Here is a 210,939-nt window from a genome sequence, read left to right on the forward strand (position 1 = left end):
TATCCGGGCCTCTCACTGCTGTGGCCTCTCCCGTTGCAGAGCACAGGCTCCGGACGCGCAGGCTCAGCGGCCATGGCTCACGGGCCCAGCCGCTCCGTGGCATGTGGGATCTTCCCGGACCGGGGCACGAACCCGTGTACCGTGCATCGGCAGGCGGACTCTCAACCACTGCGCCACCAGGGAAGCCCCATATGGGATTTTTTAAAGGTCTGGAAGAAAGTTTAGTTAAATGGGTTCTTGTGATGAACAACTATGCTCGATGAACATTTCCTCAAAATAAACCTGATGGGAGGATTCAGTAGACTGTCTGGGACCCCTATCCTCAAGTTCTGTCCAGCTCTGCATTTTAATCAAGGAGTTGGATTAAGTTATGTTAAATTTGCATATTAAATTTTCAGATGCTTTGAGACTGGGAAGAATAGCTTATTTTGTTTGCAGAATATGAGACATTTTTCAGAGACTTGAACAGAGAAATGAAGCTAAGATTGAATTTTACAGAGATAAATATAAATGCCTGTATTTAACAGCAAAAGCCAAAACACGGGATGGATGAGTTATTGGTGTGGTGGGGTTGATAACTTGGAGACCTTAGTTGATAGTTGATTCTTAATCATCAGAGGTGGGATGTGGCTTTTAAATGAGTTACCATGTCCATGTAGTATATAAACAAAGGAGTTACAAGTTCTACTCTACTCTGGGCTGTTTATCCAGACTGCATCTAAAAGATTTTCAGAACAATATATTTTAAAAGAAGATAAATCAGGGCTTCCCTGGTGACGCAGTGGTTGAGAGTCCGCCTGCCGATGCAGGGGACGCGGGTTCGTGCCCCGGTCCGGGAGGATCCCGCATGCCACGGAGCGGCTGGGCCCGTGAGCCACGGCCGCTGAGCCTGCGCGTCTGGAGCCTGTGCTCCGCAACGGGAGAGGCCACAGCAGTGAGAGGCCCGCGTGCCGCAAAAAAAAAAAAAAAAAAAAAACCATAAAAGAAGATAAATCAGACTGCATTTAGCAGAATGTCACCAGGATGGTTGAAGAAACTGGAAATAATTAGATTATAAAAAAAAGAAAGTTTCCAGGAGTGAGGAAAGAATAGAAAAGAGGCATGTATATTACAAAGGCTTTCAGATACCTATGTTCTCTTTAGATCCAAGGTATTAAAGAAGGCCCAGTAGATTTAAAAAATCACAGATTAGATGAGAATTTTTAAAGAGAAATGTTTAAAAGTTAGATTGAGTTGCTTTGTGTGAGGAAGAAATTTTCTTTTTGGAAAGTATTTGGGCTTCAGTGGTATTTGAATCAATGGCTTTTAAGATGGTATCTGTTGGGAGACAATTCTTCATGAATCTCTCATGTGTTTGTGCATTTTGTGAGCAGAGTTATTGATTGTATTTTAATCATAATTTAATCTTAATTGAGGTATGGTGAGGTCATACACAGATCAAAGAGAAAGGGGCCTTGAAGTCATGGAAGTTTATGATACTCACAGTTCCCCAGAGGAAAATTCAGTGGGCCATGCAGGACCACATGAGGAAACACCAGGGTCAGTCATGAGGTAGAGAGGAGGAGAGGGTGGAAATAGGCAAACAACTTTATTGTGGTTTCCACAGGAAGGAGGAAGTGAATCAAGGAAGGATGCCCTGGGGTTGGTTAAAAGTGATGCCTCGGGGGGCTTCCCTGGTGGCGCAGTGGTTGAGAGTCCACCTGCCGATGCAGGGGACGCGGGTTCGAGCCCCGGTCTGGGAGGATCCCGTGTGCCGCGGAGCGGCTGGGCCCGTGAGCCATGGCCGCTGAGCCTGCACGTCCGGAGCCTGTGCTCCGCAACGGGAGAGGCCACAGCAGTTGGAGGCCCGCGTACCGCAAAAAAAAAAAAAAAAAAAAAAAAAAAAGAAAAAAAAAAGTGATGCCTCTGCAAATCCTTGCTGGGTGAAGAGTGTGAGGATGCCAGGTGATTAACTCAGGTCCCAATTGTTTACTTAAAGTAGCTGATTACCATCTTGAAGATGTTAAAGCATCAAGTTACATAAAGCACAAAACATAGTTAATACACATACTTTTATTCAGAACTATCTTTTCAAGTTTGTTTTTACAGAAATCAGTCTTGGAAGTTAGATATAGTATCTCCCTCCGGAGCAAGGGGGTAGGCTTGTTTACTGATCAGTACAAAGCAAACAAAGGGCAGGCAAGGTTATTGCCCATTATAAAATATTAGGGTTTCCTAAGTTCAGGGTTCCTTTCCCCAATGCATCCACTGCATGTGCAGGTATCATCTGACTTCCTTTGCATTACCTTGTGGGAAGTGGGGCTCAGGGAACCAGAGAAAATGCTGATACTTTGGCTACTGCTATGCCTGTGAATAGTAAACTGTTCTTATCTATGACCCAAGCCTCTCCCGTCTTCTGCCAGCACGTAAGAAACTGTGACTGGTTAACCTGCTAGCATGCAAGTAGGATAAAATCTGAGACCCTTCACAGTTCTTTTTTTTTTTTTTTTTTTTTTAATTTGGGTATAGTAGCGTTACGGTGTTGTGTTAGTTTCTGCTGCACAACAAAGTGAATCAGCTATATCTATACATATATCCCCTCTTTTTTGGATTTCCTTCCCATTTAGGTCCCCACAGGAGACCCTTCACAGTTCTTGACAATACCTTTTGACACCATGATTCTGTGATTTTCAAGAGACTGGAGATAATGCCTTACTGCAAAAAAATATATATATAGATTCTAATGGTGAGAATTCCAGAGTCTGTTATATGATGGAGAGGTGACTGAGAGCAGGTGGGAATTTGAAGAGACTATTGGGACAAATTTCATGGACAATCATCTGTTCAGCCTCTGTCATTGCCCCTTCTCATGCAGTGAAAGATCTTCAGCACAACACTGATGGGGCCAGAAATACAGCCACTTCCCAGGGAAATTGTGTTATTTCAAATTTCTACTGAAGAAGGATATTCTGTTTTAGAAATATGACATAATCTGAACTGTATTTGAGTTCATACAACAGTGGGCTGCATCATACAAAGTTCCTCTTCTTTTATTGTCCCCAAAATGTATGAAGGTTTATCTGGCAAACACATGACCTATTAATTTTACTATCAACACCAGATTACATTTCTTCTCCATGAGACCTTCCCATTGGTGTGGTTGAAATTATAAAACTGTAGTGTAAGGTGTTTTGTTTAGTATCCATTCTTTTTGAGAATAGTGATAAAAGAGTGATTGTTTTCTTTGAAATTCCAGCAGCTTTAGCAAGACCGATGTCTGATTATTTTTCCTTTTTTTTAAAACAAGTTTTTACAATTATTTTGTAAGTATTTTATCAAGTAAAGGAATGTGAAACATCACATGTATCTAGGAATTTATGTGTGTGTAAACTTACCTGTAACATGCACACGTGTTGAAGTGGGATTTACAGTCTAGATTCTTTAGGTCTTGAGCTGGGTAAGAGAAAGCTATAATGAGAGTCAACCCTAGCCTCTCATCTCACGTCTCCTATGACTGGGTTTAGGACTGATATTTAGGATTGATTCTTCGTCCAAGCTTGCTCTCCAATAAGGGGAGACAACTGATATAACACCCAGACTGGAATGGGAGCAAGGAGTGCCTGGATCTCCTTGTGGACAAGTTGACAGCTGACGACTATGAGTGCCAAACTGGTGTCTAGCTCCAGAATGCCTTTGGTCTATGACACAACACAGCCTGCACCCTAAAGACTTTGAAAAATGAAAGGGAAAAAAAGTTTGCTTATTGAAATACTTATAGTTAGGGTGGGAAAACTGCTTTCATTGTTTATAAAAATAATACATGCTAAGAATGGTGTATAGGGGAGAGCTTTAATTTTCTCACTCTCCACTAAATACTTTTCCTCATATTTCAGAGAATAATAGGGGGAAAAATGGAAACTGATAGCATGCGTTTCAGTTGGATCGCTTGTAACTGGAGACAGGACAATCCTAAAGAGAAAAAGAATTGCTTATCTCATGGAAGAAAAACTTTAGTCATTGGAAACAGAGCAATATTTAGTTGACCTGTTAGAAGCAGGAAAGCATCTGTACTTACATCCATGACTGTACTTACTAAAACCCTGGATCATTCCATGATCGTGTAAACCATGAGAAGACTGGCTAGCATTGCAGGTCGGGCATATGCCCCAAAGGGCCCATGCCCTGTGGACCAAGCATCAGACACAATTCATGAGGAAGATCCCAGTCTCTCTGATTCTTCTGACAAACTCAGCCCCAGTATTTTTCATGGGTCTTGTATCTAACTGGCTCGGCTTCTCATTAGACAAATCAATTTAGTTCTCAGTGCTCCCTCACCTGTTCTTTGGTTCCTGGATTCATCTCAGCTTCCCATTCTTTTCCCATTTGTTTCTCAGTTTAAATTGGTCACTCGTTCCCATTTCCAGTTTTTTTTGATATCAAATCTCATCCCTCCCTCTACCCCCATCCGCACTTGCGGCTCCCACCTTCATCATAGCACCTTCGTCTATTGATTGACACAAGAGTTTTCTTGCCTCTTAGGTGCATGTGAGCCTACCACTCCAGCAGTGCTTCATTTAGGGCATCCTGTTAGTACTTGCTATAATCACTTATAAACACTTTGGCAGCCTGGACGTAACTCTTCAAATTTTGACCCTTATTTATGTCTCGTACTGGAATTGGGGGAAACTTTTCTTTCGAAATAGGAATTGGATTACAGGCGAAAGAAAGGTGTAGGCATAAGTGGTTGTATTTTCTGTATAAAATGTATATTTATTAGAAATCAGTACTCAGACTCTTTTCTGACCTTTATTAATTAAATGTTACAGAATGAGGAGTCCAGTGAAACATGTTAGTAAATTAAATTCTTCTTGGAAATGAATGTCTGTGTTTGGGGAGAAAAATCACAAGCAAAATTTTGTAGAAATATGTAAGTAATAGAAATGTGGCAGGTAAATTTCAGTCTGAGCAATTGTAAGGTAATGAATTTTAGAGGAAAAAATCCAAAAGTTACTTATGATTATTAGCTTTGAGCTACCAAAGAAAGTCTAAGCTAGCAACTGGTGTAATCATTGCCGACTATTCCAACATCCTACCATGACCAAAAAAGGCTAAACGACATTTTCTAGTATAAATGAGATACATAAATACAACATCACCTCCATCATACATAAAACTTGGTGAATTCACACTGGAGTATGCTGTCTTGATTGATACATTTCAATCAAGATGAGACATACAGATCTCAAGGAAGCCCAGAGGAATGTAAAAAAACTCCATCTGTGGAAGGAGCTTTTCATAATAAGAGAAAGTAAAAATATTTTTTAAAAGAGACATCAATCTCAGAAGATACAGGCAAAGAGGACACATTTTCCTGATGACTTTTAGAAAACATAATTTTAAAACATGATAAAATAATTCTTTTAAGTCAGCAGCCACCTTTACACTTAATGATGTCCCACCAGAGGCTTTCTCATTAAAAAGCCAGACAACATAACAGTATTCACTCTATAACCATCCTATCAGGCTACTCCTTCACAGAGCTGAAGCAATCAAGAGAGAAAGTTCACAAGGTCCCACCACAACAAATTTGCTCAACTATATACATATAGTTGTGTATATACTATATGTATATATTGTATATATACATATAGTATATATACATATAGTATATATACATATATACACTATATATACATATAGAATGTTGTGTATATACTCTTTCTTGTTTTCCATTATTATTCATGAACTGGCCGTGTTCCTACCTATGGCAATCCTGCCACTTGGGCATCAGAGCCCACCTACTCTTGCCCACTCCAGAATGTTGCTCCAGCAATTCTCCCCATCTTGCATCATGATTTTTCTCTGTTTACTTTATTATTCTAATGAGTATAGAAATATGCTGTTATTTTCCCCACCAAAAACATTCTCTTGATTTGAAAGCTCAGTATTGTAAAGATGTTAATTCTCTCCAAATTGATTTAAAGATTCAACATAATTCCAATAAAAATATTTTCTGTTAAATAAGTGTTAAAGTGATAAACTGCTTCTAAATGTTTACAAAATTAAGTGGGACTAATAGTAACCTCAAGAAGTACAGAATTGGAGGAAATACACCACGGATTATTAAAATTTATTGTAAAGTTATGAGTCTTGTAACTCTTCAGGAAGAACAGAGTTGAAAGGAATTGAATACTGGATATTAAGATTTATTATGAAGTTATAAGACTTATTTTAATAGTAATCTTCAAGAAGAACAGAGCTGGAGGAACTATACTGCCAAATATTTTGATTTATTATGAAGTTATGACTTATTTTAATGTTAAAAAATGTAACCTTCAAGAAGAACAGAGCTAGAGGAGTACACTGCCAATTATTATGACTTATTATAATTTACAGAAAATAAGGTGGAGTATTTGTGTAAGAATAAACAAATAGGCTAATGGAACAGAATAGAAAATACAGACAAATACCCACACATATATGGTCACTTGATTTTTGACAAAGTTACAGTGCAGTGCAGTGTATAAAGAAGGGTCTTTTCAGTTAATGGTGCTAGATCAACTGGATAGTCATATTAAATTAAAAAAAAAAAGTCTCCTACCTCACACTGTACCCTAAGTCTCTTCCAGATGGGTTGTACTCTCTCATTTCAATTAATGGACATTTAATCCTTCTAGTTGCTCAGACCAAAAGTTTTGGAGTCATCCTGATTTTTCTGTTTCTCTTACATTTTACATTCAATGCATCAACAAATCCTTTCAGTTCCTCTTGAAAACATATTCAGCACTAAATCAATTATCCCCACTTTAAGGATACACTTTGGTCCAAGTTATTATTCTGTCTTGCCTAGATTACTGCAACTCCTATATTAGTTTGGGTGCCTCCAGAAACTCTCCCTAAGAGGGTGATCCAGGAAGCATGGTGAGTTAGATGGAGAATGAAACTGGGAAAGTTGATGAAGCTGCACTAATGAGCAAGATACTGCTTGGAACCTCAGAGCTCAGTTCTGCTGGGGACCCTCCTAGAGACTGTGTAGAACACACCTCGGAATTATCCCACTGAGAGAAACTGGAATCTTTATGCACAAACTCCCTCCCCCATTTGTTGAGAGGCATTCTAGGTGTAACTCCCTGGCACTTCTGCTCCCGCTGCTGTTTTCAGACAGAGAAACAGGAAGAAGTCAGTATGTATGAGAACTGTCTACAGGTGCCTTTTGGGGTGAACCAAGGCTGTATGGCCAGGAGAATGACAGCTTCTGTTCTACTCCCCAGATGGTCTCCTTGCTTTCATCCTCTTCAATCTGTTCTTAACACAACAGCCAGAACCACAGCCGTCTAAAGCAGTTCATATCACCTTTTGGCTCTAAATCTTCTAATATTTTCCCAACTCATTCCAAATAAAAACTCCAAAGTCTTTGCTATGACACACAAAGACCTCCATGATCTAGATCTTCATTATATGTTTTAAAAATCTCATTTACCTCTACTCTCTTTCTGAACTGTTCCAACTCCTTTACTCAGAAGATATTTTTTGGTGAGGCTTTTACTCTATCTAAAATTTCAGGTTATTTTATTTGCCTCTTCTTTGCTCAATTGTTTTTCCTTTGTCCTAAGCACTACCTATCCTAATTTATGTTATCTTTGTTAAAATCTGGATTGTTGTTCTTCTTTTGGCTCGAAATATACCATACTCTCCCCCACCGCCCGCCCGCATCCCAGTATTGTGGGCCCAGTGCTTAGAACATTTGGCTGACACAGAGTAAATGCTTAATAAATATTTTCCATTGAATGAATAAAACATAATTTGTAGATTATAAGATTTTCTTTTGAGAAAACCCAAGATAATCAATCTAAAAATTATATATATAAAGCTATATATCAATTATAAGCACTTATAAAACATAATAAACATATAAAGCATGATAAGAACCTAATAATCTAACAGTAAAATAATCTAGTAGTACCTTATCAAGAAATGTGAGACTTCTGTTAAGAAAACCATAAACATTTACTGAGATGGAAAAGAAAGTTTTGCTATATAAAGAGATGTATCATATTTCATGGAAGATGGAATCTGACAAATACGTTAATTACTCTAAATTAATTTACATGTTTATACATGTTCCAATAAAAATTCCACCCCTGCCCAAAACAATTGTGTCGTTTTTGGACATTAAAAACTACTCTAAACATTTTTAGAAGACTAAAGAGAGAAACTTAGCCAAGAATATTTTGGGATTAAATAACATAGAAAGAGTAGCTAAGAAGGAATTTGTTTTATTAGATATTAAAATTTTATGTAAGAATTTAATATGGTGCTGAAATCAATGGATAGATCAATGTAACAGAATATATAGGTCTGGTGCTGACGCTTTACTCCTTGGGGATAACCTATGCAATCACAATTATCCTGTTTGTGGGTTGCCTACCCCAGGAGTGTAGGTCTTGACTATACCAGGTCTCTACGCCTTCTACCCATCTCATTGTGGTTCCTTCTTTATATCTTTAGCTGTGGAGAATCTTTTCTGCTAGTCTTCAGGTCGTGCTCACGGATAGTTTCTCTGTAAATAGCTGTAATTCTTATGGCCTTTGAGAGGAGGTGAGTTCAGGGCCTTCCTACTCAGATATCTTGGCCACACCTGCTAGTTCTAAACAAAGTAAATTTCATCAAATCCCTGTAAAACCAAAAGCCTATATAAGTAGAAAAGCTTTGCAATATAATTATAGAAAAAACGGGTTCTTCTGAATTAACTTTAACTACTATACACAGTTAAACTTTAGATTTCTCTAAACCCATGGCATCACTTATTTAGTATCTTGCTTTTGAATTTTGTTTCTATCAAATTTGCTTTGATCAGAAAAATCTAGTCATCTAATTTTTCTGTTTTTAGTAGGGACCCAAAATATTATTTTTTAAGTAAAAATTTTTAAAGAAAAAATGAAATTTGACCTTTACCTTCACCCTTAATCTCTTTGTCAGAAAAATAATTCTACAAATTCTTCTACCTGCTAATAAGTAGTCATCTAAAAATAAAAACATTGCAGGCAACAAAGCTTCTGTTCTAAAAAAAAGATTGATTTCCTTGTTTTGATGATTTTAGTCTCTTGTAGCCTGTCTCCACTGAAAGAGAGCTTTCAATTCCCCTCAAGACCTCAAAATACCCCCACTTCTCCCTCATCGTTGTGGTTACCAGTTTATTTATCAGTTGTGGCAAATGGTAACCTTTTACACCATACTTAGCTAAATGCTGTTTGCTTTAGGAACAAAGCACAGAGGACAAATATTTCAGTGTGGCTTTTCACTTGGGGAGGGAGTGCGACAAACACTTGAACTCCAGCTGATTCTCATCCTCTCAGCCCCGTGTTATTTGGCAGCTGAAACTTCACAGAGCCCTCAAGCCTCCAAAGTCTTGGACCCTGACTTGCACAGAGGAGGCAGGAATTAGACTGGTTGCAATTAACCTGAGAAGCGCATAGATTCCAGGCCCCCGGTAAAGAGAAAGTTTGAAAGACCACTAGAGCACCCTACGTTAATTATTATATAAATAGCTCATAGGGAAACAGTGTCTCTTCTTTTAAGGACCCTCTGCAAGGGGTTTTTTGGGTCAGGATTTATGCTGATTTCAGTAAATTTGCAATGAAAACTCAAGCAAAATCAAAATTAAAAGAAACTACCTCTACCCAAGGCCACCCAATATGAATCAAAGAAAATCCCCTTCAAGCCTAATATATTAGTGGGGGTCAAATGGTAGAGGAGAGAATGTACTCTATCTTACTTAATTAAAAAAATACATTAGTTATGACGCACTAAATTGATTTCATGGTGCACTAATGGGTCGCAGTCCTCAGTTGGAAAAACACTGGTCTTATGGGAACCCATTTATGAGTGGGAAAAGATTTAGATCTGGTGCATTGAGCCTGTGAGTACCCCAGATGTGTAATTTTTTTTAAAGCAGAATGGCCTGAGAAAAAGGAAGTATAGGGTTGCAGGGCCACCAAGGAGGAAAACCTACATTTTTTTCCACTGGCATTAGATTTCCTGGAGTCAGAAGCTGATGTGCAAGAGTGTGGGCTATTTTACTGGTCTTACCCATTTGTTTTTCTACAAATCGATCTGTCAAGTTTTGATAAGACTATCGGTTCAGTCGTTCATTTTTACCAATGGAAATGACAAAAAGCACAGTACAAATGGGGCACAAAAAAGGCTTTGAAGTACTGGATAAGAGCATTGGAGTCAGGCAGGCTTTGAATCCAGTTCTGGCCCTGCCATTTACTAGTTGGTTATCTTGGCGATTTGCTTAACCTCTATGACACTGTTTTCTCATCAGAGTGTCTTGTGACACTAAAGCACTTAGCATAATACTGGGCACAAGACGCTTAATAGATATATATGATGTGATTTTAATAGCATGGCTCTGTCACTAATAAGTTATGTGACATTGTGCCAATCACTCAACATCTGTGAGGCGAGAGGAGCCATGACGTTCTCATCTGTAAAGTAAGGGCTTGAATGAGATGCGTAATGTGTTCCCCGGCTTTCGGTTTCATTCGTTAAAATATACTACCACTAGGAATTTAGGAATACTGGAACAAGTTAGTGGAAATATACCTCTTAGCTAGATTTGTGGAAAACAGTCTTTCGTTTTTCTCTATCATCCAGACACTGACTTCTTTAACAAACTGCCTTGTTTGTAAAAATCGTTTAGAAACCATTTCAGAAACAGCATAGGACTATAAAAGCCAAACAACAATTTCTCAGCAGGAAAATAAGCAGGCTGCAATGCCATGATATTGTGTTATTTAGAAGCCAGAAGTCATGAAAGATGTTCCTACATATCACTGGTAAAGATCTAACTATGAATAAGGTTTTCCTCATCCAGTTATTATGAGATCTTCTGTCTTTTTAATACTATAAGGATTATGTATAGGTGCTTCTTTTGCTTTTATTTTTTTTTTAATCTCAATCAGTTGCTTTTCCATTAAAGAAGGACATCTTGTCTTAACTATTGGAAAAATAAGTCCTATTTTCCTTTTATCCCTATTCTACTTACTACCTTATTCTAGGCCAATGATCCATTGTTTAATTTAGTGAGAAGTCATTCAAAATGAGATTTTTGAGTTGTCCCTGAGCTTTTAGTCTTCCTCTCCCCTTCACTTTCTTCTGTTCTAAAGGAAATAAATGTCCTCCTTTCTATGCATGTACCTGCTTTTGGTTAGAATCCATACCCTTCAGCTTCTCCAGCTAGGGTTATTTCTGCCTTATCTATATCTGTAGAATCTATCTCTATTTCTAGGGGAATTTATTCTCCCTTCTCTATGCCTCCCTTTTGGCATAGGAATTTATTATGTCTCTCCTTCACAATTGAAACAAAAGTTTCAATTCACCTAGCCTCTCTTTATTTTTCTCATTTCAATATATTCTTGCTACAACTGTTAGCCAAAACTTTCTAAATCATATCACTAAGTCACAACCCCACTTCAAAATCACCAACAGCTACTGAGTGTTAAGTAAGAGAAAAATTCAAACTGGGGAACTCACTGTTTCTTGGATGCTCATTACTTATTTGCATTTAAAAGCTACCCTATCAGACTTCTGCTTCTGACCGTGATGTTGGGACTAATACTAAACTTACTCTAAGGCATAAACAACTATACAACTGGAAAAAATTAAATGAAATAACTATTTCAAATGTTTGACAAAAGGCAGCAAGCCCTGAGAAAGGAAATAAAAGTGAGGTGAACCCATTTTTTCCTAAGGCACATAATCTTAAAAACAGACAGAGGAAAAGATACATCACCTTCAGGGGAATGTAATAAGCATGATTGTTGCCTTCTAATCAGATATAATGGAGAAAAAATAATGGATCATTATTTTTAAATTACGAAGAGTGTGAACCTAGAATTCTATAAACAAATAAAGTATTTTTCAAATGAAGCTGAAGTGAAGAGATTATTACACCAAGCAAATCTGAGAGAATTTATTGCTAGAAGACCTGGGCTACAAGAAGTATATAAAGAAGGTCTTCAGGTTGAAGGATAATGCTGTATTAAAATGTGATTCTACACAAAGAAATGAAGAGCTCCAGATAAGTTTAATATATAGGTAAATATAAAATACTTTTTTTTTCTGTGGTACGTGGGCCTCTCACTGTTGTGGCCTCTCCCGTTGCGGAGCACAGGCTCCGGACGCGCAGGCTCAGCGGCCATGGCTCACGGGCCCAGCCGCTCCGCGGCACGTGGGATCTTCCCAGACCGGGGCACGAACCCGTGTCCCCTGCATCGGCAGGCGGACTCTCAACCACTGCACCACCAGGGAAGCCCTAAAATACTTTTTCACATCATAATTTTTTAAAAAAACGAGTTGACTCTTCAAAGGAGAAACAAACTATCATGGGGTTTATGACATGTGTGGCAGCACAAAAGATGAGAAGGAAGAAGATGAAATTATACTGTTAAGATTCTTACAATATACATAAATTATTATAATATTTTTGGTGGGAGAGTCTAACATTAAAATTCATGTAATAAATCCTAAAGTAACTATTAAAAAAATAAAATTAAAAAATATGAAGATAAACCAGTAGAGGAAATGAAGTGAAATGCTAAAAATTACTCAACCCAGAAGAAAGTCAGAAAAGCAGGGGAAAAGCCTACAGATTATGTGAACAAGTAAAAAGCAAACAATAAGATAGTAGATTTACAACCAAACATAAACATGCCAACAAAAATAAATTCACCAGGCCTGATTAAATCCATGGCCAAATTATTAGCTGCTTAAAAGAGGAGTACATTAAGTGTAAAAAAAGCTACAAATAGGCTAAAATTAAAGGGTGGTAAAATATGTATCAGTCAAACACTAATCGTAAAAAGTTGCCTATATTAAAAGCAGACAAAGTAGACTTCAGAAAAAAAGTACTGACAAGGATAAGAGGAACATTTCATAATGATAAAAGGGTCAATTCATCAGGAGGAGACAACCCACAAATCGGTAGGAATCTAAAAAGAGAATACATGAAACAAAGACTTACAGAATCAAAGGGAGAAATAGACAAATCCATGTTTGTAGTTGAAGATTTCAATACTCCTCTCTCAGTAAATGTTGGAAAAATTGGCATCAATCACTAAGGATCTAAAAATTTTCAATAATACTAAAAACAAACTTAACCCATTTGACATTTGTAGAATATTACATCCATTGACAGTAGAATAAGTACTTTTTTCAAGTGCACTTAAGACATTCACAGAGATAGATCAGATGCTGGGCCATAAAACGTGTCTCAATAAATATCAAAGAATTGGGATAGTTCAAAACGTTCTCTGAACACAACAATACTACTTTAGAAGTCAGTAAAAAAAAATACACCTGGAAATCATCAAATATTTGGAAATTAAACAACGAGGTTCTAAACCATCTATAGATCAAAGAGGAAATTCCAAAGAAAATTGACATATATTTGGAACTGAATGATCCTGAAAAAAACTAAAGTATAGTAGTATATCAAAATGTGCGAAACATAGGTGTAGCAGGGCTTGAAGGGCAATTTGTAACTCTAAATGCTCATATTAGAAAAAAAAAAGATCAAAAGTCAATGATATAAGTTTCTACTTTAAGAAACCATAAAAAGAAGGACAAATTAAACACAAGCAATCATTAGGAAGGATAAAATAAACACAAGAGTGGAAGTTAATGAAATGATAGACAATAGAGAAAATCAAAGAAACTGAAAGCTTTTTCTCTGTAATGATTAATAAAATTGATAACTCGACTGACCAAGAAAAATAGTAAAAAAAAGTGCCCACAAATTACAATTTTTGTGAGTTAAAAAGCGACATTATTACATACTCTACAGACATTAAAGCAATAACGAGGCAATATTGTGAACAATTCCATGCCAATAAATTCAACAGCTGGAGAAGAGCATGGATTCTAAAAGTAGATAAATGCATAGAAAGAGGAGGGCATTTATTTCTTTTAGACCCAAAGAAAGTGAAAGGGAGAGGAAGCCTTAAAGATCAGAGACAACTGAAGGACCTCATTTTGAATGACTTCTTGCTGAATTAAACAAGGGATCATTGGCCTGGAATGAACTGCAAAGGGAGCGGAGATAAATGGAAATAGGAATTATTTTTTCTGATAGTTAAGACTAGATTGCTTTCTTTGTTGGAGAAGCATCTGATTATTGAGATTTTTTAATGCCAAATGTGAATGTTGAGTTACTCTTTCATTGAAAATATTAGAAAATATATTATTATGCTCAAGTTTAAAAGTGGGTCAGAATTAGACTAGTATCTTCATTCAGGTTAGACAAATTTTCATGTTAGCTGATTACATGGATTTCAATTTAAGAAGTAATTTTTTAGAAGGAAAAGGTATTTTTTTAGTGGGTATTGGTGCTTTCAATTCAGTCCCCAAACGAGGCATCTGTGGGTCCTTATCAGTATGAATTCGGAAAGTATAGATATTAGGTGTTCAGCAGAATGTATTCTCAAAGATCCCCTTCTGTACACACAGAGTAGTCATCAAATGCATAAAATGTAAGCATGAAGAAAGTCTGTCCCTGCTTTCCAGAGTGAGCTTTTCCAAGTATCTGCATGTTTTAGGGGGAAGAAGAGTTAAATTCAGCCTTTCCTGGGTAAACAAAAGAACTCCAAAAAAAAAAAAAAAGAACTCCTTTTCCCAGTCTTATTATTTTCCCTGTCTCGCTGTTCTCTCTAAATTGATTCACTTTCTTCATTTTCATATTGTAAACGGACTTTTTGCCCCTATTGGTCTACTTCTTTTTAGAGTAAATCAACTTGTTCACAATGTGCTACTGAGTTAAAAAAAAAAAAAAAGACAGCGTTAAAAAATAGTGTATATATTATTATTATATTTTATACACATGTATAGAAAAATGCCCAGGATAGACACAGATATGTTAGTTATGGTTCTATACGGATATGGGATTATCAGTGAATTTTCTTTTTAAAAAATTTGTTTACTTATTTACTTACTGTAATTTTTCTAGAGTAAGCATAATTTTTTTAAATTAAAAATCAAAAGCTCTAAATATCAACTGAGAATATATCAGTAATATTGGAATTATCAGTATATTTCTTCTTTTTTTTAGCTCTCTCTTTTTCTACTTATCTCCATTCTCTATTTTTTTCTAGAATAAGCATGATTTTTTTTTTAGCATGATTTTTTAACATAAAAATATCAAAGTCTATAAAGAGTCAACTAAGAAGACGTCAAAGGAATTTTTTGAAAAGTTTAATTCCAGCTGTTTTGTGGAAAATGAAAAGATTAATGCCTGAGAAATAATTTCTGAAATATAAACGTTATTGTAAACAGGTGAAGGGCTTGATCTAGCCTTAGAATAAGACAATAGAAGATTGAAGTCCTCATCTCCTTGGCTGGCTGTATCCACCCACATTATCTTGTCACTGTGCCTAGGTGTCTGAGTCATCATGTTTGAGGTATGACTAATCTGATGAAGACTCACTTTAGGAAGTGAGGAAAGAGAAAGAGTCTATGTGGCTGACAAATAGGAAATCATATGGAAGAAAGGTTAACTTCCTTTTCCTCCCAAAGTTGTCAATAGTTAGAGGACAGGTCAGATTTCTTTTGTTAGCTCACATTTATTGATCATGTAGCATGTGCATGAGTCATACTAAGCTCTTAACTCATTTAACTCTTACAGCAGCCTGTGAGCTAGGTAAAAGTATTATCCCCATTTTTCAGATGAGAAAACTGAGGCATAACCTTAAGCAGCTAGTAACACAAGATCTGGGATTCAAAGCTTAGCAGTCTATCTCTTAACCACTGTGCTATACTGCTTAGAGACTTTGGCCATGTGACAATAGAGGAGATAATGATTGCACTACCATAGTGTATCAGACAGAATTGACCAAGAAAATAGAAAGAACCTATTTCATTACAGAAAGTATAATTATAGTGGTGAAAGGAACTTTTGAGATAACATCAGTTTCTACCTTCAGGCAGGTGAATACCTGTTCCTTGCCTGACCAAGTGTTGTCTATTCTGTTCTAAAGTATGCAGTGATACAGATTTCTTTGTGGAGTGCTGTGGTAGGCAGCCCCGAAGAAGGGTCCCAGGGATTCTTGCCTCCTAACATTGATGCTTTGGCACATCCCCTCTGCTTGAGTGTGCCTGAACACAGTGACTCACTCTGACACATAGGATAGTGCAAAGGCAATGTGATGTCACTTCTGAGATTAGGTTAGAAAGACTGTGGCTTCTGTCTTTCTCAAACATTCTTTCACTCTAGCTCGCCTCCTGCAAGAGAAGCCTGGCTGCCATGTTGTGAGCTACCCTATTAAAAGGCCCATGTGGCAAGGAACTAATATCTTCAGTCACCAGCCAGCAAGGACCTAAGGCCTGCCAACAGCCAGGAGCGTAACCTTGGAAGTGGGTCTACTTCTACTCTCCTACTTGAGATAACTGTAGCCCCAGCTGACTCCTTGCCTGCAACCTCGTGAAAGACCCAGAGCCAGAGACACTCAGCTAAACTACTCCTGGGTTCCTGCTCCACAGAAACTGGGAGATGATAAATGTTTGCGGTTTTAAACTGCCAAGTTTGGGATTATTTTGTCACATAACAACAGGTAAATAATACCAGCATAATCACTGATCTCATTGAATCCACTGACAGTTCTTTGGGAAGATGTCTACTTCCTCCCCAAACTAAAATGCACGTGTCCCTGTCTCTGGTGTTGGACAGTGTCTTAAAGATGATGCCTAGAATGACAGGGCGGTGTCCTTCAGGCAGCGCTAGACTAAGGAAGAACCGTCTGACTTCTTTGGCTTTCCATGTTCCTGCCTTCAGTTCCTGGGTTAGTCTTACAGGTTACAGTTTTTCTGCTCCATCTTCCAGCCGTGTCCCTGGCAACGCCCCCACTTGGCTCCTAGCCATCAACCTTGGCTGACCCCTCACCCTCCTCCCCCTGGACCACAAAATAAACCCAGGTCTCTGATCAGAGCTTCTTCAACACTATGTTTACCCTTTGGTTCGGCTCTGCCCAGACTTTCATCATGCCTTCCAGAGCATCATCTCTCTGTCCTGCACCAAACCATTTATTTCTGAAACTATGCTAGGTAAGGCCAGGTTATATTGTAAGTAATTTAATAATGTAGAATTTCTGGAGTTATAAAATAAAGAAGCAAGGTTATAATAACTATCTATTTTTAATGGGTTATAAAATAAAACAATGTCATTATTTCCAATAAATTTTGAACAATAGGCTCTAAGCATAGCTCACTTCCTAAAGAAACATTTGGGTTCTTGAGGATTAAAAGGTTAGAATTAATTATGAACCATACAATAAAATGTTTATTTTTCAGCCTAGATCCAGCACAATATTTTTTTCTAGAATGAATTTGAGGTGCTCTCTAAATTAAGAACTTGCCCTATACTACTCACAAAATAATTGTGCAACATATATTCACTGAAGAGCCATGAAATGCAAGACACTAGGTTAGGCTTTATGAGAACATAAAAATGAAACTAGAAAAGTTGGGGAGAAATATTTTTAAGAACTTTTCCCTCCATTTCTCCACTCTCTTGTGAAATAGTTTGAAAAAATATTTTTCTTTCTTATGTTACACATGAGCCTTTGATCACGGAATATAAAAAATTTTTAAATTTTGAAAAAAAACCACTATAAAGTATTTTTGCTCTTCAGACTACAAACTAAGAAAATCATCTTATATTTGTTTTAAAACTGCTAAAACATGTTTTGTATATATTCCAGTTTTCTCAAATGTTTGAGGATTTGTAAAACATTTCATGATGCCAGGACCTCAAAAAATTTTGTATCTTACTCTTGACCTAATCTGGGCATATATGTACGAGAGTGTTTAAAGCAAATAATCTCTGATAAATAAAGGATGTTTTAGGGCATCTCTAATTTGCTACCTGAACTCGCACCCCCAAGCCTCTCAGTTTCTTAAGGGCAAGGATTTTTATCTGTTTTGTCCACTGTAGTATCTCCAGTGCCTGAAAGAATGAATGCAGACACGTAATAGGTGCTCAATAGATACGCTGACTGAAGGAGCAATCACTTTGGAAGAAAAGGGTTGGGGTTTTGTTGGCATTATTATTCTCACTTGTCTTGCCATCACATGTAGATGAATGTGGAATAGATATTCTTTCCTGCTGATATTATGATTCTGACTTTTAACTCCAGTAAAGGAATGATATTTTGCTTTAAATAGAAATAAATGTGAAAACATTCTCAAAGGCCTAAAGTCAAAAGACAGAAAAAACCCTTCCCCAACCTGTTATTTATCTTAATCTTTTTTAGAGTGAGACTTCGCAGTCCTCAGTCTTCTAAGCACCTTCTAAAGATGAACTAGATCAGATTCAGAAGGATGAAAGGAAGTCAAAGACTCAGATTAAAAAACGAGCTAACCTCTCACTTTGTCACAGCTTACCCTTCCCCCTCCCCATATCCTCAAGTCCATTCTCTAGTAGGTCTGTGTCTTTATTCCAGTCTTACCCCTAGGTTCTTCACGACCTTTTTGTTGTTGTTGTTGTTTCCTTAGATTCCATATATATGTGTTAGCATACGGTATTTGTTTTTCTCTTTCTGACTTACTTCACTCTGTATGACAGACTCTAGGTCCATCCACCTCACTACAAATAACTCAATTTCGTTTCTTTTTATGGCTGAATAATATTCCATTGTGTATATGTGCCACATCTTCTTTATCCATTCATCTGTTGATGGACATATATACACTACCAAATGTAAAATAGATAGCTAGTGGGAAGCAGCCGCATAGCACAGGGAGATCAGCTCGGTAGTTTGTGATCATCTAGCGGGGTGGGATAGAGAGGGTGGGAGGGAGGGAGACACAAGAGGGAAGAGATATGCGAACATATGTATATGTATAACTGATTCACTTTGTTATAAAGCAGAAACTAACACACCATTGTAAAGCAATTATACTCCAATAAAGATGTTAAAAACAAACAAACAAAGCTAACAACCAAATAGTGACGCTGCTACAAAGGACTCAGCAGGAGAAGAGCAAGTGACTTGTGATGAGCGGAGATTCATTTCCTTGTTGGGTCTGACCTTGGCTTTCTCTCCGTTGTTTCTTCTCTCCTCTCCCCTCCATTTCCTTCCTTTCTTCCCTCCCTCCTTTCGTTCTTTCATCTTGATTTCAGGGCTTTCTAAGAAACTTGGGATCTTACGGGGAAGGCCTTTCTTCCTACTGTATTTTTTCCACTTGTATTGCATTGTGACATACACAAAATGAGGACGGAATTACTTTTTTCTGGAATTTTCTTTCAGGAAAAAAAGAACACATTTTTTTTAAAAAAAAAGAAAAAATGCTGATGGGTTTTTTTTCTCTCTTAAAAATATTTTCAATTTATGTCTTGAGGTTGGTACACATTTAGACCCAAAATCTATCTTTTCTTGTCTTCTACAACCATTATCTACCTCTCTGAAACAGTAAGAATTAATTTTTAACATTTGGGAATATAAATTTATATAGTTCTTTAACAGCTTACAAATGCTATCTAATCCTCACAATAACCCTATACAATTATAACTCAATACAGCGAAAGACAGTTTTGTTACCACCACATAGAGAATTCCTTGTATTTCACTCATATTTTATTTAAGCAGAATACATGCTGAAAATCACATCTGATTTTCATTGAAATTTCTTAGGCAGTTAGATATGGGTATGAACTAGGGAATGTGTTTTCTTTGAATTCTGTAGCTCTTCTGCTCATTTCTTTATGTTCTCTTTCTTTTCTTAACCATATGTTTTTGTATTATATTAATGAAAAATGTGGGATCCCTTGCTGGGGGGATTAGACTTGAGGGAACTTGTTATATGTTTAGGGAGGGGGAGAGTATGTGTGTTTGGCTTTGTCTTTCTGTTGTGCTATCACATTTCCCAGTGCCAATTCTGGGGAGGGTAGGAATTGGTCATGAAGTGCTTCTATTATAAAAAGAATATGGTTTCTTTATTGCCAATTCGATTTTTATTTGTGTAAATGTGACAGGCTGGTGTAAAATTAAATGAAAATTATTATGCCTTGAGAAACAAAATGCTGTGAATGTATAGACATTATTTCTAAATTCTCCAAGTATGAAATATTAATTCAAACCCACTCAGTGCCAAGACACAAGGTTGGTAGTTAAATGAGGTTGAAAAACCTTTCAGTTCCTTTTGGAAGGTTGTAATTTTATTTGAATTCTTGTGATCATTCCAGTAGCTCCTTCTTCCCTCCTTTCCTTTCCCCCGCTGACCCCCGCTGTCCTTACCTCTCCTCTTAGAAGTAATTTAAGAAGGAAAGTAAAGGAAAAGAAACATTATTCTAATTCCTCACTAAAATTCCATCCACATCAAGCCCTATTTCACTCCTTACTAATCTCCCAAAAAGAACAGAGCTGGCTCCTTCCCTGTGTTCACCAGGACATCTCTCTACCAGACGATATTTGACCCCTTGCTTTCCAGATGTCACTGGAAGTGAAACCACATGTAGTTTTCTGAGTCAGAGTCAGCCCTTCTTACATGAGAACTTAGCCTGGATAGATGGACCCATGTATCCCCTGGGTGAAAAAGAACAAAAGTTAAAACTCAGTACCCACCCCCGCCCCCGCCCCACCTTGTCCAAGAAGAAGGGAGAGAGTTGGGCTACCACGTTGTGTGGGGTGGCCAGATATTTCTACTCCAGGGTAACTGTTGTGCATCTGTGTTCCTCTGGGCCTGCAGCCTCTTTGGTTTGTTGATTGTTGTTGTTGTCATTTAACCTGGCCAGCTGTGAAGCTCTACTGATAGCAAGAGCTTCCAGGAGGCTGTGGACTTTTCAGTACAGTGAACAGACACCTGCCCATGAGCTACTGAGATCTGGGCTACAGTTAGGCCCAGTATAATTCCATTTATTCCTTTACTCTTTAAAACTTACATGCCAAAGTACTGTGCTCCCTGTTTTGTTTTAAAAACGTTAAAAAAAAAAACAAAACTCCCCTATCTTGGGCTCATCACAGACCCCTTTAATGCTTTTAGTTACTTTCAAGAACCACCAATCATTAGTCTCACTGCCTGATCAAATCATATCCACTTCCTTCTATTCTTTCTTCCATTAAAGTGTTTTAGATCCATTGTGCCTTCTTTTTGTGTTTTCCCACTATTTTCATTTCCATTGTTTGTCCAAGTGACTTTCTGCTTATCTGTAATTTACAATGGTTCCCGTGATCATATTCATTACTCACCTTTCCTCTTTCTCTGCATAGGTCAGTGCTGATTGGAGATGGTGGTCTTTAACCTTATTATGGCCCTCCAGCCTTCGACTATTCAAAGGAGCCTTGGCTCCTTTGTCACACATGGGACATAAGGCCTAGGCTTATCCTCACTCTCATGGTCTCAAAGCCAAAGTTGCTGCAAGATCTGGTTCATAAAACATTGGCTAAGCAATGTGCCGTCGTGCAGCGTCATCCTATTATTTAAAACAACTTGGCTTTTCTAGCGATTCTGCTGTCTTATTACTTCCAGATTAGCTATCTCCCTGATAAAGGTCTTTTCTGGCTGGTCAAGAAACAAAGCAATGTATTGGGAGAAGGAAGGTGAAAATTCAAATGTTAATTTCACTCCTCAATGGGTCATTGAGTTCACTGCCATGTTAGAGATAGAAGGACGATCCATTCACTTCATAACCTCACTTATTCCCCCGCTTCCTCAAGACAACTCATGAAAATACTGGGTAACATTTTCACCACACAACACATAACACCCAAAGCCATATTCATTCTCTTGCCTGATTGGTCATGACAACAGAACAGGCAGATTCCCACCATCCTTGCTTGTGAGGTAGAATTTTAAAGACGAAGAGAGACAGTATTCATCCATCAACTCACTTAAGGTGAGAACTGTTACTCTTTGGGTCACTTGTCTCACGTTGAATGGTCTTGTGGGACAAGTTTACTTTTATCACGTGGGTTTTCAATCTAGGAATGCTTAGATGATAAACCAGGGGAGGGAGTATAATGGGAAGAGCGCTGTCACAGAAGTTGGAGGGATTTCAATTGTTAAAAGGCGAAATGCCCTCTTTGTCCCTGGTTTAAATTTAAGTTTACTGCCAAAGGTCACATGATGCAACAAGTCATGCGGGCAGTCTTCAAGGCGCCCAAGGGACAGAGCTTGTTCTCTATGAAATGATGTCCAGGCAGGATGCCCTTTAGAAGGTTGTGGTTTCCACAGCAAGAGGCTGAATTGTGTTGCTGTCTCTAATTCCAGCTTATAAAAGCATGCAGAAAGATTACCCAAATCCTACAGAGTTTAGTAACTATATTAAAGACAGATTTGCTTTGAACATCAGTGGCCAAAATGATCGGGAAGATGAGAGAAGACAGAAGTGGAATACAATCAGAATTTCTATCTACAAATAATATATCTTTAAAACTAAACCACTATTGCGAGACCTTTCTATACTCTCTGGATTTCAGTCTGCTTTGGCACTCAGCAGATGACCTTTGATCATGTCTGCAAAGAGACCAAAACATGAATAACTTGAAAATGACAAAACTGAAAACCAGATACTCCCATTACTATAAGAACTATTCTTGTGTTGTTGTTGTTAGATATTTTAGCTGGGTTCCCAAGTCGCTCTTCAATGGTCAAACCAAGTAAACAATCTTTGGTTGTTTGGCAATATCTATTATAGCTCCTTCAATTGGATATATCCTTCAAATCAACATTTCCACCTTTAGAAGTTTGTCCCTAAAGTATACTTGCTCATTAGGGAAATGACATATGTTCAAGGTTATTCCTAAGTTAGGACTATTAAATATATTCTGACACATCTGTTCAAAGGAATAGCATACTGCTGTTTTAAAAAAGGCAAAGTGCATTATATATTGATGTGGAAAGATCTCCAAGATATATTGTTAAATGGAAAAAAAAAGTCAAGGGACAGAACAATGAAGATAGTTTTATTTTGCTAAATGTGTTTAAAATAAGAGAGGCAGTAGGAAGGGAAGAAGGAAAAGAGAAAGAGGAGAGAGGAGGGAAGGTAAAGGAAACCTGGGATAGCAACTGGAAGCTGGGCATGTACTTTTGTACCTTTTTAATATTTTGAAAAATTTTGTAGCTTATAAATTTTCAAACCAAGTGAACATATTACTTGTCCTATATAAGTGTGAGAAGGTTGCCATACTTCCCTGCTTCCTTTGGAGGAGCTGGAAATGGGCAGTGGTGTTTAGTCCTGTAAAGTGTAAAGCATGAATATAGAAATGGCCGTTTTTTTCCTTTCATCTTGACGATTTTACTGTCGTTTGTATTGGGATTTGAACATGTTATGTTTAAAAAGAAGAAGCTTTAAATATCCTTCTCTTGCAACTCTGGCTGGGTGGTAAGTAGTGAGGGCACAACAATTAGCAAAATATTAATAAACTGAAGGTAGTAATGTTACAAGGAAGTAGAAAGCAAATTGGTAGTTTATAGATTCTCGTAAGAGGAAATAACATGAAACTGCTGAAGGATAGGCAGTTTGAAAATAAAGCACATATCCGCATCTATATGCAACTGAGTGTGAATGAAATCCACTTCTCCCGTGGAACTTTTTTCATGTCTATTTACAGGGTCGTACAGCTCTGTGCTGTATTTGTCTGTTTACAAGTTTCCTGTATTGTGAGCCCAGGGAAGGCATGATCTCTGTGCTAGTCACTTGTGGACATCTATGCCCAGCTCAGCTTCTGATGCCTGGAAGGGATTAATAAATGATTATTGCCTGTGTAACTGTGAGCCCCAAAACAATAGTGTAAGTTTATTGTCAATAAAGGAATCTAATGCTTTGTAACATAAAGATGCCAGAGTGTGTAGTATTTCCACCCTAACTTCTTTTTACCAAGGCATATACACATTTCTTAGAAATAAAAATATTGTCTAAAACTGTAACAAGGTTTATTTATGCAATTTGTAGCAAGCTTGTGATAGAATACAAATATACAGATAAAACGCTAAAACGGTTTTAACAAGAACCAATAAAAAAATAGTATACGCAATGGTTTCTTTGCTTTAAATTTCATGCATATTAAATGTAAACATGTTGGCATTTATTTGTTAGCGATGTTACTTTACAAAATATATGAGACACTTAACAAAGGGATTTAACAATAATATAAAGATACAAAGAGCCACCAGAGATAATGCCAGGAGTCCCACTCTTCCCACAATGTAGTGACCATGTTCTCAAAGTTTTTTATTCTAAATTTAACTCAAAACCACAGAAATTTCTTTATGATCAACTTAAATGTATAGTTAAAAAGGAGGAAGACATGTAAAAATGCAGAAAACAACCCATACTCTCCTCTGCTTTTGGCTCTTGGGTGCAATCTCAAACACAGATTAGCATTTGGAGTTTGATTTAAAAAATGAATTTCTTTTTCCTGACTAGCAAACCTTTGCTAGTCTAAAAGTTGAGTCCATCCAACTGAAAGTTTGAATTATTGATAGAATGAAATAATATAAAGTCAGGAGTGATTGTTTGACTATGGGATTTTTTGCCCTTTCTTTTCTTTTCTTTTTTAAAACCAAAATAGTTTTAATTGGTCTTTCCTAATCCTGGATTTTTAGAGTTGGTGTTTTCATATAAGTCAGAGGTAAGTTTAAATACAGAATGTATGAACTTCCTGTTCCTCAGGGAGAGCTGTGCTTTTGTGAGAAATCCCCCAAAAGGGGCCACAGCAACTGATGGGGACAGAGGGCTTGGGAGGCAAGAATGGCTTTCAGTGTGTGCACTGCATAGGTTGCCCGGACTCCTCTGGTCATGTGGCCCTGGATAAGTTTTACAATTTCTCTAACCTTAGTTAGAAACTTTGTGAAGTGAGGAAAGTACTGTGTGTCTTCAATTCTAAGACATTATCAATTATAGGATGCACCATCAATTTTTATTATTAATAACTAATATACAACTGAGGAAGCACAATTAATGACTCGTCATTGTCTGTAAGACGCATTCTAATTTCAGAAATGTTAGAATGTTAGGGACGGTGGGGAGAGTGCATATTAGAACCCTTGAAATGCAGTAAGGGTATGTACCTTGTAGAATTGTGAGGGTTAAATGAGTGAATGCATGTATATGGTTAGCACATCTCAGAATGCAATACGTGCCCAATAAATAGGAGAGCTATTGTTATTATTCATAGTATCCTCAACTTGAGAAATGACTTAGCTTTGGGATGGTGTCCAGCTAAACTGGAAGCTGATACACTGACAAGGGGCAGAAGGAGAGGAGATTGAAATGTAGACCACATAGAATGGAGACTGATTTCATCTCTTGATTCTAAGCTGATCTGCAGCTATATATGTATCCATTCATACATGGTTTGAGAATAGTCACAAGATTTAACTGTAAAGTAATTCTTAGGTCAAGGTTCTACCAAGGTTGCTGCTGCTGCTGCAGACCTGTTGGTTTTTCTTTTCCTTCTCATGTGTCATTTCCTAAAGCTTCCTATTTAAATGTCCTTAATGTTGACAGACAATCAAATTTTAAATGTTATTGTAATTTTTACATAGTCCTCAAATTATTAGAAACAAAACTAGTGAGTAAGGGATTTGAATTAATTTAGGTACAAGCATCATAAAATAACCAAATAATTGCAACAGAAAAGAAAAAAACAGACCACATAGCCCCTCCCCTACCTTTAGTTTTGTACTTGATTAAAATTTTTAAAATATTCCAATTAATGGAGCTAGTTTTCTCAAATAGCTTATACTTTTTATTAAAAAAAAAGCAACTCCTTAGACTGAAAATGTTAAATATATATATATGAAGACAAAGGTGAACTTATTGTATTTATTTCATTTTAATCAAATATATAGTCATATATTATCTCTCTTTCTTATATAACAATATTAAGAATAATACTTCTATGAAATCCCAAGTTTCCTGGGAATCACAGCATTGATTCAAGTTGTCTGTTGATTATGTTATTTAACCTTTCTGAAGTTTGCTCCTTAAATGTCCTCCACATCCAACTCTAAAGTTCAAAAGGGTTTAAAGTGAGAAAATACTATTTATCCACATAAATGGCTCAGGGCTAGGTTTATCTAAGATTTTATTTAATGATTTTGTCCAAATAAGGTCTCAGGCTTTAAAACTTCATTTTGTAAAGACAAGTGCTATTTATTCCAGCTAAGAGAGGGCTTCCCTATTTGTTCAATGTTCGTGAGGCTATCGCATGTGTATGAAGCTTAAAGAACCCTAGCGCAGGAAGAGAAGTTAACTCCCCACCCCCCATGCTTACTTGCCAAATTCACTTTCATTTTATTCCAAGTTGAAATGTTTCCCAGTGGTCTCAGAGTTCTTTCACGGGCATTTTTGAAATGACTAGCTTTTTGCCCAGGAAATGCTGTCATTTGCGATCACAGTCCGAGCCTGGCATTTCTTTTTACAGCGATTGAGCAGTTTCAGGGGTAAATAGTGTTTTCTTTCATTCAGTGCCACTTGCTTCTGGAAGCCTCAAGGACCACTGCCCCATCAGAGTCGCACACAGAGCGCCCTGCTTCTGCATCTTTAAATTGGCTTCCTGAGCTGCTGAACATGTCAGCTCTGGTGATCCACTCTCAGATATCACAGGCACCTGCTGCGTCTGACAGGGGCCTTTCTGCAAGTACACATGGGGGTTGGCCTTGTAAAGTCTTTATCATTTGCAGATTATTGCACAGAGTGGATACGAGCTGTGGTGTGATCCTGTCACATGGAGAGATTGGCCACGTTTTCAGAGCACCAGGAAAGGGACACCTGTAAGCTTAATACTCATGGGATTTTCAAAAAAATTTTGTGTTACTCTAGGGAAACAATACAAATAAATTTAATCATTGATCTGTGAAATAAATAATCTGACAGGAATGCATCAATTGACATTTTGGCCTAGGATTTTAGGCACAAATGAAAATCAGGCACAAAAAGTTTTTTAATTTATTACTATTTCCTTTGATAGTTTAACAAACTTCTAAAAAGTTTCATAAAACTACTTTCTGGGTTTCCTGTGACATTTTCCCCATGATACAAAAAGTTAATATTTGATAGCTTAAATATCAATATTGACAGAAACACAATTATTTAAATAGAAGCACAGATCATAAAACAACAATTTTATGTGATATAAAATAGTTGAATATTTTTAAAACTCCTTGGAGCAGAGATGCACTTAACATGTGGTAAATATTAGATACTAAAACCATCCCTCAGAAGTTGCTTTGGTAATCCTCCCTTTCTCTCCTGGCCATTTAAAAAACATAGTTTGTGGTCATCTGAATTTCCTTATAGGTTTAAACTAGGAAAATGCCTGCACTTAATACAAAGTGGCCCTTCCCTCCCCTTTTTTCACAGAAATGTATAGAGTTGCAAGGAGAGTCTCCTCTTAGGTCTTGTAGAAACTTCTTGGATATTATTTAAATTCATTTAAAAAATTCTGTTAAATCTTTAAATTGTATTTGGTTTTATTATTGTCCTTTCCTCTCATCTCCATTGTAATTCGCTACCTACTTTTTTTTTTAATGTATGAAATGTCAAACCTGCCAACATACCACCAAATCAAACAAACCAAACAATAATCGTGATGGGTGGTTTTCCTTATATAATTTCTTCTAACGTTTCTCCATTCTCTAATTTATATGACTTCTCTTATGTGTTAACTGTCTTCTCTTTTCTCTTAATAATATTGCTCTGATTCCATTGTTTATTTTGTTCTAAGAAAGGCACTCTAGTACTAGCACCCTTTCATTACATTTTTATATAAACTATACCCTCATCCATTCCATTCAGACGTTTCTGTATTCCTCATATTTTGCTCCTCCAAACTCAACATCATCCTTCTATTCTCAGGAGCTCTGTGCTTTATTCTTCTATTTGTAACCATTAGGCACTCCTTCCCTTTGGAAAATAGAACAAACCAACAACCAACACCATTTTTCCTTTCTTAGCTCTTAAATAGTTATTTCCAACTGTACATCCATTCTTCCTATATTTGCATTTTCTTAAGACTCCTCAACATGTATTTGCATTGTTCTCTTTTGAATCGAGCTTATTTGCAGAGGTTTCCTTCAAAGTAGCTGCAAGAGTTATTTTCCATTTTTAGGATACAATTGCCATCTGTTTACTACCCACTGATGTTATTTTATTATCTTGCCCCTTTCCCACTTCTTTTTCTTTGAAAAAAGCCAACTCTCCCATCATGATTTTGAGTGGGAAATTTGAAACATCTTTTTCACTGTTCCCTTTCCCTGTCATTCAAATGGTAGCAACAACAAAAAATAAAATCACTGTAAAGGGAAGCTCTGAAATCATTAACTTCAGTCGTTTATTTCTCTTGGATGAAAAATCACTAGGATCCTTTAAAATCTATTTACCCTATCATTCTAGAAGGCAAGAAGATTCTTAAGATGCTACACACGTAGTTACGGGAAGCTAAAGATAAATTTGTATGCATAACTACAAACATTTAGATAGATGTGAAATAATTTAAATAGAAAAATGAAGGAAGAAAATGTAAAATACAATCTAAACAAGACTTGCCATGTGGTTGGCAGGCAGGATATTTCTTCCATGAGGTTTTTTTTAAAAGCATGAATGTACGTAGACCACATGTCTTTTCTTTATCACATGAGATTTAATATCATACATCTTTTAAAATGTCTCCATGTGCTGACACAGATTTTATATGACAATTAAGGCAACTTACACTATATAAATGAGGCTTTTTTGCCCAAATACTAAAAGACATTGAAAATAATTTACCTTTGCAAATGTTTTATTTTATAAAATCCTTTGACATACTATCTCACAGGTTTTTCACAACAACTTTGTGATGGAATAGAGGTAGTTATTATTATCTTCCCAACATTTTAGATAATACAAGAAGCTCAAACCCTACGTGACTTGTCCAGTGTCACAAAGTAGGTGACACCCAGAGCTCCAATGTGGTCTGCTACAAACGAAGCCACAGCTCTCTCTACTTTGGGACTAGTGTAGGATGTTGGCCTTTTAGTTCATGTTCAACTTTTAAATAAGGAGTCCCGGATGTAAAGCCCTTTCTTTGCTACTAAACCAGCTAGTTATGCTTTGGAAGGATGTTAACCTCTCTCTCTTTCACTTTCTTCCGTCATAAAATTAGCAGGTGCTCTCAACGGTCTCTCTGTTCCTTTTGGCTTTCACAGCCTCAGATGCAACACCACCAGTGGTTGGTCTCTTAATACAAATAACTTTCACCACTAGCCTAATTATATTTTTGTCTTTAATTATTCATCCCTAACTCATACTACAGATTCCTTTTTGCTTTATTCCCATTTCGTTTCCCGGCTTTAGTTTTTGCTTGGGAAATGTGTTAAGGTTTGTGTCCACAAATATTTATTGAGCATCTGCTACTTCAGATGATGCGCTAGGTACCAAGGCTGCTGATCTGAACAAGGAATCTTTCTTCCTCTCAAGCCCAGAGACCATCATCCAGGTATACATCACATCAGCTCTGCCTTCCTCTCTTCTTTCCCCCAGGTCTTGGGCTGAGGAAGCCTGCATTTCACCTCACCATCCTCCCCTTTCCAAGGCCTGATAGGCCTTTAAACTCACCCTCAAGCAGAATCCTTCTCCCCAGGGAATCAGCACCACTGCTTTTCATTATCTTTCCCCCTCTGCCAGACTTTCTTCCTCATTTCCACTTCAACATGTCCTCCATGTTCAATTTGTAATTCACAGTTTCTCACACTCTCATCTTGAGGCTTGAAGCCAACAAGTGTTTGTACTGAGCCCTGGAGGGATGGAGAGCATCTTGCAAACAAGAGCAAAGGGGGAGAGTAGATGTCACAATGACACTGATCTGTCTTTATTATCTGCCTTGGCCGTGTGGAGCAGTGTAAAGGAGGAATGCGAATTCCCCATGCAAACTGCACCTAAGGGAGATAGACTTCTGAGAACTTGAGTTCAAGTCTCAGCTCTGACAGTCTCTTCCTGAATGGCCTTGCAGTAAATAACTTAACCTTCCTGTAACATAGGAGTGCTAACGGTATACATTTTAAATTCCTTTTTAAGGTGTGGCTCAAATGAGCTCATTTGTATGGATGGACTCAGTGGGGCTTTGTGAGGTGAGCTAAATACATTAGTTTCTGAGAGCAGCAGGGGCTGCTGAGTATCTGGGAGACAAGGGAAGGAGCAAGAGATGGGAGAGACATTCAGAAAAAGAAATGAAAGGGGCACAAAACCCAATTCTACAAATTCTGTGGTTTTGCACAGGTCCCCTCAGCAGCCCACGGCCACTGATATTGCTGCCTTAGCCCCGACTGCTGAAATTAAGAAATCCGGACTCCTTGAAAGGCTGCAGGCTTCACATGTGCCCAGGTCGAGCAGGCACATGGATGGGGGCTTGCAGCAACATCATCTTAATTCATGCTCATAATAGAAGAGAATTTCCTCCTTTAGCCCCGCCCAGTATCCCCACTCAATTCCATCTCTTCTCTAGTGAAAATAAAAAAAAAAGAAAAGGGGTAGTCATATATCCCTAAGTTCAGTCTCTCTGGATTATGAGGTTGTACACGGGGAGTCCCTGTTCAGAAGAAATATCTGATGGGAATGCAGTGATGGGACCTTGCTTCTTTGAATTTCTGTCCTCCAACTTCTACCCGCCCTCCCACTTCACTGTCTTTTACCTTTGGGTCTTTCCCTCCTGTATCCACAGTGGTCATTTGGAGGGAACTTTAATGTGGTCGTCCTTTTATGCCCTTTTTCATTCTCTGGTTCTCCATACTGATTTTGCCCATCCTCACCAGATGGGATGTGTTTTTTGATGACTATTCACCTCATACCAAGATATTTGCTTCCTTCATGTCCACAAGAATTTGATACATTGGCCCTCTCCACTCCAAAAATTTCTTTGGCCAAACGTCTTTTCTGGCTTCTTCTAATACATGTTTCCTTCACAGGTATCTTTTCCTGACTCAAAACGTCAAGAGTCTCACTCATCTGACTTACGATGTTGCAGTCCTTTGCCTTTTCTGGCAACCATTTGATTTCTGAATACTCTGGACACAGGACGTTTTCATCTGTGACCTACTTATAATAATAGTACTGCAAAATCAAGCCAGGAGTTCTTTCTCTTTTCCAGACATTTTTTCCAAAATCATCATCTACTACCTTTCTCTTAAAACTCAGCTCGTATGTACTCACTCACAACTTTTTTTTCTGGCCGTGGAAACGTCTCTCAGAATTATACCAGGTGCCAGTACAACCAAAGTTCTTACCTTATTATCTGCATGTAGGTGTCTCCTGCCTCTTTTTTTTTTTTTTTTTTTTTTTTTTTGCGGTATGTGGGCCTCTCACTGCTGCGGCCTCTCCTGCTGCAGAGCACAGGCTCCGGACGCGCAGGCCCAGCGGCCATGGCTCACGGGCCCAGCCGCTCTGCGGCACGTGGGATCTTCCCAGACCCGGGCACGAACCCGCGTCCCCTGCATCGGCAGGCGGACTCTCAACCGCTGTGCCACCAGGGAAGCCCTCCTGCCTCTTTTTGAGCCGCATTTATATTTTATAGAGTAATGGAGTTTCTTTCCCCCTTGTAACGTTAACTAGGTCCTTATTTCTTTTTGTTCATCTCCTTTTCTTTCTGGAATTTTAGAGAAATCCCAACAAAATTAGTTATTCGGCACCTGTTGTATGCCAGGCATATTTCTCAGTTTTGAGAAGAAGTAGAGACAAAAGCCATAGCCTTGCCTTCTAGAAAATTATAATCTAGTTGTGGAATCAGGTCATGAATAAATACTGAATTGGAAATCCAGATCCCTGTGGACCATTCTAGTTCTGTCCCTAACTCAATTTTGTGGCCGTGATAAAGGTTAGCTTCTTCTGTGTAACCTAATCACGACCCCAGTAACAAAGGATTTGTGAGGTCGACCTTGGTTCAAGAGAATTGAAGTGCACCTGGGGTTGCTTAAACAAAATAAAAGCAGAAATAAGATTAGAGGGACCTTGTTTAAAAGCATAAATAATCTTAAGACTATCACTAAATGAATTGCTCTGATTAATTATTTGTGTCTTGTTTATTCATTCGACCAGATCCTGAAGGACTGGCTCTAGGTTATTAGTAAATATATGTTATTTGAGAAATAATCACATTAGAATATATGTGAATGTGTATACAGTATGTGTGCTCATAGCCACGTTTGAAAGTCACGACCAAAATTTTGACCTTTAAAATCCATCACTCAGAACACTCACTCGCCTTGCGGCAGGTGCTGGGAGTCACTGATATTCTGCGGCCTCATTTCTGGCTTATGTCCTAGAAAGCATCTGAGTATTGATGAAAAGGGGAAATTGAGCGATAGGACTGCCTCGGATTAGAGAGCAGGTTAGGACTGGAGCCAGGAATAGCCCACAGCAGGATTCCTGAGCGCTCATCAGGCAGCGTGACCGCGGGCGGGCTTCCCCCCATAGCCGTCGGAAGGCTTATCAATCCTCAAGCTGTCCGTCCTCTCCTGAAAGGGGTGCTGTGGGCAGCTGGAGACCTAAGACCTGGAGGAGTGAAGGCAGTGACCTCACTCAGGTCGGGGCAGAAGGCAGCCCTGGCTGATCCTTTCTTCTGTTGGTCCTCCTTGACTGGGTACATCCTTGTCAAGAACCTTCCAAGACCCGGGTGCTGGCTCTTTGCCCAAGAGCAGTGCGAGGCACGCAGGCCAGCCTGGTGGGAAGACTAGCCAGACGTGCGCCTCCCTTTCAGCCCTTGCTGCCCTATCATTCACTGGGTGACAGATGCATTGTTCTGTGGGAGAGGCCGGCCGCTCGGCGGGGCGGCTCCGCCCCCCGTCCTCGGGCAACCCTGGCGCAGCGCGCATCCCAATCGCCCACCGTGCGAAGCCAGGAGGCCCGGCGTGGTGGTTGGCGCTCCCCGAAATTTTAACATCTGCTACAAGAGTGTCTGTTGGTGGCATGAATGAAGCTGGCTGTCCGTGCAGGGGGGCTTTTATATTTTTTGCCCCGAGGGGGGAGGCTTGGAGCTGTCCCGTGGGACCGGAAAGCGGCAGGGATGTCGACGAGAGCGAGAAAACGATAAAGCGTCCGCGCCAGGAGACACTTCACCGGCCTCGGGACTGACCGTCTTCCTCCTACCTGGCAGAGACGAATGCATTGTGTTGGGAAGTTTCAAACGACCTCATTTGTCCTGCTGCAAGGAAGCAGTTGGCCCCGCAGAAGTGGAATCTGCAGAGTTTCCTCCAGGCAGGAGCTTTTCACGGTGTGACTCATGCTCACTTCTCCTGGGCGGGAAGGGAAGGGCCCTGCGTGAAGGAAATTTAATTTAAAAAAAAAAAAAGAAAGAAAAAGATGCTTAATTTGTACCAGGCAAACGCATTTCCAAATGCCTGCTGAAATTTCCTCTTCTAGTCCCTTAGAATACACATCAAAAACTGAACTTGGTATTTTCTCTCCTGTCACTGGTTTCTCTGCTCAACTTACTTATTAGGTTAAACGAATTACCATCTCATCTAGGTTTGCAGATCTGAGAGCCTCTTGACTGCCCTCTACCCTGCCTGGAACATCCTGCCAGCTATGAAATCCTTTCCCTTCTGCCTTTGCACCATCTTTCACTGTGGTGGTCTTTTCCTTGATGTTTTCACAGACATGGTCCTAGCTTAGGCAGTGATCTCTCTTCCCCTCCTGGACCTTAGGCAGAATCTGCAGTCTCTCACTCTCCAGATCTCCTGCCCCTCCGTCCAGGGCACACGCTGCTACCATATTATCATATGCTTATCCTCCCAGTGATATTAGATGCCTCCTTATTCTCTATAGCAAACTGTGCAACTCCTTGGTGGGACATTCAAGACCTTTATTTACCAACATTATTTGCCTCCTCTCTATTCAAACTCTTTGCTTTAGTCAAAATAATCCATCAAAAATTCCCTAAAGGGCTTCCCTGGTGGCGCAGTGGTTGAGAGTCCGCCTGCCGATGCAGGGGGACGTGGGTTCGTGCCCTGGTCCGGGAGGATCCCACATGCCGCGGAGCGGCTAGGCCCATGAGCCATGGCCCCTGAGTCTGCGCGTCCGGAGCCTGTGCTCCGCAACGGGAGAGGTCACAACAGTGAGAGGCCCGTGTACCTCAAAAAAAAAAAAAAAAAAATTCCCTAAAAATACTTCGTTTTTTTTCCTGCCTCTGTACCATGTGCCCTATCCAAGACACCTCTCGCCTCTCTATTGAAACTTTACCAAGTATTCCTTTTACTATGAATACTTCCCCAACTTCTCAGAGAAAAAATTATGTTTCCTTTCTCAAGAAACCTAACACTTGTTTGTATCAGTCTTGGGCAATTTATTATACATTGCTGGTAATTTGTCCACATATCTTGTCTCTTTCTATCTCCTCTTTCTATACCCTAGGAAAGATGAGCAGAATGATGAGTTGCCTGCTTAATTGATGCAGCCTTGAAAATATCCATTAAGTGCCCATGAAGTACTCAGTAGTGTTTTGACACTATTCTTTGATGAATAACCTACTTAGAGTAAAATAAAGGACATTTTAAAGCACCAAAGGAACAGCCACCTCTGTTTCCCAAGATCTCCTTCCAGTGCTGACCCTGGCATGCATCCCGCCACACCTACTTCTAACCAAGGTACACATTTGTGTAGTCGGTAGCCATGGAAGTACTGAGATCAGCTAACGTTGGAATATTGGGCTTAGTAGCTCTATGCAGAGCCAAATGAACTAACGAAGCCCAAGTAACAGGGGTTTATAATATGGTCTATACGCAAAAGCATCTTCTTAAATCCCAAAGTAGAACCAGCTATTACTTTTTATTTAATACAAGTAAAGTAAAAACACACATGCCTCCATGTGAACTAGTCAAGCAATACTTCCAAAGTGTGAAGTTCCCCTAGAAATGCTCTTTTTGGCTTAATGTGTTTATGTGAAGTCTGATGTAAGACAAAATCTAGACCTCCTGCTTCAAAATGCATCATAACCGGAAGATGCTGCAAACCCAAGTGGCCCTAAAAAGGGTTCAGGAACCAGTGTGTGTGTCAGTGGGGGCAGTGTTCCTCATACCACCAGGCAACGCTTTGAACATCAGCTGGGTGTCCTATAATTCAACTCAATTCTGACACCATCTACCCCAAAATAGAATCAGATCCCACAAGTCAAAGTTCTACATTTCAGACGTTGCTTAAATCTTGGCATATCTGCCAAGCAAGAAGGTAGATGTGACAAAATGGTTCTTCTTTTTATTTAGGAGAATTAAAGTGCGTAATGAATTTTTCATTACTATTGATCCATAAAAGGGTCCATAAAAGGAATACTTCTTTTTAGAATATTTTTCTTTTAAAACTCTAACCAGTGTTATTAGTCATCATTTTCTACTCATTTTGTTTGGCCTCCTTATCTCAGACTGTCTCCCGCCAAGCTAGGAGAACGTAGATAATACCTTGACAACCAGGAAAACTCAGTATCCTAAATCCAGCTTTCCTAATCCAGCTGCAGTGTCATTTCACACCTGCCAGGATGGCTGTAATACAAAAGACAGACAATAGCAAGTGCTGGTCAGCATGAGGAGAAACTGTAATTCTCATCCACTGCTGATGGAAGCATATATTTGTGCTTGGCAGTTTCTAAAATGTTAAACACAAATTTACCATGTGACCCAGCAACTCCACTCCCAGATATTGACTCAGGACAAATGAAAACATATTTCCCCGTAAATACTTGTATGCAAATGTGCGTAATAGCACTATTCATATTAGTCAAAAAGTAAAATCAATCAAAAGTCAATTAACTGATGAATGGTTAAACAAAATGTGGTATGTCCATGCAGTGGAATACTATTCAGTAATTAAAAAAAAAACAAAACGAAACAGAGTACTCACGTATGCTACAACATAGAAAAAACTTCAAAAGGGCAGCTTAGGTGAAAGAAGTCAGACACGAACAAGCAAAAAAATGTATGTATGATTCCATTTACATGAAATGTTCAGTAAAGGCAAATCCATGAGACAGAAAGTAGATTAATAGTTTCCTGGAGTTGGGAATGGGGATTGGTTGATAAAAGAGGTGTTGGGAGCTGGTGATAAAAGTGTTCTAAAATTGGATTGTAGTGATGGTTGCACAACTCTGTAACTTATACTTAAAACAGGTGAATTGTGGTATGCAAATTATAAGTCACAAAGCTGAAAGAAAGAAAAGGGAAAGGAGGGAAGGCAGGAAGGAGGGAAGGAAGGAAAGGAGAGAGGAAGGGGATGCTGCAGGGCAATAACTCTCTAAACTGGAGAGCTCTGCCTTGCAAGCATCACGCACAAGGCACCCAACAGCCTGAACACAGAGTGTCCCACTGGCCTCCCTGTTTCTGGAAGAAGGAGCAAGTTATGCACAGTGCTAAGGAAGTTTACAGGCTGCAAAGGATGGAAAAAACAATCCTTCCTTTTATCTATTTTTGTAAAAGTAGCAGAAGCTATAAAAATCTTCTCTTTCCTGGGCTGATAATTTTATCCCTCATGACCTGTCTGTAGCCCCAGAGGAGGAAGTCATGTAACTCAAGCCATGAGGATGGAGAGGTACTTGGAGCTCCCTGACGCCCTCTTGCCAGCACAGAGCTGCCTCTGTGGCCACGTCTGCTCTCAGCGGCTTCTGGCGTTAAGCTTGCCAATCAATGGCAAGAGGACTGAAGAATTAGCTGTTGGAGTGGTAACTCAGCACAATGGGCTGAACCAGGGGCCCAGGAGCAGTTTATTTATTTGGTACCATTTCCTCAGAACTGACAGGCAGCCCTTCCTTCTGAAATCCCTCCCGGGACCCCAGCACACTCTGACAGTGAGTGCACTCAGCTGGCAAGAAGCCAGACTCGACCTATGTCCTTATTACCCGTTGCCTTAGAAACAAGCCAAGGACTGTGGGGGTGCTTTGCTTCCTGACAGGGTGAACCTCACAGAGTCCTGCCAAGATGCTGCTTCTGCTGCTGCTGAGAGAAAGAGAAAGGGGGCTGCACCAAGCATACAGAAAGTAGGGACAGGGACCCATTCTCAGAGCGAACAAACCCAGCAAGGAAATGCAAACTCTGGATGTCCTTGGAGTTAAAAACACACACACTTGTTCAGGTCTATACAGGGTTGGGCTCGCTGCTCGCAACCACATCCTGTGCACATTGAAAATCTCCAACAGAATGTAATGCAGTGTGTGTGCCAACAATGTCACCTTCCAGCCAGAGCAGTGTTTTCTATTTTGAAGAACAATTTCCAAGAGGATGTTTTTCTTTTTCACAGCAAGTCCAGTATCAGATTGAGTGTGTTTGGGGAGGGAGAGGGTAGTCTACTTCTAAACAAAAGGCTGTTTACCTTCTTATCTTTTGAACTAAATATAGAGATTTCCCTAAAAATGATCACAGATGATCTATGAAGGTGGTGAGCTCAGGACAAGTAAGTGGGCACCTAACCAGTTGTCCACTCCCAGGGAAGGACTTCTCCCACGTGACTGTCAGAAGCCTGAAAATACTGGTATGTTCAGAACAACCGTGGCCCAGCGTGGCACATCCGAGGGGGACGCGTGCTCAATTTGCATTGGGAGCACACAGAACATGGATGTAACCTGGGCACAGACGGTCGTGTGAGGCTTCCCAGAAGAAGGAGTGTGGGATAAGCCCCATTGCACTGAGACTACTCAGGTAACTCCAGTCTTTAGAAGAAGCACCTTAAGTTGCTCTACATACGCTTTCAGCTACTGCCCATTTCTCTGATCTGCAGAGAAAAATTTCTAGAGCGTTCCATCCACAGTAGCTCCTTTCCTCATCTATTTACTTTCCACTTCCTTCTATTTGCCTTTTGTCCTAAGCCAGTCTTCTGAATCCACTCTGGCAAAAGTCACTGGTCACCTTCTTGGTGTCAAAACCAACGGATGCTGTTTTGGCCTCATCTAACTCACCTTTTCAACAGTGTTTAACACAGTTGAGCACTACCTTCTTCTTGAAACACTGTATGCATCCAGTTGCTTCTGCCTGGATGTAAAGAGCCATCTTTCTTTGTCAAAGGTGACATCTGTCCAGCAAGCTGAGCACCAAAGGGGTTGTGTCCGCTTTAAAAGGCATTTTTGTTATCCTTACAAAGGATCTGTGTAGGTGAATTACAGTCCCCCATCCACTCAGTTACCAAGAATGACACCTGCCAAATTCACCAGCAAGTCCTGTTGATTCCACCTCACTTCCATGGCCACCTTCCTACTTGACACCACCATAGTCTAGTATACAGACTACCCAACCTCCATCAGATCCTCCATTGTTTTCATACTTGTCTCCTCTGATCCATTCTTTACAAAGTAGCCAAAGTTATTGTTTAAAAACAAAATCAGATGTTTTAAAACATCTCCCTTTTGTCCTGCATAATCTTTTAAAATTATTCTCCATTATCCTTAGAATGAAGTTCCTGCCTCACCTCTCCAGCCTCTTCCTTTTGTACTTCTTACCTGTCCCCTTGCTCATCACCCATCACCAACAATGGCCTTTTGTCAGTTCCCAGAAGGGCCAGGCCTCTTTCCTCCTTCAGGGCTGTAATACTTTCTTTTCCTTCCCTTGTTCTTCATATGGTTGGCTCCTTCTTACCCTGAGTCTTCAACTTAAATACCATCTCTCTCTAACAATCTAAAATGGGTTGCTCCTATAATGGTCCCTTCCAGAACCTAGTTAACTTATTTTATAGAACCCAAAACAATGTCTAGTTAATATATTTATTTATTGTCTATGTTCCACACTAGACTCTAAGTTCCTGAGGGCAGATCCCTCACCTATCTTGTGTTCCCTCATATCTTCTGGGCTGACACTTTCTGGGTCACAACAGGCACTTAGTAGGTACTTGTGAGTGAACCAATGAATGAATCTGAGTTTCAGATATGAGTTTTGAAAGATAAAGAAGTTATTTAAATGAGACACCATTAGGGGCAGTTCCAAGTGTAGAGACTCGAGATAGAGCTTATGAGGAAGGTAATTGGTCAGTTGGAGTAGGTAATTAAGTAAGGTTGAAACGAAAATTAGAGGGGGAAAGTAATCTAAAAATGGACGGGCAGGGCCATTGTGCCTCACATTAAACTGGAGGGAGAAATTCTGAAAGAGCACACGAAAGCCACCTTTCCAAAAAAACAGAGCCAAGTGGCTTTGAAAGCCATGCATAACTGGAATCTTCTGGTTGTGCTGTCAATTGGTCTTTCATACAATTTTAAAAGTGAAATAGGGGCTTCCCTGGTGGCGTAGCGGTTGAGAGTCCGCCTGCCGATGCAGGGCACACGGGTTCGTGCCCCGGTCCGGGAAGATCTCACATGCCGCGGAGCATCTGGGCCCGTGAGCCATGGCCGCTGAGCCTGCGGGTCCGGAACCTGGGCTCCTCAACGGGAGAGGCCACAGCAGTGAGAGGCCCGCGTACTGCAAAACAAACAAACAAACAAACCAAAAAAAAAGTGAAATAGAACACAACACTAGGACATTTCATGATGATTATAGTATAGTTGGAGCATTCATGTCATTCATTTTGATGTTAAATTTCCAAACTTTTTTTTTTTTTTGGATTTAATTTCTTGTTGGGGGAACAGTTGCAAGTTTAATACCAGATCCATACTGGATTCTGGAACCCATTTTCCTGTTTTGCTACTTATCAGCTGTGGATCTTGACCAAGACAGTTAACATCTCTGAAATGTGGTCCTCTTGTTTGTGAGCAAATGAAAAGGAATTAATGATGGATCAGAGATTTGGGAATAGTAGGACACCTATGTATATTTAAGTTATCCAAAGCAGGGTGAATATTGTGTACAGTATGCATGATTGTGTAAAAAGGGGGGGGGGCTAAATATAGATATTTGCTAGTATTGCTTAGAATACTCTGGAAAAATAAGTGAGAAAGGAATACGAGTAATTGTCTCTGTGGTGGGCATCTGGATGGCTGGAAAGGTGGGAGAAGGGACTTTCACAGTATGTCCCACTCTTCCTCCTTCTCTCCCCTCACCCATCCCTGTTGTTCTCATTGCCAGTAATAGCTATTTTAAGAGGTACCATTCTTCTCCTTGACTATCAGTCCGTATCTCAGCACTGTGAATTCTACTTCACAGAAAATGTAGAGATCCTCTCCAGACATGTTCCTCAGTTATATGACCATCTTCTTATATATCACCTGCCTTGGCATTAGATTTTACTTTCCACCATTTTAGATAATAAGATCCCATTCTCTCTCTCCCTCTCTCTCTCTCTCTCTCTCTCTCTCTCTCTCTCTCTCTATCTATCTATCTCTCTTTGGTAGTATTAAAATACCCTTATGTTTTCCTATCCTTAAAAAACCTCTCTGTACCCTAGAACTCTTTGCTGCCATTTTCCCCCTTTTCCCCTTTATAGCTAAGTTTCTTAAAGAGTTTTCCATATTTTCTCTCTCTATTTCATCATTAACAATTTACTCCCTACCTCACTGGATTTTCTTCACTTCTCTGAAATAGTGTTCCCTCAGCTCACTAAAGACCTCCTTTTTTAATAAGCCTGATGAACATACTTTCTGTCTTTATCTTATTTGACCTCGGCCCAACATATTGTCACTGATTACTTCTCCCTTTCCAAATGTTTTCTTTTATGGCTTCCATAAAGCCTTCTTCCTCTCCCTCCCCCTTGCCTGAGTAGGGAGCTTAGCCTAGTTGTTCTCATAGAAAGCTATACCTACTTCTGTTATGTGATCACCTGTGAACATGAACAGGAATATCTTCTCCATTAAACTGTGGTATCCTGAAGGCAGGAAGTGTGTCATTTTGGTCTTTGATCTCAGTGCCTAGGTCAGTGTATTAATCAATAAATATTTGCTTACTGAATTTTGAATGAGTGAGAAATTTTTCTTCTATAACATCAGTTTTAATATTAACTATGGCAGGAACTGTTCATTGCCTCTAATATCTGTTTCCCCCCTTTTCATTTATAACAGAACCCAGAGTGTGTTCAGCTGAAAAACTGCATTTCCCAGCCTCCTTGGCATGACCATGTGGCCATATTCAGGGTAATGAGATGGAGGTAGAAATCTCTAGAGTACTTACAGAAGGATCTTTAGAAGGGAGGTGCACCCCTTCTCTGCTTATTGTTTCCTCTAATGTGAAGTGAATGGCTGTAACTTTATCAGCCCTCTTATGACCCTGAGAATGGAGGGCAAAGCAGCAGAAGAAAAGGAGCCTGGTGCCCTGATATATTTTATAGGGTAACCCACCAGCCTTGTACCAAATACCGCTGGACTTTTTTTTTTTTTTTTTGGTACACGGGCCTCTCACCATTGTGGCCTCTCCCGTTGTGGAGCGCAGGCTCAGCGGCCATGGCTCACTGGCCCAGCCGCTCCGCGGCATGTGGGATCTTCCCGGACCGGGGCACGAACCCATGTCCCCTGCATCGGCAGGCGGACTCTCAACCGCTGCGCCACCAGGGAAGCCCTGGACTTTTAAAATGTAAATTAATGGACCCTTAGAATGGACCCTGTTCAGTCCATTCTAGACGGCTCTCCGGTATTAGCAGCAGAACTTAATCCTAACCTACACACATCCTACAATAAAAATTCTTAACAAAGTTTAGCACACCTCAGTGATGGAGAGTTGGGGCCTTTGGTTCCTTAATTCACTCACTGCACAGGGAAATGGGGGACAGATGGCAGTTTGAATTTGGGTAATACACAGAGACCAGATGATCACTATCATGTTTGATGCCCATCAATTAATGGATTTATCTAGAGCAATGGGCTCCTGTAGGGAAAAAAGTGAGAGTTTATCAGACTAAGATACGTGATTATTCAGTAGACAGGTTTTGAGGGGGTAAGTGACTGGATTAAATCGACACTAGATTATTCAAAAGTGTGATTGGATTAAATAAGCCAGTTAATTCAGCCCAAGCAGTTATCTTCTTTTAAATAACTTTAAAATTGCAAGTTGATCATTCTAAGACAAAATGGAAATTTGGTCACAAAACAGGTCATTTCAACACCATAGGACCATGTCACCCAGGAGCAGTCCAAGAATTGCCTTCATGCTAAGTATGGAAGCTAAAAGTAACATTTGGAAGAAGGACTGTGGATCTAAAAGGCATGGACCACAACAGGTAGAGATGCAGGCTGGGTGGTAACTAATTTTTTAGTGTCTTAGAAAGGCATGCAGTTGATTTATTCCTAGCAGGGCTCAAAAGATTTAGTGGACATAATCTTAAAATACATTTTCAAATAATTTGAATACCTGAAGTATGTGAGAGAGTCCAGACTCCTGCATTTACACTGGAAAGTTTGATAAGCCGGAGTTTTTCCCATATAGGCACGCAATTGATTTAACTATAGGCTTGACCCATGGAATTCCCTTGTCAACTGACAGCCATGAGAAAACCCACTCTTGCAGTGGAGTCCTCCTGAAAATAGAGCAGACACTTCTTGCCCTTTCTCACAGGCCTCTTGGCTGCAGGGAAACAAGAATGCCCTTTGTCAAGGCATACCCAGGAGGAGCATTTTGGAGCTCAATTTTCTCATGGTGTATTCAAATAAAAGGAATGATGATAATTCAATTTGAAATATGTCCAAGTGTTTCTAGTATCATCCCTGTGCTGTGGTATGTTTCTGAAGCAAATAAGATAATAAGGGATCAAATATGGAGAGTCAGCTAAATGTCTAATGACCTAAAAATAAGATAGATTGTAGATTTTTGCCATGGCTTTCTTTTACCCCTCCTTTTCTGAAATAAAATGTTTGGTAACCTGATCTCCTGAATCAAAGAAACATACAAACAGAAATGATTACCAGACCGTGTCTGTGACCACAACGTATCTCAATATACAAAGTAACCATTTCTTCAGTAGTCCTGCAGCTTAACTAACTTCCTTCTGAACACAGTGAATGAGTCATGAGTCCAAGAAGACTTAGCTGGAGAAAGGGTACCCAGGTGCCATCCACACAGACTAAGGCTACAGGGCCCTGCATTGCCACCTGTAAAGGATACTTGGTGCCCTGAAATTATCCCATCCAGGAGCCTCAGTAGGAGGCAGCACCTCTTCAGAATATGACCTAGCAATTTGCTGCTGCACTTGGCCTTGATCCAACGTGTTACTATAGTTGCAGGCAGCACCTACTAGGCACTCAGTTAAGATGAAATATTGAGGAGTATGTGAAGCTGTTTTCACTTTTTCCAACTTATATACACTTTACTCACCAACTAATGTCTCCATAACCATTATAGGTTTAAGGCTAACGGCTGAAAACTATCTTTAAACGAACACATGCAGTGTTTTAAATTTTACTGAATGTGATTTTCACGCTATTCACATACCAAGAAGGTTAAAAGAACAGGCTCTGTGGTCAAACTGCCTAGGATCAAATCCTAGATCTGCCACTTACTAACTGTGTGATCAGGGAAAGTTACTTCACATAGCTGTGCTTATTTGTCATATGTAATAAATGGGGATGATAGCAGCAAGTACTCAATAAAGCTGATTATATATAATGGAAGGCATCAAACATATAGGATGGAAATTCAGTTGCTATATACATGGAAAGAATTCCAATGTTACAATTAACATGTGTGTGTGAATGAATCTGGAGATTTGGAATGAATCGAATTCAGTCTTGCACAACCATATAGAACTCTCTAGGTAAAATGTCTTTAACTGGATCACATCAAATAGTCTGATAATTCATTTGGCCTGCTGCAATGACATTACAGATGTGATTATAAAATTGCAGGATGAACTGAAAAAAAAAAGCACAAACTGCTATGCTAAATTTACATATCAAAAGAACTGTTGACTTTCAAAGCTGTCACCTTGTGAGACATTTCTAAAATTTATTCTAATGCTACTCTGAGATTGCTGAAAATATTCTTGGTTCTTCTGTTTGGGAAGACAGTTTATAGGCTACAGGCAAAAAGTAATCAAACCTGTTTTAATTTTCCATCACATCTGACACTGATTGTAACTATCCCCCAAAATCCTATTTAGTCTTAAAAAGAATTGTTAACACTAATAGAAATCCAAAGAAGGAATAACTGGCCCTGAAAGCAATAAATGAATGTATTCCCCATTCTTCCATAAATATTTACTTCAATGCACTACGAAAGATGCTTTTACAATATCAATCACACTGGCTTTAGTAAAATATTTTAAGTGATTGCTTTGATAGGAATGTGTGTAAATTCCTGCCTACATTTGATTAAATAAAAGCTATTCAAATTAGTTTATAGACACACGCCAAACTTGAAAGGATCCACAAGGATGCCTGCTGAGGAGACCACGAGAAAATCATGGTAAATGTACTACTTTTTTAATGGAAGTGAAGTTTTAAATGTTGGTGATGTAGACATTATTTAAATTTATTATGATTTAGTGTTATGTTTAAGATTTTCTGCTTAGTTTCCTTGGGCTGCCATAAAAAATACCACAAACTGGCTTAAAACAACAGAAATTCATTGTCTCACAGTTCTGGAGGTTACAAGTTCAAAATCAAGGTGTTGGCAGGGCCACGCTCTTGCTGAAGGTGCCAGTGAAGGATCCTTCTTTGCTTCTTCCTAACTTCTGGTTTCCTGTAATCCTTGACGTTCCTTGGCTTGTAAATACATCACTGCAATCTCTGACTCCATTGCCATACGACATTCTTCCTGCGTGTCTGTGTCCAACTTCCATCCCCCTCTTATAAGAACACCAGTCATATCCAATTAAAGGTCACCCTACTCCAGTATGACCTCATCTTAACTTGATCACATCTGCAAAGAGGCTGTTTCCAAGTAAGGTCACTTTCACAGATACCATGGGTTAGAACTTCAACATTACTTATGGGGGGAACACAATTCAAGTCTTAATACCTTATGTGTCAATTTAGCTAGGCCATAGTCCCCAGTTATTCAATCAAACACATAGACATTGCTGTGAAGATTTTTTTTTGGTGTGATTAAAGTCTATAATCAGTTTGCTTTACGTAAGGAAGATTATCCTAGATAATCTGAGGGCTTCTGATCCAACCATTTGCAAGGCCTTAAAAGAAGAACTGATGTTTCCCTGAGGAAGACAGTCTACCTGTGGACTACAGTGTCAGCTCCTGCCCCAGAGTTTCTAGCCTGCCCTTCCTGATGACCTGCCCTGCAGATTTCTGACTTGCCTATCCAGCCCTCACAATCACGTAAGCCAATTCACTGCAGTAAATCTCTTAACATATGTATATACATATATAGTAGTGGTTCTTTCTCTGGTGGAACTCTGACTGATACAATACCTAAAGGAGTATAAACTTCTTGAAATCAATATTTCATCATTCAGAAATCATTTACTGAACACCCACACGACAGCCTGCAGAATGGTACAGGGGTTAAGTGTGTGGACTCCGGTGTTAGGCTGCCTGGGCTCAAAGCCTGGTTCCACTGCTTACTGGTTTTGTCACTTTTGGCAAAGGAACAAAACTTCCCCATGCCTCAGTTTCCTTATCGGTATGAGAGTGTGTGATAATAGTATCACTCGATAGAGTAACTAATACTTGTTAATACTCAAAGCAGTTGGTACCAGTTAATACTTAGTACCATCGGTATCCTGGAGCTGACTTGTACTGGCTCAGGAAAGCCACTTGTGATCATTTCTCTATTCCATATTCACTTTCAAGAACTTTGGCAGCTTGAACTATGCTGTGAAGGGAATATTTACACTATGGAAATCGACAAACACTGCAGTTCAGGGCTTTTTTTTTTTCCAGAGCTAGATTACCAGCATAATACATACTTAAACTAATGTCTGCTAGTCCTTGGTAAATAGTAATGATTATAATAGGTAAAGTGCAATACGAGAAAAAGAGGATACTGCTGGTCCATTATGGTCCCTTTGTACAAAACAAACAAACCAACAAAAAACACCCCTCCTTCCCCAAACTTCACTGACACTTGCTAGGAAATCATGATATTAAATTAAATCTATAGTGTGAATGGTGACACCTAGAGTTACATCATGCATAACTTAGACAACTAACTACACTCAGTATTCCTGCAAGAAACTACACCCAGTGACAATTTCATTTTTCTATTATTTTTTTTAAAATAAATTTATTCATTTTATTTATTTATTTTTGGCTGCGTTTGGTCTTCGTTGCTGCGCGCAGGCTTTCTCTAGTTGTGGCGAGCGGGGGCTACTCTTCGTTGTGGTGCACGGGCTTCTCATTGAGGTGGCCTCTCGTTGCGGAGCAGAGGCTCTAGGTGCACGGGCTTCAGTAGTTGTGGCACGTGGGCTTTAGTAGTTGTGGCACATGGGCTCAGTAGTTGTGCCTCGTGGGCTCTAGAGCACAGGCTCAGTAGTTGTGGTGCCTGGGCTTAGTTGCTCCGTGGCATGTAGGATCTTCTCGGACCGGGGCTCGAACCCATGTCCCCTGCATTGACAGGGGGATTCTCAACCACTGCGCCACCAGGGAAGCCCCCTCTGTTATTGTTTTAAAGGTAATTTTTCTCAGTAAACACGTGAATGGCCCCCCTATTTTCATTTTAACCTCAAATGAGCTTTAATTCTTGTGAAGAAATTACTTGAAAATAAAGATATTTCTCAAGTAAAAGAAAATATTTTCTATTCCAGGACATTTTGAAACATTTTTTTCAGAGGAGAAAAGAACCTCAGCAAGAGCATCAGAAAGAGAAATAACCAGTTACTAGGAAGAGCAATGCTGAAGGGAAGGGGTGGGGGCACATATTTACAGAATATCTTGACTAAAGCTGGATAATACACAAGGACAGCCAAACAAAACAAACGACAACAAGGACTTCCACATGAAAGGGCCCTTAGAAACTTGTGAGAGCTAAATCTTTCTTGCTAGCGCCCAAGTTTGCATTAAGATGCCCTGCAGTTCAGCCCTTGGCCCGAGCTGGCCGATCCACTCAGCCAGCAATGCTTCACAGGCCCAGGGTGGCCGTCCTTGCGAGGCACCGTGGAGATGGCCTCCCTGGCACATTCTTGGTGCATCCACAGGGTCTGCTGCTTCCCAAGTCTTGAAGATGTGAAATGAAACCCCAAGGGCTACATTAACAAGGGCCCAAAACACCAGCAACCCCAGCCAGCAGAGCATCCTGGATTCCCATGAGAAACTTTCGGGATCCAGTTCATGTGAGTCACATGAGTCTGCAAACAGGAGGCCACAAGAGTTTAAAAATACTGTGACTGAAAAAAATAAATAAAATAAAAATAAAAATACTGCGACGATTGGAGATTTCCGTGGCCATATTTAGTTCATAGGTCTCGCAGTGGTAGGAAAGAACTGGAAAGAGACAAAGGCAGATGGAGGGAGAGAAAGAAGGCAAGGGGTGCTGCCCGCATTAGGAATCAGGATGCAATACTGCACCACCTTCCTGCGCCCCTCTTCCCTTCACCCCTCACCCCTCACGCCCCACCCGCAAGTCTCCGTTGAGCGCTTGTTTGCTCTCCAAGGAAGCTGCAGCCCAGCGTACTCCTCCGCCATCCCTGGACATCTGCTAGGCTTGTCTATTTTCTGCTACAGAAAATAGAGGACAGGAAGGAAGAGTTTGTTTCCTGTAAATAGAGGGAGAGAAAATTACAGCTATTATTGTTTTGACAACGGAAGCCCTCCCTGAAGCTTGTACCACGGTTCATTCTTGACAGGCATCGCGTCTGAGTTGCCGGCTCTCGGCAGAAATTCCTCTCAAGGGGTCCCCGGGGAAAGCTGAAAGCCTTGATGGCTTTGCATTAGATGTCTAATGGCCTAAAGATGTAATTCTGGGCAATCTTGATATCGGGCTGTGGAAATGGAATGCAGCCTCTGTTTTGATGAATGTTTTGAGGCAAACCTCTGCTACCCCAGAAGAGCGTGCTGGAGCTTGACACACACACACCAGATCATGCAAAACACATACCCCAGGGTTGAAAACACCTTGATAACACAAATTATTTATCTTTTAATTATCTCCCCTTACTCCCTGCTCTCCCAAACTTCATTTCTTTTGAAGATTCCTGGGCTTTTTAAACTATAGACACATACATATTCAGTGGAAAGGTATAAAATTATCAACTACATACTGGGTATCCCAGCTTCTACCTTCCATGTTTGATGAGTCCACATGTTCTTGTGAATATATTTGACCATGATCCTCAGACATAAATTTGTTATTTTCAGATGTTTTAAAGTCACCTTTTACCTGATCAGTGTTTGAAATCTAAAAAGAAAAGAGGAAGGAATTAACCAGAACTCAGGCTGGGAGCCAGGGGAAAACCTAATGCCCTGTGCATTTGCTGAGAAGAATGAGATTTGTTACTCAAAGGGAGAGATTTCTCCTCTTGGTAGGAGAAATAAACTTAATTTTGGTAGCTGAAGCAGGATTCATATTTTTGTCAAATATATTAAAGAAGGGTTGTTTAGAATTTTTTTTTTTTTTTTATGCTGAACGTGTAAGAGTAACAGAACACCCTATGCAGAATTAAATTGATGGGATCATTTTTACTCTTGGCCGTCTTGACAGTACACCCTTTGTTTGTCCTCTTTCACTGGCTGCTCCTTTTAGCATTCTTTCCTAGTCCCTTGTCCTCAACTCCACCCTGAATGTCCCAAGGCTCAATCTTGGTCCCTCTTCACTGTTCTTTCTAGGCTTATGGCTTTCATAGTATCTATATGCTGATGGCTTTCCAATTTGTGACTCCAGACATCACCTGTCACTGGGATTCCAGATTCTTAGAAGCCACAGCCTACCTGATACATCCAGTTGGCCATCTAACATATATCTCAAATGCCTAAAACAGAGCTCTTGCTTTCCCCATCTCCAAACCTGCTCTTACTCAGCATCCCCTATCTCAATAATTGCTACCACCATTCACCTCATTGCTCAATAAAGAAATCATCCCTGAGTCTTCTTTTCCCTTTATCTCCTATATCCAATCTGACAGCAATTTTTCTTATTTCTGCTTCCAGCTGACATCCTCTATTTGTCTGTCTTCCTCCAACCCCATTGCTGCTCTCCCAGTACAAGCCACCTGGCCTACTGCAGTAGCCCCTGTCTGATAGCTGTACTTAGAGACTTGGACACCTAAAATCCTTCACACACAGCAGCCAGAGTGATCTTTTGGAGATGTAATAAGGGCAAATCCTTTCTCTGCTTAAAGCACTTTAGTACCTTCTCATTGTACTTCGAATATAATTCAAACACCTTACCCTGACCTGCAGAATCCTGCCCCTGGAGATCTCTTCTACAGAACCTAATCCCCTTCACTTTTGCATTCTACCATCTTTCTACTCTCTAGAGCCTTCCTTCCACCACTAGAACCTCTGCTGGAAATGTTCTTCCCTTGGAATTTCATACCATGGGCTCCTTCTTGACACTCAGATCTAAGTTTAGATGTCACCTTCTCAGAGAGGTCTAACGCCTCACCCACTATTTCTATCATTGAGCTTATCACCTCCTGGTGGCGCCTTGTTCATTTATTTGTGCATTATTTCTTCTTCCAACTATATCGTAAGCTCATGTGAGCAGAGGTCTTATCTTCACGTCCAGTGATATAGCTCACGTACCAAGAAGAGTGCCTGGAATACCCTGATGCTCGATAACTGTTGAATGAATGAGAGAATCAATAAACATACTCTCAGGGGCCCTGATCTGTTCTATGATATCAGGAAGACTTGCCTGAAAGAGTGTTGTTTGAGCAGAATCCTGAATGATGAGTGGTAATTAACAGGAAGAATTTGGGGAGGAGACAGAAGAAACAACAGGTGTAGAGACCTGGAGTTGGGAGGAACACGGAGCAGTTGTTACAGCATAAGAAGGGACCCTGTTCAGCATACAAGGACAGAGGAGAGCCGTGTGAACTCAGACTGAGAGAGGTATGCAGAGCTTCTAGACCAAGTTAAGGATTCCCAGCTTTACTATGAAAGTTTTGGGAAACCACTGTGCATTTAAGCAGGCAGATGCCATCTTAAGATTTGCCTTCTAAAAATATCCCTTTGCCTGCAGTGTAAAGAAGAGGCTGAGGTGTGGGCAGTGTGGCTCTTATTCTTCCTGCCATTAGGATGTTGCTGCAGTAATCTAGAGGAAAGATCATGGGAGCATGGTCTAAACAAGCGGTGGAGGATAATGAGAAATTGGGACGATTCCAGAGACAATAAGGAGGTAAAATAAATGGTGGTGTTCAATTCAGTAAAGGTAGAGTGATGGAAGGTGGGGAAAGATTGTGACGTTAGGCCTGAAGCTCAGGTTTTTGACTTGCGTGCGTACTTGTGTGGATGGTGGCACTGTTTATGGAGAAAGAGAGTATGAAAGAGAGGTAAAGTGGCAAAAAATATCAAAAGATTGGTTTTCTGTATGTTGAGTCTGAATGCCTTTAAGATATCTAAGTGGAGATGTGGAAGTAGACAGTTGGAATTAGGAGTAGGGAGCTCAGGGACTCCCCTGGCAGTCCAGAAGTTAAGACTTGATGCTTCCACTACAGGGGACGTGGGTTCAATCCCAGGTCTAGGACTAAGATCCCAGGTTGGGGAACTAAGATTCCCACATACCGGACTTCCCTGGTAGCACAGTGGTTGGCAATCCACCTGCCAATGCAGGGGAATGGGTTCAAGCCCTGATCCAGGAAGATCCCACATGCCGCGGAGCAACTAAGCCTGTGCGCCATAACTACTGAGCCTGCGCTCTAGAGCCCGTGAGCCACAGCTACTGAAGCCCACGTGCCTAGAGCCCGTGCTCCGCAACAAGAGAAGCCACCGAAATGAGAAGCCCTCACACCACAATGCAGAGTAGCCTCCGCTCATTGCAACTAGAGAAAGCCCACGCGGCAACGAAGACCCAATGCAGCCAAAAATAAAATAAATAAATAAATAAATAAAATACATTTACTTTATTTATTTATTTTTTTGCGGTACGTGGGCCTCTCACTGTTGTGGCCTCTCCCATTGCGGAGCACAGGCTCCGGACGCGCAGGCTCAGCGGCCATGGCTCATGGGACTAGCCGCTCCGCAGCATGTGGGATCTTCCCGGACCGGGACACGAACCCATAGTCCCCTGCATCGCCAGGCGGACTCTCAACCACTGCGCCACCAGGGAAGCCGTGCAAGGTGGTTCTTGACATCAAAGTGTTCATAGGCTATAACCAGTGTTCCGCAATTTACACCTCCTGCTCACCATATTTCTTTTGGCTCCTTACTCCTTTATTTTACTTTTTGGCCGCACCTCACAGCATGTCAGATCTTTTTTTTTTTAATAAATGTATTTATGGGCTTCCCTGGTGGCGCAGTGGTTGAGAGTCCGCCTGCCGATGCAGGGGACAGGGGTTCGTGCCCCGGTCCGGGAAGATCCCACATGCCGCGGAGCGGCTGGGCCCGTGAGCCATGGCCGCTGAGCCTGCGCGTCCGGAGCACGTGCTCCACAACGGGAGAGGCCACAACAGTGAGAGGCCCGCGTACCGCAAAAAAAAAAAAAAAAAAAAAAGAAAACCACCTTGTATTATTTATACTTGCCATAGACTCTAACACACAAATATAAGCTAACGTGACCATTCCAAGTAGTAAGTAGGTATGAAGGCAAATTGTACAGATTATTTTAAAGAAGCAAAATAAATGTCCATTTGGAAAGCTTTTTTATTTAAGACTTAGTAAAAAAAAAAAAAAACAGGAAAGACAGGAAAATCGTATATTTTAAATTTACTGTGAACATTCACAACACTTTTCTGTCAGAATTTCAAATTGGTTAAAAATTACCCCATTAAAAACTCCTCAAATGACTTCTTCCTTTATGGGCAAGTTTATTGGGATTCCAAAACTAGATTGGTCATGGAACAAATATATCCCAAAGAAAGATTTTTATTATAATTATATCACAACTGTTTTCTGAGTTGAAGAATGATAAAGGGGTATGTTTTCCTTACTTCCAAAGCAGAGCACAAAGTAGCCGTTGCCCACCTTGCAATTCTGACTCATCTTTCATTTTATTCCAAACAGGACGGCCTGACATGAATTGATTGGAGTAGGAATGGCTGAGTTTATTGTGTTTAAGTTTGAATTGTTTTAAGTGAGACATAACACGAGTATGAAAATGTGTCAGAAGATGCATAACATGAAGTGCCGTGTGAGGATGTCCATTTCCTAGAAGTAAACTATACTAGTTTCCTAGGGTTTTCATAACAAAATACCACAAACTGGCGACTTAAAAGAACAGAAATTTGTCTCACAATTCTGGACACTAGAAGTCTGAAATGAAGGTGTTGGCAGGGCCATGATTCCTCCAAATCCTCTAGGGCAGGATCCTTCCTTGCCTCTTGTAGCCCCAGGCATTCCTTGGCTTGTGGCAGCCTAACTCCATTCTCTGCCTCTGTGTCTGTATGTCTCTGTGTCTTCATGATATTTTCCTCCCTAGGTCTCTGTTTTCTCTTTTTATAAGGACACTAGTCATATTGGATTAGGGCCCACTCAATTCGAGTATGACCTCATCTTAACCCTACATCTGCAAAGACCCTATTTCCAAATAAGTGCCCATTCACAAACACTGAGAGTTAAAACTTCAACATATCTTGTTTTGGTGGGGACACAATTCAACCCACAGCCTGAACTATCAGAGCTAATGGAAATGAACATGTGCATGTGCAAGTGAGGGCTCAGTGTAAGAGTGTGTGTGTTTTTGTGTGAGCGTGCATTCATGTTGTAAAGAACTATGACCAAGTAACCAGCTCGTCGATCTCTATCCTGATTGCTAGTTCTTGCTTTCAGTGGTTACTTGGAGGGCTTTTATGCTGTGCCAGGACTCCATTCTCAATGAGTAATGGGTCATTTCCGAGCTCTCATTCCCACTTTTAATGAATACCCACACTAATTAACTGACAGTAACATGTAGCTGCTCTTGGGTGCATGAATCTCTCGCTGAGGTCATAATGGCTGTTGGTAACGTAAGTTATTACTTCGTAAGGCACACTGTGGGACTCAGCGTGAAGACCATTTTTGCAAGTGCCAAGGCAGCGTAAGGCAGGCCTTTAAGGTAATATGTTCCATAGCTCCTGGGCCTTGGTATAATGATGCATCCAAGACACAGTGGTTCCTCTGGAATGCTGTAAAGATTTCCAACCACAGTACCATCTGTGGGGAGGGACAGAGGGCTATTGTTTGAACGAGGATTCCTGCTTATATCCTGAAATCAGAGACAGCAAGAGAACCCCCTAAATTATCAGAACACAGTGTATTATTAGTGTTATTTGTATTATCAGCCTTAGAATTGTTCTGGGAGTGAGAAAATTGCATCTCAGGAAGAAACACCACCAGACAAGCAATATCAAGGATGTCTGATTAGGAGAACGGCAGGCACCCCAACTGTGTGCCCTGCAGTGAGGTCACTCGGGCAGCCTGCTTCAGGACCCAACTCTGTACTCCCCGTGAACTCTACCAAATTAGCTTTACACGAGGAAGCGGCCTTGCTTCTCTAGAGGATCAAAGTAGCTGGACCCAGTCCCAATGTTCTGTAGATAACCAGGTCACAGGATACGTTTGTGCCCTGTTCTGCTCCTAGCACACCATGCTGCAGATTCCTCTGTATTTTCCAGTTTACATCCATAGAGTGAACTTAGGTTCACATGCTTCCTTCTATTATCTGCGCTAATCTGGTGACCTGAGATCATTTACGTACCCTCCACTCTTGTTACAGTGCTTCTGGAACCGTGTAACATTTTTTTCTCATGTATGGGGCCACTGTTCCCACCAAGTCCTTTTATCCTCTGTAATAGTAACAGCACCTCCTTGTAACACTTAAAATGCTTGTCTCCCAAGGGCAGCCTGACAAGGGAAAATATGTAAATATGATTTTCAAAATGACATCTGAATAGTGAAAAATCACAAGACTATGCAGCCAAAGTAATAAAAACAATGACTGTGAAAAGATGTATTAACAAAATGAATAAAGAATGGAAGAGAATAAGTTAGAACGAATTTTAGCTGTTCAGCCAGTGGCTTTTACTGGTCGATATTCCATGTTTAGATTCATTCTCCTTTTTCTGATGCTCAATTCACATATACCAAGATCACTCTCTACATCCATCCTTATATGCAAATACACAGTAAATGTGACCATAAAGTTTGGAGACTGACTTTTTTTTAAATGTCAGAACTTGAATAGCCAAATTATTATTTTCCTTAATCCTGGAAACATGGTTATTCCAATGCAACTGTATTTACCTAAAAGCCTGTGAAACTGTTCTTTTAGAAACAACTTTGAATTTAGTTTCTGAAAACTAAAAACAGAAAGCATACTCATTACTTTGTGTTCACATCTGAAATATGTCCTCAAACTGTTTAATTATCTTGAATACTTATCATATTCAGAGAGTTAGTTCCAAACATCTTATCTTTAACCCAGCCTCTTTGAATGAACATTTGCTATGATATTTTTAACTTTGTTAGATACTTTTAATAACAATACATTCATTATAATAAGTCAAAGATATGTATAAGGAAAAATAATAATCTCCATCCTCTCCCGCTAATATCACCCTCATGAATGAATAGAATATGGTACATCCATATTAAAGAAAAATAAACAGCTATATGCATTAATCTGAAGGGCTTCCAAAGATATATCTTAAATAAAGAAGAAAGAGAAGGATACAGTATACAATATGACTTTATTTTTATTTTAAATTTTGTCTATAAATGTATAGATCTATAGCATGGATGCACCATATTTTACTCAAACTTTGCCCTATAGATGGGCAGTCAGGATATTTGCAGTTTGCCTCCACTACAAGCAATGTTCCAGAGGACTTTCTTAATCATAAGCCTTTATGCATAGGTACCTTTATAGTGGCAGAAGAGATCCCCTAAGGTGGAATTTCTGGGTCAAAATGCATACATCACTTTTTTTGTTACTCCTAGGAAGAGGAAAAAAATACATAGAACTGGTAAAGTATAACTGCATTTAATTAATAGAAAAATTAAAAGTCCAATCTGTGTTTCTCTATACTCATGAACAGAGAAAACTATCTAGATTATTGTTCAGTGTTTGGGGAGCACACGTTCATACGACACAACAAATACATCACAGTCACGGGCAACTGTGCTTGTTAAGGCAGTCACTTCAATTATGTCTCACTCTTCAAGTGTCTAAAGCCACGTTTCAAAATGAAAATGACAGTAATACAAGCATAAAAGAAAAAAATCTCCAGCTATACTATTAGATATAACCTAACAAAAAGTACCCAGATATGAATTTGGTCATCCTGTTTTATGACCACAAAGTATACAATAATCCAAGTCTAACATATTATTAAATGATTGTAAACTCTGCCTGAAAAAACCAACCATTTCACCCATTTGTGACTTTCTCTAGTTACTCAATAAATACCCACTATAGCAATGTCTGTGTTTCATCGCTGAGTCATTCTTCTAGCCCTATCACCTTCCTAATGTCATCACAGTGACTTGTCGGTACATAAGATGCACACTGATGAAAAATGCTGCTTGCCAGTTTGCAAAGAGTAACTGGTACAAAGACCATCAAATAATGTGTCTACTAATAGCCATGAAGTGTTTTCTGCCATCTGTAATTATAATTTAGTGCCTTCAACTGTTCAGGAGAGAGGGAATACTCTTCATACTTTATAAAATAATGAGAACTGAGGTCACTGAGAACAGGAGAAAAGTTCTAGTATGTCCCGTAAAGTATACATTATATTTCATTTGATATATACTTACTGAGTGCCTCCTCTATGCCAGCAATAGTCTAAGGTATAAGGGATATAGAAATGGAGAAACTAGTCACTGGCTCCAAAGAGGCAAGAGACAAACCGGTAGCCACAGTTCTAGCACAGTCTGAGAGGAGCTATGACGGAGATGTGTACAAGGTGCACTGGAAACCCAGAGATGGGTCACCTACAGTACCAAAGATTCTCTAAAATACTGTGGAGTCACCACATTTGGCAAAGAAGCCCATAGAGCTGAATGTTTAGTTTGCTAAATAGTACTGAAAGCTCAGTGATTGAGTCAAGTGGCAAGAGAATTGGGCAATAAATGATATAATAGCAAGTCAAAAATCTGCAAGGTTACATTTAAACCCTTCATTTTGAAAAATCTAAATACAGACTCACATATATTTATGGTGGAACCCTACCAAGATGCTCATGTTGGGGAGAGGAACAAACAAACTTTCTAAATTGTGAAATCAATTTATCAAATAAAATTCTTCTTTGGCCACATCCACGTAATAATACACCATTGTATCATGAGGTTTGACTCTATTTCTACAAGCTTAATAAACAAAAGTCATTGCAAATAAAAATCTTACCTTTTTATTTAAATTTTACTGACAGGGATAGACTTCCATGTGCCACAGCAATTACAGCTTAATTCAGCTTCATAGATGAGCTATAAAACAAAATTTTTTTTTAATCCTAAAGAATCCCAAGAAATGTTTTAAAAATTGATGATGTGTTAGCTTTAAGAACACCTGCATAGTCCACTTAAATGGAAATAGTAAATGATGTGAGTGTAAAGAAGCACTCATAAAAAAAGTTTCCATCAGTGTTTACTTTTAATCTAAACACAATAATCCATAAAAGCACAATTTTAACCCTTGAGCTTTTCTTTTGAAAAAAATCCAGTTTTCTCTGTTCCCCCCTACTCCCCAGAGCAGAGGGGTATTTTCTGATATATATATCATTTGTTTGTATAACATAAAATATTCGTAAGTAGTTTGTGTAAGTGAAATATTGTGTATCTTCACTTAGTGTTTTCCTGCAAAGGAATAACAAATAAGGTCTTAATTGTTTTTTAAAGTACTTTTGCAAGGACTTCAAGGTACCTTCACTTAGTACTTATCTACATATGAGTAAATGGCCCCTTCCTTCCTTCCTTCCCTCCTTCCTTCCTTCCTCTCTTCCTTCAACAGTATTGAGCAATAACAATTACATGTTTATCGTGGTGCTATCTATACAGATTCCAAAAGTAGACTTAACAATTACATCACAACTGTTTTATTAAAGGGTTTCACAGAGCAGTGTGGTGTTAGATTGCAAATATACATGATTACATTTAGAAAATTGAACACTTCTGATTCAGTATCATTTCGTAACTTCATCAGTAGGATGAATGATTGAATACAAGCCTAGTTATCAATACCTAGGGGCCAAAACTTTTCTACTGTGCCTTGGGAAATATGTTCTAAATTCTGAGTGATCATGGAAAATTGGAAATGTGGTCAGATGGAAACCGATCAAAATCAATGAGAAAAATCGCATGCTAATTTAAAAGTAGGAAAATACATTACACAAATAAAATGATTGAGAATGACTTTTTATGTGAAGAACAATAGAAAAATATTCGCCAGTCTTGGACTCAGAGTGACTGCAATATGACTGTTGCAACAATTTGCAAAAATCATTTCTCAGAGCAAGCATAATAGCCTGTAGGAGCCCAAAGGTTAATTCTTGCCCAACATGCACATGTAGAATTACCAAAGTATACTACTCAGTTGGGATACACCTATTGAAAGAAACACTGATGCTTATAGAAAATTCACAGATAAGTCTTATTTGTGATATTAAGATTATTAGATCTCTTGGGAAAGACTGTCCAGTGGCCCCTGAGGATATTTACAGCATGATCCCAAACCACCATTCCCCCCTTCCATTGAGGATGGACACAAGGGACACACAGGTGAGGAAAGCACACGGGTGAAGGAAACACAAGAAATGAAAGCTGTCTCCCTGCCTTGGGATCATATCAGATTCTCATCTTTCTGAAATGTTTGAGGTGTGGACCTCCCTAGAAATAGGGACTTTAAAGAGCTAATTAATATGCAGGTAGCTTCTCAGGAGCTGCAAAAACAGCTATATTTCTCTTTTGACTAGAATATATCTGTATATATGAATTATTTACATGCAACATAAAGACTTATAAAGTATGTGAAGGAGAACTTTAAATTTTATTTAATCACTTGTTTTATAGCCTACATCACATCAGAAAGGATTGTAAATAGCTTACAAGGATTCTGGGAAGATGGCAGTGGTGAAGGCATGGTATTTAAATATCCTTGAATCCCCTTATAAAGAACAGAGCAACTATGATACCAGAACCCAAAAACCCATGGGCAACGTGTGAAGCAAACTAAGTGACAACGTATCCTCCACAAACCTCAAAATATGAGAAGCCAGAGCACCCACAGCTACAAGATCTGTGTGTGGTCATCCTTAGCACAGGAGGAAGCAGAGGGAAGCCAGCAGGCATCTGGCAGCCCTGAGAATAGAAGAGGCCCAGCAAGCTCAAACTGGGGCCCCACAGCCAACTGAGAGAGTGGTTAGGCTGGAGCGTTTCATCAAAGCTCCCTCCCGAGACAAAGCCCTGCAATGAGAAGAAATTGCTGGGATAGAATTCAATTTGGTCAGTCAGGAGCAACAGGAGCAAAGGAAAGGGAAGGTCCAGATAAATGCCATGACAGCAACAGAAGCAGTGAGCGCGAGAGTCATCAAACTAGAAAAGATATCCAAAACTACCACCAGCACTCTAGAATAATAGAAAACTCATTTCCCTCAAAAATTAGCAACAGGGAAACATTAGAGAATCCCATACAAAGTGGTGAAATGAGAGAGAGAGAGAAAGACAGGGGAGAAAACAACATCTCTACAAGCAATAAATATGTGCCAAAAAGATATGACCACAAAAAGACGTATAACCTAACATTTAGAAAACACCTACATGAAGAAAATGATAGAAGATATAAAGAATAACAAATTGGAATTGGGAAAAACTCAAAAACGAAATGATCGGAGGAAAGAAAATTTGAAAAGAAAGGTGACAGAACTTATGAAAGAATTAGAAGTAAAAGAAAAATGATATGATTTAAAGACTAAACTAGAAGGGATGCAAGAGCAAGTAAACGTAACAGATACCTTTCAGGAGTTAGGTGACTCAACAAACTAGAAATAGAAGGGAATTTCCTCAGCCCAATTTGGGCATCTATGAAAAACTCACAGCTAATACCATATTTAATGGTGAAAGGCTGAATGGTTTTCCTCTAAAATGAGAAACAAGACAAGGATATCTGCTCTCACCACTTCCATTCAACATTGTAGTAGAGGGGCTAGCCAGGACAATCAGACAAGAAAATGAACTAAAAGGCATCCGGATTGTAAATAAAGTAAAACTATCTTTATTGCTGCTGACATGATCAGCAGCATGATACAGAAAATCTTAAGGAATCCACTTAAAAACCATTAGAACTAATAAACAATTAGAGCAAGTTTGCATGATACAAATCAATATACAAAAATCAATTGTATTTCTATACACTTGCAATGGACAATTTGAAAATGAGATTAAGAAAACAACTCCATTTACAATAGCATTAAAAGAATAATATTCTCGGGAGTAAATTTAACAAAAAAAGTCCAAATTGTATACTCTGAGAACTACAAAACACTGATCAAAGAAATGAAAGAACATGTAAATCAAAACCCCGGCTGGCTTCTTTGCAGGTTGACAAGCTGATTCAAAAATCCTTAAGGGGGAATTCCTGGCGGTTCAATGATTAGTGCGCTTCCACAGCAGGGGGCACAAGTTCCCTCCCTGGAAGATATTGTAAGCTGCATGGGGCAAACAAAAAACAAAACAAAACAAAAAAATCCATAAGGAAATTCAATGAGCCCAAAGTGGACTAAATAAATAAATAAATATTGAATAAAGAACAAATATGGGGGGCTACCCTGGTGGTACAGTAGTTAAGAATCCGCCTGCCAGTGCAGGGCATATGGGTTCGGTCCCTGGTCCGGGAAGATCCCACATGCCGCGGAGCAACTAAGCCCGTGAGCCACAAATACTGAGCCTGCATGCCACAACTACTGAAGCCCATGCGCCTAGAGCCCATGCTCCGCAACAAGAGAAGCCACCGCAACGAGAAGCCCACGCACGGCAACAAAAAGTAGCCCCCGCTCACCGCAACGAGAGAAAGCCCACAGGCAGCAACGAAGACCCAACACAGCCAAAAATAAATAAATTTATTTAAAAAAAAACAGCTGAAATATAAAAAAATAAAAGAACAAATATGGGAGCCTTCCTGCTTTCAAAGCTTAATAGAAAATTACATTAAACCTGACAGTGTGGTAATGGCATAAGAATAGATATAGAATCATAATAATATCAGTCAATAAAATAGAATAAAGAATCCAGAAATAAACACACTCAGAGTCAATTCAAGATCTTCACTCAAGATCTTCAATAAGGTACCAAGTCAATTCAATGGGGGAAAGAATAGGCTTTTCAAAAAATGATGCTGGGACAACTGGATATTTACATTATAAAAAAATGAAGTTGGACTGCTACCTTTCCTAATATACAAAATCTATAATTCAAGAAAGCTTTCCTGAGAAAAAGAAATTTGAAAATGTATTGAATCACCAACGCTGATAATTACTATTGATTTAAAGAAAAATGTTTGAATGGAGTTTACCGATAATGAAGAGGATGAAAGTGGATGAGATTTGGAAGGAATACTCAAGGGCCTCCCTGGAAATTAGTTCTATTCTATATGCAAAGCTTGGTCATGGAGATACAGATGCTTGTATCATTGTTCATCTTTATACCCCTCACATACACTGGAGGTATTCTATTCCGAGTATGTTCACTATTTACTAAAAGCAATTAAATTGACTACTACCAAAAGAGAGCATCTAATGAGTGCCTAATAAAGAACATAGACAAAGTAGGGGAGAATTATCCTACAATGAGGGTATGAGCTTCTAAGTTGAATAATATACAACGATGTTATCTAAAGTACTTTACATTCATTAATTAATTTGATCCTCTGAATAATCCTATGAGATGCACACTATTATTTTCCCCATTTGGCAGATAAGAATAGTAAAGTACAATGTAACTTATCTAAAGTTTACAAAGTGAGATGGTAAACAAGAGGGAATTTGAATCCAGGCAGCCTAGCATGAGAGTTCATGCCCTTCATTTGCAATACTTCACTCTCTGGGTAGTGGTGATGGTGGTGAAGCTGGTGGTGGTGGTGGTGGAGGTGGTGGAAGTGGTGGAGGTGAAGGTGGAGGTGGAGGTGGTGATGAGGTGGTGGAGGTGGTGGTGGAGGTGGTGGAGGTGGTGGTGGAGGTGGTGGAGGTGGTGGAGGTGGAGGTGATGCAGGTGGAGGTGGTGGAGGTGGAGGTGGTGGAGGTGGAGGTGGAGGTGGTGGAGGTGGTGGAGGTGGAGGTGGAGGTGGTGCAGGTGGAGGTGGTAGAAGTGGAGGTAGTGGAGGTGGAGGTGGAGGTGGTGCAGGTGGAGGTGATGGAGGTGGTGGTGGAGGTGGAGGTGGAGGTGGAGATGGTGGAGGTGGTGCAGGTGGAAGTGATGGAGGTGGTGGTGGAGGTGGAGGTTGAGATGGTGCAGGTGGAGGTGGTGGAGGTGGAGGTGGAGGTGGTGGAGAGTGAGGTGGTGGAGGAGGTGGTCGTTGTGGAAGCAGCGGTGGTGTTGGTGTTAGAAAGTTTGGCGTCATGCCAGCTATTCACAAGGACAATCGGGAGAAGTGCAGACAAGTTTTGATATTAGTCTTATTGTTAATTTGTGGCCAGATTTGGAAATGCCTTGAATGCCATGCAGAAGTGGGGGTCTTTATCCTTTAATCAGTGGCAGGTATTGATCATTTTTCAGCAAGCAATTTATAAGCTGAAAGTCATATTTAAAAAATGATAATAATAAACTGGGCTGGAAAGTTGATGAAAGAACTAAATGAAGGCAGAAAATCTATTTGCAGACTTTGGGGGAGGGAGGAATACCTGAATTTAAAAGAGATGACTTTGAGCCAGGAGCCAGAATCCTCAAATACTTTTATTTTTTTACTTTTTGGCCACGCCCTGAGGCATGTGGGATCTTAATTCCCCAACCAGGAACCGAACCTGCAGCCCCTGTATTGGAAGCGCAGAGTCTTAACCACTCGACCGCCAAGGAAATTCCTCAAATACTATTTTTGACCACAATGCTGAGCAGTTCCTGAGGGAAACTGTGTACAGAGGACCAGGCCCAGCAAAAGCATTTCTTTAATACTACGGAGTCTTGACTCCTAACGAATGACATCTCTTGCTTGAAGCCAGATGGACGGATTGTGTGGAGAACTCTGTCTAATTGGAGGCAGGACTAGAACGTAGACCAAAAGATGCCAAGAAGTCTCAGAATTCTTAAGCCTCCTCAGCTTACCCTTGTCATGATGAGTGCAATGAGAGGAGTCTAAGAGGGGCAGCTCAGAGAGGTGAGAGCAAGCATCTGCAAGTGCAAGAGGGCCCAGAGTATCTCTTGAAACAGGCTTAACACATGCCCTCCTGCTACAATTTCATCCCTGGCAACCAGGTCATGCTACCCATTATGGACAGAAGTTAGGGAGAGAAGGGCTTCCAGCCGCACCTGCAATAGTCAAAGCATAGGTGATCTAAATGCTGATTATGGTGGTGGATATGGGAGCAGAAAAGGACTTGATAAGAGATCACACTGACTGAAAGAATGGAACCATCAAAAATAACAGTTTTGAGCCAAAATAATGTGCCAAGAGAACTATGGGGACCAGAAAGAGATGCTTGCTCTGAGTAGACAATTATTCCTCCCTTTTTTTTATGCATCACAGTATAGCAAAGCTCACCAAACTTAAATGAAATTTCAAATTCCTGCTGCACCATCTTGAAGTCTTCAACAAAGGCTAGTAATTCAATATGCAAGTTTCTCTACAGGTTTATGTCTTTTTTAATTTGGAGAGATTTTTTAAAGGGAGTGTACATATAAGATACTCATACTTCTTATTATGAGGTAGGACAGAAAATGATTTCTTAATAAAAAATAATAGTTTCTATTTCTTGAGTACTGATTTTGTTCCAAGCATTATGCTAAGTGCTTTATACACAGTAGGGCAATAATGCTCACAATAGCATTGCAAAGGCTATTGTTCTCATTTTGTTGATGAGGAAATTTAGGCACTGAGAAGTTAAAAATGTTAAGAAATTCGTCCCAAGACACGTGGCTAGGAAATGGCCAATTCATGCTGCAAACCTGGATCTGACTTCAACATGTCTTATCTAGAGTTACAAAATGGTGTTCACATTGCCTCTGATTTCATTTTTCTAGTATCTATCAAACCTACAAGTTTTGCCTAGGTGGTCACTACAAAATTAAAAGGTGTTCTTTTAACTAGCTCGCAACTCACTGGTTATTTAACTAAATTACTAATCAGTCAGTTTAGTCAATACTCTTAATTCTTTATTTATTAAAGCATGAAATCGACCATGTGCCAAGCTTATCAATCTGCTGGAGAAACTGAAAATAGAGACTTTCCTTCCATGTCCTCTGTTTATCATTCATGGAGAGACACACTTTGAGAAATAAGGTACAGCATTCCAGAACGATGCAGAACATCACTACACAGCATACCAATTAGACCCTTATTATAGTATAGAATTCTAGTCTGGAGTCACCAATTTGAGTCCAGTTTGGAGAAAGGCTACACCTAGTATGCAAAATGACAGCAATGATTGGGATGATAATCTAATGTAAACCCTACCACCAATTCTTGCGAAGAGACTAAGGCAGTAACTTTTTTTCTCATCTATATTTAAAATTTGTTTCTTTTTACCTTTTGACCCCCTTCATCCATTTCTCTCATCCTCCACCCCCCAACCTCTTGACAACCACCAATCTGTTTTTTGTATCTATGAGTAATAACTTTTTTAAAAAATTAAAACTATAGTAAGTCAACAATACTTCAATTAAAAAAATAAATAAACGTTTTAAAGGATGAATAAAAGAATACATGTAACAAATTAAACTTCAATTGATACAAACCAAAGACAATAACTGAAATAATTTTTCAGAATCAACCCAACAGAATAGCTATTTTTCATTGCATTATTCAGGTACTTCCTTTCCCAAATAGTTATTTGGTCCTGAAAAACCCAAGTAATTAATTATCTCCTTTGCTTTAGCAGCAAAGATCTAGAATGATAAAAATATTTCAGACTGAAATTTTAGAAAGTAAAGTTAGAAGGGAAAAGTCACACACCTGAGTTACCTCAGCCTGCACGGGAACATTAATTCAGTAAATCCTCAAGTACAGGAGAGGTTGCTGACCGCCTTCTCCACTGACGCGAGCACAGAGGGGCAAGGCAGCACCGTGCCTGGCATTGTAGCAGCTGCACAAACAATTCATAACAACAAGGTCCCTTCCAAACAGGAACAATGCAGGAAAAGGTAACCCTCTTGGTAAGAGTTGTCTCTTGCTCAAAGTCGTTAAAAACCAAGTATAGTTTAGATCTAGGGATGACATTTCTTGGAATATTCCTCAAAGGGAGCCGGTTGTGCTCCCAGACACGCTTTGGGCCCAAAGCTACTATTTCCTCATGAAAATTTGCCACTTTTATCTGGTCGCTGCCACCCACGCCATGCTCTATGATCTCAAGAAATGAAACTCCCTTCCCTAAATCAATCACCAAAAGATTTTAGACCTAAGTGATGCTAAACTTAGAGAAAGGGAGAGAAAAAGGATAGTGACTTCTTAACAACCTTCAATATTTTTCTCTCCAGTTTTATCTTAAAATCACATCTTTTCGATATTGGGGATGAATGTAGAACCCTTGGTAAGCCGTTTCATGAACGCTCAGGCTTCTGGCATTGAAAACAGAGTTAAAGTGATGAGGTAAAGGCCTTGCTTGGGAATGCAATGACTTAGAGGTAAGCTCAACAGCTCACATCTGCTGAATCTCAACCCAAATAATACTTTAAAATTTTGTCTCATCTTAAGTCACCAGGAGAATGTTTCCTGTGATATTGCTCCATTTAATAGGGGATCTATCATTATTCAGAAGCATCAGGGACTTAAGCTCACATCTCACTGTAGTAAGTTCCAATGCAGCCCTCAAATTAGTCACACAGAGAAATACACTGTGTATTGAAATACAACCATTTTCTGCATGTTCAGTAGAACACAGAAGCTATTTTGTTTCACAAGTATAACATGATGATTTTTATGGGGGAAGTGAAGAATAATTTATCCACTGGGGGAGGAATGTAATTAGTTTGAATAGAGAGTATTGGAATTGGGCCAGAACAATAGCCAAGTTACTGAAAAAAATATCCCAGTTCGGACACCAAAAATTAAACCGGTGTCCCCCTGTAGAAGCTTGCATTCTCATGGTTATATTATCTCTCTCTCAAAGTAGAAAATACGTAATAAGGTACTAAAGGACTACATCAGAAATAACATTTGCAGGGGATCCACTGCACGCTAGACACGGTGCTAAACGTTCTTAGTCTTCATGATTCCCCTGTGCCAGTCTGCACAGGCAAGCTCCCTCCACCCCCAAAAATGCCTGTCCCTTGGCCCCCTCTTCAGCCTACAAGTGACCCCCAGTGGCCCAATGCTCTTTCAGAAAAACAGACCTGGAAAGAAAGAGGCCTGAGCAGATTGGAAATAGGCTGCAGCTGTGAAGCTGGAAATTCCAAGGTCCCTGGCGCCCGGATGATGGCTTAATAGGCAGGATGGGTGCATAGAACACAAGCTCCAGGTGCCCCTTGAACTGCACACTCCACAATGTGATGCCCAGAGGCAAGAACAGGGATTTCCAAAATGTGGAACCTGGTGCGGATCCCCACGTCCCTTTCCACCTCCTGCCTTGGTCTAAGGCTAGTGCTACCAACCTGGGTCTAACTCAAAGCTTATGCTCTGAACCACTAGGCAAACAGTTTCATAGAACACAACTGGGTTCAAAAATGGCTACGTGAAGGAGTGATTGCATGAGACCGGGGACCTGTCCTCTTGAAGTTTAGTAGAAAAAGACTTGTATTTTATCTATGGAACAAAATTGAAAAGATGTTGGGCTAAAGGAGCAAAAGAGCTCTGATCATCACCAGTTTTCATTCCTGTGACATTTGGTTAGACTTGCCTTGAGGTGCCCCGATGGCTTAGCTGTCAGGAAAGTCACTGGTTTCCCAGAGCATGGGCTGCAGCCTGGGGCCTCGCCACCACAGCTCAGGACTCAACGTTCTACCCGTCTCAAACAGCCCAGAGGCAGTACTGGGTTATGTTGCTTAACCTGTTGTCTACTTTTCGGGGTGGATCAAGAAGAAAATAAAGGAACTGAAAGTCTGTCTAATCAGCATCAAAAACTATCTCAGCAGGGCCTCCTGGTAACAGGTTAAGGTGTTGTTCATTTGTATTGTGTTCAAATAAAATAACCCCTAAGTGTAAGGGAAGTAGAAATTTAGATTCTTTATTAGCCTTTCTACAACACAAGAAAAGGGATTTTTTCTTTTTTTGTTGAAGTATAGTTGATGTACAATGTTGTATTAGTTTCAGGTGTACAGCAAAGTGATTCAAATATATACATATATATATATGTATGTGTATATATATATATATATATATATATATATATATATATATGTATGTATTCTTTTTCAGATTCCTTTCCCATACAGGTTATTACAAAATATTGAGGACAGTTCCCTGTGCCATACAGTAGGTCCCTGTTGTTTACCTATTTTATATATAGTAGTGTGTATATGTTACTCCCAAATTCCTAATTTATCCCTCCCCCACACTGAAAAAAGAATTTTAAAAAAATAATGTTTTCTTTTATGATTACAAAAAAATGACATGCTCTTGGGGAATAGTTTTTAAAAATGTGGAAATGTACAATGAAAAGTCAATCATAATCCCACCAACCAAGACAATGACCATTAGTATTTTATTGCACTTTCACATTCTAAAATCATTACCAGTTACTTAATTACAGCTTATCTTTTCATCTAACATTTAAATAAGCATTCTCCCATATTACTAAGAGTCTTTGGATACATTAGTTTATTAGCTATGTTGTATCTCATTGTGTAGATTTACTGAGGGTTAACAGTTTACTTAATTAACTCATTGTTCCCATGTTGTTTTAGGGCTTTGTTTTTCCTGTTGTTTGTTTTTGCTCTTATTTTCATTTTGATGAATAATATTGTATTTATTTCCTTATTTTGCCTTTAATATAATATTATGTGTGAATCTATAGAATATATAAATACATAAAATATATTTGAGGAAGTAGGATAACTGGGTCAAAGGGGCAGACTATTATTAAGGTTCTGCTAAATTGCTTTCTAAAACCAGGGATCCAGTTTAAACACCAGATTCTTATTCCACCTCTCCCATCAGCATGGAGCACAACAATTTCTTTGAATATCTGACGACTGATAAGTAAGCATGGCATCTCATTATTGTAATCTGTATTTATAAGGAAAACAATTTAAATGAATGGAATTATGCCACTCTTACCATTAAAATGTATTAAAAGATCATTTTATCTGATTGTCAAAAATATTTCCTGACTTCCAATCAATGATAAAGTCATGAAAAATATCTCTGAATTTACTTTGTTCTTAAACATTTTATTTTATTTATTGCTATTCTTAAAATCAGAGTTGTAAATGTCCTTGGCCTGGTCTACAGAAAGGGCAGACTTTGGGGTGCATGTCTAAAAACTTAAATGAGTTAATATTTCATTTTATTCCTGAAAACTCTAGTCTATTCCCCCCAAATTCAACTTCTTAAGAATCATAGTGGCCTCTAGCACTAGCTGGAATTATTGCTTCTTATCTTTGAAGCTTATTATGAACTTGCATTTTTATTATACTTCCCATTCTCCAAAGTACTGCATGCCATGTGATTATTTTTCAAAACTCAAACATAAGTTTTTGGTGGCGTCGATGAGGATTATGCCTTACCATTCAAGCTAACTGTATTTAAAAACAAGCACACAAAAAAGCACAAGGAAACAGGTATGAGGATTACCAGCTTGAAGGGAGACTCACTTGCTAGAAAATCATCCACACACTAACTTCAGTAGGATGTGGGACTTTTGCCACTGACTTTTTTCTATTCATGGTCTCACTTGTGAAGAGCAGAAGCGAACGGAGCTGGTTGGTGGTCTGCACTTGTCCAGTCAATGCTGGGAAACTGTCAGGATTACAATGCTCCTTTGTTGGCTGGCTTGGCAGCGATGCCAAGAGCTGAATGGGCCACAGAGACTGAACTAGTTATGACGACTGCTGGGTCCTCCCAAATGACCAGAGGGCCTCCCCACCTCATTGCCCAGCCACCCTGGGATGACTGCATGGACGCAGAGATGCCCCAATTCCTCCTACCAATATGCTGCACCAAGTTGGCCAGTGGAGAATGCTGACTTCCTGATGACCAATCTAATTCGGTAGGGGTACCAAGCTCACTGGAAACTTGCAAAAAGAACGCAGATAAACGAGATAGAAAGTAAATCCTGAAACTGCTATGCTGTAATGATGTGCTAATCTCTCCCACTGAAATTCACAGGGATTTTTGGAGATGGAGAGTAAAGGATTAAAAAATAAACTCAGAAGAAAACAGAAAAAGAAGCTCCCCTATGATGATATTCATGGGAAAAATCTGATCTGACCAATTTAGGTCATAAGGATTTTTATGTTTGTTTTTGACAAATCACATGTCCCAGAGCCCCAGTTTTCAGATTTAGATGCAGCCCCCAATAACAGAGAGAAGGAAACTGAAGATTATGAAGCAGGTAGGACAAAAAGATTACTAAACAAAAGATGAGTTGTTTTCTAACAGCTTTCTGCTAACCCAGACCCCCTGGTTTTGTTTAAGAAGTCCACTGCCTTTGAAAATACACAGGGTCTTTTCAATAGCAAAAGATCAAATGATGGGGGCTTCCCTGGTGGCACAGTGGTTGAGAGTCCGCCTGCCGATGCAGGGGACATGGGTTCGTGCCCCGGTCCGGCAAGATTCCACATGCCACAGAGCGGCTGAGCCTGTGAGCCATGGCCGCTGAGCCTGCGCGTCCGGAGCCTGTGCTCTGCAATGGGAGAGGCCACAACAGTGAGAGGCCCGCGTACCGCAAAAAAAAAAAAAAAGATCAAAAGATGTTAATCAGGCAGTGAGTCCTAACCCTTTAAGGCAGCTGTTGTCTCTTTACATTATAAACATCCCGGCTGTACAAGCTGGAACAATTTTTATCTTAGCCTGTCTTTTCTTCTTCTTCCTCTCTCTTTAAATTTTAGGTTTTGCCAATCTTTTTTCTATCTCCTTTCTAACCCCCATCAAGGAACAATTTGTTGTGCCTTAGAACGAAGGAAGACAAGAAGATGGGGCAGTGACTACATCCATCTCCCCGTTTTCAACTCCATGTCCTCCACACTTCTGAGCTGGTCACTGTAGACTATGTTCTAGTAGAAAAGCCACATCCACAGGGCACTGCATATAGCTCAGGGTTCTCCCTGCTCAACATCTCTGCTTCTGTTCAGCTATTGGTTTGGCCTGATGGGTTCACTTCCACTTACCACAGTTATGGATACATTTACAGATATGATCAGCAGCTTTTTTTTTTTTTTTGGATACAATCTTTGCTTCAGAAAGATAATAATCATATTTTGAATTCTGTAGCATGTTTAGCTGAAAGAAGAATTGATTGGGGTAGAGAGAAGGATGTATGACAGTTGTCTTCAGATATTTGACCTACCACCCTGTTGACATAGGATTGGACTTCTTTAGGAATACAGAACCATCACAGCAGTGATTCTTCAGGGGGAGTGGTGGTGGTGAGTAGAGACAGTTAAGGTCGTCTTCAGTTTACATCTCTGCTGAGATGCTAATGCGTCTGCAGTAGAATGCCATTGTTATCCTGAGCGTTGGACCTATTTCTTAGGAGGGTCAGGATGGAAAAAATTGAGATGGATCAACCTGGACTACAAATTTTGCCAAATCAGTTGAACTATACGTAATTCTCTTATCTTTTTACTCCTAAAGCCCAACAGGGCCTGACACGTGGTAGATGCTCAAAAATGCTTTTCAAAGTATTATTTTGTGGATGAATTAAAACAAAACTTCAGGGAAGCAAATTTCACCTTAATATAAGTGGAATGATCTAATAAGAAGCACTGTCCAAGGTGGGCTATGACAGACAGTGAGCTCTCCATCTTTGGAGGAGTTCAAACATAAACTGTGGATACTGTTATGTAAGCTGGGGGGTTGACCCGGTTTATGAGGCGAAAACAGTGGCAGCCCATTAGCCCCCGGCCAAGAAAAAGCTCCAACACTTTCTACTTCATGACCATGAACAGATTCATTTTTGGAAGGGTATTAAAAGATGCATCCTGTAATATCATCAGTTTAAGCCAGGAACCAAATCCTTGTGCTCTGCTTTCTGGGAGTTTTGTTCAGTTTGAGCCACAGTTTATTAAACCCTAGGTTTTTAATTTCTATTCATGATACTAAAGTTTTTTTTTTTTTACTAAGAATAATACTTGTACCTTTGAAACTCTCCGTGGACATGGTCTTCTCCACTAGAGCACCATTTGAATGCTGATACATATTAGTCTAGAGCTGTGGTTGATAGGTCCTAAAAACCCAGTTCCTTCTTCCTACAGAACCAAAGGCTTCTAAACCCATCTCTTTGTCACACTAATTTGGAACCCAAATTTCCAAATTAACTTAAGAATGGCCCACAAGAGAATTTCAACGCTTCTTGAAACATTGGAAGTCTTTAAAGATTTTCCCTTCCCTTCTCCTATTCTTCCTTTTCCTCCTCCTTCCTCTTCTTTTTCTTCTCCTCCTTCTTCTTTTAATTCTGAATGAAGTTTATCATCTCAGGAAATGTGGTACCTTGATAATCGCTTTGATATCCATGCATCCCACATTGATTTACACTGAACAACTGTGGTCCATTAAAAAGACTTAATAAAGTGGAAGCCTCGTGCCCAACCATAAGATTTGCTGTGATGATCTTTTGGTGAAGAGCGCCACCTCTCAAGAGCAAACCAAGGTGGCCTTTCTGTGGGCCAGAGTCGGAGGAACCGTCTGCCAGAAGAGTGAATCAGGGATCGCTCGCATTTTCTCCTTGCACAGCATTCAATTACCTTTTGGACCAACAATGGTAAAGTACCTGAGATTGTACCTCATGACTGTTTTAGCGAGAGTGTCTCTGGGCTCTAAAATTATTATTCACCATCTATGAATTCACTTTTAAAAGACAGTAATTCTTAATCTATTTCTCAGTCTGCACCATTCTTTAAAATCTTGGATTTTCTACTGAATAAAACAAGTCTCCAGACTTTATTCAGATTAAGAATTCTTTCTTAGCATTTTAGGTATCTCACAGGTCTTCTAGGCTCCTCTTGTTACAGGTGCAGAAGGTGAGGTCTAGAGTAGACCAGTGATGGCATATACCTCCCCTGTTGACCCCGCACCTGTTGACTACTGCCCTCGGGCCCTCCCCTTTGGGCCACATTCCCCTGTCTTGGGTTCCCAGAATTTTGCAGTTTAGAGGGTAACTGGAAAGACTGGGACTGTATCGAAACTAATTGTGATATCTTAGGTCATATGCATTTTATCTTTATAACTTTATCATGTTCTGTTTGTGCTGATAAAGTACAAATCTCTCTATTCACAACACATAAAAAACCACAGATGTTGATTCTAAATTGAATTATATTAATCACTGCCTATGCCTCTAAAATCATTCATGTAAAATTTTTGAAAAAAGCATTTTAGGTTCTTCTTCCTTTCTCAGGAGTTTTAAGGGATTTAAAATATATACCTGCATGTATTATTTGATGTTAATACAGCTTTTCCTAAATAGCATGCTTGACGTTTAACAGAGATTTTTGGAGCTAGCGTATTCTGAGTGCCAATGGAGGGAAATTTACCTTATAATATATGATTTACTATAAAGGGGTGTTGCTACTGCAGAAGAAAGGCAAGGAGCAAAGGATGAGAACTTTGGTTTCAAGTCCAGTGTCTGACACTTAGCAGCTCTGTGAATTAACCCCAAAAAAACTCTCCTGGTGGAGGCATGTGTGTTGCTCGCAGGGACAGGGGGGTGGAGGGGAAGGAGCGGTAAGAAAATCTATGCTGCCTTTCTCATTGAATTGTTGTTAGCATCAAGGTCAATAATATAGTTGAACGTTCTTTGAAACTTATAAATCAAAGTTAAGTTAGGGGCTTCCCTGGTGGCGCAGTGGTTGAGAGTCTGCCTGCCGACGCAGGGGACACGGGTTCGTGCCCCGGTCCGGGAAGATCCCACATGCCGCGGAGCGGCTGGGCCCGTGAGCCATGGCCGCTGAGCCTGCGCGTCCGGAGCCTGTGCTCCGCAACGGGAGAGGCCACAACAGTGAGAGTCCCGCGTACCGCAAAAAAAAAAAAAAAAAAAAAAAAGTTAAGTTAGTACTATAACGGCCAGAGCATTTGCTTGCTGCCATGTAGCATGTGAAGTGGAAGTCATATGTTTAAAGGTTAAAATCTGGCCTCTTTGATCTGCCAATTTGGATGGAACCCTAACTTCACTACTTCCTAGCTGTGTGCCCTCTGGTGAGTTACTAAACCTGCCTAAGCCCGACATCCTGAGGGAATGTAAATTGGTGCTGCCACTATGGAGAACAGTATGGAGGTTCCTTAAAAAACTAAACATAGAGCTACCATGTGATCCTGCAATCCCACTCCTAGGCATATTATCTGGAGAAAATTTTAATTCGAAAAGGTAGGGAATTCCCCCGCAGTCCCGTGGTTAGGACCAGGCACTTTCACTGTGGAGGGCCCAGGTTCAATCCCTGAAAAGATACATGCACCTTAATGTTCATAGCAGCACTACTTACAACAGCCAAGACATTGAAGCAACCTAGATGTCCATGGACAGAGGAATGGATAAAGAAGATGCGAGATATATATATAATGGAATATTACTCAGCCATAAAAAAGAACGAAATAATGCCATTTGCAGCAACATGGATGGACCTAGAGATTACCATACTAAGTGAAGTAAGTCAGAAAGAGAAAGACAAATATTATATGATATCATTTATATGTGAAATATAAAATATGACACAAAGGAACTTATTTACAAAACAGAAACAGACTCAGACATAGAAAACAAACTTATGGTTACCAAAGGGGAAAGGGGGTGGGGGAGGGATAAGTTAGGAGTTTGGGATTAGCAGATACACACACTATATATAAAATAGATAAACAACAAGGTCCTACTGTATAGCACAGGGAACTACATTCAATATCCTGTAATAAACCATAATGGAAAAGAATATGAAAAAGAATATATATATATATATATATATATATATATATATATATAACTGAATCACTTGCTGTACGCCTGAAACTAACACAACACTGTATTGTAAATCAACTACACTTCAATAAAAAATAAATAAAAGATAGAGTACAGTGATGCGTGCGAGGCACCACGTGGGATGTCCAGCCCACAGCAAATAAACGTTAGTTTGTTTTAGCACTATGAGATTCCTGGCTTTTTCTGTTCATACAGTTCTGTGGGATAAATAATCTGGGAGAGTTGAGCCTTTTAGCCCTTGAAATATTTTACTTAGGTCTCCCTCCCCTATGACTAGAGCTCTAGCTGAGACATTGCCTCAAAGGACACAGAGCAAATGAAAGTGTCATGAAACAAAATTATGAACAGAAGGATTCATGAGTTTGAGGGATAAATCCAAGAATATCTGCTTTTTATCCTGCCCCCCCTACTCTCGTCTTCAGAACTATGTCCCTTACAAAAAATTTCAACTCCAAGAGAAGAGTCGATTTCAGGATGTCTTCTTGACTCTGTTCCTAGTAAGCATCCCCAGTAATCTTAGACCCTTTATAAACCTTATGAACTTATAAATAAGTCATTATTTTTAAAAATTATGTTATAAATAACTTGGTTCATTTACCCTATTTCTTCTTTTAGGTTATGAACTTCGTGAAGCCTAGCCTCTTCCTGTTTTTCTCACTGTACCCGATGTTTAAGTTCCATGAATGGTCCAAAGATCATTAGTGCCTTAACGTTACAAGCACTTGGACTCACGTTGTGCTTCTATCACCTGCTTGTTGGGTATCCTTGGGAAAGTTGCTTTAATTCTCTGAACCTTGGTTTCTTTGCTCATAAAATGAAGGCAACCTTGCAGAGTCCTCATGAATCTTGGTAGTAATAGGTGGAAAGCCCTTAACACATAATAAGACTTCAATAAAAGGTCACAATCAGTGTTTCTCTCCTTTAAGTTGTCTAATATGATTATTATCACCATGGTGGCCACCATTTCTATGCCTATCATTGGCCCAGATTCCCAAGAACTAAAGGAAAACAGAAGAAAGGATATAGAAAAAGCCAGAGAAGCATGATGAGAGCAGAAAGAGTTTGCTAAAACCAAATCAGCAAACACAGGGCAATAAATGTATTCCACCATCCAAAGGTGACGGTGGCTTCATCATGCTGATAAAAGAGAACACTGGTGAGACAGTGCCACTTAGTGGTGGTCTCTTAATATTACATGCAGCGACTTCGTAAGCGGTGGGGAAATATTAATAATTGCCAAAGGGGCCTCCCGTTTATTCCTCTTGTCTCTTTTGAGAAGGTGGGGATGTACCGCTTGTGCATTCCTCTCTCTCACCCGTCCTGAGTTGGGCTGTGCACAGCGCTGTGCTCACAGACCTGCTCAGCAGCACTTTGTTGTTCGCTTGTTACTTCTACATTAATAGTTAGAGCCTCTCTGGGCTTATAAATTAGCTCATTAGCAACAACATATTAATCAATCGCAAAGGAACAAAGGATGATGAGATTCTTGACATTTGCAAGTTAAGCTGTGGTCTTGATCACCATTTCCCCATCTGCAAGGAAGGAAGAAAATACTTTTTTTTAAATAAGTTTATCAAAATTAAGTTCATAAAATTATGAACGTTTAAGGAAGAATGTTTTCTCTATCATGATAGTGCGTCCTGCAGTTACTTACTCAAAATTATAATCTTTTAAACACAATGATGTTAAGTGAGGAGTTTTACAGTGCTCTACAGACATTCAGTCCCGAGTCCCTGGGAAAGAGAAAATAAGCAGATTCGATTAACTTTATATTATTTATTCACTTGTTCATAGTAGGATCTATGAAGACAAACTAACTCCACCGATAAAAGAAAAATCCAATAGCCCTAGTATAAAGCAGCATACCCTTAAACTGTAAGGAAATCTTTTTTAAAGTTTAGAATTTTAGAATTAGAAGGCACTTTAAAAATTAGAAGGTTCAGCTCCTTCTTTTACAGATGACTCTGTTTATCTAACTCACATATTTTGTGATTTTGTCTTTTACCCTTGACTGCTGTGTTAGGATTTGTCACAGAGCAGTCTGGTTCTATTAACAAGTCAGGCTGTAAAACACCTTCTACAATGTGTCATTTATTTGGAGAGAGCGGGCCTGGGAGAGAATTAGAAACAGCTGAAGGCATATACACGCCCATTGCTGCTCCGGTTTTAAAGGCAGTTTAAAAGCTCAGATGAAGAGAGAATAGGCAGAAACAGAAAGTTAGAGCAGGACAGATGTTGCTGCTGCTGTCTCTCTGGCCCTAGACGGGCCCTGGCCTCAGAGACAGGAAGGACCATCCCGGCAGTTTGATATGCCTCCTCCCCCAACACCCTGCCGCCCAGCCTCACGTGGGCATGGAAGAAGAGGGGAACACATGTGTCCCAATCCTGAATGCCCTTGCTTTATAGAAATGCCATGGCTTTTGGACCAATGGCATCTCTTCTGGTAGAAGTTGGAAGACATCTCCTAGATAGACTGATTTTGTTCATTAAATTAACATTTTTGAGCTCCTGACTTGGGCTATTCTACAAATCTCACAACGATTTTCAGGGCTTCGGGCAAGGTGATTCCATCCCTGAAGGGCATCTCCTTTTTACACCTCCACCACCACCATCACCACCTTCTTGTCACCACATCTAGGGGAATGTCACGCTAGGTTCTGAGGATAAAAGATGGATCAGACAGAGTGTCTACCCCCAGGAGCCTTTCTGTCTAGTCTCACCATCATGACAAAACTGCCTGGGAAATATTCCCTGAGCTCAGAAATGTACTTCCAAAAAGTTAAAGCATTCTTCTGTGGCTTCACGGTTTGCCATTTGATTTTCGCACCTTCTGAGGTCAAGTCCTACTTCGAAATGGCAGGGGCAACCACCAGAAAAGAAACCTGACCTAATTTGTAAGCTCAAAAATTACCATTTCAATTAAGTTGAACCAAAGACACATGGAGAACCTGATTTGTCCCTAGAGAAAGCTTGAGATGCACTTTACCTAGAAGAACCTTTCTGTTCCGTATCCCCTTCCAAGCTCTGAAATACGATTCCTTGGCAATATAGCCACTTCAGTATTTACATAATGATGGCATATTCTGACACGGCCTCTCTCTCTGTGTGTGAAATGATCTCCCCACACAGGAGAACTCAATGGCTGCCAGGATTCCCACACTGCCATTCTAGAAAGTCCTAGGAGGCGGTATGGATACTAGAAAATACATGAGCCGTGGTGCTATAAAGTTTTAGTCCTGACACAGCAATTTAATAGGTGTACGATCTTGGGCAAATTATTTAACCTTTCTGAGCCTGTTTCCTCACCTACAGAAAGCAGAGAACGATACTCTGAAGGATGGTACAAATTTGAATAATACGGCAGAACTCCTAGTGAAGTGTCTGGCACAAATGAGGTGTTCTTTAAAGAAAGGTATTACCACTGCCATCCAAATACTCCTTGTACTCACTTCCTGATACCCTCTCACAACGCCATGCAACACCACCTGACTGTCCTGTGCTGTTAGTGAGGCCAAACCCTTCAGTTTTAGTATCTGTCCTTGTATCTAATTGCTTTCCTAGAGTCAATGTTCGTTGCCACCACTTGTAATATTCGCCACTTGCTGCCTTTGTTGTTTGCTGTTCCCTCGCTTGTTTTCTTCCCTCTTCCATCAGACTTCCTCTCTACTTCCTGGCCTGAGTGTTGCTGTGGTTTGCCTTTTATGACTCTTAAAAGGCACTGAAGTATCTCTATTCTTTCTGAACATTAAACCAAGAGACCATTAAGTGCCATCCTGGACCCAAGCCAATCAGGTTTCGCTTCAGTGGCTTAAAGCTGGACGCCCTGGTTGTTTTTCTTCTTTTTCCCGTTAGACACACTTTAAAAATTCCCCGCGCCCCCCCTTTAATCCTCTGGGTTCCATGCCACTCCAGATGTATAAGATTACTAGAATTTTGGCCTCTGGGATAACTGAGGTGTTGCTACAAAACATATAGGTTTACTCTTTAACAGTTAGGAATGTGCTAGAACAATAGCATTTCTTTTAGTTAGAAGTTAAAAAAAATTTCCAAATTGTTGAAAGCTGCATATTATCAGAATTGCTTTTCTGGCTTTCTTTTAATATAATTTATTCTCTATATTACTTAACTTGGCTGCTGTTTTATAGGAGTAACTATTTTTCTTTATTTAACAGGAAAATGCTACTGCTGAGTACGTACGATAGTATCATTTCTTTTTCTGTGTGCGGAGAAGGATTCTGCTACCTGGTCTAAGACACCTGAAAGGTCACCGTGTAACAGCTCCCAAAACAGTGGCTGGCATCAGGGACCTCTGTGAAATTCACCTGGAACCCTGCCCTATTCCTGATGACGCATGCTGATGGACAGGGGCAAACTGTAACTTCAGTCACTCTAGAGGGATAATAGTTCCAGTCTGTTCCATCTGATAAGGATGGAGTGATAGAGCAGCTGAAGATTCTTGTACAATTATGAAACACTTTAGTCACTGAAGGTGCGCATCAGTGGAGAAGAGTTGGGAGCTTGCCAGAAAACTGGTGTAAGGGATTATTAACTCAGATAATAATTTAAAACAAAACAGTAATGTTGTCTTTCTACATGCAGAACGCCTCCACTCTGTAATCCAGATGTGTCCAGGGGTGACTCTAACACACCCATTAGTGGCGATTATCTTGGCGCCAAACCGTTCTTGCTCAGCTTAAGGTTAACTGTTAAGAAGGCACATCTTTCTCGGCAATGTCCCTGCCACCACCCTCAGCCACCACAGACAGGGTGCACTCTACAGCGGCTCATCTGAGCAGAAAGCCCTCCCTTACCTCTGTCGTTCATGGCTGGTTTTATAGGGGACTGGTGCCCACTCTGACTTTTTTGCTGCACTGCAATACTGCACCACCGGCAAGAAAAGTGGCAAAAGAGAACAAAACCTAATCTCTTTCCCTTGAGCAAATATTCCTTTTGTAATATTCCCCCACTCCTAGACTTACTATCCTACATTTTTCTTCGGGGAGCTGAATTGCTCTGCTTAACCTAGTAACATAACTGATCAAAGCCTTCCTCGAATTCCCCTCATCTTTCCAGAGTCTCTGTGGCCAACCTCCAGAGCCTTTCTACACTACTTTAAAAAGGGGTTACATGTGAAAATTGTGTTTATTTTATTTCCTCACTCATTTTAATATAAATGTAACATCCATTTTCACCAATTATAATTCATCAACAATACGAGGAGTTTAATTTTAAGCATTTTCATTTTGGACCTATAGACTACAGCTTCTTAACTGCAACATTAGTGACATTTGTGCCGGATGATTCTTTGTTGTGGCAGGTTGTTGTGTGCTTTGTGGGAATTTTATTAGCAGCCCTGACATCTGCCTTTTAGATGCACACTCCCCTGCTTTGTGACAACCAGACATGTCTCCAAACATTGCCACATGTTCCTCTGGGGCAAAGTCACCCCGAGATTGAGAGTCGCTGATATAAACCAACTATTAACCTTTTTGTCAATGAAGATATAGCAGGCAGAAGCATCATTTCTTCCTTGGGTGTCTAAAGGAAAAAAAGAAAAGAAAGTAGGTTTTGGTCAGACATGGTCTCTGTTCTTTCATCAGTTCCTAAAAGCATTTTTATAAATGTTTTCTGGGCAAATTTTCTCAGATCAATCCATTGCTATCTGTTCTCTTGCCCAATGCTTTACCTAAATGACAGTATACGAAATCTATTTTATACACAGGATCTCATTTAATTTCCACAGTGATAAGATGTGGTACTCACAGCCAGTTAGCTGGGAAGCAGCAGGGTGTCATGGAAAGGAAGATTTGGAGGAAGACAGGCCAGAGCTTCAATTCTGGCGGCCCTGTTCACTGGCTATGAAAACTTAGAATAGATACATGAATTATGTGTAACTGAATCACTTTGCTGTACACCTGAAACTATCACAACATTGTTAATCAACTATACTCCAATATAAAATAAAAAGTTAAAAAAAAAGAAAGAAAGAAAAGTCAGGCCAGTTCTTCAGCTTCTGTGCCACTCAGTTTTCTCTTGGAAATGTCCGATTACTATCTTGGAGAAATGTTGGGTGAATTAAAATGAGGAGAGATGTGTGACAATATATCTCACTTAGTGGAGGCTTAAGCAGTGATGGCTTTTTGTATTAGAACACCAAGACCAGAGCTTTGTGGACTACCCCACAGCTGCATACTGAAGCAGCTTTCTCAATAGCAGCAGATTTTGCCCCCATTCTGGTCACAGGCCTCTTTAGGGATCTGATAAATAGAAAAGCCCTCAAATGCAACACAATTTCAGGAGATTTCCATATTCCCCAGAAGTGTATATTAAACCCAAGGGATGAATCCCTCTAATGAGAGCCTTCTGATTTCACCTTTTCTTCTAGTTGACTCAGTAAGTGATACAAATTGTTTTCCTTGCCCATTGCTTTAAACTGGCACCCCCTTCTAGGGAAACAAATGGGTTCCAAGTCCCCTGATGTTAGTGGTTGGCCAACAAGGCTTTGAAATAAGCCATTGGTCTGGTAGAGTGCAAACAGGCTTGCTAATTTCCCAGCAATAGACATTTAGCATCAGAGAGAAGTAAACTTTGACGTGTTAAACGCCTCCGATACAGAGGTTGCGTATTACTACAACATAACCCAGTCTAGACTTCACTTCCTATTTCAGTGAGAAAATAGAGGCAGTCAGAAGAGAGCTCCACAATCTCCCACGACCACAACTGCCGTTAATTAGTCACCATATATTCTCCCTTCCTCATGTTTTATGGATGAATGCTCCATATTCCTAAGACCAATCTTTCATCTTGTACCCTAGATTGTATCCTCTTCTATCTACTCAAGGCCGTCATTCCAGTATTTCTCTCCTTTGTCTCCTACAGTACATCATTAATTTTCCCTCTCTACTAGACCACCTCCATCAGTAAACAAAAATACTGTAACATCTCCTGTCTTAAAAAGAAATCTTTCCTCCAGTAGCCCCACTCATTTTAAATGAGCTGCATTTCTCACTCCTGTTCTCTCTGGAACCATCTCCAGGTAGGGTTCTGCTTGCCCCAGCAGACCAAAGCTGCTCTTGTCAAGGTCAGTAGTGACAATGAATTTGCTAAATCCAGTAGTCAAATCTGTCTTTATCTGATATAATGTTGACTTAATTGATCACATTTCTTCCTTCTTGAAGTATTTTCTTCATCTGGCCTCCAGGACACAACCACCTCTTAATCCTCTACTGGCCACTTCTTTCTGGTCTCCCAAACTCTAAACTTTGGTTTGCATGAGACCTGAGGCTTCAGACATCTTTTCTTCATCCACACTTTTCCACCAGGTGGTCTCATCCAGTTGCTTGGTTTTACAAACCATCTTATGTGCTGATGACACAAAGTTGTCACCTTTCCCCTGACCTCCCGATTTATCTCTCTACTAGGATCTCTAATAGGTATCTCAACATGTCCTAAACTAAACTTCTGATTCCTACCCTTCCCCACAACCTACTCTTCTTGCAGTTTTCTCTGGCTCAATACATAGCAACTCCATTCTTTCAGTTGGTCAGGCCAAGATTCGTGGAGTCATCCTTGACTCCTCTCTTTCTCTCGTACCCCATGTCCAATCTGTCACAAATCCTGTTAGTCCTACCTTTAAATTGTACCCCAAATTTAACATCTCACCACCTCCACTACTCGAATCCTGGATTAAACCAAAATCATCTCCCCAAAGAATTACTTCAATAGACTCCTAACTGGTCTTCCAACTTCCTTCCTCCCTATACAGTCTATTCTCCATGTTACCCTCTCTCATTGAGTCCTTCAGTACGCATGTCACTAAGTGCCTTTAAAAACCGGTACCATCGGTTTTTGATAGAATTAGGACAGATAGTTGAGACAGGCCCTGACCAACTTTTGGGGGTTCTTCAGCACTTGAGGTGTCAGGGGGTTGTGATTTCAACATGGAATTGTATTCACTCCCTAGCCATTTATACTAACCTCTAAAGTTCTCTAGCTATGGCTAGCCTCCAATCCTTCCAGTACTTTTGTCACTCTTAACTAATGTCTCCCTTCCAAAGCATCTTCCTTGTGCCTCTGTTAAAATGTTTATAGATTGCTCGCCTTGAAGCAGAGTTCCTTATCTCTCCCTCTAGTCAGAGGTTGAATTGCTAAAAGGCAAGATTTTGGTGCATTAAGGCATAACCTTCCTCCACCTCCACGGCACCCCAACCCCTCTGTCCCTCCCCAAGGAACTGCAATCCCTTTAAAAGTTTGATGGAGTTCAGCTGAGCGGAGTTTAGTAAACAAGTAATGCATACCTAGATGCTCCAAGTACAGTGCCTCTGCCTTGGATGGTGCAATGCCCAACTGCAGCCACTACGGCCAGGAAGGTGGAAGACTGGACAGAACAGTCGGAGAAAACCGGGGTGAGGAAATGGAGGAGGAGTAAGGAGAGGAGGAGAGGGAAGGAGGGGTAGGGAGGAAGAATGGGAGGAGCTTCAGTGGGAGGGGCTTCGGGGGGAGGAGCTTCGAGCGGCGGTCGCGCTGCTGGCTCAGACGTGTCGCGACCGGTGGCCGCATGGCTGCGCCCATCTCGGGCCGCGGGGCCCGGGACCTGCTGCAGTTCCTGCGGCTGGTGGGGCAGCTCAAGGTGAGCGGGCGCCGGGAGGGCCACCTGGGGCCCGGGTCGCGGCTGCGCGGGGAGAGGCCGGGGCCGGCCGCGGGGCGACGAGGCTCCTGCTCCCCACCTGGCCCGAGGCCAGCCCCCTTCCTCAGTTCTCCCGGCCTCTTGGGGTCGACAGAGGAAACCCCTCCGGATGGATGCGGTCGTGCGTCCGGACCGTGGTCGGAGGAAGCAAGTGGCGGAGACTGCGTGGCCGGGCTGCTAGGGCCGACCCCAGGCCGAGAGGAGTCCGAGACGCGCTGTTTCCTGTGTCGGCCTGGCGCTCCGATGGGGCCGGCCCAGGCGGCCTTTCGAGAGGTTTCTGGAGGGGATCCGGCGCGGTGATGTGCTGGTCCCTCTGCCCGCGTCTGCCCCGAGTACTTTTGAGGCTCACGACCCCACAACCGGCCAAGTGGGAAGATCAGAACCCATTGGTCCTGCAGGGTTTAAGTGGAGTGCTTAAAATTTGTCTCACAATTACTTATAGAAATAACAAGACTTTTTTTTTTTTTTAACGGAGGATTTTATGTAGCACACACTGGAGTTACATCCCAGGGGTCCTCCTCCTGCCGGTCCACCCCTGGCCACACGTTTTGCAGAATTTCTCCAAGTTCAAAGCAGATTATCTGTTTCATGCCATTGTTTCTACAGTTCATAAAATTCTTTAGAAATGTGAACTCCCGAGTCTCACAGGATCACATCATGATCTGAGTGAAAGGAAGAGTCATGACTGGTGGGTAGCATGAAGCAGTTAGAAATGCCTTATCCTTTCTGCTTCAGAATTTGGAAGTCTGTTGCTTGTTCACGACGCTTTCACCACAGTGTTTTCTACTTGTGTCTAATGAGTTGTTTGAAGTAAAACTTAACAACTCTTATAGTTAGGAAAGATAAGATACTTTACAGTTTTGTTCTTATGTTTTAAGGACTTGTACATGATCTGTACATCAGTAAATCGGTAACATGGAGTAACTTGGGTTTTGGACTTATGTATACTTGTGAATTATTCCTCCCTCCCTCTCTCTTTCTCATTCTCTGCCCTCACTGGTTTATTTGATTCCAGCAGTTGATCATTTAGGTTAGTTAAGCGTTTTTTAATATGTACTGAAACCATGACCCAGCTTCTGTGCCCTATTCCCTGGACTTCTCTTGAAGAGCACCGTAGATAGTTAAAATACTTATTTTTATCAATTGTTTTCTGTTCATTTTTATCAGAGAGTCCCACGTACTGGCTGGGTATACAGAAATGTCCAGAAGCCAGAGAGCGTATCAGATCACATGTATAGGATGGCAATTATGGCTCTGGTGACCAAAGATGAACATCTTAACAAAGACCGGTAAGCTGTGAACTTTGGTGCCGGTTAGGGTCTGTGGGTATGCATGACTCTTCATGACTGAGGCCTGTGTCAGATTCTTGTAGCTTAGTGTATATGTCAAGAAAAATTACTTGAGGCAACCCATACAGATTCAGGATGTGGGAAGGGGCACTATATGCTGATCACTTCAGTTGTTGTAAACTGTACTCTGGGTTTTCTTCTGGCAAGTGAAAGAGCCTACCTTGGTCTCAAGGAAACTTAAGTGTGATGTGAGGGTTTCCAGGGCCTTGAAGGTAAAGTGTCTTTTGTCTAAAATTGTATCCATACACTGTGTGTACCTTTATTTCACCCCTTTTCTGAATAGTAGCACTTATTTGTGAAGTGACTTTTTGAAATTGTATGTGCAGGAAAGAGCTGAGAAAGATATCCTCTCTCCCTTCAGTCAACCAACAAGTGTTTAAAATGCTTTTTGAGGGACTTCCCTGGTAGTCCAGTGGGTAAGACTCCACGCCCAATGCAAGGGCCCTGAGTTTGATCCCTGGGTGGGGAACTAGATCCGTCTTGAATGCCGCAACTAAGATCTGGCTCAGCCAAAATAAATAAATAAAATAAAAAATAAAATGCTTTTTGAGCACAGGACAAACTTTCCTAGCAATACAGTATAAGATAGTAAATAAAACCCAGATGAATTACACAGGCCCAGAGTGGCTTCCATACAGAGCACAAAATAAATTAAGTTAGAAAATTTAACCGAAGAGATCACCTGTTCTTGGGCGGTGTTAATGGAGGAGACAGAATCGGAGTTGACCTCTATGGTGCTGATTAGGTGGAGAAGTAGAAGACAGCACATAAAGAGAGGGCAGAGAAACCAAATCTCTGATGGTAGGAAAGTAAAGGTATATTTTGGAATTGATAAGTAAATCAAATTGATTGAAACAAAGGTCCATTAGGGAGTCTCCGGAGGCCTGTTACTCTGTAGATGGCGTAGAATTTAGGAGGTTTTTGGCAGATGGTACGAGATGAGCACGGTGTCAGATGGAGAGGCTCGTAAGGACAGTCTGAGATTTGAACTAGATGAGAGAGCAGCTGCAGGCAGGGACACCTGTGAGGAGGCTGGGAGGCCTTCTTCTGCCTCGGTGATGGTGGGAACATAAAACAGACTGGCCCTCTGGGGCATTTATCTCATGAACTGCCTTTATTATTTTGATGCTGATTATCCTAATCACTCATCATTATCACTAATAATTATAATCATTTGTTGAATAATCAACATGTTTCAGGAACATAAATTATCAAATTTAGTTTTCATACCAAAGTTAGGAAGTATTATTACCCCTTTTTACGGATGTTAAAAATGAAGGCTGCAAAACTCAGCATTTAAAGAAATTAAGTACCTTGGCAAAGGCCACACAGCTATTAGATGTTGATTGCCAGATGCAAACTCAGATCTGTCCAACTCTACCCATTTCTCTAGAAAGGGCATCATTTTGACATCTGACTAGTACATTGGGGAAATGATAGTTTTTGAATTTTGTATCAGTAAGTAAATGCTCTAACTAGATCACCTCCTGGCTTTTTAATCTAAAGTTATCAACCTTTTAAAGTGACATTTGAGAAACCAGCTATTTTTTTTTTAATTCATGCTAACAATTTCCCCTGTATTCTCATGTATTGTGCTGAATATTAACTAGCAGTTTTGATTCAGAACTGTTGCAGGCTGGCAGAATATAATTACTTTAGAAAATACTGCATTAAAATAAAATACTCTGTGAGGCTGGAGAAAGAAAACTATATTATGTAACTTCAAAGTAGTACAGAGAAGGAATCTGTAGTGAATATAATTCTGTGTAATTATTCACCATTTCTTGCCTGGTCAGATGTGTACGCCTAGCCCTGGTTCATGACATGGCAGAATGCATCGTTGGGGACATAGCACCAGCAGATAACATCCCCAAAGAAGAAAAACATAGGCGAGAAGAGGTCAGTGTTGACTGTTGACTCCACAAAAGACCCCCAGAAAAACCCACTGCTGAAACAAAGCTAAGTTTATTAGACCTATTGCAGTAAGGGAGAGTACCCCTTGATGGAGTTTTAGTAGTGTCTCAGAAAGGAGGGTGAAGGGAGGGTATTTATAGAGTTTTAGGACCTGGGCTGGAGGATGTTTGGATGCATCTTACAAGAGGAGCTACTATCTTACAAGATGGGATTGCATAGAGTTTAGGACATAATAACTTTGGGGTGGTAGGGCTGGTGAGCCAAGGTCTTAACAAGCGTCTTGAAGGGCAAGCTGTTAGTGCTTACTCTATTTTGGGTGGTTTACAATCTTACCTTCCAGAAGTAAGGATTTCTTGGAATAAGCAGTGAATTGGTTTTGCTTATTCTAAGCCTTGTTTAACACAGAGACAGGACATTTTGTTGGTTTCAGTTCTCATGGAGGGGCATAGAGGGGACCTGAACACAGAGTACAGATAGTACGGCTTTCATTAGAACAATGGAAATAGCTGGAACTTGAAGGAATTCTCCATGCTAGTTTAAGCTCTTTGGAGAGAAGTTCTATAAAGCCCAAGAATAATCATTATTATAATTAGTATTTAGTAAATTTTAAATTAGTCCTTTGATTTAGTGGTTAAAAGTAAAGAAAAAAATTTTGTATTAGTAAAAAATGAATAACATCAATAAAACATTGTCTGCTGATTTGGACTCTAAACCAGAGTCCAGGGACAAAGAGGAAGACATATTTGACACAGAGACTGGAAAATCCAGGAAGGTTTTTTTTTAAAATGCTGAATGGCTGGTTTCCAATTCAGGGATTATTGCAAGCTGCTTTTATTGTAGGCCAGAGGATTGATCCTAAATGTCTAAGTCAACAGATCCTTCATCAAGGTGGTTTAACAGGGAAGGTGGGCTTAAATAGCTGTTCTCGGAGCTGGCGGAGGCTAGAGCTCAGTAGCCAACAGCATTTTTGCCCCTCTAGAGGCAAGAAGATCTATAAGGAATCTCAGTTTAGGAGTTCCAACACACCCTAAATTATGGTAGTAAGGGGAATAGTGTAAGGAATGTGTTCTTAGTGTAAATACAGGTCCAGAACACATGAGCATCATGACAGTCTGTGAAAATGGAGGAGCTAAGGAAATGTTTCTCTGTAGGAGTCTAGACTGTCCTGAATAAAGAACTCCTAGGTTGACTGGCAGGATTAACACAAAAAGAAAACAATTAGCTCAAGATGCTGAGTTGCGGAGAGGAGTTAGCCCCAAACCAGAGGATGCTGGGTATTGACATATGACATAGAGAAAAAGGAGGAGGAAAAGACTCCTCAATTATATAGCACGTTTCAGGATGTACGATGGTTTCATTCAAGGGTAAATGTATACCTTGTGGAGGAGAAATCACATACTGAAGTACCAGAGGGTGACCAGAGACCTTAAAGTGACGCAAAGGAAGAAGAGAGTGTTCCCGTATCGGCACACAAGGAATGTGAGGTTCATTCCACAGAGGAGCGAGTCAGAACCTTCTGAAGAAAAAACATTCAGTAGGAAGGATCTCCAACCACTGGAGACAGAGAAAACCTACCTGTGTCCTGACAGAAGCTGAGTCCTGGCTAGTGACACCCCCCGGAGCGGGGCATAGAGGGGACTTGACACTCAGTGCTGCTTCTTCCTGGATGCCGTATGCAGGCAATGATGAAAAGCCTGCCCAGCCTCATTAAACCTCCTGGCTGCTGCCCACTCCATCTGATTTATAGGAGAATAAATACCATCAGAAGGGACAGGGGAAACATCTTAAAGAACCCCAAGTTCTTGGACAGGAAACCAAAGGCTTGGGGAGTGCTGATACTCCATTGCCTCTTCCTCTGCTAGTTAGGATTTGGGACAGAGAAAAAGATCTGGGAGGTGAACAGTTCTTTATGCAGATGGTGTTTATGAATAAGATGTGGATGTCTGAGCCATAACTTAAGATAATTAAATGAGGGTTTCTTGGCTCCTTGAGGTGGAATGCACATACTGAAAACCAGGAAGTATCATTTGCCCAGAGGCTAGCCAACGGCATCAGAAAGGCTTTAAACCCAAGTAGGAATGGGAGGAGAAATACTTGATAAAATTGGAAGGCTGATTGTCTTGGAGGAGAGTAGGTATTAAGATGAAAGGGCGAATGAAGGTGTAGAAGAGAAAATTCAGGGGGGCCAAAAGTAATACTTGTAGTCTGACTCCCCTCCTAAACAGGATAAAATCAACTTTATATTATAACCCTAGTTGGTAAATGATGCCTGGTAGGGATCATTAAGAAGTAGTGGGATGAAGCTTGACTCTGGAATATAGCAATAGCAGGTTATATTCCTTGGCAAAGGGAAAACTTATTAAAACAGAAGGCAGAGTTATGATATATATGTACCTGAGAGTTAAAGTTGCTGAAGAACTAGAGGTTAAAAGGGGAAGAACCAAACTTTATTATGGGAGTAAACATGGCAAGATGGAGAAAGTGAAAAATACAGTGAACATTTTACAGAGTGCTTTTCCTGTGCCAGATAATGAGCACTTTATATATATATTAACTATTTAATCCTCACAGCAATCCTTTCAGGTAGGTACCACTATTAACCCCATTTTACAGATGAGAAACCTGAAGGACAAAGAAGTAACTTGCACAGGGTTCCACAGCTAGTAAATGGCAAGCAGCGTTTCAAACCCCATCTGAATCTACAGATTGTCATTAACTGTTGCACTCTTCAGCCTCACCAAAGGTGTGTGAGTGATGAATACTGCTTTCTGGGTGCTTGTCACAAAACTGACAGACATTTGCTGAAAGCTTCACTCAGCTCAGAACTGTAGGCAGATTCTTTTTTTTTTTTTTTTTTTTTGCGGTACGCAGCCCTCTCACGGTTGTGGCCTCTCCCGCTGCGGAGCACTGGCTCTGGACGCGCAGAAAGCTTCACTCAGCTCAGAACTGTAGGCAGATTCTTGACATGCTTTGCTAACAGGAAGAAGCTAGGGAGATTATCACTCTAAATCTCTGTGAACAAGACAAAACTCAGTTTAGAAGTGGGAGTGGCAGGGCTCACCATCAGGCAGGGCAAGTCTGACATCTGCAGCCATTTGTCCTGGACTTCAATGAAGTCGATTTCAGTGGCTCATTTGAAAAGGTAGGCATGATTCTGTGGCATATGAGGCCAAACAAGGAATAACAACTAAGAGGTCTCACAATGCAATTCTGATTGTATAATAACAAATGATATCAATGAGTTTAGGTCCAGAAAATCATTGCTTAATTTCAGGAAGAGAACAAAAACGTATCTGTTTGCTATGGTTTGTTTTTTAAAAGACATGGTGATTTTAGTCACCAGGAAGCTTATTAATAAGTCAGTAATCATATGTGATTTCCAAAAAGCCAACTCAGCCTTGGGCTGCATTTATAGAAATAGAGCATTTGGCACGATGGAAGCTTTGGTTCCATTGTGTTTCGGGGTCAGACCACATATCAATCACTGTATTCAGTGCTGGGTGCATCGCTCTGAAGGAAATAAAGTCATCCCTTGTCACAGCAGGACTTCTGTGTTTATATTCTAAAAGTTTAATTTTGATATGTCTATTCCTATATGTTATTCAGTTCATTCTTTTCAAACAAAAGCAATGGGCAAACTTATGTTTCTAGAATAGTGTAGAGAAAAGTGATCTATTTATAAAGACACTATTAATTTTTGAAAGTGCAAAGTATTTTCTCAAGTATTTTGCTGAGGTTTATGAAAAAGAAACAAGGGAGAATGCAGGTGCAAAATACCCTAAATTTCATACCACTAAGGCTGCTATAATGGTGCAAACCATTCAAGATGGTGATGTTAGTTACAAGAGCAGATCGTTGACACTGGCCAATATGGTTTGCTCTGGAAGTGGTTGTATTCTGTAACATTTTTTTCTCCCGATAATAAATAATTATATATACAAATATTCATTTTTATTTTTATTGCTTTTTCCCATCTCACCATTTGATTTTATGTGAGACCTTTGCCACTTTTATATACCCACTTTGCCAAAAGTGGTTCTTACAACCATATTCTTTTCAAAGAGCCTAAGCTCTAGTTAGAAGAACTGGACCAGATTAAGAGGCATAGGATGAGGATAGTGAAGGAATTGGAAGCCATTTGAGAGTAGATTGCAGACCTCATGCCCCCAAAATGTGATATTTTAGAATTTTGGAGCAACATAGAAATGAAGGAAGAGATGGGAACGAGAGGGGCTCCTGGAACTTGGAGACTAAATATACATACTGAACACCCTCCATGCTCTCACTCTCTCATCTCTGCTTTTCTGTGGGTTTTGGCTCTCCAGGCTCTACTCGGGGCTTCTGTCTCCCAGCCTCTGCTGGACAACTCATACAGATGGTCCCTGAGTGGCTGGTTTGAGTTACATGGCCATCCCTTGGACCAATCACTGGTCGCAGAGATTCTGGCCCAGCTGGGCCACTGCCCACCTGTTTGACATTGTGTTTTTATGAGGGAGGAAGGCAGAAGAGCTGGGGCTATAGGCATAGTGGAAGGACTACAGGGACAATTTTCAGCTTGATGTAAGAAAGTACTTTCTACCAATGCTGCCTAAAGCCCATTTGGGTAACCTCTTGAGGTGCTAGGTTCCCACCACTGGACATGTTTGTGGAGGGAGGATGAGAAGTGCCCAGTGATGCTGCTGGATGGTTGGGCTCATTACCCTTTAACATCTCTTTTCAGTCTGTGAGTCTGTGAGCCTACGAAATGCTGCTTGTAATTTCCTTTATGTTAATAACAATATCTGCCCATTTGTGTAGTGCTTTACATTTTGCAATAAAAACATTTTAACGATAAAAAATGAACATAATGGTATACAAAAAATTTCTTTGAGGTTTGTAATTCACTGATACTTTCCTATTCTCCCCACACTCAGGTTTGTTTTGAACTCTAGTGTGCTTATGGGTGAAATTCATGCGGGCATCTTGCAGTTCATCCACAAGATGTAAAATCCATAAAACTCTTAGAGGAAAACATAGGCAGGACACTCTATGAAATAAATCACAGCAAGATCCTTTTTGACCCACCTCCTAGAGTAATGGAAATAAAAACAAAAATAAGCAAATGGGACCTAATGAAACTTAAAAGCTTTTGCACAGCAAAGGAAACCATAAACAAGACAAAAAGACAACCCTCCGAATGGGAGAAACTGTTTGCAAATGAAGCAACTGACAAAGGATTAATCTCCAAAATATACAAGCGGCTCATGCAGCTCCATATCAAAAAAAAAAAAAACAACCCAATCCAAAAATGGGCATAAGACCTAAATAGACATTTCTCCAAAGAAGACATACAGATGGCCAACAGACACATGAAAGGATGCTCAACATCATTAATCATTAGAGAAATGCAAATCAAAACTACAATGAGATATCATCTCACACCAGTCAGAATGGCCATCATCAAAAAATCTACAAACAATAAATGCTGGAGAGATTGTGGAGAAAAGGGAACCCTCTTGCACTGTTGATGGGAATGTAAATTGATACAGCCACTAGGGAGAACAGTATGGAGATTCCTTAAAAAACTAAAAACAGAACTACCATATGACCCAGCAATCCCACTACTGGGCATATACCATGAGAAAACCATAATTCAAAAGGAGTCATGTATCACAATGTTCATTACAGCACTATTTACAATAGCCAGGACATGGAAGCAACCTAAGTGTCCATCGACAGATGAATGGATAAAGAAGATGTGGTACATATATACAATGGAATATTACTCAGCCATAAAAAGAAACGAATTTGAGTTATTTGTAGTAAGGTGGATGGACCTAGAGTCTGTCATACAGAGTAAAGTAAGTCAGAAAGAGAAAAACAAATACCATATGGTAACACATATATATGGAATCTAAAAAACAAAAAAAGGTTCTGATGAACTTAGGAGCAGGACAGGAATAAAGATGCAGATGTAGAGAATGGACTTGAGGACACAGGGAGGGGGAAGGGTAAGCTGGGACGAAGTGAGAGAGTGGCATGGACATATATACACTACCAAATGTAAAATAGATAGCTAGTGGGAAGCAGCGGCATAGCACAGGGAGATCAGCTCGGTGCTTTGTGACCACCTAGAGAGGTGGGATAGGGAGGGTGGGAGGGAGATGCCAGAGGGAGGGTATATGGGGATATATGTATGCGTATAGCTGATTCACTTTGTTATACAGCAGAAACTAACACAACATTGTAAAGCAATTATACTCCAATAAAGATGTAAAAAAAAAAAAGATATAAACTCCTTGGCCTCGCTTCTGATACTTCTGTAATCATTTCACACCTTCCTCATTGTCCTTATTTGTGTCTGGTGTGCTGTAGGCCACAAAATAAGTGCTCGTGAATAAATACATATGAACAAGTACATTTATTTAATGTACACAGCTGCCCTCCTTGTAAGCCTAAATATTGTCCAATATTCTGCTGCCCCTTTGGGAGTTATTTGTAAGAGTTTGAGTCCATTATTTGGCATTTGTAGATGAGTTGTTAAATGAATGTGAATATGATTAAAGTAATGATTTGATATTTCAGGAAGCTATGAAGCAGCTAACCCAGCTCCTCCCAGAGGATCTCAGAAAAGAGCTCTATGAACTTTGGGAAGTAAGTATATCTGATGGGTTGCTTTTTATTGTAACTGAATTTATATGGCTCATCAGTGTTTTATTTGACTTAGACTATCTCAGTAAGCTGTCTCCAACTTGTTGCTTTTTTGGTCGTGTCACTTTCTCACCTCCCAGCTGCTGCAGGAACTTCTCAGGACTAACAGTAATTTTTCTTCTCATTTCCCTTGTCACCACAAAGCCTGGTACGATACTGACTCACAGCCCCTGGATTTCCTGATGCATGGCTCTCATCCTCCACCCTGTCAACCTCACATTCCCCCACCCCCGTCTCTGGTCCTTGAAAGGAATGTAGGCTTTGGGGTAGTTCAGAACTGGGTTCCCACCTCACTCACCACTTCCTGGCTCAGTGACCTTGGGCTCCTTCCCCTCCCTGAGTCAGTTGTCCATCTCTGAAACCATTAAGGGGTGCTAGGACTGAGTGAGGTCAAGGCCAGCTGCTGCCATGGAGCCCACCGCAGAACGTGGGCTCTGTGGGTGCTCAGTCCCTCCCTGGTGCTGTTTTCCAGCAGTGAAGAGAAAACGACAGACAAACCCTGCCTACTGCAGTTTCTCACTCCCCTCCAGCCCCACTGACCCTCCCTTGCCTGAGCCTCTAGCCCCACCCCTTACGCTTGGGTAGCCCTGCCTCTCACTCTCACTTTTCACGTTTCCTTCAAAGCCCTGCTCCCTCCTCCTGTCTTCTGAACCTGACCTTCCACCTTTTCTTTCACCCCCTAAAACTTATATGTACCTCCAAATAAGACCTTATTTGGAACTAGGATTCTTACAGAGGTAATCAAGTTAAAATGAGGTCATTTGTGTGGGGCGCTTTTCCAATATGACTGGTGTCCTTATAAAAAGGGGAGTTTGGATGTAGAGACACACATATTGGAAGAATACCATGTGAGCATGAAGAAGGCCATCTGTAAGCCAAGGACAGAGGCCTGGAGCAGTTCCTTCCCTCACAGCCCTCAGAAGGAACCAACCCTGCAAATACCTTGATTTCCAATTCCCAGCCTCCAGAACTGGGAGATAATAAATTTCTGTTGCTTAAGCCACCCGGTTTGTGGTACTTTTTACAGCAGCCTTAGAAAACTAATTTTCTCTCTCTTTCTTCCTCTTTCCCTGATTCTGTGCAGTGGCTACTTTATTATATTCTTCGTTATTTTTTAATTATCTCTATATTCTCTCTGTTTGGCTCTTTACTGTATCTGTTAGAGTTTTGTACAGTTATAGCTGAAAGAAAGCCTGTTTCCAGCTCCCTTATTTTATAGATAAGAAGACTGGAGACTAAAGAGTTTTGCCTTCCCCAAGGTCTCTTAGCCAGCTGGTGACAAAGCAAGGCCACAAGCCTGCCTCCTAACTCAGCGTTTTCTTTATGTCGTTACGCTGTATGTTAATTAATTGAACAAGCATTTATAGTTCTTATGTATTCATGATACTATGTCAGTTACTTACTATTAATTGTAAGAGACCCTGGGTTTCCAGGGGCTGCTGTAACAAATTACCACGAACTCGGATGGCTTAAAACAACAATGTATTGTCTCACAGTTTTGGAGGCCAGAAGTCCAAATCAAGGTGCTGGCAGGGCCATGCTCCCTGAAGGCTCTGGGAGAGGATCCTTCCTTCCCTCTCCCTAGCTTCCTGTGAATGCGTCTTCCAGCTTTGACATCCTTGCCTTCTGAATACATTGTTCAAGTCTCTGCCTCCTTAGTCAGGTGATGTTCTTCCTGTGTCTGTATCTGTGCCCAGATTTCCCTCTCGTAAGGATGTCGGTCATTGGGTTGAGGTCCATGCTAATCCATTATGACTTTATCTTAATTTGATTACATCTGCAAAGACTCTATTTCCAAATAAGGTTACATTCGCGCATTACAGGTAGACATGATTTTGTGGGAACGCCATTCAACAGAGAACACAGACTCTCATATTAACTTATGTATGTTTTAGATTCATGTACATTGGCTTCAATACCAGATTTCCAAGGTTCAAATTACTGGCTCCTCTGTTTACTAGCTATGTGATCTTGGGCGACTTACTGAACCTCTCTGTCTCAATTTCCTCATCTATAAAATGCTACTAATAGTAGTATACCTATTTTATAGGGTTGCGTGGCAATCAGATGAATATATGTAAAGCAGTTAGAATATTGCCTGACGCATAGTACACTCTGTTTTTCTGTCTCCAGTCCATATGTTCTGATTTTGATTTAAGAAAATAGGGTCACTCTGTACGCAGGGAACTGAGTACTGGTTACATAGAAAATGGCAGTTGATCGATTTCTGAAACGTTAATCACTGCTATTCACAACTGTAAATAGCTGTCAGCCCACAGGGTCACATCTAGTTAAAGCAATTAGATATCCTCGATTATAATTTATCTTTTACCATAGAAGTGTGAAGTCAAATTTTAGTAAGTCAAGGGAAAACATTTTCATTTTTTTCCTCGAAGTATCACAGAAAGATATCCGCCCTACCACCTGCATTTTGCTTTAAAGAAATAACCCTTGGAATCCCGAGGCAAAGCAAGAGGTGCTCCCTGCCATATGCTGAATGCCTGGCACACTCACCTGCCCTTGGATTGTTTCCCAACATACAGCTGAAGATACTGTTGGGTTAACAAGTACCCCTTAAAAAAGCCTCTCTCTGTTCTATCCTTTGAAGTACAAGTGCAGTATTTTGGTGGGGAGTTTGATATACAGCAACATGAGGGTCCTGGGTCCCAGAGGGAGAGTCACTAGGAGGTAGGAAAGTGGAACACATAAAAGACAACTTTATATAGTCAATACTTCATGTAGGGCCAATCTTTCCCCAAGGGAGAGGGAGGTAACCTTTGATCTTCCTCTCCTTTCCTCTCTTTCTCTTTCCTTTGGTCCTCCATGTTGAGAACCTGGAACTTGTATCTCTTTCCTGCTTGAAATCCTCATCCTTCTGTTGTTCTGAAAACCCCAGTCAGAGCTGCATCTAATAAAAACCAAGAAATCTTCAGTGATTCACATCACATCACCCTGCTGAGAAAGCATGACAGGTTCATTATCTGAACACATCTAGGGTGGAATTACAAATGAGAACTTGGCAGGGAAATCAGTTGGGAATACTTTGGTCTTAATAGAAGAATGGTTCTGTATAGTATTAATTGGGACTGGTGGTTTTGTGACATGTGTCATGCACTATGAAGCAGACTGCCTCTTATTTCTGGTCTGCACTGAGGAGGGAGGGAACAAAGGGAAGAGGAAAGGTAAAAAAGCCACACCTCGTCCACTACCTTCACCGCCTCCCTGCCACCAACACATGCACATACCCATGGCATGAAGAGTTCTCAGACCCTGGCTGTATCCTCAAGAGCCATAACCCGGAGGGACTTGATTAACTCCTCCCTATTTGGAAAGCAGGGACAGAGATTTTCATTGTAGAGTGGTAACCGAAATTAAATGAGAAAGCTAGAAATTCACTTCAAAAGGAAAAGGAAACGCGACATTAAATGGAGAGGGAAATAATTTGAGAAGCATACGATGAAATATTAGCTTGAAGTTGAAAAGACCTGCTCTACTCAGGTGGATTAAAGAATAATGATCTTGAAGATAAGTTACTAAACAGGAAGGAAAATGCTTGGAAGTGTCCATGTGAACACATGAGGCCTCGCAGGCATCGGGTGGAATAGATGGAGCTGTGAGCACCGCCTTCCCACATACAGCGCCGCCGTTAAGCTGTGGAGTTGCAGGTGACTAGTCTCTGTGATGGGTTTGTATGCAGTGGAGAAATGTGGCCAGTGCAGAATGTGCTTTTAGCTGTGACTCTGATTTCAGGTACCAGAATGAGAGTTTTCCTGGAATAACCTATCATGCAGCCCTAATCATGTGGCTTTAATTGTCCCTTTACTTAGGAATATGAGACCCAATCTAGTGCAGAAGCTAAATTTGTGAAGCAGCTGGACCAATGTGAAATGATTCTTCAGGCATCTGAATATGAAGACCTTGAGAACAAACCTGGGAGACTGCAGGACTTCTACAATTCCACAGCAGGTACGCAATGCTGCTTTCAATAAGCATCACTTTAGTTTGGCTTAATTTACTCCTAGTGTATAAATGGTAGTCATAACATTATATTATATGTCCACTGTTGTTACCCTCCTCTGACACTTTCGTATGGAGCATCTAAGAAGCAAATGGTGGGGTTTATGGTATGAGGTGACCTAGTGCACAAGAGCATTGCCGCCCTGGAGTCTGAGCACCAGGTTCACATCACACATACTAGCTGTGTGCTTCCAGGCAGTCTCCTGACCTCTCTGAAAAATGGAAATCATAATACCCTACTTAAGACATAGGCTGGTTTTGAGATTCAAGAGAGATAATGTATGTCAAATGCATTATAATATGTAAGTGCTTTATAGATGTCAGGTCATGTTAAGGTGGAGGTAGAAATAGAGACTCAAAAAGAGAAAACTCCAAACAGCTGAAGTCACCGTCGTCATTATAGCTCTTCAGAGCACAGGCCTAAAGTCAGACTGCATGGGTTTGAATCCTGGTTCTGCCACATACAATTTACGTAACTTCCAGTAAATTAATACTTAACCTAGCTCTGGGCCTTCGTTTCCTTATTTTTAACTTGAGGATAATTACAAAATCTACTTTATAGGGTTATTTGAGGATATATATGTGAAGTGCTTAGAATAATGGCTGGCAATAAGCCTTAGCTATCTTCTTTTTTTTTTTTTTTTTTTTGCGGTACGCAGGCCTCTCACTGTTGTGGCCTCTCCCGTTGCGGAGCACAGGCTCCGGATGCACAGGCTCAGCGGCCATGGCTCACGGGCCCAGCCGCTCCACGGCATGTGTAGATCTTCCCGGGCCGGGGCACGAACCTGCGTCCCCTGCGTTGGCAGGCGGACTCCCAACCACTGCGCCACCAGGGAAGCCCGCTATCTTCATTTTGATTCAGCTTCTAGAGTGAGGCACCAGGTGCACTGACCGCCGGTGTTCATGTTGCTCCCTGGAGTAGAACTCCATCTCTCTTCCCTGGGAGTTCTTCAGGCTCAGCTCAGCCTCCATCTCCCCTGAGAATACTGTTAGCGATGATTTTGGGGGGACCTCTCTGGACCCTTTTGTGACCTCATCAAGTAGAGGAAAGTCCCAGCTCCAAAATATGCTCCAAACTATAATTTGCATTGTAATGAAGTTGATGTGATTTTCCTTCTTTCTTTTCCAGCCCCACTACCTCTGCCCTAGATAAGGCCCTCATTATTTCTGTATTGAACTGTTGTTATAACCACCTAATTTAATCTGCGAGGCTCATGAGTTCATCCTGCATGTCTCAGTGCTTTCCTCCTTTGTAGATATAGGTATCATCACCTCTTGTTTTTTAAACGTTTGCGGCTTTCCTCTTCCTTAAAAATAAAATCTTGACAATTTTTAAGTCATCTGAACAGCTCTGCAGGCTAAGGCCACTCAGCTGTCTGGTTTCCTCTCCTAATCTTCCCTGTCACAGCTGAGCGTTCCCTTCTTTTTGCTCAATCTGCCTTCGGTCTGCAGCTTGCCTTAGCGTTGTCACAGTCTGACTTGCATTCTCCGTAATGATGTTCCTCGTTGGGTTTCTTTCCAAAACGCCACTTGCCCACCCCACCCTATCGTAAGCTGTTTGAGGGCTGAGACCAACCAGCTTTGTCTTATCTGTCCTCGATATAGGTGATGCTCAAAATGTTTGACTTTGGTTCAGTGGAATAATGTTGTAAACCAGGGGTCAGCCAACTATAGCCCGTGGGCCTAACTGGCTGCTGCTTGTTTCTATCAATAAAGCTTTACTGAAACAGCCATGCTCTTTCTTTCTCTGTTGTCTATACTGTTTTCATGCTACAGCAGCAGAGCTCAGTAGTTGGCAGCAAAGACCAAATAGTTCACAAAACCTAAAATATTTACTATCTGACTTCACACGAAAAAAGGTTTGACCAATGATTGGGTTACTAGATAGCATATTTCCCCAATGAGGTAATAAAGTATGTCATGTTTATGTTGTTCTTTGCATTTTAATACTATTATCTTCTATTTTGGTACATTTCACAATGAAAAACAGAAAATGAAACATGAGAATACTAGTACAATCAAAAACTATGGGAGCTGGAAGGTCATCTGGTTTAAACTCCACATTTTATTGCGGAAGAAACTTGAGCCTGGAAAGAGGGTGATGTGCGCACAGCTGATGAGATTAAAATTCACTGCACTTTCCACTGTGGTGCACTATTTCTAGTAAAAAATTAGTAAACTTAAACAGTGTAAATGATGTAAGAAATGGTTTCTTCCTATTTCTTGCCCTGGTTTGGACCAGGGTAGTAATGGTAGAAAAAGTAAGAAGTCAGATTCTGGATATATTTTGAGTATAGAGTCGACAGGATTTGTGTATGAGGTGTTTATAAGAGGAGTCTGAGGATTTTGGACTTTCCACTAGACAGGAAAGATGGGGGGAAGAATAGGTTTGGAGGAAGAAAATCAGGGGTCCCAGAAGCCAAGGGAAGAAAGTGTTTCAAGAGGGCAGGAGTAGCTGTCGGATTTAGCAACATGGAGCTGATCGGTGTCCTTGGTAAAAGCAGTTTTGGTGGAATGACGTTAAGTCTGACAGCACGACTCTTACACCGTGGGGCAGAGGATGGCCTGGAAGCAACGAGGAGTGTGGAGGACAAGCCCTGGCCTGGTGGTAGGAGCTGCATGAGACAGAAGACAGCCACGGGTGGAGGGGCTGCAGAGAAAGCTGTATCCTCAGGACGAGTAGGTGTCAGTTAGGGCAAGAAAGTGAAGGGGACGTTCAGAGAAGAGATTGAGCACAGCGAATCAATGGAATAGAGTTAACTGTGGAATGAAGCGCAAGCAACAAAAGACACTGGCAAGAGAAGACAGTCAGGGAAGAAGGGACGGTGGGTTTAACCATCCCCCGCCCACCACGTGCTAGCCACCACCCACCTAAGAGAGCTCGGAGCTTGGTTGCTGCCCAGGGCAGAAGCCCAGAGGGGCCAAGGAGCCAGGAAGACAGCACAGACTAGCTGGTTTCATTGTAGATGTTTGCACTCTTGTTTGCATCCTGGGACAGCCCAGACCCCCTGGTCTTCCTATCAGTCTTTTTATATGTAGGTGCATTGTTCCCCACAACTAACTGCAGATTCAGAATGGACAGCGATTGTTCTCAGTTCTCTGGACTCCATCCTCCCTGAGTTTCCCTGGAGTTCCTGGTAGGAGTACTCAGAGGCTGCCTGGTGAGGTTTTCCCCAGGTCTGCCTGAGCTGTAGTTCTTTGCCTGATTCTCATGCTTACGCTTGATAGCATCTGGGGTGACTAGCGTAAGCTCCGAGTGGTTGCGTTTGGCCTCTCTCCAGGACCTGGAATCTTACTCTGCGTTGGAGTGAAGTATGGGTCAGATCACAGAATCGGGCTCCTGACAAGCCCTAGGATCCAGCTGGAGAAACTGATGTATTCACTTGTCATTATCTTTTTCCCTATCTTCTTGCATTGCAGGAAAATTCAGTCACCCTGAGATAGCCCAGCTTGTTTCTGAACTTGAGGCACAAAGAAACGCTAACATAGCTGCCGCCGCCAGTGAGCCACACTCGTGAGATGCACTCCTGTAACAAACATTTTATTTTTCTGTTTCATGGTATTGTGTTTTGCCACTGTTGGTCTGTTGATTCCCCAGATGCGAGTCTGTTTATTTTCAATTGCCTGGACTCCAGCAAGAAACGTGATAAAATTTGGACAGTAAAAGAAGGTACAGAACAGGGTGTGGTCCTGAAAAGGCCATGGATGAAGACTTGGAGGGTGGGGGGCTTTTTATGAACTGAGTAAATAAATTTTTAAAACCTTAAACTTTGGAATATTTATTACTGATTTTAAGTCATCTTATTCTGAGTTAATAACCTACCTCCCTGAAGGCCAGATTCGTTGAACAAGAGAAAATTTAATTATGATTGCTCTTAAGAAGATTCTTCAGCTGGGTTAGTGATAAGGATCCAGGAAAGACAAAAGTATCATAATGCATTCTCCCATCAGATGAGATGCTGCTTTATTCAGATGCTGCAGCCAGATTTTTAATTCACTATGATCTGCTTTAGGCCCCTGATCATAGACTTGTAAACCTGGTAACTGGTTCTGCCCCTGCCCCCGTCAGTCCTTTCTGTCATTTGGGGATATAAATCTGGGCATGCGATCTCAAATGGCATTTCTCCTCCTCTGTTTTCTCCTGGCTGATTTATATTCTTCAGACCGACCTTGATTATAAGATATTTATCACCAGAGAAATATATGCGTTATTACTGGGTCACGGGACCTTATGGAGAGGACACATCAGACCCGACTTCTTCCCCTCATCTCCCTAGCATAGGGTAAGTAATCTGCCCGCTTGCCTTTACATGTTGCACAGCCACTGAATGGTGAGGAAGGGAAGGCTATCCATGCAGACCTGCTCAGTAGTTTGGTGGGAGCATGATGCCTGTCCCTTTAATTCAAATGTCAGTTTCCATTTGAAGAAGGCCTAAAAAGGCTGGCATGGTGAGAATCCTAGGCACCGTTTCTTTGGAAACTTTGCAGTATCCATGGATACCCAATCTGCCGGAAGCAAGGTGCATGATCTCTTTAGGAGCAACACAAACGTGTACATAGAGCTGATCTGCATTGAAAAGAGCAGTGCTGCTCTGCACTGAGATGCTGTTGCGTCACAGCAACAGTATGTAAAAAGCAGTAAATAGTTGAAAGTCAGCAAAGTCTGGTTATTCACTGGAGATACGGTTTAGAAGAAAACAACTATATCTATCAGTGTTTTGGAGTTTTTTCTCCTGGCATGAAAACATACACACAAAATAACCCTTGATAAAGTTCAAATATTTGTAACCAGAAGATCTCTGTGGCCCTGGAGTTTTATTTGGGTTGTTTGCCTGTTGTAATTTTCATAAATCCACACAGAGACTCTCGAAGTCTTTACTGGGTCAGACTTAATACTGGTCACAATCATTATCTCAGTTTTCCATTTACCTACCAAATGAGGGTTCACACTTAGTCCTAAACCTTCCTTATTGGGCTAATATATTTAAAAACAGAAAATGTAATGGTGTTATAAATAAAATATCCTTTAATAAGGACAAAATGAAGATCAGTAAAAGAAGATAGCTATTGCATTCACCAGCCGATGTCTACAAATAGTTAAGCATTATCAATCTAATGTTTTTTTCTTCTTAGATACCTGTGCTACTTGTCTGGAATTGGTCTTCTGAATAACAAACCCTAGAACTATGTTGCCGAGTAAATAATTATTCTTGGGTTGAACTGTTGGTTCGCAGACCGGCTCCCCTACGCGGAGGGCAAGGCGAGACTGCAGAAGAGGCAGCCACTCCAGCTTAGTAGGTGGCCAGTTCATAAGCAAGGCAACTTACATATGCAGCTTGTCAGGGGCGGCCTCAAGACAAGATCTCTGCACTCGCCTGTCAGACTCTTGAGTTTATATAGAAGCTTTAACTGGCTTCAGTCAGTCATGTGTACCGTCCAGATGGTCTCAACCATTGCCGTCACAAGGCAGCTTCCTGAAACAGCTCCTAGTGTGGGAATGGTAGGTGGAACACACATTACACGCACAGCGATGGGGGTGAGTAGCCTCCAATTGCCTGGGCCCAGCTCTCTGGTCAGCTGGTGGTCACATCCTCCTGATGACCTCCAACATGAACTCAACAAAAACAATTCCTTGTTACCTCTTGGTAATGAGGAAGAGACTACCCCGCACTCAAAAAGAGGAGCAGCTGGAAGGGTTGGTCTGCAGGGGGCACCTCAGGCTAGTTCTCCCTGCCTGGTCCCTGGGGCTGATCCGGGTCGGGTGGAGGTGGGGGTGGTTCTATCTCCAAAACAGTTCCTTCTTTTCCCATTGTCTGTGGGCTACCATTTCCCTAGCTCTTACGTAATTCTCAATGCCCTTATATCTGACAAATACTAATTCTAACAGAATGGCCAACCTGTTCGTCTTAAAATCTTGTAACGTATGCTCTGGGATAAATGACTAACGAAGTGCCTTGGGAAGAGCATCCTCTGTACCCAGCATTTTTATTTAAGTAACTTGCCAGTCTTTATAGACAAAGTGAGATTGGGGATGATTTCTATGGGAGACTTAGGATTATGTTATTTGTGGTTTGCCTTGATATATATATTCTTTATGGTAGAAACTGAAAGTCAAGTAGAAATGCAGAATAAAGAATTTTACCATTCTTAAATAAAGATTATCAAAAATAACCGTAAGACTTTGCCAAATATAGTTTGAAATTATATTTGAACGCCAGGTTTGAAGAAGTTGCTTTACATGTCATATTTAAATCACTTTTTAACCTTATCACCACCTTCCTTTATTGTACCCATCCACACTCCAATTTAATAAAAAGGGAGAGGAGAGGCTTGGGGTTAAAGTTCACAACCTTATGCACCATTTTACAGTGAAGTTCAACAACTTTCAAGCTGATGGGTAAGTTTGGAACAATGCACTGTGGCAGAAGAGCCGCTTAGATTCCCAGAGTTCTCTTCACGTTGACCACTGTACGTGGCATGGCTTATCAGGACAGTTTGTTCTGTTGTCTATGGTTCAAGAGCAGATTTATAAGAAAATGTGTAATTTAGGGAAAGATACAGATTGCTTTGCTGACATGACCTACCAATAGTCATAGTCTATGAGATTTGAGTTTAAGATAAATTTGCAGTGTAAATTTCTGAATATTTTCCATCAAAGCAACAGGATTTTAAAAGTAATGAATGGTTAAATTACAGAATGGCTTACTTAAAAACAGTTTATTTTGTAATCACAATTCACATTGGAGTTTTCAATTATTGAGATGCATTTTTGGTATCATACATGTTGTGGCATTTCGTATACTTGGCTGGCCTGACCTGAAGTCGTTTTGATTTGTTAGAAAAAGGCTATGTCCATTGCGTGCAAATACTGTTCAGTACTTGTGGAACACTTTAAACTACTGCATGTGAACTAAGCCCAGCTGGACAAAATAGGGCAACTCAGCGGCCAGTCAAGTTGGGACATACTTGCCTATGCAAAGTCAGGGAGACACGAGCAGCTCCTGAGTGAGTAAGCAGTGAGAAGATGAGACCTACCAACCAAAAACGGATTTAATTATTCTACTCACACATCCGATGACAAAATGAAAAAAGAGATGTCATGGCCATTATGTCGCTCCCAGATGAGAGGGAATAATTTTAATTAAAAACAAACTTTTCAATTAATAGAGGTGATGTGAATATAGTTTCTAAAAAACTGATGAAATTAGACTTTTTGAAGAATGGTTTAAAATAAACAGCTAGGGACTTTCCTGGTGGTCTAGTGGTTAAGACTCCATGCTCCCAATGCAGGGGACCCGGGTTCGATCCCTGGTCAGGGAACTAGATTCTGCATGCTGCAACTAAGACATGGTGCAGTCAAAAAAATTAAATAAATAAAACAAACAGATAAAATTTATTTTATTTTATTTTAGCTTTGAGGCATTAACACTAATTTTCTTGATTATTTTTCTACCTAATTTTAATACTGTGTTTTCAGATTGTAGGGTTGAGATTATTGTGTGCAGAAATGGGTTGGTGAATGAAAATACGTTTATAGCAACATAACTGCATTTTCTAATACAATGCAGGGTGCTGAATGCAATCAGAACAATGGCAGTGAGTTTACAAAAGGTGACCAGGCAACTGCAGATTGGTCACAGAGAGACCGAGGCCACGCTGTAGCAGGGGGTGAGCAACACAGTCACAAGCCAGTTTGGCTTCAACCAGCAGGCTGGAAGGATAAATTAGGGAGAATGCCAACGCTCCTACTGGCAGGGCTCCTTTGTCCACTCTGCTTCAAGCTTATAGCCCCACACCTATTGCACCTGAGATTTCAGGCCTCAGAGATTACGTGGCCCTGAACCAGTTCGATTTTCAGTTAGGTGTATGGATTGTCCTGCTGCATTAACTTCAATGGACGTTTTTAGGTTGGTCTTACTTCACTATTTACATATATCCACTTCTATTTAATAATAAGTTAAAAAATGAACAATGGGGCTTCCCTGGTGGCGCAGTGGTTGAGAGTCCGCCTGCCGATGCAGGGGACGCGGGTTCGTGCCCCGGTCCAGGAAGATCTCACGTGCCGCGGAGCGGCTGGGCCCGTGAGCCACGGCCGCTGAGCCTGCGCGTCCGGAGCCTGTGCTCCACAACGGGAGAGGCCACAGCAGTGAGAGGCCCGCGCACCGCAAAACAAAACAAAAAACAATGAACATAATATCTCTCTATATCATGTATATTATATGTATTATATATTATTTATATATAATATAGTTATATATATTGCTATCTATATTATGTATATTATATGGATTATATATTATTTATATATAATAGTTATATATATTGCTTATTTAAATTGTGAATTTTTAGTTGGTAGGTCTATTCTACATTCTACAGTGTACATTTAAAAAATGTAGCTATAGGAAGCTACTAACAACAAATGCTACCTAGTAACAAATGTATGTTCCCATTTAGAAGAAAAAAGCAGCATATGATGTGGAAGGTAAACGGTACTGCAGAAATCTGATTGTACTGATTGATGCTTTTTCATTCTTGTGAGCAATTTGCAAACTGGAAACCGTTGCAGAGCCCTGCTTCTCCCATTTTCTAGCAGTTCCCTTTTCAGCTATCTCTTGCCTACTTAACTCAGTAGTCACCAAGTTAACTACTACTCTAGGTAGATTAGAGAGAATTTTAGAATTGTAGATTGTTTCAGCATCCTAAGGTAGTTGAGGTTATAATTACTTACATATCCTCTCTCATATTTTCCAAATTAGCAGAAGTTGGTTTAAAATAGCATCTGCAGAATTATACCTACCACCTTTCAAGGTCATCAGCAGAACTGAAACGTAAAGAAATTAAGAATTCAAAGTCATTAAAATCAATTATTTTAATTGCTTAAATAAACATAAGGAATTAAAGTAGGCGAGGGAGATCGGAAGCAGTTTGATGAAATTCTCAGTGTCATCCCATTCACTGCTAGAGACGGTCAGAAAGAGCCCCATCCTGTGGACAGAACTGAAAGGGGGCACTGAGCCTTCAAAGACATGCACTTCGTACAGGAGTCCAAGCAAAAATCGAAGCAAATAATTAATAGCTACATGTTTGGAAAATATGTTGAATTACACAAAAAACAAGGGTCGTGACCAACTGTGTACCTGCTGGAGCCGACATTTTAAAAGATGACAATCTATGAATACTAAAGTGTGATGGTCACGTGGTCCATCATCAACACAAATTCAAGTGGAAATCATTTAATTAAACTTTCAGGAGAAGCCATTTGAAGAACAAGGTCAAGGCCTGGGTCTTCCAGTGGGATTCTGGTCTTCATATCCGGATGCGCGCGGGCAGGGCAGGGTCCCTGGAGGCGGCTGCGGGCGCGGGCGGGGCCCTAGCACTGCAGCTCCTCCCCCTCGGCCCGCCGGGGGCCACCGGCCGAGCTCTGCGCGCTGGCTTGGGCCGTGGAGCTCAGCACCTCCTCGAAGCTGCCTCCGCCTTGGTTCGTCCCGCCTACTTTCGTCTGAAACGGGTTGAGACACACACATGCAGTTATTTCGTTATTTCTGTAATTTTAAAAATAAGATCGATTGCTTTCAAGTTCACAAATATACTTGTCTTCTTGAAAGGGGATGCAAAGGATGTAGAGAAGTTAGTTTCCTTTAGCAGCGGGCTAGGATATCATTCATATTTGGGTTCTGCGACTGGACTCGACACTTTAATTTGTACAGATTTAGTGACTCTCTGTCTCTTCTACATCAAAATTCTCAGTCCCTTCAGGGGCATATGCAGATCTGTGGATTTGCACCATCTACTCACTCACCCAGAGAACCGATTTAATCAAATGGAATGGGATATTAGATAAATTCCCCCAATTCCACAAATGTGTGAATGCCTTTTAGTGACTCCAGCTTGAGTTTTCCATTTGGGATTTAGCAAGGCAATCTGGATTTCCGGAAAATGTCTCTTGAAAAGCAGAGTGGCTCAATGGAACATGATTTCTGGTTTCTAATACTTTGAGAGTTGGAGATGAATCATGGCTTAAGCACTGCTCCTCTCACATCTTTCCAGGCAGTTGTCTTTATAGGAGGAATATACCTTAAAATGCAAAGTTATGTTTTACGAAGCTCTCTTTTTGTGTACTTGTTATTGGCTAATAAGAATATAGTCAGGGGCTTCCCTGGTGGCGCAGTGGTTGAGAATCTGCCTGCCAATGCAGGGGACACGGGTTCGAGCCCTGGTCTGGGAAGATCCCACATGCCGCGGAGCAACTGGGCCCGTGAGCCACAGTTACTGAGCCTGCGCGTCTGGAGCCTGTGCTCCGCAGAGAACAAGAGAGGCAGCGATAGTGAGAGGCCCACGCACCGCGATGAAGAGTGGCCCCCGCTTGCCACAACTAGAGAAAGCCCTCGCACAGAAACGAAGACCCAACACAGCCATAAATAAATAAATAAATTTTAAAAAAATTAAAAAAAAAAAAGAATATAGTCAGGAAGAAATCAATTTATAATTAAGAAATATGGTTAAGTATTTTGAAAAATTCCGTATTATAAGTTCTCTCAAAAGAATATTTAATGGTCCAAAATGCTTAATGCAAGTCTTGTTAATGGCCACATCGGCCTTCCTTTAACCGTTAACAATATGGAAAAATATTTTGAGGAAAAGAAAGGTATAGAAGATGTTGCTCTTCCCAAAATGCTGTCTACACCTCACTGTCACTTATGATCACTCACAAGGACATAAACCACACTGGGCAATGTACCTGCCAATTGCCTGGCCTGCCCTTTTAAAACCTTAACCAGGATTTAAAAGCAGTTCAGCCATCGCAAATCACACACGAACTTTTCTCCCATTGTCACTAAAATCCCTCTCTGCCTCTGTAAATTCAGTTACTAAGTTGAATTTTTCCACTCTGCTTGGGATTGGAAAACTCATTCTGGAAAGTGACAGATTATAAATATTTTAGGCTTAGGAACCACATCATCTCTGTCACAAATACTCAAATCAGCCATTGTAGAAAGCAGCCAAGACAATACATAAGTGAATGAGCATGGCTGTGTTCCATACAGGCTGTATGAATGGACAGTGAAATGTGAATTTCATGTAATTTAATTTTCAAATCACAAAATATTGTTCTTCCTTTGATTTTTTTTAACCATTAAAAAAAAGTGAAAACCATTCTTAGCACACAGACCGCTCAAAAATAGGCAACCAGCTGAATCTGGCCCATAAACCTTAGTTTGCAGACCTCAGGGACAGAGCACTGATTCCTCCTCCACTCTGTGCTATCTTAGCACTGGAAAGAAGCAGGGGGTTGGTTTCAACTATCTGATTGTTCACTATGGTTATTTCTTTTCCGAGAGAGGCAAGGTTAATTCAATGTAATTAACTCTATTAATAGTTCCCATCTTCCTCTTTAGTCGCATTCTCTTTAGCAATAGAAGTCACACACAGTGTTGAAATCAGGTGAATACCCATTACTGATGTTTTCTTCTGGGCTTTGTTTTGTTCTTCTCTTCTAGTTCCTGATTTCTCAAATCAAAATAGAAAAATAAAGAGGGAGGAAACCACTTGGAAATAAAGCAGTTTGGCCAAGAAAGGAGTGGACTAAAGGGGTTTCCTAACCATGCAGGTTTAATAACTACACACGACAATACTTTAGCCAAGGACCTCCTTAAGCAGAGATGTGAACAATAAGCTTCTCCCGGACCCTTCCCTTCAAAATGGTTTTTCATCCAAGAAGTTGTCACTGTGTCCCCAACACTATAACTGCTCTTTGCAAAAAAATGTTATTTGAATTACTGAACTGGGCTTCCTGATCTTTCTTAATAAAAGTATCCGGTTGAAAGGACACAAAGAAACAGTAAGTATATCTTACCTTTTTTTATGGTTTTAATTCAGGCCATACAATGTGCTCACCAAAAAGTAGGGGCACTAAAAATATGTTCTGCTTGACATGGGTGCAGAACGGTCAGGGGGGATGTAGTTGCTCATGATTCACTGGAACATAGTAGAACATTCCAAATATGGTTTCACAGGAGCTGATTCTGTTTTCTGTTTGCTTGTTTTAGATGAAATAGAAATTGTGCTTATTGAGTGTACAGGTGACACCAGCCAAGATGTCAAGTAATACATTGATGTATTACAAGGATGTAGGCAGAAAGGACTAAATTTTATATGATTTTGATGAACTGGCAAGTTTTTCATGGGAAATCAAACTATCTACACAATTGGGTATAAAATAAGAACTATCCATTGGGTGCAAATGCCAGATGGTGTGACAGATTGTGTGCAAAGATGGCAGGAACGGACCTCGCTTCACAGCAGAACATTACTTCTAATAGAACGCAAATATGAACACGATTCCCTCTAAGTGGTGTTTGAAAAATCAAGCTTAAAGCAGGATGTGTGAGTGGAAATACAGCATATAGACCTGCAAGGAATTTCACTCATCTGTACTGATTCATGAGTCATTCCCTCAGCAGGAAATAACCTCAGGATTGAAAAGTTACAAAAGTTTTGGAGAAGATTCAGAACACAAAAGAAAACTATGCAGAAAATAAACTATACACAGAAGGGTTAAATATCTATTGTTTAGTCTGGAGGGAAAAAAAGGAATGAGAAGTTTGTAATTATTGAGGAAGTGGGAGGTCTGACACACAGCATGACTATTAGCTATTCTCTTGTTGCCTGTGTGGGCAGAGAAAGAGAAACTAGGTGGTGGGTGGGCTGTGAGTCTTGTTAAACCCATGGACAATCATGCAGACATAAAATCTGCTTTCAGGAGGTCTTGACACAGGCTAGTATCCAGTTGGCTGAGTTAGTTTTGTGCATGTCTGAGGAAGGAGGCAGGCTCTGTACCTTCCATCCAGATGCGGTGAGAAAAGTGAGAGGCTGACAGTGTGGACCAGACACTTATCTCATATATGAACTGTGAGCTAACCAGAGTTTCCTAAAAGCAAATGAAAACAGGTTGTTCTTTATTCCTCTTTTGCTTCTTCATACCTCCTTCTTCTAAAGAAAACCTAAAAAGCACAACTTCTCCTATGTCAGAACTTGACAAGAGAATCCATCCTTCTTGGATTGTCTTAAGGCTGAGAACCAAATGTTGAGAAATTAACTCCTGGGGTTTTTGGAATCTTTTGTTTTGAAACTAGATATTCTGGCATGAGAAACGTCTGTGACACTGCAGGTCTCTACCCATAAAAAGTTTTTCCTACAAACAGCGGCAATTTAATGGCTCCTCTGGGTCCCTAAATAAATGATAATGTTGACAGGCAGAGCAGTAAAACTGCACAACTAGAGACTGCTGGTAAATGAAATCAATGAAAGCACGGTAAATGTTGAGTAATAATTTCATTCTTGAGCCTTAAACACCTAATCACAGGTCTGGAAAAGAGAAGACTACGTGAAAGCCTCTTCTAAGGGGAAAGACCCTCCAGGTCAAAATCAATAAGAGCATCTAAGACCTCGACTAAGGAATAACTTATACCCTCACAGACTCTCATCAGGCAGCACATGTGAGGGTCATATGATTCAGAAGCAGCTGGGTAATCAGCACGAGCCTATATGTGCTTTTGATCTGATTAAAGATCACACATATTCTTAATTTTCCTAGTAATAGGGAAATATAGAAATGGATTGTATGTAAAATAGTGATAATGATATCAAGATGTAATTAAGTTTAGGTGGTATCTTTAAAAAATCTTAGTAGTATCAATGACTTTTCATGTTTTAAACGTTCTATACAGTTAGGACTAGACTGATTTTACTTTTGCTCTTTTATCCTCTGTACATTAACTTATCTATGCTCAAACAATAAATTCAATGATTTTTTTTTTTTTTTTAGCACCTACTATAGAACAGGCATACTTTCAGTTTATACCCAGGGAACAAACGTACTATTACAAAATAATGCATTTTGTGATTCAGCTTTATTTTCCCTCCATGATAACCACGCTGTGCTGTGCTCAGTACGTGAGTGGAGTAGGCGAGTGGTGTTGATGGGCGGTGGATGGCAGGACAGCGCACGGAACCAAGTTCATTTCTACTGGTCCGTGTCCAAACCAGAGGAGCTCTGAGCTGTTACTGAACTTTCACTTACACTCTGATTTCAGAGTTCACAGATCCTTTGTCCTATCCACAGTCATCTATCACATATCTGCTTCTTGGGGGATAGCATTAAGAGTTCTAACCAGTGAACAGATCAACACAAATCCCAATTCGCTTTCATGAACAGTTCACTTCTGAATGATTTATTTATATAAACAACTTGGTATGGCTACAGTAACACTATTCAATATTGGTTTTCTTTATAGATTTATATGTGAAGAAAAGTGACTCTGTGCAGTGCTGCCTTCAAATGCTGGTAGCCCCGCCTTTGAAGCCAATGGCAGCAACGCCTAAGCTGTCCTGATTCAACGAACCCAGAGACACAAAATTCACTTCATCTGTACCTTAAGGCTTGTGACAGTTGTCTCAACCCTCTCCTCAAATGATTTGAAAGTAGGAGAATTCCTAAAATAACAAAAAAAGAGAGGTCAGCTCCGAAGACCTAGCTGTCTTAGCAGTCGTGCTGTGCTGCCTGTTTTCTGCTCTTACTTGCAAACATCACCTCTGCACCAGAGTTAGTTGCTGACTTGCCACCTACACCAACCATGTTTTCAAATTTATTTCACTTCTGCTAGGTTAGATCCAGAAACCATAACCCGACATGGAATTTTTCTAAGTAAAATAGATAACTATAGAATAAATAATATAGCATTTGGCAAGGATACAACTGTAATAATTCCATGGTGCACCGTACATCATTTCCAACGAGTCAAAGGAGTGATAGCTTAATTTTTCATTTACTAATTAATTGTTTCTATCGTAACACTCCTTTTCCCAGCTCAGTTATTTTATAACCAATAGAAAGTCTATCTGAAGAACGTCACATTCGAGTTTTCCCACTTGGAATTTTAAAAGTCATTTATTTTAGTGAATGTGACACAAGACAGAAATAGCTAAAGGAAAAAAAGGTTCAGATGTTTTCAAACTTTAAAGTTTTAAAACTAAGCATTTTCTCAACATCCAGGAAGCAGTGTTTCTGAAAGTCAGTGCGCCCATTATTTTAGGTTGAAATATACTCACTACTCGTTTAATGCTTGATCAAAATGGTGCTATTGGCACGTGTTATATTTCCTCCCAAAGAAGATACACTTACTTGTTCTTACCAGACAGAACCTTTGCTGTCTATCGACAATTTATTTGTGACTCATTCACTGTGTTAAATAATCTACATACCGTCTTGTAACTTTAAGATTTAGATCTTTATCTGGTGCTTTTTGGTTTCCTATACGGGATTTGGCCACATGACATTATGAGTTAATGACATCATCACCATTAAAAATGATATCACCAAGTCCAACTAAGGAAACAGGAACTGAATTAAAAATGTGTCCTAAATCTTGTGTTCATGTTGGCTTTCAGCAACGACTGCCATCATTTTCAGGTCAAAAAATTCAACTGAACGTTACTATACTTGATAAGCCACTTGCTATTCTCTCGAGTGCAGAAGAAATAAAATAAGAGGAATGGCCTAAAGAAACTTCATAAGGGCGGATGGTTATAAAATACGGGCTTCACTGTATGGTGTGGGCTGTAGCATGGCTCTAATACTATCAAGAGGAAACTAATGTAGAGGATATGTTTTTGAATGAATTTGGCTTCATTAGGGATTGTCTCCCAAGACTCTGATGCTCCGGATGGTCACAAATGCATTTGCATCCAGGCTGTATGAAGTAACAGTGGTGAGTGCAGAGGGCCCCAGCATGGCATCACACCTTGTATATGACTCAAACATGAGTCGAATTCCTGTGAGGAATCCTCCACCGTACCTGTCTCATGATGAAATATTAGTGAAAAGAATGATTCAGAAGTGTACACTTATTAGCACTTTACTTCCACTACATGTTTTATTTGGCCAAGCTGGCCACATGACTAACTACCTGTCATCCATCAGTTGCACAGGACCACAGTGGGCAGACAGTTCAGCCTAATGGTTCAGGGTTTATGTTAGTTGAGCAAAACCTTTTTTTTTTTAAAGTTAATTTCAGGCAAGCTCACAAGGAATACATTTGACCCATAAGTCACTAGATGGATTCCTGGTTCACAGAGGAAAACCATATTTTTTTTTCAAGGCTTTTTTGGACACCCAGACTTAAAATTTAACAAGTAAAGAAGCTCAGAGCTGCAGGCTGCACTGCTCAATTCTGGTGCTCTTATTCTAGGGGCAGCAAGTCATTCAAATATGAACTAAGCCATCTTGAATCTATGCTCTCTACTTACCACCAAATTAGGGAAATCAAATGCTGTGGTTAAACTTCCAAAGTAACCACATAACCCCAGTGTAGAAGAGACATCATCAGATATATAAAACAGACATTCCTCTAATCAAATTACACTAGAGTGCATGCTGGGGAATACGGAGAAACTATTTATTCAGATTTAATCATGTCATATACAACTACAAACTTGTAGCACTGCAAATGACCCTGGAAAGAATTTGGCTTCAGTGGGCTCAAACCATTTAGAGTAACTGAACTCCCTCTAGAATGTATTCACACCACAGTATATGATATAAAGCAGGAAGAAGAGGCACAGTTCTGACTGAAGTGAGGGAGGGTCCCAGAGACTAGATCCCCTCCCATGGAGCCCCAACCAGGGCAGCCCAAGGAAGCACTAGGGCTCCTGGGAGCACCAAGGGAAGAGCAGTAAAGCTGGTTCTAGCCTCTTATTTTTAAACATGATGAAAATGCTGTCACTGAGGTGACCTTCCCAAGGCTGCCAAGTTCACCCCTCAGGTCACACCAATCAAGAGTGGCTGGACTTAACCCAGTGCGTCTGGTCAATAGCCCAAGCCCATGACACCTACAATACTTATACAGGGTTGTCAGCCTTTCTTCCTGAGGGCCCTCAGAAAAGAGCATAAGATAGGTCATGGCATTTCCCTTTACATAAAGAAGGAAAAAACCCACAAAGTATCAATAAAGTTAACACTTCATGCACATTATACACTGATATTATGTAAAATAATTTACACAGATTACCTCATAGCAGGCATACTTATGGAATGGCGAATGGAGTAGCTTCAGGGCAAAAGCAGATTAAAGGGAAAAAAAAAAGAAAGAAAAAAAGATAGCACAATATAAGTACATGAGAAACTCCCTATTCACAGTTTCAAAACAGCAATTTCAACTATCTGAAGTGTTCCCTGCACACCCCACCAAGATGAGATTTGGTTTTGTTGGGTAGGATGGGCCACAGTCACTTCCAAAGGAATAAGGAGACCAGGTGGTCCATGGCTGCATATTATTTCACTTCCTGTAGGTTCCCTGTAGGCCAGGGAGGAGAGGAGGAGACTGTCTGGTTTGCCCTAGGTCAGCCCAACAGCTAGTGGACATGCTCACCTGGTCCAGCTCCCTTCTCCTGTTCAGGAAGACAGTAAGGGGCAAGGGGCAGTGCCTAGCACATACAGCCAGGCAGCTGAAAGCTCATCATTCCATTGCAGAGAAGCACTCCAGAGGACTGTGTGTAGTTAACATGAGTCAATCAAGGAAACACATGCCAGGTAAACTCAATTCACACAGTCCAACATGGTGGCAGGGCTTCTGCATCCATCCCAGGACATCCGGTACAAAGAGCAACTTTTCTGAGAACTCTTAAGATCATCAGCCTTCTCACCCTGTTGATCCTACAGCGGCTAACTCGCCTTCCCTCTGATCGACTGCCCGTTATTTCTACGTGAGTTCCACTCGGAAATCAGGCTGCAGGAAGGGAGCAAGCAAAATGGGGTCCATTTTCCTAGGCTAGCATGTCCTCATCCAATTTCCACCACAGTCCCGGCCTTCTCTTCTTCCAGGAAGCTAACAGGTAGGGGATCAGACTCATCACCTTCCCCAACAATATCCACTGAGGTCATCAGTAGGGGCGGCACTTTACTAGAACTCAGAAAGAAAAGGACAAAGAAGTGCAGGGGATACTTACGGTCTTACCCTAGACACTCCATTTAGAAATCATAGGCAAATATTTCCTCATAAGTTACGTTAAAAAAAGAATTACTAAAAGAACTTCATCAGCATTATAAATTATTCATCTCTTTAAATACAGGTAGTTTTCTTAATAAAAAAAATTTTTTTAAGGCATGTAATAAGATTCTACCTAAAAGGAGGCTTAATTCAGAGACCTGGGACTGACAGTTGCACACTTGCTAACATTTGAGCTCTTCCGGTGGCCTTTCTCCTCTTCAACTTCAGAAGGTACAGAGAGTTGAAGGTAAATCATCTGCCTAAGTAACAGTTACTAGGAATTCAGAAAAACACAACAATCCAGAGGAAAAAACTCCTGTTTCTCGACTTCACTTTCTGAAAGTTTCGTAAACATACGCAACTCGCAATTGCCACTTTCCTCTTCTTTGAATCTAAGGACCTTTGCCAGTGTAAGAAGGCATGATGCAGAAGGAGATTCCTGAGGGATGGCTCAGCAAGTGAAAGTCGTGTAAATGATTCAGAAGTGAGATACACAGGGGCTGAAATAGATTCAAATGCATTAGGTGCCCTATACTCTGTAACTCTCCCTGGTTGTGAACACTCTCAGCAACAGAGACCTGGTCTTTGGCTGAAGCGCACCCACAGTGGGGCTCCGGGGAGGAAGGGAGCTGCTAGGGAGCTGGCAGGGCCCTGGGGGCAGCGCTTACCCGATGGAGTGAGACCTGCAGCCGGAGCAGCACAGGAGAGAAGAGCAGGAGCAGGGTTAGCACATCAGGATGCAAGGAACCGGCCTCACTGCCCACTGTCCCCTCTTTGAAGAGCCCCAAGGAAAAGACGAGGGGACCCCATTTGTTACTCTTTTTGAGTACACTGACTTTTTAATGTCTTCACAATTACTTTACCAACCTACCGTATGTGTGCTTCTCACTATTTTTCTCATGGACATATAGAGGTGGCTGGATTCTCTAATAAAGTCACACGCCTCCTCCAAAGATTTCCTCTCCACTAGATCACACGCAGTTTGAACAAATTCACCGAGAAGTCCCAAGAAGATGGCAACATTATTAATATAAAAGTGATTCTAATAGCTTGCATTTCTTCAGAGTACTTTCATAAATGTGACCTTATTTTAACTTCAGAGAAAACAGTCTAGTTAGGTAGCTATTAACCACGTTACCTGACAGGTGGAGAAGAAGTCAGAGCAATTCCGTGACCAGGCTCAGGGGCCTTCACTTAGTGGCCGTCAGGAGAAAATGAGAACCTTAGCTCAGGAAATCTTATTTATTTTTATAAAACATCTAAATTAAATCCTAACATAGCGCTTTTCATCCAGTTATTAAAAGGCCCAAATTCTAGGTTTTCAAAACCTGTAAGCATTAACTTTTAATTATTTTAAAGAAAAACTGAGAGGGGATTCCCTGGAGGTCCAGTGGTTAGGACTCTGAGCTCTTACTGCCAAGGGCCAGAGTTCGATCCCTGTTCGGGGAACTAGGATCCCGTAAGCCTCGCGGTGCAGCCAACAACAACAACAACAACAACAACCAAAAAAAAAACCCCACAAAACTGAGAGGTACTGTTTTTCTTCTCAGGTATCTGAATTTTTCTGTCAATCTTTTTGAAGAAGTTCAGAAATTTGTTCCCAGAATTCACAAAAGAATTTTATGGTATAACCAAAAAAATATAAAATAATATGATACTTTCAAACTGAAAAGGGGTTCAAAGTAAAATGCCTGTGATAAAATTTTAAAATTTCCCCACTATCATTTTATAAATTGGCAAATTAATTTGAACGAAAAATTTAAAACTTACTAATTGTTCTCTTTTGAGAATCATTATTATATTAAACTTAACTACTTTTCAAATATGACTTTTACATATATTACTTGTTCTAGTATAAAAGTAACAATTCTTTGTAAAACTTTTTGCTTTCACAGAGAGTTATCCTCATTTATTTCAAATGTTAAATATTATAGTTTGAGAAAAATATAGGCCTGAAAATATAGGTCTACAAACTATTACAGGCCCATATTTGAATGTGGACTACATTTCCCAATATTTTTAGCCACAGTTTGTAATGGAAGTTTTGTATCCTCTACACAGAGCAATAATTAATGAAAAGTTTGGAACTCCTGGGAAACAGGTTATCCATTGTGCTAAAACAAAGCCACATTGAAACAGGAGGAAAGGCAGTCAACACAACCTTGATATCATGCCCAGCTCTTGTAGGAACATGAGTATGTCAACATGCTGCACGTGTGAAACACAGTCCTCGTTCTCTACAACTTATGAAACACACTGCACTCCTGTTCACGGACTCTCCCAATTTCAGTCCTGTGGGGTCACCTTGTAACTGAGACAGTCACTTAGTAAAGGTAAAAACTGGCTTTATTGAGTGCTTAATACATAGCAGGCTCTCTTTTGCTACTTGTATAATAAACTGAAGACGTTGTTACTTTTATCCCCATTTATAACTGAGAACAGCCACAGATTCCCAGACGCCACCCAAGACCTACTGAGGTGCAACCTTGGAGAGAGAGGTGGAATCTGGGAATATGCATTTGTCAAGCTTCAGAGGTGTCCCTAAGGTCTGCTACCGTTAGAGAAACACTATTCTAGTCGGCAGTATTATGCCACTGAATCCCAGTGTTCAAGTGAAAGGTTTCAACTAAGTATGTGGAGAACAAACTTTATAAACGTGACAAAATATATTTTCTTGGATATAACTGGTGATAAGGTCTTTCCTGTTTTAAGGAGTTATTTAATTAGTTTAGATAAATGTTTTAATGCCACTGAAATGACTGCAAATTTTTATATAATAAAGTTAGGGTTAATTCATAATCCAGAATATCTACCGTTCATCACACACTGCCTCTGAAGAATTTTAACTGCTTTTTGTTATTGCTTTATTAGCAAAAATGAAGAGAAAGCAATGTACTCAGATTCATGCACATGTACTTACTTAACTCTAGCCTCATGAATGCCAAGTTGTTAAGATGATGCATGAATTTGGGGCACAATCCAGTAATTTTTGACGTCAAAAAATAACTTAAACACAAAGATATAAATATTTGCCTCTAGGTATCAAAGCTGCAGGGTAACAAAGAAAGCAATAGTTTAAGAATCCAGTAAAATAATACACACATATTTTTAAAAAAGAAGAAATATAAAATGTACTTGAGAAGTTTTTAAAAAGTGAATTTGATTTCTAGAGAGAAAAATGATATTGATTTATACGAAAAATCTCCTAAACATATCAGCCAAATTCAAAATAAACTATGAGAGGTATTTAAACAAGCAAAAAAAATGAGAGTAACAACTCTATGTAAGAGAACTTCCTAGTACATAATATGAAAAATAAAAATGGTCAATACTACATTGTTTTCCTGGTGCCTATAGTGAGGTCATTTGGTTCCCAGTTCAATATCTTGATATTCACCCTAATTTTATATAACAAACACTGAAAATAACCAAAATGAACAAAGGGACTGGTTTAAACATTTTGCTACAGCTACGCACTGGAAGATAATACAGCCATTAAAAATGAAGATGTAAGGACTTCCCTGGTGGTACACTGGTTTGGAGTCCACCTGCCAATGCAGGAGACAAGCAGGGTTCGATCCCTGCTCCGGGAGGATCCCATGTGCCGTGGAGCAACTGGGCCCATGAGCCACAACTACTGAGCCTTTGAGCCTCGAGCCCGTGCTCTGCAGCGGGAGAGGCCACCGCAATGAGAAGCCTGCACACCGCAACGAGAAGTGGCCCCTGCTCTCCGCAACTAGAGAAGGCCTGTGTGCAGTAACAAAGACCCGATGCAGACAAAAATAAGTAAATAATTTTTTTAAAAATGAAGATGCAATAAACATTTATTAACATATTCACAATATATTGCTAAAGTAAAGAAAGAATACTACCAGGAGCATACACTATATGGTACCTTTTTAGAATAAAAGAATAAACTATGCATTTAGCATAGAAAAAATACATGTACTAGTTGGATATATACAAAAATGTAACCAAGAATAGTTTATCAGAGAATATTCCCTGAAGGCATATTTTAACTTATTGTTTAAATTACAGTGATTAAAATTCAGTGTGTGCTGCATTCTTTTGAAATCTCTCCTTATTACTGGTGATTAAAGGCACCCTCTATCTTCTATTTCTACTAGGTCGGGTCCTAGTGGAAAGGGCATCTCTGGGACCAGGCCCACTAAGCTGACCTTCAGGCAGAAAGTGTCCCAATATAAAAATGTATCTCAGTCACCAATACTATCAGCCACATAAAATTTTAATCCAACTTAAAAAAAAAAGGATGTGTTAGGAAGACCAGTTGATATATATATATATATATATATATATATATATATATATAAAATGCTCCCCTTCTCTCAGAAAGCCAAAGGCTTAGCCCCATTCCCGTGGTTCTTTCCCACAGTACCTCATGTCTCCAAACTTCTTGCTGATGGCCGTCCCAACGTTGCTGAAAGCTGCAGTTGCCTTCTGCCCTGCGTGACTCAGAGTTTCATGTGTTTTCTTGTAGCTAGAAATAAAACAAAAAATAAAACAGAGAAAGATAATATCATGATTTCCCATAAAACATTCATCGTACTTCTCTCTCCTGACTTTGAAAACTCCCTTTCCAAGCCAGATTTAGGAAGATGATCCACAGAAGTAATTGTTTCTATTCATTGTTTGGGGAGGATGGGTTGGTGGCCGCTCATCAGAGGGAAACTCAGACCATTAAATCTGAATTCAGGAAAAATATACAAATATAAGTCCAGATCTGAATGTGCAGATCTTTAATCACAAACAGTGGAACTGCTCTGAGAGTAGAGAGTTATTCTTAAAGAGATGTATTAACTCTATGAAGTGACGATGAAAGCTCTAGCCATCAGTGGTAACACGAATTAGAAAATGTATATTTCAAAGGGAAATTTAAGCTTTTACTGCTTATGTGGGTAAAAGTAACCATAAAATGGCAAAATAGAACTAGTTACTTAATTTTCAAATACTTAGAGCTGGGAATAAGAAGGGTGCATAATCTTAATATAGTTACTTTTTTTAAAACAGTTTTAGGAATATAGTACTGCAATGATCTGTTCACAAACCTATGTCCCCACAAGGCTGACTCCCTGAGGGCAAGGAAGACATTCATCTTTGTGTCCCCAGTATGTGGCAGAGGGATACAGGGGAAACTTAATAAATATTAGAGGAATGAATCAATGATCAAAGAGGAAGCTCCTCTGTAGCTCTGAACTAGGAGTCACGACAGTAAGAACAATGCAGTGTGATGGATTATAGAGAGAGAATGGACGGACTTGACAGGAGGTTATAAGTGACAAATGGAACAAGACGAATAAATTGGTTTAAGGTTTTGAGCATGGTGACAGGAAAGGCGGTGGTGTATCCACTGGGCTAGGAAATTTCTAAGTGTTAACTAATAAAGTAGAAAACAAAAGGCACCTAACCTGAGGGAATAAAAAGAAATCAGCCGAAAGTTTTGTACACCATTTCACAGTATATGTAAGTCAAGTCATTATGCTATACAGCTTAAACTTATGCAGTGTTGTATGTATTATATTTAATTTAATATACCTCAATAAAACTGAAACAAACCAAACCAAAAAGTGTTCAACTGATTTTTAAAAAATAAACGAATTCTTTTTTTTAACATCTTTATTGGAGTATAATTGCTTTACAATGGTTTCTGCTTTATAACAAAGAGAATCAGCTCTACACATACATATATCCCCATATCTCCTCCCTCTTGTGTCTCCTTCCCACCCTCCCTATCCCACCCCTCTAGGTGGTCACAAAGCACCGAGCTGATCTCCCTGTGCTATGCGGCTGCTATGTGGCTGCTTCCCACTATAAACTAATTCTTATAATGCACATACCATCTTCTTCCCAGGTAAGTTCCCCCAAAGCTCCTTGCTTAGCCTAGAACACTTGCATGCATATGGTACATCTAAGAAGTCTATGCCCTGTGACATTCCTTGTGTAGGAACTTCCGTTATCCCTCCCACCCTTCCACTTCCCACAAATCATCCGGCCCTAATTATACTATCAGACTCTACACAAATGCTTTAAAACATGCTCCTTGGTCTTCCTTGGGACTGAAATCACTTTATTAACATGGTATTCTATTATTCTTTTTTTGTTAGCAGGAAGGAATGAGTCTGATATTATCAGCACCGTATGTTATTTATTTACACAATGCCTGTTTTTCAGGAAGTGTAAAAATCAAGTATTATCTAGATGATAAAACCAAACCAAATATTCATTTACTAAACAGACATTTTCTAGGGAATAGGGAAAGACTGACAGGAAAAAGGGTCAAAGCAGAATTTGGTGAACGGGAGGTAATTTGTCTCTGGGGAGAGGTATGTGATTAGGGGAGGTGGACCCCAGACGGCTCTGGGTCAAGCAGCAAATGAGAAGTGGGAAGATGAAAGAAAGGAACAGCTTTTAGAATGTTTGCTTAATTTTGTTCGCTGCCAAGTTACAAAAATATCAGTTATTCAAATTACAACTTTCTTTTTACATTTCACTATAGGATGTTAGGTTTTAATTATGGCGGGAGAATATTTCTGATCATGTGAAATCATGGAATTGCAGGCAGATTACACATAAAATAAAATATTAATCTCTAACTTCTTATTAGTGATAAGGCAGTTAATATAGCACTAAATGTGGACCAGAAATAGAAACCTCCATCATTATTACAAGAATTCAGGAGATGTGATCTTGAAATGGCACACGCTGAGAATCCTTCAGAAGAAACATGCTACTAAACAGGTTCCCAAAGCAGTGTCCTGATGCTTGGATTAACTAGGCATAGAGATAGCCTTTAAAACAAAGATTTAAAGGTAGTAGTTTTAGCCTTAAAAACAAAAGGATTTATTTACAAATAAACAAAGAAAAATGTGGAATTGCTATTCCAGTTATATTTTTAGGATGCTGACAAAGTTTACACAAAGCAGTAACCCAGCCATGAAATCAGATCTGTAGAGGGAACCCCCTGGCGGTCCAGTGGCTACGATTCTGTGCTTTCACTGCCGAGGGCGTGGGTTCGATCCCTGGTTGGGGAACTAAGATCCCACAAGCTGCACAGCATGGCCCAAAAAACACCCAAAAATCAGATCTATGGAAAATGGGCTGTAAAACATGAAATCCATACATGATGGAAGTGAGGAAGACACTATATTATACACAGATGAAACATGGTCTTGCACTATGGACTGGAATTTAGAATTAGGCTCAGTTCTAATTAGCAAGGAAAACGTTTCCCTATGCAAAAGTTTCTCAGGCATATTGGTGAGGAAATAATCCATTAAATAACCCAAAGAGGAGACTTTGTATCTTCTCTTCCCTTCTATTCCTTTCACACTCCATAGCCAACCCGTCAAGAGACCCTGCTAGTTCAGCCCTCCAAACAGATCTCGAATCTGTCTACTGTCTCACCACCTCTACTGGTCTCTGCCTTAGTTCAATTCACCATCATCACTCACCTGGGGTCTTGGCCAAGTGAGTGTCAGAGGAACAGAGTTGGGTTCTGGGGGGAAATGGGCACAGAAGAGGGAATCAAGGAAGGCCAAGGGAAGACAGTCAATCGGGTATCCACTCAGTACTGCATCTGTAAGGCCTGAAAGGTGACTCAAGGGAAAAGTAAAAAATTACTCTGTCACACTGTGGTCTTTGCATGAGGTTGGGACTGGGTACCAGTTAGAGAATTCCTTCTTGTGTTGGTCCTGCATTTCTTTCAGGAATTTCTTGCAATTAAAGCAAATATTTAATTTACTTGTAAACTTTCCACGTAATTTAACTTTTATATATTTGAGAATGCTTTGAATTTTGAGGTAAGAAGTGGCTTTTGAACACTTTGTGTGTGTGTGTGTGTGTGTGTGTGTGTGTGTGTGTGTGTGTGAGACATTCTAAATTTAATGGCTTCATTTAAAAATAGCTAGTCAGGGAGAAGTACAGTTAGCCCGTCGCGTCTGTGGGTTCTGCATCTGTGCATTCAACCAACCACAGATGGAAAACATTCAGGAAAAAAATTCCAGGAAGTTCTAAAAAGCAAAACTTGAATTTGCCATCAGTGGGTAACTATTTCCATAGCATTTACACTGTATTTAGAACTATTTACACTGCATTAGGTATTATAAGTAATCTAGAGATGATTTCATGTGTATGGGAGGATGCATATAGGTCATGCAAATACTACACCATTCTATATAAGGGACTCGAGCATCCACGGATTTTGGTATCTGCATGGGTCCTGGGACAAAACCCCCGCAGATACCTAGGGGTGACTCTACATATAGTAAGCAATAAGTGTTAGCACACTATGTTTTAAACACGCTTCTGTATCAAAATGTGAGACAGGTGTTTACAGGCATCTGACTACTTTAGTGAGGTATTAGGGACATTTAAGTCCTCACCATGAAAAATGCATCTCTATATCTATGTGAAATTTCAAAGTTAAAATTCAAACGTATGGAGAGCTCAATGGAGTGTTAAAGATTTTAGGGACTGTTAACTCTTTATTTCTGGGAATTATAAAATGTTAAATCTGAAAGGCACTAGAGCCTGATCCCTTAAGACTACAGATGATGAAACTGAGGCCCAGAAGAGCTGAGTGACACTTTAATGACAGAGGTAGGGTTAGAGTAGGCAGTGTGCCTGCCTTCCACCAGAGGGTCTTGTTGCCTAGGAGATGACAAGGGTGAATTAGATCAACTCCAGTGTTTGTGGAGAGAAATAATACTACTATATTTCGAGAAATTTTAAGATGCACATTTTCTACCCACACTTTTAGGCCTCTTCCCCTAGGCTAACCACTACATTTCTTGAAAACAATTAGTAGTCCTTATATACATTACTTAGAGACCAATCATTGAGGACAAGAGATTTCTAGGGGTTAGGCAATGAGAGAGGGTTATACATGGGGAAGTGAGCTCCACGAACAAAATAACTAGGGAATCCATGAGAAATAGGTCAGCAGGCTCAGAGCATTTAAAAGCTCCAAGGAGTACCACACACATTACAGCCTAAGTGAAGGGTCCCTCTGGAGTTGTGCACTGCACAGACCCTGTACCTTATGGTGCATCCTAACTGGGCTTGATCTTAAAACTGAATAAGTAATATACATCCTCATCCAGAGGCTAGGAGCCTGTGTCTTGAAACAATGCTCTTCTGTCAGGCCACAGATAACCCCCAAGGAAGTCGGTGTATTTGCATTTTACTCCCTTTATTGTGCCATGAAATTCTGTAAATAGTTTGTACTTCTCATACTGAAAACTGTTTTTTCAACTCTATCACATAAAATTATGTTCAATAGTATTCAAATAATGAAAAACAGTTTAAATACTAACATTCTGATTGACTTGACAACCTTATAATTTAAATGGAAGTGGTATTTAGCATTTTACATTACTAGCATCTCTTATTTTAAGCTAAAGATAAATTATACCATTGCTGAGTTCCATAATTGATAGAGCGGACAACTAACACATTTTCCTTAAATAAAAATCAAGTGTTAAGATATCCTCAGGGACTTCCCTGGTGGCACAGTGGTTAAGAATCTGCCTGACAATGCAGGGGACACGGGCTCGAACCCTGGTCTGGGAAGATCCCACATGCCGCAGAGCAACTAAGCACATGTGCCACAACTACTGGGCCTGCGCCCTAGAGCCTGCAAGCCACAACTACTGAGCCTGTGTGCCACAACTACTGAAGCCCGTGCTCCTAGAGCCCGTGCTCCGCAGCAAGAGAAGTCACTGCAATGAGAAGCCCACACACCGCAACGAAGAGTAGACCCCACTCGCCACAACTATAGAAAGCCTGCGTGCAACGATGGAGACCCAACGCAGCCATAAATAAATACATAAATAAATAAATTTATTGAAAAGAAAAAAGATATCCTCAGGTTGCTGTCAATTGTGCACTGGGAGGCAAGAAAATTGGGAGTATTTGCTTCAAGAAGTCTGTGTTGGGTGCCTCTCCTCAGGGTTCCCATAATCCCCTCTGCACAGCTCTTTGCAAACATCCTCCCAATGTGCTGCAATTACGGTTTTTAAACCTCTCTCTGGGACTCGCCCGAACTTCCTGAGGGCAGAACCACGTCTTTTTCATCATCACTGTATCCCCAGTGCCTGAATCAACTACAGCAAGAGTCACGTGAGTTTCCTCTGGATTCTGGAGGCTGGAATGCCCCAGCTTCAGCTACAGGTGCAGAGTCAGGGGTTGGCAGTGCGAAGTTTCTAACTCTGGAGAAGAGCCACGGCGACCTTAAGGTGAGTGAGGGCAATTCTGCCTTGCGTGCTCTAAAGCAATCCAGCTAACAGTAGCTTTGGAGGAACCTGCACTTCCCAACAAGGCTCGAATATGGTCCAGTGTTGAACCTTTCTTTGGCAAAAGTTTAACTGTGATAAGCAAATGGCAGCTCACATTTATTAAGCACTTTGTATGCGTTAACCTATCGAAGATGCATTTTGTTTGCTTGTTTGGAGTACAAGTAATCTTCCTCTTTTCCAATGAAAGTCAACAGAAAAATAGGCTTTACTTTTCAGAGATTCAGTTTGGCTGGAATGGATAGCTTCCCCCTTCCCAGCTTTACTGAGGTATAACTGACGAAACAAAATTGTGAGATATTGGATTTGATATACATATACACTGTGAAAGGACTCTTTTCCATCTAGTAAATTAACATATCCATCACCTCACATACATATGTGTGTGTGTGTGTGTGTATGTGTGTAGATGAGAACATTTAAGTTCTACTCTCTTAGCTATTTCAATTATACAATACAGTGTTACCAACTATAGTCATGATATTATACATTAGATCCTCAGACCTTATTCATCTTATAACTGAAAGTGTGTATTCTTACCAACCTCTCCCTATTTCACCCATACGCCCACCTCTAGCAACCACCCTTGAACTCTGTTTCCAAGAGTTTGATGTTTTTTTAGATTCCACATATAAGTAATATCATGCAGTAACTGTCCTTCTCTGACTTACTTCACTTAGCATAATGCCCTCAAGGTCCATCCATGTTGTCGCAAACAGCAGGATTTCTTTCTTTCTCATGGCTGAATAATATTCCATTGCACTCGTGTGTGTGTGTGTGTGTGTGTGTGTGTGTGTGTGTGTGTGTGCGCACCTTTAAGGAATGGGTAGCATTTAACTGCTACAACAGGTGAGCTGTTTGGCCAGCACACCAACAAGGGTGCTCTTCAGTAGTGTGGGGTAAGGTTCTCTGCAAGCCAAATAAAAGGCATTCTGTTGACTTTTCATGCAGATTCCTCTTCATGTCTTACAGATTTGGAAGTCAGTGTTAATAGTCAAAGGAGAAAGCGTGTCATCTTCTAACATGTTCTGACTTAAAGCATTTTTCTACATACAGATCGAAGAAAAAAATTTAAATTCAATAGTCTTTTTACAAGAAGATATCTTATAGCCCAAATCTGTTTTCTATTACGGAATTTAAAAGAGAGCATTACTTGAACGGTTGCATATGCAGCATTTTACCAAAGACACAAAAACTATTTAGGCTTCTTTTCTTCCAAAGCTTCCCTAAACACACTATCAAAACATAGATTTACCACTTGAATCTAGAAAAGCAGAACCTACTTCCTGCCTTGTGTGATAAGATGAAAGCCGAAAGGTAAGAAGAATGAACGACCATGTGAGAGATGCGCTACGTGGTCTTTTAAAATTAGGTCTTTAATCTTCACTGGCACTTCTGAACCCAATGGTGCCACAACAGGCTCCTCATAAAAAGAGATAATAATCTTTACTGACCATAATAAGCTGGAAGTCTTAGAAGCACAAAGCAAAGAGTAAATAAATCATAAATTGAGCTTCAATTTTCAAGGACTGTGCTTTTTTTTTTAATGCTGAATGTTAGAGTTTTACTCCTCTGTATATAGGATGAAGTTATTAAGTTTTCTGAAAAGATGGAATGGTTTAAATTCCATTCCACAACCTTCTCCCCTTTGTAGACCTGCCATTTGTTCTATGATACAACTCAGTGTTTATTGCTGGGCAATTTCACCGGTTAGCAAAGGCTGAACACTCACTAAAATGAAGCATATCAGTTTTAACAGCCCCCCACGACATCAAGCTTACAAATTCCTTTTCCTTCTATTTCCAGAAGAGATTCAATTTCTCCTCCAGTGGTCTCCCCACCTCTTCACCCCAAAGCCGCCCACCTCCCCCATGCTTCCTTGAAGCCTAAAAACATTAAAAAGCTTCAAAGGATGAGGGTGGGGGGAATTTTTTGTGAGTGTTCTTAGATTCTCCAAAATCAAGGCAAATAAAAAACTATGACAAAAACAACAGCAACGACAAACCCAGGGACACAGATGGCCTCTCGACCTACTACTGTATGGTTATCTTTCTATAAAGGAGATACTTTTAGTCTGCGGTGTAGTTATTCCTACTCATCTGGTCCTATTCCAATTTGAATCCTACCACAGACTAAAATATGCCAAGATCTTTCATTAACATATCACAGATTTTCTTTTCATTATAAATCAAACTAAATAGGTCATGATTGCTTAATCAGTATGCAAAGTATTGCCTCTGGGATACCTGCAATACTCTGACAGCTGAAATTCTTTTTGGTGCTTTGAAATCTAATTCTATTCAATCTAACCTTACCCCAGTTCATCATTCCCCCACATCAAAATTTCATTGTATGAGGTACAGATATTGTTCTAGAATGGGTATCATGGACACTAATAGCAGGGATCTAAATATTCAGGGGAAAAATAGATTCTGCTTTTCTGTCCGCACCCCTCCCCCCAACATATGATTAAGACTTTTCCCTTTCCCTCAGCAGCCAAGAAAAAATGGTGGGAGAAAGATGCTCTCCTGAAATTATGTTGCTGATAGACTCATGCCTCCCTCTTAAGAAAGAGATTTATTCTTCTTTACAAAGGAAAGTTCACATCATTCCTAAAGGTTAGTGAGTCCATGATCATCTGTATTTATTAACTAATCTCTGAGCAAATCTCATCTAGGTCTGCAGCTTTCAATGCATCAATATGTCGATGACTCTCAAATGTCCATTTCCATCCCTGACTCCTCCTCCGAGTTGCCCTCTCAATGTATAAACTCGTTTATCTACTGGACATCTCAGACTGCGCACAGCCAAAGCAGAATTCTTGGGTGTCCTCACCAGACCTGTTTCCTAGAAGAGTAAACAGGCCGACAAAGTATCAGACACTGTTCTGCGCTCATTGAATCCTCACTACCTACGATAGGCACTAATACGATCTCATCTCATGGAGGCAGGGGACCTAGATTTCAAACCAGGCAATTGGTTGGAGTCCACAGCCCACCAGCTTAACCACAATGCTAAATCCCCACTGCTGTAACCAGTCTCAGTATTCACCCAGTAGCCCAAGTCAGAGACCTAATGTCACATTTGATCCCTCTATTTCCCTCAACCCCCCACATCCAAACCACTGGGAAGTCCCACTGGGTCGACCTCCAGATCCTGTCCTCTCTCTGCTCATGACTCTCCATCACGACAACCTGGGCCACTGCAACAGTCTTATAAATGATTTTCTGGTTTCCATTCCTGCCTCTTCACAATCAGTATTACACAAACCAACCAGAACGTTCTTTTTAAAAGGTGAATTAGAACAAGTCACTTCCTGCTGCAAATTCTCCAACGGCATCCAAAGCTCTTGGAATAAAATCCTCACTCCTCCCCTTGGCCTGGGAGGCCCCAGAGGCTCTGACCTCAAGCTCCTCTCACTACACTCCAGACACAGCCCTTTCCTCTGCTTCCTGAAACCTGTAAAGCTAGGTCTTGCCTCAGTGTCCTTGTGGCAATATTTTCCTCAGCCTAAAAGCTCTTCCCCAGATCCTCACAAGATCATATCTTTCTGTCATTCAGGTCTCAGCTCAAAGAAACCTCCCAGGACAGGATTTCCCCGTCAGGGACCCATCAAGGCAGCTTCCACCCTCTCCGGCAGGCAGGTCACTCTCTAGTACCTCAACCTATGCTGTCTTCATCATAGCGTCCCGACGGATCCTCGTTTGTTTGCTGCTTGTTTCATGCCCTTTTCCCTTGCAACATTCATAGAGATTAGGAACTTTGGCCATCTTGTTGAATCCTGTATCCTGAGGGCTTAGATTAGCCCCTGGGTAATAATGCCTAATAGCAGACACTCACTAACACTTGTTGGGTTAACAAACTGTCGGGACCCCCCCAACAGCTTTCTATTGCCTGTGGATAAAGAATAACTCTGTTATAAACAGATGTCACAAGCCCCGGCCCCTTCTCCCCACCATCTCAACAAGCCTAAGTAATTGGATGGATTTTCCTTAGGAGAAGGAGCCTTCTCTGCCAGCCTCAACCAGGCTGTGCCTGTGCGTCCCCCAGGACGTCCCTCCTGCCCCCCGTGGCCGGATTAAACTCCAAATCATCCTCCAGAGTTCTGCTTAAACATCTTACTCAAAAAAGCTTCCCTGAGACCCCAGGCAAGGTTCCATCCCCTGTTTTACATCCCCTACAATACCCTGGATTTGCCGTTACAACCCTGTCACACTTAGCTTTTAACCGGTTACTTGTAAAAACTTGTAAAATAAACAAAAACAAAACTCTGTTTTCCTGACCACGACTTTAAACTCGATAACCCCAGGGAATAACTCTGTTCTATTCATTCAACAAAAAGCTTGATACTAAGTGTACTGCCTGACTATAAAACCAATTGGTTTTTTCAAACATGGGAAAACCAGAAACTATATATTCTCCAGTGTGCAGAGGCTACAAGCCTTCCTTGAACTTGCCTGCTTTAATTCCATGTCTCAGGAGACCATGACCCATGCCCCTCACTCCCCGCCACTGCCTGCCCTGGAAGACCCAGAACAAACTGGCCACATCCTCTGCTCAGATATTCGCTGCTCCCTCCCTCCTCTCAGCAGCAGAAGAGCCAGATTGCCCTCCCTCCATTGCGTTCTCTTATCCTTGCAGTGTGGTCAGGGAGGCCAAGCAGAAAGATCCTGCCTGGTTCTGACACCCCAGAAGGAAGTTCAGATCAAGTGACAAGAAAGCCCTGGATTAAATACAGAGGCCACCAGACCCAGGGAATTAGAGATGGCTCGGCCTCACCCTATCAGGGCCATTAATTGGTGTAGGCCACCAAAGTGCAAAGACAAAAAGCAAAACTACTGACAGATAAGCTCATTTAATTTAGTGCCTAAAATCCAGCTATCCTGAATTTTCAAGAGATTGTTCATATGGTGTTGGCGATATATATATATATATATATATATATATATATATATATATATATATATATAAAATTTTTTTTTTCTTTTGTGGTACATGGGCCTCTCACTGCTGTGGTCTCTCCTGTTGTGGAGCACAGGCTCTGGACGCGCAGGCCCAGTGGCCATGGCTCACGGGCCCAGCCGCTCCGCGGCATGTGGGATCTTCCCGGACCGGGGCACGAACCCGTGTCCCCTGCATCGGCAGGCGGACTCTCAACCACTGCGCCACCAGGGAAGCCCGATATATATTTTTTAAATTGATAAACATCAGTGTGTAGTTTCTTATCTTCGTCCATAATCATCAGGTTGGGGAAGGTTGGTTAACCTCTGGAGAGACACTGATGGGCTCCCTGGCTCCACCCTGCCCTACTCTGGACTGTGTCCTTACCCTTTCTGGATGAGCCCACGGGGTGCACATGCACAGATGCAGATAGAATTGCTAGGCTCTTAGAGCTGGAGAGAATATTCCCCTTTACATGGACACTAAGGGAACCACAGTGTGGAGACGTCAGGCTCCTCTTAGATCTAACTCCTCATGCAAAGGGTATCTTCACTAAGATCTTAGATCTTAGTTCTCAGTAACCAGCAGGCAAAGTTGGCCCCCAGCCAAACTGAAATAATTGCTGTCTATCATGGGTACCTTTTCTTACTACCAGGCCCCTCTACGCCTGGGAGAAAAGTACCAGCAAAGAGAAAAGTTGTTTCCCACTTAGATACTAGCAATGTAATATCTTTACCTTCCAAGGAGGAATACTAGGGAAGAAAATGCATAACACAAAGGCAAAAATTTCTTGATGGTGGAATCTGGGGTCAAGGGATAGGAAGCCTCTGTGGTTTCTCCATCGGCCCCCAGCTCCCAACACACAAAAGGAAGCACAATCGCATTATGACGCGGGCACCTTCTTCGCTTTGGCACAAGACCCCCTGGCAAGCAAAACATTTTAAATCATAAGAGAAGTACCACAATAGTTAAATATTTCACATAATTTAAAAAGTAACCCCATGAAAGCATGATTGTAGAATGCCCAAACCTATTCTGTACCTTGCCTAACATCAGACAGGAAGATAATGGCAAAGCTGAAAAACATTTCTGTTGGTCTAAGTAAGAAAAACTTGCTTCTCCTGTGTTTCTCCTTTACTCTCACATTACTATCAGACTCACAATACTTCTGACATCAGCTATGGGGGCGTTTCCACACACCAGCTGGGCATCCTACAATTTAACTCAATTCTGACACTATCTACCTGGAGATCGAGTCAGATCCCACAGGTTAAGGGCTCAGCCCCACAAGACTGCCCCCCACTCACCTCACTCCAGATGCCAATCGCAAGTCCAGATTACCACCAGTGCTTCTGACCAGTGGGCTATAAATCAGAGGTTCCCACAACCTCCTCCTTGAGTTCAATTAATTTGCTAGAGTGCCTCACAGAACTCAGGAAAACAGGTTTCTTACGGGGTTACCGATTTATTGTAAAAATGATATGATAAAAGATACAGATGTACAACCAGATGGAAGAGGCATGTGGGGATGGGTACCGAGCTTCCATTCTCTCTCCTGGCACGCCACCCTCCCGGCACCTCCATGTGTTCAGCAACCCTAAAGCTCTCCAAACCCCATATTTTTGAGATTTCTATGGAGGCTTCATCATGTAGGCATGATAGATCACTTCCAGCTCCTTTTCCCTCTCCAGAGAACGGGGGTGTGGGACTGACAGTTCCAAGCTTCTAATCATGGCTTGGTCTTTCTGGTGACCAGCCCTCATCCAGGAGCCCACCAAGAGTCACCTCATTAGAACCCAGGATACTGCTATCACCCAGGAAATTCCCAGGGATCTAGGAACTCTGTGTCAGGAACCAGGGTCAAAATGCAAATGCTAGAACAAAAGATGCTCCTGGTGTAGGAAATTATAAGGATTTTGGGAGCTCTGTGCCAGAAACCGGGGGCAGAAACCAATATATTCTATTATTTCATGTGGCCTTAACCCAGTTCTAACATTCCCTAGAGTAGTGGGGATAAAAGCACACCCCCAAACATGAGAGGTACAAGCTTTTCTTTTCATGTAAATGGACAAAAAGTCTGTACAGTTTTTAAAGCTGTCAACCATTTTTGATAGTAACTCAAAATATGCAGTGAATGCCAAGTATTCTGAAGATTTAGAATTTTATGAGAAAACATAAGGAAAAAGTATATATTTAACAAATGTTAAAATATATATATATAATGAAGAGAAAGAACTTTAAACTGTACAACTCCATAAAAGTAGTCTAAGTGAAAACAGAGTGTTGGTGAACAAAGTTTCATTTCATGAAGCTACTTTATAGAGTCTGCATCATATTAATAATTATTCGTATTTCCTTATTTTACTTCTGGAGAAAATATTTTTCCCTAGCCACCAGTATGAAATCAGCCTCATGGGAAGAAATACTGAAGAGGCAAGACAGCAGGCTGAGTGATTTTTTTTTAAGAAAAACGTATACTCACGCAGTAGTAGTCTGCACGTCATGCCAGCTTCTGCTGAAGTTCTGTTTTAATTCATTCATCAAGTTCATGCCGAGTTTTTGTTTTATCTCAACCAGACGCCTTTCTTTCGCTGATAAAACTTGTCGTAATGTTGTAATTTCGTCTTCTAGCTACAGGTAGGAGGGAAAATGGTGGGGAAAGAGGTCAGACCAGCTGAAACACACACGGGTGCCCTCGGTGCTCCAAAGCAGCCTCTGCGCCCTCTTGTTTACATAGCCCAGTGCATGGCCTTAGCAAACACATCCTGTAGAGAAGACCGTCTAATATTTAAAAATGAAAGTAGATTTTTTTAGCTTTAATAATTCTAAAAGAAATCACTACTCCTTGTAAAAAATTCACTCATACAGGGGCTTCCCTGGTGGCGCAGTGGTTTAGAGTCCGCCTGCCGATGCAGGGGACACGGGTTCGTGCCCCGGTCCGGGAAGATCCCACAAGCCACGGGGCGGTTGGGCCCGTGAGCCATGGCCACTGGGCCTGTGCGTCCAGAGCCTGTGCTCCGCAACGGGAGAGGCCACAACAGTGAGAAGCCCACGTACCGCAAAAAAAAAAAAAATTCACTCATACAGCAAAATGTAAAGAAAATAAAAATCCTGTGTAATCTACTAGGAAACAGCCACTGCTTAATTTTTTTGGTTTCTAATCATCCAAACGTTTTTCTAAAATTATACATAGATATAATTTTTGAACAAAAGACTGTTTTTGTAGTCTATGCCTAACAAGTTCTTTTAAGTGTTATTAGTCAGTGTTGTTTATTTTTTGCCAACCACACCTAGCATATGTTGTGGTTTGCCAAGGTGGTGCCTCAGGAGAGAATGAACAAGGGAGGAGAGGATGTATGCAAGGGAGTGATTTGTGTTATTTTTTCTTTTTAACAATCTTAACTGACATGTAATTAACATACAATAAACTGTACACACATAAAGTGTCCAATCTGTAAGTTTTGATATACGTATACTCCTTTGAAGTCATCGCCTTAATCAACATAGTAAAGAAATCATCTCCTCCAAAAGTTTTCTAGTTCTTCTTTGTAATTCCTCCCTCCCTTTTCTCTTCCCTCACCCAGGCAGTCACTGATCTTTCACTGGAGTTTAGTTTGTATTTTCTGGAATTTAATATAAATTGAACTACACAGTATAAACTCATTCTTGCCTGACTTTGTTCACTCAATATAATAATTTGAAATCATTTGATTCATCCATGTTGCTGCATCATCAATGGCTTTTCCTTTTTTCTGCAGAGTAGTACTCCATTGTATGGATATACCACAGTTTGTTTTCTATTCAACTACTGAAGGATATTTGGGTTTGGCTAATGCAACTAAAGCTACTATTAACATTCATGTAGAAGTCTTTGTACTGATGTATCTCCTGTTTCCCCTGTGTTAGCAGAACAGTAAATCTCTCCAGCATCATAAAATTGCTCTTGTACACTATGGAAAACATTATGGAGATTCTTTGAAAAATTAAAAATAGAATTCTCATATGATCCAGCAATTCCACTTCTGAGGATTTATCCAAAGAAAATAAAAACACTAGCTCAGAAAAGATACATGTACCCCCCCCCCATGTTCATTGCAGCATTATTAACAATAGCTAAGATATGGAAATAACCTAAGTGTCCATTGATAGATAAATGGATAAAGAAGATATTTTACATACACACACACACACACACACACACACACACACACACACATACACATACAGAAATATTATTCAGCCATTTTAAAACGAAGGAAATCTTGCCATTTAAAACATGGATGGAACTTGAGGGCAATATGCTAAGTAAAAGAAGTCAGACAGAGAAAGACAAATACCATACGACTGTATGATCTTATATGTGGAATCTCAAAAAAACCACCAACCCCACAGATAAAGAGAATAGATTGGTGGTTGCCAGTGGCAAGGGAGGGGGGTGGATGAAATGGGTGAAGGGGATCAAAAGGTATAAACTTCCTGTTATAAAATAAATAAGTCATGAAAAAACTGCTCTTGCAAATCTAATTTCTAATAAAGGAGTTCTGTAAAATACCCAGATTTTAGAGAGCATTGCTATATTTTGTGAAAATAATTTTGAACCTCCTCAAAGTCTCTGATTCCAGGTATCATACTTTATTCCATTGTCACATTCTAACATATTGCCCTGGTAATATTGCTTAAATTTACATCTTTGTTTTCTGAAAAGTATAAATATTTGTGACTTTCTTTGTGAAGCCAGAAGAGAATCAATAGTACTCCCTTAGTATCCCACACGCACAGAGGTAAAAAAAAAAAGTGCCTGACACTTTATGAGATTATTATTTTTTTTAATGGACATCTGGGTCTCATTTACATTCTAAGTGTCACTCTACTTCTGACCACAAGGAGCATCACTAACCCTGTCAGTCGTCTTGCAAATGTGTTCCTTGGGTCACCAGAGACGTAGCTGCTAAAAAACACATCTCAACAATGACAGTTACCTTTGCAAAAATTAGTCCTTTTTATTAGAGCAAGGAAGATTTTACCGCAATGGTGAACAGACAAAAATAGCACTGTAAACCTTCGTATTCACAAAAAATCACTTAAGCAAAACAGGCAGAAATACTGAATCAAGCATCTTAAATAATCTAGTAGAAAAGAACAATATCTTGGAGCTTTTAATATCAGCAAAATGTCCTAGTAATCTAACATTATCCATTTTTTTTTTTTCATTATCCATTTTTTTTATGGTTATGGAACATTTCTTTTATGTTCATGGAAATCTTTCTGAAATGAATTTCACCTTCCATAAACATGTTATAATCAATAGCACCCTGTCTTTTCTTGATGAGCAAGAGTCTTCAGTATGCAGACATATGCTCATTACTGCATAAGGAGTGTACCTAGGGACCAGCAAAGGGGATCATGTTTTTAGTCTTTCCATTAAATGAGAACACACTGTCATTTATTTTATTTATTTTTGGCAGTACGCGGGCCTCTCACTGTTGTGGCCTCTCCTGTTGCGGAGCATAGGCTCCGGACGCGCAGGTCCAGCGGCCATGGCTCACGGGCCCAGCCGCTCCGCGGCATGTGGGATCTTCCCGGACCGGGACATGAACCCGCGTCCCCTGCATCGGCAGGTGGACTCTCAACCACTGCGCCACCAGGGAAGCCCAGACACTGTCATTTTAAAGTCAAACCCTTCTATCCTTTTGCTCTCATGTTATATTCCACTTTTTCATCTTTGTCAATGTGTTCTTCTGCATTTAGTTTGCTGCCTAAGATTTCTCAAGGTTGTATCTCTATCTCTCTTACCATAGAAAATACGTGGGCTTCATTTCAGCCTTTTATTCTGTATTAGAAAGACCTTTTTGGCTTTCTTTCAGTTTGGGTGATTGAAATGACTAGGAATCTGGTTTTGTACATATATAAGGTATTACTGTAGTTTCCAACTTGTAACAAAATTAATGGGAAGTTTTTTAACTTGCAAAAAGAAATTAAAGATGTAGAGAAGAAGAAAGAGGTTTAAACATCTTGGTATTCTCAACCTTATATCTATGGAACCCCAGAAATTTATTCAAAACTATGGGGGACAGTAAGATATTCATTAGTTATTTGGGGGTGGGAGGAGTGGGTAAAGTATTCACAATTTTCTAATGAAATCCACGATCCCCAAAAGTGCTAGAAACATTGAAGTGACCAATTTACCAAACAACATCCTAAAGAAAGATAAAATTCCACACCTAATAATTTAAAAATCGAAGCATACGTTAAAAGGCATTTGTAGAGAAAAAACTTCTAATGATGGAAACATGAACTCAGTTACTCTGTTGGGTCTATTGTCAGGTTCTATAATGAAAGTCTCACCATTTCAATAAAATGTAAGGCTCACACTTCTTAAAGCTTTCATTTATTTATCAGTGATCTAAATATATGCCAAAATATCTATGAAGCAAAACCCAGAAGGTGAAAAAACAGATAATCTTAAATTACATTAACATGCCAGCCTGGAAATGGCCAATCTCATCTCTCTCAGCAGAGCAGAGAGTCCTGACACAGCAGAAGGGCCTTTAATCACAAATGGTTTAAATGACAATCCTGGTAAGATTCATTCACTTATTTGACTAATGAGAATTTTTGGCCTAGTTACACCAGTGGTTCTCAATTTCAGTTTATATAAAAGTCACTCAGAGAGCACATTTAAAATGCACATTCCAGAAGTAGGCCCCTTTTAATGCCCTAAGATTCTGATATCTCAAATTTGGTGAGGCCAGCCTACATATATTTTTTAACAAGCACCCCCAGATATTCTGATGCAGGTAGTATGCAAATTCTACATTGTAAGTACCTCTGCAGCCATATCAAATTCGTTTTGGAATGAGCTGGAGAGCAGGTAAATCATCAATTAAAGTATTTAAGATATCCTTTCCTCTTTAATTTTAAATTAATCATATCTTCACTAGAAACTGATAGTCTGGTTCTTTGGTTTCTTGACCCCTTAGAAGATCCTCTTTTTTTTTTTTTTTTTTTGTGGTACGCAGGCCTCTCACCGTTGTGGCCTCTCCCATTGCAGAGCACAGGCTCCGGACGCGCAGGCTCAGCGGCCATGGCTCACGGGCCCAGCCGCTCCGCGGCATGTGGGATCTTCCCGGACCAGGGCACGAACCCGCGTCCCCTGCATCGGCAGGCGGACTTCCAACCACCGCGCCACCAGGGAAGCCCAGAAGATCTTCTTATAGGATAAATATTTATGCACAAGGTTAGATATTTCAACTTGATTACTCAGATATGAATGAATAGGAATGAAAGTGTTGGTGAGGATGTGGAGAAATTGAAACCCTTGTTCATTGCTGGTGGGAATGAAAAATGGTTCAGCCACTGTGGAAAACAGTCTCTCAGTTTCTCAAAAAGTTAAACATGGAGTTACCATATGACACAGCATTCCTGCTCCTAGGCATATTCTCCAAAGAATTGAGAACAGGTCCTCAAATAAATACACGTATATGCATGCTCAAAACAGCACTACTCACAATAGCCAAAAGATGAAAACAGCCCAAATATTCATCAAAGGACGAATGGATAAACAAATTGCAGTATATACATAAAATGGAATATTATTCAGTGGTAAAAATGAATGAAGTACTGATATAAGCTACAACACAGGTGAACCTCAAAAACACTAGGCTAAGTGAAATAAAGCCAGCCTCAAAAGGTCACATATTGTATGATTCCATTTACATGAAATACCTAGCTAAATCCACAGAGACAGAATGCAGGCTGATGGCTGCAGAGAAGAAAGAGAAATGGGAAGCAACTGCTTACTGGGTATGGGGTTCCCTTTTGGGACGATTAAAATGTTTTGGGGCTGGACAGAGATGGTAGTTACACAACACTGTAAGTTTCTAAATGTCATTGAATGGTTCAATTTAAAATAGTTAATTTTATGTTATGCCAATTTATTTCAATGAAAAAAATTATAAATTTAGTAATGAGTTAGCTTCAATATGAAATTTATATTAGAAGATTGAAAACTTACTTTTCTATTTAATCTGCTATATTACATAAAATATCTAACTTAAATCCAGAAAAAGAAATACTTTTATAAACTATTAAGTATCAGTATGATGTTTAGGAGTAAGAGCATGTGGTCTCTTGTACACACTGCTTCAAGTCCTGCCACTTCTCCTGGTTACTCCTGCCTTGGCTAAAAATATGGAAGAATTAAAATTAAAACGCAAATAGTATCTGGGAGGGTGTGACAGGCCATGGGGTGCCCAGACATTTGGTCAAACATTATTCTGGGTGTGTCTGTGAGGGTCAGTCTGCATGAGATTAACATTTGAATTGGCAGACTGAGTAAAGCAGATTGCTCTCCCAAAGTGGGTGGGCCTCATCTAATCAGTTGAAGACCTAGATAGAACAAAAAGGCTGATCCTCCCTTGAGTAAAAGGGAACTCTATCTGCCTGTCTGCTTTTGAGATGGGCCACTGTTTTGTCTTGTTGTTGTTGTTGTTTGTTTTTTTTGTTTTTTCCTGCCTTCAGATTCAAACTGTAACATTGGCTCTTCCTAGGCCTTCAGACTGGAGCTACACAATCAGCTAAGTCCTTATAATAAATCTATTTCTATATACATATATATATCCTATTGGTTCTGCTTCTTTGCAGAACCCTGATTAACACAGAGGGGTGTTACAATAAGACAGTATTGGTTGTGAAGACTTTAGTTGTTCACTAGCTCAGTCCAGAAAAAATGAAAGTCTTGAAGGAAAAAAACTGAGAGAGGAAGGAAGAGCTTAGGGCACTTCTTTGGAAAGGCTAAGAGACGGGTGGCTTGAGGGCACTGTGTGCTTTTCTTGGGGAATGACACACTGAGCAACAGCCATTGTCTACTTGATGATGCTGTCTGGTATTTTTCCTACTATTAATGCCCATTTTTCTTGAGTCATTTTATCTAGGGGACATTGGCAGTACTTGATTGTTACATAATCATAAATTTATGGTTCTAATGCTAACACTTCATCCTTTTCAAAAGGCAAGCCACATTATAGAATACTGAGCATCAAATGCAGCTTAGCGAAATGAAAGTGGGAGTGGGATGTCAGTAGCACAGAAATATTGAGCAAGTTTATCTAAAAAGGGAGAATGGAAAAAACAACCCACAGAATAGATGCATAAAAACCTCAGGAAAGATGTTAGGAGCAGCTGGTAATAAGACTAATGAGAACAAATATCTGAAACAAAATAATATTTCTTTATATATTGACAAGATTTGTAAAAAAAAATATATTCTTCTTCCAGTATTCACAAATATAAATGTTTGTTGGTGCTATGATTCAAGTTATTTATAAATCTTAATTGCACACCTTCTGTGCACAAACTACTGCACCAGATCAGAAGTGATATTGGCCCCGCACTGAAGGAACTTTTAAAAACACACATATTGCGTGAACATAATAACAAACTCGAGACTGAACTGTGTTAACGACAGATTACTCTTTTAAGATGCAGACCTCAGCTAAGATGTAACCCCTTGGACAATACTGGCTTATTTTATGTCTCTCCCCACAAGGACAGGTCTTCCTTCTGCCAGCACTTGGTAAGCACAGCAACGTGCTGGCTGTGTGGCTGAATGGGGTTACAGGCTCGCTTGAAGTCTAAGGGCGCCCTCATGAGAATACAGACCACAAAACAGTGCAGGGTAAAGCAGTGGGGCGGGGATCCAGCACAGTCAGCAAACAGTAGGAGAATCTGAGGACACAAGGGAGAGGAGTGTACAGAAGAGGAGAGCGGGTGCCTGGAACACCCCAAGACCCCTCTAAGCAAAGCAATCAGACGTAAGAAGTCCTCCTACACGAAGCTCTTGCTTTGGATCACGGCCACAACTGACTGCCTGAATCAAAAGCAGTCTAATAGGCTGACCTGTGAGGTGTCCTGTTACCCAAGTGGCTAACAGACCCAGTAGGATCTTCCCTCAAACAGAGAGGGGTTGCTTATGACCAGGGGCCCCAGAGGAATATCTGTGGAGAATTGAGGCGGAGAAGCTGAGCTGTCTGCACGATGTCTCAGTTCTTCATAGGGCCAGCCGTGGGACTGCTGAGATGTCCTTGATGCAATTAAACCCTAGCATTTACGGTAATCTGAATGCATGTGTGATCTGAAAGAACCTAATTTGTGGTGTGTGTGTGTGTGTGTGTGCGCGCGCACGTACGGTGTGAAAGGGCAGAGAAAGTGGATTTAAGAGAAGAATGAGCAGAAAGCAGAGGTGGCCTAGATGGAGGGAGAAGAAATGGAAATGTGAAGAGGAAAAATAGCAAAGATCCCCTCCTTTGCTTTTTGCTGGAACTGAGGCAAACAGCTGTGCCCAGTGCCCCTGGAGGTTACACTGCTACCTTTGGCAAGACATGGCGCTTCTCCACCCCTGAGGAATCCAGAAGTAAGAGACAGGAAGCATGGAGGCTAATGCATCCTAAAGGATGAAAACATCAGTCCTAGTAACGTGAAAAAGTAACAAGGAGTCTGGTGTTATTTTCAGAAGTCAGGCTCAAAAAGTCTTAGGAATGAGACACACTGGAGGGTCATTAATGTGGCCAAATGAGACAAGAATGTGTGAAAACACTGGGTTTTTATATTCATGGGGGCATCCATTGAGAACCAAGGCTTACTGTTTCTTGATTATAAACGTAATACTTGCTCACTGTTGAAAGTTTAGAAAATACAGCATGCAGGCACACAAAAAACACAGATGTATGTACGTGTGTGTGTGTGTATATATATATATCCCAGTAATCCCAGAACTGAGAAAAATCAAGTCATTTTATAAAAGTTGGTCTGTTACAGAGGTTGTGTATGAACTTAAACTTGGACGATAACAGTGAAGGAGTTAAATTTCAGCTTAGAATCAGTTAGCTGATGACAGTCTGCAGAATATAACTTTAGTCAACACAATTGACAGGAACAAGTCATAATCCAGGATTCCAGGCCCTAAGAAAACGTGGAGCTCAGATATTCTCTGTTTAGGTTGACTTTGGTCCATGCACTCTGGCAGGTGTGGCCAATCTGAAATAAACGAGGTGGCTCTGGATCAGGGCCACAGACAGGTCCAGCTAAAGAACCAGGCTATTTGATCTGAGGCACTGTCCTTACTAACAAAATTTCTGCTGTACTAGAAGAACAAGCTTCTCCTTCATTTTATCATGAGGTTATTCTAGGGCGTGTCTTACGAAAGCACCTGAAATGTCTTTAGTATTATTATGAGCTGTCATAAACACACACTATCAGAACCTTAGAGCTTGGAGAGTCTGGGGTGGACACGGTGGGGTGAAGCTTAATTTAAAGCTGTGTCTCCAGCCTGTAGAAGAGGCCAGAGGAAGAAGACAAGCCTTGATTCCAGCTGGACCAGGAGCTTCCTACCCTCTGGGCCAGGGATTCAGATGGGGAGGAATGCTGGCCCCTTCCCCTCTTGCTCTACTGCTTCTTCTACTTGAGAAGCTCCCTTCTCCTGCCCTTTCCTCCTACAATGTAAATGCTCCCTAGCAAAGTATTTAAGAGGTAGCAAAGTGTATGTAGTGGGTGCTACAAACAAATGGCTTGAACAAAGAGATGTCTTCACGACAAGCCAGGCACCCTCCTCATCTCTAGGTCCAGATGCCCACGGCAACTACACAAGCTCTAATGAAGCCTAAAGTCCTCATAGCTTCCCTCTCTACCGCCGGAGCTTTATTCTTCTGAAAAAGAGCACATCAACTTAACAAATTCAGTTGCTTCTATGAATGAAGTTTTCATTATAAACATAAATCCTTTCACAGTATTTGTTGAGCTAAGCTGCTGACCTAAAACAACAACTGCTCTTCAAAGGCAGCTTGCGACTGTACCAAGGTCTTGAAGGAATTCCATAAGGTTTGTAAGTGATTTATTGTCCCCATAGCATTGTGATACTAAGAAGAGTAAGAGGTGCATATTTACAACTAATTATTGTTGCTTAAGCAGCATAACCGTTTGTTTTCCTATGGCCACCAATGGATAATGGACAATTAGCATTACAAAAATACCTCAGAAAAATGAATCATCTTACAATATATCACTTATTAAATCTTATTAAATGAAAGACGACATAATTGTAATATGCAACTTATATCAACTAACAATAATTCTCAGGATTTGGAGATAGACATAGCAACAATAAGAAGATTACTAAACATACCTGAACTAGTTCTGCCTTTAATTCTTCTTTTTCCTCCTCAGAGAGCATGCTAGGGAAGTCAGCACTGGCTCCTGTGTCTTCATCTCTTCCTTGCAGTGGTTCAGTCTCCAACAAACCTTTAGGCAAGATTGGCAAAACATAACGCAAGTTAAAAAATGAATTTAGGGCTTCCCTGGTGGCGCAGTGGTTGAGAGTCCGCCTGCCGATGCAGGGGACGCGGGTTCGTGCCCCGGTCCGGGAAGATCCCACATGCTGCAAAGTGGCTGGGCCCGTGAGCCGTGGCTGCTGAGCCTGTGCGTCTGGAGCCTGTGCTCCGCAATGGAAGAGGCCACAACAGTTGAGAGGCCCGCGTACCGCAAAAAAAATAAAAATAAAAAAATAAGAATTTAGCCAAATTCTACTTCCATGGTCTGAAGAACTAGATACTCTGACTGACCCTCCCACTGAAAAATAACTAAAAATTCCAGAAGAAAAAAATCCTTCTAAATGTGTCCTGAGCTGTCAAGAAAGTAAAGAATACTAAGAATCCCCAAAACTAAGTGAAAGTGGGAAGTGGAGATGTAAACAAAACAAGTCTTCATTAATTCTACATTTACCACCCAGATGAATCCCAGCCTCAGTCTTTACTGTCCCATGGGATGCAGGGGGCAGAGGACAAAGCCCAGGGCCACGGAGGGAGAGAAGGTTATGGTGAGACCCTCCTGCCCACAGGGCTACACCCTGAGAGTAAGGTGACCTGGAAGTAAACACCTTCACTCCCCACAGGCATCTGCAAGGCCAATTGCCTGCCTTGACACTCAGCATGAAATGGACAGGGCAAAAGGGCTTCCCCTGAGAATTCACAACCTCCCAGGTGATCCAAAAGAACCTCGAGATAAGAGAGTATTAAAACTTTTTTCCACTTCGATGTGGAAATATGCAGATACGGAACCTGGAGCAGCTGCAGCCGTGAGGAAGTACTGTGGCCACACTGACTCTGTCAGAGGGAGGTGGGAAGTGCCTGGACATCGCAAATGCATATGTCCTCTGTAAACAGGCGCACATACATACGGAAGCTTTATTTATGACACGAATTATGACAGAGCTGGCATTCATACATCTCTGGAAAAAGGGAGGTCTTTTAATAAATTGTCCTGGAACAAATAGTTTTCCATATAGTAAAAATAAAATTGGACACCTTCACACCATTAACAGAGATTAAATTATAAATATTTTAGAAGACAATATGGGACTTCATATTTATGAACCTCTGGGTAGGAAGGGATTTCTTGAGACACACAAAAAGGGTAAATCATGAAAGAAAGGATGGATAAGATTAAGAATGAGTTATCACTTCACACCTGTCAGAATGGTTATTGTCAAAAAAACCACAAATAACAAATGCTGGTGAGGAGAAAAGGGAACACTTGTGCACTCTTGGTGGGAATGCAAATTGGTGCAGCCGTTATGGAAATAGTAAGGAGGTTCCTCAAAAAACCAAAAATAGAACTACTATATGATCCATCAATTTCATCTCTGGGTGTTTACCCAAAGAAAACAAAAACACTGACTTGAAAGATATATACACCCCAATGTTCATAGAAGCATAATTTACAATAACAAAGATCTGGAAGCAACCTAAGTGTCCATCAACAGATGAATGGATAAAGAAGACACGGCATATATATATATATATATATATATATATATATACACACACACACACACACACACACGCAATGGAACATTAGTCATATAAAAGAATGAAATTCTGCTATCTGCAAAAATGTGAAGGGACCTAGAGGGTATTATGTTTAGTGAAATAATTCAGACAGAGAAAGACAAATACTGTTTGTTATAACTTATATGTGGAACATAAAAAAATAAAACAAATAAAACAGAAACAGCTCACAGATATAGAGAACAAACTAGTCATTACCAGTGGGAACAAAGATGGAGGAGGGAAAAGATAGGGGTAGAGGATTAAAAGAGACAAACTACTATATAAAATAAATGAGATACAAGGATATATTGTACAGCACAGGGGATATAGGCAATATTTTTAGAATAACTTTAAATGCAATATAATCTATCAAAATACTGAATCACTATATCGTACATTTGAAACTAATATAATATTGTAAATCAATTCTTAATCAAAAAATAAGAATGGGTATTCCCTGGTGGTGCAGTGGTTGAGAGTCCGCCTGCCGATGCAGGGCACGTGGGTTCGTGCCCCGGTCTGGGAAGATCCCACATGCCACGGAGTGGCTGGGCCCGTGAGCCATGGCTGCTGAGCCTGCGCGTCCGGAGCCTGTGCTCCGCAACGGGAGAGGCCACAACAGTGAGAGGCCCGTGTACCGCAAAAAAAAAAAAAAAAAAAAAAAGAATGTTTCTTCATCAAAAACACTAACTGTATGGAAAATAAAAAGACAAGCCACTAATGGAAGAAGATATCTCCCAGATGTAGAACTAGCAAAATTAGTTCCCAGAATAAACAGAATTCCTACCAACCCACATAAACAATGGAAATAACCCAATAGAAACATGGGCCAAAAAACCCAAACAGATTCATTACAGGGAGAAATCACAAGTGGTTAATAAATCCCGAATAACATGCTCAACCTCACTGATATTCCGGGAAATACAAATTAAAACATTTCATACCCACTGGATTAGCAAAAAGTTAAAAGTTTGATGATATTAATAAAAGTTGATGACTATGTAGAGGATGGAAACTCTGATACACTGCTTACAAAAATATAAATAGATACAAATAACTTGAAAAAAATGTATCATTATCTAGTAAAGTTGAACATTCACACACCCTACAATCCAGCATTCCACACCTATGGATATACCCAAGACACTCATACATCAGTACCTGAGGTCATTAATAAGAACTTTCATGATAGCAAAAAACTGTAAATCAGCAAAAGTCTATCAACAGGAGAACATATAAGCACACCGTGGTCATTTACACCAAGACAGCTCGACCCTAGTGAAATGAGTCAACTACAGCCATGCACGCCACATGGGTGAAACTCAGAAACAAGATGCTGAGTGAAAAACACAAGTTGCAGAAGAATAATAAAGTATAACTGCACTTATATGAAGTCTCCAAACACACAAACTAAATAAAGTACTGTTTAGGAATAAAAGTAAAAAGACAAGCAAGGCTATGGTAAAAAATTCAGGACCATGGTTTTCTCTGAGGAGTGGGGGAGACCAATTTCAATGCTAAGTATTTCTTTTTCATGAGTAATACCTGTTCGTTGTAAAAGATAATAAAATAAAATGACCCATTAGTCATTAAAATTACTATTAATCACACTACCCAGGAATAATGATCATCTTGTCCATCCTTTCTGGTCTTTCTTCTATGCATTTGTTTACATTTTCTTGTATATATTTACATGCATTTACTGTTGTGAATTTAATTTACTTTTTCAATAGGATAACATGATATCCTTCATGTCTCAAAACACATATCTACCTTTATTTATTTTTATGGTTGTACAGTATTTTGTCTCATGTATGACTGATAATTTATCCTGTTTATTGGGGAGCTGCAGTGAACATCTCCTTGCCAAGTCATTAGGCAAAATCTTGATGATTTCCTAGACACTGGGTTACAGAGGCAAAGGCCACGGACATTTTTAAACCTTCTGCCTGGTTATCCCCCAGAAAGGTGGTGCCAATTTTATGCAAACATCAGCAACCTAGGAGAGTATCTCTAGATTCTCCGTACAAGAATGTTAAGTAGGTCATTTAAAAGGTTTTAAACACTGTCATTTATTTTTCCTGGTAAATATTTATGTTTACATGTGGCCAATATATTTTTAGTCAGTGTTCTAGGATAACTGTCTAAATCAGGAATCAGCAGTAATTCCAAGCACAGTTTTAAGAGATGCGCCCAGAAGGTAAGCTGCCCACCTGCACTGGGGGCTGGGGAAGAGCCATAGGAGGAACCTGTAAGACACTCTGGTCTTCTCCCCAACTCAGCCTGGCCCAGGAACTTAGCAGATACTGCTCAAACTTAGCCAGAACCTAAATTCTCCATCTTCTCCTTTCTTGACAGTATGAGAGGACATGTACCAGGGAACAGACAACAGTTCCAGGCACTTAGACTTTTCAAGACATCAAACGTCTTTAGTATCTTCCTATATTCTAGGAAGATTCGAAATCCATTTAAATTGCTCATATGTGAACTGGGAAACTTCTAGCAAATTTAGGGAAGGACAGACCTCCCCTTATCCAGCAGGTAGCTTCTACTTTTCAGGGGGAAGGTATATACATCTCATAAAGTGAGATATTTCCTGCACTGGCTTCAGCTCTGATCTGTCACACATGCCACTCCTCAGAGACATCATGAATCTCAAAGTTTCTCTCCCAGAAAGCAGCCATTCAGGAAATCTGCCTGGAGCCCAGAAGCTGCTATTTAGGTCAGGTCTAATTAGACCAGCTACCTTCTTTACTCTTGTCTTTGAAATAAATGTCAGTTCCCTATCATTTTTTTGACTCACTGCGTTAGGGAAGCAGCAATCACTCATGAGGTCAAAGGATAATTCCAGAATCAAGGAGTAGGGGGAAAAAGGAGTTCGATTTTAAAAAGTGATTAAACAGTGAAAGAGTCAAAATCAGAAAGAAAAAAAAAGCAAATAGGAAGAGATACCAAATGACAGATGATAATGTGAGAAGGGCAGTAAAATGAGAATAAAATAACCTAGTTACTATGGAAGAAGATATTAGAGAAGATTAAAAACATATTTTTAATAAAAGCAATAATTAGTGGGCAAAACTGTTCAAGAAGCACAATTTTTAGCGGGTACCAATACATTATGAATTTTGTTCTCTTTTCCAAATGTGCAGACTATGCCGCCTTTACCTGGCATAGAAGAAAGAGCACTACAACAGGAGTTGGGACACTTGGAATTCTGCCTACCTGTGGGCTTGCCACTAACCAGCAGAGGACACTTGACCTCAATTATCTCATCTGTAAAATGGGTACCTTACAGGATTGTTGTTAAGATTAAATGATGTTAAATCAGATAAGATATGTGAAAATGTTTAAATTTCCATACAGACCTCAGCAACGTATTGGTGAAATTTGGGGGTGACAGTTTTTAAAAGTATTAATGTGCTATGTTCTCTTTTGTGTTTTAGCCTCCCCAAGATATAGTATTTTCCTAGCTGATCTAAGGCATCCATCTGTCTGAGGTAGAGAAAGGAGCAAAAGAAACACAAAGATTAATATTTAGATTTTTGGCATCTGAAATTGGATTTGCCAGGAAGACAACAGTTTTGCAAAATAGGCAATATTCTTAAGAGAGGATGTTCTCCACATCTTTATTTCCCTCTTTGTACATCAGAAGCCAAGGCCAGGACATCCAGGCCAGGAAGTTCCCCTTAGGTACACAGTGCATGAGGATTTACCAAGGATGTACATACCTCCTGCTCTGTGCCCCGGAGCAGGGGGGAAGAGGGAAGGGAGAAAGAAGGAGAGGAGCTGTGAGGTGTGTATGTCCAATCTTTCCCTTTGGGTTTTGGCCCAGAAAGATTTATAGAGGAACCTGCTGGAGGTTCTGTTTGCTTCTCCAGACCCACCCTCTATCCTCTTCCACTCTGCTCTGTGCCTGGAAGACTGGCCTAAGGATTACATCAACATGTTTCCCTCACCCTTCTGCTTCCTTTCTGCATTGGCCATCAGAGCCCCAGCGGGACCCTGTGGGACAGAAAGGGGCAGGGACTGCCTCTCTCCCTGCCAGGCTGCACTGTGCAGTTTTATTTTTCCACCACCAAAGACCACAGCTTCTGTTCAGTAGTTTTCTTCTACAGCTCAGCTCTTGTCAAGTTCCTAGAACCCTGCCCTGTCCTCCAGCCTAGGGATTGTACTGACTTCCTGCTGCTATTGCTCTGAGGAGCTTCAACATGCCCTGTTGGTTTCCCTTAATTCTTCCTATATTTCTAATAGTCCCTTCATTAAACTCTTGAATCAGGCACCCCTTTTGAGCATGTCATCCATTTACTTCTTTCCTGGTCCCTGACTGATATAGGAAGCCTGCCCCACTCTGATTTGGAGGGCAGTGGTCGCTCCAGAGAAAACTATCTTTCAGGCTGTGCTGCACCAACCTGGAGCACAGCCATATCCCTAACAACAGGTGCTGGGTGGTTGGGCATCTTGGCCCTTGGTGTTTAGTTCCCCAATTCACTCTTCTGCAGTCAGTTAACCACACATGGGATCCAGAACTCCCCTTAGCACTTAGAGAGAAACTTGCTGCCTTGGCAAAGGGTTGGTGCCCCTGCAGCAGGAGCGGAGGTTACTGGCCCTGGCCAGAGGTCTGGGTGGAGGGGGTGGAGAAATCAGCCATCAAGAGCCAAAGTGAAGCTGAATCAGCTTGGAAAGGTTACTGGGCCCAGACTCAGGTAAGGAAGACAGGATCATAAGTAACACCTGCAGAAAACGTCAGCATCGGAAGACTTCATGGTCCCAGTGGCCCAAAGAGCCAGAGGAGAAGCCAAGGCACTACGTGGGCCCTTCCTGCTTCCATATACCAGACATCCCCTTAGCTGGGACAAGGAAAAGGGGAGCTGAAAAAGGAGAATTCTGAGCTAGAGGGTAATTTTACTAAGGAATTAAGTACTATTTAAAGGGACTTTTAAAATGATTGTATTGGAATGGACTAAAGCTATTTTTTCTTCCCCACTATCCAAAGCGCAAGGGTAGTAGAGGTACAGGTATAGGTCAGGTATGGAGCACAAGTATGTGCAGCAAGGTGTGGTGTGAATAAATCTTGCAAACCTGCTGTGGGGTATTTTGCACTTCAAGATGCCCATTTTACTTTCATTAGTACATGCAACAAAATATACAGACCTGTGTTAATTAAAGTAACAGATATTCACAGGAATGACTCTACCGCAGGAATTGTGCTTCTGCATTGGCCAGGTGACATCCTGGTCTGTAAATACTTGTCAAATGCTACCATCCGCCTGCTTTCACTATACCTACAATGACCCAGTGATGACTCATTTAAGTCCCACATATGGGACTGAATGACACAACAAACTGAACCAGATCCAACTGAGAAGTCACTGTGGGCCAGTCTCAGCCTTTGCTAATGGGGACCTTCACTCATGGGACCTGGGTTCAGAGTCTGGCTCAGCTACAAGTTGCTGTGTTCTCACTTAGGTTAGTCTGAGTCCTAAGCCTATGCCTTTACCTGGCTTACAACCATCTGAAGAATAGTAAACAAAATGCTGCTGAGTACAAGTCAAGAATGAACTTTGGATGAAAGTGCCTCCCCTCCAACCTTGAGATGAAATCACCTGTTGGCATCAACGTACTTGAATGCATCCGGCCAAGCGCTCCCCTGGGTTAGGCTGTGGCTTCATGCACATACTGAAACAGCACAGATAGCTATGAGGTAAAATGATTATGAACTGTGACTTCAGACGAGTGACCATACCCTGAACTGTTGGCAAATATATAAAAGTTCCAGAATTTCTTTTAAATAACAAAAGAATCTTGCATGTTTGTGTGCATACACCATATTCAGGAATTAAGAAATAAATCCAGCGAAGGAAGTGCATATTTTCAAAAAGAATACAAAGTTATCCTAGGACTTAATAAAAAAAAAAGATAGACCTGGATAGACCTAGAGTCTGTCATACAGAGTGAAGTAAGTCAGAAAGAGAAAGACAAATACCGTATGCTAACACACATGTATGGAATTTAAGAAAAAAAAATGTCATGAAGAACCTAGGGGTAAGACAGGAATAAAGACACAGATCTACTAGAGAATGGACTTGAGGATATGGGGAGGGGGAAGGGTAAGCTGTGACAAAGCGAGAGAGAGGCATGGACATATATACACTACCAAACATAAGGTAGATAGCTAGTGGGAAGCAGCCGCATAGCACAGGAAGATCAGCTAGGTGCTTTGTGACCACCTGGAGGGGTGGGATAGGGAGGGTGGGAGGGAGGGAGACGCAAGAGGGAAGAGATATGGGAACGTATGTATATATATAACTGATTCATTTTGTTGTAAAGCAGAAACTAACACACCATTGTAAAGCAAATATACTCTAATAAAGATGTTAAAAAAATTTAAAAAAAGAATGCAATAAAATAGCATAAATGAAAATTCACCATGCTTTAAATAATAAATCTACAACTGTAATATTTATTACTTAATTATATTTTCTTCATGATGTTTGGTAAAAATAGCTTCAGGCATTCTTTTAACATAAAACTTCAAAATATCTCCATTTATTCCCTAAGGGAAAAGCTATTGAGCTAATCTCACTATTGTTGGATTTATGATTATCTCTGAGTACACACACAAAAAGCTAATACATGATAATTTGAGGAGGGTAGAAATTAAAGCTATAAGACAAACTTGTTTATTAGAATCCCTTCTGCACATTTACTAAATCTTCCACACAAAAAACCAAAATATTATTTCTTATGCACCTCCCTTCTTGAACTGCTGTTCATTCATTTACCAGAAACTCGTATCTAGCCTATTGCTGAATCACATGTAGAGCAGATAGGGCTTCGAATGCTTCTCCTTGTTTTGCCCTGTAGTTTTGGCAGAGGGCTCAAATGCTAAGAACAATATAATGAGAGCTTTACACTCCCACATCCTAAAAGCAAGGCTGGAACCCTAACGTAGGACACGCCAGTGGGATAACCTACCTCCAGCCTTTGAGACAGGGGGTGACACATAAACCCCAGCTGCCACCTATGGCAGTCTGTAGCTTTAATATATGCAGGGTCTCCCACTGCTGAGCACCGGGAAGAGTCCACGGTGGGCTTTCATCTCCCAAACCCTCTCATATAGGAGTTGCTCAACTAATATTTGTTGAGTTAATCCCCTAGAATAGAAAATCAAGCTATCAACTCTTCTTTTTTTTTGCGGTACGCAGGCCTCTCACTGTTGTGGCCTCTCCCGTTGCGGAGCACAGGCTCCGGACGCGCAGGCTCAGCGGCCATGGCTCACGGGCCCAGCCGCTCCGCGGCATGTGGGATCTTCCCAGACCGGGACACGAAGCTGTGTCCCCTGCATCGGCAGGCGGACTCCCAACCACTGCGCCACCAGGGAAGCCCCAACTCTTCTTTTTTTTAAAAACACTGAAGTATTGTTGATTAACAATGTTGTGTAAAGTGATTCATTATACATATATATGTCTATATATTCTTTTTCATATTCTTTTCCATTATGGTTTATTATAGGATATTGAATATAGTTCCCTGTGCAATACAGTAGGATCTTGTGGTTTACCTATTTTATATATAGTAGCTTGTATCTGCTAATCTCAAACTCCTAATTTATCCCGCCCCCAATCCCTTTCCCCTTTGGTAACCACAGGCTTGTTTTCTACATCTTACCAAGTCTTCCTGATGCCCTTTGTGTATCTTTTCATCATCTATCATATCTGTCTATCCTGAATTTTCATTGCTATGACACAGTACTGCTTGCTGTGTATACTGCTTGCTGTGATTTAGGGTTTTTGTCACTACACACTCAAAATTATTTAAATCTTAGCTAAATTTTATCTCCTTGCTTATAGTCTCTTTCTCCACCACCCAATCTACACAACACTCAAATTAATATTTTGAACACATAACCTTCATCATGTTAAAACCCAGTTGCAAAAACATTACATGGATGGAATGGAATTGCTTCTAGCCTAAATTTGAAAATTCTTACACTAGCATTCAAAACCTTCCACGGCTGGCTACAAGTGGTGATTCCAACTAGCCTGCCTATGATTCTCCCGCCAAGGCCTCAAAACCCACCAGGCTGTCATATGCAGTGCTCCTCACTCGTGTTCTATTCATTCTTATGTTTTTATGCCACTCCATCTCTCTCGAAAGCCTCTCTTCCCTTCCTCTTCAGTTTCTCTTCTAAGAATCCTACCAAGTTGCCAACAACACTAGAATAACAAGTTAACATGTCGTGTGCCTTAAATTGTTCTAAAATGGCTCTTTTGCTTTCTCTATGTATTACGACGCACATTACTCTCTATATTATGATATACATTATTCTATATATTACTACTAAATATTATATAGGGTAAAAGCTACATTACGACTTGCATTTTATAAATTGCATTAATACACATAATACTATATATTACTATAATGATAGTTAAACAAGTTTATGGGGAAAATATTTCAGGCACTGTCCTGTAAAATTTTATTATCCTTCTTAAAATATGAAGAACACATGAGTCACCACTACTAATAGCATTATTTTCTAAAGCTTTGGTGTCATTTAATAATGTAGCTAAAAAAGATCATCTCTGTAATGCTCAGCCTGAGAGTGTACTAATCAGTTGAATACGGACTTTATGCTTTTTACTAAGTATTTTATCTAAAGATGCTTCTGAGGTTGTAGGCGACTAAATTAAATTCTTATACTCCATCTTTCCCCTTTTTTAAAAATATGCCGTTTAGGTAATAATCCACATAGTCATATGCTGGTTAAAATAGACTCTACTCTCTAAAGAAAAATTTGTGACTGACCAAAACCTAATGTTGGCTAAAGATGGAAGTGACATGCTATTACAGATAGAGATAAACAAATACATGGAAATATTTCCTTCCATTTCTCATTTACCCATATGTACAAGGTAACTGTCTTCTGACTGTAAGAGGAAACATACCCTTGATATAAAATTTTTAGGTGCATTGTGTATTGATGAGGTTACCAAAATTCAATAGGATACTAAAGTTAGCAGAAAGTATATGGCACGCAAGAGTTAAATAAGTACTGCACAGCCCTGAAGGGCAGGCGATCTTCAAGGAGCTCAAATCAATCAGGGATGCACATAAACCTAAATTATCATTTCTGTGACTAAGGTCTGATTAGGACTCTTACCTACCGTCAGGGATAAGAATCCCAGACAGTCTGAACTGGCCCCATTTACCCAAGGCTTCCCTGGGCTCACGCCCAACCCACGCCTTTAGGGTGCTTCTGAAGGTACTGAGAGCTGTGGAAATTTGAGGGATGGAGAGGCCCTGCTCCCCTTTGGCTACAGTGGTGCTGCCCAGGCCCATGGAAGTGGCTTGATTTGTGGTATCATTTAACTGGGCTAACTACAGAAAATGTCCTTGCATTAAGACACGGCTTCAATTATTGTGAAAGACCAGCTGGCCATTCAGGCTGGGATCCCCAGGTTGGCTGCATCTTTGAGAGATGTCATATCCTGTAGTCTGTTAAGTCCAGATATTTTATTTCACTACTTCACATTGTGGTAATCAGCCTCTTAGATGACAGTTTCCACTAACAAATCTTCTGGGAGATTGATTTGCCAAGAAGACCAAATTTCTTTCGGGAAATTCTGTGCTCTCTACTTTCTCAGAACAAAATCTACTAGAGAAACCAAATGAACAGCAAAAGATTATCTGGTACGCATTGGGAAGAATAAAGAGTTTGATGACTTCAAGATATTTATCACTTATGCTATATTTTAACCGCACAATTCATTGTCTTTCTCCTCCTTCAGATTATGAGGTACTTTATACACTCTTAATACAAGGTTCTCCATAAATATCAATATTTGTGGACTAATTTAATTAGCTCTCATGACCTTACATATATACTATTCAAATGTCTATAAATTAAATCTGATATTCAGTCAGGGGAGCCTCTGTCTTTTTGCAGTGTTGAAGACAAAATGATCAAGACTTACAACCATTAAACTCTTAGAGGAAAACATAGGCAGAACACTCTATGACATAAATCACAGCAAGATCCTTTTTGACCCACCTCCTAGAGAAATGGAAATAAAAACAAAAATAAACAAATGGGACCTAATGAAACTTCAAAGCTTTTGCACAGCAAAGGAAACCATAAACAAGACCAAAAGACAACCCTCAGAATAGGAGAAAATATTTGCAAATGAAGCAACTGACAAAGGATTAATCTCCAAAATTTATAAGCAGTTCATGGAGCTCAATAACAAAAAAACAAATAACCCAATCCAAAGCTTGGCAGAAGACCTAAACAGACATTTCTCTAAAGAAGATATACAGACTGCCAACAAACACATGAAAGAATGCTCAACATCATTAATCATTAGAGAAATGCAAATGAAAACTACAATGAGATATCATCTCACACCAGTCAGAATGGCCATCATCAAAAAATCTAGAAACAATAAATGCTGGAGAGGGTGTGGAGAAAAGGGAACACTCTTGCACTGTTGGTGGGAATGTAAATTGATACAGCCACTGTGGAGAACAGTATGGAGTTTCCTTAAAAAACTACAAATAGAACTACCATATGACCCAGCAATCCGACTCCTGGGCATATACCCTGAGAAAACCATAATTCAAAAAGAGTCATGTACCAAAATGTTCATTGCAGCACTATTTACAATAGCTCGGAGATGGAAACAACCTAAGTGTCCATCATCAGATGAATGGATAAAGAAGATGTGGCACATATATACAATGGAATATTACTCAGCCATAAAAAGAAATGAAATTGAGCTATTTGTAATGAGGTGGATAGACCTAGAGTCTGTCATACAGAGTGAAGTAAGTCAGAAAGAGAAAGACAAATACCGTATGCTAACACATATGTATGGAATTTAAGAAAAAAATGTCATGAAGAACCTAGGGGTAAGACAGGAATAAAGACACAGACCTACTAGAGAATGGACTTGAGGATATGGGGAGGGGGGAGGGTAAGCTGTGACAAAGCGAGAGAGAGGCATGGACATATATACACTACCAAACGTAAGGTAGGTAGCTAGTGGGAAGCAGCCGCATAGCACAAGGAGATCAGCTCGGTGCTTTGTGACCGCCTGGAGGGGTGGGATAGGGAGGGCGGGAGGGAGGGAGACGCAAGAGGGAAGACATATGGGAACATATGTATATGCATAACTGATTCACTTTGTTATAAAGCAGAAACTAACACACCATTGTAAAGCAATTATACTCCAATAAAGATGTAAGAAAAAAAAAGACTTACAACCAACGCAGTGGCCATTGACAGAAGTATTAAATAACGCAGCAGAGAAGTAACAATCAGCACACATCAATGTATCAGCTGTCCTGGCACCATCACTACATTCTTGTTACTGCATCTAGTCCCTTCAAGAACTACATTAAGCCAGAGGCTAGCTTTCATTCTATCAATGTTCTGCTTTAGTTTATACCTTTATATTCCCCAATAAAACAATTCTGTTTCTACTTCCTTGAAAAAGATACAAGTAATTAAAGGGAGAAAGTTTAAGAGGAACTAGGATCCTCAAGACATGATGGGTGTCCCTAGAATATTAACCCCATTTGGTAACAGAAAACACCTACAGCAGGATCTTACCCAACATCCCGACAAGTTGAAAATTGACATATACCTGGGACTATCTGTGGTAGAAAGGTGTCCCTTCATGTCACCCAGGACATGGTTGTGTTACACTGTCCAACTTCTGTGTTAATTTAGGTTGTTTAGAAAATATCAATAAAAGAAAACTTTAGTTAACTGTGAATACTGTAGAAAAAAATTTCTTTAAATGTTTAAAAGTGGGTCAAGGGAACAAGTATAGAAAACACTGGGTTTTCTTTAATGAAAGCCAGAAACAGAGAAGCTTAAGTTCCTTACAGTTGATGTGGTAGATGTGTTCCTCCGGGGGCTGCTTCTGAAATTCACTCATGTGAGGCCAATGTGAATCACAACCAAAGAGTGAGCCACTCAGACCTGAGTTTTTATTCCTCACTTGAGGTCACATGGCCTTATCCACACCAATGGCTTCTGTTGGTTACAAGCATTTCAAGTGACCACACTCAAAGCCATGGGAAAAAACCACGAAGTCAATTTTCAATTAAAAGATGTGACACGAGGCAGGCCTGGATGGGGAGGCTGCAGGACGGGGAGAGGGGACAGAGCCTGGAGCCGTGCCCCATGCTCCCGGCTGGGACATCAAGGCTGTCCACGGGGCCCGGTCTGCCGTGCAGGCTGTGCAGCGGGTCCGCAGTAGGCTGCCCAGGTGGGTGCGAGGGACAGGAAAGCAACCCTGGCAGGTTTGTAGCAGCCCACCCGGATGGACCCCTTTTGAGGACAGCAGCTTAGCTTGCACTGAGGACTGTGAAAGCATTTCATTGAGCGCTTGCTATGTGCCGAGCCTGGTTCTTGGCACCAAACGGACTGTGCCAGCCATGCAGCAAGGGGAGCGGGGGAGGAAATGGACGGTTTCCTGAGCGACAGGGACCTTGATGACGGCCGCTACCTGCCCAGGCCCAGGCCGTCCGCAGGTGGAGATGGCTATCCCTTGTACGGCAACCCACAAGGCAACAGGATAGCAAAATTCCTGTCTCCTATCGTGTGCGGGTGGTGACCCTGGTGGGGTAAACGGCCAGCTATTCCCAGTACAACAGGAGGAGGAATTGTTTCAGGACAAATGAACCAGAAAACATCTGAGGCCTTGAAGATCCACCCATTGCTTTGAGAAAAGCTCCACCCAGCAGCTGCCCTGAAGGATTTTCTCTTCTGTCTGCAATAAACGTGCTACCTAACCAAGAATTCCTAATTCCTCAGACACCTCAGTCATGATGAGGTAGACAGCTGGACCTTGGGTTGTAAAAAGATTGCTTGATCTGTTGGTTCCATCGTGAATCCGGACAGATTCCAGCTCTGGAATGAGCTCCAAAACTACCTCCTGGTGTGACCTCAGGCCATGGCCATGGTCACAAAACACAGGGGCAGCAGAATGACACTGGGGTCTTGGGCGGGAATGCCATCGGCTTCTAAAAGATGGAGACAGACTGCTGTTTGGGTTTCCAAGAAGCTGGTAAGAAGCTCGACTGATGCTGCAAGTTCCTTAGTTATGTCAGGAATCCAGACCCGCTCATCACCGCCCATGAATCGGGAATGAGTGATTTCTGACACTAACGGCAGAATTTGAACATTATTTCAGCTCACAAAAGTATTGTCATCTGCAGAGGATGAGGCTGGATTTGGGAAATTTAAGTGCAAGATTGCTGATGTGGAAACCGTCTCGGGGAAGTGATCATGGGGTGCTTTTTCCTGTGACATAGTACAGTTTCTACATTTTTTTGTAGAACGTGGGGTAGAAATAGAGATTTGCAGATGTTGAGGCTTTTCGTATTATTTTTGGTCTTTGATCCTCTGTGGGTACCAGTTCTTAAGGTGACGGCAATGCTTTCCTTGGTTTATACTTTTCTTTTTACTGGACTAGATTATCTTCTATCTTCAAACATCCAAAAAGTATACTATATTTTAGTAATACTTTAGGGGAGAGGAAAAAGGATGGTTTGGGCAGATGAGTATAGTTTGATTCAACTGAGATTAATGCTGATAGAATTTGAGAGTTTAAATATTAGAACCAAAGAGGAAACCAGTCACTAGAATCTCGATTTCATAAAGAGGACACATTAAAATTCCAAATATGCATGCTTTGTGCTCACCCTTAAGGATCGAGAGCTAGGTCTCCAAAGAGAAGCTGAAAGCAGAAAGCGTTTGAAAGAGCTTCCCCAAAATGGAAAAGAACTTAAAACTAAAGATCCTGATTAGATGTGTCAGAATTGCATGACTTCCGTCCTGGATTTACAAAGATTTGAGCCATTTGAAGACAGCCTGCGTTTCGTACTTTAATATGAATGTCCTAGGCCTCTTCCCAAATCTTGTTGAGCTTCCCCAGAAGTGAGGATGCCCGCTACACATTTCCCATATATGATTTTTAGTGGAGAGTTTAACTCTTGTTAAAAAGTGCGTGTATGTACACACACAGATGTACATAAAGGGAACTTAAGCATTTTTAAGGTAACTCCATCCATTTTCTGTAACTGTCATGGGCAACTTTTCGTCATTTAAAATACATGTAAGAGAATAAATAAATAAATAAATAAAATACGTGACATATTTATCAGGAATCTTCTTGGCTTCTCCAATTGCCTACGTTTCAAGTATAAGATTAAGGCACTTGGAATATTCTTCCCATTCCGAACCACCATTTGCTATTCTAGAAAGGCACAGTTTGACACACACAAAACAGATGCACAGTGGATAAATCTGCAACTCAGACCAAAACAATCCAAAAGCAGAGTGATAAAGACGCAGCAGCCACAAAGTTGTGAATAAAAAACCAAACAAATAGTTATGGAAAAACAAAAAATAACTAATCTTCCTGATGGACAGACTCTAGGAACTTCCTTCTCTGAATAAACTCCTACATTGATGTGGAAAAATAAAACTATTGCAAGAATGTGTATAGACAAACCAAAAATAGGTAGATCATTTAACTTTTAAATAATCCTTTTTTTGTATCCCCATCCTCATTTCACAACCCCCAGCCCTATATATACATATTCAACTTTACCTCTCATGAAACTTGGAAAAGGAAACCAAACCTGACAAAAGATAAATCCGCGGAATTTAACACCCAGCCTTAGATTTTTGCCTTGAACAAGAAGGAAGACAGTCTCACTTATATTACAAGAAAAGCCCAAGGTAATAAACTGTCCTGTATTCAAACTCATCAACAAAAATTAACACTCATTTAAAAAAAAGAAAGAATCCCTTCTCCTTTTCTCTCTACTTCTCCCCTCTTTCTTCTTATACCATCAGAAATAGACTCGAGAATTAGATTTTCCATTTATTTATTTGGTGAGTCATCTTGAGATAACTGAGCTACAGTCAAGGGACCTGGGACCAGTTTCTCATTTCCTCCAACCCCTGAGGGAGTGAGACAGACACAAGCTTGCATATAGTCAGCTTCACTGGACAGGCTACACTCCCATCCTCGCTCATTCCTTGAATGCTCATGGGTCTTTGTAAAGGTCTGGGTCATTCTTCAGGGCAAGTTCAAGCAAAAAAAGTAAAACCATTCCCTTTACAATAGAAGACATCTTCTAGGGACTCAAGCAGAGCAAAATATAACTTACCCCCACACCGCATATTTACAGAAAGGGGTAAATAGTAAGAAAGACCTCCATAGGACCAAGGTTCTTTTTTTTTTAAATAAGCTTTTAAAAGTTCTTTAGTCCTTATACAACATTATGGCTATGGTGAGAGCTAAAGAATAATGCCAGGATGCAGCCTATTGGTACCACAGGCAGACTTGAAGGCCTGATCATTTAAAAAGCATTGGCCAGAATTATAGGCAGCCTTCCCTTTACTGTTAACAATCAGTTCGGTAGCATTCACATTTCCCCAGTTTTGCTTATCAAATCTTTAGCATTTCAAATAGCTGCTACTGACAATGTCCAAGAGAAAATCTTTTTCTCCTGAAATCTCAGTAGGAAAATAAATGCTAAAAGAGATGGAAAGATGTGTTTCTGCATCATGAAATGTTTAGCAGAAATAAAGTATGCAAGAACTAGGAAAGTTTAAGGCAAGTCATATACAAGAAAATACAATGGCTAAATAATATATGAAAAGACAACCTTACTAGTAGAAGGAAAATGCAAATTAAAATTGCAAAGTGGTATGATTTTTCGTCTAAGAGATTAGCAAAAATTCGAGCGCTGGAGGACAGCCTGTGTTGGCAAGGTTGTAGAGAAACCGGTCCTCCACCACATCACTGGCTTCCGGACTCTGACAGCTGATTGGGAGAGCCTCTGACCCTGCCATCCCACTCTTGAGAATCAATCTTACAGAAAAAAACGAGAAGGTGTAAGAAAATAGGTATAAGTATTTACTGCAGCATTGTTGGTAGCGGCAGAAAACTAAAAAAACCTGGCTACCCGTCAGTAGGGGAACACCTGAAGGAAGTACAGGATTCCCATACTGCGTACTATTTTTCAGTTATTAAAAATAATGAACTGGATTGACATTCATGGACCAGGAGGAATGTTCACTGTATGTTGTTAAACGTGTAAAGCAACCTGCTACATCATGTTCACCCATGACCCATTTGGGGACAGCAATGAAAACTGTTGGGGAAGGCAGTCTCAAGCATGCAGTCTTTGGACCCCCATTTGGCTGAACGAGAAATGGGCCTTGTGCCTGGAACACTTCCTTACTAAGAGAGAAAGAGCCCACATAGCCTGTGCTGGGCTTATCACCTCGTGAGGGAATCTCTTTCCCTATCTCAGGCTCAGTGGTGCTCTTTTGCTCTGCTTAAGCATGTGTGTCCATGGCCTTCAAGTGCACCCCAGCTTTCAGTATTTCAGACTCCACAGGGGTGCAGTTGGGATCATTCCTCTCTATTGCTGATGGTGGTAGAAAGGAGAGGGATGAGTAAGGTCAACTGCCCCAGTCAGCTGCTGGGGGAGGGAGGGGACCTGCTAGCCATGAAGGACCTAGGCACAATACTGAAGCTGACCTTGCTTTCTCTTCTATACAAGCAAAGCATTGTTCCATCTAGAGCCTGACCACGTTGTTGTATTTTCCTTAGCAACTCCAATATCAAGATACAATGGACAGGAATGTTTAGAGTCCTCTCCTAGCATTGGTGCACAGTGCTCTGCTCCTGTGGGATTAATAACCAGCACACAGTACTCTGCCCAACAAAAATACCTTTTATATGTGGACATGAATGTCTGTGTGTTTGTAAGAACACTGAGGAAGGTGAGAAAAGATACACCCAAATCATTAATGCTGTTCTCTTCAAAAGGGTGAGATTGGATACGGAAAAGATTAACTCTGTTTTACATAGCTCTGTATTACCTGGCTGGTTACAGTAACTGAATGTTTGTGGTCCCCAAATTCACATGTTGAAATCATAATACCCAATGTTATGATATTAGGAGGTGGGGGGTCTTTGAGAAGTGATTAGGTCATGAGGGTTGAGCCCTCATGAATGGGATTAGTGCCCAGAGAGATCTCTCCCCACTTCCACCATGTGAGGACATAGCAAAAGATGGCCATGTATGAACCAGGAAGTGGGCTCCCACCAGACACAGAATCTGCTGGCACCCTGATCTTGGACTTCCTAGCCTCCAGAACTGTGATAAATAAATTTCTATTGTTTAAGCCACCCAGTCTATGGTATTTTTGTTATGGCATCCCGAATGGACCAACATAGCATGTAATTGTTAAAATTTTTCAAAATTTGTAATTTCAAATTTCAAATTTATGTATAAGTAAAACTTAAAAGGATTACAAAAGTATAAATATAGATATAAGATACTACCTATCCTAGTTAATTCAGGTAAGAAAGATAATACTTAAATCTTGGCTATTAATTTTTAAAATATCCAGAAAATGGGTTCAGGAGTCCCATGGTTGCAAATATGTCTCACAATTGTTATAGTAAGGAAGTCCTTTCTAATGTCTAACTCAAATTATTCTCACTACCATCAAAGCAAATGCCTGATTTCCATTCAGGTCAACCAACATTTATTTATTTACTATTTATTATCTTTTGTCAGTGGAATTAGTGAAAAAATACACAATATCACTGATGTGGTACTTTTAACAATATTAACTGGTATGCTCAGCAAACTATCTTAAAGACAAATATCGAAGACTAACAACAAAAAGGGTGAAATATGTTAAATGCCAAAAACTGGAGGACTATTTATACACTCTGGCAAATCCATAAAAAGGAACATTTTGCATCATAAAAAAATCATTTTCCAGAAAAACAATTAATAATAACATTAAAAGTTAAAAATATCATGTTAATTTTAAAACATATAAAACCATAGTTTCAAATTTTATATCAAATATTAAAGTGCATAGGGCTTCCCTGGTGGCGCAGTGGTTGAGAGTCCGCCTGCCGATGTAGGGGACACGGGTTCGTGCCCCGGTCCGGGAAGATCCCACATGCCGCGGAGCGGCTGGGCCCGTGAGCCATGGCCGCTGAGCCTGTGCATCCAGAGCCTGTGCTCCGCAACGGGAGAGGCCACAACAGTGAGAGGCCCGCGCACCGCCAAAAAAAAAAAAAAAAAAGTGCATATATTTTCTATGCATAGAAAAAGACTATATGAAGGAAATCCACAAAAATCTTAAAAATGAATATTACTGGGAAGTGGATTTACAGGTGATTTTTTTTCATTTACTTCCACTTTCCTGTATTCTTCAAATTTTCTAAAATAAATATATATTAAGAAGAAAGTACAGATCTTTCTAGTTGGGTTCCTCAGGGTCCCTACATCATTCCTATCCTGGTCTGTAACATCACAGTAGAGCCTTTGATGTCTCTTTACTGGATTCAGAATAAAATATAACCCTCGAAGCAGAGCATCGAGACTGAGTAGAGCCCCTCTATGCTGGGCCCTTCAGCCTTTCTCCATCAGGCAGCCTACTCTCCAGCTGTACCAGCTCACCAGTCATTCTCGGAGCCCTGGGCAATCTCTGCTCCCATTCCTCTACTCATGCTACTCTTTGGCAAGTCATGCCCTTCCCTACCATCTTCATGTGTCCAACACTGCTTCGTCCTCTAAGCCCAGGTCAAATGGTGCCTACACTGTGAAAGCTTTTCTCTGAATTAACTGCTTCCTCATGTATGTGTCTTATCTGTTCTCACTGGTTCCATTCCGGCACTCATCACATTGAATTTAGGGCTTATTAGTCCTTACCCATGAACTCTTCAAGAATAGAGACACTGTCATAATCATGTCTGAATCTCCAGCACTTAGCATCGTTGTGGCATATAACAGGAGAATTATTGGAACCTCCAGCCAAAAATCACCAGGAAAATAGAAAAAACAAGAAGGATCACTGGATCAAGGCGACCTTTCTGAGCAAGAGAGTCAGAGTCTTACAAATTGCAATCAAAAATCAAAATCAAGGACGATTTTTAAAAAGCCATACGTGGGAAGATAGATTTTTTACGTATGTAAGAATGAATATGTAGAACGAATAGATGAGTCTTTTCAATTGTGTCAATGTTATCATCAAAGAACAGTATATATACAGTATATGTATAAACCATTAAATAACTCATTCACTTTACAGTTTTGGTATCAGTGGGAGACAATGCACACTTCTAAATCATGAATGGTGGTTTTCATTTCAAATACAGAGTGGGCGAAGGAACATGCATGAAGAAATCCTAACTTACACAAACTGAGCGAAATGGACCCAGGCAAAGGGGGTCTGGCTTTTCGAAGGTGGCTGAGGAGACAGTGCCTTTGGAGACAGCCAGGGAGGTACAGGGAGAGCATACAGTTCCAGAGTTCCCGCCCTCCCTGTCTCTCAGACAGTGTTCACATGCCCACCGCAATCAGAAGTCTTCAGAAGCTGGTCGACTGTCCCACACTCGCAGACACACAAGCCTTTGCTCACTCTGGGGATAAATGACTATTGAGGAACATTTAAAAATTAGCTCACACTGAATTATTGAGAAACTGTGTATATCATTTGTCTCTATTTTGTGAAAACATTTCTGATATTTTCAATGCACATTTTTTCAAAGAAAATACGTTAAATCTGTGGCTAGTACAATTTTGTACACATGTCGTCAATTTTCAACACATTTTTAACAGATGACTAAATCTAGAACTATTTTTTTTAAAAAGATCAAAGCATTTATTAATGGAACTTATGGCATGCTAAACATAGAAGCAGGAAGAATCCTGGTCCTCTTTTAAAATCCTTCCCAGTCGGTGGCAAACAAAACTTAAAAACCAGACTTCAAGTAAGATGACTGAAAGAAGGGTTTAAATAATTATCATGGCTTTAAAATGTATGTTCTTCTAGAAAGGTGCCACCGCAGAAGTTCAACACAGCTACGAAACATGGAGTGACTGCAGGCTCACCTACGTATCCCAGGCAACGCAACCCAGGCAGGCAGTGGTAATCACCCACTAAGGAGACTTCATCTAATGATGCAACAACGTGGAAACACAAGGCAAGTCGAGCTTTACAAAGTGCCCTATGATTCTAAAGCATCCTTGTGCAGTAAGTCATTTAAAAATTTTCAGCAACATCTGGTATTTTGTGATACAAGTGCTCAATTCTAGCACATTTTCTTGTATATTAAGGCAAGCTGAACTTGATATCTTCTTCCTTTAGAGTTTCATTTGAATTGAAGTAAGTGTCTAAACACAGAATTTAACACTTGACCTTTTCTTGGTTTTGTGTGTCATGCAAACATCAGTAATTATTTAGTAAATCATACAAATCTAGCAAAACATTTTTTAGGCTGTATGACTGGTAAAAATTAAAATCAATAAAATCCAGCCTTAGATCCTTCAGTCCACAATCAAGAAACCAGCTGAACAGATAGGATTGCTTGTTTAAATTCAAACAAACAAACAAACAAAATACCTTTACTTTTGTCTTCTTTCACCACAATCAGATTTAGTTTCATAGCACTGTCTAGATTTTATAGGCGGTTTCTTTAAGTGCCAGAAGAGGTCAGTATTGTTATGTTATCATGTATGTTCTTTTTCCTAAGGATGAAGGAAAATGAGCCAACCTTGCCCTTTTTTGCTATGACTTTTCAGTCAGATGGGTTTCTCAACCCCAGCACTATTTGACATTTGGGGCCAGAGGATTCTTTGTTGTGGAAGACCGTCCTGTGCATTGTAGGATGTTCAGTCATTTACAGGGCTTCTGCCAGACAGATACCAGTAGTACCCTTCCCCCAGCTGGGACTATCAAACTCTCTCCAGACATCGTCCCGTGTTTGCAGAGCAAAACCACACCCAGTTGAGAACCATTAAGGAAGCTCTCCTGGGGCACAGAGGCAGCCCCACATCCACAATTATGGCTGCTGGGAAGGAGCTGACACTTGTGTTCTTCATGTGTCAGGCCCTAGGTCAAGGGGCTTGATGCTCATTAATTCATATGGTTAGGCATCCCTACCCCTAATTTATAGATGAGAAAATTGATGTTCACAGAGAGAAAACGGTCGAGCCAGGTTTCCCTGCTTTTTCTATATTCAGGCAACTTATCATCTCAGTGTGTCCCTAGGCCTCCCAGCTCTGGAAGCTGCTCATGTGTTTGCAAATAGATTTCCCTTACTCCATGCATCCAAACGTGTGTAGAGGGGTAGAATAGGGGCAGCCACTGCAAGTGAGTAGACATGTAAAATAAAGAAGAATTTTGTGATTTTTTTTCCATCTCCAGTGAATAACTGAAAACTCACTTAACCTGGCCACTACAGGTTTCAAACACTACACAAGATGCCTTCAAAGACAACAGACACAGAAGACTCAAATTGCCTTAAAGGGTTTAAAGTACTGTCAGAGCCTCCCAGTGGCTGAGAGCCTTTGCGGCTGCCTCTGCTGTAGTCAGGATCCACTGGAAACTAACCGCAGATATTCTGTCCCTAAAGGTGGACAGACCTTGAGTTCCTCCATTCGGGGAGCAAAGCAGAGTTCAAGATCAAATGAAGATGGGGCTGAGGGCCGGGGTCTCAGCTTGAAGCCCTGGGCACAGTCCTACTTCCTGGTAGTGCTTTGACAGCGCTGACCTTCCCAGATCCTGACCCTTACTTATTTAACTGGAGCCACGGGCTCACTCAGAGGGCCCTGGGCTGCCTGATCCCTCGGCCAGCCTCACGCTGACCCAGAGTTGCAGAGGCGCTGGCCAGCCTCACCCACATGGACACCAGCAGTGACTGTCACTAACCACACTTGGTTGTGACATTCCCTACCTCTCTCTTTCCTTTTTTTCTGGAGACACTAGTGCCTCTACTGTCTCAGGTAAAGGACACCCAAATGCCTCTTTGAAAATTGGGTGGTGCAACCCCTCACCTCTGAGGTTCAGCGGGCTTCATTCAATTCCCTTTGGGTTCTTCCATGTCACCAATTACGTACACTTTCGTTTACTTAGTTCCTGCCACCCATCTGCATCCTTAGCACTAAGATGAAAGGAAAAGTAACTTGGCAAGTTTTTAATAATCTTTTGGGGTACAGCTTAGTTAAGAGTAATCACCGGAAAAGCAATCTTGTTTCTGAAGTGTGGTCTAACTTTAAGAAAGTATTAAATTATACATTATTTTAGAAATAACTAGTTTGCACACCTGATTAGAACATTATACTTTACTTTGGGTAGAAAATAGCTTTTGCTTAAAAAAATTCGTCCAGCTATTCTGCCTCTTACGGTCCTGAATCGTACACTTGACCCTCAAAAAAGTCTTTACTTTAGGGTCTCGCAGGACGAAAGAGGGAAGTGCCTCCTGATTGGGGGGACAAACATTTCACTAAAATACTCTACGGAAGAAAAGGAACTCAAAGAGACATGAAAATGAGAATGCAGGAAAATAAGAAAAGTTACATTTCCTGCATTTCTGAGCATGTGAGCTTGATTCATACCGCTCAATACTGAACTGGATCAAGGGGCAGATATGTGCTGCTTAGAACTATTTAATTAGAGATTATGAAGAGAACAGACCTACCAAGAAGAAAGAGTAAAATGGTTCAAGGATTTAGAAGGTCAAAGTGATAACATATAAACAGAGATTTTAGTCTAGAAAAGTGACATCTCTACAGACTGTTCATATAGGGAGGTGTGTTAAAAGGAAAAGGACAGCAGCTCTTCTTTTCAGCAAGCAATAAGAAAGATGAAATAAAATTTCAGCAAGCAAGATTATGAGTCCATGTTTGGAATATTTTCAGATTATAAATTAAATGTAGTTCCTCATGATCTAGAAAAGGTTGGGAAAATCCTTGCTGGAGCTCCTTAGTGGGAGATTCACCACATGAGTGTTCTGATTAAAAGCACAGACTTGTCCAGATATCTCTGAGGAACAGTTTCAAGGTTGTTGTTTTTATTTCCCTGCCTAATGATTTAGGAATATGACTACACTTTTGCTACTAAGGGGGAGGAATCCTGATGCTGGGTCTGCCACTCACTGGGTAAGTGGCTCTGGGCAGGAATCTTCCTCACTTTCACCTCTGTGCCCCATGTGTAAAATAAGGGGCACAGCATGTCATAGTCATAAATCTGTTTAGATACCATGGTGATGAGGGAGGTGGATAGTCTAAGAATAAAGTCTGATATCAAATACACAAATATGAGGAAAAAGAAAAAGTTCTATTTCCACTGAAACTTGTTTTACAATTTTAATGGAAGCTGATAAATACCAAAGTACATATTATGGATAAAATAAACATTTATTTCAAATACATTACTCAGTGCCATGTATTTTATATAAGCTAATAAAAAATAACCATTTAACATGTAGTATATTTCTTAAAAATAATTTGGTGATTGTTGGTCTTGCATTGAGACAGAAAGCCGGATGATAATTATATTTCCTTTATTTGTAGGGCGACATACCCAAACTCGTTTCAACATTCAAACTATAATTAAGCTCTTAACATTACTGAAACGGTAATTAAAACTTTGGAACTGCCCCAGATGCTTCTTTGGCTAATGTAAGTTCATGTTTGATCTTCTTATTATCTCTCTGTGACAGTCACGAGGATTAAGGATATGAGATGAGGTCTTAAAATAAAATATAGGAAGTCTTATAAACAACCACAACTTTGGAAGCTGTGGAAAGCTTATCTTTCCTTGTTTTCCTGAGCTTTTGATGATTCATACATTTAGAGCTAAATTTAAGGGCATCACTCCAGGTCAACTGAATTGGAATCTTTGAAGTCAACTTGGCACATCTGTGTTTTTTTAAGCCCCACAGGTGACACTGGTGTGCAGCCAGTGTTGAGAACCACTGATTTTAAATAATATAATATGATGTAAGTGATGCCACTGTGAAACCGGCCCTGGTCTAGTTCTTAGATAAAGCCTCTGCTCTCATGAAGCTTAAGAGACGCTTGATGAGCAGATAAGCAACAACTCTCGTGGCTGTGGCAGTGCTCTGGTACAACAGGGCACCGTGACAGAGCAACTGGAAGCAGGGTTTCTGTCTCAACACATGACCGACAATGATTTGAGAAGTCAAAGGAAGCCTTGCTAAGATGGGTCATGTGTGCTGACCCCAAGAATGGGCTGAAGTTTAAAACTCCCAAAAGGAAAGAGAGCTCCAGGGAGAGATAACAGCTAGTTCAAAAGCCCTAAGGTTAAAATCTCTGCTTGGAACATCAAAGAATCAAAATATGCAAGTGATGATTAGAGCAACTCGAGATGACAATGCTGATTTGCCCAGTATTATCAGGGAATGTCACATCAGTTCCTTTTCCATAGATCTAAAGTTTACTTAATGTTAAAGCATTTTAAACTACTCATTTTATATAAAATCTTTCTCTCATTAAAGGGTGATACAAAAAATGCATGACATGCTTCTTACCCTCAAAGAACTGAGTAGGGAGCCTTAGTGTACTCAGCTAACTATAAATTAAGAATGTATTAAACACTTTAGCCAAGGTCTAAACGATGTATTATTAGCATAAATAAGAAATGTTTAACGCAAAAACTTATCCTGAAGGTCTTCACAGAGATAATGTTGTTTGATTTTGGTCTTACAAAATAGGAGAATTTTGACAGGTAGAGATGGGGAGGGAGATCTTGTAGGAAGAGCACTGGCAAAGTATAAGAACCAAAAAAGTTCAGGTATAGTAAAAGAATGAAGAGTTGGTTAACTATCTGAAGTTAGGCTTTTAGGGGAAGGAGTTAAGGAATGTACCAAAAAGCATGTTTGGTCTAGATCACAGAGGATCCTGAATTGGAAAAAAGATGGAAAGGAGACTGGAGGCAGGAGAGGAAAAGAGAAGCACAGGTTGAGCAGAGGAGTGATAGGATGTGCTTAAGGAAGAAAACACAACTTTCCTGATGCTATGATGTGCTCATGGATGACCTCAGGGGCTGCTGAATTATGAATGGCCCTTTCATCCTTAAACAGAAAACCCAGAAATGCTGAGCTTCCAGATCTATCCCTGTTTCTTCCAGACTTTTCCCTGTTGTGAACTGCCACTTCTAATTGATTGCAAACTAGACGTTGCCAAGGGAAACAAAAAAGTCGCACTCAATATTAATCATTAATTGAGTAAATAAGCTTGAATTCCAAAGGTGGTCCTAGTCAGCTCTTAGGGACTAAAAGGCATGGAGCCTTAGTATTCGTTTTCTGGGTTTTTTGGGGGGGGGGTTTAGATTTTTTTTTTTTCACGTGGACCATCTTTAAAGCCTTTATTGAATTTGTTACAACATTGCTTCTGTTTTATGTTTTGGTTCCTTGGCCGCAGGCATGTGGGATATTAGCTCCCCGACCAGGGATCAAACCCGCACCCCCTGCGTTGGAAGGTGAAGTCTTAACCACTGGACCACCAGGAAAGTCCCTATATTCATTTTTTAATTCTTTTACTTTTCAGAAGACTTTTCCACAGAATTCTCTGGCTGTCTAAATCTTGATGATCTAAAAGAATGGATCTATAAATAGAACTGTCAGTATTATCCTCAAGAAAAAAAGTCCTTTGGGTTGTGAGATCCTTGAAGGCCTGGGCGTGGCCTTCAACCCCACCAACTCCCCAGCTCAGTCTTGCAAGTCTCCAAGGAGAACTGCTCGGCAATGAACATATCACAGCTTTGCATCCTTACTAAGGTTGATGCTGGAATTGGGAGAGGAGGAAACACAAACCTAGAGTCCAACACATACACATCAATATCTATACCTAGGTATATAGATTCATATATAAAATATATGTGCATATCTATTTTCTCATATATGTATGTATTTTTCATGTATATGTTTTGCATATGTATGTTTTCCATGTGTATATGCACTTTATATACGTTTCCTTCTTTTGATATACATACAATTCTCATATCCAGAGAGGCTGTTTTCCAGCCTGCCTTAGCACTCTGCTGCTCTGTGCGCCCCCTGAAGCTATGCCGTCACAGCGAGAACGCCTCACACTGAAAGTCACAGAAAAATTCCTTGTGGATTTGTTAGCCTTCCTTCAGCCCACTGGTTCTCAGCTATATTCCATCACGGTGCCCCTAAGGGCTGTAGCATAGTCCTCAGAACAGTACTCAGTGTGGCAGTGAGTGGCAATGGTGAGGATAGGCACTCCCCTATTCTGTCTACCCAGGAAAGTACATCAGAATAGGAAAAAGGAGGGGAGCAGAGAGGAGTGAGGAGGGACATGGGAAGGGAGAATATAAACACAAGCAGCTTGAAAACAAATTCACTAAGTCCTTCTGCCCTACCCCACCGGGGACAGGTCGTAGCCCCAGTCTCCACCCTCTATACTGAGAATCGCAATATAACTTAAGAATGTCTCTTTTGGAATAAGATGGGCCTGAATCTAGTCTTGGCAACACAATTATTAGCTGAGCAATCCTGGCTATCTCACTCAGCTTCTCTAAGCTTCACTTTCCTCAACTGTAAAATACAGAAAATAATAGTAACTACCTCAAAAAGTTGTCTGGAAGATTAAATGAGATTAAGTTATGTAAACTCTTGGGTACAATGTTTAACACATAAGGATAATGAATAGATGTTAGCAATGATTACAGAGCTGAACTGCTCCGTCAGTGCCCTTATAATTGAATGCTTGCCAGGGAAGACATGGATGCTAATAAAATCTTTCAAGAAATCAGGTGGGACACTTGTGACAGAACCAGCTCTCACTGGAGTGGCCACACATGGGCCTGACTTTATCAGTAAGGTATGTGTGCGGGTCCAGAGCAGAGCACGGGGGAGGCGAGCCCCACAGGGGTCAGTGCAGACTCAGGCCCACCACCAAAGCGGACCACTGTGGTAAAGCCCTTGGCTGGTGTTTGGAACCATGGCTAATATTCTCTTTTCTCTCCGAGTTCTTATTAACTCTCAGAAAAGTGGACTTAAACCTAGCTGGTAAGTTAACCAAGGGGAGAAAAATCAATGCTTACTTCCTTAGAACTGAAGATGGGCAGACAGCAGGAAGACTCCCTTATGAGGTGCTGCTGTACTAAAAAAACAAAACAAAGCAAACCCAACCCCTTCTTCCTTGCCATGAGGTGCTAGCAGCACATCCCCTGGTGGCCAGGTGATGTCATAGCAGGTGTTTTTCCATTATGGGGACAAAGTCTGCGTAAGTCACATCTGCATGTCTATTTCTCCTCCCCTTAGTAGATTACGTTTCAAGTTACTAGCATGTACATTTTGGGATCCTGCTGAGGCACTTGCAGATAAGGAAAATAAGGATTTTCCTTTTTTCTCAAAATTTGTATTGCTATGGATTAACCCAGACGAACTTCATGATGCTGGTTCTGAAACCCTTGGCATTAAGGGCAGGTGTCAACATGGCCGGGTGATAGTCACATGCCTGGAGCTAAATGTCTGGTGTCCTGAGTGCTAGCCCAGTTCATCAGGAGAACACCAATTTCCACCTGGAGTCAAAGTCATCCTCAACCCCCCTACCCCCCACTATTCTCCTGCAACAGAGGCCCTGAGGGAATAATGATGAGAGGACAGGTTTCTCCAACAACATGATCAGGAGAGCTTGATGGCTGTGTAGTAGCTATTTCAGGTCCTTCATTCATAATTCTGTTCAAATCTTTTATGATTCTAGTTTGTGCCTTGAATAGCAAGTTCCACATGTTATTATACCGTGTGAATATTGGTTCTTTTTATTTTTCTTGAACTTACCTTTTAAAAACTAGTAATAGTTCATAATGACAAGGTATGTAGGTGTCCAGTGAGCAGAAGAAGGAGAGAGAAAAGTCAAGTGTCAGAAGGCCAGTGAGGACTTCGATGTCCCACAGTTGTTCATTTCTTCCTTTGCTCTGAGCTCTCTCTCTCCTCAGATGTTAGGGAGAAAGACACACTCAGAGAATGTCTGGCTTTATACTTAGGATATCTGCACCCTGTTTTTCTATTTTGACAAACTACATGTAAGAATAGCCAGCCAAATGGGAAATACTGCTGTTCTTGGGCATCTACAATGCTGCACCATGATATTTGATAGTGTGTAGGTTCCTCTACACTGTTACAGTTAGAAGAAAGAATATTATTCACCCAGTTTGGAACGCATCATTAACCCTTCACCATTTCCTTCTGAAATTAAAAATAATTAAGTCCATATTTTGACGGAACCTGGAAGAGGACATTCAGTCTCTCTCTTCTTCATTTAGGAATGCTTCATTTAGGAATGGTTTGGAAATTCTTCTCTTTCCATTTGAGCATATAATTTTAAAGCCTAAGTGGAAAAGATAATCTAAGAATGTTTAGGGCAGAGGTGAAATCAACTGAGATGCCTTCTATTTACACCAAGACAACCCACATTCTTATGACAGACCCAACCGCTGGAGAAAAATCATTACCTAAGGCATCTACCACAGCAGGAAAAAAAGTATTTGCTCCCATTTTAAGCTAATTCTCTAAAAGTATCACAATGCTTTGCCTAAGACTGACGAACCTGCTTCCTGAATGTCTTCCACATAAGCTGGCCTTACTGGCATATACTCAATAAAGCAAAGCAAGCCTAGGTCTGGATTTGACCTCACTGAGTCACTGCCTTGACAGCCCAGTGGAAATCTTCTGACCGTGGAATGCCATGCACGCAGCTTGATAGGAATCTTCTAATGCAGTATTTTTTTCAAACTGTAGGTCACTACCCCATTTAGTGGATCACTAAGTCAACTTAATGGGCTGTGACTAGCATTTTTTAAATGAAATAAAACAAAGTAGCCTAGTAATATGACAGATGCATTAGTTTTATTCCTTTTATCTGTTTGATGATTTCTGTTTAAAGTCCTTTGTTTTCTATATATTTCTATATTTTTCTTCTTTGTTTTTATAACTTGTTCTTTTTTAAAAATCTATTTTACTTAAATATAGTTGATTTACAATGTTGTATTAGTTTCTGCCGTACAGCAAAGTGAATCAGCTATACATATACATATATCTCCTCGTTTATGGACTTCCTTCCCATTTAGGTCACCACAGAGCACTGAGTAGAGTTCCCTGTGCTACACAGTAGGTTCCCATTAGTTATCTATTTTATACATAGTATCAATAGCGTATATATGTCAATACCAATCTCCCAATTCATCCCACCCCTCCCCCCTCGGTACCCATAAGTTTTCTCTACATCTGTCTTTATTTCAGCTTTGCAAATAAGATCATCTATACCATTTTTTTAGATTTCACATATATGCATTAATATGTGATATTTGTTTTTCTCTTTCTCACTTACTTCACTCTGTTTGACAGTCTCTAGGCTCATTCACATCTCTACAAATGACCCAATTTTGTTCCTTTTTATGGCTGACTAATATTCCGTTGTATATATGTATCACATCTTCTTTATCCATTCCCCTGTTATGGACATTTAGGTTGCTTCCGTGTCCTGGCTATTGTAAATAGTGCTGCAATGAACATTGGGGTGCATGTGTCTTTTTGAATTATGGTTTTCTCTGCATATATGCCCACTAGTGGAATTGCTGGGTAATATGGTAGTTCTATTATTTTTTTTTTTTTTTGAGGAAACTCCATACTGTTCTCCATAGTGGTTTGTATCAATTTACATTCCCACCAACAGTGCAAAAGGGTTCCCTTTTCTCCACACCCTCTCCAGCATTTATTGTTTGTAGATTTTGTGATGATGGCCATTCTGACCGGTGTGAGGTGACACCTCATTGTAGTTTTGATTTACATTTCTCTAATAATTAGTGATGTTGAGCATCTTTTCATGTGCCTCTTGGCCATCTGTTTGTCTTCTTTGGAGAAGAGTCTATTTAGGTCTTCCACCCATTTTTTGATCGGTTTGGTTTTTTGATATTGAGCTGCATGAGCTGTTTGTATATTTTGGAGATTAATCCTTTGTCAGTTGCTTTGTTTGCAAATATTTTCTCCTGTCTGTCATGTTAGTAAATAAAATGGGATAAATTTTCCTCAAGAGAAATTTCTCCAAAGAGATCATAAAGCACAACCCAACTACACCTGCATAAAACTATCTAAAAACTATGTGAGTTGGAGGAGGTCAAAGATAAAAGTATGTGAAATGGTATACCAGATGGAGGTAAATAGTGAAAACAAACAAAAAGAAAATAAAAATAGACAGCTGAAAATAATAATAATAGAAGGCAAGATTATAGTCAAGGTAAAAACCAGTCATGAGATAAAGAGGAGCATTTCATAAAGAAAACCATCACAGGTGGATGCCTAACCAAATCACCCCAAGATCACATACTAAACATGAACAGTAGAGGTAATACCAGCATTTGCAGGGGGTGGATCCAGGCCATTTCCTGGGGCTACTGGTTGTGACATCATGGAGCGTATAGTCCCCCACTGTCCCCTTCCAGGAAATCTGTTGACACCCTATACCCAAGGCTCTTGTTGGAATATTTCAGTTGCCTTATATTTTCTGGCTGCTGTAGTGAAAGTGTGAGAAGAAATCACTTCACAGTGCCTTGGTTTCCAGGCTCTTGCTGTGAGGACCTGTGACATCTGAGATGGCCTAGATATTACTGACAAACAACCATTGGCCTTCCTTGAGCAGAATATTTTGGACTTTCTTCCTTATGATTTTCCCATATTATTTCCTTTCTTTTCGAATGAATTGCTGTGTTTAATTCCGGTTTTTCCTCTATTACATTGAGAGCTATGTCCTCTAGTTTTGTTCTATTATTGATTACTAGAGAATTTTGACACTCATACTTAAAAATATATACTTAAAAGTCCAAAGTTTAACAATATTTCTACACTCTCCTTAAAAATTATAAAATGCTGAACATAATCCCTCTTCCTTTTACATATTTATAAAAGCTCAAATTTTTAGTTCTGTCTTTTTAAACCTAAATGTTCCATTTTTCTAAACAGTCAATTTTCATTTGGATTTCCTTACCTATACTGATTTATTTTTCAGAATTATTTCTTGTATCTTCTTCTCCTCCTCCTTCTTCCTCTTCTTCTTCTCCTTCTTATACTTCCTTTAGAAGTAACTTTAATGATGGCTTATTGGCACTAAAATCATTTTTTTCCACTAAAATATTGGCTATGGGTACATTTCTGGTTTTCAATATTCTCTGCCGCATTCTGGCCTCCGATGCTTATAAGATGCCCGCCATCCAGTGGTTAAGAACCTGCCTGCCAATGCAGGGGACACGGGTTTGAGCCCTGGTCCAGGAAGATCCCACATGACACAGAGCAACTAAGCCCGCGCGCCACAACTACTGAAGCTCACGCGCCTAGAGCCCATGCTCTGCAACGAGAGAAGCCACCACAATGAGAAGACTGCGCACCGCAATGAAGAGTAGCCCCCGCTCGCCACAACTAGAGAAAGCCCGCGCACAACAATTTAGACCCAATGCAGACCCAAAAACTAAATAAATAATTAAATAAATTTTAAAAAATTAAAAAAAAAAAGATGCCCGCCATCAACTTTTTTCTTTGTAGTTAATCTGTGTTCTCTTTATGGATACTTTTAAGATGTTTGCTTTACCTTTATTGTTCTCTGCGGTATACCTCGGAGAATTGTGGTTTAGTTCCAGACCACCTAAGTAAGGCGAGTGTCACAATAAAGTGAGTAATAAAAATTTTTTGGTTTCCCAGGGCATATAAAAGTTATGTTTATACTATAGTATAGTCTATTAAGTGTGCAATAATAGCATTATGTCTAAAAATATCACACTTACTACAGGAAGAAGATCCACTGAAGGATAAAAATTTGTCCTTCCACTTAGATAACAAGTTGACAGAGGAGAGAGTCACTGTAAAGTTTCCACTGGAGTCACTAGTGTTCTCTGCTATGGTAACTTGTCTGAAACCTACCCAGCTGTGAAGGCTTTGGCAGAATGTACAATACGCTTGGATAACTATGGGATATCTTATTCAGCAGGTGATGCCATAAAACCTGGCCACCTTCTCAACAGAAACTTCCCAAACAAGATCTCTATTAGTTATTCTTAAAGGTGAAATGCTCCCTTACTCCTCCTTCCGAATCCCAGGTAAAAACCTTTATGCCTTAACACCATAAAAATCCTCGGTAGGGCTTCCCTGGTGGCACAGTCGTTGAGAGTCCACCTGCCGATGCAGGGGACACGGGTTCGTGTCCTGGTCCGGGAAGATCCCACATGCGGCGGAGCCATGGTCACTGGGCCTGCATGTCCGGAGCCTGTGCTCCGCAACGGGAGAGTCCACAACAGTGAGAGGCCCACGTACCTCAAAAAAAAAAAAAAAAAAAAAAAAAAAAAAAAATCCTCGGTAAATGAGGAGGTATAAAAATAAAAATTCATCTGACAGTTTCTGGATTTGAGATAACACAAGACTTTGTTTATTCTCTGGCAATGTGTGTATGTATGTGTGTGTGTACATGTACAAATATCTAATTACACATACACATGCACTTTTTTTTGCCACTGTTTGAGAAAAATAGCATCATATTTATATACTCCTCTGTCTCTCGCTATTCTTATTTAACAATTCACCATGAATATACATGCTAAATGGTATAGCTATAGCTAATTGTTTTAAGGGACTGGTGACTATTCCATGATAAGCAAATGCTATATGTATTCAAGCATTGCCCCTTCGATGGACACTTATTTACTTCACTTTTTTCTGGATGGGGAAGGGCCTACTATAATCAGTGTGGCAATGAGTATCAGTGCGTGTATTATTACACAAGGTAGTTTTAGTTCCAAAAAATTTCAAGAGAAGAATTTAAATTTTAATAGATGTTGCCCGATTGTTTTCCAAAAAGACTGAAGCAATTCACATTTCAACCAGCAGCATATGAAAGTATTCCTTTCCTCCATCCTTCTCAGTTACTGGAGTTATCACACTTTTAACTTTTTACCTATCCAAAGTATATAACACAATATCATATCATTACTCAAATCTGCATTTGTATAATTAATTTAAGCATCTTTTCATATGCTGTCAGCCAACTGCATTTGCTTTTCTGTAAACTGTCCATTCAAATAATTTGCCTATTTTCTACTGATATATCAAAGTATTAGATTTTTTTATACTTTATTGATATTAATCCATTAACTGCTATATGTGATGAAATTTTTTCTCCCACCTATTATTTGCTGATGGAATTTGATAATACTTTTTGTGATGTAAATACTTTAAAATTTTATGTAGGATAAAATGTTTATTATTTTTCTTTTCTGTGTTTCCTTTCTTAGTAAAAACAGTCTCCCCAGTCATTACATGGTACGTAGCCATGTCACTTTTCTTTGAATATTTGCATTTTTTTACAGTAAAGATTTTAATCTATGTACAATTAATTTTTTAAGGCATAGAATAAGAGTCTGACTTTATTTTTTTCAAATAGTCAATTGTACTAGGACTTTGTTATTAAATATTTTCCATTAAATTCCAGAATATTCTAAGATCCATTCTGGACTCCATTTTGTGGTACTTATCTATGTTGGCATTACCATGCTGTTTAGAGTGACTTTAGGGTATATATTAATAGTACATAAGGTGAGACTTCCCTGGTGGTGCAGTGGTTAAGAATCCACCTGCCAATGCAGGGGACACAGGTTCAATCCCTGGTAGGGGAAGATCCCACATGCCGCGGAGCAACTAAGCCTGTGCACCACAGCTACTAAGCCTGCACTCTAGATCCCGCAAGCCACAACTACTGAGCCCACATGCCACAACTACCGAAACCTTCACGCCTAGAGCCCATGCTCCACAACAAGAGAAGCCATCGCAATGACAGTGTGCACCGTAACAAAGAGTAGCCCCAGCTCGCCGCAACGAGAGAAAGCCCGTGTGCAGCAAAGACCCAACGCAGTCAAAAGAAAAAAAATAAATAAATAAAAATAAAGTAGTAATATTTTAAAAAAGAAAAAGTCCATAAGGCAACTCCCTCCCACACTTAGCTGTCGTTATCATAATGCCTTGTCTAATCTCACATATTTTTTCTTTATAGCGACTCTTAAGAGCATTTGTCCAATTCCAAAATATCTTATCTATACTGGAACTTTAAATGGACTTATATGAAATACAGTTATTAATTAATCTATTAAAGTTTTCAATTCTCCTTGGATTAATTTTGGTAGTTTATATTTTGCTATACTTCCTCTGGTTCAGGGGTCAGCAAACTATGGCTTGCAGGCCAAATCTGGCCCATTGTCCATTTTTGTAAATAAAGTTGTATTGGATCATAGCCATGCCCATTTGTTTTTATAATGTTTGTAGCTCCTTTTGTGCTACTGTGACAGAATAGTTGTGACAGAGACCATATGACCTACAAAACCTAAAATATTTACTGTATGTCCCTTTATAGAAAAAGTTCACAGGCAAAAACCAAAATAAATGAACAAACCAAAACAAACATGTAGATACAGAGTAGTGATTACCAGAAGGGAAGAGGGAGGGAGATGGTGAAATGGGTAAAGGGGGTTAACTGTATGGTGATGGATAGAAACTAAATTTTTGTGGTGAGCACACTGTAGTGTATACAGAAGTAGAAATACAATGTTGTACCCGTGAAACTTATATAATGTTGTAAACCAAGGTAACCTCAATAAAAGAAAAGGAAGAAAAAAAAAGTTTGCAGATCCCTGCTCTAGGTTTAAAATTTAGTTTCCAAAAAGTTATATGTGGTATTCTTCAGCTTCTAAAATTTCTTCAATATTTTAGTTTTGTTTCTTTTTTTACTTCTAACTTTGCTCTCTTTTTCTCTGGAAATAGGCTCTCAAGGGGTGTGTATCTTTCCAAATATTAACTTTTGATTTACCCTTTCTACTATTTTTGTTGTTGCTGTTTTCATTCATTTCTGTTTCCATCTTTTAAAATTCTCTCTTCTTTTAGTGTGTTTTTTCTAATTTCTTAAGTATTAACTTTTATTATTTGTGGTTACTTTGTATCTCATAGATTTTGGAGTGTTTTCCTTTTCATTGTTTTCTAGACAGTTCAGAATTCATTTTGATTTTTTTCTCTGGCCCAAGTATGTTTATTTCCAAATTTCTAAAAATTTGGGGTTATATTTTGATATTTATTTCTAATTTCGTTGGACAATAAAAAATGTGGTCTGTCATACACTAACAACAAAATGTCAGAAAGAGAAATTAAGGAAACAATCCCATTTACCATCGCATCAAAAAGAATAAAATACCTAGGAATAAACCTACCTAAAGAGGCAAAAGACCTGTACTCTGAAAACTGTAAGCTGCTGATGAAAGAAACTGAATATGATACAAACAGATAGAAAGATATACCGTGTTCTTGGATTGGAAGAATCAATATTGGTAAAATGACCATACTACCCAAGGCAATCTGCAGATTCAATGCAATCCCTAACAAAGTACCAATGGCATTTTTTACAGAGCTAGAACCAAAACACTTTAAATCTGTATGGAAACACAAAAGACCCTGAATAGCCAAAACAATCTTGAGAAAGAAGAATGGAGCTGGAGGGATCATACTCCCTGACTTCACACTATACTACAAAGCTGCAGTAATCAAAACAGTATGGGGCTTCCCTGGTGGCGCAGTGGTTGGGAGTCCGCCTGCCGATGCAGGGTACGCAGGTTCGTGCCCCGGTCCAGGAGGATCCCACATGCTGCGGAGCGGCTGGGCCCGTGAGCCATGGCCGCTGAGCCTGCACTTCTGGAGCCTGTGCTCTGCAGCGGGAGAGGCCATGGCAGTGAGAGGCCCGCGTACCGCAAAAAAAAAAAAAAAAAACAGTATGGTACTGGCATAAAAACAGACATATAGATCAATGGAACAGGATAGAAAGCCCCAAATAAACCAATGAACCTATGGTCAATTAATCTATGACAAAGGGGGAAAGAGTATTCAGTGGAGAAAACACAGTCTCTTCAATAAGTGGTGCTGGGAAAACTGAACAGCTACATGTAAAAGAATGAAATCAGAACATTCTCTAACACCATATACAAAAATAAACTCAAAATGGATTAGAGACCTAAACGTAAGACCATATACTATAAAACTCTTAGAGGAAAACATAGGCAGAACACCCTTTGACATAAGTCGCAGCAATGTTTTACTGGATCCGCCTCCTAGAGTAATGAAAATAAAAACATAAATAAACAAATGGGACCTAATTAAACTTAAAAGCTTTTGCACAGCAAAGGAAACCATAAACAAAAAGACAACCTTTGGAAAGGGAGAAAATATCTGCAAATGATGCTACAGACAAGGGATTAAGTTCCAAAATAAACAAACAGCTCATACGGCTTAATATCAAAAAAACACAAACAACCCAATAAAAAATGGACAGAAGACCTAAATAGCCATTTCTCCAAAGAAGACATACAGATGACCAACAGGCACATGAAAAGATGCTCAATACCACTAATTATTAGAGAAATGCAAATCAAAACTAAAATGAGGTATCACCTCACACCTGTCAGAATGGCCATCATTAAAAAGTCTACAAATAATAAATTCTGGAGAGGGTGTGGAGAAAAAGGAACCCTCCTACACTGTTGTGGAAATGTAAACTGGTGCAGCCACTATGGAGAACAGTATGGAGGTTCCTTAAAAAACTAAAAATAGAGTTACCATATGATCCTGCAATCCCAGTTCCTGGGTGTGTATCCACAGAAAACTCTAATTTGAAAAGATATATGCACCCCAATGTCCACAGCATTATTTACAATAGCCAAGACATGGAAGCAACCTAAATGTCCATCGACAGATGAATGGATAAAGAAGATGTAGTGTGTATATATACAGTGGAATATTACTCAGCCATCAAAAAGAATGAAATAATGTCATTTGCAGGAACATGGATGGACCTAGAAATTATAGTGAGTGAAGTAAGTCAGCCAAATATCATATGATATCACTTACATGTGGAATCTAAAAAAATGACATAAATGAACTTATTTACAAAACAGAAACAGACTCACAGACAGAAAATAAACTTATGGTTATGAAGGAGGATGGGGGGGATAAAATAGGAGTTTGGGATTAACATATACACATAATGATATATAAAATAGATAAACAACAAGCACAGGGAACTATATTCAATATTTTATAATAATCTATAATGGAAAAGAATCTGAAAAAGAATATATAACTGAATCACTTTGCTGTACACCTTAAACTAACACAACATTGTTAACTAAACTTCAAAAAAGTAAAAAAAAAAAAAAAAATCCCATTCCACATAAGCTAAAAAGATAATGTTACTGTCAGAGCATGTAATAAATTCCTCATTTTCAACGTAAAAAAAGTATGTGGTCTGTAAAAGCTGTTCTGAAATTTTTAAGCTCTTTTTTGGGCCAAGTACTTCACTAACCTTCCCCATGTTTCATGGCACCAAGAGAGTTAGGGAAAGAACATGAAGTTCTATAGAAAGTTCCATAATATATCCTATCAAGTCAACTTAATGGAATCACCCAAGGCTCTTTTGTCTTTACCTATTATCTACTATCTCCTCATTAAAATACATCACTATAAAACTGAATTATTAAACAGTTATCCATGCAATTGTGATAGCTTTTGATTATGCATTTCTAGTTGCTATGCCATTTGGGCATAGAAGATTATGACATCACAAAGTGTGACTCTTTTATTGTTTTGTGCTTTCCTTCCAATACAAATATTGTTCCTCATGCTTTTATTTTGTTTGCTCTTTGCCTTGTATATTTTTGCCTATCCCCTTCTTCCCTCAACCTTACAAAACATTGCTTAAGTATATTTCTTGTAGCAACTTTTCTCCATGCTTTTATTTTTATCGCAACAGTCTCTTTATTTAGATCTTTTACACTGTAATGTAACAATGGTATACTTGATTTTTTTAATTTTATAGTTACGATTTAGTTTGTTTTCTCCTCTTTTTTTCTTTGTTATTTTGCTGGCTTGGTAGACTTTCTGTTCATTCCTTTTTCTCTTGTTAATTTGAAATTTCTACTACTCTTCTCAATTCTATAAGTTGTTGCCTTTCCTTCACAAATAGTGGTACTAAAATCTTCTGAAAACAAAGTGCCTAATACTAGTAATCAGACGAAATCGAATGTTGGCGATCTTATACAAAGCCAACTATTGCTTCCTTCCAGATCCATTAATCCTACATCACTTTCTCCTTTGTCCCTGTAAGGCGAGAGCTTGCATTCTTCTCTCTGTGGATATGCCCGCCTCTACTGCAAAGTCCCAGAAGCTGGCCTCCTTGGATGACGCCGGAGGGCCTCATGTGACTTTGGTTTGGTCAGCCAGAGGTTTTCCCAGGAGATCTGTGAGAGCAGAGGTAGAAGACTCACTTCAGCCGTTTCTGCTCTTCCTGCAGCCAAGCACAGTCTTGGAGGCATCGGCTTCCTGTGGCTGAGGTCCCAGTGTTTGCCCCCCACCAGCTTCACGATGTGAGCCATCCATTTTGCCGGTGCAGACAGGAGCAGGTGTAGCTCAGTTCTGAAGCCAATGGCAGGAACGGCAGCTTGGTGGCAGCAGGTCCCGATGGCAGTGGCTTCCTGATTCCAAATGCTTCTTAATAGTAGCTGTGGCAGCAGCAATATGGGGCCCCAGTTCTGGGAGTAGCTTTAAGAGTTTTTCCTGAAAGCTGAGTCTGGAGTCTACTCCTTTGGCCACTATGATTCTGTGGCCTTTTAACAGGGCTCTGTAACAAATTCCTTCCTGTTTAAAATGGATGGGTGCATTCTGTCCTCTGCCGTTGGACTCTAAATGACATGCCCCCTTCCTCCCCAAAGGACTCCCAGATTTTACTGAGATAATAATTAAGTACATTTGGTTTAAGACAGTTTCCCTTTCAGTATGTCTCTTCTACGTCAAGACTCCTTATTTAGCTCATATTACACATTCCCAATCACTATCATGATTTATTTACATTTAATCAACATCTGAGTGTCAACCAAGTTGCCAGGGATTAGGCTCTGCAGGAAAAACAACTGCTAAAACTTGATCCCTGGCTCATATAGTCACCTTCACAAGTTTCACAGGTTTTATAAATATTTTCCAGTTTCATTCTCATACAATCCAGTGATGCTTTGTTCATTGTTTTCATTAAACGTCCTTCCCTTACGATCTTCCAGTGGAGTCATACAAAGAAATAACAACAACATCAACCCTTCTTCTGTTCAAGGCCCTTCAGTAGGCACTCTTCATCCATCTATGCTTCTTTCAAATACTTATATCCTATCACTCCTAAATACAAAACCTAGCTCCAAGCTCACCCCTCCAAGAAGTTCTCCTATATAGTTCTGATCCAGGCTGGCCACCTTGAACCTTCTGGATGCTTCAGTGTTGCATATGCACCTTCATGCTGCTTTCATTCCCATTTTTCATTCCCATTTTCTTTTCATTTTTGTTTACTGTATAAGGATTGGCTCTATTGGAAATTCCTCAAAGAAGGGGAAGTTGTCTCTTTGGCTGTCCTCAGAGTTTATAACACAGTGACTGGCATGAAGTACTCAAAATAACATGCCTTGCATGCTTAATCCCCACCGTGTGTGTGTGTGTGTGTGTGTGTGTGTGTGTGTGTGTATTCCAATGTGGTATATAAACACACACACACAGAGTAATTGTTTGAGTACTTGGTGTGCAAATTACTTAAACTCTCCAGGCCTCCATTTATTAATCTGCAAAATGAAGATGCTGTCACCTACTGCTTAGCTATATTTTGATGAACATGAAATGGGATCTTATATGGCAATGCTCTGAGCAGTGGTCCAGGGTCCAGAGGTGAGGAAATGGTAGAGATGATGATGTCTGACAGCCAAGCCAGTGCTCATAACATCCTGACTCCCTCAGCTGTTCTCAGCCAAATTAATTTAATGTCTTCTTCTTTCCATGGACTCCAAAAGCAACAGCTCCTTTAAGAAGCTGCATCCAGAGCCTGGAATGTCATCATCCATCCAAATGGCAGGTTCCCTCCCTTTCTACCTTCAACCACCTCTCAGAACCACCCCCTCGGCAGGCAATCCTCTCCTGACTGCCTATACAGAGGCAGCCACTGCTCTCCACCTCACAGATCTAAAAGCGTAACTCCTACACTTTGCTCACGACCTCAGCTCATGAATCCTGAAAAACAACTTGTGCTTAGATAGCTAATGGGAAGCAGCCACATAGCACAGGGAGATCAGCTCGGTGCTTTGTGACCACCTAGAGGGGTGGGATAGGGAGGGTGGGAGGGAGACGCAAGAGGGAGGAGATATGGGGATATATGTATAGCTGATTCACTTTGCTATAAGGCAGAAACTAACACACCAGTGTAAAGCAATTATACTCCAATAAAGACGTTAAAAAAAATAAAACTAGAAAAAAAATGCCACAGCGCTGTGCGTTTGTTCAGGGTTTCCATACTTCCCCTGTGCCTGTGTGCTTTGCACATCTGCCTTAGATGCTGTTTAAACTGCTTTGTACGAGGTCCAGCCAAGTAACACACATTTACAGCTACTGGCTTAATAAAGTCCTCCCAGCATTGACTCAGCACCTATGCCTATCTGCCTTCCTAGGGACTCTTGGTCATTATATGCTTAACTGGTTTCTAGAAAGTACAGCTGCAGAGGAGCATAGCAGTGCCTCCGTAAAGTCAGAAGTATCCTAGAGTTAGCCTTGCCCATAAGAACCGCCCCGAAGGGGTGATCTAGGCAAGAGCCACCAGGAGAGCGGCAGTCCAAACTCAACATTCCGAATGAAAGCCAACTGCCCCAGAATCTCTGTAATGTCCTAGAGACTCCTCAGACCCTGAAATCAGCGCACCACCTAATAACAACTCACTCCAGCTCTCCTTTGACAAACTGAGAGAAGAGAGAAATTGTCCAGAGATCTATGGCTCATACCACGTCAACGGAAACAGATCAAGCCTGGAGGCTCACAGTTATCTGTGCTGACACATTTTAGCATCCCTCCTAGTTCATCACTGTATCCCAGAATCTATACATTACTCAGCGCCCAGAAGATGCTCAGGAAATGCTTGTCAGTAAACAAATGTTATCATATGCCTCTATCTAGTTCTGTCCTCAGTGCTAGTGGAAAACACCCAAATCCTATAACTATTCTTAGTCTGATATTTAAATCCCATGATGTGGTTAAATCTCAGTTTGGTTTCCTCTCTCTTTTTTTTCTCTAGAAAATAGCATGTACATAATCAGGTAAAATAGCTGGTCTGCCTCGACACTATCGCTGAAGTCCCCAATGGTTAGCTCTTTTGGTACTGTGGCCGATATGTTTCTTGAGTCTCTTAGGTCTGTTATGTAGTTCTCTTGTTTATTCCTAAGTCCTCCTGAAGGTCTTATATTACAGACTCTTAGTCTTCCTGAATTTTGGTCTTGGCATTGCTACTTATGCTAATCATTTAGATCACATATTATCAGGTTTGTTACCTCATTGCTACAAATTAATCACTCCAGTATATAAATCAATCAATTAATTTGACATCATATTCACTGCTTGGTTCACTGCCATCAGATTCTTTACTCTTTCTAAATCTTAAAGAGAAAAACAAACAGTGGGCTTGAACCCAACTTCTAAGATTACTTTAAGCCATCATTGTTTCCCCTCTTCTGGTTCTACCTTTGTAACCTGCACAAGAGCAACACCAGGCAGCCTCCTTCGCACTACCAGAAAGTACTGTGAATAGTCACAATTAGATGTACTGAATAGCATTCAGCAAGTATAAAGGGCTATGGTAATAGCAAGTCATTTGGCTGCCATTCTGTGGGCCACCAGAGCTGGAAACTGGTGGGATTCTGTTTCTTTATTTAAAAGAACTCTGAGCAAGTAAATAGAAAACATTTTTGATACCTGAATGTATCATTAGAGAAAACAGGAAACAGTGTTTTATATAGATGTTAAACAGTCCCACTCATGTTTTCAATTATAAGTTGAATTCTACAGAATAGGGTAATTCACACTCTCCTTTATATTCTCTGATAAAGAAAAGCTGAATACATAACACATACATATGCTGAATTTATTTATTTACTTAAAAATTATGTATCACATTTAATTTGAAAATTCCAATTTGTTGGTAATGTCATGACCTTCAAAGTTAAAGTGAAATTTTGCTCAATTTAGAGAAGTTCTAAACCATGCTTGGCACTAACTGGTCGATTAACCATAGCAGATGGTAGGGAACTCTGGGAAAAGACTCACTTTCAAATGTCTAGCTTTGAAATCTTAATAATACAAGCCTGCTTTTCTTTTCCTTCCTTCCCTCCCTTTCACCTTCACTCCATAACAGAGTCGAAATGGCTTACGACATCATATATGATGAAATAATAATTACACAAAAATAAAACAGGGCTTGTGCAGCAGTTATGAAAAGACAGAGAAGAAACTGAGACATCTGATGATTCACCAAGACTCTGAGCAGAATAATTATTCACATGATAGAGCGTCAACAGAAGAACAGTAATAACCAGAGCTATGGATTAGAGGTGATGAAAAGGTAGGATCAGGATGGTATCGGAGTTCTGCCTGGTGGTGGATTCAAGTGCATTCAGACACCAGTAGAAAGTGACTTTCCTTGTTGAAATGGCTATCAAACACTCTCCCTTAACCAGATTGCCTCTAAGAAGCTGCTCCCCAGAGCAACACAGCCCTCTTAAAAACCATTTCCGAATTTTTCTTAGAATGCTCAAACAATGCTATCATGCACGAGAGCAGAAAAGACTCACGTCAAATAAGAGCTGCCTTCTCAGCATTTCTGTCCAAAAAAAGATCGCTGGCATTCAGAGTAAGTAAATTGAAGGACTAGAAAAAAGAAGTTAGTACCACTGAAAAGAAAGAAATGAAAGATCATTCTGCTACATTGAAGCTATCCTGTGGAAAAAAACTTGTGCCTTCAATATATACCAGATACAATAAAATTATCAGCATTGTGAAAACAAAACAATAGTTCAACTTGCATTATCCTAAGCCTAAATAGAAAGGGAAAAAGACGATCTGCTTGTGAAGTGCTTTGAGGGATTTACAGAATAAACATTCAACCACGAATACCACGGAAAATTAGCATTCCTGTAGTGGTTCTTAGTTAACAAAGGTCTTTGAGGCATGTGGGGATTATTATAATTCTTATTCACACTTCAGGGAGTCCAGCCGCTGAGCAATTGCCTTTAACCTGGAGGCTGAGTGGGACTACCCTGTCTTTCTTTGAGCAGCTCTATACTTGCTGCCTTTAGCAACAGGGTCTACTTGGGTAATCCACTGTCTTCTAAGGGTCTACTTGGGTAATCCTCTGTGTTCTACAGAACACAGTGATAAACGAGAAACGGAAGAGATCTAAGGCACAGCGTTTTTCCTCTTGAAGTTCACTGTTGCCTGGAGAGTTAAAGTTGATCAGGCAAGCGACTGGGGAAGTTGTGTCCAAATTGCAGGAGAGAACCATGAAGGATGGCTGGAATGCAGTCAGGTACGTCTGTTAAGATTGAGCGGTCTGAAGAATAGGAAGGATTTCAGAGGGACATCAAAGGTCTTTAAGGTTGGGTGAAAAGAATGTTTATATTTTGTAAGAGGCAAAGAAAGAATGAAATCCAATCAAGTGATGTGGGGCTACAGGTTGCCCTTTAGAAGTCACGGAGTTGTGGACAGAGCAATTATAAGTTCAGAATATTCACCAGGGTCACCAGTGGGAATGCAGGCAGCGTCCCAACCCAAATCTCTTCTCCTTGTGCAACTTCAAGTGTACTCAGAAAGCCACGTCTCTCTTCTGGAAAGTAAGCTCAGTTAAAGGCTCTGTGCAGAGTATCAATCCCAGAGAGAGGCAGAATCATCTACAACCGTCACTCCACCCACCACCTTCAGCACTTTACTGTTTTCTTTAGCACTGACCAACAACTAGTATACTACATCTTCAATTAATTTAAGTTGTTTACTATTTGCCTCTTCCCTAGAATATGAACTTCCTGAGGGCAGAAATTGTCATTTTGTTTGCTTGTGTTTTTCTGGAGTCTAGAACAATGTCTTGGCACATAGATATTTTATTTATTTATTCACTTATTTTTTAGATTTCTTTTTTTTATTGAGGTAAAATGGTTTATAATATTATATTAGTTTCAGGTGTAAATATTTTAGATAATTATTGCACAAAGAAATGAATGAATGAAAAAATGAATAAAACCAAAGCCACAGAACTGGGGTACTTGTGGGAAGACATCTGAGTATTTGGTATTTTATATTATGTTTGAGAGAATTTCGTCTATTGAGAGACAATCAGGTTTATAATTACAATTTTAAGTGTTTAATTAGGAAATTGATTTAAATGTGATTTTTAAGTGGAAATCTTACTAAGTTTGTAAGTAATATTAGAACATTTAAGAGAATTTTAGATTTACTATATTTACATATTTAATTTTTAGATTTACAAGATTTAAGTAATTGGGAAGGATGTCAACTAGAAAATTGAAGTACTCAAATATGAAATTGACTATATGAGCTAAATTTGTATGTCATACTATTTGACTGTCATACTATTCAAAGTTCCTTTAAGAGTAATTATGAGCATTTGCTAATTTTATAAATAGAATAAGATTTGCAAGCTGAACTTTAGAGTGTAAGTTTTCTGAATCTGTCATGAATAAAATGTTTGAATGAAAAAATAAACCTCCACATAGTCTTTTCAACAAGACACAGGAACAAATCACCACAATGTGCTGCAGAAGGTGGAAGGCTGCACGTGACAGGATCACAGGGCTGCGAGGCAGGAAGGAAACCCGTGTTCTGTTCTAGTGTCTCCACTTATAAGAAACTAGCCTGGGGCAACGCCCCCATCCCCCCTCCAGATCTCTTGGAGTGTTTTCAGCCACAAAATGAGGAGACTGTATGAGATCATTTATTAGTCCCTCCCAACTCTAAATTATGATGCTGTTCCTTAAGGACATAAAACAGATTCCAAATGCCATGGAAGTTGACAGAAGAGGGGGATTACCTCCAGGGAGAAGATCAGAAGTTCATTAGTAGCGGGATGGGATCTGACAAGTTGAAATGAGAGGAACCAGCATTCCAGGCGGACAAAACCACCTGATGGAAGGGTCTAACATGGGGAAGTAGAAAGTGGGCTTGGAAAACGAAGGGACAGGAAAACGTCCAATGATGAGCAAGCCATCCAGTGCGGCCAAGAGAGCACTTCACCAGTGTGTTGATGAATACATCGCATAGCTCAAAAAGCTAGTGTGTTAGTAGCAGCCTTTACTGTATCTGCTAGGACGCCAGAGATATTTTCATAGCACAACGGTAGTATTTACACAGGACCTAAACAAACACTTGATTATCAAAATTATGACATCTACTTGTATTAAGATTAGATTTGGGAAGAAAGATATGCTTTTACATTACACAGTTATTTCTTGGGAGCCTATTTTAAAATGACCTTATACTCTACTACTTTATTAGTATAAAAGGCTAATCCTGATTCAAGTATTCATTTTACAGAATTCATCTTGAGTTCTATGAAACAGAAAGAATACCCACATCATCTGATATTTCTGTAAGAGGTTTCCTCTTCTCTAAATTCTCAGCAAAGCTAAAAATACTCTCCGGTGAAAGGTCAGTGAAAATGGGAGAAAAATGGACTCACATTCATCAATATTTCAAACCCTCACAGGTTATCAGCAAAGACTTGGGGGAGGTGGCACATTCAGGGAAGGAAATAAGTGTTTTTCAAGTTCAGTAACTTCTTGCAACATGCAGAATAGTGGACATAAGAATATGGACAGGGCTTCCCTGGTGGCGCAGTGGTTGAGAGTCCGCCTGCCGATGCAGGGGACATGGGTTCGTGCCCCGGTCCGGGAGGATCCCGCATGCCGAGGAGCGGCTGGGCCCGTGAGCCATGGCCGCTGAACCTGCGCGTCCAGAGCCTGTGCTCCGCAACGGGGAGAGTCCACAACAGTGAGAGGCCCGCGTACCACAAAAAAAAAAAAAGAATATGGACATATTTTCTCATAAATCTCTACAAAATAGAAAGCAGAGCAGGTCACATGCACATTACAGAAGAAAATGCTACCAAATTATTGTAGCTTTTATTTCTATAAATGAGACTTTCATTTGTCCAGTTAAAATAGTTTGAACAGGTTTGCTGATCCAAGGTTTTCGACTGCACTGAAAATCAGCTGCTCAGGTAAAGCATCCCCAAGGGACTGGGCTGCAGTCTCTCCTTCTCGTCCCTCCTCTGCCCTGTTGGACCCTCCGCCCCAGGACAGTCAGAAAAACCTGGGCACCCAAAGCACACGGTTCATTTGCACATCTCATACTGAAGACTATTAAGTATTTGCTCAATATTTGCTTAATGGAGATTGGGAGAAACTGAATATCTATTTCTTTGTTTGCAAAATATACATCAGGTGTCCAATGACCTCTTCTCTTTTGAGCTGTCTCACGAACAAAACTCTATGAAAAAAATGTGAAATTCTATATTGAATAAAGATATCACAGGGGAAACTAAGAGGTGATGATAGCATTTCCTGGGAAAGCACCATTAGAAGCATCTCTTGTCCTAAGTTTCTCTCCTCAGCCTCCAGGCATCTCTTCTTCTCTCCTGCTGTATTTCTTTTTCTCCTGCTAAGGCTCACTCTTTGTGGGTCCTTCCCTCCCTGCTTCCCATATTTCTCCCTTACCCTCTCCCCCGCCCTCTCACTCTCGTTTTCTTAAAAGGAGCAACTTAGTTCTACCCCAGCTTCTATTTTTATGTTGACTCCCCAACACCTAAGTTTAATATCTTCTTCAACATTTCAATCTTGGAAACATTCTGTGACAATGAAAGAATACTGAGAATTCTTACTATCACTCTAGCACTTCTTTAATCTGGAGAGCTTTTATGAGAAGTTATAATAAAAAATTTAAAAAATTATTCATTTCTTATAAAAGTTGAAATGTTCATCCCCTATTACACCCTGCTGGGGTTACATAAGACATTATCCACTCAGTTCTATTCATTCATTCATTCATCGTTTCCTCCATAAATATTTACAGAGTGCTTTCCATGGGCCAGACATTGTTCTGGACACTGGGGATATGGTAATAAAGGAGACAAAGCCCCTGCCCTCAAGGAGCTTAAATGATAGTTGGGAGAAAATGAAGACAAATAGTTATGCATAATATAACATGCCATAGTGCTATGAAGAAAAAGAAGGTAGAGTAAAGGGAATAGATTGTGATGGGGTCTTATATATTTATATTTATACATAAATAGTTTTCATTTGTGCATTATTTATTTTTTGAAACATCTGAAATAGCAAGAGCAGAAATCTGCATTTGTCATTAGGAGCTTTACAGAATATTCAGAAATCTCAAGCATGCTGCTAAGCAACAGAAACCGGGATCTTCAAAGGCCCGCCATCCAGAATACACACCTTGCTCCACAGGCTCTGCATTCCTTCAGCAAGGTTGCACTGTAATAATCAACATCCAAGCCACGAGAGATCAGAAATAAGATCAGCTAACTGAAAAGATAAGCACTGCCAGCACTCCCCACCACCCTGATGATTTATTAAATTATTATGAGAGAAGCAATGGAAAGGAAAGCAAAAAATTTAACCTGTTCGTCCTCAAAACATGTCCAAACGATGAACATTGCTTTGTTATACCTGCATATCTCTAAGCTTTTACCCAAGTAAAGAAAGAAGGAGCCAAAGAGCAATCATTTAAAATATCCTCTTGGGACTTCCCTGGGGGCGCAGTGGTTAAGTGTCCGCCTGCCAATACGGGGGACACGGGTTCGAGCCCTGGTCCGGGACGATCCCACATGCTGCGGAGCAACTAAGCCCATGAGCCACAACTACTGAGCCCGTGAGCCACAACTGCTGAGCCCATGTGCCACAACTACTGAAGCCCGCGCTCCACAACAAGAGAAGCCACCATGAGAAGCCCGCGCACCACAATGAAGAGTAGCCCCGGCTCACCGCAACTAGAGAAAGCCCGCACCAGCAACGAAGACCCAATGCAGCCAAAAATAAATAAATAAATAAATAAATTTATAAAAATAAAAATTAAATAAAATATCCTCTTGTTAGCAAAACTGCAGTGTGCTTTGGTAGGTAAAATTTATACTTCAGAAAAGAACTTTGCATGCTGGCCAGATGTCCAAATTCCATCAACTTATATACTTATTTCTATCTTCAACCTACTCATCTTTCCTTAGCTCCAGAGAGCTATATTTAATCGTGTGGTAGGTGGTGTACCAAATCCAAAGAATTTTCTGATAAAAGAATGCATTAAACATAGTAACTTGACACCTAACTGCTTCAATAAAAATAGGGTGGTAAGCTCACAAAGAAATGCCATTTGTTTAATAAATACATCTCACCTTTCCTTTTAATTACTGTAATAGTACCCAAGCACCATCCCAAGGGCTTCACGGGCATCATCTCCCTCAGTCATCACCAAACCCACTGGGTGGCCACAACTCTCACCGTTTTGCAGATGACCAAACTGAGACTTGGTTAAGTTAAAGGTCACACAACCAAAAAATGACTGAACTGGGACACGAATCCAAATCTCTGTGACAACATCTGTGCTCTCCACCACTAGGCTAGAGTTCCTTTATCTGACAGAACCTTTATCTTTCTTCTATTTCTTCCTCCTGACTTCTCCCCACATGACCGCACTCATCTTCTCAGCCTGGAGAAACAGCTTATGTGGGTGTACAGTCAATCTCTAAATGAGAAGTACCAGTATCCAGACTAAAATATTAGGAATTACGTTAGGAAATGAAGATACCTAACTTGATTGCAAACTTTCCATATAGAAATGCAAGCAAGCATAGTTCCATCATGGTTGTTTTATACATATAGGAACAGCAGCTCTATATATATAAACATACACACACATTTATACGTGTGCATAGATACATACACAACTTTTTTATTTTTAGAAAGCAACACGGATAAAAGGACTTGAATGAGCCTTTCAAGAACGAGCTAGTCAGTACCTCAAAGGACATCCGATCCAACCCCTCATGTAAGAGGTGAGTAAACAGACCTGAGAGGTGAGGCATAATGATCTCAAAGCCAAGGGTTTGATCAAGAGACAGATGACAGAAACAACAGAAAGCATCTACCCAGGGAAAAATGTAGATTTATACTGGGGAAAGCAGCCAGGGCTGTCTATAGATATCCTTTGGACCATGTGCCTGACTCAAAGTGGAGAGTCCTTTGGGGCAAATGACTGAGCTGGCAAAGCCTGGTAGTTAGGGGAAGGGAGAGAGGAAAATGGGGCACAGACCAGTGGGGAAGCTGGACTCTCTCTGCCTCCTGGATTCCTTCTGTGAGCACGTGATCACATCTACAAACTGACCACAAAGTCGCCAGTCTGCCACAGAAAAAGAAGAGGCCTGCTGATAGAAAGTAAGGGTTACCTTTCATGGTGATACTGGTAGATGGACTCTGGTCTTGCAAGAATGGCAAACCCTGGGTCAGTTTGTTCTTTTTATGGTGGAAGTCGCAGGGAATGGAACACATTTTTTCATTTATTTAACTACTATGCTTCAAACTATTTTCTTCACATTTATTTTTTACCATTCATGCAATTATCCAATACTGAACTGAGTCAGTAGAAAGAGCCAGTTGATTTCAGTGGAGCACTAACAAGGAACCAGTAGACTCTCAAAAAGATTGTAGCTTGCTTCATTCATTTAATAAATATTGATTGAACCCCTATTATGTGTAAGCTCCAGGTACTGGAGATTGAGCACTGACGAACATAGTAAAATATTTTGGCCTCAGTGAACTTACTTTTAGGAGGGGTAGGAAAAGCCAAGGAAAAAAAAATACATTAGGTAAAATATACAGTATGTGAGAGGGGAATAGCGGCTAAAAAGAGAAATGGAAAGCAGGTTAGGGAAATATCAATAGTAAGTGTCTCTGCGCGAGTGGTGAGGGTGTCGGGTGAAGTGTCATGTAAAGAGGCCATGACGACATGATCATCACTAACCTTTGCAGGGCCCACGGCAAGAGCGCAAAGCAGGCACACAGCCTGTCCTCTCTTCCCGCAGACACCCTGCACCATGTTAGCTACCAACTGCCACATGGCATGTTACCATGAAGTTAGCTGCTTCAAATGACATGCTTCTATTATCTCTGAGCTTCTGTGTGTCAGAAACCTGGGCACAGCTTGGCTGGGTCCTCTTTCAGGGTCTCACAGGGCAGTAAGCTGTAACCTAGGAGTCAGCCACAGTACACTCTCTTTTTTCCTTTTTTTTTTTTTTAATTTATTTATTTATTTTTGGTTGCTGCATGTGGGCTTTCTCTAGTTGCAGCGAGCGGGGGCTACTCTTCGTTGTGGTGCACGGGCTTCTCATTGCGGTGGCCTCTCTTGTTGCGGAGCACAGGCTCTAGGTACGCGGGCTTCAGTAGTTGTGGCGCGCGGGCTCAGTAGTTGTGCCTCGTGGGCTCTAGAGCACAGGCTCAGTAGTTGTGGCGCAAGGGCCTAGTTGTTCCACGGCATGTGGGATCTTCCCGGACCAGGGCTCAAGCCCGTGTCCCCTGCACTGGCAGGCGGATTCTTAACCACTGTGCCACCAGGGAAGCCCAGCGCTCTCAACTAGAAGTTTGACTGGGGAGAATCCACTTCAAGTCTCACTCAGGTTGTTGGCAGAATAATTTCCTGGCATCTACAGAGCAGAAGGCCTTAGGTTTTTGCTGCCTTCCTCAGGTCCTAGAAAACACCCTCAGTTTCTAGAAGCTGCCCAAAGTTCCTGGTCACGTGAGCTTGTCTAACACAGCTGCTTCCTTCATCAACCCACCAGGAGAGTCTCAACTCCAGTCTGCTAAGACAGAGTATTATTAAAGTAACATAATCAAAGGATAACATCCCATCATGTCTGTCACATGCTGTTAGAAGCGAGTCACAGGTCCCGTCTGAAATCTCAGTGGAAGGACCAAACAGGGGTATGAAAACTGGAAATCATTCATCACCTGGGGTCACCTAGAGGTCTGTCCATCACAAGCACAAACAGGGGCTCCTGTGCACGTGCATGGGGAAACCTAGCCCAGTGAGTTTATATCGGAACTCTCAAACAGAATGTGCATCAGAATCATTGGGAGGGCATTTTAAAACACAGATGGCTCGCCTCCAAAGTCTCTGATTCAGTAGGTCGAGAGCGGGGCTTAAGAATTTGCACTTCTAACAAGTTCCCAGGTGAAGCCCATGATGCTGTCAAGGGATCACACTGACAACCAGTACCCTAGCCTGTATGTCCAAGCGACTCCCACTGCCAACTCCAAGAGCAGCCTGCCCGTCATCTCTCAGGATGAAGAACGTTCACGCTGGCAGCACGGTCTACTCTTGGAAGGCACAGGCAAGCCTGGTAACACACTGAGGGCTGTTTGGGCAGAGAATTCTGGAGTCCCGGGTACCCAGAGCTCGGTCTAGAAGAAGAGGCATACGTTCTAGGTGGGTCTATAGACTACTCATTCCAGACAAGGCTCACACAGAAGGCTAAAATGGGGTCCTCTAAAGTTAACGGCTCAGGAAAGGTGTCAAGAATTGTGAAGTGTTGGATTTTGCCCCACTTGCAAGCAAACAAATTAGCCTGCCAGTTTCATAGATGTTGGCAGGAGATACAAGACTCCTGGGTCACAGAAAAAAGAAAATGTATTACTCACAACAATAGCAGTAGCCATGGCAACATCATTGCACCAGTTCCCTAAGCCCTAATTCCACAAGGGTGACGTGCTGAGGGCCAGTGGTGCCTGATTACACAGTGGGATGTGTTTCCGCGAGTAGCACCGAGATTAGGATGCTCCGATTTTATACAGGGGCTGCTAGCAAATCTGCACGACATGGGGTCCAGAGGGAGTCCTGATCTTTATTATCTCGGACGGTAAATCTACCTGCCCCTAAGGGAGACAGTCTCTGTCTTCCAAGGCTGCCTGCTATGCAAAACCTCCTTGAAAAGAGAGTCTAGGGAAAATTAGCTGTGAATGCCTTCGCTCACAAGACCAGTTGCGCAGAAACTTGAGAGACCGACAGAGAACTGTCTCCTGACAACAGGGGCCCAGTTGCCAGGACTAAGGGTAACACTGAAGGTACTGTGGGAGAGTTAGGGAAGGTAGCTGAGGGAGAGTTTCTGAGGCAGAAGGCTCAGAAGGCTCAGCTGAAAGGTTCTGAAGAGGCAGCAAAGGGAACTCCAAAGGAAAGCATTAGGAGATAAGGTCGGGGAAACGAGGAGGAAGGGGAATCACGTAGCACCCTTGTGGCCACAGAAAGGACCCTCCTCTCTATTCTTAGTGAAAGGAGGAGTTCCTGCAGACTTCTGAAGCGAGGCATGGCATGACACTACCTGTTTTGAGACGATCACTCTCGTTACTATGCTGGGAATAGACTGAAGACAGGCCAGGGCCCAAGCAGGGAGACCAGCTAGGAAACTCCTGCAGGAACTCAGGTGAGAAATAATGGTGGCCTGGACTAAGGCACGGTCAGCAGAGAGGGTGGGAAGCTGTTCCACTCTCAATATATTGTGAAAATAGAGCTGGCATGACAGACTGGAAACGGGATATGGATATGATGCGGGGGGAACCCCAAAACAAAAACCTTTCCTGGCATAGGTTTCCATGTTTGAAATGGAGTTGCCATTAGCTGAGATGGCAATAACTTTGGGAGATACTGGGAGACTAGGGTTATTTCAGAGGAAGAAGATCAGAAATTCAATGTTAGACATGTTAAGTTCAAGATTTTAGACATTCATGCAGACGTAGTAAGTGAGTAGCTGAAGGTGAGGGCCAGGTCCAGGCTGGGAAAATAAATTTGGGAGTTGCTGGTTTGTTGGCGTATGGATGGAACTTAAAAGCACAAGTCACGAGGAGCTCACCAAGAGAGCGAGTGCAGATAGAAGGCAAAGGAAACTGAGGGGGGGCTTGTGAAGAAGGAGGGGGGGAAAGTGCTTGGCATCCTGGAAACCAAGAGAACAAAGTGCTCCAGGGAGGAGGGAATGAGCAACAGCGCCAAGAGATGCTGGTATGTCAACTAAGATGGGGACGGTCGGAGGACTGACCACTGGATTTTTTTTTTTTAAAGAGAAAGAGCTAATTTTCTCTTTCCTCAAAGAGAACCCAAATTCAAAGCAATTACATGGGACCATTATAACTCCACCATATATAACAGGTCCCATTACATTAATCCAAAATATCTATTTTCCCTCAGCCTTGAGGAAGGAATAAGAAGAAAGGACAAAAATCTGAGGAAGGCAACTCTGCAGAGGCAGGCACAGGGCGTCACGGGGAAGAGAGGGCCAAGCAAAACACTGGCATCAAGTTCTTTTTTTCCTGAGGTCAGATCTCCACAGGAGGTAGTCTTTGTACTTACATGTTGTGAATTCCTGGGTCATTGCAAACAAGCATATTTAACTGTAAGTACACAACATGTGGGATGACACTAAATATAAGTGGGTTTTTTCTCTACAGTAGCAAAAGTCATAAAAAGTTATATTTGTATCTAATTGTAAGATTTGGGATAGTAGATTATAAAATGTTAGTGCTAATACCACTATTATTTGTCCAGTTCTCTTAATGAGGGAAGTCAGCAACCCCATAACATACCTAATCAAAGAACTTAAGTCAATGTGGTGTGGGCAATATTGTGATTCCAATTCTTTTCAAATGTATACCTGAATCTCTTTTCAGATGTGTGTTTTGCCGCTGTTTTTTTACTGTTACTCAACCGGCCTCCCTTTTCCTTCCAATACGAGATTTGCTTTTCAAATGTATTGGATTTTTTATTTGTAAGTACAAGGGCCTTTCTCCCTTGTGGAGGCCAAAACCCTTGCTCGAAAGGAGGGGCCTGGGTCTCAGGCCTTCTCCTGCATGCAAGAGAATCTGTAAAGCATATGCGTTGAGCACTGCCATGAAGTGACCACCTGCCTTCTGGCTGGTGGATACACTCCCCTTACGTCTTCACGTGCAGATTTTATCAAAATAGCAAGATCATATTTCAAAAAATTTCTGCATGTGTGTTCTTGTCTCTATACATTGTATCTATGCATCTTATCTCATCTGTATACATTCTCTGTCACAGGGAAAAAAACGCAAAGTCCTAATCCTTCTTTCAGGGACAGTGTCATTGAGAGTGGACTATGGGAACCTGATGGAACATCTCATAATGACTGCAACCATGCCTGGCACACAGTAGGCCCACAATAGATATTTTCCTTGTCAGTAATGTCCTTCATGGAATGAGGAAAATAGAAATAGGTGAGTGCTTATAAGAACCTTCCAATCACCTGAAATAAACTTTGCAGGAAGAATGAATATCTTGAAATTTCCAGATGGAGACCTGGGGTATCAAAAGAGGAATAAAGAGGCCAAAGACTTCAATTTCCTCCTGGCCTAACTCTTGTCCTAACTCTTAAGTAAGGGAACCATCTTTCCATGATGTCTTCATGTAGAAATGAATCCATTTTGAAATCCCGAATGTTGGAAATACTTATAAACAATTTTCTTTTCTGCTCTCATTATTGCTACTCTCAGCTCATTCATGTGCAGGGGGGAACATCGGTGAAAAACAAACAAACAAATATCCAACAGCCAGAGACTCTGAAACTGAGAAATCTGAAGAGATCCCTTCTCACCGTCCCCAATCCCTAGTTATCTTTTTCTTTTGAATGAATCAGTTCTGTTTCCAGGATACTTGACAAGGTGCTCTTGTTATTGATTGACAAAAGAGGTGTCTAATTATAAGAAAATTGCATTTTGCAATTTCCAAGGGCTTGGAGGATTCTATGTTTTAGATACACAGCAGGGAAAATGTAATTTGCGTAAGGTGCAAATAACCATGGATAAGTCTGGAGATGAGGTGTAACATATACACACATTTTCAGTGTGTGGTACATCATTTGGCTATAGCACAAATAGTCAAGTGTCAGATTTCTGTCTTTTGAGAAAGAAGCAATATGGTGGTGAAGAAGGGGTACTCTTGGAGATTTGTGGTTTTATTCTGGGAATTTCACACCCTCTGCATCAAAATGTAACACTTATAAACGACTCACACTGTGAGAAACTATTTAAAATTCATCTTTCCTTGAGGACCCAAAGCTTTCATTTAGCCAACTCAAATTCATTAAAATGTCCTACTGCCTTCCCTGGTACATTAATAGTGATTCTTAATTTAATGTATAGATTTTAAATAAATTACACTTCATTTCTAAAATATTCAGTGAAAAGCAGAATGACAGGCTGGAAAATCCACAGATTGGGGTCATCCTTTACGTGTTCTTAACTGCATCCTAACTCCATAAGTTTAAAAGGTGGCTTCAAAGTGTTGCTGGGGACCTTCCAAAATTGCAGTCATGATGAATGTCCACATACATGGAGAGCAAGCCAGGTTGATGGCTCGGACTGCCACCCTCTTTTCTTCAATTGCCATTTTAAAAAATTAATTTTTATTGGAGTATAGTTGATTTACAATGTTGTGTCAGTTTCTGCTGTACAGCAAAGTGAATCAGTTATACATATACATATGTCCACTCTTTTTTAGATTCATTTCCTATATAGGTCATTACAGAGTATTAAGAAGAGTTTCCTGTGCTATACAATAGGTCCTTATCAGTTATCTATCTTATATATAGCAGTGTGTATATGTCAATCCCAATCTCCCAGTTTATCCTTTCCCCCTCTTTCCCCCTTGGTAACCATAAGTTTGTTTCAATTGCCATTTTAGACCACACAAGTTTAACACAGAGATTGCTACAGTAGCTTAAGGACAAACCCTCTGACCATTCAATTTTTTCCACTAGGTACCTTCTTAAAGTAGGTATTGTGCTAACATGCTGGGAGACGGTTAAATTAAAACATACCGGGGTAAACAAGTAATTATAATACTCATGAGACTATAAAAATCTTTCTTTTTTGGGTATTCCTTGAGATGAGTCTTTTTAGCGGGCATCTAGAGTGTACAGATCCTACTTTGTGGAGACAAGCAGGTAGATCCTATGCCTTTTATTTATTTTAAAGTCCTGAGATTACGAGATATAGGTGAACACGAAGTGGAATGACATATTTGAACCATTCCACCTTTGAAATGGCTTTTCCTTGCAGCTGCTGATAAAATTCCGCACTGGTTCTAAGCATCACATGGCCTGTGATTTTACAGAATTTCCCATCTTGAAAACAGAACTAAAACAGCCAGCGGTTGCTACATAAGCACCCCTACCCCAACTTGCCATAATACAGGGCTTATTCTTGCAGACCTCAGCTAATCTGGGTCATATGCCCAGACCTAGACGCTGCCCATATATGCAATCGACAGTATGGTTAAATTCTGCCCTTTTAAAACCCCCTTGACCATACAGAATGTCAAGAAAAATCTATTATTTTTAACTTTGCACACTGACCACTTATACACACCAACTTAAGGAGATGGTATAGAATATTAATAAAATCCCAAAGTGTGCAGTCAAACTCTCTGATTCCAAATCTGGGCTCCAACACATCCAAGATCTATGAATTAAAGGAAGTTGTGCAACTACTCTGTCATTTAGTTTCTTCATCTGTAAAACGAAAATAGCATTACCTTCCTCTTGACTTTGTTGTATTTAGTAATAACATGATTTTTTTTAAGTGCATAATAGCATGGCATCTGGCACTTTAAAAAAATACAGTATTATTGTTTTTATCACCCTCATTGTGAATTAGTTCTAATTAGTACTTTAATACTCAAAAAGTCCCAATGAGATGGAAATATATCATCTAGTTAGTTCTATGTGCCATTACCCATAGGAATGACTCTTCTTGGTTGCCCTCCCTGGAAAGATGACCCATGCCAATCAAACACATCTTTGCTTCCCGTTGGCATATACTGCCCATCACATACTGAGAAATGGTGTAGGATAGTGGTGGAGCTCACACTCTGGACTCAGATGGACTTGCAATTGAATTCTGCCTGCCTCACTGAATTTTTCTGACCTTCAGTTTTCCCTGTCTATAAAATGAGTTAAAAGTAATAGTATCTATCCCATGGTGTCATTAAAAGATTCAATAAGATAATGCATGTAAAGTTCTTTGCTACTAAAAACATCAGCAAATGTTTACAGAGTACTTACAAAGTGTCAGGTACCGTTTTAAGCACTTTGCATATATTAACTCGTTAAATCCTCATTACAATCCTGTGAGATAGCTGTTATTGTTTTCCACACTTTATGTATGGGGAAACCAAGGCCCAGAGAGATCAAATACATTTTTCAGGGTCATGTTAATGATAAGTGACCACGGTAGGATCAAAATACAAGCAGTTTGACTTGATTCTGGAATCTTAACCACTATCCCCTGCTACCTCTCAATAGTAAGTGCTTATTGAATATTTGCTATTACTATAGTAATCAATAAATATTTGTTGAAATATTTATTTGACAAATCATTATTTGTCAAAGTATCGATACTTATTTATTATTTACTTAGCTCCCTAAGTACCAAATCTTAAGACTGGCCAGAAAAACGGACTCTTTTGCTTATAAGTTTTTTGAAGCAACTTCTCAGATTCTGTCTAGCAAGAGTATCAAGAAAACAAGGTGTATATTAGGGAATGCAATTCAAAATAGGTTCCAATATACTATAATATCTATGATTTGTTATGACTCCATTTCATAAGAAGTTTAATTGCAACAATAGTACATGATTTGTTGCAAATGATTGACTTTATCTTATATAAACATCACTAATTACTTTAAAACTTTTATTTAGAGGGAAAATAAAACAATAGAAGGTAGCTCTGAAGACACTAAGAATGTTCTTCATAATATTTTCAAAAGTCATTAATCAAAATGTGTAATACCTAGCTTCCACAGTTTGAGGTTTATGATTATATGGCCTGAAATGTGGAAAACAGATTTTTTTCCTTGGGTATCTGATCCCTACAATATAAGAGACTTGACCTGTTGCTATTTATGAGAGAAGGGATTATTTTACTGCTTTGTAAAAAAAAAAAAATGCCTTGTTTACAAAGCAAGAATTTGTTTTCATGGAATATTAATAAAATGGTTGTAACTGTATTCATTTTTCTAGAGCTCATTCCTTGCTTCATTTTCTGTTCTTATCCTGGCTTGTTGTCTTTCATCTGTTTCTAATTTACATTACCTTGCTGTAATGTAATTTACATTACCTTGTTTCATGTATCTGTATAAACTGCCCTGAGTTCTTCCTGGAACAAGATGAGTGCAAATAAATGTCCTTTGAGCAAAGTAGAAAGTAAGGTAAATATGACCTTTTCACTTTAATGGAATCTGCAAACAGGATTAATCTGATGTTTATTACTTTATGTCATTCATGGACTTATGAGAATCCTCCTGAGCAGAATGTCTGAATATAAAAATAGTTACTGGAATTTGGCTGAATAATGGCACCCAAAGATATCAGGTCCCAATCACCGGAACCTCTGAATGTTACCTTATATGGGCAAAGGGTCTCTGCAGATGTGATGAAGTTAAGGATCTTGGGATGGGGAGATTATCTTGGATTACCCAGGGGAGCTCTAAATGAAATCACAAGCATTCTTAAAAGAGAGACAGAGGGAGAAGGCAATATGACCACAAAGGCAGAGACTGGAAAGATGCAGCCAAAGAATACCAACAGCCACCAGTATCTGGAAGAGGTAAGGAAAAATTATTCCTTAGAGCATCCAGAGGGATCGAAGCCTTGCTGACATCTTAATTTTGGTCCAGTGATAGTGACTTTGGACTTCTAGCCTCCTAACTGTGAGAGAAAACATTTCTGTTGTTTTAAGCCACTAAGTTTGCAGTAATTTGTTACAGCAATTATGGGACACTAATACAATTATTAATCTGAATACATACAAGTGTGAAGTGAAATTTTGCCTTTTAACATTAAAGACAATGGGAAAGACAGAAAGTTATTTCCTAGAGTAACGAAATATTGAAAGGTAGTTCAAAAAGATCAGGAACTTTTTACTTTAAAGGACTGCCATATGTTTCAGGAAAATGCTACATTCCTAAATAAATTCTCTGTCTAATATATCATTTTTATGAAAGCAAATTCTCTACTACCAGGAAAACAACTGGCGACGTTGGCCTCCTGTGGGCCTCTCACTGCATACTGTTCTCCAGGCCCTCTTCGTGGAATGGCTCTGCTCCTAACCCAACTTCTGTGTTTTACCTTCTACCAAAGTCAAAGAATATATCTGCAGCATTTCACTTAGGGAAACGTTTCTAGGACCCGCTGCTGCATTTATGGAGCGATGTGTGCAAATCATGTCCATAGCATTTGTGTGGGGGGGTGGTCCCCTGCAAAGTACATGGGGATATCTTATCAGCAGCTGACCACTTAACCTCACTCAGTTTTGCTTTTCTCTAGATCAAGAGGCAGAAAGAGAAGCCATCCCCACTCTAGATAATTCTAAAATAAACGGTGTTGAGGATAGAAACTTGCATTTAGGAAATCACAGGACTCTCTTAGAATCTAAGAGGCAATTCATTTAGCCAGAGTAACGTGTGAAGGGGCAAGAAGATCTCGAACTTGATGTTACAAGAAATTTACATCTTTGACCTGTTTCCTTTCTGGAGAACGGGAAGGACAACACTACCTAGCTCATGAGACTGCTGTGAAGAAGAAATGAGTCAACACATGTAAAGCACAAAGAGCAGAAACAGGGACACAGTGAACAAACTCTGCTGGTTTGATTATCACCTACTAGGCCGGGAGATTTTTCAGGCTCTTGCTACACTCTGGCCCTCTTCTTATCGTTAAGATGCTTGCAATTTTACATTTTACTTATCAAATAACTATCAAATTAATGTCCATCTCTTCCTCTACTGTAAATTTCATGAAGCAGAGATCAAGGCCGGGTTTGTTCCTTCCAGCACAGTGCTTGGCCAAGGAAAGCACTGGAATATTTGTTAAGTATATTTCTCACATAAAGCAAACGAATAACACTGGTGGGTCCAATCTGTAGTTTCAGTAACCTGATGAATGTTTCCTATCTGCTGTGCCAGAGTAACAGATTCTGTTACTCACTCACTGCGTGAGTAACCTCACTGAGTAACAGATTCACCTGGGAAGATTTCAAATATACCCATGCCCAGGGCCCAGAGATTCCAATTTGATTGGTCTGGAATCTGCCAGGGCCTGTATTTAAGACTGCAAATAATTCTAATCTGCAAAGCAGGTTGGAAAGCTCCAGCCTTGTTTCACCTGCTTCAGCTTAGGAGTGAAGGCCTCCAACCTGACCTCTGCGTTTGAATTTGACCAACAACCGTTGGTTGAATTCTCCTTTCCTATTTAGAGAGTGCGGGAAAAAATACTGGAACTGGCAGCTTTATGCACAGGATCTTGGCTGATGATAAGAACGAGGATGGTTTGTACTGTTCAGACCATCGTAATCCTGGCAGCGAACCTGCTGGGTGGCTCCAGGCCCCAGTATCTGCCAAGTCGCTCACATACAAGACGCTTGGCCTCTAAAGGGCGAGCACATAGGGTCATGAACCTCTTCTTCCTTTTTTTTTTTAAACGGGTTTTTTATTTATTTTAAAAAGCCTTCACAGAATTTCCCGCAGTGTGTTAGAAAGGTGGTGGTGATTGTTTTAAAGGCTGAACTCTGCCCCCGATCCCTTCTTGGCGTTGCTCCCAAGATAGACCCCAGAGTCAGTGTCCTTCCTACCAGTCTCCTGTTCCACCTCCGCCCACCTCTGTTTCTTTCCACCGACCATTTACTTCCACTCTTGTACGATTCCTTCAGGATTCCCTAACCCTCGTCCGCGTGTGACCCCAAGACACCAGGCTGCCCTTGGTGAAGCGGTCTCGGGCTCCTCGAGCGGGCGACCGCAGGAGCTGGGAGCGTGGCGGCCAGACCGTGGCCGGCGGCCCTGCGCGCCTGGGGAGGCAGAAGTCGCTCCCGACCGTGGGAAACAGGGACACCCGTGTCGAGCTGCTGAAGATCAGCGGGCGGTAACGCTCTCCCGGCCTCGGAAGGCAGGTCCCGGCCCTGCAAACCCCTCGCGTAGCCGGGAGAGCCGGGTCCCCGCGGAACCAGCGCCGCGGCGCGCGCCGCTCTCAGCCCGGGACTTGGGAGCTGCGGAACGCTAGCCCTCCGCTCAGGGCAGGAGGCGTAGCGCTCCCCGCTACTCCCCGCGGGGAGAAGGGAACGAAACACGGACTCCGGTCCCTGCCCAACAGGTTCTTTGGGCGCCCACGAGGCTCGGGAAGCGTGTGGGCGACGGGCTGGGAAAGGAGTAAGGCATTCCGCTGGCGCATTCCCTGCGGAGGGTCCTCTGCACTTAATGCGTCCTTCACTGGTCCCCAGCCCCACAGCAAGTCCTGAGTTTGGGGAGCAGGAATTGCCCCGCAAGCGCGGGTAGGAGCGGAGTTGCGGGCATGTGGTGCGGTCACCCATCAGCTCGGTCCGGGAGCAAAGTTAGGTGATGCAGGGAAAGGGCCTTTACGTTCCCCAGGGCCTGACCCTCAGGGCGGTCGGCGACCACTCACCTCGTGCCTGCGCCTCCATGGTGGCCGACTTCGGACTGAGCGCGGCGGGGGCGCCCGGCGCTTGGAAGAGAAGCAGCAGCGGTGCCCGAGCTCGGAACGCAGCTGACACAGCCGCTCGCGTCCTCTTCCTGCACGCTTGTAGCGAGCGCAGCGCTGAAAGGGCGGGGACCGCGGAGCGGCCTCAGCTGCCCGCTTCTGGTTACCTCCGCCCCTTCCAGTCCACCTGGCCCAGGCCTCGCGGGGAGGGAGCCTACCGCTGGGCGCCACCTGCCGGCCGCTCCGCGCATCGGGCGGACGGCGCCCGCTCCGGGCTGTGGGCGCGTGCTCCGCCCTACGAAGGCTTGAGGTCGGCTGTACCTTCACTGTTTTGTGTATTTGGGTTTTTTTTAGTGAATACATTTATTGATACCCATTTTATATAGTTCAATGAAATAATCCACAAATTTAAAAGCATTTTTCTTTTGGATATCACCATGGTCCATGTAAATACTTAACCGTCAGAATCGTCTGCAAGTAGCACTCCAAGTCACGTGTTTAAGTTTACAGACCTGAATATACATATTTCATTAAACAGTGGCACTTATGTACTCAAGTGATCCAGTGGCTCTGGAATCTATGACTACTGGGCATGTGGGATAAAAATAATGTGTACGTTTAAATCAAGGGAAGGGTATCAATCATCAACAAAAAGAAAAATTATGAATTAATATCCTAGGTGAAGAAAGTTCCACAGTTGACACTTGGTGTCAGAATACTGGAGATGAACTTTTGTGTGTGTGTGTGTTTTGTTTTTGTTTTCATGGGACAGTTTATTGTGAATGATGTTGCTAGGCCAATGGCGAGATCCGTGGGCTGCAGCACAGTGGGCCAATGCCCTGGGGAGAGGAAGGGGGGTGGATTTACAGTAAGGAATCATTGCTCCTGGTAGAAATACAGAAATGCTAGGTTCCTCTGACATTCTGGACCCCAAATTTTTGTCAACTGATCAGTATATAACCGTTTTATGTGTGTTTCTGTTTAACGATACATCACTTAATACATGCTGTTAACTCATTAACATTGAGCTCCCCGGTCAACAGCCCTATTAAGCTTATTTAACTTAGGAAACCTGAATGAAACTTCTTAAGCTTATTCAATGGATGCATTTCTCCCTAAGGCACAGACTGCCATCTGGCACTTAGGATACCTGACAGCACTTCAGCACTAGGCTTGGGGATCGTTTTAAATAGCAAAATCACCCTCCATAACACACAAAAATAGCCTGTTTATAGTCTGTGAGAAGGGCACTTGTTTCTAATCTGAGTGCTGAAACAAGAAGGTGGAGCTCAGCCTTTTTAGACCTTTGCTGGGAGGTGTGCACATGTTTACCCAAGTTTTTCAGGCCTCTACCCCTGTCCGGGAGGGACCATGAAAGCACTTTATTGATTCTGGTGTCACAAATAAATTTTTGTGGGGAGGCAAATTCACAGATATGGAATCTGCAAATAAAAAGCATCAACTGTGGATATATTTTCTAATCTGAAACCCATGGGTTGTATCTGTAAGTTGATGAAGCAGTCATATTTTCAGAGAAAAGACTAGAAACTCACAGTTCTCTTCTTGGCCTGACCTGGCAATGTGACTAGAAAGCCTGGCAGGGACTAAGAAATATCACCTCCTGTCTCACCTCCTCAGGTCCTTAGCTGTCACAGATCTTCCCCTTTTCTTCCCATCTATACCATCCTCATCTGCAAAAGACAATGTAGTATTTACTTACATTTGCTCTTGAATGATTTGCTGTATTACTCAGTCTTTTTTCTCTCTTAGATGGTAAAGTCTGTCAGGGTCCAGTGTGGGTCTTATATTGAGCCTCTCATATTTCCTGCCAAAGAGCCTTATACAAATTCATAGCTAAAAAAAGATTTATTGAATAAACAATTAACTAACTAGTAGGTTCTATAGTTACTCTCAGAATATAGTCTAATAAACTTAATAGAATCTTACATTTTTGCTTGAAAGAAGGAATACTCATGATTGCCTGGCACATGTATAAACACATTAGTGTTTTTTGTTATGTTGAAGATGTCCTTGATTTGTAATCAGTGCCATTAAAATTCCTCTATAGGGCTTCCCTGGTGGCGCAGTGGTTAAGAATCCGCCTGCCAATGCAGGGGACATGGGTTCAAACCCTAGTCCAGGAAGATCCCACATGCCGCATAGCAACTAAGCCTGTGAGCCACAACTACTGAGCCTGCGCTCTAGACCCCATGAGCCACAGCTACTGAGCCCGCGTGCTGCAACTACTGAAGCCCACGTGCCCTAGAGCCCGTGCACCGCAATGAAGAGTAGCCCCTGCTCTCCACAGCTAGAGAAAGCCCGAGCGCAGCAACAAAGACCCAATGCAGCCAAAAATAAATAAAGTTATATAAAAAAAATTCCTCTATAGATCACTAGGCATAGGTGATCTATAGAGGAATGGTTTTTGGTGATAGTGACCATGGATGCACAAAGTGATGAATCAGAATTGGTGATTAAATCACTTTTTAGAGTCTATTCCGTCGTTCTGGTCCTCTCTACGCTGGAAATTAAACACCAGGTTACAGCTGACTCTTAGCTGTTAAAAGGAGCTAAAAATAGTTAACGATGTTCTAGCTTGAGTCATCTAAACTTCTTCTAAACTCTGACTTATTTTTCTGATTTATGAAATTTTAAGGTCTGCCCTCTTAAACTCTTGTATCATTGTTCATAATAATGAAATATCGATATTGATTCAGAAACAGCTACTGAATATCTTCTATGTGTCAAGGACTGTGCTAGATGCTGAGGATACAGGCAGAGCCATGATCCTTTTTACCCGGGGAGTTTATGGTCTCGTGAGAAGGAGGGGTAAAGAGATGCTTTATAAAGCAGTGCAATATAATAAGTCTGTACCAGAGTTAAGTCGAGTATGCATGTGAGAAATGAGGGGGGTCTCCTAACTCAGACGGGGGAGGAGATAGCTTGCTTCACCTGAGTCTTGCAGGATGAAGGAATTAACCAGGTTTGCGGTGTTATTCCCCACATAATGGTTTAGGCCAGGAAGACTGTGCTATGTCCTTCTTTTTCCTTGCCACTTAGGATGATGAATTTCCTTCACATCTTTAAAGCTTAGGAGAACAACCATCTTCAACCTCTTGTTCTTTGTTCCTGTAGATACTCCACATGGAAAACAACGGGAGGGTGTTTGGTTAAGTCAATGAAAACCTGGTTCGCTCCTCCAGAATTGATCTTTCTACAGAGGTGGGGATGCAGTGGAAATCTTAAGTGTCCAAAGGGAAGGTGTACTCAGCAGTCTTGCCTAAACGAGTCCTGGTTACTTATAACCAAGATTTTAAAAAAAAAAGTAGTAATTTTCTAAGGTCTTAATACAGAGTTTCTTAACCTCAGCACTGTTGCTATTTTTCACTTGCTAATGTTTTCTTGTGCTATAGGATGGATAGGAGCATCCCTGGCCTTTGTTCACTACATGCCAGTAGCAACTCCTCAGTTGTGACATCAAAAATGTCTCCAGACGTTGCCAAATGTCCCCTGGAGGGCCAAGTTGCCCCCTGGTGAGAACCATGACTTTAACTCTTTCCTGAAGGTCATTATGAATAGAATCATATGAATAGAAATGCTTACCGTGTGTAATATAGGGAGGCCCACAGTATACAGAGCCCTCTGCACCTAGCCAGGGAGGGATCCTTACCCAACATTTCCGCACACAGCTGCTCCGGAACTTTCCTGTCATCTTTCTTCTTCCCTTATCATCATCACTCCTCATCTGCAGACGCCTTATCCGAAAAAGGACTAAGAGGGGCTTTACCTCATTCCTAAAGAAAGAGGGGAAGAGAAGGAGAAGGCAGAATGATCCCTGTGGTTTTTCTCTGTAACTCTGTATGAGGAAAGTGCTAGAAGTTCGTTCTCTTTTTTTTTTTTTTTTTGCAGTATGCGGGCCTCTTACTGTTGTGGCCTCTCCCATTGCGGAGAACAGGCTCCGGACGCGCAGGCTCAGCGGCCACGGCTCACGGGCCTAGCCGCTCCACGGCATGTGGGATCTTCCCAGACCGGGGCACGAACCCGTGTCCCCTGCATCGGCAGGCGGACTCTCAACCACTGCGCCACCAGGGAAGCCCTCGTTCTCTTTTTTGAGGTTGAACGTGTTCATATAAGTTCTGCCCAACTACACACTTGACCTTACAGTGACAGTGTTCTTAGCCCAATCTCTTTTCCTGGGAGACGGGTAACAAGGAGGATGGGGAAGACATTACTTATATGGGCCCTCAGGTTGGTTCAAAGGTGCAATTTCTTTACAAAAGGCTCCAAGATGGCTTGTTGCTGATTAGATAGCTCTTGTGGTTAGTGGCTGTGTTTCCAGTGGCCGCCTTAGCCAGGGTTTGACCTCTAGATAAATGGATATGACCACACCATTCTCGTAAAGCAAAAGTGGAAAAGCAAGTATCGGCCCCGCTTTTTCAAACACAATGTACACTTCTGGCTTTGTTGTTTACAAGTGACATTGAAAAATTAGAGAAAGGTTAAGTAGAACGTCACAGAGATTATTGATAAGGTCTTACAGGAGCCAGGAGGCTCGTTCATTTTGTTAACAGAAATCTGGGTGATATCTTAATGACAGCCCACGTCTCTCATCCACGGCCACAGGATAGACCACAGACAATGCCGCAAATGGCAAAGGATTGTTTAGTGACCACAATAGCTATTTTCTAAAACTTCAAAGTGACTTTGACACTAATCTAAACTGGGTCTTAAACAAATGTGATAGACAATACAAATTGATCATTAAAATTGCAATAAGTCAATAAGAACATGTCAACGTAAACTGTTACATCAGCTTATGTCAAATTCAAGGACCTGGGCTGGTAGGTAGGCTTGTCTCAGTTTAAGACTCAATCAGAAAATCAGCTCTGCTAGGGTTGTGAATGAGTGAATAGTATTAACTTTTCATTTTGCAAACTATAAAATGGAATAAAGCCATTTAAATTTGATTTGAAATGCTGTATATTGCCTAGTGTATATATAATATACACTGTATAGTGCCAACATATTTGTGGAAGAAGAAAAAATAAACCCCAAATTAGTAATTATTAAAAAGAATCATTTTGGAGTTGAAAACTTCTTAAAGCACTATAAACTTCAATTGATCAAATACTCTAATGATAATATTTAAACTTTTGAATAAAAATGAGCATATATGAATTGTTCAGAGGAAAACATTTTCATGAGCTCTCTCTCAGAAGTTTTTGTTTTTTGGTAGTAAGACTTCCTCATGAGTGAGGAGAAATCTGTTTCTCCAGGGAACTTTCCTATAATAAGCTGATGAAGCAAATTGTACAGGAAAAATTAGCAAGTCAAATATATCTCATATAGTATTAACTTATAATTAACTTTGGAATTAACTGCATTTTACATTCACTAATTTCAATCAAACACATAGTTTATGTAAAAAAAATCTGTAAATTTTCTTTTTTTGTTCACATATACAGTTGTTCTCAGTTAATTTCAAAACTTAAAAAAAAATCTATTATGAAAATCTGTGAAATGGTTTTACCAAGACTAAACAAAACATTTTTTGAAGTTTACTTTTAAAATGGAAAAAAATCCAAGAGTTTTTAATAGTTCTTTTAAGGTTCTGATTAGGAAGTCTGACAATTTTCAATTTATACATCACCTTATACAGGTGTATAAGGTGTATAATTTTCACCTTATACATCAGAAGTAATTCCACAGAAATTAAAATATCAAATATTTCTAAGCCATAGAAAAGCTAAAAGAAAATATAACTGAGTATTTATTAGGTTTTGCAGTTTGAGAAGTACTTTCAAAGTTTAGATATGATAGAAAGGGAAAAACGAACATATTTGGCTTCAAAAAGTAAAACTTCTATCCATCAAAAATAATCAAAATTAATAATATGGAAAATAACTTACAACACCAACAATAGGAAAAGGGATGAAATCTCTAGACTCTAAAAGACCTTGTACAGCTGTAACCTTGATACCCAAACCCAACAAAGGCAGTCCTAGGAGAGAAAATTATGAAAAATTATTACTATCAATGCAAAATTTCTAAATAAAATGAAGGCAAATAAAATACAACAGTATATTAAATGTGTGTGTGTGTGTGTGTGCTTATCACTTTATCAATCAAGGTTAAACCGAGCAATCCAGGATGGTTTGACTTTAGAAAATACAGTAATGAAACCAGTGGAGTACTGTAGCTGGCTTGTACTGACTTGTGAGATTGTCGAATCTTCAGGAAATAGGAAAGGATGTTATTCAGGAAAAAAGAAAATGAATCTAGATGTAAGGTCAGAAATGCAGAATGGAATGGAAAACAAATGGTGACTATAAGAGGTAAAGCATAAATACAATTTAAAAAAATGCTCAAGTTTAGAATAATATGGAATTTAAAGATATTGCACAATTGTGTATATATATGTGTTATATATATGTGTTTTATATATATATATACATATATATATACACACAGAGAAAAAAATATTCACAAAAATGTATTTGTGGAAAATGATTATCATAAATTTGCAAAAATCCAAAAGATCTGAGTGAATTATTAAATAAGTTGATTTCTTTACTTAGAAAACATTAAACGTCCTTTAAAGTTATGATTCCAAAGAGTGGATGATAAAACAAAAAATATATGGTACTATGAAAAAGAATATGTTATAAGGTTCACTAAA

The 210,939-nt window shown here is 40.5% G+C and overlaps 3 protein-coding genes across 3 annotated transcripts; 2 read left to right on the plus strand and 1 right to left on the minus strand.

Annotated features, from left to right (window-relative positions):
- The first annotated feature begins 60,897 nt into the window (after positions 1-60,897).
- On the plus strand, positions 60,898-61,448 carry LOC138414261 (uncharacterized). Its single transcript, XM_069541361.1, has 2 exons — positions 60,898-60,966; positions 61,059-61,448. Exons 1-2 carry the CDS (start codon positions 60,898-60,900, stop codon positions 61,446-61,448), a joined length of 459 nt encoding a protein of 152 aa, XP_069397462.1.
- Positions 61,449-81,552: 20,104 nt separating this feature from the next.
- Positions 81,553-99,469, plus strand: HDDC2 (HD domain containing 2). The gene is made up of 6 exons (XM_060030542.1): positions 81,553-81,680; positions 82,905-83,026; positions 84,883-84,985; positions 91,565-91,633; positions 95,518-95,656; positions 99,128-99,469. The coding sequence occupies exons 1-6, from the start codon at positions 81,609-81,611 to the stop codon at positions 99,223-99,225; spliced, it is 603 nt and encodes a 200-aa protein (XP_059886525.1). The 5' UTR covers positions 81,553-81,608; the 3' UTR covers positions 99,226-99,469.
- A 5,122-nt stretch (positions 99,470-104,591) lies between these two features.
- On the minus strand, positions 104,592-204,422 carry TPD52L1 (TPD52 like 1). The gene is made up of 8 exons (XM_060030544.1): positions 204,225-204,422; positions 141,181-141,296; positions 131,485-131,633; positions 118,148-118,249; positions 114,420-114,434; positions 112,774-112,812; positions 110,140-110,200; positions 104,592-105,206 (listed from the first exon to the last, which is right to left on the minus strand). The coding sequence occupies exons 1-8, from the start codon at positions 204,241-204,243 to the stop codon at positions 105,078-105,080; spliced, it is 630 nt and encodes a 209-aa protein (XP_059886527.1). The 5' UTR covers positions 204,244-204,422; the 3' UTR covers positions 104,592-105,077.
- Positions 204,423-210,939: the final 6,517 nt, after the last annotated feature.

This window comes from Delphinus delphis, chromosome 14 (genome assembly GCF_949987515.2).
Source record: "Delphinus delphis chromosome 14, mDelDel1.2, whole genome shotgun sequence".
Taxonomy (NCBI): Eukaryota; Metazoa; Chordata; class Mammalia; order Artiodactyla; family Delphinidae; genus Delphinus; species Delphinus delphis.

What these genes read in the sequence shown, in the direction of transcription:
- TPD52L1 (XM_060030544.1), bottom strand. An exon ending in TAAAGGCAGAACTAGTTCAG is followed by an intron (nt 131,634 to 141,180) that starts GTATGTTTAGTA and finishes TCCTACCTGTAG; the next exon opens with CTAGAAGACGAAATTACAAC. An exon ending in ATAAGTATGCCTGCTATGAG is followed by an intron (nt 110,201 to 112,773) that starts GTAATCTGTGTA and finishes TTGTTATTTTAG; the next exon opens with GAATTCTCCTACTTTCAAAT.
- HDDC2 (XM_060030542.1), top strand. Translation starts at nt 81,609, where the DNA reads ATGGCTGCGCCCATCTCGGGCCGCGGGGCCCGGGACCTGCTGCAGTTC. An exon ending in GAACATCTTAACAAAGACCG is followed by an intron (nt 83,027 to 84,882) that starts GTAAGCTGTGAA and finishes TTGCCTGGTCAG; the next exon opens with ATGTGTACGCCTAGCCCTGG. An exon ending in AGCTCTATGAACTTTGGGAA is followed by an intron (nt 91,634 to 95,517) that starts GTAAGTATATCT and finishes CCCTTTACTTAG; the next exon opens with GAATATGAGACCCAATCTAG.
- LOC138414261 (XM_069541361.1), top strand. Translation starts at nt 60,898, where the DNA reads ATGGTGGTGAAGCTGGTGGTGGTGGTGGTGGAGGTGGTGGAAGTGGTG. An exon ending in AGGTGAAGGTGGAGGTGGAG is followed by an intron (nt 60,967 to 61,058) that starts GTGGTGATGAGG and finishes ATGCAGGTGGAG; the next exon opens with GTGGTGGAGGTGGAGGTGGT.